The 288358-nt window shown below is 47.9% G+C and overlaps 1 protein-coding gene across 1 annotated transcript; it reads right to left on the reverse strand.

Moving 5' to 3' along the window:
• Positions 1 to 1428: 1428 nt before the first annotated feature.
• LOC146177743 (uncharacterized) lies at positions 1429 to 139283 on the reverse strand. Its single transcript, XM_084581628.1, has 5 exons — positions 139095 to 139283; positions 91471 to 91598; positions 89249 to 91183; positions 14497 to 14918; positions 1429 to 1509 (listed from the first exon to the last, which is right to left on the reverse strand). The coding sequence occupies exons 2-5, from the start codon at positions 91490 to 91492 to the stop codon at positions 1429 to 1431; spliced, it is 2460 nt and encodes an 819-aa protein (XP_084437754.1). The 5' UTR covers positions 91493 to 91598; positions 139095 to 139283.
• Positions 139284 to 288358: the final 149075 nt, after the last annotated feature.

A 288358-nucleotide genomic window follows, 5' to 3' on the forward strand; every position in this document is an offset into this window, starting at 1 on the left:
ATACTGGCGCTTCGTTTTTCCGGCTGCAAAGCGGCTAACTTCAAGCGTTGCCGGCTTCTGTAATGTTTACATATGATGGGCGTTGCTGGAGATATAATTACACACAGACGGTAGTAGCAAGGCTTCTACCACCTGGTACGTAAAGACAAAGCGACGTGGTAGATTAGGTGCCCAAGGAGCAACTTACCTGCGGTATCTCTAAGCTGCAGAGCTTATCGACCGCCAACGACTCACACGATAACGCCGGTTCTCTACTCCCCCAGCAACACAGCCAGGCGCATTGCTTCAGGCCAAAAGCAACTGGCTATCATTGCAAACGTCTGTTATCGAGACATCCTGTCCCTGATCGCGTAAGAGATTTTACAAGTGGCCGGTTACACAGTAGACTTGACAGGTTCTAAAAGCTGCAGAGAAACGGCAAAGAAATAACGTTGCACATTTGCCATTTCTTTTTCAGCAAAAAGGACCGCACACGACGGAGCAAAGGAGGAGAAAGTAGATAGTAAAAGGAACACGACAAAACTATTACCAAACTAAAACAACAATACTACCGCTGAATGTGATCATGTTTTCGGCAGAAAAAATTATGAATATTCATGCCTGTAACAAATCAGCAGAAACTCAGCTCTCGAGCTGTGGTTTGTTTTGTCATCGTTTATTGTAGTGTTTTTATTGTGACTTATAACAACCAAATCTCTCAGCTTTCTGCTCTCCTTGCCGGTATCAGAGTGCGTTTTAGAGCTCTTTGGCGCCCGTTACTGCGTTTCACGTCGTCGTTGCCGTCGGCGTTGTCTCTCGTAACCAGCTCCGCAGCCGGGCTAGCGCGCGCTCCTGCCACCACCATTCACCGCTGCGTGTATTACAACAGGACGTTAAGCCCGTTAACCACACCAACTGAGAATATATTTTGAATATTTGCAAGGACTAGTTTTATTAAGCTAAAAATGTGACAATATGATATCTAGTGTTAAGCATCCCGAAGCACTGGGGGAATTGCAGTGCGCCGTAGAGAAGGGCTTCTGAATTATCTAGTCTACCTAGGCTTCATTACCATGTGCTGAGATTCCAGAGAACGTTGCCAATCCTGCATTTCGGCTCCAACGAAACGCACCGATTGCGGATGGAATTCGACCCCGAAATCGTGGGCCAGGCGGGCGAACACCAAAATAATTACGGCAAGCAATAACTTAAGGGTTTGTGTTCAATGCGGAAGAGAACTTTACATGTCTACCCCGAGTTATTGTAAAAATGGAACTTACTGTGGAAGTATAACAGAGAGGTTGTCATATGTTGCAGCGTCAGGAATATCTTGACCATACAAGGGTAGTCCAAAAATGATGTCTCTGACCTTTTTCTCGCATAAGAAGGCATAAGGAAGAGGTAGGATCTTCTGAACCTGCACGGCACACGTTTCATCGCACAGATTCTTCACACGCTCGACTCTGGAAGACGCCTTCGGGCGGCCTCTATGAGCTCCTCCACAGTTGACGATGACGTCACTTTCACAAGCTGTTCGCGAAGAGACTCGAGTTTAAAAAACACGCGAAATGCTTCCTCGCATTGGCTATTCTCACCTTCTATCACAGTTCCCAGTACAAAGTCAACGGCCCTGTTCAGCCAGCGGCCATTGGCAGCTACGGCGCGTCCAATTCGAGACCAAGCAGGACACGGTGGCTTGCTAGCAAGTGTCAGGCCTAGAAGCGTGTAATTACTTTCCATGCCCTGTGCAATGGGCTTCAGCTCTTCGGAACACGCGTATCGCTCGTCTTGCAACACCCATTGTAGGGTGCAATTTTTAGCAAGCATTGCGCCAAAGTGTTCGCACGCCTCGCGGCCCATGTCGAAATGGCCGAATCCTACTCGGCACACGCTGGCATTCTCAGCGAGTGCGTCGATCAATGGTATGCCGAAGACCGGGATTTCGATCTCAAAGGTCATGCTGATCCACTTCAGGACTACGGTGCTTCGCAGGTAGTCGGCGAGAGCGGCAATTTCAGCTTCACCAAAACTACCAATGTCGTGTATATGCAAACGCGTGATGGTTCTGTTTGCAGAAAGTCCTCTAAGCACAGGCACAAGAGGAGCACTTTCGAACTCCAGATACCATGAGAAAGATAAACTTTCCACACAGCTTTGTGGAAGGGTGTCACAAGCTGCCTCACCTATTATACAGCGGAAGATGCGGGAGCTTATGGCTGGAATATAGAGCGAAATTCACGGGACTCCGTCGCTCCTCTGGACAAGATTCGACAAGCCGATGGGGCAGTGACCGCCTGTCCTTGACGCGGCTGCTGCGTAGTCGGCCGAGGGTATAAAATAACCGACAGCAGAACGCCCTCACCAGTGCGTTTGGGAAGATTCAAACTTCCGGCCACTCCGCGGTGCTCCGAAAGCGTATTGTGTTCTTCGGGCCCGCGATCGACGCATCGTCCTCTGCACCTGTACGGCCGCCGCTACCGAGCAACACAGCCTTCGACGCCTCAGCAAACAAGAAAGACGTGAGAATTTCGGACTGTTGTCCAATCGAACATTATTTTCGCTTTGTTAACTTTTGACCTGACTTAGTAGTATTTTACGCTGTGTTCTTATGTAACTTTTGCTCATACTTATAATATCTGAAATACCTGCTTTATTATCTTTATAGTCTTCATATTTTTATCACAGTGTTTTGTTCATTGTCGGGTTATTTTTTTTTTGTCTTATCATTTATTTCTTCGTCTTTATCAATATCTTGTCGTGGCGTTGTATTCTCTTTCATTGTACTCTATTATTATCAGTGTAATTTTGGTCTGCTATTTATAAACCTTCAATTGTTTGTAAAAGAAAGTGACCTATTTGTACTTATTCCTCAATCACACACCGACACACGTGCTTCACGGGTTGACCGGCCTAACTTTTAAATGTGTTCACAACCCTCATAGAGGAACGACGAGTAATCGTAAAGGGGATCCCGCACCTCTTGTGACCGTAAAGGCGGGGGTTTGTGACATAATTGGCGTCCGCGAACAGGACTGGTCAATCAAGTGTCGGTGAGGGAGAGAGGAGTAGGTGCAATTTTTTTAGTGTTGTATCCTAGCACTGCATAACGCTTTCCACCTAACATGGCTGATGCAGAGTTAGAACGGCTTGTTGAGTATGGCCGAACTTTTGGCTTTGAGGGTCAAGAGCTGCTCAAATGGGTAGATCAGGAGCGAGCTCGTCGCAGAGAAGAACGCAATGAGGAACGTACGCGGCGGAAAGAGGAGGCAGAACTAGAATCTAAACTCCGGATGGCGGAGATGGAGAAAGAAAAGGAGTTACGGATGGCGGAGATGGAAAAAGAAAAGGAGTTACTGATACTCCGACGAGACCTACCTAATAATCCGGCAACTGACGCTAACAGCACCGGAGAGACAAGGTCAGAAACGGGGGAGAGTCAAGCTGCTCGGCCCGAACGCATAAGCCCGCACAAGCTGATGCCGGTTTTTAATGAGGGCAGGGACGACCTTGACGCTTACCTCATGCGTTTCGAGCGCGTCGCTGAGAGTCAGAATTGGCCTCGCGACCAGTGGGCTACAGCCCTTAGTCTATGTTTAAGCGGCGAAGCGCTCAGCGTTTTTAGTCGCATGTCTGCGTCCGAGTGCTTGGACTACAACAAGCTCCGGCAGGCACTCATGATTCGCTTCCGTATGACAGAGGAAGGGTTCAGAGAAAAATTCAGATCTGCTAGTCCCCGGAACGAGGAAACGTGTTCACAGTTCGTGACGCGTCTTCAGAACTTCCTAGACAGATGGATAGAGCTGTCGGACACAAAGAAAGAGTACGCAGATCTCTTTGACCTGATTCTAAAGGAACAGTTCCTTTCTAACTGCGCCACTCCGCTACAAATGTTTTTGAAAGAAAAGAAGGACACATCCTTCTCTGAAACAGTAGCAAGGGCAGAAAAGTATGTGGAGGCTGTTACGACCATGCATCCGCATTTGCGCGCTCTATTGTTCGCCTGTGGGCACGGATAAGTGCTGTGGATATGTGGTGATGGTCCAATGGCTCTAAGTGAGCCTGTTTCCATAAATCCTTTTTGTAAGCCCGTTTTGCTTTGTGGACACCCTGCAAATGCCAAATTGACCCTGTCAAGAGAACGTCTGGAAAAACACAAAGAAACGTCCCCCTGCGGGAAATAGCAGGAAGTGATTTCTTTCTTTTGTTCACCCTTCCAGTCGAGAAGTGCTATCCTCCAGTGATGAATGCCTCCTATCCAAAGGAGACGACAGAGTGACATGTCCGCTGACGTGCAGGGCAAGAAAGGAGCATGACGCATACGGCCATTAAATGATTTCCCGGGAATGCAGGAAAGATTTGCAATTGTCGAAAACGGACAATGCTGGGAGCGTATGCGGCGCCCACGTGCACTTGGGTTTCTGAGAAGTAAATCCACTTGCCGGAACCAGCTGCCTATCGATTCTTGGCTGAAGAATAGAAATGTACCTCCTCCCCGTTCCCAAGCTTTTCCCGCCAACAAGTGACCAGGCTCAACGAAACAATGCCGGGCCAGTCAGTGCTTCAGACCATCAGTGCAGTGATGTGTTCGATTGGATGCCGATATCTGAGGGGCGTGCCCTGGATTTGGTTGGTCAGCATCTTCAGAGAGGGGCTGGACATAGGGGGTTTTAAGGACGCTGCAGAGCACGAAATGGCTCTGGGCCCTGGGTAAACGGCTCATCCAGTCGCTTCTCGCTATGAACTCTTAACGCTTGCCATATTGCTGATGTACCCTTCTTTTTCGTGTAAATAATCTTGTAAATAAGTTTTCTCAAAGTGCCATTAAACCTGCTTGTATATATTTTACCAACTTCGAAGATTCAGTCCTTCTTCAACCCCGAGTCTCTGCACGCTACCAAGTGAAGGCCGGGTCGACGTAGCCCCAGCGTCACAACTGGTGACCAGCGTTGGGATCTGGATCTACAAGCTACAACATCTGGTGATTCGAGGTGGATCAGAATCTACAAGCCACAACATCTGGTGATCGGAGGTGGCATCTCAAGCAACAAGCAGGAGCAACAATCGGCCAACAAGAGAGCAGCTCGGAACATCGATCGCATGTGTGGGTGAGTGCTTGGCTTTTCTTCTGATGTGGACCAGGTTCTAGAACAGGGTTAGATTTTAGAACTGGTAAAAAGTGTTGAAACGCCTTTAGGTTTGGTAGTTTGCACTGTTGTTTTGGAAGTAGCCGACACTCGGAGCGATCATGGACCTACAAAAGCTGCAGAAACCGGAACTGTTGCAATTGTGTGAGGAATTGGGAATTGATACAAGTGGTTTGGCACGAAAACCTTTGATTATAAAGGCAATCACAGATTTGGGAGCCGATGATGAGGAGCTCAGTGAAGCATGGAACCTCATCGCCCAAAAAAAGGAGGAGCAGCTCAGACAGCAGAAAGAGCGGGAAAAAGAGGAAAAGAGGCGTGAGCGTGAACTTGAGAGGGAAAAAGAGGAAAGGGTGCGCGAACGTCAGAGGGAAAAAGAGGAAAGGGAGCGTGAACTTGAGAGGGAAAAAGAGGAAAGGGAGCACGAACGTGAGAAGCTTGAAAGAGAAGCAAAAAAGCTGGACCAAGAAATTGAGCTCCGGAAATTAGAACTAGAGTTGAGCAAGAGGTCGGGCGATTGTCCCCAGCTAGCGGTACCTCGTCTCAACAAGGAGGCAGATTTCAAGATGTCAAAGTACATGCAGCCATATGTGATATCAGGGGATATCGGTCTGTATCTGGCTAACTTTGAGCGAACCTGCGAAAAACTGTCCTTCCAGCGAGACACTTGGTCTCAGAGATTATTGACGGTTCTGCCCAGCGAGGCAGCGGAGGTTGTCGCGCGGCTAAGCAAGGAGGACGCGGACAACTACGAGAAGGTCAAAGCTTGCCTTCTGAGAAAGTATAGGCTTAGCGCCGAGGCGTTCAGACAACGTTTTCGGAACGCTACTAAGTCCAGGGACGAGAGTTACCCTGAATTCCTGTACAATTTAAGAGTAAATTTGGGCGAGTGGCTAAAGAGCACAGATTCCTACAGTGATAGGGACGCTGTAGTCGAGCGAATTCTTTTGGAGCAGTTTTATAACTGCCTCCCAGAAAAAGAAAGAAATTGGTTACAGGACCGAGGCGAAATTAAGTCGGCAACTGAAGCTGCCGAACTTATTGAGGAGTATGCTTCGCGCCGACAATTCAGCAACCCAGCAGTGGATAGGCCCCGCAATCCCAAGTTCAGTGTGAATAACCGTCAGGAAAGGCACTTTGCTAGAGTTGGAAACGAAGAAATGAAGGTTTCTTCAGGCAAATTCCCTAGAAAGGACGGCAGTGAGAAAAGTGGGGAAGTGACCAACGTGCAGAACACAAAGAATAAGCTTGAGGCTAGGAAGCCGCTCACATGCTTTAGGTGTAATGAGCAGGGTCACATTGCCGTCAACTGCCGGAAAGAAAAGATTGCTTTCTCGTATGTCAGGGACTGCGATGAAAATATGCAGCTTTTAGAACCCTACCTGCATGACCTAGTAGTCAACGGGAAGCCTTGCAAGGTACTGCGCGATTCGGCCGCAACGATGGATGTTGTCCATCCGGCGTATGTGTCGCCTTCCGACTATACAGGACAGTGTGCATGGATCCGCCAGGTAGTGGAGGAACAGAGTGTGTGCTTGCCAATCGCGAACGTGGTCATCGAGGGCCCTTTCGGCAAGTTAACAACCGAGGCTGCCGTTTCAGGAAAGCTTCCTAAGTGCTATCCGTATTTGTTCTCTAACAAATCGGACATGCTACTGCGAAAGAGGGGCATCCTTTTCGGAGACAGAGTTGTGCAAGCCTTAACACGTTCAAAGGCGCGAGAACTAGCTACACTGCTCATTCCAGAAGAATCCACAGCGGAGGAAACGGCAGTTAAAACAGTGGTCGATGCGGAAGATAGCGGGTCAGAAAACTTTGAGAGCGAGGCATCTCAGATAAGTCAACTTGAAAGTGAGCTTGATAAGACACGGAATGAGGACGTTCTAGAGAGTAACCTCTTGCCGCCGGTGTCTAGTAATCTCACGAGACTTCTAAGTGGAACCCGAGAGGACTTAGCTATGGAGCAAGCCAATGATCCCAAGAATAAGCTCGAAGCACAGTGGGAAGGACCTGCTAAAGTCGTTGCAGAGCTTTCTGACACTAACTACGCAGTGAAAATCCCCGATAGGCGTAAAGCAGTGCGCATTTATCATTGCAATCTTATGAAGCCTTATGAGCAGAGGGAAACCATGGTAAATCTAACGTTAAACCTTCCTGAGGAGATTGGGGATAACTTGATTTGCCTCAGCGGAAAAGGAAGCAACGCTCAGGAGCTTCTCAGAAAGACGGAGCAGAGAGGAGAACTAAAGAAATCCCAGCTGTCCGATCTGGGCGAAATAATAACAGAGTTTGAGGCCTGCTTCGTGGACAGGCCAGGCAGAACTGATTTGACTGAGCACGATATTGAGCTGACTTCAGACGTGCCAGTGCGATCAAGGTGCTACCGATTTTCTCCAAGGCAAAGAGAAATTCTGGATAGGGAAGTAACTCGCATGCTGGAATTGGGAGTAATAAAACCCTCGGAAAGCGATTATGCTTCGCCTATGATCTTAGTAGAAGCTCCAGGTAAAGACCCTAGGCCTGTGGTAGACTACCGAAAGCTAAATTCTCTCACCAGGGATCAAGTGTATCCTATTCCGAATATTGAGGAGAGAGTAGAACAGGTCAGTAGAGCGGCATATGTGACTACGCTGGACCTTACTCGAGGATACTGGCAAGTACCGCTCACTGAACGCGCCAGCAGATACGCGGCTTTCGTCACTCCGACGGGCAGCTACCAGCCAACAATGATGAGTTTCGGGCTCAAAAATGCTCCATTTTATTTTTCCCGACTCATGGATAGGGTTTTAAAGGGGTGTGAAACATTCGCGGTGCCTTATTTGGACGACATTGCGGTTTTTTCCGACTCATGGGCGGACCATATGGTACATCTAAGAGCTGTACTGAGCCTTTTGCGTCAAGCGGGACTAACCGTAAAGGCCGAGAAATGTTGCCTGGCAAGGGCGACCGTGGACTACTTGGGTCACAATGTAGGTCAAGGTTTCAGGAAACCCAGCGAGATTAAGATTTCTGCGGTAGCAGACTACCCGCGGCCGAGCACGAAGACGGAAATTCGAGCATTCCTGGGTCTGACTGGGTACTACAATCACTACATCCCTAACTATTCAGCTTTGGCTAGCCCTCTGACCGACGCTCTCCGCAAGACAGAACCGACAAATGTAGTCTGGGACGAACAAAAGGAAGCCTCCTTCGTAAACCTGAAGGCTGTGCTGATTAGCCGTCCGGTATTGCGAGCTCCAGACTATGACCGAGAATTCACGGTCCAGTGTGATGCCAGTGATCGAGGGCTAGGTGCTGTTCTCTGCCAGAGAGATGACGACGGTAATGAGCACCCCGTGCTCTACTTGAGCAGAAAACTGAGTTCTAGAGAGAGGGCTTATTGCGCGTCAGAGAAAGAGTGCGCTTGCATTGTATGGGCCATTCAAAAATTGAAGTGCTATCTTGGAGGGGCCAAATTCACCGTAGAGACGGACCATTGTCCCCTGGCTTGGCTGCAAACTGCGACATCTAAGAACAGTCGCCTTCTTAGGTGGAGCTTGATTTTACAGCAGTACAATTTTGAAATAAGATACAAAAAGGGGAAGTTAAATGGGAATGCGGACGCGCTTAGCCGCTGTTTCTAAGCAGTCCGAGGTGTTCCTCACCACGTATCCAAATTGATAATCAGGTTTTTATTTTTTTTTCTCGTGCGCTTGTATATGTGTGACTATGTAAAGCAGCACGTTTGGTTTTCTAGGAATACGTGGGTCCTGAACGTCTTGAGAGTGGGCTTTTCTCGAACAACAATGGCAGTTTTCTTTTGACCTGGTCTCTTCAGACGGGAGCCGAGTGCTTGCTTCGACATGTGGTTGAGTTTCAGACAGCTCGAGCAATTTGGCCTACGACAATCAAGACAACGCGACAAGCAACAGCGAGCTTCAAGCGTTCATGTGCAGGCCATTAAGTCGTCTCTTCATGCAGCAGCTGCGACTGCTGCCCTCCGAGACTCTTCTGACGGGGGAGGAGGCTGTTACGACCATGCATCCGCATTTGCGCGCTCTATTGTTCGCCTGTGGGCATGGATAAGTGCTGTGGATATGTGGTGATGGTCCAATGGCTCTAAGTGAGCCTGTTTCCATAAATCCTTTTTGTAAGCCCGTTTTGCTTTGTGGACACCCTGCAAATGCCAAATTGACCCTGTCAAGAGAACGTCTGGAAAAACACAAAGAAACGTCCCCCTGCGGGAAATAGCAGGAAGTGATTTCTTTCTTTTGTTCACCCTTCCAGTCGAGAAGTGCTATCCTCCAGTGATGAATGCCTCCTATCCAAAGGAGACGACAGAGTGACATGTCCGCTGACGTGCAGGGCAAGAAAGGAGCATGACGCATACGGCCATTAAATGATTTCCCGGGAATGCAGGAAAGATTTGCAATTGTCGAAAACGGACAATGCTGGGAGCGTATGCGGCGCCCACGTGCACTTGGGTTTCTGAGAAGTAAATCCACTTGCCGGAACCAGCTGCCTATCGATTCTTGGCTGAGAAATGTACCTCCTCCCCGTTCCCAAGCTTTTCCCGCCAACAAGTGACCAGGCTCAACGAAACAATGCCGGGCCAGTCAGTGCTTCAGACCATCAGTGCAGTGATGTGTTCGATTGGATGCCGATATCTGAGGGGCGTGCCCTGGATTTGGTTGGTCAGCATCTTCAGAGAGGGGCTGGACATAGGGGGTTTTAAGGACGCTGCAGAGCACGAAATGGCTCTGGGCCCTGGGTAAACGGCTCATCCAGTCGCTTCTCGCTATGAACTCTTAACGCTTGCCATATTGCTGATGTACCCTTCTTTTTCGTGTAAATAATCTTGTAAATAAGTTTTCTCAAAGTGCCATTAAACCTGCTTGTATATATTTTACCAACTTCGAAGATTCAGTCCTTCTTCAACCCCGAGTCTCTGCACGCTACCAAGTGAAGGCCGGGTCGACGTAGCCCCAGCGTCACGACAAGGCCCATGGCTGGTCAAACTTCGGAAAGCGAAGCACCCCGAAGAATAAGGCAGAAAACGCCGTCTCCAAGACGACCGAGAGAAGGGAAAATTTGCTTCAATCATCGGATGCGAAGAGCAGCGATGAAAAGAAATGTTTTATTTGTTCACGCACGGGACACCGCCCCGAAAATTGCCGGGCCGCCCCATCCGACGGATCGGGACCGCCCAAGAAATGCCACAAATGCGGAAAACCAGGTCATCCAAGCTGGAGATGCTGGGCAAATGGGGCCCCGAAACAGAGAGAAGAAAATCGGGAGTCCGCTGCAGTATGTGTTGAGAACGGATACCTCGAACTTAAGGATGGAGGGAAGATCCCCGTCATCAACGCTGGGTTCACCAGTAAAGAATGCGCCGTCAAGGAATGCTTACCTGTCGTAGCCGGCATGATCGGAGGCCAGACAGTCCGAGTCCTGAGAGACACAGGCTGCAACACGGTGGTGGTAAGAAAGGACTTAGTACGGAAAGAAGATATCACCGATACGAAGTCTCCAGTTTACCTACTTGACCGCTCAGTCCTAATGCTCCCAGAAGCTTGGGTCGATGTCGACACCCCGTACTTTCAGGGACGACTTCTCGCTAAGTGTATGGAGAATCCCTTGTACGATTTGGTGCTGGGAAATGTGGAAGGTGCTAGGCCAGCAGACGACCCCGATCCGAACTGGCACAAGACAACAAAAAGCGAGACTACGAAGTCCACAGCAGTAAAAGTTGAAGAGCTAGCGCCTGACACCGAGAGCCCCGCACCCATTTCGGATGCCGTTGAAGCTTGTCCGGTAGTGACTAGAGCGCAGGCGTGCAGGGATAAAACGCTGAAAAAGCTTAAAGTCCTGCAAGGCCTCCCTAGTGTATGCCGCGAAGAGTTGGTTCAAGAGCAAGAGAATGACGCGACCCTACGCTCGTGTTTCGATCGCGTAGGCCCGCCGCAAGCGAAGAAAGGAAAGGGTAGCCACCAGTTTTTCATTGCTAACGGCGTCCTTCAAAGGAAATACGTCGCCGAGTCGGGCGGGGAGTACACTCAAGTTGTTGTGCCCCAAAAGTACAGATCAGCTATTCTCAAGCTGGCACATGATGGGTTGATGGGAGGCCACCAAGGCGCGAAGAAAACCCTACTGAAGCTTCAGACAGAATTCTTCTGGCCAGAAATGCAGGCTGACGCTAAGCGGTTCGTTGCCTCTTGCGATCTGTGCCAACGCACAACTCCGAAGGGTCACACCACACGAGCGCCTTTGGTTCGAGTGCCCGTCATTGAGACACCGTTTCAGAGGGTGGCGATCGACATCGTTGGTCCACTCAACCCGAAGCCCGCTCAAGGCAATCGGTACATCCTGACCATGGTGGACTATGCCACTCGGTACCCTGATGCAGTCGCACTTTCTAGCGTCGAGACCGAAAGGGTAGCCGAAGCACTTGTCGAAATGTTTTCCCGTGTAGGAGTGCCAGGGAGGTCCTCAGTGACAGGGGCACGAATTTTACGTCCGAAGTAATGAAGGAGGTTAGCCGCCTGTTGTCAGTAAAACAGCTGCATACCTCTCCCTACCACCCGATAGCGAACGGCCTAGTCGAACGGTTTAACGGCACGCTTAAACAAATGCTCAAGCGCATGTGTCAAGAGAGACCAACCGATTGGGATCGCTACCTGGCTCCACTTTTGTTTGCATACAGGGAAGTGCCCCAAGAAAGCCTCGGCTTTTCCCCATTCGAACTGTTATATGGGCGAAATGTGCGTGGACCCCTGGCTGTACTTGGAGAGCTTTGGACGAATGCAACCATCCCTAACGAGTTGCGAACGACGTACGAGTATGTGCTTGCTCTACGGGACAGACTGGAAAATACCTGTAAACTTGCCCACGAAGAGCTAGAGCGCGCAGGAGAGCGTTACAGCCGCTACTACAACATCAAGAGCCGCAAACGCTCACTCAAACCGGGAGAGAAGGTTCTTATTCTTCTTCCCACAGAGCACAATAAGCTGCTCATGCAATGGAAGGGTCCCTTTTCGGTCATCAGCCGCAGGGGCGATGTCGACTATGAAGTGGATTTGGGCCATGCCACAAAAATATTCCACATCAATATGCTGAAGAGATACCAGCAAAGGAAAGACGACACCATTGTTGCAGCTGTCGGTGCAGTAATATCGGCAGAAGAAGACACAGACGCTGGAGTATTAAGCTTCAGGAATACAACTTCCGTGTCGAGTATATTAAAGGCAGCGAGAACGTGGGAGCAGATTACATGAGCCGGCTGGAATAGTTGTTAAGCTTGCACTACTGCATAGCTGCATTGTGTTGATTGTGTAATGAAAATCGTACACGATGTGCCTGTATATATATGTGCACTTGATTGTTATCAGTGATCCGTGACTTGTGACATGTGTGCAAGACATGACTGAAGAACTACAGTGTTGTGGTGTGTGCGGGTTCAGATCAGTGCGTATATGGTGCGCGTCATGAACGGTAGTGAGTGACGAACGATCTTCAGTGCACTGAACGGACCCAATCTACTGCACCCCTCTATAGGGGCGTAATAACATCGTTCTCGGCGCTTGTGGAGTTCTAGAATATTCCGAGGCAATATTCTTCAGTGGGGGGCAGTGTCACAAGCTGCCTCACCTATTATACAGCGGAAGATGCGGGAGCTTATGGCTGGAATATAGAGCGAAATTCACGGGACTCCGTCGCTCCTCTGGACAAGATTCGACAAGCCGATGGGGCAGTGACCGCCTGTCCTTGACGCGGCTGCTGCGTAGTCGGCCGAGGGTATAAAATAACCGACAGCAGAACGCCCTCACCAGTGCGTTTGGGAAGATTCAAACTTCCGGCCACTCCGCGGTGCTCCGAAAGCGTATTGTGTTCTTCGGGCCCGCGATCGACGCATCGTCCTCTGCACCTGTACGGCCGCCGCTACCGAGCAACACAGCCTTCGACGCCTCAGCAAACAAGAAAGACGTGAGAATTTCGGACTGTTGTCCAATCGAACATTATTTTCGCTTTGTTAACTTTTGACCTGACTTAGTAGTATTTTACGCTGTGTTCTTATGTAACTTTTGCTCATACTTATAATATCTGAAATACCTGCTTTATTATCTTTATAGTCTTCATATTTTTATCACAGTGTTTTGTTCATTGTCGGGTTATTTTTTTTTGTCTTATCATTTATTTCTTCGTCTTTATCAATATCTTGTCGTGGCGTTGTATTCTCTTTCATTGTACTCTATTATTATCAGTGTAATTTTGGTCTGCTATTTATAAACCTTCAATTGTTTGTAAAAGAAAGTGACCTATTTGTACTTATTCCTCAATCACACACCGACACACGTGCTTCACGGGTTGACCGGCCTAACTTTTAAATGTGTTCACAACCCTCATAGAGGAACGACGAGTAATCGTAAAGGGGATCCCGCACCTCTTGTGACCGTAAAGGCGGGGGTTTGTGACAAAGGGCAAGCGCTAGCTCTTCCAAGCCAGCGCGGTTCCAACTTGTCTGGATTCTGTCACAGCTGGACCTGACAGCTTCACGGAAGCTGATGCTGTCCTCTTCGTCTTGTAAGTAGCATGTATCAATTCGGACAATCCTCAGAATAGGATTGGTCTCCAAGGCTTGCGCAAGCAGTTTCATAGTGTTGTTCTTCATTTTACACCACTGGATGTGCAAGCTCTCTAACGTTCTGTTCTTTCGAATAAGTGCCACTACGATTGACACAGATTCTGCTTCATCACGGGCATCTTTCATAAGATCGACAAGTTGTACTCCGAAGTGCTTCAACGTTCTGTTTTGTTTCAGCGCTGCGAAGACGCAAACGATGCTTTCCGATGACATCAGATACATATTATGCAGGTTGAGGGACTCCAGAGTTGTGTTATGCTTAAGTACATGCGCTACTTCTCCTTGGCTTTCTGCGTCTTCATGCTTAGCACAAAATTCCACCTTCTTTAAGCTGCGGTTACATTGAAGTGCGTGGAGGATCGATGTGAGCTCCCTCTGATCGCAGTTGTCTACCGACAAGGTTTGTAGACTTTTAGTTGTTATTATGAAGTCCTGGAAGAGCTTGAGTCCCTCGTCGTCGAATGGCACGCACCAGAGGTGCAGTGATGTCAGATTCAGGCATTGGCACACGCCAGCGACAATCTCCCTTCCTCTCTTTAGGTTGTTGGGACCTATTGCAAGCTCTTTCAATGAACTGGCGCTTGCAAGCAGCAGACGGCCAAGAGAAAGAGTAAGGGGAGTTTCATCAAGTGCAGACTCGAGCGCTTCCAATGAGGTCGCATCATGGAGAACGTTCTCGAGATCGACATCGGATAATCGGAACCTCTCAAATTTCAAGAGGCGCAGTGTCCCTGAACAAGAGGGAAGAGTTGCCTTGATCACAACGGAAAGCGGTTGCGTAACCGTTTCCATGGAGCCCAGCTCCAGTGAGTACACTCTGCCGGAGCTCAGCAGCCACGATGCGAGGAGCACGGCGTCCAGGCTCGCATCACTGTCTGGGCCCACCTGCATTTCATCAAAGGCGTTAAACTCTTGGTCCCTGTAAACGAGGCCATAGCGACGTGGCTCGAGTTCACGTAGTTCCAGGCCGACGGGGTCTAGGAAGACATTGCAAGCGTCGTCGATTTCGTCTTGCGATCGGGAGCCCCGTACCGCGTCGGCTGCAATGAGGCCTGCATTTTTGACGACTTCCAGGAGTCTGGATGAGAGCACCTCCAGCTTATCGGGCTCAAACACCCCACTGAGGTAACTAAGGTCGATAGTTGGTCGACTTTCAGATATATCCATGGAAGGTCCTGCAACAAAAAGAAGTGTATTGAAAAAAATGCTCAAGGTTTGAACTAAAATATACACATACGAAGCAAAGAACAGTATAAGCGCCCATGAAGGTTCTGCAGATGTACTAATGCAGTGAAAGATATTTTAAATCAAACAAACGATTTTATTAGCCAATTTACCCTCTTTAGTCGATCCATCCTGAAACAGCAGCGAGTTCCTCTGTTGTAAATTGTTTATCTTAGCAGCACAAAAGATAACAAGTAATAACTTTGTGGAGGCGTATGTGATTGGCGGAGGTGTACATGCAAGTAATTGTGGTGGATGTGTACATAAGTATGTTTTGACTAATCAATAAATTTCTATTGGAACTAGCACTTTAGCTCCTGTCAGTTGACTACTCACACAGGCAGGAAAAATAGCAGGTATGAGGTAAGAAGAGCACACCGCCACCTTGAAAAATGAACTGTGCGGGTTGTTTCTCGAAAAAACAAAAACGCCTCGTTCTTGAAACCCTCTGCACACCAAAACACACATCGCGTAGTACTAAAGTTTCTTACCAAATTATGTTAGTGGTGATCGCTGTGAGGAAAAAAATAAAACTCTTCAAGAAGCCCTCGAAAACGAAACCATTGCTCTATATCACTAGTTTAGAGGGTGCAATTTCTGCGGAACGTTATGAGCAATAGCGACGAGGACTGCCGATGGCTGCATTATACGCTGGGAATGCACGTACAAGATAAAAAGAAAAAGCTTTGGCTTCATCTCAGTTGAGAAGATGAAGCAAACTTCAATCTTCACACTATGAGGGATTTTCTTAGCGCCAGGAGGTGGAAGTTTGCGAACCGCGAGGTTTAGAGGGACGCAATCACTCCCCGGGATCGAAACCAGCCGGACGTGCTTGACGATGCATGAGCATAGACAAAGACAGTGGGCTTCAGTGTGCAACCACAGAGTCGTGAATCTTTACATCCTGACGTTGCAAACATGGCAGCTAGCGTGAACCGATGGACAGCAGACGTGATAACCTAAATGAGAACGCATGTTTTGAATGGGTACAAGAGTTAGAAGTGCGATGTTATCACAAGTAAAGATAGCAGCGCAGACTGCGTTCACTGCTGAAGGTTATAATTTATAAGGTTGAGCGCATCGCTGTGAGCCCACGGGCCTAATGATACCAAATATAATTTTACGAGGTCGAAGTATTACGTTGCACAAAATTCACGTTAAAAAGTAACAACGAAAAAACAGACAAACAAACCCATTTCTGTTCGGTATACATTTAACCCGATTACAATAATACATGAACAATTTCCCTTTTAAATAAACACGTGCCAATATTCCTGTTTTCCGCGAAGATTCTATTCATTTTCTCTTCCAATAAACATACTTTGATGTGCGAGAAGAGAAGAAACGGAGCGCTGGTCAAACCTGTTGAAGCCGGGTTTTAGCGTCCGCCTAATAAAATATTCTAGAATTCTGCTAGAGCCCTTTGGCTTTACCGCTTCCGAAATTCTCGATAAGTCGGTAAGATGTATAAAAGATGTACAAAAAGACGGCTCGACAAAAGTTCGGATATTTACGGCGGTAAGTAATATAAAAAAGTTGCACTTATTCAACACAAGCGCATGACAATAAACTAAATGAAATCGACACCAAGACAGTTTTATATCAACAACAGTTTGAGATACAACTTAAGAAATGAGGCGGCAAAAAAAGAAGAAAAAAGCCTTTTTAGAAAATAACGGCTGACACCTTTATTGGCCGCTTCCAGGTAGCGCGATCATCCTTAAGACCCCGAAAATAGCCTCTCAGTCTAGTCCGTGGTCTAGCCACATTCCAGTGCGGGCTCTCAAAGATGTTTCACAGCCAAGCAAGCAAATCGCCGCTGCGATCTGAACTGCTGACTCCCATGGTGCCATGGTTTGAGCCATGTTTAAACGGCCGTGTTTAGGCTGATCGCCGAAGATGCAACGGGGACACTAACCGGTTCGCAGGGCTGTGTGTGCTGCCGGCGAAGTCACGTTTGTCTGCTTGTTTTTTTTCTTCCGCAGTGGTGCCGTCGAGACCGCCACTTCTTCCCCGCCCGAAAGATTTCTGGCGAGAGCGACGATGCAGCGGCAACGGCGAGGAAACGCACCCAATCCCTTCCTCCCTCTCTCCGCCTCTCTCCCTCCTGTTCTCTACGAACGCGACAGCAACGCAACGCCGACGTTGAGCAACGCGGCCCACTGGAAGGCAGCCCGGAAACGACGTCTCGGCACTCGTGGTGAGTAACGTGAAGTCGCGCGATTTGAACCCTGCCTAAGATGAGCCCTCACTTGCAGACTTTAGGAAATGGTCGCGTGGTTCAAGCTCAACGTGCTATTTATAGCTTTATTTGGATCTTGATGAAGATTTATAGTATCCATCACCACCATAATCAGCGGGATTGCTTCCAATGAAAGACAACAGCCTCCCTTACTGATAATCAAATAGCCCGGCCCTGCACCGGTGACCTAGCTGTTTCCGCCAGTTTCTTGAACTAACCCTTTCAGGTCGCTATCTGTTGTCACCAGCCCTATTTTGATGGGCGTTAACCATCAGTTAACCAGTGCCATCATCGTTTTATATATCTCCTTTCGTACATATACCGCAAAAGTCCACTTCCTTCTCGTATATCAGTCGGAATGTCAGTAATTCGTTGTTACTGTCATGCTGGCTGTAACGTTAAACTCCGTTTTTTAGAACTTACTAATATCATTCACCCCTCATCTTAAGATGTTGCACTATTATTAATTTCTTTTCTTTTCCAGTTGGAGGGCTGCAGCTTCATAATGAGTATTTGCTTTTCATGAAAATTCTTAAGCCGCTGTTCATAACCTGGGGTCGACGACAGGTCATTGTGATTGGTATTATTATTATTATTATTATTATTATTATTATTATTATTATTATTATTATTATTATTATTATTATTATTATTATTACTCCTTCCGCAACGTCGGCATTTGGAGATTACTCAAGCTGGATAGACTTTTCTCTTGCTTCTGAATGGAAAATACATACAAGAATGTTGAAAGCAATCATTTAGTCTCTCCTTGGCTTGTAACGTGTTTCATCAAGAGGGTGTAGACAGCGCAAAAAAGAGACGGGGACGAAGGCGATACACAAACGAGCGCTGACTTTAACTGAAGATTATCGCTTGTCCCATATGTCCCCGTCTCTTTTTTGCGCTGTCACACTCACTGAATTACCATCTTGCACAAGCGTTTGTTTTGGCATGAATCACTTTTATTAATTTAGATTTTTGAGGATAATCATACTACATAGCGTGTCTAGGCTCTCAATCAGGGATATAGTGATCCTTTCCTGAATCGCACAGCAAAAAAGTGTTATAAGCATGTCGAAGATTGCTTAGGTAATGCGCAATATTCATTGTGACTAGCTGCTCCAAGCTCAGCGTGAGAATACGAGAACGGCAAAAATTTCTCTTCCTTCCTTAAAGCCTTCCTGATTAGCATTCTGTCAGTTGTGTGAACGACTGAGGCGGCGGTGCAATTTCTGCTGCCGTTTTCTCGCAGGCTGATTTCGATACGCTGAATTTTTTACTAATCGGAAGAGGCTGTTGTATAAAGATGAAAATCTTCGTTTGTTAATAAACAGTTGTCAGTTCGCGCTTCGTCTTGTCTTTGTCCAGTTTGTTCCGTTTTGTAAAGAATTCAGCGCGTCAAAAGCAGCATGTATGCACAACCAAGCCCAGTTCTGTCTCTCTCTTTAATGGCAGGTTTACGCACATTTTCTTTAGATCGTCTTTTTGCAGTGCCTTAGCACTTTCCAGCTAAATTAAAAGTTTTTTCACTGGTTAGTAACGAGCTTTATGAAAAAAGTGTATATACGTTTTATATTGGCATTCTTCGTTACCTATCTGACAGTGCAAATGACACCTAATGTCATCAGTTATTCCTTCCGAAGGCTATACTATTGCTTCAATTGATTGATGTACATCATTTATTCGACATGGTTAGCTGCCTGAGCAAACGATACGTATGAAAGGGATACTGACCAGATTGCTCCAGGTAATGTAATGTATTAACGTCACCTTTCTTACTGATTTACATTATTTTGGCACATTTGAAAATTCAGCTGGAAAAAGTTAAGACCCCATTTTTCAAAATACTTAAGCTCATTCTTTCTATTAAAAAACATTAAGTTCCTGCTTATCGTCTTACGAATTAAATTAAGCGTTTCGACCAAGGAAACTGAAATATGTAACAATGCCAAATGACTCAATAAATATTTTCTTATCATGCGTTAAAACCAAAATTCAAAATAAATACGAGTACACACATCTGTTCCTTAGTGGCGATATGGTCCCATAAAAGTCAACTTAATTCTTCTGAAGGTAGTTGAAGCTTGCCTGTTATTAAGCATGCTCATTGGCACGCATTCGAGATAGCATTAGCTTTCACTATATTAACCACTGAATGCTTTGCATTCATAGGGTACATTCAGAGAACTCTCCTATGCATGCACATAAAATTAAGGAGCACACGTAAGCTTCGTCTTTAATGGGACATTCTACTGCTGGAGGCGAATATGAAAATACTGGTATATTGATACGGAGAAAAGGAAGTGTTCAGGAAAAGGAAGAAGAGGAGTTCGTGGGGTGCGGGTTCCGTTGGACTTTGTCTGGTGGTGCCTGTGCGACTGTCCAGCTGGCTCTGTGAACCTGGCTTGCCAAGCCTGCTAGAAGGTCTTCTGTAGCAGCGTTGCTGAAACAGTGAATTCTAACACTAGCACAGCAATTAAAAAACCAAAATAGGAAGTACCACGCATAGTAATCTACAAATACAGGGGCAAATTTGTGTGCCAACCAATAGAAAGCGGGGAAAAATTACAGCATGAAGGAATTTGAATACGTACAAAAAAAGAGGCTTAGAAACACTGCTACATTTGTGATAGTTTGTGTGAGAAAAATGTTTCCAAGTCTTCTGCAATGTTCTGTGACGTTAATACGTACAGGGATGGAAATCCATTCGTTTATAGTACGCGGAGTAGTGGCATTATATAGACGTAATGCAGCCTACTTTTTTCTTTCAAGAAACTGGCTCTACTTTTATTCTTTAATCTTGCTTGATTCACTTCTAATATGCGTTAGAGTCAGAAAATCACGCAACCAAGTGACGCAACCGTATCTGTAGCGGCGTTGGCATCGGCAGTGTTGCTACAAGCAAAAACGGTTGTTTGTACCTGCGGTAGATGTCACCGGTTTATTTAGTTTATTTATTCATCTTAATCTATTGAAAGCTGTTATACTACACTAAATTGCATGCTTAGCAAAATTTCTGAATTTTTGCTAATGACGCATTCTGCACTCTACTTATGCTTTGCGGCAGTCGCGGTGTTCACAGAGCGGCGTAGAGTTTTTATGTTAACTTTATGCCATGTGCACATTGTAAATATTTGTAGACGCGGATACCACTCAGGAAAGGAGACTGCCATAAGAAAAAATTGAGTTTTAAATATGTTTGCCGGATTTTTAAGCTCCATAACAGGGTATTCGTTAATTTGGGGTGGAGCTTTCGGAAGAAGCAAGAAAAAATTGTTTAAAAAGTGAATAGACGGTCCGCTTAAGAGGACGGCGTGCTAGCGTAGGATACTAACCGTCATTTAAAGAGCCACTAAACCAAGCCCTATCAACGTCCCCGCGTATCCTGTGCAGCGCGGTTAACTGAGCATCTAAGAAGGTAATTGATTCTGATTCCATCTCCCTACCTGAAGCGATCAACCCGAGTTGGCAGCTCCTCCCAAATTGCTGATATCAAGTGGTGTCGTTAATTGGCACGAAGGATCGAAAAATTGGTGCCCGGCCGCGTATTTGGGTTTGCTCGGTACGGTGGCCCCGCAAGGGACAAAACGACAGAAGAGACGAAGAAAGCGGGCTGTTCCGACTAGCATCTACCGCCCCCAGGAGCCGAGCAGCCTAGCGATTAGCGGCGCATGCTTTTTCAATGGGCGTCATGTTAGACGCGGCACTAGCTTGAGAAAGCCTATACTATTACTACTACTACTACTACTACTACTACTACTACAATTACTACTACTACTATTATTATTATTATTATTATTATTATTATTATTATTATTATTATTATTATTGTTAATATTTTATTAGTAGTAGTAGTAGTAGTAGTAGTATAGAGGAAGACTTGTTTCACTAAGTTGGCACTGAATTGTGAGTAGGTAACGGCCAAAATAACTGGCTAAATATTATCTTCACAGTTTTAATAATCATAATAATATTAATTGGTTCACAGGAAGGGAAAGGCGCAGTATCTGTCACACTTGTGTCTGTGGACACCAAGGGATGAAGGTGTCCACAGACACAAGGGAGGAAGAGAGAAAGAGGAGGTGGTGGTGGTGGTGTCCACAGGTGTCCACAGACACAAGTGTGACAGATACTGCGCCTTTTCCTTCCTGTGAACCAATTATTATTATTATTATTATTATTATTATTATTATTATTATTATTAATTAAAACTGAAGATAATATTTAGCCAGTTAATTCGGCCGTTAACTAGACAATTCAGTGCCAACTTCGTGAAACGAGTCTTTCTCTGTACTACTACTACTACTAATGATAATAATAATAATATTAATAATAATAATAATTGGCAGAGAAATATTACTGTGTATTATTATTTTTTTATTTAGTAGTATTAGTAGTAGTAGTAGTAGTATTATAGGCTCTCTCAAGCTAGTGCCGCGTCCAACGTGACGCCCATTGAAAAAGCATGCGCCGCTAATCGCTAGGCTGCTCGGCTCCTGGGGGCGGTAGATGCTAGTCGGAACAGCCCGTTTTCTTCGTCTCTTCTGTTGCTTTGTCCCTTGCGGAGCCACCGTACCGAGCAAACCCAAATACGCTGCCCGGCCATGTCAGATGTCTGCTACCACATGTCAGCGTAATGGCCGTGACTTTTCGCTCATGACGCAGACGCTTTTGCGGCGCGCTCTTTCTCTCCCTCTTCTTTCCTTTCTTCTCTACTTTCTATTCTGTCCACGGACAGAAGAGAAAGTAGAGAGGAAAGGAAAGAAGAGGGAGAGAAAGAGCGCGCCGCAAAAGCCGCCGTGCACCACCTAAGCGGTGGCGGGTGTAATGACGGCCTACAACAGATAAAAATTTGGTGGATGGCTAGCCCCCTCCCCAAGCGGCGTTGACCTACTGTCCCAGCACCGTAGGGCCAGGAACAGCCACCCTTCATCACCTCCTCGCCTGCCCCCCGGCGGTATGCGGTACATCCCCGTCAGAGGCGGCAATGTCATTAAACCCCAGCGCCTGAGATTGGTGGCCTCTACCTCTAGTGGAATACAAGTGGCGCCATTTAGAAATATATTGTCCCGATCACATGGTGTTTATTCGCTATATCTGGTATACTCCTTCGTTCCATGAACGCTGCAAGCGAGACAGCGGAGGCTGCCCGACTACTGTGCCGGAGTACCCGGGTTCATACCCGACCTCGGCGGCAGCGTTTCGATGGAGGCGAAACGAAGAGGCGTCCGTGTGCTGTGCGATGTCAGCGCACGTTAAAGATCCCCAGGTGGTCGAAATTACTCCGCAGCCCTCCACTACGGCTCCTCTTTCTATCTTTCCACTTTCACTTCCATCTTCCTCCCATCCCTTACGGTGCGGTTATGATGTCCACAGAAAACAAGTGAGACAGTTACCGCGCCTTTCCCTTCCTATAAATAAATCAATAAATCACACAGCGGAGGTGCCATGTCAGCGCACGTTAAAGATCCCCAGGGGATCCCCAAGGGATCGACCCCGCCGGGGTGGTGCAGTGGTAAGACGCCCGACTACTGTGCCGGAGTACCCGGGTTCGAACCCGACCTCGGCGCCTGCGTTTCGATGGAGGCGAAATGAAGAGGCGCCCGTGTGCTGTGCGATGTCAGCGCACGTTAAAGATCCCCAGGTGGTCGAAATCGCTCCGTAGCCCTCCACTACGGCTCCTCCTTCTCTCTTTCAACTTTCACTCCCGCCTTCCTCCCTTCCCTCACGGCGCGGTTCGGGTGTCCAGAGAGCATGTGTGACAGATACTGCGCCTTTCCCTTCCTATGAACCAATTATCCCCAGGGGATCGAAATTACTCCGTAGCCCTCCTCTACGGCTCCTCTTTCTCTCTTTCCACTTTCACTCCCACCTTCCTGCCTTCCCTTACGGTGCGGTTTAGGTGTCCACAGAAAACAAGTGCGACAGTTACCGCGCCTTTTTACTTCCTATAAATCAATCAGGAAGCGGAGGCGGCTCAGCTACGGAGCCAGTAGCAGGCCCGTGTACTTTCTCTTCCTTCTTCCTACAGCCAAACAACAACTAAAGCCTGACTCCTCCAGCGGTGGTGATTGACTCGGCTATGTGGCTTGGCAAACATCAGGATAGACTGAGTTATGGGAACTGAAGGAGAGTTCAGTTTTTTTAGTCGATATTTATTGCCTCAGGGCATCAGTAGGATATGAAATGAAGGATGAATGAATAGTTAAATGAATGGAAAAAGGTTGCCTGATTTTATGAAGTCCAGAAGGGAGTGATGATAAGGTCCCTGCGTCCAAGTGACGTATGAGGCAGGATTGGTTGCTGAAAGGCCAGCTATGCTCAGGTGCCGAATCCGTGTTGGTTTGAGTGCTGGGCAGTCCCACAGCAAGTAGTGGATGTCGGCCTCGACATCTTCGTTTTTACAGATCGGGCATCCTGCGCGAGGATATAAGTGTTGGAAGTGTGACCACGTCCTAGTGACAGCTGGTGCCAGGGCAACACCGACCCGGATCCTCCTAAGCGCAACCTCCTCTGCACGGGTGAGACTGCGGGAAGGGGATATCGCACACGGAGGGATAAGTGCACGTGTGCGGCGCCGGAGGTGCTCCTTTCTTGACAAAAGGAGGGTAGCGTCGTCCATTTCGAGGAGCCGTGGGATTGATGCGTCCTGGTTCACGAGGCGGGTTCCTAAACCAGCTTGACTTTGGGAAGGCAGCAGATCCCGTGGGACCCACTTAATACGTATTGATTGTGGGATGCGCGCCGCAAGCTGGTGGATCACTTGGAAAATTTTAGGGCAGTGGCTGACACATCGGAGCAGACGTACTGCTTGAAGTGCGTCAGTGCGGATGACAACGTGTGCTGTAGGGAGCATGGTTATGGAAGCCACGGAGCAGAGTGCCTCCTGAACTGCCACGAGCTCAGCGCAGAAAGATGTAAGTGGTTCCGAAAGCTGAAACGTAGTTGTCTGATTCGGGCTAGGTCTCCGTGGACAGTAGATTGCCGTTTTGGCTTCACAGCCTTGAAGGCTTCTATCTACGTACACTACTATAGAACCTTGAGGCAGGTGATTATCTTGCTCTTCAAATGTCTGGCGAAGCAACGGTGCTGAGTTGGCAGACGTTGGTCTGTGGACGTCAGTTGGCTTGTTGTCTCCTAACTGTATAAATTTCCAGGGAGGGAGAACTGGCGCAGGTGGCTGAAGAATGTGTGCCATTGCATACGCCCTCAGTGCTTGCGTGGAATGTGACAAAGTGGCCTTGAGTCTGCGAGCATCACGGCGCTGCTGCACCAGTTCATCGATGGTGTTGAGCTGCGCATTCACCTGTAACGCTAAGACCGGTGAGAGTCGTGGAAGGCATGTTATGGTCCTCATAGCTTCTCGATTTACTGCTTCAAGGCGATCCCATTGTGCCCCTGTAAGATGCTGGAACTGGGCCTGATAAACAATACGTGGCTGCAGAACCGCCCTCACTAACTGACGTGCTACAGACGAGTCAGCGCCACCCGTTTTAGGTGCAATTCGTCTTATTAAACTCATAGTTTGAAATGCTTGCTTTTTTGCCTGAGAAAGCCAAGCAGTCGCTGATCCTGATTGGTGAATTGTTAAGCCCAGAATTTTCAGGCTCGAACTTTCTTGTATTGGGGTGCCTGAGAGAGAGAGACGGGTTGGATTTGAGGTAAGTTTACGGCGTCAGCAGCGGTTGGCGACTGACGTGTATGAAGTTTTACACACAGAAAGGTGAAGGCCAATGGAGGACGCGCAATCAGAGGTTACGCCTAATGCTGACTGAAGGGCGGCCTCTTGAGTGAGAAGATCATGGTGAGTGCTCCATACCGTGATATCATCTGCGTATTGCAAAAACTTGATTTCAGGGATATCATGTAAGCGCCAAGCCAATGGGATGAAAGTAATATTGAACAATGTCGGAGGCAATACTGATCCCTGGGGCACGCCACATAGTGAAACGAATTAACTGTGTCACCGCTGAGGCGTATTGCAAATTTTCTTCCGTCCAAAAGTTCAGTTCAGTCGTTCAGTCGTGTCCGACCCTTCGTGACCCTATGAACCATGTCACGCCACGCTTTCCGGTCTCTCACTATCTTCCTAACATCACATAACTTCATCTGCAGTGTCTCGAGGATGCCATCTAACCATCGCGTTCGCTGCCTACCCCTCATCCGGCGACCCTCAAGCTTTCCCAACATCAAATTTTTCTCCAGCGACTCCTCTCTTCTCATCAGATGACCAACGTAGCTGAGCTCTAACATTAGAATTTGACCCTCCAATGAGCAGTCAGGGTTTATGGTCGACAATATCGACTGATTTGATCTTCTGGCTGTCCAAGGAACTCTCAAGAGTCTTCGCCAGCACCACAATTCAAACGCGTCAATTCTTCGGCGGTCAGCCTTTTTCACTGTCCAACTCTCGCATCCATACATCACAACTGGAAAGACCATAGCACGAGTTATACGGATCTTGGTTGGCAGACTAATGTCTCTGCTCTTTACTAGGCGGTCAAGGCTAACCATTGCTCTCTTTCCCAGAAGCAGGCGTCTCCTAATATCATGCCTGCAGTCTCCTTCCGAGGTAATCTTGGAGCCCAAGAACAGAAAATCTGTCGCAGCTTCCACTTCTTGTCCATTGATGCTCCAAGACTTGATAGGGCAAGATGCCATGATCTTTGTCTTTTTAATTTTCAGTTTAAGCCCAAACTTCTCACTCTCTTCTTGTACGCGCATCACAAGTCTCTTGAGTTCCACTTCACTTTCTGCCATTAAAGTGGTATCATCCGCATATCTAAGGTTGTTGATACGTTTTCCGGCAATCTTCTCTCCAGCTGAAGAGTCGTCCAGTCCGGCCTTCCTCATGATGCACTCTGCATATAGGTTAAATAGGCAGGGCGACAGTATGCACCTTTGCCTCACTCCTTTCTCGATCGGAAACCAATCAGTAAGACCATGCCCAGTTCTGACTGTGGCCTCTTGCCCTTCATACAGGTTCCTGAGGCGACAGATGAGATGAATTGGAACTCCCATCTCTTGGAGAGCTTGCCACAATCTGCTGTGATCTACGCAGTCAAACGCTTTCGCATAATCAATAAAGCAAAGTAGATGGGTTTCTGGAACTCTCTTGCTTTTTCCATGATCCAGCGAAGGTTGACAATTTGGTATCTAGTTCCTCTGCCCTTGCGAAACCCAGCTTGCACGTTCGGAAGCTCTGCCCTTGCGAAACCCAGCTTGCACGTCCGGAAGCTCCCGATCCACATACTGCTGCAGCCTACGTTGGAGGATTTTCAACATCACCTTGCTAGCATGCGAAATAAGCGCGATCGTGCGGGAGTTGGAACAATCTTTGGCACTGCCTTTCTTTGGAATGGGGATGTAAACTGACCTCCTCCAATCCTGTGGTCACTGCTGGGTTGTCCAAGTCTTCTGACATAATGTATGCAGAATGTTAACAAGTGTCATGGTTGAGGTTTTGAAGCAACTCAGCTGGAATGCCATCAATTCCGCTAGCTTTGTTCTTAGCAAGACTGGCTAAGGCCCATTCAACTTCACTCTTCAGGATGCCCAGCTCGAGATCAGTAATGACATCCGACTTATGTTGGGTTTGCACATTCGATTCCTTCTTGTACAGTTCTCCTGTGTATTCCTGCCACCTCTTCTTTATCTCTGAGGCTTCAGTGAGGTCTTTGCCTCGTTTGTGCTTTATCACGCCCAGCTTAGCACAGAAGCTTCCTGTGATATCTTTGATTGTCTTATACAGAGCTCTTGTGTTCCTTAATTGGCTGTTGTGCTCAACTGCTTGACACTGTATGTTCAGGAAGGCATTCTTATCTCTCCTTGCTATTTTCTTAAAATCCGCATTGAGAACCTTGTATCTTTCTCTTTCCCCCATAACTTTTGCCATCCTCCTTTCCTCAACTATTTGCAAAGCCTCTTCAGATAACCAGTTTGCTTTCTTGCATTTCTTTTGCTTTGGAACTACCTTAGTAGCAACTTCTTGTATTATATCACGAACATCAGTCCACATCTCTTCGGGCTCTGTCTTCTAGATCTAATTCTTGAAATCGATTCCTCACTTCCACAGCATATTCTAACGAAATTTGATTCAGATCATACCTGAAAGGCCTTCTAGTTTTCCGCGTTTTCCTCAATCGAAGCCTAATTTTGGCAACAAGAAGCCGATGATCGGTGCCACACTCGGCCCCAGGGCTTGTTTTTACTGCTTGTATAGCGCTTCTCCATCTCTGCCGGCAAAGAATATAATCGATCTGATTCCTGTGCAGACCGTCCGGTGAAGTCCATGTGTACAGGCGCCTCTTGTGCTGCTGAAAATGAGTATTCGCTATGGTCAGGTTGTTTTCTTGACAAAACTCTACTAGCCTCTGCCCAGCTTCATTTGTCTCGCCAAGACCGAACTTGCCTATAATTCCGGATATTTCTTCACTCCCGACCTTAGCATTCGAGTCTCCTGAGAAAAACGACGTCTGATGATGGGGTGCGGTCTAAAAGGCATTGTAGGTCCGCATAAAATCTCTCAACGTCAGCTTCTTCAGCAGTAGTGATCAGTGCATAGATTTGGATAACTGTTATGTTGAAAGGGTGACCTTGGATCCGAAGTGAAATCATTCGGTCGTTTTTCGGGTTGTACCCTAGCACTGCTTTGCCCATTCGTCTGTTTCTATATGAGAGCGACCCCATTCCTTCTCTTGGATTCGTGCCCACAATAAAAGACATAATGGTCGCCGGAGTTAAATTCTCCCATTCCGGTCCACTTGAGCTCGCTGATACCCAAGATATCAATGTTCAATCTGGCCATTTCTCGCTTGACGACATCCAGTTTACCTTGCGTCATAGATCTTACATTCCATGTTGCTATGTAATATATCTCCTTGCAACATCGGACTTTCCGGTCGCTTCCCGACACATCCACAACTGAGCGTCCTTTTGGCTTTAGCCCAGCCGCTTCATTCGTCCTGGAGGTGCTAGGAATTGCCCTTTGTTCATCCCCAGTAACATGTGGGACGCCTTCCAACCTGGGGGGCTCATCTTCCGGCGCCATATCATAAATGGTATTGTGACGGGCCATAGGAATTTCTTGGCAGGAAATACTGGAGTGGGTTGCCATTACCTTCTCCAGTGAATCACATTTTGTCAGAACTCTCTGCCGTGACCTGTCTATCTTGGGTGGCCCTACACAGCAGAGCTCACGACTTCATCGAGTTTCGCAAGCCCCTCCGCCACGACAAGGCAGTCCAAAAATGATGCGACAAAAGTGCGTACTCTCGGAGGGAGATGAAGCATGTCAATGGCATTCAGGATTGCAGCATGACTAATGTTGTCATATGCCTTTTCAACGTCCATTGCTAATATGGTACGTACATTGCGGCTGCGGGTAGATGATAGAACTGCTGATGTCAAGACAGCCAACCCGTCCTCTGTACCTATGTATGGACGAAATCCAATTTGAGCAGGGTGATAAAAACCATGCTGTTCAAGCCACCAAGAAAGTCGTGTGGCTAGCATTTTCTCTGCGAGCTTGAAAGGCGTTGATGTTAAGGAGATTGGTCGTAAGTTGGCGAGGTCTGTTGGATGCTTCCCAGGTTTGGGAATAGGGATCACGACAGCGGTTTTTCAGCTCTCGGGTACGACACCATCAAGCCACACTTTGTTTATGGTGTCTAGTAGTTGAGGAAGTGCAGCAGTACTGAGGGTATTGTAAACCTCATACTGAATTTTGCCCAGGCTGGACACTGTTTTCCGTTTCGCATCGTCAATTGCAGCCGGCAGCTCACACATCGAAAAGGGGCTCGCAATTACATCTGTGTCGGCAGCAGATTGTAGTTTCCATACGTCTGCAGGGATACCTGCCAAATTAAGATTTCCAGCTGAAGGAGGCAGTCTATCGTATTTTGGGAAAAATTTTCGAGCAGCTTCTTTGGCAAAATCGCCCGGCGACAGATTAGCCGCAAGCATGCTGTTGCTGCTGAGTCAGTAGAAGGACGACCGTGTTCCATTGCACGAAACGTTCGCCAGAGTGAGGCATTCGATGATTTATCAGAAAATTGTTCACATCATGCATGCCACTGGCGTCGCGATAGATCACGTTCATATCTCCGAGCCTTTGCAGTAAGATAATTCAGTCGTGTACGTGCCTGCCCCGAAGTAGGATCTCGCGTAGCAGCCAGCTCAGCTTGACGGCGGGCTGCCCACAAGCAGGCCGAGATCTGGTGCCGGTCGACCTAGATCAATCCAGGTAGTAGTCGTAGCGCTGTTTAGTGCTCTCTGTATTCAGTCAACAAGGCGTGACGGCGAATCTGAAGACATACTGTCGAGACCTGAGCGAAAGGTGTCCCAGTTTATCACAGAACATTTGCGGCGTAAAGTCGGAGACGGCAGGGATGGAGACCGATGAGAATAGAGTGGTGATCACTTCCCCAGCAGTCTGGCTCCATGTGCCATGAGGGAGTTCCCGCGCCCAACCACCACGTCAAGTCTGGAGCATACGCAGCACTACGTATGTGACGCACAGGCCGTGTTGCTGTCCCAGGGTGATTAAGCAGAGCAAACAGGGCATCAGTGAAGGCGTCCTGCACACGCCTATCACAAGGGCTTGCAGTTGGATACCCCCAATCCGGGTGAGGGGCGTTAAAGTCGCCTCCGACTAAAATTGGACACCCGGTGTATTGCCGACGAACACTTAATAACCAGCCAAGATTGATACGGGAAGAGGCGCCTCCAGCTGGTCGAACGTAATATGAAACAAGAACAACAGTTCCTTTCAGAAATTTCGCAGCAACTGCTACTACCTCTTGGTATGATGTGCACCAGTTTTCGAGAGAAAGGCTCACATGAGGAATACGCGTTTTAACATATACCGCCGCCATTCCCGGGGGAGAAGCAGTCTGCACGCGACGGTCGGTCATTGAAGGAGACACGTAGCCGCTGAAGCCCGGAATTGATGGCAAGGCGTTCGTTTCCTGAAGTAACATAGCCCACACCCGAAGCTTGTTAAATCGCAGTCGGGTCTTGAGCTCGGCCACCTTCGTGGAAATGCCTCTAAAGTTCCACTGTAGTACACAAGGACGACCGGAATTCGCCATTTTCGGGTACTAGTCCAAGCGCTGCGCTGCGCCCCGCCGGGGTGGCGCAGTGGTTATGGCGCTGAAGTCCAAGCGCTGCAGTATCACAGATGTCAAGTTGGACAACTGGTTGATCATATAGCGGAGCAGCGATGTTGAAGAGTTATCATTGGGGTTGTGGTACGCCGGGAAGATGCAGCAAATGGCCCTGTTGCGCGGGATGAAGGCGGCGGTGTTGGGCAATTACTAGATTTGGCGGTTACTTCTGCAGCTCGCCGATGTCGAGCCAGCATTTCGCGGTGTTGTCGGAGCTTAGAGACCTCTGGTAAGAGACGATTGATTTGCTCATCCACTACAGCCATATCGTCGTCTAGTAGATCAGTACGCTGCTGTATTGGCTGTTGTCGACGGCGTTTATTGAGCACCGTATCGTTAGACTTTGTCTTAGCTGGAGGTGCATTCGAAGCGGGCTCAGGAAGCTCTGGCCACTCGTCATCATCCCACTGGAGAGCTGCAAAGTGATTGGATGTCAGTCATGTCTTCTATTGGCCAACGCTTAGCGTTCTGAAGACGAGTCTTCTGCGTTGCCTTTTGCTTTGCCGGACAACTTGGAGATATCTCGTGGTTGTTCGATTTGCAGAGACCGCATCGGTACGTAACTTTTCCTTCAGACGCACCTTCATCGGCAGTAGCAAAAGGGCAAGATTTGCGCATGCGCCCTGCCCGAAAACAGTTGTAACAGTGAACCGCACTCGGTTTATACGGCCGCGGCTTTAATATGCAGCCGTGGTAGTACAGACTGGCTGGGAGTGTCGGAGGGCTTTGCAAGGTGATCATGCAGGAACGCCCCTTTCCTATGTGTCGGGCCTGTATGACTCGGTGCGTTGGGCAGTACAGCTCATGTTGAAGGGTGGTTTGATCTTCGTTTATGTCGACGTTGTAAACGACGCAACGCTGCAAGTCGGAGCCTTCAACTAGATACACTTGCAGAGGCACTGAGATCCCACTTGTGACTGAAATATAACTAAGTGTTTGGACACGTTCCACCGAAGTAAGTGTCGGGAGCCACACAGCTATAGTGTTTGACTTCTTCCTTGCAGTGAGGCCCCGAAAACCTCTGGTTCCGAGACACGCGTCCAAATTGGCCTGGATGATCCTGTTTGGTATATCGGTGCGGCTTTTGTTGGCTAGAGATTTAATCGCCACTTTGTAAGATGACGATCTCGGTGTAGGTGCAACCTTGTTTTCGATAGTAGTTAAAACAGGAGTGCTTTCCTTGATAGCCACCACTTGCCGAGGACGAATTCGGTTATCTTCCGAAGGACGCTTGTGAGGGGCACGGGTGCTCGTTGACACGAATTTAGTTATTCACATGCACTTTCCAAACCTGTGATTTTATTCCGTTTAAAGTCAATGGCTAGGGCACACAGCACGCGCGTCCCCCCCCCCCTCCCCTTATGCAAAGCGGTAGCACCACTGTCATCATCATAATCAGACTGCTTTGCGGGTATATAACCGCACTCATCGGTGCATATAGACCCTATTCACTGTCAGGTTTAGCAGGCGGCAGTTGTGGGAACCCTGTATTTCGAGACTCCATAACGTTGGGCGGTTCGAAACTAAAAGCACACAAAAAATGTTTCCGATGCGTTTCGGCGCCGGTCTACCGGCGTCATTCCTCTGCGCGCCGCTCATTTGTCAGACACTTGAGATGCCGTTTGCAACGCCGTCCGACCAGAGCTCGGATTTCACGGACGCCGTGTCATAATTCGCCGTAGGCCTTCTCTTCTTGCGTCGCGCACGTATGCACGCGTGGCACCTCGGCTCCGTCAGTTTTTGACAAGAGCCACGGACCAATTCGTCAAACCCCGCAAATTTGGCATCCATCGGACGCAGCAAGTTACCCGGCATACAGGGACACCACTTCAATCCCGGTGGGCAAATTTTTCACCACTTTAGAGCGGACTTTCACTCGCGCTCGGTGGCGCCGCCGCTAAGCCTAACGGCTGCGCCGGCGTGCGGCGGCAAGGAAGTCACTCTCCGCATCAACATGGCGAACGCCCTGCCTCAACGCGGCTACGACCCGGACGCCATGACCTGGTCGACAGTTCCTCAAGCCGGGGAACCCAATTCGGCCCCATCGGACCAGCTCCGGGACTCAAATCTCCTCCGTCTCGTTGAGAGCCGCTCTCAGCGCCGCAAAACCAAAATGACGGCAGACGCCAGGCTGACATCCGGCAAGTCAACCCCACCTCAGCACGATCGCGTCTCGCACACGGCCAAGGATCGCCAACCCAAGTTATCGTGGAGGCCCAGACATCTCCACAAATTCCGCCCCGACGATTTCGTCGTGATCATCAAGCCCCGAACCGCTGTGGCCATCGGGACTGTCTTCCAATGTGGTGAGCTGGGCTTAGCCTTGCGTGCCTATCTCGGCGTGCAAATGGCGTCCGAACTCAGCTTCGTCGTTTCCCGCGAGCAAAATCTACTCATTGCGAGCACCAAAAACGAATACGTGGCGGACCGTCTGCTTGGTGATTTCGCGATCAAATCAGCTCAAGGAGATGTGCCACTGCGCGGCCATCTCAAGCAAAATGGCGAAGAAATTTGCTATGGCGTCATCACTGTGGCAAATCACGAAACAGCGGAAACCCTGAAAGATGGTGTCCAGTGGAGGCATGGCACTATCTTGGAAATTCGCAAATTTGGAACCTCCAATAAGGCTCGTCTTACTTTTGCCGGAGAAGTGAAGCCACGGACGGTGACCTACAACTCAGAAATTGTCCAAGTGCAGCCCTACCTGCGCACTATCCCAGCCTGCGGTGTGTTTGGCATCGTGGGCCACAGGGCAGACACATGCCCAAACCCATTTCAAGATAAGTGTGGCCTGTGTGGACTACAGGCTCCTTTCGTCGAGGGAGTGCGGGCCCCTCATGAGTGTAAGCTGAAATGTGCTGTTTGTGGTGGCGGCCATGCCACAAACTCCAGAGACTGTACCGCCAAGTACCGCCTCGACACCAATACGACTGCCCAAAAGGACGGCAAAACTGGCGCAATGGGCAAGAAGCCACGTCAACAGGATCACGTCACCGGCGGTGACGCCACCAATTCCAAGAAGCAAGCGCCTTTAAGCGGGCGTGACATCAAAGGCGACCAAGCGCCACCACCGCCCCCACACGGCGGATCGGGGAAGCAAGCCCACTCCCAACTCAAACAAGGCGAAAGCGGTGCCTGGGCAAATGCGGTCAAAAAAGGAAAACAGGTGAGCGGCTCGGGTAGGGTTGCCTCCTCCTCCCACCCCCTTCTCCTCACGCTCGCTCGGCGGCCGACGCCGAGCTTCATAACCTGGTAGCTTCTCTCCGGGTCCAAAACGAGATGCTACTTGCCAAAATTGAGGCCCTAGAAACTAAAACTGCTCCTCCCCCACAACCTGCCCCCCAAGCAGAAGCCATGGAGAGCGATGCGGCGGCACCGGTGACCTAGAACTCCTCCGTGGCCATTCTTGAGGCCCGCCTTAACGCCAAATTCGAAACCCTTATCGGGACGGCAATGGAGCGTATCATTGCCAAAGTCATGGAGGCCCTTCCTACCATGATCGCTCAACATGTCGCGAATCTCCCCCGCACGTCCCGCCGGGCCGCTCCTCTCAAAAACGTATCCAGCCGGCCCTCAAAATTTTCACGTCGAGAAATTGACATCGAAAATGAGGAAGATAGCTGCCCCCTCCCAGGAGCTGATATTCAGCCCCGGGTTGATGGCTCCGGGGCATCTACCTTCCCTCCTCTAACCCCAAAACCTGAACATGGCGGGACAACCTCGGTGTAAGCATTCCCCCTTATCTAAATTGGCCTCCCCCATCACTGTAACTCAATAGAATTGCCGAAAGCGCGCCGACCTTCGGCTTTTCCTCTCAACTTTCGAGCATATGCCCGCCGTGGTGGCCCTTCAGGAGCCAGGAAGAGGCGCCACCCTAACAAACTATACGACGTTTCAGCAGGACCCCTCGTCTTGTCTATGCGTTCATAAAAATTACACAGCAAATATGGTCGACTTGAACCTTCAACTTGGCTATTCCCATGAAACGGTGACTCTCCTCCCCCTCCGCAAGCAGGACCCACCACTGCACATTCTAAATGTCTACTGCCCACCTAAATTGCCGAATGTATCATTCTCGGACCTTTTCAGCCGTGCGCTGAAAGCTGCGGGTCGGGACCCCCTCTTGATTGTGGGCGATTTTAACGCCCCCAGTCGAGGCTGGGGGTACCGCCGTGAAGAGAAACGGGGACGCAAGTTGGCGGAGCTTGCGTCTACGTTGGGCCTCACTCTTCACACAGACCCCGTCCACCCAACACGTATAGGTAACTCCGTGATTCGGGATACGTGTCCGGATTTAACCTTTACCCGCAACATTCAGTATGCTGACTGGGTCAACACTGAGGAAACACTCGGTAGCGACCACTGTATACTAAACACTACAATTCGGACCAGACCATTAGCAAAACCCACAACACAGGCTCGACTCCCAGACTGGTCCAAATTTAGGAATAATTACAACACAGCTACATCTATACTCGAGCAAGGCTACCAGTCATGGTCCGAACAATTGGTTTCTAGCCTTCGCTCTACCGAAACTAAAATTCAGCTTTCCGAGGCGGTATCAGACGCGGATAACCACCTCCTCCACCTCTGGGAAGCGCGGCATTGCATTGTCCGCCGGTGGCGCCGACAAAAGCATAACCGTAAACTTAAGGCTCGAATTTCCGAGCTCACCCAGCAGGCGGCCGAGTATTCGGCCCAGCTCGCAGACGCCAACTGGGTGGATCGTTGCAACACGGCGGCGCGGGAGATGTCCAGCAGGAACACCTGGCGGCTCTTCCGCGCTCTTATCGACCCAACGCAGACACACACAGAAACTCAGAAACATTTACAACGTGCCATACACAGCTTTCAGGGCAACACAACTCAGCTAGCGCACAAGTTGCGGGACCAATACTTGTGCACTACCCAGGACCCCCGCGGACCGGCGCACTCTTATGCAGGTTCGGAGAACGCTTAGCTGGATCAGCCGTTCCAGCTCCACGATCTGCGGGCGGCCCTGGCGAAAATGAAACGGGGCACAGCCCGGGTCGGGACAAAATTACAGTCAAGTTACTAGCTAACTTACCCGACCCGGCCTACCAATCCTTATTGGATTACATCAATTCAATTTGGCTAGGGGCCGCGCCACTCCCCATCGATTGGAAGACTGCTCTGGTCACTTTCATTCCAAAAGCTGGCAAGGCTATCAACACGGACAACCTTCGACCCATCTCTCTAACCTCATGTGCGGGCAAACTAATGGAGACGATGGTGCGTGACAGGTTGTCCGAGTTCATGGAAAATCAACACATCTTCGCAGATTCCATGTTCGGACTTCGCCCGTACAGGTCCGCACAGGATGTTTTGCTACAACTTAATCGGGACGTTCTTGACCCGGTCGAATGCCCTCACAACGACAAGGTCATACTCGCCTTAGACTTGAAAGGAGCCTTCGACAATGTTACTCATGAGGTAATACTCACTCATCTTTCACAAACCGGTTCCGGACGCAACGCGTTCAGATACATTCGGCAATTTTTGACAGATCGCCAATCCTACATTAAAATCCAGGACACCGAACATGGCCCGTTCCAACTTGGAACAAGAGGAACACCACAGGGTGCAGTGCTGTCTCCTCTCTTATTCAATCTGGCTATGAGGCACCTGCCGGCCCAGTTGGGTGCAGTCTCTGGTGTGCAGCATGCGCTGTATGCTGATGACATCACCCTGTGGGCCACGCAATGTTCTCTTGGAGATATTGAGGCCAACCTGCAGCAAGCGGCAACCATAGTGGACCGTTATGCTCGCCGCTGCGGCCTTCAATGCTCCCCTCAAAAATCTGAATTTGTACACATGCGCCCCTCACCAAAGTGTACGGCCAAAATTGAGCTCTTTTTAGAGACGGGATCAATTCCTGAACGCACAGAAGTCCGGGTACTGGGGCTCTTTATTCATCAACATAGACGGTCGGACACTACCTTGGCGAAACTCCGTAAGGTGGGGGACCAGGTGGGCCGCATGGTCCGCCGGGTTTCTAACAAACGTGGGGGGTTGCGGTGCAAAGACGCCTTGCGGCTGGCGCATGCATTCGTGACCAGTCGAATCTTGTATTCGACTCCTTACCTCCACCTTCGGAAACAAGACGAGGATGCACTCGAAGTCGTCCTGCGCAAAATTTTTAAGAGAGCCCTCGATCTCCCCGTGAACACCTCCAACCAGCGTCTACTGGGCCTGGGCATGGTGAATACGTTTCGGGAAATCCGAGAGGCTCACTTAACCAACCAATACACACGTCTTTCTAAGACACTGTCGGGTCACCGCCTCCTTGCCCGGCTACACATCCAACATACCACCCTTATGGAAGATCGTGTACGCCTCCCTTTGTACGCCTCGAGTGGAGATGCGCCCTCCACGTACGCCCTCTTCCTAAAAACATGACACGTGAAGACCACAATGGCCGGCGCCTGGCGCGGGCGGAAGCCCTGGGCCGCCATTATGGGTCGAAACCCGGCATTTACTACGTGGACGCCTCCGGCCCCCACCATGGCGGATGGTACACGGCCGCAGTGGTCCACCAGTCTAAAACGGTTAACGGGCTTACATTTCGCGCCCGTGACATAACCCACGCGGAGGAGGCCGCCATTGCGCTGGCAGCTACCCACACAGATTCTAAAACAATTATCTCCGACTCGCGAGGGGCCTGTCGGAACGTCGAGCAAGGCTGGGCGCCATACCTAGTCTACCGACTACTTCAAAATTGCACCTACACCGGGGACCCCGCTTACCGGAAAATAGTATGGGCTCCTGCTCATATGGGTCTCGAGGGGAATGAGGCAGCCGACGCCGCCGCCCGCGCGCTCTCTTTTCGGGCTTCCCATCTCGACCCCCTAGATCAGGATCTTGAATTCGAACCCGCGTATTCTTTTAAAGACATTGTTCTTTATCATCAATCTTGTCATAGCCTTTACCCTCGCCCAAGTAAAGGTCTATCTAAGACGGAGGAGCGGCTTCTCTCCGTCTTTATACCAACACACTGCTCTGCCCGGCAGCACTAAAACATTTTAATCCCTCCTTCACGGGCAGTTGTCCGTGCGGAGAAGTCTTCGGACATCTACCACATGGTGTGGGTTTGCCCATCCAACCCAGCTAATCCTCCTCATCCCAACCCCACTCGGGAGGACTTGGAGGCGACCCTGCTCGGCTGCTATGACCTACAGGCCCAAAAGGCCTTGGTCGAGCGCGCCCGGGCAGCGGCCGGCGCCACTGGGGTCCCGTACTAGGGACCCCACCCAGTATCTGTAAGGGCTGGATGCTCATAGATCCGGCCGATGCATACATCTACCCCTTTTTGATTCAATAAACGTTTGTCACCACCACCACCAGGCCTTCTCATTCTCTCCCTCTTCCACCTCTCTGATGTTGCGTTGTGCGCTCTATAGCCCCGCCGGGGTGGTGCATTGGTAAGACGCCCGACTGCTGTGCCGGAGTACCCGGGTTCGAACCCGACCTCGGCGGCTGCGTTTCGATGGAGGCGAAACGAAGAGGCGTCCATGTGCTGTGCGATGTCAGCGCACGTTAAAGATCCCCAGGTGGTCGAAAATACTCCGTAGCCCTCTACTACGGCTTCTCTTTCCACTTTCACTCCCACCTTCCTCCCTTTCCTTACGGCGCGGTTGCGGTGTCCACAGAAAACAAGTGAGACAGTTACCGCGCCTTTCCCTTCCTATAAATAAATGAGTAAAATAAATGGGTGCGCCCTACAGTGCGATGTCAGCGCACGTTATAGATCCCGAGGTGGTCGAAATTACCCCGTAGCCCACCACTACGGCTGCTCTTTCTCCCTTTCCACTTTCACTCCTACCTTCCTCCCTTTCCTTACGGCGCGGTTGCGGTGTCCACAGAAAAACAAGTGAGACAGTTACCGCACCTTTCCCTTCCTAAATAAATAAAATATAAAGGAAATCATGTGCACTCTGTCGCCAGTAAAGCTGCAATGACGTCACTTGAATAAGCTCTATATGGGAACGTGTGTTCTCAATCCGAAGTATGCTATACACAACCCGTTCATCATTATCACCATCATCAGCCTTACTGTACCCACTACAGGGCGAAGGCCTGTCCCATATTTCTCCCATTAACCCGGTTCTGTGCTAGCTGGACCCACTTGACCTCTGCGAACGTCTTAACCTCATCCGTCCACCTAACTTTCTGCTGCCCCTTGCTACGCTTTCCTTCCCTTGGAATCCAGTTTGTTACCCTAAGCGACCATCGGTTATCCTCTATTCGCACTACATGTCCTGCCCATGTCCATTTCTTCTTCATTTCCACTAGAATGTCAGAAACTTGAGTTATTTCTGTGACCCACTCTGCACGCTTCTATCTCTTAATGTTACCCCTACCATTTTTCGTTCCAAAGCCCTCTGCGTTGTCCTCAACGTAAGTAACACAACCCGTTATAGACCGTTTTACCGAAAGCAAGCAGGAGAGGAGGAAAATACTCTATAACCAGATTAATTGCGCCGGCCCATTGTTGCCAGTACCCAGTGGGCTGTGCATTCGCACGCTTCGTGCATAGTAGAGCGGCCTTCCACTGAGGTATATTGTCCTTTGAGAGACTTAAACACTTTTGTTGGAGCCCCCTTTCAGTGGTAGTGTCATAGAGACAACAATGCGTGATCGTGGACTGCACAAGCGATCAAAGGAATCGCAAGATTGTTTGATTGATTGAAAAACTTTATTGAGTGCACGGGAATTCTCGGAGTTGTTGGTGGTCCGCCCATTCCGGCAGCCCAGTGGCCTACGCCGCAGCGTGGGTCCTGCGAACCAGTCCTCGTTGGTGATCGGGGTCCTCGCTGTGCAGAATGGCCTCCCACTGCTCCAAATTGGGATTAGGAAGTTTATCGATAAAGGGATCTAATTAGCATGCCCACACCATGTGAAAAGCCGTAGCTATTTCTCCACAGTGCGGCACTCTGGTGTGTAAAGTTAAAGTGAGGGGTACAATTGGTGGAATTTAAATGGTGTAATGAGAGTGTCTGTAGCCAGTGGAGGGTGTGCTTTTCTGCCTTGTCTAGAGTCTTGTGAGGTGTGGGGTATGTCTGCCTGGTGTGTCTGTAAGCCTGCAGGTGTTCAGCAAAGGGGATTGTGGGCTGTGTAATATGCTCTTTTTCCTCGTCAGCTAAGGGGGGATCCCGGTGTAAGAGAGATCGGGTGTGCCGGTGGGCGGCGTCATTCCCTCCCGTGTGTTCCGTGTGTCCCGGAAAGCATATGATTGAGGCCCTATTAAGAGGGTGTTCTGCTAATAGTGACAGACACCTTTTTCCCTTAACCACGGTTTAACAGGTAATGTACCACTGTGTAATAGGAAAAAAAAACAACCTTTTGTTGACGACTGTGCTGGCATCTTTTTAACTCTTTATAGGGCATCCTTACCTTCCCCTCCACAGTGTAATGATCGATACAATGGCACTGGCATCATTACATCAAGCAGATCCTTATACAGTTGCTTTTAGGTTACAGCGCTTAATTATTCCATTCAGAATCTCACTTTTAAAATGTTAAAGGAAGCCACAACCTCACGCAAAAAAAAATCACTCAGTCTTCTGTGTTTTAAGTTGCTAGATGACACCAAAAATTCGAGTAAGTTGTGGCTCAGTCTAACTTGAACAACCGTATCCAGGAAAGGGTCGGTTTGGCTCCGTAAGAGCATAAACCTGGCTACTATTTGTCGTAAAAATAAATGGGCCATACCAAGTCCTCCACTTTTTACCGAGCGAAATAAATTTGTTCGACTTGTTCTCTCCCAAACTGCACCCCAGACGAAAACCGCCAGCAATCGATGAAATTTCTGAACGCTAGCCCTAGACATAGACAATGCTTGCAACACATACCAGACTTTCGCAACAATGAAAAAATTGCATACAGTTGAACGCGCGAACATTATTAAATCAAGGCAACCCCACTTTGTTGTTTTTGACTGGACACGTTCACGTTCAGCATTCCAGTAATCATTCGTATCCTTGTAGTGTTCCAGGAGCACTCCAAGGTACCTAGCAGGTGTGACAGACCAAGAAACATTTTCGAAAAGGGAAGGTGCGTTGCACCAAACCTCATGCCACAGCTCCAAACATTTGCCCCACTTGATTTTGTTGGGCGTTTGCCTGCAAAATCGGCTAGCATCTTTGCTTCGAAACGCTATCTTGATCTTGACAGAAAACGGCGATGTCGTCAGCATATGCCAATATCTTTACTTCGCTTTCCATAAGTGTAAATCCTCGGACCCTTTGACTTTTAATCCCCTTTAAGCAAAACGGTTCTATATATTGCCGCGAAACCTTCAAAACTGTATTTTTTTAACAGCCGCCGGCATACGGCCTTATCACTCTGATTCTGGATCGCGTAGCAGTTCCATATTCTTTGTTTGTTAATGCTCGATGTCGCGAGTCACACCTTTATCAGGTTTTGTTGTAGCGCAAGATGCACCGAGATCTATCCCGAAGATTCCGGCCACTCGTGGGTCTTTCTACAATGTTCCAGCCTGTGCTGGTAGCTGTTTTCGACGTTATCTAGATTGTTCTGAGCAGCCTTTAAATTGAGCGTTGACGAGTGTGACGGGCATTCTTTGTTCGACGATCGACCAACACGCTTGTTGCTATCGCCACCTCCGAGTTGCTTAGTTCTTTTGCGGGCCTAAGTCAGCCCAATAAAGAGTTAATTTCAGCACCATCAAGCCTGTGTCTTCTTTTGGTGTCAACGGCCTTGTCACCACTACGTGACATCTGGTGGAGGTGCTGCCTGTGATCCTTCAAGCGAAGACCCCAGCCTTGTTCCTGTTACCCTGGAGGAACAGCCAGCAGGCCATCGAACCAGTCGCCGGCTTCAAGGGCTCCAACCTGAACACGGTCTGCTGCCGGACCCCATTCGATCTCGGAAGGCATCGACGCTGACAATAGCCCAGCCTACAGCACCGGTTGTTTTCGTCCAACCCCGTGAGCCCCCCTGCTTCCATGGACGACCGGATGAAGATGCGGGAGACTGGATGGACCTTTCGACCGTGTGGCAGAATTCAACGGCTGGAACGACGCTGCGAAACTCAGGCAGGTCTACTTTGTTCTTCAAGGACATGCCCGAGTTTGGTTTGAAAATCACGAGACTTCTTTCAAGGATTGGCAGATATTCAAAGCACAGTTCTTGATGGCCTTTACAAGTTCTGTCCAAAAAGAAAGAGCTCAAGCTCTCCTCCAGTCAAGAATTCAACTACCAAACGAGCCCGTCCTGGCCTACGTAGAGGAGATGAAACGCCTGTTTCGCCGCGCCGACCCTAACATGACCGAAGGTGAGATAGTTAAATTCCTAATGCGAGGCGTTAAAGCGTCGCTTTTTGCGGGGCTTGTCCGAAACCCGCCGAGAACTGTGGAAGAATTTGAAAGTGAAGCATCGAACATCGAGAAGACGTTGGACACCCGGATGCGCCACTACGAGCGACCACTTCAACCTGACTACTCATGCCACTACCTCAGTGCATCTGCAAGCTCAAAGAACCTTCGGGACCTCAACCGGAAGATCGTGCGAGAGGAGCTCCGCCGAATGCTGCCATCATCGCAACAACCCCAGGTGGCGACATTCGCGGACGTCGTCCGTGAAGAAGTTCAGCAGGCGCTGGGCGTTCCTAAGGCGACGACTCCGACGGCTCCAGAGCATGAATCAGCAGCGATGGACTATGCAGCTGCCTTATGTCGTCCTGCACCACAACGCGACCTCCGACGCCTTCGTCGCTACCATCCTGCTTCCGAAAGCCGCCCCTTGGCCCCCTCCCGCCAAGTCTACCAACGATCTCCAAGCCCAAGGAAATGCGACGCCTGGAGGACATCTAACAACCGACCGCTCTGTTTCCATTGTGGTGAGGAAGGACACATTCTCCATCACCGCCCGTACAGGCGGATCGGCCTCCGTGGTTTCGCTGTCGACGCTCCACGACCCAACCTGGCGAGCGACCTCAGGGAATTAATGACTTCCTGTGCAGCGAAGAGCACTCGTCGCCAAGGCGTCTGTCACGCTCCCCATCACCGTACAATGCGCGATTTGGGTCGCCGGGCCGCGGTTACGTGCAAGAACGGTCTCCTAGCCCCCGAAGGGGAAACTAAAGGCAGCAACCTTTGGAGGTGAGGTTGCTCAACGGCGAAAAGACGAAGATCCTCCGCCGCCGACGACCACTAACGACGACTCAACCATTTCATCGCCGCTCCACACGACGAAATCGACAACAACACGACCAGAGTACAAGCCGACACCGCCGCCCAGCGAAGTAACAACGGTATGTCCCGGCCATGACCTGAAGAAACGACGCAGCCGAGATCAGACACCAAGGCCCACGTGCAATCCGAGGACGCGAACAAGCGACCTTGACGTTGATGTCAACGGTCGTAGAGTCATTGCCCTAGTAGACACCGGAGCTGACTATTCAGTCATCAGTGGATCGTTAGCCTCCCAGCTCAGGAAAGTTACGACCGCTTGGGATGGCCCGCTAATTCGCACCGCAGGTGGCAACCTGATTACTCCATCTGGACGATTTCATCATCATCATCAGCCTGATTATACCCATTGCAGGGCGAAGGCCTCTCCCATATTTCTCCACTTAACCCGGTTCTGTGCTAGCTGCATCCACTTGACCCCTGCCAACTTCTTAATCTCATCCGCCCACCTAACTTTCTGCCGCCCCCTGCTACGGTTTCCTTCCCTTGGAATGCAGTTTGTTACCCTCAGCGACCATCGGTTATCCTCTCTTCGCACTACATGTCCTGCGCGTGTCCATTCTTTTTCTTAATTTCTACTAGAATGTCGGTAACTTCAGTTATTTCTCTGACCCACTCTGCACGCTTTCTATCTCTTAATGTTACCCCTACCATTTTTCGTGCCATAGCCCTTTGGGTTGTCCTCAACTTAAGTAGAACTCTCTTGGCTAGCCTCTTGGTTAGCTTATGTCGGCCACCTTGCGCTTATTGATTAGCTTTGATATCTCGGCCAATTCGATCTGCTCTGTTGGATTGGACGCTTTCATACTCTGGCGTTTCTTAATCAAATCTTTCGTCTCCTTAGACAGCTTACCGGTATCCTCTCTATCCTACCGCCTACTTCTACCACGCACTCAGTAATGATATCTCTGAATTTATTGTGCCTTGCCTCTAGGGTAATGTCGCCATCCTCAGTTAGAGCTGAATACCTATTCTGTAGCGAGATCCTGAACTCTTCTGCCCTCCCCATCACCGCTAATTCGTTGATGGGTTTCTTTCTTACTAATCTGTTGCGTTCCTTCTTCTGATTTAGGCTAATTCGGGACCTCACCATCCTGTGGTCACTGCATCGCACTTTCCCGATTACCTCTACATCTTGAATAATGGCGGGGGTTGAACACATTATGAAGTCGATTTCGTTTTTAGTCTCCCCGTTAGGACTTTTCCATGTCCATTTCCGGTTCTTCCGTTTGCTGAAGAAGGTATTCATGATTCGTAAGTTATTGCGCTCTGCAAACTCAACTAGTAACTCCCCTCTGCTATTCCTAGAACCAATGCCATAGTCACCTACTGCCTGGTCTCCTGCCGTTTTTTTTCCCTACCTTGGCACTGAAGTCGCCCATTAGTACAGTATACTGCGTCTTTACTTTTCGCATTGCCGGTTCTACATCTTCATAGAAGCTTTCAACTGCCTGGTCATCATAACTACATGTAGGTGCATAGGCTTGTATAACCGTCAGTTTATACCGCTTATTAAGCCTAATTACGATGCCTGCAACCCTCTCATTAATACTATAGAATCCATCTATATTACCAGCTATATATTTATTGACCAGGAAACCTACTCCTAGTTGTCGCCTCTCTGGTAAACCTCGGTAACACAGTACATTTCATTTCATTTCATTTTTATTTCCTTAAAGACCCCTTTTGAGGGGCATTACATAAGGGGTGGATACAAATTTTGGATGAAATGGTACAAAGTCATGTGCTATGATGATAAATAGCTGTAGGCTTTTTGTGCGAAGATTATTGGACAGGTTGTTGTTGCAATCTCTTCGGGAAGGCCATTCCAGTCCGCAGCAGCGCGTGAAAAATTGAGTTTGCGAAGGTGACGGTTCGTGCACGTGGACGGCTGATCTGGAGATGGTGGAGAGTGCGGTGAGATATGCGTGCTGGTGGGACCATATAGGGTGCAGTTTGTAGATGGCTGTAAAAAAACTTGTGAAACAGTGAAAGACTGGCTATGCGGCGGCGTATCTCGAGTGGCTGTAAACCTGAAAGGGATTTCAGATATGATACACTGGTGCTGTAATGGTATGACGAATGAAGAAATCTGGCGGCGCGATTCTGCAAAAGTTCTAGTGCATTGGTGAGGTAAGCTTGATGTGGGTGCCAAATCGGTGATGCATATTCTACTTTTGATTTCACAAGTGATTCGTAAGCTAGTAACTTGACGTGTACGGGAGCATCGCGAAGATGACGTCTTAGAAAACCAAGGGATTTGTTAGCTGAAGAAATGATGTTAGTTATATGTGTTTTCCAGGACAAATCAGCGCACAGAGTTACGCCTAAATATTTGTATGATAGCACTGGTAGCACGGGAACGGAGGCAATTTGGTAAAGTGATATGAGTGGGTTGCGGCGGCGATGAAAAGACAGTACACTGTATTTGTGAGGGTTAAGTTCCATTTGCCAAATTTCACACCACTCCTGAATCTTGTTAAGGTAGTTTTGGAGGTATAATTGATCAGAGGTGTTATTAACTGTTTGATAAAGAACACAATCATCAGCAAACATGCGGATTTTACAGGACACTTGAAAGGGTAAATCATTTATGTATATTAAAAACAGAAGGGGACCTAGTACGGAACCTTGAGGGACACCAGATGTTACAGGAAGGGAGCTGGAATTATATTCATTTACGAAGACGGATTGAGTGCGGTTAGTTAGAAATTCGGTAATCCATATAACCACATTTGGATCGAGGTTAATGTGAGATAACTTGTGTAACAGGCATTTGTGAGGAACTTTATCGAAAGCTTTTTTAAAATCAAGAAAGATAGCGTCAGTTTGTAGGTTAAGATCTAGGTTGGCATGCAGGTCATGTATAAAAAGCGCTAGTTGAGTGTCACAGAAAAGCCTTTCCTGAACCCGTGCTGCGCAGAATGAAAAAAATTGTTTGAATCCAGGAAGGCAATGATATGGGAGAATATGACGTGTTCCATGATCTTACAAGGCACACTTGTTAAAGAAATAGGCCGATAATTTAATGAAGAATTGGTGTTACTGGATTTGAAGACTGGAATGACCTTCCCAATTTTGACCTGCCTTTGACCTGCCTGAAGACTGGAATGACCTGCCCATCTTTCAGTATAGTATATGCCTCATTCGGCCTCCTAACCTCACTAAGCCCTATGACATCCCATTTCATGCCCTCTAGTTTCTCTAACAGTACTTCTAAACTAGCTTCACTAACTAGGGTTCTAGCTATAAACGTTGCCAGGGTCAGTTTCCAATGACGGCCTGTCCAGCGGAGCCAGGCTTTCTTAGCACCCCCTGCTGCGTCACAGGTCTGACCGCCGCCGTGGTCAGTTGTTCCGCAGCCGCTGGTGACTGAGGGCTGGGGTTTTATGGAGCTTATCATAGGAGGTTGCGGCCAATTACTGCACCACGGTGGCCAACTCCTGTACAGTGTACTGCAAGAAAAACCGTAAATGGGCGTACCTACCCCACTAGCTTTGTGGTCTTGCAGCAATGCTCCCGCGACGTGATTTTAGGCATGGACTTCCTAAATGAAAATAGGGCTATCATCGACCTCCGATCCAAGCTCATTAAGCTCTCTGTAGACAAAGCCATACCTGCTATGACGACTTCGACGCAACACGTCGCTCTAAACGTCCTCGACGGAGAATTGACCGTGTCGTCCCTATCAAGCGTCGCAGTCAGCGTAGGTAGCACAGACATCGAAACCGCTGAAGGCATCGTCGAAGGAAATATCCAATTGCTCTTGGAACAAGGTGTCGGCATCGCAAGAGGCATCACGAAATTCCGGAGAGGACAAGCTCAGGTACTGGTAACAAACTTCACTGAAGAATACCGGCATCTCAACAAGGGCACGACCATCGCTTTTCTCGACGAATTAGCGGACCTCAAAGACGTATTCGCTCTCCACGACCAACTACTGGAAGACGCACCGGACCAATTCCATCAGCCCACATTTGACATCAATCCAGCATGGACCCACAGCAGGAAGGAGCAGTTTCGCAGTCTTCTTCGAAGCTACAGGGAGTGCTTCTCGTCATCATCGAAGGTACGAAAAACACCACTGGTCAAGTACCGCATTATAATGGACGAACACGACTGACCTCTGCGCCAAAACCCTTATCGTGTATCGCCGCGAGAACGGCAGGCCATTCGCGATCAAGTTGAGGAAATGCTGCGTGATGACGTAATCCAGCCATCGAATAGCCCCTGGGCGGCACCAGTCGTTTTGGTGAGGAAGAAACAGCACACTTCGCTTCTGCGTTGATTACCGCCGCTTGAATAGCATAACGAAGAAGGATGTCTACCCGCTTCCCCGCATCGACGACACTCTCGACCGGCTTTGCAATGCAAAGTACTTCTCATCGATGGACCTGAAAAGCGGATATTGGCAAATTGAGGTCGACGAAAGAGATTGCGGGAAGACCGCATTCATTTATGGGTCCAAGGTGATGCCATTTGGCCTCTGCTCCGCACCAGCCACGTTCCAACGAGTAATGGACACAGTCCTGGCAGGCTTGAAGTGGCAAATTTGTTTGGTGTATTTGGACGACGTTGTTGTCTTCTCGTCAAACTTTGAAGACCACCTAAAACGACTAAAGACAGTGCTGGAAGCTATCAAGTCATCGGGACTAACGCTGAAAGCAGAGAAGTGTCACTTCGCCTACGAAGAACTCCGGTTCCTAGGTCACATCGTTAGCAAGGACGGTATTCGCCGAGACCCGGAGAAAACAGCTGCAATATCACAATTCCCACCGCTTGTCGACAAGAAACCTGTGCGCCGATTCCTTGGGTTATGCGCTTACTATCGACGATTTGTCAGAAACTTTTCGCGCATCGCCGAACCGTTGACGCAGCTTACAAAGGCTGACGTATGTAATGGGAAGCGCCGCAAGGAGAAGCCTTCGACGAATTTAAGCGCCGCCTGCAATGCCCTCCTGTACTTGGCCACTTTGATGAAAACGCCGAGATCGAAATTGACACCGACGCGATTAGTGTGGGCCTAGGAGCCGTTCTCGTCCAGAAGAGTGCCGGATAGGAGAAAGTGATCACCTACGCTAGCAGGTTCTTCACAAAAGCCGAAGTCAATTACTCGACGACCGAGAGGGAGTGCCTTGCGATCATCTGGGCCACTTCTAAGGTTCGCCCATACCTATACAGCCGACCATTCAAGGTGTTAAGCGACCATCACGCGCTCTGCTGGCTGGCTAATTTGAAAGATTCCTCCGGCCGCCTTGCCAGATGGAGCCTACGACTTCAAGAATTTGACATGACTGTAGTCTATAAGTCGGGCCGGAAGCATTCCGACGCAGACTGCTTATCCCGCGCTCCCGTCGACGCTCCCCCGAAGGACGATGACGAAGACGCCTTTTTGGGACCGGTAAGCGCCAGCAGTTTCGCAGAACAACAGCGATCAGACCCTGAGCTGAAAGCGCTGGCCGATTACTTGGAAGGAAAGACCGCTTCCCCTCCTAGTGTGTTCAGGCGACATTTATCATCGTTCGCGTTAAGCAATGGCCTCCTCGTGAAGAAGAACTTCGCACCCAAAAAGACCGCGCAGCTTCTCGTAGTGCCTAGAACTCTTCGGCAGGAAATTCTGCAGGCGTTGCACGATGAGCCAACAGCAGGCCACCTCGGATTTGCGCGCACGTTGCGTCGAATTCAGGAGAAGTACTACTGGCCGCGACTGCCTGCCGAAGTTGCCCACTACGTGAAGACGTGTCGTGAGTGCCAGCGACGCAAGACGCCGCCGATCAGACCAGCAGGACTACTAAACCAGATTCCGCGCCCAATCATGCCCTTTCAACAAATTGGGATGGATCTCTTTGGCCCCTTTCCACCTTCGTCTATAGGTAACAAGTGGATCATCGTGGCCACTGACTACCTTACCCGTTACGCCGAATCAAAAGCACTACCGAATGGTACCGCGGCAGAAGTCGCCAAATTTTTTGTCGAACAAATTCTCTTGCGACACGGCTCCCCAGAAGTGCTCATCACGGACAGGGGAACGGCGCTTACGGCAGAGTTGACGCAAGCCATCCTGGAATACAGTCACACAAGGCATCGACGAACAACTGCGTACCATCCCCAGACCAATGGTCTTACGGAGCGCCTGAACAAAACGATCGCGGACATGATCGCTATGTACGTCGACGCTGAACACAAGACCTGGGACGCCATCTTGCCGTACGTGATCTACGCGTATAACACGGCAGTCCAGGAGACGACCAGAGCGACCACGTTCAAGCTTGTGTACGGTAGGGAGCCTACGACGACGCTCAACACAATGCTACTGCACGTAACCAACGAGGACAACCTCGACGTCGCCGCCTACCTGCAGCGTGCAGAGGAAACCCGACGACTCGCACGGCTGCGTAATTAAGACCAACAGCGCACCGGCAGCCGACGATACAACTTACGACGGCGCCACGCAGAGTACAACCCAGGAAACCAAGTGTGGGTTTGGACACCAATTCGCCGTCGCGGACTTAGTGAAAAGTTGTTGCGTCGATGCTTTGGGCCGTACAAAATCATTCGCCGCGTCGGACCACTGGACTATGAAGTCATTCCCGGCGGAACGTCAGCATCACAACGGCGACGCGCACGCCCAGAAATTGTACATGTTGTACGACTGAAGCCATATTACGCGCGTTAAAGAATCTGTGCTGTTTAAACTTCGCGGCGTTTATGTTTAAGTTGCTTTGTTTTGGAACATCGAGGCGATGTTTTTTTCAAGGGGGGAGTAATGCCGCGAAACCTTCAAAACTGTATTTGTCTTTTTTTTTTAACAGTTGCCGGCATACGGCCTTATCACTCTGATTCTGGATCGCGTAGCAGTTCCGTATTCTTTGTTTGTTAATTCTCGATGATGCGAGTCACACCTTTATTAGCTTTCGTTGTAGCGCAAGATGCACCGAGATCTGTCCCGAAGATTCCGGCCACTCGTGTGTCTTTCTACAATGTTCCAGCCTTTGCTGGTAGCTGTTTGCGACGTTATCTAGATTGTTCTGAACACCCTTTAAATTGAGCGTTGACGAGTGTGACGGGCATTCTTTGTTCGACGGTCAACCAGCGCGCTTGTTGCTATCGCCACCTCCGAGTTGCTTAGTTCTTTTGCGAGCGCAAGTCAGCCCAAAAAAGAGTTAATTTCAGCACCATCAAGCCTGTGTCTTCGTTTGGTGTTAACGGCCTTGTCACCACTACGTGACAATATATGGCAAATAAGAGAGGAGAAAGTGGACATCCTTGTCTTACGGACGATCTTATTTGAAAGCTTTCTGTGATTTCCTTATTTACAATAACGCTAGTGAAAGAATTTGCGTATGCCATTTTAACTCCATCTAGTATGACTGAGCCTACATTTACATAATCCAGTATTGAAAATAAACTTTTGTGACTAACCAGGTCTAGTTGCAACATTGCAACATGATCTGCAAACACGTCGCAACGTTCTAAAATGCTTCTAGCTATGTGAATATTTGTATATATGCTTCTCCCTTGAATCCCACATGTTTGATGTGGCCCAACAATATCTATAATTATGTAATGCAACCGTTTCGCTAGGACCTTCATGAAGATTTTGTAATCCACATTGGCAAGTGGTATTGGCCGGTATGACTTCGCTGAGAGCAATTTGACGGGGTCATCGCTCTTTGGTATCAACACCACGTGCGTCTTTCTAAATGACGGTGGCGTTTCTTCTTTATCATATGCCTCGCTCAAAACTCGATGCAATGCCTGCGCTACTTCCCCCTTAAAAGCATTATAAAAACGCTGCGCCCAATCCATCATCAGCCACGCCGGGAACTGGGATGCTTTGAAATGTTTTTGCGTGTTTTGTCGTGATCGCGTTTATAAGGTTGGGACTTCATGTTTCGAAGTATACAGGCTCTAACAACTACAACTTCTTGGCCATTGGAGCTTGCTGCCTGCCCTCACGACTTGCAACTAATGTTCTGGATGCCTATGCGCACTATTTTGTGCACTGGAATCATTTTAACATGTGGAGTTTGGCTTCACTAGCAAATTTACCAGCGCTGGCTCTTAGGTGATGCTCTACTACCATGGGCGTAATGTTCGCTAACACGGAGCTGTAGCACAAACCTTCAAGGAAAAAAGTGCGACCAAGCTTCAATACCGGCAGGCGCAGCAGTGACGACACTATTTTGCTGGTAACTAAATCTTATTTGTATGTAAATATTTCGGGAAGTGTTGCGATGACCGAGGGTTCCGTGATTTATACGCAGAGCAAGAAGGAGCGCAAAAGCTTGGGAAACACGCACAATATTATGCATTACAAGCGCTGTATGTTTTTTTTTCTCTCATGGGAGAATGCTTCGGTAAAATACTCTCTTCCTCGTTTCATTTTTTTTCTTTCTGCTGTTTATACTGGGCCGCGGGGCAGGCTACGCTCGCTGATGTATAGGCCTGCGATTGCCTGAGATTGAGCCCGCATTGAACATTTTGGCAGTAATCATAGTGTTAGAGATAGAGGGAACGTATTGTCTTCCACACACATAGGTACATGTATACAGAGATGAGAAAATGCCCTCATTTCGGCCTTTCCTCCCTCGCCCTCATTTTCGAAACGGCGGTCCTCCCTCACCCTCAGCCTCACTTTAAAAATTTTTCTGGTTCTTCCTCGTCCTCACTCTCACCTAAAAATATTGCTGGTCCTCACTCATCCTCATCCTCATTTCGTTTGCCATTCCTCACCCTCAACCTCATGTTCAGCAGGTTTAATATTCAAGCTCTTTCATTATTTTCGATCTATGTCAACGTTATACAGAGTCGAAGTAGGTGCAAACTATTCTTCTCTGCGTCTGTTTTCGGCGGTGTCAAGCCGAGTTGATCATTTAGCAACCCGAATTTCTCGGAGCTAATAATGGAATTAAATAAATTGCATGGCTGCGTTCATCCTGTAGCGAATCACTGGCAAGAGCCATCTGGTACTTGTTCCGACAGCTGCTGAGAATGAAATATGCACTGCACGAGGAAGCCAGGAGCTGTGAAAAGTGCAAAGAACAATTCGGATAGTGCCCTCGCATGTTAATCAAAGGCGAAACTTCGAGGAGAAAGGGAAATAACAACTGACATAGTTTACCGGGCAAACCTGTCCACCAGTTCACACTCGATATTTGAAGGAGATAGATGAAATACTCTACACCGCATGAGGCAGGATGAGATAAGAACTTCTAGCCAGTCGCAGACGGAGAAAGCAAGAGGCATATACGGCATATTGGCAACAGAACAAGTAACAGGAAAACGCTATCACATTATAGCATAAATTTTGAGGGGGTCAGTGGGTCCTGACCCTTATTCGCTTCGCCGAGGTTGGTGGGATGCGGGGACATATACCATGCAAGTCTTGGGCCGTGCGCGACAGGTGTCATTTGGGAGACGTCGCGTAAAAATGCTGTTGTTTGGACACGGCGCCTCCGGTGCCACCGATGATATGCCCCGATCGCATCCCGACTTCTTCCAGGTACAAACAGAAAAAGCAAAGTGAAAGATGTAACTCTGTTGCGCTTCTGATTTTCGCGAACACCGCCTCAGTATATGTAGTGCCTAAACTTGTTCTTTTTTTTTAATTTATCCGAGAACAGAACGTGACAGCACCTAACTAGAGCAGTACGACGTGCAAAGTGAACAGGCCAGCATTTCGTGCATAAGGGTTGATTATGCTTGCTGGATTGTGTGCTTAACTCTAGATTTGCTTATGAAAAATAGCAGCACTTAGAATGGGGACACAAATGCAGCACATACGCGCCAACTTGCCGGAATCGATACTCTGCATCAGTCCGCCTAAGCCCACATCTCCTAGCTGATCTTCTTAATTCTGGACAATACGCACCTGCATATGCAAAAGCCGAGAACCGGATTGCCCACACTGAGAAGGCAAGAGCCGCAACAGAATGAAACTCAACTCGAACTTGCATGAACAAACTTTTCACTTGGAGTGCGCATTTGCCGAAAATATCCGAGGGCACTGCTGCAATGGAAACTTATTCGTGCACATTGTACACAGACGTCCTTGATCATATATAATTTGCTACAGCGCACCAAAGTGCTGTTTTTAACATAAGAGTGAACAATTTGAGTGGTCTGATCGAAAGCACACAGCGACACGAACTGAAGTGCTTCCCCAGTCGTTTCTGCCGTTCGCTGTCTTTGTTTTGGTGGGGGAGGGGGGGGAATTGAACTGAAGGAAGACCCTTTGAACCGAGAGAGCGGGAAAGGAACGAACGGTGGTGGACGCGTGTGTACCCTTCTGAGAGCACTGCTGTCACATGCACCCATGTCTCAACCCGCCGCCTCAGGGAGATCCAATAGACCAGCCACAGCCGCTGCTTGAGCCCAGCCGTGGACAGCGTGCATGGTCTGCCCGCCCCGCAGAAGAGGTTTTTTTTCATACAGCTTTCCTACTGACAGCTGCCCTCGCTGTGAAGGGAGTATAGTCTGTTGTCGGTGCGTTACCACAGGGGCAAAGCCCGACGCACACTTGCTTGCTTTGTGCTTTATGTCGCCTCCCAGCAGCGCCGAGTCAGTCTTCAAATGATGCGCCACCACGCAAAGCTCTCGTATGCGCAGGCGGAGGTGCGCTCCGGCTATCAAAGTTCCGGCTACAGCCTTCTAGAACACTGTAGCCCGCCGAATGGAACATCTTCCGGGCCTAGTACGAATTTCGTTGCTTTCGTTGCTTCGTTTTTAGTTTGTTTGTTTAGCAACACACATATGGTGTTTGCGTTTGTTTGGCACAAGGCAGAAAATGGACAGGACGCTATCTGAAAGCAAGCATCTTGCTCACACGAGGAGCGAACAATTTCTTGCACAACAACACAGACAATCCGCAGGAGAGAGGAGGACTCTTTCCCTCCACTGAAATGGCTAAGCAGAATCAGGCGTACAAAGAGCAGTGCTGTCATAATTTCAACCTACCAGCTTGAGAGCCAAGGACATACCATGACTACACGGAATTGGATTTCATTTAACCGCAGCTGTCTGCTTTATTGAATCAGTCAGAGTGAGTGCGAGGCGCGCAGAAGGGTAGCGTTCAAGAGCAGGTATCACGCAAACCCTCGAAGCTTTCTTCCCCGAAGTCCTTTTTTGTTCGGACCTGGCAGACGTTTTAACAGTATGCGAGACAGGTGCTCTCTGGTGCGACTCTAGCCTTGGCAGCATGCATACAGGTACTTCATCTCAGCTTGCCATCTTGTTGGAGCACTTATTAAAACGATGTCATAAAGTCGTGAGCTAAAATTACAGCCTGTATTCAAGATCCAAGTGTCTGGAGGGCTGGACTTCCACGTCATCCTCTCATCTCAATAGGTAAAAAACACTCCACGGCGGATCGGGCCCAGCCCGTGCGGATCTCTATCACCGAGTATGAAGAGACGCTTTGTAGCTTTCCTCGATATAAACCCCACTATGTGTCAGTTTTTGACCGCCTAGTAAAGAGCAGAGACATTACACGGCCAACCAAGATCCATATAACTCGTGCTATGGTCTTTCCAGTTGTGATGTATGGATGCGAGAGTTGGACTGTGAAGAAGGCTGACCGCCGAAGAATTGCGTTTGAATTGTGGTGCTGGCGGAGACTCTTGAGAGTTCCTTGGACGGCCAGAAGATCGAATCAGTCTATACTGTCGACCATAAACCCTGACTGCTCATTGGAGGGTCAAATTTGAAAGTTAAAGCTCAGCTACTTTGGTCATCTGATGAGAAGAGAGGAGTCGCTGGAGAAAGATTTGATGTTGGGAAAGGTTGAGGGTCGCCGGAGAAGGGGTAGGCAGCGAACGCGATGGTTAGGTGGCATCCCCGAGGCGCTGCAGATGAAGTTATGTGATGTTAGGAAGATAGTGAGAGACCGGAAAGCGTGGCGTGATATGGTGCATAGGATCACGAAGAGTTGTACATGACTGAACGACTGAACTGATCTGATGTGTCAGTTAAAAATTTCATTTCAGCGGTTACGTTATTCCTGCAGAATTGAACCAGCATCACTTTTTTGCTTTATATTGTGATGTACCAAGCACAGGAAACCATGCTTTGGATAAGAAGCCGTTGAAAGCCGACATAAACATGGTCCACCCCTACAATGAAGCTGATCTTGGCAAAGTAATTGCAAACTAAGAAGATTGGCACGCTGACGTGTGGGCTATTTAAACCCCTCAAGTTATCGGATAAGGCGACCAAGGCCTCGATTGCTACCATAAGTGGTGAATTCCATCTAAATGCAGTATGCTTCGCATACTTTTCTGCGGAGTTTAGACGCGAGCTTCTTCAAGATTGTCGTTTCACGGAATCGAGTCGCAGCCTCGGTTCTGATGCAGTGGCGTTCAGTGAGTTCAGGATGTTCTTCTGGACCGGTTGAATATTTCGGATGTGGCTATTGAGCGTATCCAAAGAATAGGGAAGCCAGCTGAGGACAAATGCAGACCAGTTATCTTTAAGCTAGTTGACGGGAGGGTCAAAGAGAGAATTCTCAAAAGCTGTAGAAATCTGAAAAACTCAGGCTATAGTATATCCGAGGACGTCTCCCCTCGCGTTTAGTCAATACGAAAGAAGCTTTGGGAAAGTGCGAAAGAGCAAAGGCTGAAAGAAGAGAAGGTCATGCTCAAGTTTGACAAAATTAAAATAAACGGCAAACTGTATCGATGGGACGACGCCCGCAATGAAAGAGTTCCCTGCGCTCCAAAGTGATGGTCTGTTTCCAAACTCGTGTCCGCACAAAGTAACACACAGAGCTCAGGAGCACTAAGAACAAAGCCATCCTTGAATTCCTTTTCCGTGCTTAATATTAATGCTAGAAGCATTAATATTAATCCGGCGTTCCACAAGGCACTGTACTTGGACCATTGCTCTTCATAATCTACATTAATGATCTGCCTAGTAACATTGTTTCTAACATCCGCCTATTTGCAGACGATTGCGTCCTCTACCGTCCCATCCATAACTGTTCCGATTCTCGCATTCTTCAAGATGACCTTAAACGCGTTGAAGCCTGGTGCGACAAATGGTTAATGTCTTTAAACACTAATAAAACGTCATTACTCTCTTTTCATCGACGACAGCACTATCAACTCTCCACGTATGTCATCTGTGGCTCCGAAATTTCATCTGTCCAATCATACAAATACCTTGGCATCACAATTTCTAACACACTTAATTGGTCTGCACATGTAACGAACATTGCTAACGAAGCCAATCACACTCTTGGTTACCTCCGTCGAAATTTGCGCCTCGCCCCTGCCTCGATTAAAGCACTAACTTACCTCACGTTCGTTCGATCTAAGCTAGAATATGCATGCTCAATCTGGGACCCTCATCAAGCTAACCTTTGTAACATCCTCGAATCAGTTCAAAATCGCGCAGCAAGATTTATCTTTTCAGATTATTCTTATCACTCCAGCGTAACTGCTCTTAAATCTAAGGCTCACCTTACTAATCTCAATTTGAGACGTTGCATCTTTAGGCTTTGCCTTTTTCATAAATTTTTTCACACACCACTTGATGTTTCAGTGATATTACCAGCTCATCGCTTCTCAAACCGCACCAGCCATCCCAAAGTTGTCTACCCTCCACCAGCGCAGACTACAGCTCATCTTCGCTCGTTCTTCGTAAAAACTGCTCGGGACTGGAACAATCTGCCAGTCGACTTCGTGCACCACTCCAATCCATCTCAATTCAAGGCAGCCATCGAATCTACTTTCATATGAAATAGCAGCCCATCCCTCATGTAATACCCCATTCCTAGGTAATTTGAGGTATTGATAATAAATAAATAAATAAATTCGACGAACTTGAAAGCCTCCTCTTCACACACGATCCTGACGCTGCTGTTCTGACAGAAACATGGCTTCATGATGCAATTCCGAATGATGCAGTTATCACATCCGATCAATACGGAATCGTTCGTCGCGACCGCACTTCAAGAGGGGGCGGTGTCGCCATTCTGATAAAGAAAGGCATTGACTATACGCTGATACCGCATCACACCAACACTGAAATGGTTTGGGTTGTTCTCCGTCTTCTTCAGCTTAGTCTTTTAATAGGTGTTATTTATCGACCACCGAATGCTGATACTTCTGTACTGGACAACTTGCACGACTTTTTAAATGAACATACAAAGCGCTATAGCCATGTTATCGTTTGCGGCGATTTTAACTTGCCAAACATCAACTGGGATTCTCTGTGCGATCAAAATTTGTGTGCTAACTCGGATGCTTTGCTCACCATTGCTTTCAACTATAACTTAAACCAGGTTGTTCAGAAACCTACGCGCATTACAGAAAATACCAGTTCTCTTCTTGACCTAGTATTTATATCGGACCCTGTTTGTCAATTGGGATTTTCGACAGATGTCTTTCCCGGAATATCAGACCATGAAGCGGTGCTCTTTAAAAGCGAATTGCTGCGACCAGTAATTGTTCATCAGGCAGGAAAAGTGTTTCGCGACTTTAACAATACTCAGGATGAAAGCGTTCTAGACCAGCTTGAACTTACGTATGAATCCTTTGCAAAAAAATACACTGATGGGCGTACAAGTGTGAACGACTTGTGGTTAGAATTCAAAAGTACGGTTCATCAATGTATCAACAAGTACGTGCCACTTAAACATAAGAAGCTGAAAATGGCATGTCCCTGGATAACACGCGAGATCATACAGTTAAAACGTCGCGTGAAGCGCTTATCAAGGTCAAGCAATAAAGTTGGAGGTGTTTTGCCGGCTCTTCGGGCTGAACTGCGTTCAAAAATAAAGTCTTCACGGTACCACTTTTTTAATGTCAAGATGCACAATTTCCTAAAAACTGACCCCCAAAAGTTCTGGAGGCATCTGTCACAGAAAAAAGACCCGGTTAACAAACTTCTCCTTAACAACACAGTTGTTACCGACTCCCTCTGCTTAGCGACTGCCTTCAATGAGCACTTTTCTTCTGTATTCCTGAGTAACAGCAACTCAGTCTCCGAATCTCGAACTAGCCATTTCAATCTGCCAGACCTAATTATTAACGAGGAGGGTATTGTTTCGGCTCTATTGGAGTTGAACACAAAAAAATCCTCTGGACAAGACGATATCCCTAACGCTTTTCTGTACAGATATGCTGAGTGGTGCGCTAAATACCTTTTCATTATTTTTACTGAAAGTCTCAGGACAGGAGAAATTCCAAACGATTGGAAAACAGTAAAGGTGATACCCATTCACAAATCAGGAGACAAGCTTTGCGTGAAGAATTACAGGCCAATTTCTTTGTTATGTACGTCCAGTAAGGTATTAGAACATTTTATTTTCAAGCACATAAGTTCATTCCTAGAGGGAAGCGGTTTTTTTACTGAAAGCCAGCACGGGTTTCGGCAAGGCTTGTCGACAGTGACGCAGCTTATTCATATTACAAATGAAATTATGATGTCACTAGACAATAATGGACAGGTAGATTTAATTTTCATTGACTTCGAAAAAGCGTTTGACCGGGTTTCGCATGGCAATCTTTTGTTAAAAATAAGGTGGTGGTTAAATAATCGGCAAGTAGTACAATGGTTAGATTCCTACCTTACACAGCGGCATCAGTTTGTTCAGATATCTGAATCTCATTCCACAAAAGCGCCAGTACTTTCAGGAGTTCCCCAGGGCTCAGTCCTTGGGCCGCTTCTCTTCCTTATTTATTTGAACGACCTGTCCTTCAACTCACGCATACGCTGTCGGTTCTTCGCTGACGACTGTGTTATATACCATAGTATCACATCAGTCGAAGACCAGGCACTCCTAGCCGACTACTTAACAGCAGTTTCTAGCTGGTGTTGTACTTGGCAAATGGGTATAAACAGTTCAAAATGCGGAAAAATGTCAGTAACACGAAAGAAACAACCGCTCCAATGCACATACAAAATCAATGGCCTTCCGATCAACTCAGTGACTCAGGTGAAATATCTTGGGGTAACCATGACATCTAACCTGAACTGGAGCGCACACATCCAGTCCATTGTCTCAGCAGCGTCCAAAAAACTTCGGTTTTTAAAGCACCGCCTAAAGCATTGCACGAGCAAAACTAAACTGACAGCATACACATCACTTGTGCGTCCAGTGCTCGAATACGCCGACGCTGTATGGCATCCGCACACAAAAACGGATATAAAAATTCTTGAAGGCGTCCAGAGGAAAGCACTCCGGTTTATTTACCACGCTTATAGTCGGCAGGTCTCGGTATCTGATTTTCTCAACAGATCTAGGCTTCCCACGCTTGAATCCCGTCGAAAGCAGCACCGACTAAAAATGTTGTTCAATATCATACATAATAAAACAAAACTGAATTTTCAGAGTTACATGCAATACAACACAACACGCCCCACCCGTAACAAACACGAACGGACTATCTTGATGCCACGATGCCGAACAAAAGCATATTCTTGTTCCTTCTTTCCACGCACCATTTCCGAATGGAACCGACTGCCAAGCGATATCACCAACCTGGTATCTTCAGAATCTTTCTTGTCTGCTGTTTCGGCTCATGTATCGCAGTAGCGCGTCTAGTACACAGTGTATTTAGATTTCCTTGTTTTTATTCTGTTCACTTAGTCTGTTTGACGTCGGATGATTTGCCTGTACTTTTTTGCTTCCCGTTGGTCTTATTGAATTTTGTTCTCGTACTGTAATCGCCCTGTGTTGCTGTTATTTGGTTGTTATTACTTTGTAATTTTTTTTTCTTTTTTTCTTTGTGCACTCCTGCCTTGACCGCCAAAGGGCAGTCGGCAGTATTTATGAAATAAATAAATAAATAAAAGCCACCCGCCGCCACTGAAGCAGATGCGGAGCGAACAGTGAGCAGGTCGCGCCCCTTGCGGCGGCGGAGAGCGTAACTCAAGGAGAAAAGCTCCCATTGTTCACACAGCGATTGAGAAGGCCGTAAGAAAGAGCGCGCGCTCTCTCCCTCGAGACCGGCCGTGGTTCTATGTAGCTTTTGGCATATGGCAGCCGTGTACGGTAAACGAACGCACTCTTCCTCGGGATGAACCTGCCTACGCGCTTTGGTGCATTGATGACTACAAGGACGTCACCTTTCTGAGCCACGTTTTTTAAGCGGTGGGAGATTTGATAGTAATATGGAATGGCAACGGGTCTTGTACTTTGCGCTTCTTCAGCTCAGCGGTGCTCCTCTACATCCCTAGCATCATTAGCAAGGCCCTTTAAAACAGGGTAACCACCTCACAGGGAAATTCTGCACTGATCAGTATTTGCAGCCAAACATCTATGCCAAGTGTCATTTCATGTAGGCACGGTTTCTCAAGAGCGGCATGCAGGTTAGTTCTTTAGCAATACCCTTGGAAACTTAAAATTAGCTACTGGTGGCTTAAAATACCTCCTTTTTATCGAGGCTCATAGCACCAGCACGCTTTGATTTTGCAAACAGCAACAAATGTATGCAAGGACTGCAAGAACCCTTGCGCTGGCACCTCATAGCTGAAGCCAACCTGAAAGCGCATTTGGCAAAGGTTCATAGAACCCGGTTCGGCATTGTCATACTCCTGTAATGCGTGAGTCTGTCATAACATAATGCCTTACGATCGTCGGGTATTTCGATGCATTAAACTTATTTTGACTACAACAAAATTAAATAAAGAGTAGGAGAACCTTACTCCTGTACAGGACTTCAACAGGTGAGCACAAAATGCAGACCCACTCTTTAGACACTGGAAATGAAAAAACTCTTTCGTGAAATTGTGCTCAATGTTCACAGGCTATTATTTCACTAACGATATTAAAACCCATCTGGAGAAAATTATCTCAAGAACATAGATAAACTAAAACTATAAATAAATAAATAAACTATATATAAATGTTATAGAAATTACCGAAAAAACAATGCATTGTAATTGCGTGCCGCGCATATTATTGCACGATATGATGATTTTGCTAATTCACAACAAAGCGAAAAATGGTTAAAGAAATAAGAAAATTCTGCTTGTTTCTGCAAAAACATGAGAAAGATTGCATCGGATATTGAACTGCGGTTTATTGTATTGGAGCTCTTATCAGCACAAGTTCACTGTTGTTTATTTTCCGTTGGTTGTGTTGCGAATTGTAATTTACACTTTTTATGAAAGTTTTATGTAAAATCTTGCTAACTAGATAGTCACGAAACATTGTCAAGAAACACTTCTCATACGTCGACTACTCATGCAAACCACACTGAAGGAGGGAAAAAAAACAACAAAAAACGCATGGCCAGGTCGCGGCAGATAAGATCACCCTAGCTCGGTCTTTTGTGTTCAACGATTCTAGTGCGTGCCCCAGCTCTTTTGGAAGCACTTTTTTTTTTCTCTGGACCTGCTTTTGCCTGAATGGCAAAGAAAAGTTAGCAGTTAGAAACGGCTGTCCTGTGTATTTCCCCGGTCCCGTCCTGTTCCGTGAGGCTGGAAACAGGGACATCGCTTTCGGTGACTCCCTGCAGCTCTCTAGTGTCGTTATTTTTTAGACTTTTCTTCACCACACGCACCGGGGCAACTTTGTGGCTTTCGTTCCTGCTTCTTTTTGCTGCAGCGCCTGTGCCCCGTTCCATCTGTTTTCTACACAACACAACCCTAGTGGAGGAGAAAGTGTGTGGTCACTCGTGCCTTTCGTGTTGCCGCGTACTTTTTCTTACTATACAGAAACTACGCCTTTCGTGGTAGGTTTGCCCTCTCCTCTCAAACTCTGTACCTTTCCCTCCCTCACCCGCACCTCACCGCCTCTGCCCTCCTTCACCCTCGTCCTCCCGAATTTTTCCGCGCCGATCCTCCCTCGCCCTCACCTCACTGAATCAAATCCTCACGAGGTGAGGTGAGGACGCCCTCATGAGGGTTCACCCTCGTGAGGATGCCCATGTCTGCTTGTATATACACACACACGCACTGTAGTAGATACATGGGAGGACAACGAAAGGTGCGATACTAACAACATCACAGAACACAAGCTCAAAAGAAATAACAATGAGAAACTTAATGACAGATGATTAAATCTTATATGGCAATACACTCCTCATGATTCGAGGTACGTAAAAAGGGGGGGGGGGCTTAGTATGGCAAAGCTGGCATAACAAGTCTGCCGTCCCGAACGACGAAGAAATGGGTGTGCCACTGCTGCAGAAACCGCGCCTCTCCATCTCTGTCAAGTTGATCAGCGAGATACTTCCACAATAGAAGACGCAGTCGCTGCAGCGCTGGGTACATGGCCATGACTGGTTGTCTACGGACTTCAGCAAGGAACACCTCTCCCACAGCACAAAATATACACAAGCGACTACTAACCGCGCAAAATATCCGCGTGGTGGCCGGGCGCCAGGACCACCGTACACAGAGAACATCGTTCTCACCAAGCGCCACATGACCAGCGCGACTGGGCATTCAAAGAACGCTTGCCTCATGGTTTCCGTGCGGCCGCAGTTTGGGCATTGGTCATTCGGCACGACTTGCCACATGGCGAGGCGTTCTCGCGTGGGTAACACGCCCCATCGCCGGCGCCACTCGAAATCGCGGACCTCGGGAGGCACACAGCTCACCGCCCACCGACGCCACCTGTTGACGGCTGTGCGGAGCTGATCGTCGCGATTTAGACTCGAGGCGGCAACCATCTCGCTGACTTGCATTGCGGGCACCTCAAAAATATTGATGTCAGGCAGGTCGCTGTCGACCGTTGTCTTAAAGCCTGCTACCGTTTGGTAGAACCTGTGAGGCCTTTCAGCCTGTGGGCCCAGGTGCCGATCTGCAGTAAAGGCCCGGCGAGCTGTGCTCAGCCAGTACTGTAACAGGGAGCGCCCCGGGTACAGCGGATCATTGAGCAGCGTGGCGTCCAGTTTCGACACGAGCACTCGGCCCACCGTGTTGACGCATGGCAGCCCGATGCCTCCCCTTTCTTGCGGTAGGTGAAGGAAACGGCGATCGACAAGAGCTGTCCCGCCGTTCCAGACAAACACCCCAGCCAGGGAGGCGAGGCGACCTGCCGTTCGACGCTGAATCACAGCAATGCGCGAAACGTAGAGCGCGTAGGCGTACGCCTTAGTTTTTACGACCCCGACTTTTGTCTGTACAGAAAATGCAAAGCGTGCCCTCAGAATCATCTGTGAAGTTTGTTATGCATGGTAGCCCCACATTATTCAATTCAAGCTTTAGTTCTCGATTAATCGTCAGTGTGTCATGAGATTCAGAGGCGCGGCGATCGTGATCTGTCTCGAAACGCTTGAAAAGACCTATCGAAACAGAAACTCTATGAAAAGATACTGCCTTTGTTTTTTAATGGTGCGCAGCGACGTCGCAGCAAAAAAGCGCTTATTTGAAGCATATTTTACATATGCGCATTATTTCTCGCCACCCAGTTTCCGGACTTTCGACTATTTTCAAAGCGATACTGGGACCAATGCGGCCCCATCGCACATACCATACTTCTCCCAGTGCATCGCAGATGCCAGCGACACATCCAGCGTCAAAAAGCTAATTCCAGCACGTAGTATGCAATTCCGGCAACATAGTATGCACGCTTTCTCCATATAGCCAGAAACATATTCTCTGCACCTGAAACGCGCGACGAGAGAGGTGGGAAATGAGCCCAGGGATCAAGTGAACAGTTCGTCTTCCCGTCCCTCCTTTTTTTAGTCTTTTTCGAGCCAGGACTAAACATTAGTCCTCCATATCTGCACACGGCACGCTTTTCGCCGCAGGTGCTCCTCTCGCAGAGTAACGGTCCGAGTTTAGGACCAAAGTGAACGTTACTTCAGCGGGTTTTTTTCTTAGAGTGTGGGGCTTGTTGCAAATTCGGCCGAGCATCCTGGTTATCTGGTGCGTTATTTTTGCAAGTTTTTTGACGGTCGTGGTGTTTTGGCGGCCTTGTGGTATGCACTGGAAAAGGATTTTAATTTCGGTTGCCTTGGGGTTTTGTGTCTATTGATGCTGATTGAGATGTTTTGGGCTATAGATTGTCTCGAGTTCCTGAGCATGAGCAGTTCTGACATTTCCGGGGCGCATTGTAGACCTAGAGTTTTTGCGCACTGGTGGAACATGCCGGCTGCAACCTCAAGACGTTGTTACACCTCTGCGTCGTTCCCAGTGCGGCACCAGATCGTAATGTCAAAATTCGGTGGCTGGCTAGCCCCGCCGCAAGCGGCGTTGACCTACCGTCCCAGCCCCGTAGGGCCAGGAATTGCCACCCTTCACCACCTTCTGCCTACAACAGATAGAAATTCGGTGGCAGACTAGCCCCCGTCACAAGCGGCGTTGACCTATCGTCCAAGCCCCGTAGGTTCAGGAACAGCTACCCTTCACCACCTCCCTCTGGTCTAGTGTTCCTGCCATCTGCAATGCCACCCTTGAACGCACGCCAAAGAACCCCACGCGACAGCCGCCGCAAAAGCGGGACAAACTTTGTCCACGACAGTAGGAGCAATTAAAAGCTTTCGCCTTAAACAAAAAGACGCCCTAAATAAGTTTGTACGGCAAGGGATTTCACGTACTGTTATTTTCGCATCTCCGCTCAGCAAGGCGTTCTTCTCTTTGTTGCGGGTGGCTCTGCTGCATTGGCATTGGAGTCGGCACACTGCTGTGATGGCAGCAAGCTTAAAGGATGGTCTGTACGTTCAGAGACATAGCGAAGGTGCTTAATATACTTATCTTGTTTCATATTAAGGCGAAAGCTTAATGGTTCATGCTGTCGTGGACAAAGTGTGTCCCGCTTTTGCGGCGTGCTGATTGGCCGAGGCGGGTGGTGGTGGTTAAAACATTTATAAATAACAATTAAATTGTTACAGAGGTGTTTGGTTTAGAGACGTATCGGTCTCCTCCCCTCACAATACTAGGTGGAGCCCCTATTCCAGGGCCCCATTGGCAAGCAACGCCGCCCGCGTCCATTGAACCAAGGCCTTTTGAGCCTTGAGGTCTTGACAGTTGAGCAGTGCCGCCTCCCAGTCTAGTTGGATTGGGGTTGGGGGGAATAGATGGGTTTGACTGGCACGCCCAGACCATGTGGAAGGTGTCAGCCACCTCCCCACAGTACTGGCACGCACCATCAAAGGACGGGTTGAAATGTTTAAGCACCGCCGGGCACAGTACTGTATTGGTAAAAATTTTGATGAGGAGGCGCTCGTCAGCGTGATCCAGTCCCTTACGAGGGGCTGGGTAGCGCCTGTGCTCCTCCTTGTAGTAATCGGTGATGTCTTTGAATGTAAGGGCCAGATTGTCTGATTGGGAGTAGGCTTCAAAGGACAGGGAGATAGCCCGGGGAGAGAGTGCGCGGGCGGCCTGATCGGCCTGTTCGTTTCCCCTGAGTCCCTGGTGACCGGGTGCCCGAATGAGATTATGCGGAGTTGGGTCTATGTATCGGCAGCTAGATTGCAGTATACGCCGGGCAAGCGGGGGAGTCCATCCCAGCCTATAATTCCGACAGGCCCCTCGGGAGTCTGTGATGATGTGTTTTGAATTGGAAATACTGAGAGCCAGAGCAATCTTCTCCGCGTGAGTTGTGCTGTAGGCTTTGAAAGTTAGCCCGTTAACCGTGTTTCTGTTGTGTACGACTGCAGCCGTATACCACCCCCCGTGGTAAGGGCCGGTAACATCCACATAATACACGTGTTGCTGGTGACCATAGTATCGCTCCAACACTTCCGCGCGCGCCTGGCGACGACCGTTATAGTCTTCTTTGGGCATGTTGCGGGGAAGGGGTCGGACCACTCGGAGGGCGCATCTCCAGAGTTCTGGCATTCTCACCCTTTCCTCAATGTGGTAATCGTGTTTGATGTGTAGCCGGTCCAAGAGGCGGCGACCGGACGTGGTCTGTGTAAGACGCGTGTATTGGTTTAGTAAGTGGGCTTCTCGTGGCTCTCGGAAGGTGTTACCACGTCCAGAGCCAGAATTCTGGTTGGACGTGCTGACCGGAAGGTCGAGAGCCCGCTTGATGACCTTCCGGTGGATGGCCTCCAATTGATCCTCATCGTGTTTCTGCAGGCACAAGTAGGGTGTCGAGTAGAGGATTCTGCTCGTTACAAAAGAATGGGCAAGCCGCAGTGCACCCTTGCTTCGTAATCCGGCCCGCTTGTTGGAGACCCGGTGGACCATACGGCCCACCTGGTCTCCCACCATGCGAAGTTTGGCCAGAGTGGTTGATGGTGTATGAAGAGGCCAAGGACGCGGATCTCTTTGGCCTCCCGGATCGGTCCCGAGGGGAGACTGATCTGAAGCTGAGTTGTGTCTCGAGGGGATGGACGTACGTGCACAAATTCAGATTTAGCTGGGGCGCACTGGAGTCCGCAGTAGGTCGCGTAGTCGTCGACTACGGTCGCTGCTGCCTGCAGACAGGACTTCATGTGGCCCAGGTTACCTTGCGTGGCCAAGATTGTGATATCATCCGCGTAAAGTGCGTGATGTATCCCGGGAAGAGAAGCCAATTTGGAGGGAAGATGAAGCATGGCTAAATTGAAGAGGAGGGGAGACATGGATGGATGGGAAAACATTTATTTCATCGGCTTTAAGAGGCTCACTTTGATTGCTGGCCGCGCCAGATGGCCGCCAGTTGCGTACTGTTGGCGATCTCTTCAGCCCACTCAGTGACCCGAGCCTGGATGGCCGGGTCCGAGCTGCGCAGCACGGCCTCCCACTCCTCCAGAGATGGAGCTGGCAGCAAATCGGCGGGTGGCGGATAGGCCGCGCACCCCCATGTAATGTGGTCTAAAGTAGCGTCGACGCCACACTCTTTGCATTCAGGGTCAACCTGCTCTTTGAATATATATGAATAAAGTTTGGGGCAGGGGAAGGAGCGGGTTTGTAGCTGGCGCCAGAGTATCTCCTGGGCCTTGCTTAATGAATTGTGTGGTGGAGGGAAGATGCGCCTTCCCAGGCTAAAATGGCGAGTTATATCATGGAACGAGAGCAAGCCCTCCCTCGCGCCCGCGGGGAACGAGGTGCTCACCGCCCGGCCGACGAAACCTCGGGCATATTCGTGAGCCTTCTCGTTCCCGGGATTGCCCGAGTGAGCCGGAACCCATACCAGTTCTATCGTCCTACCAGGGACTGGACGGTAGCTTTTATGGATATTCATGGCGGCAGCTGACAGACGGCCCCTCCCGAAATTCCGTACGGCTGTTTTGGAATCACTGACTATAACATCTGCTTCGGTAGAAGCGATAGCCAGCGCGATGACTGCTTCCTCTGCAGCCTCGGATGTTCTGGTGCGTACAGTAGCTGAAGCTAAGATTTTGGTAGGCGTGGACTCACGGGCCCCAGTCATCGCACAAATCGCGAAACCGTGGTCCGTCTCTTCATATTCGGCCGCATCTACGTAAGCAACCGAATGATTTCCTTTGTATTTGGTGTGTAGTGCACGTGCGCGTGCTAGTCGCCTGCCTTCGTGGTGAATGGGGTGCATATTCTTAGGGAGGGGCTTGATAACAAGCTCCTTCCTGATTGCCGTGGGTATTTGCCTGGGATCGTCCGCCATGGGTTCGGCATTGATGCCTAGCCTCAGCAAGACAAGCCTCCCGGCTTTGGTGCGCGCCAGTCTGGAGTACTGCGCTATTAAATGCGCTTCCTTGAGTTCATCAAGAGTGTTGTGCATTCCAAGAGCTAAGAGCCTATCGGTTGAGGTGTTTCTCGATAGTCCTAGTGCTGTCTTGTAAGCTTGCCGGATAAGACATTCAACCTTTTGCTCTTCGTCTTGGTAAAGGCGCAGATAGGGCAGGGTGTAGACTAGCCTGGTGATGACGAAAGCCTGAATGAGTCGACAGGTGTCGCGTTCTTTCATGCCCCTCCCCTTGTTGGCTATTCGCTTGATTAGTCTGGCTGTTTGGGTGACTGTTGTGGTCAGTTTATCTAATGTTCCTAAATTTCTGTGGTTACTCTGAATGAACATGCCTAGGATTCTGGTGGCGTCTACTTGTTTGATTGGCAGTCCTTTGAGCTCTACCCTGATTGCAGGAGGCGGAGGTCTGTTCTTTCGATTGGGGCCTTCTCGAACTACAAGGTGTTCGGACTTAGAGTGTGAACATTCAAGACCCGCCCTTAGAGCGTAAGTCTCAATGGTGTCGACTGCTTCCTGAAGCACACTTTCTATTTGGGCATGACTTCCCCTGTTCACCCACAGGGTAATGTCGTCCGCGTAAAATGTATGCTGTAGCCCCTCGATGGCGACGAGTCTGGGGGGCAGTGTTATCAGTGCAATGTTGAAGAGGAACGGCGACATCACAGAGCCTTGTGGTGTTCCCTTTCCGCCCAGAGCTATGGGGTCTGATTTGATCGCGCCGAGAGTGAGCTCGGCCGTCCTGTTCGTAAGGAAGGACCGGACGTACCCGAAGACTCTCTCTCCAGGATTCAAAAGCGAGAGGTTTTCTAATATCGCCTCGTGTGAGACGTTATCGAAGGCTTTACAGAGATCAAGCCTACGTATTGCCCTCGTTCCATGACAGTACCTGCGATCCATAACATCCCTCGACAGCTGGATCATGACATCCTGCGTGGAGAGGTTGGGTCTGAATCCTATCATGGTTGTGGGGATGAGGTCGTTGTCCTCTACATAACCTTGCAGCCTGTTGAGAATGATGTGTTCCATTAATTTGCCTAGGCACGACGCTAACGAAATGGGTCTTAGGTTTTCTATGTTAAGCTTCTTCCCTGGTTCCGGCATGAATGTCACTTTGGCATGTTTCCATTCTTGCGGTACCTCTCCTTTCCTCCAGTAGGTGTTCATGAGGTCAGTTAGGGCCGAAAGTGAGCCGATAGCTAGGTTCCTGAGGATTTTGTTTGAGACGCTGTCTGGTCCCGCCGCCGAGGCCGTCCTGAGTTGTCCTATCGCGTACATCTCCGCTTCCGTAAAGTCCTCGTCCAACTGTTCATTCGGGAGTCCTCCATACATAGGGAGTGGGCTAGTGCTAGGTGTCGTGTTCAGGTACATTTGACATAGTGCATTTAGTAGCTCCGCGTCCGTACCTTCATACTTTTGTATAATTTGTGCGAGGTGATCCCGCGCAGCAGATTTTGTTTGCGTTGGGTCGAGCAACTGTCGGAGGAAGAGCCAGGTTTTCTTACTGCCGAGGTGTCCGTTCATTCCATCGCAGATTTGCCCCCACTGTTGTTTCTCCAGGTCGCTGGCATGTGCCTCGATCTGCCTCTCTAGTTGTGCAATGCGCCGTCGCAGCGTTCTGTTGAAACGCTGCTTTTTCCAACGGCAAAGTAAACTAGCGTGAGCCTCCCACATGTGCAGTAGCCGCGCGTCCGTGGTTGTGTTGTCCTGACCTGCGGATTGTATTTTGGCTGTGGTGCTGTGAACGTCATTAATAAGTGCGCTGGTGCAGTCTTTAAAGTCGGTTATGTTGGAGGGGGCGGTTTGTTCCCTCAGTTTTCTAAATTTGTCCAAGTCCGTAATTGTGGCTTTTGCGGTTAGGCGTTTATGTGGCGTTGTGTTGAACTTGACGGAGATAATGTAGTGGTCACTGCCTAGCGAGTGTTGCCTGTTGTTCCAGCGAGCGTCCCAAATGTTTTTGCTTAGTGTTAGATCAGGAGAGGTGTCTGCACTTACGCTGGTGCCTATTCTAGTGACTTCCTGTGGATCGTTAAGAATGAAGAAACCAAAATCTTGGGCTTCTTCCCAGATTCTGATGCCTTTGGGCGTGGTTTTATTGTAACCCCATGCCGTGTGACGTGCGTTAAGATCGCCTACCACCAGTAACTGCGCCCTGGCTGCGAGCTTTAGTACCTTCTCTAGTAGACGCGGTATTCCTGAGCCTGCGTGTTTGGGTGAGCTATACAAGTTTAGGATGAAGAGCGTTGTATCTCCTTTTTTCCTAGGGACAATTTCTAGCAAAGTGTAATTGACGTCGGTGTCATGAATGTGTGCTGTATGACGGTGATGTTTCGCTGAATGAAAGTCGCGGTGAGCTGGTCCCGCTTGTTCGACACGCCTGTTTGTACAAAAGCTTTGTAGCCTGGTAAATTGATTGGTCCCCTATTTTCTTGGAGCGCTATTACATCTAGTATGCTAGCTGAGTTTTGAATGTGGAGCAGCAGGTTGCCCCGCTTGCCGCGGAACGTCCTGCAGTTCCACTGCCATACTTCAGTTTCTTGGCGAGGGGCCATCTTTGTGCTGAAGATTTGGCAAGGTTGTCGGAGTTGCCGACAACCTGTCGATAATTATATCTAGTCTGGCGGATTGACTGGCAATTGCTGTTTCTATGGCTGCTACTTTGGTTTCCATGGCTGCCACTCTAGTTTGTAGGTCGCCTAAAATTTTATCCTGTGTGTCCATACGGGCGTTGCTAATTGCATCCCTATCAGTGAGACATTTGTTTAAGGCATTGAGTCTGGCGTGATGGTCAGTTGTGTTGGCATTAATTTTGGCTTCGAGTTTCCTGATGTCCTCGTCCCTGGTTGGTTCTAGAGGGGTTCCCTCAGGGGAGCTTTCTAAATGTTTTTTGGCTTTGACGCCCTGCTCGTCCCTGGTTGGTTCCTGAGGGGTTCCCTGAGGGGAGATTTCCGCAGGTTTTTTAGGTATGACTTCCGGCTCACTGTCCGAGGGTGCCGGACGTTTTAAGCTATTGGATGATTCAACCTCCATATCTTGTGGCACAGTCGTGTTTACGACACACGTGTTAAGAACGCCAGTAGGTAGGGGAGGTTTAGGACTTGCCATTTGTTTTGATGTAGGAACTGACGCTCTCGTGATTCTTTCAAGGGTTTCTATTCTTTTCATCATGTAAGCCAACTGCTCTCTCAGAAGTTTGTTTTCTGCTGCCAGCTGCTTTTCTAGAGGAGTGGAAGGCGCCATAATGGCTGCACTGCTCACCTGTGCGTAGGTGCCTTGGCTTAAAAGCGGGGGGAATGCTTGGTCCATTCCTTCCTTTTTCCACGCTGCGGGCTTTAGGCTGGTCGGTCCGGCCGAGATCGTGGTGTCTGGTTTCCCGGCTCGGTGTCCAGGTTTCACAGTCATGCCACTGCTCGGCTTTTGCTCGAAGCGGAGTTCACACTTCCTAGAGCCCGTGAGGTGTTGGCCTCTGCATACGATGCACCTTGGCGTGCAGTCAGGTTGCTCTTTCGTTCGATGCTGCATTCCGCACCTCCTGCAGAGGCTTTTCCTCTCCTTTATGCAGACGTCTGCGCGGGGTCCAGGCTTCCAGCAATTGAAGCACGTTTCCACCTTGTTCCTAAAGGGTTCGCACCGGTAAAGTCCCGAAGCGAACCGCATTCCTGTGGGTACCTGCGTGATGCCGGTGAAGGTCACCACGACAGACCTTGACTTTCCTATACGTCTGGCGTCGGCGATCTCGTATTGGGGGTGCAATTTCTGGATGTCCTCAAGAATCTGCTGGTGCGTCTGTCCATCGAGCGCTCCACGTAGGACGCCTTTAATGGAGTTGTCTGGTGCCGCGATGTACGCATTAACGCGTAGCGTCTGGTCTTCGATTTGCACGTATTGCAGGGCTACGTACGCGTCGGTCCTTTTAGTGTAAGGCGAGCTTACGGTGAAGGAGTTATTGGTGGGATTGATCCTCACCTGATCGAGGTACTGGGCTTCCTCGAAGTTTCGCTCGGCTCCTTTACACACGGCGACGCAGGAGCGTCTCTGCAGTGGTTGCACGGAGGTTAAAACCACCTTGAGGCCTAAATGCCACTTTATAGTGTTCTATCGGTAGTCGAGGTAGCGGCTTCCTTCTCGGTAGCTGCCTCTTGGCCGGGGGCTTAGGAGCTGCGTTGGCGTCCGTGACCGGAGTCGGCGGTGTGTTGCCAGGCTTCGGATGGGCCCTGTCGTGAACTTTGATGGCCAATGTCCACAGTGCACGATTGTTATATTCCTCCTCGGTGATCTCGTCCCCCTCCACCGTGTACACCATGGTGTCGGATCGCGGTGGAACCTGATGTGGAACTCAGTCGGAACGCGGCGGCCTAGCTCGCCCGCGTAGCCGATGATCACAAAAATGCCCAAAAATGGGTCACAGGACGGTACTTGTCAAATGACAGTCACTCTACGTGGTCACCACCAGCGTTCTTGAGTCGTGTACAACCAAACTCGCGAACAGAAAAGTTCTCGTCGCAGGAGCCCATGTGAGGCACGTCCTCACCGCGCCGTAAGGGACGGGATCGGAGAGGAGACAAGACAGCACCTTGAGCTGTTCCCCTCGAGCCGATGGTATATGGCCCGTGTTCCGCATCTTGTTGCGTATGTAGGCTTGGCGGTCGGGACGCGTCCCTGCAATCTGCAATGCCACATTTGAACGCGCGCCAAGTAACGCCACGCAATAGGAGCGATGGTGTACCGTCCAAACTCGCACTTGCCAGAGAGAATGTGATAGATACTGCGCCTTTTCTTTCCTGTAACCCAGTTATAATTATATGTAGCACTGCAACGAATGTCGACAAGAGGCTAACGATGGGAGGCAAATTATAGGATAGGAAGGGTAGGCTGTCGCCATTCTCTTCTTAAGAGGCATCTAAGAGACACTCTAAATTTATTTACCGACGAATAGTATATACTATGAAATAATTCTAACCGTAATGTTCGCCGTTTAGCGTCCAGGAGCTCCCAATCTTATTCTTGCTTTGTTCTTGTAGCGTTGAATTGGCGTTCATATTTTCCAGTGACAAAGCGTGCAGCCATGTTCTGTAGCGCTCTAATTTTTGTTTATCTTGTAGAGTGTGTGGATCCCAAACAGTGCATGCATACTCTAGAATGGGTGTCACATTTGTCTAATAAAGCAAATCCTAGCAGGCTAATGTAAACTTTCGCACTTTGCGGTGAAGAAGGCCCAATGCACGATCCGCCTTGGCTACGGTATAGAGTCGACATGGCGATGCCAATTTAAATCCAGGGCATCTTCGGTTTCTACGTAATCGTAGAAGTCGAAGATACTGCGTGTGTATGCGTTTTGCGCTGTACTTTTTATGTCGTCGCTTTATATATATATATATATATATATATATATATATATATATATATATATATATATATATATATATATAACAAGATTACATCACTAATTTCTGTGATTATCCAAGTAAACATAAAAAAAAGACATAAAGTAACATCCCAACGCTTTCCGTGGCCTCGCCGACTGTTGGCTTTCTTTCCTTCATGTATTATAACGAGCACCCTCATTTTCCCTTAATTGATCTGCTGGTAGCTTACGGGGGTCTCGGTTCTGGCAGTCTTGAAGCCATAGGTAGCGTAAGTGGGTTCTAGCACAGCTTTCGCCCTCGCTCTTGATCCCGTTCTACGTGACGCTGGCGGTAACAAAGGACGTACTACGTCCGCCGCTATGGTTGAGGGTGGCGCTGCTGAACACTCTCAAGGTTCGTATACAGACAACATAAATACCCAAACAAGTAGCAGGGGGGACAGCGGCCGATGTAGCTCAGTTGGAAGAGGACCGGACGCGATATTCGGAGGTCGTGGGTTCGGTCCCCACCATCGGCGCGTTGTTTTTTCTTCTACTTTGTGTTTAATTATCTTTCCTCTAAACAAGATGACATCACTAATTTCTGTGATTATCCAAGTAAACATTAAAAAAAAGACATAAAGTAACATCCCAACGCTTTCCGTGGCCTCGCCGACTGTTGGCTTTCTTTCCTTCACATATATATATATATATATATATATATATAAAGCGACGACATAAAAAGTGTATATATATATATATATATATATATATATACAGCTCCATCCCGGCCGTTGGTGCGCTTGCATCGCTGCCCGACAGATGACGCACCATGCCAAAATAGCTTTTCGACTCTCTTCTGCGAAAATTGTGCACGCCACCGAGAGCAGATTTTTCTCGATTTCGGAAAATCTAGGCAAGTACGGATGTTGAATCACTTATCAGATAACGTAGACTATATTTTGCTACTTTGTGAACGTTATTTCAGCTCGAATGGGGTAGTAGATTTTGCATAGGAATGTTTTAAATCCCAGCCCCCAAATATTCAAGACCCTGTATGTGCGACGTTCATTGTGCGCGCATCGAAATCGATGAAAGTCAGTCTTTTTTTCTAGGCACATACTTTCCCTAGAGACATCAAGTCTAGACCAGGAATTGAAATCGAAGTGAAACCGACGTGCAATAGAGTAATCTGTTTTGCGATTGTCCTAACCTGGCTAACCTGGTTTTCGAGACCGTGCTGCACACGATGCAGTAATTCGTTCTTAGGCTAAGAATACACTCGTGGTCAAAGTCGCGGCCACTTTTAATGGTGGCGGAATTGACCGAGCCCTTGTTTTCATGTCATTTGCTCTTCCACCACTCGGCGAAATGCTAGCCTGAGGCGAACCGGTGATGGCTACACTTTACTTAACGACTACGCAGCTAACAACAAAACATATCTAAAATTCAAAGAAGCAAATGAATAAGATAAATGATAATAATAAGGACAATAGCACGAAGGGCTGAACTAAGGGTTTGGTGCTTCGTTTTTGTTGTGCGCTATTTCCTGCAAGCAAGACCAAGCAGGCACATGGGCGTGCAAGGCATATATGTAACGCGTGGCCCTTGTGAAACGTTTTTGGGGAACACCTCAAATAGAGTATCTTTGCAATAAAGAAGTAATTATTCATTATCATCCAATCGATAGCAGCCACACAGCTACAAGCAATACGCGTGACGATGAATTAGTACGATCGTCAGCAAAGGTTTCATTCTTTTACATAGGGCTAAATTACCATTTATTCCATGGTTGAAGGAAAAGTGGTTGTTCTTCCTATAGCCGGTGGACTGTTTAGTTTACTATAAAACGGAAATAGTATACCGCTTATCTGCGTTCACCGCTGGGAGAATGTATGTCTCTGGGATATCGAGCCGGGGCCTTTGCAAAAGGACCTGATAATTGCACCGCATGGTAGGTTTCTTGCGTATCCATATTCAATGGGGTGTGCCAGTTGTCTTACTCCTGTTGCTTTGCCTCCACAGTATATGAAAAATTAGAATCACTGTGAGACACTCTGGCTTGGATGCTCGCTCAACGAGGGAACGTTGCACTGGAAGTGTTTAACCTTAAAACAAGCTATACGACGAATAACGGGGGCAACCTGAACGGGATGCCAGTTTTGATGGTGATTGCTAACCTAAAATCTTTTTTAAGCACACTGCAGGCTTACTTTTGCGGGCGTTCTTAGTGAGGATGAAACAAAAAAGAAATTAAGATGGCTTAATTTCTTGATGGAGCATCCAGGGAAGCTACCCTGCGCGCTTCGTCATGGGTTCGAATTGCATTCTTGCTCTTATGTTTTTCTTTGTATTTCATTTATTATTCTCCCAACACATAGTGAGCGGCGTCAAACTTCGATAACGGCGTAAATAGAGCTCGGGACTTCAAAGTTCATATCAGGAATTCGTCTGTGCATGCATAAGGCCATTGCGCATGCGCAGACTACAATATCGTGTTTCAGGAAATGTCGCGTAGTCGCCAGCGCCTCACTTCACTTTGACTTTGAATTTCGAAGACTTACAAGTAAATTTAACTCTGTTGTGATTACTATTAAGGCTAGCGGCGAAAGAATTGTCATCCATTCGGCGCTATGATGATGTTCTCAAAACAGCACAGGTATACGAGGCCGGAGCGACAAGGCAATCAATGAACGTACGGTTAAATAGACATCGGGAAGGCAAAAATGCCCCGAAAACAGATTCCCACCATTTTAATGAGAATGGTCACACTTTTGATAAAATTTCAATTTTTATTCTCTTGTAACCTCTAAATCTTGAAGAGAAATAAAATATAGGAAGCATATTCTAATATATATATATATATATATATATATATATATATTGTTACGGGGATGTACTTAATGTGACGGCACTGCGATGGGCTGAACTCGACGCTAAGACTTCGGTAGCCGTGTAGAATCCACTCTCTCAGCGTCGTCCTCTTTCTCAACGCTTCGTCGTGCCCGCGTTCCTCGATCGTCGTCTTTGTCAGTGAGCACATCACTTTGGTACCGCGTTTTCCGGTAACACTACCCCCCTCGGCAAAAGGCAACGTCCCGGTGAGTATTAGGCGTGCGGTGTGGAGGGGGAGTAATATGGCTTGAGGCGGGCGACATGTACGATTTCGGAAGTGGGTGTAGCAGTCGGTGACTTTGGGTGGAGCGGTGCAATCTCATAGACGTCGGTCACTGGGCGTAGTACACGGTAAGGACCTGTGTAGTGGGGCAGAAGTTTTTGTCGCAACCCCACACGACGGCACGGAAGCCAGAGCAACACCAGAGGTCCGGGAGGATAGTGCACATCGCGATGGTGAGCGTCGTAGCGGCATTTTTGAGCTTCTTGAGACGGTGAGATTGTGACGAGCAATCTGGCGAGCAGCGTCGGCTCGGGCGATGGTATCACGGGTATAGGTTGTGACGGGGCCAGCGGCGGGAAGCAAAGTGTCGAAGGGCAGTAAGGGGTCTCTTCCAAAGAGAAGATAGAATGGAGAGTACCCAGCAGTGCCATGACGCGAAGAGTTATATGCAAAGGTGACAAATGGCAGACTGATATCCCAGTCGCAATGACTGTCGGATACGTACATTGCGAGCATGTCGGTGAGTGTGCGGTTAATACGCTCCGTAAGGCCATTCGTCTGAGAGTAGTACGCAGTGGTGAACTTGTGCCGAACGGAGCAAGAACGAAGTATTTCCTCAACAACTCGGGAAAGGAAATAGCGGCCACGGTCGGTAAGTAGTTGACGGGGAGCACCATGGTGAAGTATGACGTTGTACAAAAGGAAGTCAGCAACGTCTTTGACGCAGCTGGTTTGAATGGCGCGAGTGATCACGTACCGCGTGGCATAATCGGTGGCCACAGCGATCCATTTGTTTCTTGACAAGGACTCGGGGAAGGGCCATAGGAGGTCAAGGCCAACACGAGAAAATGGCTCAGTCGGGATAGCAATCGGCTGCAGGTGTCCAGGTGGTAGCACAGGGGGTTTCTTCCGGTGTTGACAGAGGTCGCAAGCGGCTACATAACGTTGGACAGAGCGGTAGAGTCCAGGCCAGAAGAAACGCCGGCGCACGCGGTCGTATGTGCGTGAGAGGCCAAGATGACCAGCTGTAGGGGCGTCGTGCATTTGTTCTAGAACGGCAGAGCTGAGGTGTTGGGGAACGACCAGCAAGTGCTCAGCGCCATCAGGTCGCATGTTGTGGCGGTATAGCGTATTCCCATGAAGGAAGAACAGGGCGAATGAAGAGTCATGGCTGTGTGTGCGGAGGCGGTCGATAAGAGAACTGAGGGTTGGGTCCAAGCGCTGTTCGTCGGCTATGTGGGAAAACTCCAATATAGAGAAGACACAGGGGTCCGACTCGTGGTCAGTAGAGGAAGGGGGATCGACGGGATAACGGGACAGACAGTCTGCATCCTGGTGGAGCCGACCTGATTTGTATACAACGGAAAAGGCATACTCCTGAAAGCGTAGTGCCCAGCGGCCGAGGCGGCCAGCAGGATGCTTGAGGGAAGAGAGTCAACGTAAGGCGTGGTGATCGGTAATTACAGTGAATGGTCGGCCAAACAATTAGGGTCTGAATTTTCCAACGGCCCAGATGAGAGCCAGTCGCTCCCGTTCCGTAATAGAATAGTTCTGTTCCGCTGATGACAGGAGACGACTGGCGTAGGCAATCACGCAGTGTTGACCGCGTTGTCGCTGTGCAAGAATGGCACCAATCCCGTAGCCACTGGCGTCGGTGCGAAGTTCCGTCGGGGCAGACGGGTTGAAATGGGCCAACACAGGAGGATTGGTGAGAACAGCGATGAGCGGGGAGAATGCGTTAGCCTGCTCTGGTCCCCATGAGAAAGGAGCGCCTTTCTTCAGAAGATTGATGAGAGGACGAGCAAGAGCGGCAAAGTTTGGGACGAACCGGCGAAAATAAGAGCACAGTCCTATAAAGCTGCGGACATCACGGGGTGAACGGGGAGATGGAAAAGCACTGACAGCGCGAACTTTGTCGGAATCGGGTTGCACGCCGTTGGCATTCACCAAATGGCCAAGCACTTTAAGTTTGCGGCGACCAAAACTGCACTTCTTTGAGTTCAGTTGAAGTCCGGCACGGCGGAAAAGTGCGAAGATGGAAGAAGGGCGACGAAGATGGCTTTCGAACGAGGGCGAGAAGACAATCACGTCATCCAAGTAACATAGACAAGTCGTCCATTTGAAGCCGCGGATTAAGGAGTCCATCATTCGTTCAAACGTAGCAGGGGCGTTGCAAAGTCCAAAAGGCTTAACCTTAAATTGGTAAAGACCATCGGGTGTGACAAAAGCTGTCTTCTCGCGGTCTTGTTCGTCAACAGAAATCTGCCAGTAGCCGCTACGAAGGTCGATAGAGGAAAAGTAGCGGGCTCCATGTAAACAGTCCAAGGCATCCTCTATTCGCTGCAGAGGGTAAACATCTTTCCTTGTAATCTTGTTAGATGTCGATAGTCAACGCAAAAGCGCCAACTGTTGTCTTTTTTTTTCTAACGAGCACGACAGAAGATGCCCAGGGGCTGTTCGAAAGTTCGATGATATCGTTGGCCAACATCTTGTTGACCTCCTGCTGGATGACTTGGCGCTCAGAAATGGACACATTATAAGGCCTCCGATGTACAGATTTTGCATCGTCGGTGTCAATGCGATGAGTCACAACTGATGTTTGGCCCAGAGAACCGGCAGCAAAGTCAAAAACGTCGGAGAAGGATAACAAAAGGTTGTGCAGGTCCTGAGCGTGTTCGGGGCTGAGGTCAGAGGCAATCATTGCGGAAATAGGGTCGGTAATTGTGGTGGGGAGTACGGGTGTTGGAAGAACACCCTGAATGTAGGCTAGGAGTGAGTGCACAAATGGTGCAGTCTGTGAGAGGGGAAAAGGTAGCAAGGGATATTCCTTCGGGGAGAACTTGGGGTGACAGACTGAAGTTCAGGATAGGAAGGTAGGTGCTGTTCTGTGTAACGCGTACGATGAGATAAGGAAGAACAACTTTGCGGTCAAGAAAGGCATCGGTGATAGGGCAAGCAACATAGTCACCGTCAGGCACAGGCGGGAAAGGTGACAGAGGTAGGTAAACAGCAGAGTCAGGGGGCAGGCGAGCGAACTCGGTGGAGCGAATGCGGGGTGTAGATGGAGGATGTTCTGAGCAGACAGGTAGGTCCAAACGAAGAAGGCCGCTGGAGCAGTCGAAGAGGGCAGAGTGGCCGTTAAAAAGTCAAGGCCGAGGATCACATTGTGAGGGCACTGGTTGAGGACGGTGAACAAAACAGGGATGTGATGATCGGCAAGGCTGACTCGGGCAGTGCACAGCCCAGTGACGGCAGCAGTACTGCCATCGGCAACACGAACGGTGGGCGAAGCGGCGGGGGTCTGTACCTTCTTGAGGCGGCGGCAAATCGATGAGCTCATGATCGAAACTTGGGCACCAGTGTTAATGAGGGCAGAGACGGGAACACCAACCACGAGCAGGGAGAGGAGGTTTCAGGGCGAAGAAATGGGCGGTAGAGGATTTCCAGGTCGGGGTACCGCGTGCCGCGCCAGTACGGTAGAAGATGACATTGGCCAGCATCAGCGTGGCGTCCCACCTGTTGTGCTGGCCAACACGCTCATAAAGCGAAAGCCAGTCCTCGGCGTCGACCTCATCTGTACCGCAGAATGGGATAGGGTCACGGGGGTGGGCTACGACGACAGTTGGAGTTGCGGAGGTTGATGGAGCTGCGTCGGTTGTCATAGTGACGGTTCTGAGGTGACGGCCACTGCGGAGATCCAGCGTCAGATTGTGTCGAACCCAGCACCTCCACCAAGATGTTACGGGGATGTACTTAATGTGACGGCACTGCGATGGGCTGAACTCGACGCTAAGACTTCGGTAGCCGTGCAGAATCCACTCTCTTAGCGTCGTCTTCTTTCTCAGCGCTTCGTCGTGCCCGCGCTCCTCGTTCGTCGTCTTTGTCAGTGAGCACATCACTTTGGTCCCGCGTTTCCCGGTAACACTATATATATTGTTGTGGGACGCTGTGCTCGCCTAGAAATAGACACAGAAGAACGGAGGACACCAGGCAAACACCGCTTGCCCCGGCGCTCTTCTTTTGTTCTGTAACCCTCGCGCTGGCGCCGCGCGCTCGTCTCGCGCTCGTCCCGCGCCTCTTCTTTATCTGGCGCAGGGCTCCTTGGCGCACGCCGTAACATCTTTCCACCGGGGGAGGGGGGGGGGGAGAAAGTGTCGGTGAGTTGCTGTGGGCGCTCCACTTATGGGGCGGCATTTCGTGGGGAACGCAATGAGGCAGCAGGCGACGACAGTAGTGGTGATGACCCGGTATCTAAGTCGGAGTCAATGCTGGCGCCATTGACATATTGCGTGATGTTCGACACATGCTCCGGGGAAATGTGGTGCACACCGCATGGTCGATGCTCGGGGAGGTTTTCGAGGCGGTATGTCACGGGGCCGAGCCGTTGAACGACACGGTAAGGGCCGCGGTATCGGGGCATGAGCTTCGGGGCACGGCCAGTAGTGCGGATGGTGAGGCGAACGAGGACCAAGTCACCCGACCGGAAGGAGGGAAGTGGTGGTGCTGCCGCATTGGCCACTTGCACACGCGCATGAGCCGTGAAAAGGTGCCGCCGAGCGTCGAGGCGGGCGTAACGAAGTCGTTGGGCGGAGTCAGTTGGTGACACAGACTGATGGGGAAGGCCCAACTGCGCATCGAGAGAGATGGAGGGTGCTCTGCCATAGACGACTGAGAACGGCGTGACATGCGTTGTTTCTTGCCTCGCAGTGTTGAGTGCAAAAGCTGCCGCAGAAACAAAACGATCCCAGTTTCTGTGGGAGGGAGCCACGTAGGCGGCGAGTATATCCGAGAGGGTGCGGTTAACAAGCTCCACGAGGCCATTGCACTGGGGATGATTGACGAATGTAGTGGAATGCGCAATGCCGAATGAACGGAGGGCTCGCTCAAATTCATGGGACATAAAGCAGCTCCCACGGTCCGTGATGAGGCGTCGGGGCACACCATGCCTAAGAACGAGATGCTGTTCCACAGAGAAAACGGCAAGAGCGGAAGAGGTGTCCGGAACGAGCAGTCGATCGCAACCAGATCATACCTGTTTCCGGCGGGCGTCTTGGGGAATGGGCCCAAATGGTCCAGTCCAACCAGCTCGAAAGGTGATCTCGGCGGCGAAAAACCCCGCGGGGGTGGCTTACTTATTCGTGTCAACGATTTCCGGTATTGGCACGCAACGTGTTCCTGGACGTCTTTGGCCATATTAGGCCACCAAAAGTGCTCTGACACTCATGCGTAGGTCTTGCCGCGACCAAGGTGACCAGCTGTGGGAGCGTCATGTAGGCCACGCAAGACTTGCGACCGCAGTGTGGCTGGCACCACTGGCGACCACACGGGTGGTCGACCACGGAGCCGCCTCACATGAAACAAGAAATTTTCTTTAATTCGATGAACCCGGCGCAGTTTACGGAAACCTGCGCCGGCGCCGGTGCCAAGGGATTGGGCTATGGCCACAATGTCAGGATCTTGCGTTTGTGCAGTCCAAAAATCCGTCAAAGCCATCACGGGACAAGGGTGGCGAGAAAAGAAATCGGCATCTTGATGGGCAGAACCGCGCCGATCCACTATGGTGAATTCGTACTCTTGAAGTGGCAGTGACCAGCGTGCAATCTTGGCATTTAGGTGTTTGGCAGACTGCAGCCAAGTCAGAGCGCTATTGTCCGTGACTATGGTATAATGACGGCCGTACAGGTAGGGACGGAACTTCTCGACGGCCCAGACAACGGCGAGGCACTCGAGTTCCGAATAGTGGCGGCGGCGCTCTACATCGGAAACCTGGTGGCTGCCATAAGCTAGAACTTTGTGGTCACCAGACTCGTCTTCCTGCAGAAGGTCAGCGCCGAGCCCATTTTAGCTGGCATCCGTGTGGAGGACGATGGGGGACGATTCGTCGTAGTGGGCCAAAGTGGGAGGCTTGAGGAGGGCGTGCTTGACGTCAAGGAACGCGAGCTGTTGGACCGGCGTCCAACTACACGCTGCATTCTTCTACAGCAGGGCGGCCAACGGAGCGCTTCCCTTGGCACAGTCCGGAATGAAACGACGGAAATACGAAGCAAATCCAAGGAAACTTTTGAGCTCCTTGGCGGTGGTGGGAGCTTTGTAAGCCGTGAGCGCTTTTCGTTTTTCATTATCGGGACGGATGCCATGCCGGCTCACAACGTGACCCAAGTACGTGACCTCTGCAAAACCGAAGAAACATTTCTTTGGTTGTAAGCGAAGCCCAGCAGAGGTAAGGGCTTCGAGGACGAGTTTGAGTCACGTTTGGTGTTCTTCAAACGTAGCCGCGTAGACAATTACGTCGTCCAGGTAGACCAACGCCATAGTCCACTTCATATTGCCTAAGACGCGGTCCATGAGGTGCTGAAAGGTAGCTGGAGCATTGGAGAGACCGAAGGGCATACGGTTGAACTGGTAAAGGCCGTCGGAAGTCACGAAAGCCGTCTTTTCTGCATCGTCGGGGTGAACAGACACCTGCGAGTAGCCCGAGAGCAGGTCTAGGGTGGAAAAATAACGGGCCCCCTTCAGGCGATCAAGTGCATCGTCGAGGCGGGGATGAGGGTACACGTCGAGGTGAGTAATAGTATTTACTTGCGATAATCAATGCAGAAGCGGAGTGTTCCATCCTTCTTGCGCACAAGGACTACAGGGAAGGACCAATGGCTACAAGACGGGGCAATGATTCCCTGGTCAAGCATGTCGCATACGTACTGCTGGATGACTCTCCGTTCGGCTTGTGCTACACGGCGAGGTTGGTGATGAATGGACCCGCGGTTTTTGGTGTTGATCCGGTGTTGGTCCCAGGAAGTGCACCCGAGTTCACCGGCGCTTAGAGCAAAGCAACAGCGATGTTCGAGCATCAAGGCCTTGAGAGAGACAAGCTCCGCGTCGGTGAGGGTGGGGCCAAAGTTTATTGTTTCGCATGGTAGGACCGCCGGCTCTGAAGGGTGCTGAGGCGGTGCTTCAGGTTGCAGAGACGCAACCGGTGACCCGGCGTTCAGGATTGAGGCTGTACCCAATGGAGTGCCAGGAGTCAGCACGAGAAGGGCGCGGCTGATGTTAAGCATAAATACGTGGGCCTCTCCTTTGAGCACAGGCAGAAGGCTTCGAGGGGAGGTCATCTCACGGGCTGGAGCTGAACACCGGATGGGTTCTAAAAGCACGTCCAGTGTGATCGGATTGTCAAGCTTGGCATACACCCATATTGCCGCACCCGGTGGCAGAGTCACAGCGGACGCTACAGTCACGGTAGTGACGTCGATCGGCTTGACTCGACGTGGCCACTTCGCTGCGAGGTAACGCACAGATTCTGAGGCACGCTTGGTCGCCGACACCAGAGACTGCCACAGGGCGGCACCGAGACTGGAAATCCGGCTAAGCCAACCCGGCCCACACAGAGTTCGGTTCACCCGTGGTTCTGTTGTGGTAAAATTAAGGCCGACTCCGGCTTGCTGGCACCACCCGCACCCGAGGACCACTGGCCAAATAGGGCTGTCTGCTACAACAAACTCGGTGGAGAGGGTCTTTCCGAGCGCTCTCAGATTGACGATGACACGTCCGACTTGCTTTACCGGGGCGCCGTTAAAAGCTAACAGCCGGGTTTTGGCTGCTGGAAGAAGCCGGTTGGGCTCATTAACAATAAACAATTTGTCCAGCACATTGACAGCCGCTCCGGTGTCGACCAAGGCCTCTACGTGCCGGTCAAGCAGAGCGACGTCGACGAGTACGTAGGGAGCTTCAGTTGTTATCGAGGCCGACGAAAGGAGGGGACAAGGAGAACGAAGGAGTGTGGGGACGGACTTTATTCAGCAGAACGGTTCCCCCTAAGTTCCGCCAAATCGTTTTCCGACGTCGGAAGGCTAGCACAGTCCTTGCGTAGTTCCCCCTCAGGCCGCAGCGGAAGCAGGTCGTGCGGGTGTCGTTACGCCCGCGTCGGTTAGAGATCACTTTAGGGACTGCCAATCGAGGAGTCTGCACCGAGACGGTGCGCGCGGCAGATGGTGGCAACCCCCGCGTGGCCAACAAAGTCAATTCCGCCTCGATGGCGAGCGCCATGGCGGCGCGGACGGACTCAGGACGCCCAAAACGGACCAAGCGCTGCACCTAAGGGAGTCGGATGGCGTCGACAAACGCCTCGGTGCCGACCAGGGCCACGAAGTTCTGAGGTGCCTCCGGCAGCGACTGCAGAACCAGGCGCTCAATGGCGGCGGTGAGGTCCTGGTATATCTCCCTGGGCTCTTGAAGGCGTGCTCACAGGCGGTGGTACTGCGCACGGGGTTGACCTGAAGCACTGTAGTGGTCGGACAGGAGGCCCATCAGGACTGTGTAAGAGCCCAGCTGGTCGGGCGGCACGTTCTGCAGCGGCTCAGTTGCGCGGCCTCTCAGTTTGGAGACGAGCATCCATGCCTTCAATTGCTCGTCCCAGCCTCTCGCTATCGCAGTACCTTCCAGTTGGATGCGGTAAGCATCCCACGAGATAATGCCGTCAAACTTGGGTAATTCCACTACGTCCAATGATGTACCCGCGCCGAGCACGTTATTGGCGGCTACGACAGCAGGCCCAGCGACGGCAGGGTTGGAGGCAGCGGTGGCGGTGACGCCTAAAGACTCATGACCTGTGTTCGGCTCGGCTGGCACAAGGCGGCGGAAGTCGCGCCGGAGAGCTTCCACCTCCACAGCCTGTGCAGTCAGACGGGCCTTCCATGGGTCTATCCGCTGAGTAACTATATCCAGGAGGCGCTCAATACCGCCATCCAGCTGCTGCGAAAGACTGAGCCCCTCCGAGCGTCTAGGTCTCGCTGCGCCAGCTGCTGCGTCGTCGGCGCCATCGCCTGGTAGCAGTGTCCTTTCGTCTGGCACGTCGGGTCCTTGACTTTGGAGCGGGTGAGCGGCATGATCCCACTTCTGACACCAAAGTGTTGTGGGACGCTGTGCCCACGTAGAGATAGACAAAGAAGAACGGAGGACACCAGGCAAACACTACTTGCTCCGGCGCTCTTCTTTTGTTCTCTAACCCTCGCGCTGGCGTCGCGCGCTCGTCCCGTATATATATATATATATATATATATATATATATATATATATATATATATATATATATATATATATATATATATATATATATATATATATATTGTGGAAGAACGCCAGGTCGAGACGGCAAGCACAAATCAGCGTGAATAACAGAAATTGCAGCCCCTGTATCAATCAAAGCTTCAACCGGTAAACCTTCAGCGATAACAGCAATCACGTTATACGGGCGATCAGGAGGACTTTTAGTAAGTTCGCAGAGTGCAGTTTGACCTCCAGAAACTGCAACACTTAGTTTTCCGGATGACGGACAGGGAGAACGGTTGCGGGGCGGAGAGGGGAAACTGAGCGGTGGTATGGGGATGTGGACCGGCGTCGGGATACATGGTTCCCACGAGGCTCAGAGGAAGATACTGGAGGTGGGGAGGATCGACGAGGTGGGCTGGGAATAGGCCGCTGCTGATAATATGAGGGTACGTCACTTTCGAAGGCGTCGTAACCACGCCGCTCGTTTTGAATGCGTCGACGACAGAAGCGGGATATATGCCCTCGGATTCCACAGTAGTAGCAAACTGGGCGAGAGGGGCGCCAAGGTGCGTAATAGGGTGGCGTAGGCTGAGCCGTCGTCACGGCGTTGATGTGGTTGTAGGGCGGTGCCAGTTGTGGCGGCGGAACAAAAGGAGGGGGTGATGCTGCGACGTTTGCGTAAGTCGATGCTGGGCGGGTTGCAGGAGGGTCGGACACCATAGGCCGAGTGATTGTTGCCAGCTCATCTTTAATGATGTTGCGGAGACCGGCGTCATTAGAAGGTACCGAAGAATGATCGCACCCGTGTTGACAGACAGGCTTGAGGGCTTGGAGCTCCTCCCGGATGATGGCTCGAATCAGTGCCCGCAGATCCATGTCAGCAGAGGTCGGGCCAGTAGCAATGCCGGGCTGCAATCGGGAGGACTGCAGCTGGTCGATACGTTGGCAGGTCGCAATAATGGCGTCAACGGTAGAAGGATTCTGGGCGATCAGGGTGTTATATGCCACTGAATTAATTCCTTTCAAGATATGGTGTACGCGTTCAGGTTCCGGCATGGTGGGACTAATACGCCGGCAAAGTGCAAGTATGGCCTCTATGTAAGACGCGTACGACTCATCGGGACCTTGGAGGCGAGAGGCGAGCTTATTCTTCGCGACCTCTGTCCGAACTGCTGGGTCCGCAAAATATTGGCGGAACTGCTGCTTGAACGTGTTCCAGTTAGTGGTGTGGGGTTCGCGGTTAATAAACCAGGTTCTGGCGACCTCAATGAGGTAAAAAGAAACATTCAGAAATTTTAGAGCATCGTCCCACCGGTTGTAGTTACTGCAGCGTTCATAGGTGTCCAGCCAGTCATCGACGTCTTCATCGCGACGACCAGCGAACAGCGGCGGGTCGCGTTGTCGTGTGGGCACAGTCGGAGGGGGTGGTGTAGCCGAGGTAGAGGGTGCTGCGGATTCGTGGGTACTTTCGGTGGTCATAACGATGGTGGCAGGCGGTAAACAGCGACCGGAACGTAGCTCCAGCGAGAGGCAGGGCACAAAACAGCAAGGGGATCAAGTCCTACCCAGCACCTCCACCACTTGTGGAAGAACGCCAGGTCGAGACGGCAAGGTCGAGACGGCAAAGCAAGGGATGCCGTGTCTGGCGTTTTACTCCGATGACAAAGCCCAGGCGCGCGCCTGAGCCGGCGCCGCGGGACGATGATGATGGTATGTACAAATGAAAGAGGAAGATCATGGAATGAATAAATTAAAGAACATCCACGGAAGGCTCACAATATATATATATATATATGGAAAGAAGCCAACAGTCGGCGAGGCCAAGGAAATGGTACTTTATGTATTGTTTTTTAATGTTTACTTGAATAATCACAGAAACTAGTAATGTAATATGTTTAGGGGAAAGATAATTAAACACAAAGTAGAAAAATAAACAACGTACCGATGGTGGGAACCGAACCCACGACCTCCGAATATCGCGTCCGGTGCTCTTCCAACTGATATACATCGGCCGCTGTCCCCCCTGCTACTTGCTAGGGTATTTATGTTGTCTGTATACGAACCTTGAGAGTGTTCACCAGCGCCACCCTCAACCATAGCGGCGGACGTGGAACGTCCTTTGTTACTGCCAGCGTCACGTAGAACGTGATCAAGAGCGAGGGCGAAAGCTGTGCTAGAACCCTCTTACGCTACCTATGGCTTCAAGATTGCCAGAACCGAGACCCCCGTAAGCTACAAGCAGATCAATTAAGGGGAAATGAGGGTGCTTGTTATAATACATGAAGGAAAGAAGCCAACAGTCGGCGAGGCCAAGGAAAGCGTTGGGGATGATACTTATCTATTTTTTTTAATGTTTACTTGGATAATCACAGAAATTAGTAATGTAATATGTTTAGGGGAACGATAATTAAACACAAAGTAGAAGAAAAAACAACGTGCCGATGGTGGGAACCGAACCCACGACCTCCGAATATCGCATTGGACGCGATATTGGGATTCGGATGGATTCTACCATTAAGCCACAAGTGTACCCCCCCCCCCCTCCGCAGCTAATAACATAAATATAAAGGTGTTTTTTCCAAACAGGTCTCCTTCATATGACTTCTTAGGTCCCCACCTTAATCACCCTTGTCCTGATAATGCCCCGCTTGGCAGGTGTCGTTTACTCTGACTAGTTGTGTTTTTTTCGATTGTTCTCCTCTTATTTTATTTGTTTTACCACTTACGTAAAAGCTCTTGAAAAATATTCCGCTGCAGCAGAATTGCTAACCTGGTCTTTTTGGAATGTCTGTCCCTTTCAGAAAACACCCGTCTGCATCGAATCTACTTTAGATTCTGACTTATCTACCTCACATTGTAATTTTCCCTGCTGTTGCGGCCTTTTTATTTTGTTTTGCACGTGACGGGGGCATTGATTTCATGTTCATAGAAATTGATACCCAAGGAAAATTACTTTAACTCCTTGCCCTGTTCCTCTTTACCCACTCCCCTTCCCACGCTTTCTTTCTCGAGAGGCAAAAGCGCATTTAAACCTTGCCTGTATTGATCGCGATGCCTAGACGAAGACAAGTCCCCTTGTCGAAACGTTGGCTCGGCTTGCGAACTGAGGCCTCCCTTCGACTCTTTTTCAGTTCCTTTTCATATTGTACATTCATCTTTTCCCACTTATTTTAGCCTTGCACTGAGACGGCACTCGACTAATTAACCCTGAGCGTTCATAGCTACGGCGGCTCTCATAGCCGATGCCACTTTGGGGTAGCAGTCTCATACACCATACTGTATCCCACTATACCCCAAACCCCGGACTAGCACTGCCCAATGGCTACGTTTTTTTTTCTACTTGAAACAGCCTGTTAATAAACACTGCCTACCGTTCACACTGCTTTCTGCGATGTGTTTTGAACCTTGCATAACACATGAACAAATAACTGTTTATGTACATCGTCGAATTATCGCGTTGAATATCAACGCTCTGGAGCAGTTTTTAGTTTTGCTGAGGGCATCAACTAACCTGCCAAAAAAATAGACTTTGCTTCTGAGAAAGTGACTGTCAACTTGTGTGACTTCTTTAATGACTGTGATTGATAAGTAATAAAATAATTGCGAACAAATCAAGAGGACAAGTAAAAAAGATTTCATAGCGGGCTGTAAAAATGTACTCAAAGGTTTCAAAATTAGAGAGGTTAATGGAAGCTACCGTCTCCGAAAAGTGTGTTTAATTTTGCTGTAGTCCATGGGTTACTGAAGATTCGACAGTTTTTTGGGTTTCCGACTTCTACGTCTCTTATGAAAGGGCAAAACAACTTTCAAGCTGCGCCGCATGTACTGCACGATACGTGAAGACGAGCGGAGGAGATTTTTCCAACAAATGGCAGTCTTGATATGTTTAATTTAGCAGAAATAAAAAAGCAAGGCTGCAAAATATTTCTTAGTTATATTATATCAGACTCTTTCATTGCAAATGCAAGGAAATCATTTTTACTTCGCAAAACAAACGCGACGTTTTTAAATGCCAAGGGGACTACGTTTGAAAACCGGTGTCTTATAACGATTCAGTACTGTGACAATATTTCCTCTTTCTTTTATTAGCTGAAGAAGGAAGCCAGGTTCCTACCCTCGGGGTACGTAGTGCACGAAAGGGCGAATAACTAAGGGGACACTAGAGCTTTTTAGGGGCTACTATTTACCACTGATAGAAATGCTGATTGTTCCGCCATACTTCATGAGCCTCACATCACGCTTACTGCCAGCGAGGAAGAGTTGTATAGAGAAATAAGTGAAGATGAATGAATTCCTGAATATTCCAAAATATATGGTTCAAAAGCGCGATTTCACATGATATGACATATTTCTACGCGAATAAGCGGAACCAGGCGGCAGAGGTTGAACTTTACAATGTTGCACGGCGCATTTTTTTGCCGTGCAAGTTCCTCACAGATTCGATTCCGGAAGACGCCTTCGAGCGGCTTCTATGAGCTCTTCCACCCGGGTTGCTGACGACGATGTTACTTCCGCAAGCTCTTCCCGAAGAGCCTCAAGTTGGAATAGCACACGAAATGCTTCCTCGCATTGGCTATTATCACCTTTCATCACAATCACCAGTACAAAGCTAACGGCCCTGTTCAGCTGGCGGCCATTGGCAGCTAGGGCGCGCCTAATCCTAGGCCAAGCAGGAGACGGCGGCTTCCTGCCAAGTGTCAGACCTAGGAGTGTGTAATTACATTCCAGCCCATTCGCAATGTGCTCCAGCTCTTCGGAACCGGCGCAGTGCTCGTCCTGCGACACCCATTGCAGAGTGCGGTTTCTCATAAGCATGATGGCGAAGTGCTGGCATGCCTCATTGTCCATGTCGAAATGGCCAAAGTCGACCCGACACAAACTGGCGTTCTCAGCAACTGCGTCTATCAGAGGTATGCCGAATACCGGATGTGTGAGCCCGTAGCCAATGCTAATAGACTTCAGTATTGCAGTGCTTCGCAGGTAATCGGCGAGAATGGCTATTTCAACAGCACTGAAACGGGCAATGCTATCTATACGTAAACGCGTGATGGTTCTGTTCGCACAAAGCCCTTTAAGCACTGGCACAATAGGAGGACTTTTCAGTTCATCCTGCCATGAGAGATACAATGTTTCCACGCTGCTTTGCGGAAGGACCGTAGCCAGCTCTTCCAAGCCCACGTGGTTCCAGCTGGTTTGGATTCTGTCACAGCTGGACCTCACGGCTTCGCGAAAGCTGCTGCTGTCATCTTCGTCTTGTATGTCGCACGTGCCTATTCTGAGGACCCTCATAGCAGGATTGGTAGCGAGGGCTTGCGCAAGCAGTTTCATTGTGTAGTTAGTCATGTTACGCCACTCGATGTGCAAGCTCTCTAACGTCTTGTTCTCCCGAATAACTGCAGCAACGTCTGACACAGATTCTGTCTCGTCAAGCCCACGTGTTAAAAGCTCGAGAAGTTGTATTCCAAAGTGCTTCAGCGTCTTGTTTTCTCTGAGCGCTGCAAATACGCAAGCGAAACTCTCCCGTGATGTCAGGGACAGATTATTTAGGCTCAGAGATTCTAGAGTTGTGTTATGTTTAACTACATTCGCCACTTGTTCGCCAAGACATTCTGCATCTTCATGCTCGAGGCAAAATTCAGCTTTTCGTAAGCTGCGATTACTGCGCAATGCGTGGAGCATCGACCTGCACTCCCTCTGATCGCAGTTGACTATCGACAAAAACTGTAGACTATGAGTAGTTTTTATGTAGTCGTGGAAGAGCTCGAGTTCCTCGCCGTCGAAAGGTATGTTCCCAAGGTCCAATGAAGTTAGATTCAAGCACTGGCAAATGCCTGCGACAATCTCTCTCCCTTCTACTATCATGTCAGTATGTATATTATGTATGGAAAGCACTTGCAAAGAGCTGGAACTAGCGAGCAGTAAACGCCCAAGAGGCAGAGTAGCACCTGGTGTGAGGGTTAGGTTCATTAAGTGCAGAGACTCGAGTGCTTCCAAAGATTCCGCACCATGCAGGACGTCTTCGAGAGCATCATGGAAGTGGTAGGAGCCCTCGAATTTCAGAAGTCGCAGTGTTCCTGAACAGAAGGGAAGAGTCGCCTTGATAACAGCGGAAAGCGGCTGCATAATCGTTGTCATGGAGGCCAAGTGAAGCGAGTGCACCCTGCCGGAGCGCAGCAGCCACGAGGCGAGGAGGGCGGCGTCCAGGATTGCGTCACTGTCTCGACTGAAGTGCACTTCTTCGAAGAAGCTAAACCCTTGCTCCCTGTAGACGAGGCCATAGCGATGCGGCTCGAGCTCGAGTAGTTCCAGGCCGATGGGGTCTAGCAAAACATTGCAAGCGTCGTTGATTTCATCTTGCGGACGGGAGCCCCCTATCTCATGGTCATTGTCGAGGCCTACATTTCTGATGACTTCCAGGAGTCTGGATGAGAGCACCTCCAGTTTATCGGGCTCAAACACCCCACCGAGGTAACTAAGGTCGATGGTTCGTCGACCTTCAGACATAGCCACAGAAGGTCCTGCAAGGCAACAAAATTGCATCAAAAATTACTCAGTTCTTTAGTGCAAAATTTAGCTTTACGAAACAAACAGTAGAAGCGCCCTCAATAAGGCAGGTCATGCAATAACGGCAATAGCATGGAGGCTAATTTAAAAACACGCAGCGACCGACAAAGCCGCTTAACGCTATTCAGTAAATATATCGACTGATAACTTCATAAAAATAACAACAAAATAAAAATAATAAGTATAAATAAATAAGTAATACATGAATAAGCTGGAATAAAACAACCTGAAAAATGAATACCTCTTGAGGATTGCTGGCCCATACCGAGTTGCTTGTATTAGCGATACCTGCGTTGCAAGCAAGCTTCTGCTGACAGCCGTATAGCAGCTTCTGGTGGTGCACCGCGGCTCACCCGGTAAGCTTGTACACTGCAAAAATATTCGTAAATACTGCGTATGAGCTCTCCATGTTAGGAAGAAAAAAAGCAACTGCTCCATTCTACCTAGTGCATACAGAGTGCCCGTTATGCATCCGGGAAAATGGTAACTGTGATGGCGGCGAAGTGCCAACCGAACGCGGGGCATAACTGCGCAGTTGTTTGCATCAACGAAATAATATACATCTGTTTTTAGTAGACCCTCTGAATTCGCTAATAAGATGCGTGCCGGTCATGGCGGCGTGGCCTGGCGTTCGTACACAGACGCCCTCATTCGGGCGTCTCTTTACAAGGTAACTAACTTTCCATTTTCGGGCGCTCTGAAAATTAGGGTTGTGCAAATGAGCTGCTGTCGTGTCTTAATCTGGGCGGCAAATCCCCTTGTCGAACGTTGGCTCGGCTTGCAAACTGTGCCCCTCCCCCTCTATTCTTGTTCAGTGCTCCTTGATACTGTGTAGGCATCTTCTTTCTCTCGTTCTACCTTGGATCCTAAACACATCGTAGGTAAACAACGGGTATATTAATATTAAGTGGCTTGGGCGAACCAAAATTTGCGGAAAACACATGGATCAATCGACTCTGTGTGGCCATCGGCTGATTTGTTGATGGCGAGACTGTTGGTATTATTGTTACTTGAAGTTCTCGGCGCGTCTGCTACTTGCATCATGCCTTTTGTTTCTGTAACCTCCCCCACTGGCTATATACAAAGTATGGCGGCGTAAGGCTAATCAATCAATCGATCAATCAATCAATCAACCAATTAATTAACCAATCAATTTTTATTTCAAACCCAACAAAACCAACAAAAAGAACATCGCAGCAAGCATCTGGATCCCTAACTCGCAGGCTGATTGGGATCCATGCACATAATGTTTCAAAAAAAGTTAATTAGCAGACAGCACAAACATTTGGCAAAATTTCAAAAGGAGCAAAAGAGTCACAACCTATTATAATAGTACGACTTCAGCCATCCAGAGAAGTTGGGATTTTGCTTTATTTCTATAGGGATTTCATTCCATATTCTAGTCCCCAGAGACAGAAGATTTCTTTTGCCATACACATTTTTGCTAATTTGGATGAGAAAATTGTTTTTCGCTACGCTTCGTGATCTGTATTGTCAGGAGACAAAGTGAGATGAGGGTAAATGATAGTTGCTGGTTATCGAACGGAGCACAATTGTCGCAGTTTTAGGCTGAATTATTAGGTGAGGAGGAAGTATCCTTAAATATTTGAAGAGAGGCGTCGTATGGGCACGGGAACTAGAAGATGATGTGAATCGAATTGCTCTTTTTTGAACTTTGAAAAGTGGTTCTAAATATGTCGGATAGGTATGGCCCCAATATTCAACACAGTATGACCGGTGACTGTGAAATAAAGAAAAGTATATTATTCTTAGAGTGACAGAATCGAAGTACGATTGACATTTTAATAGTGTGAAGCAGACACGGGATAACGTTTTGCAGAAAGATTTAATGTGAGGTTGCCAGTGTAATTGCTCATCAAGTATAATTCCTAAGTAAGTGATGTGATCAAGTTGTTTAATTACAGAGCCTTGAATGTTAATATGCAGGTTCTCAGTTGGTGACGGCTTGCGTGGGGACCTGAATAGAACGTACTTTGTTTTAGCAGAGTTAAGCGCCAAAATATTGCTAGCAAACCAATGCGAGATAGAGTTAAGTTCAAGATTTGCACTTTTGACCACATGCTCATATGATCCAGTAGCGCAAATTAAGGCAGTGTCGTCAGCATACATGAATGCTGTAAATTTAATATTTTGGGGAGGGCATTTATGTATATGGAAAATAGAATAGGCTCAAGGACTGACCCCTGCGGCACGCCGGCACCAACAACCTTGTACTCTGATTTTAGATGGAGCAATTCAACACACTGTTTTCTATTTCTTAAACAACTTCGAAAAAATTCGAGTGCTATGCCGCGAAAGCCACAGCACTCCAAATTGGTTGGTTGGTTGGTTCACAGGAAGGGAAAGGCGCAGTAACTGTCACACTTGCTCTGTGGACACCTGAACCGCGCCGTAAAGGAAGGGAGGAAGGTGGGAGTGAAAGTGAAAAGAGAGAAAGGGGAGCCGTAGTGGAGGACTACGGAGTCATTTCGACCACCTGGGGATCTTTAACGTGCGCTGACATCGCACAGCACACGGACGCCACTTCGTTTCGCCTCCATCGAAACGCAGCCGCCGAGGTCGGGTTCGAACCCGGGAACTCCGGCACAGTAGTCGGGCGTCTTACCACTGCGCCACCCCGGCGGGGCGCACTCCAATTTGCAAAGCAGGATGTCATGATCCACGGAATCAAAGGCATTTTTAATATCTAGGAACACGCCCAAGGCAAATTTCTTATCGTTTAATAGCTGATTAATGCATGAGATTCGAAATTAAGATGACCGCTGTGCCAGCTTATCAATTGCTCCTAAAGCAATGCTGACAGGTGGAGAGTATAGCTTCGCGTTCCACAAAAGCTGTTGCTCGCGTCGCTAAACGGTTTTCAAATAGAGTAATAATACTGCTGAGGATGGAAATGGGGCGATAATTTTTAAAAGCATTATGATCCTCACTTTTAAATATAAGAATACCTTTCGCTACTTTTAAAAAGTCTGGGAAAGTAGCTTCATAAAGGCGCGATTGAAGATTTTTTCTAGTGGAACGGCTAATATATTAATGCCTTCTTTTAGTAAAAAAACAGAGATGTCGTCTATTCCAGCAGAATGCTTCGCTGGCATAGTCTTAACAACTGCGAAGATTTCATCAGCGGTTATATCAATATATCCGAACGATGCCGAACTGTAAGAAACAGCAACAGGGCTCTCAACCAAAGGGCATGCGTCCGCAATCCGTGAGCCTATTTCACTGAAATAGGCATTAAATGAAGCAACCAATGAATTTAGCGTTATTCCCAAAACTACAGTCAGGCATTACAAAACCAACAGCTATTGGTTTAATAACCGAGTTAATGATTCGTCATGTTAGCTTTGAATCATTAGCACTTCTGGCTATTGATTGAGAGTAGTATTCTTTTTTACGCTTTCGTATGGCAGCAGTCACTTTATTTCGCGCAACGTTATATTTCATTGTTTAGTAATATTTGTTTTTCTTCTGTCTCAGCTTAGTATGCCAGAAATCGTTTTTTTTATATAAGTGATAGGATCGTTTTGGTCATCCACGGAGAGATGGGAGTGCTATAGTACTTCTTGGGATGTGTTTCTGTTGACTGAAAGATCGCATTTCTTATAGTCCTACTAAGCCCGTCATATTGAGCATTTGTGTCTTCTAGGTGTGATGGCTCTAAATTCGCCTCTTGTAGACGTTGCTTTAGAGTATTAAAGTTTACACGATTGTAAACACGTCCTGCAAGGTGGCCGATATAAGGAAGTATAACATGGAGAAAATTGAGCATGCTGTAAAGAACGGGGGAAGCCTTAAAGCGGTAAAGAAGAAATTGGGCATAGGCAAAAACCAGATGTATGCGATAAGGGATAAGGCGGGCAACGTCATCACTAATATGGAAAAGATAGTCAAAGTAGCCGAGGAGTTCTATACAGATCTCTACAGTAGCCAAAGTAGTCAGGACCGTAATGAGATTGGCGGTAGAGAAAAACAGTCAGAAGTTCCACCAGTGACGAAGGACGAGGTCAAGAAAGCACTAGCAACTATGAAAAGGGGGAAATCAGCTGGAGAAGATCAGATAACTACAGATTTGCTGAAGGACGGGGGGGATATCGTGTTAGAAAAACTGTCCACCCTGTATACGCAGTGCCTGGTGTCATCGACGGTACCGGAACCATGGAAGAATGCAAACATTATCCTGATTCACAAGAAAGGGGACTCTAAGGACCTTAAAAATTACAGACCAATCAGCTTACTGTCTGTTACGTATAAAGTATTTACTAAGGTAATCGCTAATAGAATCAGGACAACCTTAGACTGCAATCAAGCAAAGGATCAAGCAGGGTTTCGGAAACGGTACTCTACTATCGATCATATCCATACATCAATCAGGTGATAGAAAAATGCTCGGAATAGAACCAACCCTTATACATAGCATTCATTGATTACGAAAAAGAATTTGACTCAGTTGAAACCTCGGCGGTGATGCCGGCATTGCGAAATCAGGGGGTAGACGAGCCGTACGTGAAAGCGCTGAAAGATATATAGGGTGGCTGCACAGCAACCATAGTTCTGCATAAAGAAAGTAACAAAATCCCCATAAACAAAGGTGTTAGGCAAGGAGACACAATCTTTTCAGTACTATTCACAGCTTGTTTAGAGGAAGTATTCAGAGACTTGGAATGGGAGCAGTTAGGGATAAGGGTAGATGGAGAATACCTCAGTAATCTGCGATTTGCTGATGACATTGCCTTGCTGAGAAACTCGGGGGATGAACTGCAAATAATGATTGATGACCTAGACAGGAAAAGTAGAAAGGTAGGCTTGAAAATCAATATGCAGAAGACTAAGGTAATGTTCAACAGCCTCGGGAAAAAACAGCAGTTTTCATTAGGTAGCGAAATACTGGAAGTAGTAGGCGAGTATGTCTACTTAGGACAGGTAGTAACCGCAGATCCGGACCATGAAAAGGAAATAACAAGAAGAATAAGATTGGGATGGAGCGCATTTGGCAAGCACTCGCAGATTATGACTAGCAGATTACCGGTATCGCTCAAGAGAAAAGTATACAACAGTTGCATCTTGCCTGTACTCACCTATGGGGCTGAAACGTGGAAGCTAACCAAGAGAGTTCTGCTTAAGTTGAGGACACCCCAGAGGGCTATGGAACGAAAAATGGCATGGGTAACATTAGGAAATAGGAAGCGTGCAGAGTGGGTCAGAGAAATAACTCAAGTTGCCGTCATTCTAGTAGAAATTAAGAAGAAGAAATGGACATGGGCAGGACATGTAGTGCGAAGAGAGGATAACCGATGGTCGCTGAGGGTAACAAACTGGATCCCAAGGGAAGGAAAGCGTAGCAGGGGGCGGCAGAAAGTTAGGTGGGCGGATGAGATTAAGAAGTTCGCAGGGGTCAAGTGGATGCAGCTAGCACAGAACCGGGTTAGGTGGAGAAATATGGGAGAGGCCTTCACCCTGCAGTGGGTATAATCAGGCTGATGATGATGATGATGAAACACGTCCTGGGGTATTTGTAATGCTATCATTAGAGGGAAAAAGAAAGCCAATCGGAAAATGATCCGTTACGGGATAGTCATAAGTGCTGCTCGAATCCGGGCTGAAGTTACAAAGTATACGGTCAATTAACGATGACGAAGTAAGGGTTACTCTTGTCGGTAATTTTACAACATTATGGTACCCATAGGCTTCCAGTCAATTAAAGCATTCTGTCGTACTCTCTTTCATTGCGTCAATGTTGAAATCTCCTGCAATGACTGTTTTCATGCGAAAGCAAGATAGGGACATAAGCAAGCGCTCAAAATGTGAGAGGAATATGTGCATGTTCCTGTGGTGGCGCGGTATATTACCGCTAAGAGCATATCTGAAAGATTTATAAAGAGTTTATCAAATTCATTATTAAAGGTGTAAGAAAGTTCGGGTACTACGAGACAATGTAAAGATGTCTTGACAAATGAAGCAACACCGCCAGCGTTTGTATTACCTGCCCTCAATACACGAAAAAAAGAGTGTCCTGGAATGTTGTGAAATTCCCCTGGGTACAGCCATGTCAGTCAGAGTGATGAAATTAAACATGAACGATTGTTGCGCCACCAAGGAACAAACGCAGTCAATAGTTTTGGGAATACTGCGGATATTGCTATACATACGGGAGCAGGTTGGGTTGCGCACGGCAAAATCACAACCAAAGTTGACAGTATTAGACCACATCTTAGAGATAAGAAAGACTTCGCAGATCAAAGCGAGATCGCTTTCCTTAAAAATTTGAATGACAGTCGAGTTTTCTGCTTTCCACGCAAGAATTCGACCGTTCACAACACATAGGAACTTCCATCTGTATTCCTTTTTCTTTGTATTTTCTTTCCCAAACGGAATCTTGTTTTCCGGGCACATGTATTCATAAATGTACACCCTGTCCTCCTCTTCGTATCCAAAATCTTCTGGAAACAGGCTATTCTTTTTTGGCAGCGTTGCGCAGCAAGTTACGCGCCCTACGTGATGTAAAGTTTACAACGACGTTACGCCTTTCTTTGTCTCTGCAGGGAACTCGATCAATGTCCGTGGGACACACTAAAGCATTTAGCTTTTCAGATATTTCCATTACAGTCTCGACATGATTTTCATCTGGTCGAGGAAAGTCCTTTAATCTCCAGGTTCTGTGAACGGGAATACTGTTTTAGCTGAATGATTTCATTTTGAGCTGACTGTAAGCCAGTTCGTTGTTCATTGTTTTCTTTTTCAGTGTTTTGTGCTCCAGCTGCATGCTATCTATTATCTGCTAGAAGTCGTCAAAGTGAGAGTTCATGAACTTAACAGAGTCGCTAATTTCACGCATCTCATTCCTGAGCTCTGTATGGAAGGAATCAAATTTGTTCCCTAGCTCCTGTAATATCTTAGCTACTTCTTTTACCGTTGTAGGTGACTTCTCATTCATGGCGGCAACACAAAACACCTGTCGGGCAGCCCAGGCAGACTATGCGATCACAAAACAAGTGCACGTACCTGTACAGAAGAAAGTCGATTCAGTGAGCGCACAGCTAGTACCTGCGCATGCCAGGGCTGCCCACAGAGTGCTCATATAAAAGCTATAAAAATGTACCGGCTCATGTAAAAGCGGTTTACAGTGATTCAGTAAAACAAATAAATAAAGCTTAGACTTTTCGGAAACTTTATATTTGGCTAGTTTCAGGCCAATTGGTTCTTTTGTATTGACTGATGCAATCTCCCAATGATTTTTCGGTCCGGATTTCCTCTACATTTTTTTTTTTTCTGTGGGCCCAAACAAGGGAGACTGTGGCACAGGTTGCGGATGCTGGCATAGACCGTCGGGTTTGCGCTGTGCGAAAGGCACGTTAGGCGGAGATGTGGTACACTTTTCCTCCCGATACGTGAAACTGATTCCAGTAGTTTTGCTAAATATAACGAATCTCATTCATTTTTTTTTAATGCGTGGGTACGCCAAACAAGCACAAAACGGCCTGTAATCATGCGAACGAGCACCACAGCATTGAGATGACGCAATCAGAGTCAGTGTAATTTTCATGGAATATACCGTTAACCTGAGTTGAGGACGAGGGACAACTGATGGTTTGGTTTGTGGCGTTTAATATCCCTAAGTCACACAGGCTATGAGAGATGCTGTAGATGGCTCCGAAAATTTCGGCTACCTGGAATCTCTAACGGGCGCTGACATCGCACTACGCACGGGCGCGTTGCTTTTCGTCTCCATCAAAAAACGACCGCCGAAACCATCCCGCATCCTTGCGTGCACAGAAGTCAAGCGCCAGAAGTCAAGACCGCGCCGGGGAGGGAATCATTGGCTTTTATGCGTATCGATGCGGCCGAACACTGAAGTGTAAAAGGAAAGGTAGAAAAAAAGTGTTTGAATACATTTTCTCACAGCGAAATGAAAACCAAACTAAATATTACCTCCAGGCTCCCTAATCAATTCGTGGTTTGTTGCGCAATACTGAGCAAGGTTTCAATCCGTCGCGTGGTTCCGGCGAAGGCCACGCTTGACCTTAACAGCCGAGGAGAAGGAGCAGAAGAAGAAGAAGGCTGGTAGCTTACGCTCTCGCATCATATTCTTACAGGATAAGCTTAAATGTCCCCAATAATGTAGCACCTTACAGTAACAGGGCGTGATAAGGGAATAATGTACAGCAGGCAAAAGAAGCGTCTGGCGTTGCTATCGCAATTCAACTAGGGTTAACCAGGGTTAAACAACTAATGTTTTTCTTTGACACCGTTTTTTATGACCCTATTTGCTCGCTACTTCGGTCGCAGTCGAACTTAGACGTTTGTTTGAAATGCTTCTTGAAGTGCGCTGTGTTTAGTGTGCGATTCTAATTGCAAACGTGTTCACGCTTCAGTGCTGTCGACATGTGGCATTCGACACAAGGGGTCGCTTTGAGTCTTGGTGACCTCCTATTGTGTACGATTCATGGTGCTGTGCTCTCGCTGGAGAACAGATGCGAGTTCCTGGCCCTACGGGGCTGGGATGGTAGGTCAACGCCGCTTGCGGCGGGGGCTAGCCAGCCACCGAATTTTATCTGTTGCAGGCCGTCATTGCACCCGCCACTGCTTCGGTGGTGGACGACTGCTGTTGTTGCGGCGCGCGTCTTTCTCTCCCTCTTCTTTTTCCTTTCTTCTCTATATTCTCTTCTATCTGCACGAGGCAGCGGAGGTGGCTCAGCTACAGAGCCAGTAGCAGGCCCGTGCATTTTCTTTTCCTTCTTCCTACAGCCACAACAACAAAAAGAATGGATGCCTTGTGCTTCGTTTGAAAGTTTCGGGATAACAATGCTTGGACAGTTTTACTCCGCGACTATAATAATAATAATAACAATAATAATAATAATAATAATAATAATAATAATAATAATAATAATAATAATAATAATAATAATAATAATAATAATAATAATAATAATAATAATAATAATAACAATAATAACAATAATAACAATAACAATAATAATAATAATAATAATAATAATAATAATAATAATAATAATAATAATAATAATAATAATAATAATAATAATAATAATAATAATAATAACAATAATAATAATAACAACAATAATAATAACAACAATAATAATAACAACAACAACAACAATAATAATAACAACAATAATAATAACAACAATAATAATAACAACAATAATAACAACAACAACAACAACAACAACAACAACAACAACAACAACAACAATAATAATAATAATAATAATAATAATAATAATAATAATAATAATAATAATAATAATAATAATAATAATAACAATAATAATAATAATAATAATAATAATAATAATAATAATAATAATAATAACAATTTATTGCCACAAAATCGGCGGCGTAAAGTAAAGGCAATAAAAAATCAGGGTAAGTACACACACACACACACTGAAATACAAATACTAAGGAAGATACATTGTATAAAAGAGAAGAAAAAAATAAAAATGAAAAATTGAAACTTCCTAGTTTCCTGCGTCATATAGAATTAAAACTTCAGAGATTGGAGCATTTTTTTTACGGTGGCTTTAGAAGTAGCGGACAACACCTGATCAGGAAGCATATTGAATATTGTAGGGACATATACACATCGTCTTGCTTTGCCGTATCTGGTCGCGTATCTGGCGACCGTGTAGCGTTGACAATTACGCAGTGTTCTGGCAGAAACTGCTCTCATCTTGAAAGCAGGATTCCAAAAGTGCCGAAGAATGACAGTTTGCGTACATAAACTTTCAAAGGACGGAAGACCAAGAAAATTAGACAAGTTTACTTGAGAGGGAAAGGAATGTTCACAGGCGGTACTTTTAAACATATATTTTAGAAGAGCGTCTTCCCGATCATGCCACCTTTGCGAAGAGTGCGCAAAGACTGTGATGCCATATCTTATAACACAGTATGCAAGTGCATGCATGATTGTCTTTTTCTACCGATAAAAGAAGGAAAGATTTAACTGTAAACAGTAACCACGCCGTTCTACGTAATCTGCCACAAACGTAAGCCATGTGGCTATGCCATGAGAGATCGCGATCAAAGTAAATCCCTAGATATTTTTTACAATCGACATTTTCGACTTGAGTACAATGGCAGTCTATATCATTGTGCGAGTGCAAAAAAACCAATTCACTCAGTACAGTTGTCTTCAATGAGTTTCTAAAACAGACCAATTTTGCTTTTTGTTGGTTTACCAAAAGACCATTCATGGAAAACAAGTTCATGGCGATACAGATATTTTCTTGTAGTAAAGCAACAGCAATTTTGTTGGAAATATGCTTCGTAAGTAAAACCGTATCGTCGGCGTACTGAAAGACCAAGGCATTTATTACTGCTGACGCGAAGTCATTGATAAATAAATTGAAAAGCAATGGTGATAGGATAGACCCTTGAGGAACCCTAGCCCCCAACATCTGACGGCTGCTAACGGCTGTGGTAATCAAAGGCTACGACTTGTGAGCGCTCTCCTAAATAACTTCTCAATAGGTTATGAAATGGTCCCCTAAATCCAAGCAGGTATAATGTTTGCAACAAGATTTTATGATTTACTGTGTCAAATGCCTCAGAAATATCTAGAAACAAGCCACATGCACATAGATTGTGATCAAAAGTTGTATAAAGTTCATCTGCAAATTCTTCGAGAAGTGAAAGCGTTCCACGACCTTCGATGAAACCGAACTGTCGGTCAGATAGAATAGAAAATTTTTTCACAAATGATGTCTTGCACTGTAGAATACATTTTTCTAAAATTTGGGACAGTACAGGCAAAACGGATGTTAGTCTACAATTCTCAAGGTTCTCTCTCTTGCCACCTTTGTGTATTGGTCTCACAGTCGCTGCTTTTAACATGTTGGGTATTGTGGCAGTTTCTAAGAATCCGTTAAGGATAAAAAGAAGGATATTCTCAAGATTTACATAATTTCTCTGAAGTAGAGACGCTGCAATGCCAAGACTATGTGGTTTTTTACGTTTGAAGCTAAAGATTATGCGCGCCAGGTCCACTGCCGACAGTTTCGGTAGAAAGGCCGACGCAGATATGGAACGTGTCAACGAACACCTATCTTGTGGCAAGGATGAATTGGGCTGAAACACACACGCGAAGTGCTTGATGAACAATTCAGCTGTTTCTTGGGGACTACCTGAAAAAATTTCCCTAACTGATGACTGCTTTCTGTTAACGCCCCTTAAATTGTTAATCAGTAATCAGATTTTGCCGGGGTTTTTGGCGGCTAAATTTCTCACGGTAATACTGCCGTTTAGCGGAACGAATAAGCGCAACAGCTCTATTGTAAGCGCATTCACATTCAGCAACTTCAGGGCACGAATGCACGCCGCTACAACCTCCGTCATCGACACGTCGCATACCATCCTGGAGAGAAAGTTTGGGTGTGGACTCCGGTGCGTCGGCCCGGCTTGGGTTGGTTGGTTGGTTCACAGGAAGGGAAAGGCGCAGTATCTGTCACACTTGCTCTGTGGACACCTGAACCGCGCCGTAAAGGAAGGGAGGAAGATGGGAGTGAAAGTGGAAAGAGAGAAAGGGGAGCCGTAGTGGAGGGCTACGGAGTAATTTCGACCACCTGGGGATCTTTAACGTACGCTGACATCGCACAGCACAAGGATGCCACTTCGTTTCGCCTCCATCGAAACGCAGCCGCCGAGGTCGGGTTCGAACCCGGGAACTCCGGCACAGTAGTCGGGCGTCTTACCACTGCATCACCCCGGCGGGTGACAAACTGATTTCCCGTTACTTCGGATCTTACGAAGTTCTGCGACGTGTCACGGACGTGACAAACGAAGTTGTTCCAGCGGGTACTGTGCAGCCCTCGCGTCGGCAACCACGCTCCGAGGTCGTGCACGTTGTCCGCATGAAGCCCTATTTCACGCGGTAGTGCGCTATGCGCTTGTTTCGTTATCGTGTAGGACACCTTACTGCGCCTTCGTTATCTATTCTGTCCATGTGCTGATCTTTGTTTGTGCTTACATTACCCATCGCTCGCGCTCCGTCTCTGAATTCTTTTTTTAAGAGGAGGAGTAATGCCACCTGGTGTCTCTATGTTCTTGCTGCGCCTGGAAGAGGACACTGAAGTCTGCTCACGCGCTGTGTTCGGAACGCTGGCTGCTCCTACAGCTTAGCCTTGCCGTTCACGTCTTGCTCTGCTGTCCGCGACAATATTGTTTGGTGATGTTGAGTCATTTGGTCTTTTCGTTTTATTTGGCGCTATTCTTGAGGCTGATTCTACTTTGATAGATGTTTCATGGTTTGGTTTCATGTATGGGGTATAACATCGCAAAGCTATGAGACACGCCGTGGTGGAGGGCTCCAAAATATAGACAACCTGAGGTTCTTAATTGTGCACAGACATCGCACAGCACACGGGCGCCTTGCTTTTCGCCTCAGTCGAAAAAAGGCCTCCGGAGATAGATGGGTGTTTCATGCTTCACTGTCTCCTACTCTGTAGCCTATGAATATTTAAACGATAATGTTGTATTTGCTTCGGGGATCTGATTTTTGACATGATAATAGGTTATTAATTTAATAATTTGATTTTTATTTTCAGTTATTTGGTCTTTTCATTTGACTTGTTCCAATTCTTGAGGCTAATTTTACTTTGATGGGTGTTTCATGTTTCAATGTCTCCCACATTTTTTGCTAGTCTACAAATTTTTAAACGATATTGTTGTGGTGTGCTTTGGGGGATCTGATTTTTAATATTTCAAGGGGGCGCTCCGACAGAGAAAGAAGTTTTCTTTTTTTTTTTTTGACAGTTGACAGCCGTGTGGTGCGGACGCGTGTTCCATCGCTCCTCCGATTGCACGTGGCTACAGGAAACAGATGGACTGGCGACAGCGGGAGCTTCCGAAGCGTCAAATAGATAAATTCTTTCTTTTATTAACTTTATTTCGTTTTCAGCTAGTTAGGTTAGGTGCTCTTGGCCCTAGCGGCTTGGTTTTTTCGTGCCGGCAGCTAGGTTTTCTTGGCGTTCATTATTTAGCTATCTTGTTTAGATAAATATTTTTTTTTTCTAGGCTATTGGCATTCGCAGAATTGGCTTTTAACGCGTGTTTGCTTGTCGTTTCTTGTGTCTTCTTTTGGCAATTTGTATATTCTGAGAATTCGTAATAGATATAGTTCAGTCGATGAGCGCTTAAGATGTGCAATCAAAAGAAGGTAGAGTGTACTAAGTGTGAGGCGCAGGTTAATCTCAAGGAAACGCGTTTTGACTCTGTAGGTGAAGCGGAAGGCAGCGACTTTTTGTGTCGGTGTTGCGTACTGAGTGCGCGTCTAGATAGATTTGATCAAGAAAGGGGCAGTTTAGTATATCGTGTGGATGATTTAGAAAATGAAGTACGTTTGTTAAGAGCGGAAAATCAGAAACTGCTTGGACAGCTTACTCAAACTGAAAAAAAAAGGGGCCGACTTTATCCTTGGAACCAACGAGGACGAACATTCCAATGCGGGCCACGTGGCTGGGGCCAGCACTGGCATGGAAGGCATAAGCAAAGTAGGTCAGGCGGATCCGAACCGTCAGAGTAATTAAGAAGCAGCTAAGACGCCGGAAAAAAAGGGAGAAGTAAGGAAGAATGAAAATCCCAGAGATAAGGACACAGATAACCGAAAGCAGGAGCCAACAGTTGGGAGAGGGAGAGAGAAGGCCCAGGTGCTTATCGCCGGAGATTCTAACCTGAACAGGTGCAAGCGAGATATCTTGGAATGTGTAAGGGGTGATAAGAGAGTGTTGGTTGGAGCCTTCCCAGGGAGAACAATGAGGGTAGTGCTAAAACAGAGTAAAAATAGGCTGTTAAAGAATTCCGCAGAGCGCAGTATGGTAATAGTAGCCGCGGGGCTAAACGATGTCCTAAATGGTGACGCTGCAGGAGTGGTGGAAAGTTGACGAGTGAAAGGGAGTTGACGAGATCAGCGAGATAGCACAGCAGACGCAGATAGTTGTATGCAGAGTACCAGATGTGCTAGGATTGAACGGAAAGATGGAAAAGGACGTGGTGACAGTTAATCAGGACATAAGAAAGTTAAGCCTGGAGAAGCGTTTCGAAGTGGTTGAGGCAAACAGGGAGGTACATAAAGCAGGTTTTGGTAGGGCTTTTCAGCGAGATGGCATTCATTTTAACAGAAGGGTGGGAGCAGAGATCGGCTGGCGCCTGGCAGGCAGGGCTGTAGCTTTTTTAGGGGGTCCGCGAGGACTCCGTGCACAGAAGTAGTTAGAAGTGAAGCAGAAGAAAGTGTAATAATGGAGGCTGAGTTCCCCAAAATCGCAAAGAGTAGGTCGAGAAAGAAAAGGACAAAAAAGAAATTTAACACTAGGATCAGCTACATAAACATGCAAGGAGGTAGAAAAAGAGCGAAATGGCTAGAGATAGAACAGCAGTTGAAGGATGACAAAATAGGTGTGTACGCTCTTTGCGAGACTCATCTCAGGGATCTAGAAGATCCGCCGTTTATAGAAGGCTACGCCTGGGAAGGGTGCAACAGAAAGAGAACGGAAAAAAAAGGGTGGAGGGGTAGGTATGTTGATACACCAGGGAACAAATTGGCAAAGAATTAAATCATCTTGTAAAGAACATATCTGGGTTTCAGGAACAATTGCCGGCATAAAGACATCGCTAGGGGTAGTTTATTTAGGAACAGGACATCAATGCAGGCAAGAAAATAGGGATCTTGTTGAATGTCTCAGTGACGATATAAGCCAGTTTGGAAACGGGGCCAATATAATTCTACTGGGGGATATGAACGGCCACATCAACGATCTGGATGGATACACGGATTGTAACGGCAAGCTAATGCTAGATTTCTGTGAGCGACACGATCTAGTTATAGCAAATAGAGAAACAAAATGTGAAGGCCAAATCACGTGGGAATTCCGCAACAGGCAGACGACCATTGACTATTGTCTAATGTCGCAGGAAATTTATAGCAATGTCACAAAAATGGAAATAGACGAAGAAGGGGAGTGTAGTCTGGGAAGTGAGCATAAATGTATTAGTCTGCAGATGGGGCCCTTGATGAAAAGAGAAATGGAACTTAGACAAAACGTAAAAGCAAAATTAAACGACGATCAAATAGCGCAGATAGCAGCAGACATAGAGGAAGCAATAAAGAAAAGCCCCATGGAAGACTGGGATTATGAACAGGTAGAACTACTCATAAGGAGGAAAATTCAGGAGGTTAAAGTAGCAAACCGCTGGAATGGAAAGAGGAAGCCACGGAGCTGGTGGAATAAGGAAATCAGGGAAGGTATTGAACAACAACGGGCTGCTTCAAGGTAACACCGAATGGCAAAGAAAGCACAGGTATCTCAGGAGGAAATGGACCACAAATGGGAATCATATCGACAAAAGAAACTTCAGGTGCAGGCCCTCGTCCAAAGTAAAATAAGGCAGTCCACCGATCGCTGGATGGCTGATATACACGATGCCTCTAGAGGCGGAGCAAGAAAATTCTGGAAGCATATAAGCTGGCTAGGGAAGAAGAATAAAGAAAGCAGGATCGGATTCAAGATAACGAGGGAAATTGTTTAAAGGGAGATAACGCAGTGAACTACATTACATCAGTTATAGCCGAGTCATTTAAGAGCGACGATAGGGTAATCACCGCAAATCAGGAAGCAACACAAGGTAACAGAATACAAAGCAGCTTAGAACTGACCAATCTAAACCGGAAAAAGGCAGAAAAGAATATTTTTAAAAACACATCGACAGGAATAGATGGAATTCCGATCAAGCTGATTAATGAACTCGGTCCAGAAAGTAAGGAAACGTTGTTAAAATCTCTGGAAACAGTCATAACGAATAAGCGAATTCCGGACGGCTGCCGGCAGAGTAGAATGAATTTGATTTATAAAGGGAAAGGAGACAGGATGCACATAAAATCCTACACGCCGATTACCATAAGATCTGTTATGTACAGGTTAGCCATGCAGGCGGTGAAATTAAAGGTGCAAGCATGGGCTGAAAGTAACAAGATACTCGGGGAACTTCAGAACGGCTTTAGAAATGGTAGGCGTTTAGATGATAGCCTGTTCGTGCTTACCCAATGCATCGAAATATCTAGAGTGGAAAATAGACCTTTGTATTTGGCCTTCCTGGACATAAACGGGGCGTACGACAACGTAAGCAGGGAACTCCTGTGGAACATATTAAAAGAAGAAGATATCGGTTATGAGATAATAGAGTTCCTACAGGAAATATACCGGGATAACAAAGTAGAAATTACGTGGGAAAGTATAAGAAGTACGGAGGATGTCAAAGTATGCAAAGGATTAAGACAAGGCTGTCCTCTATCACCGGTGCTGTTCATGCTTTATATGATAAACCTGGAACGGAGGATACAAGAGAGGAACCTAGGTTTTAACCTGTCATATAGATTAGGTGGAAAGGCGGTAGAGCAGCGCCTCGCCGGTTTGATGTATGCAGACGATATTGTGCTGCTAGCTGAGAGTCTGGAAGAATTGAAAACTCTAGTTAAGTATTACGGAGACGAAGGGGACGCTCTAGGCTTCAGTTTCAGCGCAGTTAAGTCGGGTCTGATGATCTTCAACGGCTCAACTAATCAGGGTCTTAAAATACAAGGCCTTGAAATACCTAGAGTAGCAGAATATAAATACCTGGGGGTATGGGTAAACGAAGGATTGGCATACATTGGAAAGCATGAGCAATCACTTAAGGCCAAAGGGCGAAGGAATGCCGGGATAATGAAGCATAAGGGATTGTGGGGATACAATATGTATTAGGTTTTGAGGGGCATTTGGAAAGGAATTATGATGCCCGGACTTACTTTCGGAAATGCGGTTTTGTGCCTAAACTCAGAGGTACAGTCGACATTAGAAACAAATCAGAGATCCGTAGGACGATTAGCACTTGGTGTGACTAGCATAGTAAGTATGCTAGTCACAAGGAGAAGAAATAAAGAGCATTAACCAACAGGTGAAAAACACATAAGGTAAAAATTGAATAAATTCGATGGAAAAGAAACAGAGTGTGGAATTACACCGAAAGTGGAAAATGCAGATCAGGAAAAAAGATTTCTTTGATAACTCAAGAGTCTGTGCCCTACTTTTTGAAGCTAGATCAGGGTGCCTTAGAACACGCAGCTACAAAAAGAAATTTAACAATGAAGATGACGCGTGTGCTGTATGTGGAAACTCCAGTGAAAGAATTGACCATATTATACTCGAATGCAATGGTATCCATCCGGAAGTTGATGCAGGCGCAATTACTGTTCCTGAAGCTCTGGGGTTTTGAGATTACAGTAGCCGGGTGAATAAACCGGCAGTGGAAACTAGCAAAAAACGACAGGAATATTGGTGGCTTAAAAGCAGAGAAGTGACATATAACGGTAGTGTAGGAATGTAGTGTAGTAATGTAGTGTAGTGTAGTGTAGTGTAGGTAGTGTAGTAATGTAGGAACAAAATTTAATAAATAGAAAGATGGTTTAGTTAACCATTCTAAATCAATAACTAAGGAATAGGGAGAAAAATGAGCATGATAGCTACTGCTACCACCCCGTTTCAAAGGGGACGCTCCTATATTCCATCCATCCATCCACCCACGTTGAAGTGAGTCAGCGGCTCCGCTAGGTCTGCGAAATTGTCAATATAACGCCGATAGTAGCTACACAAGCCGAGAAAGCGGCGTACAGCTTTCTTGTAACGTGGAGTTGGAAATGGCCCGACAGGTTCAAGCTTATTAGGGTAGGAATTCAGGCCAGCGCCACTGACGACATGGCCAAGAAATTTGGGCTCTCTGTAGCCAAAGTGAGAAAGGAGTGAGGCAAGGCTGCATACTGTCGCCCTGCCTATTTAACCTATATGCAGAGTGCATCATGAGGAAGGCCGGTCTGGACGAGTCTTCAGCTGGAGTGAAGATTGCTGGAAAACGTATCAACAACCTTAGATATGCGGATGATACCACTTTAATGGCAGAAAGTGAAGTGGAACTCAAGAGATTTCTGATCCGCGTACAAGAAGAGAGGGAGAAGTTTGGGCTTAAACTGAACATTAAAAAGACAAAGATGATGGCGTCTTGCCCTATCAAGTCCTGGAGCATCAATGGACAAGAAGTGGAAGCTGTGACAGATTTTCTGTTCTTGGGCTCCAAGATTACCTTGGAAGAAGACTGCAGCCATGAAATTAGGAGACGCCTGCTTCTGGGAAAGAGAGCAATGGTTAGCCTTGACTGCCTAGTAAAGAGCAGAGACATTAGTCTGCCAACCAAGATCCGTATAACTCGTGCTATGGTCTTTCCAGTTGTGATGTATGGATGCGAGAGTTGGACTGTGAAAAAGGCTGACCGCCGAAGAATTGACGCGTTTGAATTGCGGTGCTGGCGAAGACTCTTGAGAGTTCCTTGGACTGCCAGAAGATCAAATCAGTCGATATTGTCGACCATAAACCCTGACTGCTCATTGGAGGGTCGAATTTTAAAGTGAAAGCTCAGCTACTTTGGTCATCTGATGAGAAGAGAGGAGTCGCTGGAGAAAGATTTGATGTTGGGAAAGGTTGAGGGTCGCTGGAGAAGGGGTAGGCAGCGAACGCGTTGGTTAGATGGCATCCTCGAGGCACTGCAGATGAAGTTATGTGATGTTAGGAAGATAGTGAGAGACCGGAAAGCGTGGCGTGACATGGTCCATAGGGTCACGAAGAGTCGGACACGACTGAACGACTAAACTGAACTGTAGCCAAAGTGGCATTTCGTGGCTTCAGGGTCAAATTAGCTGAATGAAGGGCTTACAGTACAGACCTTAGGCGCTCCAGATATCGAGGAAACGATTATGCGAAAACCACCACGTGGTCTAGGTAGACTAAGCAACACTGCCACTTAAACCCGGTAAGTACAATGTCCATCATCCGCTCGAAAGTTGCCGACGCAGAATAAATTGCAAAAGGCAGAACTTCAGAATTCGTCAAGGCTGCCGGGAATGACAAAGGTTGTTTTCCCGCGGTCTCTTTCATCCACCTCAATATGCCTGCAGCCACGTTTTAGGTCGATGGAGGAAAATACTTAGCACGTCGAAGCCGGCCGAGAGAGTCGTCAATTCGCGGCAATAGGTAAACGTCATTCTTGGTTACTCCGTTTAGCTTGCGATTATCGACTCAAAAACGTAACGTACCGTCTTTATTTTTAACGAAGACAACCGGGAATGACCACGGGCTGTTTGAAGCGTCAATAACGCCATCGTCGAGCATCTCCTTAACTTGCGACTTAATTACTTCGCGCTCGGTCGGAGATACACGGTAGGGGTACTGGCGGATTGGGTGCACCTCATCGAACGTCACGATCTTGTGATTACCGATGGTAGTTTGACGCACTTTTGACGAAGAAGCAAATCACTCTTTGAATTCGCGTAACGAAGAATACAGCTGGTCACGCTGGCTGATAGCTCGGAGCTGACGTCGATAAGTTTGACGGACGTGGGTGGCGGTACGGTTTCTGAGGAGAAGCACTCGAAGACGTAACAATATCACAGATTTTCTCGGCGAAAGCTACGAAAGCCCCTCGGAAAATATGTCCATGCTCGTGCGTGAAATTTGTAAGAAGCACGTGTGACCATCCGTAGTGAAAGTGGATCAGGCTGCGGGCTACACACACTCCTTGTGTCAGTATACCAATGAATGGCTAGCTTCCGCAACTGCATCACCATCTTAAATTGCATCACAATAGGCATTAACGAAGACACTGGTTTGAGGTGGCAGCGTGACATTCTGCGCGGAAACTTGAGGCATCGGGCGTGGTCACTTCGTGCTTTTGAAAACTGTTGCTTTCTCAGTGGAGAAGGAAACCTTGCCATGTTGACAGTCAATAATTGCTCCATACTCACGGAGGAAATTCACGCCCAGGATGAGGTCACGCGAGCAGTTTTCCAAAACAAGGCAGCTGACCGCGAACATCGGATCCTGATTTTATTTCTGGCCGTGCACATACCCAGAGGAGTAATTAGATGTCCACCCGCAGTGCGAACGTGTGCGCCAGACCATGGAGTAAGAACCTTTCGAAGATCTGCGACGAACGTGCTGCTCAAAATAGAATAATCCGCCCCAGTATCTAATAAAGCACGAACGTGGTGACCATCAAGTATCACGGTATATCTAAAGATAGGCGTTCGCTCATGTCATGCTCTTGACTCATCAAGTAATCTGCGCCATCTTCCTTCTCCTGCACCGTGTCTATCAGGCTGTTCCAGCGGTAGTGTGTCGTCTTTTCGGATGCTTGTGGTGACGCCCGTTCCATCGGCAATTCGTCGTTGGGCGTGCGTTGCCTCGTCATTCTTTTCGCTGGCAATTCGTCGTCGTTGCTGGCGCGTTGTTGGGGTGTCGACATGGCGTGATGATTGTGGACCGCAGACGTTGTCACCATCGATGCGTATTCACCCCTTTTTCATGGGGCTGGGGGTTCCCTCCCATCGATGTCCAGCGAGCCCTACCCCGACGGTCCCTGTTTTCAGTGTTCCCGGCGGGGGCTGAGCGATCGGCCTGCGCTGCCCGTGAATAACGGGTGATAGATGGTGACGGATGACCCGTGGGTGACGGTGACTGAGATGGCGAAGGTCGAGACGGTAGCCGCTGCTGTTCACTAAGGAAATCTTCGACGACTCGAGGTTCCTCACCGTAGCGAGGGCGCGGAGATTTGGCGGAAAAACCTTCGAATCCCTGGCGACAATAAAGACACCGTCGATAGAGGTGACTCGATTCGCCGTAATGAAAGCATAACGCATTTACTTTTCAAATGATGGCCAAATATTTCAGCTCAGTGGTGCGACTCATCGCAAAGCTACTGCTTACCATCCATAGACAAACGGGCTGACAGAGAAGCCTATTAAGACCATGGCGGATATGCTGGCGATATATGTATGTGCCCAGCACAAGGCTTGAGATGTTATCATACCACACGTAACATTCCCGTATATAATTGTCAGTTCAAGAAACCACCTGTTTTACGCCGTTTCGCCTTTTCTATGGAAGGGAAGTTCAGACAAAGCTTGACGCAATGCTCTCTTGTGAACCGGATAGGCAGCGTTCATTTGACGCCAAACAGTTTGGCCAAGACGCCGAGCAAGCACATCAGCTAGCACGCTTCCCCACCACCCAGCAACAAGACAAAGATTTACGGCGGCACAACCTACGCCACAGAAGCGGCTACAGTTGAATCCCGATATAACGAAATTCACGGTGCACGAAAAAAAATTCGTTCTCGCGGAACTTCGTTATCGCAAAAATTTGACGTGAAACGCAGAAAGAATTGCCCAAGCAGCAGCAAAGGCGTTTAATGCCAAAAATCTGTAAGCTTGGTTTGCTTACGCTTCACGGCGAGCAACGCCGTCACGCGATTTTCGCACTCGGTCAGCAAACCCATTGCAACATTGTCGTCTCGGACAGCAACGAAATTCCTGATGACATCAAAAGCGTCCATCACCTGTACGGCGGTTGCCGCAGCCGGCGCTTCCTGTACGTCGTCGTCTTCTTCATCGGAAGAGTCCTTATCATTCCGGGCAGCTTTTATGATCTGCTCATCACTCACATCTTTGTGAACAACAACACAAGCGTCAGCGCCGATGTATTCGTCGAGCTCGAGATTAGGCGGCACGGTTCCTATTTCTCCCAGCGTTTTCCAGGCGGCCGCGATCCCCGGAGCCGGTGACGCCTCTTCGTCGTCGTCTGTAACGCCTGGTGTTAGGCCAGCAGAGTGTACGGGTCGACCTTCGGCAAATCCGGCGTGCCTGAAACAGTTCACAATTACTGAGCGCCCCAGTGTGCTCCAGGCAGCAGACATAATCTGCAGTGCCACGTACAAGTCCACCTTCGTGTCTCGGCCGGTTTCAGTGTTAAAAAGCAGCCGCTGAATTAACCTCCCGCGGTAAGCGCGCTTCAGGCTAAGAATCACGCCCTGATCGAGAGGCTGTAAGACAGACGTGCAATTGGGAGGGAAAAACCTCAGCTCCGTGTTATAGTGAGCTTGACTTCGTCGGAGTGATGCGCTGAACAATTGTCCAAAAGCAAGCAAACTTTACGGCCCTGCCGCTTCCCAGGCAGCACATTTCATCGGCCCAATAATGGGGATTGATTGGGGATTACTGGCCCAAAAGTGGCCCAATGGTGCCATTGAGCTACCAATAATGTGCAGCCACGCTATACCATAATCATTATTGGCCCAGTGAACTTCACCCATATCCGTTATTGGCATTCAACCGGCTAAGAGCGGTCAATAATGCCCATTCATATTGAACAGTTTGCCATTCTTGTATACACAATGAGGCAGCCTGGTCATTATTGGCCAACCAGCTGCAATTGTTTGCCAATATCTTCCACACCATGGTATAACCTGGTAAATATTGTCCGGTCAATAACAACGGCTTCTCAATATTGAATATATCTAGGCATACAGTGGTAAATAATGTCCAACCAACTTTGGCGGCTTCCTAACATTGTAATATCTTGGTTTCTAGTGGTCGATATTGTCTAATGAGCCTTGATGGCTGACCAGCATTGCACATATCATGGCATAGCTTGGCTAATATTGTCCGGCCGTTATGGTTGCCTCGTCAACATTGAATATATCTTGGCATACATTGGTCATAATTGCCCCACCAGCTTTGGTGGCATCCTAACATTGTATATATCTTGTATTATAGCGGTCAATATTGCCTAATGAGGTCTGATGGCTGGCCAGCATTGCACATATAATGGCATAAATAGGTTAATATTGTCCGGCTATTGTGGTTGTCTTGTCAGCAATAAATAAATCATGGCATATATTGGTCAATAGTGATCCGCCTGTCATGGCGGCCTGCCAACAATGTATACATATGCATATATTGTTCAATATTGTTCGATGGACTGTGATGGCTAGCCAGCATTGCACCCTAATGGCATAGGTTGGGCAATAATGTTCTGCCAATATGGATGGCTTGTCAACATTGCATATATCTTGACATAGATTGGTCAATATTGTCCCATCAGCTTTGATGGCATCCCAACATTGTATATATCATGGTTTCTAGTGGTCGATATTGTCTAACGAGCTTTGATGGCTGGCCACCTTTGCACATTTCAGGCTGCGGCGGCGCTAAAAAAACAGTAGAAGCAGCTCTGACCGACAGAGACATTTCTAATACTTGCATCTCAATATGACAGTGTGTTGGGGCTAATTTCGTCGCAACTAAATTTTTCGCTGTCCCGGACGTCAGTTTACGTTCAACTGTAGAAGATATTCATATGCCATACGTAATTTGGGCCACCATATATATAATGTTTATTGGGATTAATGTATAGGTTGTCCTAAAATTGTTTGACTGAGTTGACCAGACAAAATGAACAGAAGTGCCCATCACGGAAAATGTAAAATATATTTTTCTGAGCACATTTTTCGTGATTCGCTAATTGTTGTGGATGATCTGCGATTATACTTGACAATTTTGGTAGAGAACTCTTTTATTTACGACTTTAGGCACGATTAATTGTTATGTAAAATTCTGCATATAATATCTTCGAGACAATTCCTGCAGACTAGAGGCCCGGATGTCGATCACGCGTGGACGTAGCTAACACAGATAGCGTTCCAAACTTCAGCCAAGTGTTGAAAAAATTCTGACAGCACGTGGAATCTACACTGCAGAAATTAGCGAAGGCGAGAATAATGCTACTGCATACGGTGCATTACGTATCATTATCGTTATCAACTAAACGCAGCGTCATTACCATTGATTCTGTCATCATTGTCATTTTCACTAATTGCAGCGTCATTCTCGTCGCTATCCTCACGGTAGACAATGAGAATTACGTATGGTGCTAGTTTCGCGATCCAGGGTTTAGCGCAGTTGGTTAAAGCGTTAACTAGGCTAGGAATTCGATTCCCGGTGGAGACGATTTGTTTTTCTGATCTCGTCAAATCAGGATGATTGAAAGTGATTGACACATCAATGCACAGATCCGATGCACAGATATATCCATGCACAGATCTCGAACACATCTCGCGCACAACTCTCGCGCACGGGATTTCGTTCCATGGGCCTATTTATACGCATACGAGTACAAGCATATGCGCGCGCTCGAGCACACATCTGATCTGACAAGCAAATGTTTAATAGATGCGTGTCCGCGAAAAAAATCCTGCGCAGTCAAGGAACGCAAGGTACTCAAATGCAAAGAACGCAACAGAACGTGTGTGTCGCTTGAACAAACACCAGGGGTTACGTTTGGATAGTAAACGCAGAAACGATCGAATATATCCGGTGAATCCAGATCCTATAAACGTTTGTCCATGATTGGAAACACGCACGCGTAGCATCATTATTTCCGCCTTTTTTTTACGTGATGGAAAGAAACCCAACATGTTCAAGCTAAGCAGAGGTGGGAGAGATCGATCGCGCTAGCCAGTCAAACACGCACTGCATGATTCGCCATTACCCTAGCTGTTTCCGGCATTCAGCATAAGCACCGACTATACCACGCCTCAGTACTAGCTGTTCTTATAGACAGATATGTTGGGCTGCTTTCAGGGCCTTCGAGTTCTAATATCTACTAAACACAAATTTGTACTTTACTCTTTTGCGCTCTGCTGCGGGCTTCAGCAACAAAGACTGAACGACTTTGGCCATCGGTGCAGCAGCGCATAAAATATTTCAGCTCATAGAAAAAATACAAGCAACATATATTCTACGTTATGTCTAGCTAATTCACTTGACAAGAAAACAAATCTGAACTGTCCTGGAATGGTTCGTATTCTAATGCGACGTAAATCGCACACTGCCAAAAAGTAGTGTACATGTAAAAGATAATAGAAAAAATCTTCAGCACTGCATGGGGCAAGGCAAAGGAAAAAAAATAAAAATTTAAAACAATTACCTACAGTGTAATGAATGCGCGCACATGTGTCGCCAGCATATATGGTAACAAAATTGAAATTGCATAATAACGATGTTCTTTACGGAAGTTATTTTTGTTCGAAAGCTGTAATATATGGCTCATAATGATGCATTTGACCACAGCGTTTGACAGCGCTCTCCTCAGCATTGTTCAGAAACTATTCTTCAAACATTCATTGCCTTATTATCCAACAATGTAATCACCGCACCGAAGGCGTTTCCTTTCAGAGAACTAAATAATTCTATCCCATCGTGTCAACCAGGCAGCTAATAGCAATTCATATATATTGAAAGTAATGCGAGTGCGTTACTTTACAGTTTTGGGGCATTTTTAGAGAACACCACTCTCGAAGAATTTAACACATGATTGAGAATTAGGGTTCCTTTGTGAAATATTCTGCCGCTTTCACAAGTGCTGCTTCCGCGGGCTGAAAGATGATTATACCGCGCTTCTTTCTGAGGACAACCTTGTCCCAAGTTAGTAGATATAGTTTCAATGTTGACCCTTGCTTTCTTTCTATTTTTTCTTTACTGCAAATTTAGTTCTTCAGATCTTAGCTCGTCGAGTATTTTGTATTTCTTGATATGCCCACGCTTAGTTCTACGCGGATTTTTTCTTGCTCTAAATGTCCACCTGATTTGAAAAAAAAAAAAAAAGAATAACATGGGAATTTTTAACCTTGAAGTGCTCGTAGTTATGGTCATTTTCGCTTTTCTTTTCCTTAATAGGAATACAGCAAGTATACGGGCTGTTGAATCGCTCAGTTGCGCGTGATGACGTTTCAAGAGCACTCCGTCATGAACAGCGACCTGTGTGCCATCTTTAATAAACAAAGATATGTCCATTTGTTCAAACCGAGGACGATTCCGTGAAAACTGAAGATTGTTTTACGTATGTGATTATTATTTGAATCTATGAGGTAAAACGTATTTTGCATTAACAAAAAAAAATATAGCGAAATTATCATTCCACTGAAAATGTTACCGAGCCAACAGTCGAGGCGACCAAAGAGTTCCGAGCGCACTCCTCGTTGTTTTAGCGAAGCCAAGGGTAAAACTGCGCATTCCTCCTCACACGCTTGGCGCAAAGAACATATGGTTTTCATTCTCTCGTCCTTTTGTCGCCTCTTCGCCCGAGGGCCTTGACTAAAGCAATTCTCAAACCGTTTTCAACTTCCCGTCTTGTAGCCTTTTCTCCCCGTAAAGCAGTCATCGCGGAGGGGCAGCGACCTTCACTACCCTCTCTTTCCTCCCGGCTAGGCAGGCGTTGCTCACAATGCCCCCCACTCTACTCCTCCTCACTCTTCCCTTCCTTCCCGCCAACTTTCCTGGCCGGCAGCCTTCTGGGCTCACGTGGTCCTGCGGGACCTGTTTCATTTCTCTCACCCCCTTTCGAGCTTTATGCCTACTCTTTCGACAGATCTCAAGCAAAAAAAAAAAAAAAAAGAGGGAGAGAAAACACAACCATCTTCTGCCCTCTTCCAACCGTGCCTCAAAACTCGACACAAGCCGCTGATTCAGAGGCGTCTGGTCGGCCACACAATCCCCACCCGCTCGAGCCGCTCGAGCTCCCGCAGCTTTGGACAGCAGAACCGAAAAACCAAGCCTTGTGAAAGTTCCGATTCGTCTTAATGGCCATGCCTGAAAGAGGATATTTCGATTCGTCTTAATGGCCATGCCTGAAAGAGGATATTTGTGAGTACCACCAGCATTTTAAGTTGTTTGTTGACAACTCAGCTCTCTGAGATTATTTCTTGCTTTGTCTCCTTGTAAGATCGCTACTTTTTCTTACCAGGTGTATAAAGCATCAGATCCCTGGGATGTACTTTGCGTGGCAGCATTCATTTTGGATTGTTGCAACTGAGGTCTGCAAATCTGCGCTAGCCGTATGGTAAGATACTTTTTTTTTGCATTATTTGGTGCAGTATGTTGTCAGCCTTGATCATCATGTCAATAAACGATATGCTTGCGAGAACGGAAAGTCATTTATTTCGACCGCACCACGCCAGTCAGTTCTGAACTGTATTTTCAGCGCACTATTTTGTATGCATAAACTCTGGTCATAATGACAAAATTTACGGCGCAGAAATGGCCAATTTGTATTGCAAAAGAAAAACGTGGTCCTGTAAAACATGATGCGTGTTTTGTGTGATTTTCAGGTTACAACTTCATCGCTCGTGTGTTGTGTGTCTGAAGTGGTCAGTTTCTTTTACAAACTGTATACAAAACTCAGAGTTAAGTCTAGCTTTCTGGGACATGATTTTTAGTTGCGAGCGAATATTTAATATTGTAGTTTGCCGTTATGAATGCGCTATTGGAATGGTCTAAACGACGCATAGCTTATTCACATGTTTGATCTTTCTCTTGCGCTAATTCCGAGTAGTAGAAGTGTCATAAAATAGCCGCTTAAAATAGGTTATTTACAGTTGCTACCATAGTTCTTATACTTTACCACACGTACAAACTTGTTCCCACAACAAACGTGATGCTAAGCTACGGATTTCATTATTTTTTTCAATTTGAGTATATCGTACAAACCCCAAAGCAGCTGTGTCGTACGTTGTTTTGGCTGCAGCTTTGACAACTTTTAAAACGATCTGTTTGCAGTAATGATGCGGTGCACACTAAATTTAGCAGCCGCGGTCGGAGTGCGACTGCCATTTTTTGTGTCTGTTTTTTCCTTTGTAGTTTCTTTTTAGTTCTTGCGGCAATCTATTCAAAGGAAAGCTATTGATTTGAAGCTTCCAGTTATGACGACGTCTTTCTTCTACAGGTGTTCGATCACAAAGGCACTACAAGTATAAGGGGGCAAGCACTGACTACCGTTTAACGAATAGATAACGGCAAATGTCATTTTGTTTTATGTTTCCAGCGTCAACAACACATCCACGTGGGAAGCCGTGCACTGCCAGATGTCGCAACCAATGTAACCAAGTTAATATGGCCGGCCTCACTGAGCATGCCGCTTATTTCAACCTGAGTAAATCAGACAAGAAAGTTGCCTGAGGGCCAACAGGTAGTGCTTTATTTTGCATTTTTACTCCACGGTCTAGCTGCACTTCCACTTTCCAAAAGTTTTCTGTCTTAAAGGGATTTATGAATGTTGCTTTGATTTCCAGGTGCCATCTGCGAAAGGAAATACATTGTTATGCACGCTGCTCAAGTCCATATCTTTCAAGGCTGCATGGAGCTGCTGCCCCTACAACCGACCACAAAGGAAGCTGCGATGAACGCAGCGCCTTCCTCCAACCTGGGACCTGAGAACACCTTGCCAAGGGACGCAAAGACAGGAGGAGCACTGAAGTCTAAGAGTTCTGCCTAAATGTTTCCATGCCCTGTAACACGTGCACACCTAATAAATCACCATGCAGTGAACCTTTCAGCTGTATTATTTTCTGTGCATGGATATTCTCCGCATGCTTTATTTAAATGAAAAGCTGCATGAAAAATATCTTCACTGCATAAGTAGGGGATGGCTTTGCAGGTGCCTATTAGTCATAGCACGAAAAAGCAACTAGCCGGATTGCCAATTGCTCTGGCTGGATGCCAATAATGCAAAACCACTGGGCAAGATTGGATTGGAAATATTGGGTAGCCGATAAATCTGGCTGGATGCCAGTTGTGAATATCCAGTGAATAAGCATGAATACAAGATATTGGATGGCCAGTGAGCTTGGCGGGATGGCCGTGATATAACAACCAGTGAGTGAGCTTGGGTGGAAGGTATTGAGTAGCCATTGAGTGCCGTTGAATGCCAGTAAACAAGGTAGTATGCCAATACTGGTTTTGATAGGAGAGCCGATCAGATTGGTTGGCATATATCTTGGCTCTTTGTGCGCCCCAATCAGACGCCAATATTGACCAATATTGGGACCAATATATCCCAATATTGGACCATTGGCGGTCCATTGACGGCGTGCTGCTTGGGTTCATGTCGCGGTCGAATGCCATCATCCACTCGGTGAAAATAGCGCGGGTCATCCATGACTTGTTGTTCGCCTTGTACTGCACAGGTAGGCTACGAGTTCCCTTAAAACAGCGCGGCTTGGCACTTTTGCCTATGACTAACGGCGGACGCTTGTCCGAGCCATCCATGTTTGTGCAAAGCAGCACTGTGATGCGTTTTTTGCTGTGTTTGCCGCCGTGACAGCGCTGCCCCTTGAAGTCGAGCGTCCTAGCCGGCAACATCTCGTAGAATAGCCCGGTCTCGTCGGCGTTGTAAATGTCTGCAGGCGCGAAGTTGCTTAAAATTCCGGCCATGTTACTCGCCTTCCAAGCAGCTGCTCCGTCCACGTCTGCTGACATTGACTCGCCGCACAACACTTTTCCAACGATGTTATGGCGGGCCTTGAAACGGTTTAGCCAGCCAATGCTGGCTTTAAAATCATCAATGCCAAGTAGGCATGCATAGTTCAAGGCTTTCTGCTGGACGATGCTTCCGGACAGGGGGACGTAGCTGGCTCGTGCTTCCACAAACCACGCATGCACTGCTTTGTCCAACTCTTCATGGAGGGGCCGCGTCACCTTTTTGTGCTTCGAGGATGTGCCTGAAGCAAGTGCCATTCTCACGCTGTCCTTATTGCCTAGAATCGTTGACAGCGAACTTGCAGGAATTCCGAAGTCTTCAGCAATTGCCGCTTTCTTCCTTCCGCTTTCTGCTTGGGCGATTATTTGAGCTTTTTGCTCAAAGGAAAGAGTTTTGCGTTTTTTCACTTGCGTTGCCATCGTGTCCTGCGGATGAAAACTCGTCGTTGTCGAAGAGAAAGGCAGCGAGTGAACAACGCGACCACGACACAAAGCCAAAATGGCGGAACTGCAATCACGTGATTTCATGCTTAATGTGGCTTTGGATTTGACTTGGACTTCTCGCCAATAAAACTAGTTTCGGTTTCGATTTTGAACGCGAAAATTTCGTTGAAGCGAAAACGCTCTGCAAAAATGGTTCGTTGTGCAGAGAAATTTAGGCCATTAATTCTTATAGGATACTCGCGGGGAATAAAAAATTATTCGTTGTCGCGGAAATTTCGTTGTGGCGGTATTCGTTGTGGCGGGATTCAACTGCACTACCATTCCGGCGATCAGGTTTGGATGTGGTCTTGTGTTCAACGTCGAGAGGATTGTCCAAAAAGCTTGTTTGCCGCTAATTCAGCCCGTATAAAATACTTGTGCGCCTTAACGACTTCACCTACGAGGTGCTCCCAGATGGCCCCGAGGAGAGACGCCGTCGACTATCCCGTCCAGAGACCATCCACGTGCTACGCATGAAGCTGTTTTTTCCGCAGTAACTCATGTGATACTCATGACTTCTTTTTCCCCCGCGGTAACCGAACACCACGTTCTGAAATTTACTTTCTGTTTGTTTGTGAGCGCTCATATGCACGTGTTCCTGTGCGCATTCCTCTAAAAAAAGGGGAATGCCAAGGGGCGCTCGAACAAAGAAAGAAGGCGTTGAAGTGAGTTAGCTCTGCTCCCGGCAGGACGTGCTGCCAACTGGAACTGTCGCTGACTGGTTGCTGTGCCCTCGTCTCATCTGATATTTGTCATCAACGCAGGGTCTTGCAGGGAACGATGCAGCTGACGCAGCTGCCCGCGCGCTTTCTCTCCGAGCAGTTTCCTCGGGACTCGAATCGGCTGAGGACATCGATTCCAATCCGGCCTACACATTCAGAGATATTGTAATTTTTTATCAAAATGCGCATCGCAAATACCCTACCCCCTGCAAGGGTTAGGAAAAGCGAACGAGAGGCTGCTCCAGCGCCTCTTCACTAACACGATGTGCCCGGCAGTACTTAAACATTTTGACTCCCAATTCACTGGCCAGTGCCAGTACTGTGGGGAGGTGGCTGACACCTACCACATGGTATGGGCCTGCCAACAAAACCCATTCCTTCCCCCCATCCCTATCCCTTCCCGGGAGGACTGAGAGGCGACCCTGATCGGCTGCTGCGACCTACAGGCCCAAAGGGCCTTAACGCGGCGTGCGCGGGCGGCGGCAACCGCCAATGGAGTGCCTGACTAGGGACTCCACCCAGTATTGTAAGGCCGAGGTCTTTAAGGCTCCGCGCCAAAGAAACCTCCAAAATGTACAATAAATGTTTTCACCACCACCATCACCCATACCGGCTTGCCAGATTTGGCGGCAAGGATGCTGATATGGAAAACGCACAAATTTGTCTTCTCTTCCGTTGTCACGCACTTGCTGGTATATATGCAAATGACTTCTAAGAAATAGAACAGGTAGAGGGTGCGCTATCTAGATGTTGTACGGGCTGCATTGCTGGTCCTTCTTTCTTTCTGCAAGCATCTCCCATTCAAACAAATGAGCCAATGAAAGTCTATTTGAACTTTCCATTAATCATGTTCCAGAAAAAGGGAGCTGGACCAGGAAAGTAACGAGCTCAGTTTCTTGCAATCTAAAAAACAAAGAAATATTAAACAAAGGCTTCTTAAGGCTGGAGGCTCTCGCTGATTAAAAAAAAAAAACATTGTGTGGTACTTTGGACCACTAAAGTGCGATAAGGCGAGAGCCTGTGTTTGAAAGTGCGCCGATTCCGGCTTTTACTGTATCTGCTTCTGTACGCTCTGTGGTGCGGCTTTCAAGGAAGCACCAAATGAAAGGCTCCGCGCGGACATCTGGATCGGTATGACGCCATAGCGTAAGCTACCAGCCAACATATTAAGCCCCGCTTTAACCGAGTCGTATGAACGTGCCTGCGTGACTAGGAATAATAACGCGTATTCAAGGGTCTTGGCAGGCTTATTCTGATATCACCCTCCCGAGCCCCGAGTTAGCAGCGCCTGCCTAACATAATGTCAGGAAGTCCTACGTCCAGTTAGTGCTCGGCCATGTCAGCTGCCAGCTACCACCTCCCACGTAACAAAAGCGTATTCAGGCTTAGCTTAGCCGTCCTGGTGGCCACCAACTTGGTTGGCCGTCATACTAGATGGCATCACGTGACCTTGGGTGCCGCAAAGGGTGAAACCTTCTGCGATCGACAGTATGAGCGAATAAATGCTTTGCCTTAATACGAAATTGCAGAGTCACCTTCGCTGATAGAACTTGATTAGAGATTGTTGGTTTATATTTTTAAAAAGTTTAACTTTGCGAATAGATTCTGGCAATAGGATGCTGTGGTTGAGGGCTTCAGATAATTTTGGTCTCTTTAGGGCTGCTTAATACAAACAGACATTTTACAGTGCAAGAGTCCCTTCTGTTTGGCCCTATCACAAGGCGATCTCAACAACTGAAGTCGAACTTGCCAGCTCAGAAGTTTAGTACCGTATCCACTGAGCCACACCTATTAGATGTTAGCAGTTACAATTAGAACTTTTTAACTATTAGATGTAATAGTCATGAATATAAATGAATTATGTTGTAATACGAGACTGCTGTTTTGATTTAGCTGCTTGTCCTTTTTGCCAGTTTTGGGATACTGGCTTCTGGCTAAATCTTTGTTTTCAGCATGGCAAAATACATTCGAAATAGCAAAGGTTGCATATCTTAGGGGGAATTATGAAAGAAATAATCTTTGTGGCCCTTAAGGTTAAGGAAATATTATTGCACTTCGCGTTTATTAAACGTCTGTTTGATTATCCAAGAAATTCACTCTAAAATGATAATAGTGCCACTTTTATTCAGATTCTCAGTTGGAAAGATACTAAACAAGCAATGTACATATTGTTACGGCGCTCGCCGAAGGGCGCTGCGCCAGAAAAAGAAGAGGCGTGGGACAAGCGCGAGACGAGCGCGCGGCGCCAGCGCGAGGGTTAGAGAACAAAAGAAGCGCGCCGGGGCAAGTGGTGTTTGCCTGGTGTCCTCCGTTCTTCTGTGTCTATCTCTAGGCGGCCCAGCGTCCCACAACATTTTGGTGTCAGAAGTGGGATCATGCCGCTCACCCGCTCCCAAAGTCAAGGACTCGACGTGCCAGACGACAGGACTCTGCCACCAGGCGATGGCGCCGACGACGCAGCGGCTGGCGCAGCTAGACCTAGAAGCTCGGAGGGGCTCGGTCCTTCGCAGCAGCTGAATGGCGGTATTGAGCGCCTCCTGGATATAGTTACTCAGCGGATGGACGCATGGGAGGCCCGTCTGACTGCCCAGGCTGTGGAGATGGAAGCTCTCCGGCGCGACTTCCGTCGCCTTGTGCCAGCCGAGCCGAACACATGTCATGAGTCTTTAGGCGTACCCGCCACTGCTGCCTCCAGCCCTGCCGTCGCTGGGCCTGCTGTCGTAGCCGCCAATAACGTGCTCGGCGCGGGTACATCATTGGACGTAGTGGAATTACCCACGTTTGACGGCACTATCTCGTGGGATGCTTACCGCATCCAACTGGAAGGTATTGCGACGGCGAGAGGCTGGGAAGAGCAAATGAAGGCATGGATGCTCCTCTCCAAACTGAGAGGCCGCGCAACTGAGCTGCTGCAGAACGTGCCGCCCGACCAGCTGGGCTCTTACACCGTCCTGGTGGGCCTCCTGTCCGACCACTACAGTCATCACCATCATCATCAGCCTGACTATACCCACTGCAGGGCGAAGGCATCTCCCATATTTCTCCACTCAACCCGGTTCTGTGCTAGCTGCATCCACTTGACCTCTGCGAACTTCTTAATCTCATCCGCCCACCTAACTTTCTGCCGCCCCCTGCTACGCTTTCCTTCCCTTGGGATCCAGTTTCTTACCCTAAGCGACCATCGGTTATCCTCTCTCCGCACTACATGTCCTGCCCATGTCCATTTCTTCTTCTTAATGTCCACTAGAATGTTCGTAACTTGAGTTATTTCTCTGACCCACTCTGCACGCTTCCTATCTCTTAATGTTACCCCTACCATTTTTCGTTCCATAGCCCTCTGGGTTGTCCTCAACATAAGTAGAACTCTCTTGGTTAGCCTCCACGTTTCAGCGCCATAGGTGAGTACAGGTAAGATGCAATTGTTATATACTTTCCTCTTTAGCGATACCGGTAAGCTGCTAGACATAATCTGCGAGTGCTTGCCAAATGCGCTCCATTCCAATCTTATTCTTCTTGTTATTTCCTTTTCATGGTCCGGATCTGCGGTTACTACCTGTCCTAAGTAGACATATTCGCCTACTACTTCCAATACTTCGCTACCTAATGTAAACTGCAGTGCTTCCCCTACGCTACAGTGCTTCACTACAGTGCTTCAGGTCAACCCCGTGCGCAGTACCACCGCCTGCGAGCCCGCCGTCAAGCACCCGTGGAGACATACCAGGACCTCGCCGTCGCCATTAAGCACCTGGTTCTGCAGTCGCTGCCGGGGCCACCTCAGAACGTCGTGGCCCTGGTCGGCACCGCGGCGTTTGTCGACGCCATCCGACTCCCTGAGGTGCAGCGCTTGGTCTGTTTTGGGCGTCCCGAGTCCGTCCGCGCTGCCATGGCACTCGCCATTACGGCGGAATTGACTTTGTTGGCCACGCGGGGGTCGCCGCCGTCTTCCGCGCGCACCGTCTCGGTGCTGACTCCTCGATTGGCAGTCCCTACAGTGACCTATAACCGACGCGGGCGTAACGACACCCGCACGACCTGCTTCCACTGCAGCCTGAGGGGGCACTACGCGAGGGACTGTGCTAGCCTTACGACGTCGGAAAACGATTTGGCGGAACTTAGGGGGAACCGTTCCGCTGAATAAAGTCCGCCCCCACCCTCCTTCGTTCTCCTTGTCCCCTCCTTTCGTCGGCCTCGATAACAACTGAAGCTCCCTACGTACTCGTCCACGTCGCTCTGCTTGACCGGCACGTAGAGGCCTTGGTCGACACCGGAGCGGCTGTAAATGTGCAGGACAAATCGTTTATTGTTAGCGAGCCCCACCGGCTTCTTCCAGCCGCCAAAACCCGGCTGTTAGCTTTAAACGGCGCCCCGGTAAAGCAAGTCGGACGTGTCATCGTCAATCTGACAGCGCTCGGAAAGACCCTCTCCACCGAGTTTGTTGTAGCAGACAGCCCTATTTCGCCAGTGGTCCTCGGGTGCGGGTGGTGCTAACAAGCCGGAGTCGTCCTTAATTTTACCACAACCGAACCACGGGCGAGCCGAACTCTGCGTGGGCCGGGTTGGCTTAGCCGGATTTCCAGTCTCGGTGTCGCCCTGTGGCAGTCCCTGGTGTCGGCGACCAAGCGTGTCTCAGAATCTGTGCGTTACCTCGCAACGAAGTGGCCACGTCAAGTCAAGCCGATCGACGTCACTACCGTGACTGTAGCGTCCGCCGTGACTCTGCCACTTGGTGCGGTAATGTGGGTGTATGCCAAGCTTGACAGTCCGATCACAGCGGACGTGCTTTTCGAACCCATCCGGTGTTCAGCTCCAGCCGTGAGATGACCTCCCCTCGAAGCCTTCTGCCTGTGCTCAAAGGAGAGGCCCACGTATTTATGCTTAACATCAGCCACGCACTTCTCGTGCTGACTCCTGGCACTCAATTGGGTACAGCCTCAATCCTGAACTCCGGATCACCGGTTGCGTCTCTGCAACCTGAAGCACCGCCTCAGCACCCTCCAGCGCCGGCGATTATACCATGGGAAACATTTAACTTTGGCCCACCCTCTCAGACGCGGAGCTTGCCTCTCTCAAGGCCTTGCTGCTCCAACATCGCAGTTGCTTTGCTCTAAGCGCCGATGAACTCGGTTGCACTTCCTGGGCCCAACACCGGATCAACACCGAAAACCGCGGGCCCATTCATCATCAACCTCGCCGTGTAGCGCCAGCCGAACGGAGAGTCATCCAGCAGCACGTATGCGACATGCTTGACCAGGGAATTATTGCCCCGTCTTGAAGCCCTTGGTCCTCCCCTGTAGTCCTTGTGCGCAAGAAGGATGGAACACTCCGCTTCTGCGTTGATTATCGCAAGTTAAATGCTATTACTCACCTCGACGTGTACCCTTCTCCCCGCCTCGACGATGCACTTGATCGCCTGAAGGGGGCCCGTTATTTTTCCATCCTAGATCTGCTCTCGGGCTACTGGCAGGTGCCTGTTCACCCCGATGATGCGGAAACGACGGCTTTCGTGACGCCCGACGGCCTTTACCAGTTCAACTGTATGCCCTTCGGTCTCTGGAATGCTCCAGCTACCTTTCAGCGCCTCATGGACCGCGTCTTAGGCAATATGAAGTGGACTATGGCGTTGGTCTACCTGGACGACGTAACTGTCTACGCGGCTACGTTTAAAGAACACCAAACGCGATTCAAACTCGTCATCGAAGCCCTTACCTCTGCTGGGCTTCGCTTAAAACGAAAGAAATGTTTCTTCGGTTTTGCACTTGGGTCACGTTGTGAGCCGGCATGGCATCCGTCCGGACCCTGAAAAACGAAAAGCGTCTACGGCTTACGAAGCTCCCACCACCGCCAAGGAGCTCAAAAGTTTTCTTGGATTTGCTTCGTATTTCCGTCGTTTCATTCCGGACTTTGCCAAGCGAAGCGCTCCGTTGACCGCCATGCTGAAGAAGAATGCAGCGTGGAGTTGGACACCGGTCCAACAGCTCGCGTTCCTTGACGTCAAGCACGCCCCCCTCAAGCCTCCCACATTGGCCCACTACGACGAATCGGCCCCCATCGTCCTCCACACGGATGCCAGCCAAGATGGGCTCGGCGCTGTCCTTCTGCAGGAAGACGAGTCTGGTGACCACAAAGTTCTAGCTTATGCCAGCCGCCAGCTTTCCGACGTAGAGCGCCACCGCCACACTTCTGAACTAGAGTGCCTCGCCGTTGTCTGGGCCGTCGATAAGTTCCGTTCCTACCTGTACGGCCGTCATTTTACCATAGTCACGGACAATAGCGCTCTCACTTGGCTGCAGTCTGCCAACACTTAAATGACAAGGTTGCATGCTGGTCAGTGCAACTTCAAGAGTACGATTTCACCAAAGTGCATCAGCGCGGTTCTGCCCATCAAGATGCGATTTCCTTTCTCGCCACCCTTGTCCCTTGACGGCTTTGACGGATTTCAGGACTGCACAAACGCAAGATCCTGACATTGTGACCATAGCCCAATCCCTTGGCACCGCCGCCGGCGCAGGTCTCCGTAAACTGCGCCGGGTCTATCGAATTAAAGATAATCTCGTGTCATGGGAGGCAGCTCCGTGGTCGACCACCCGTGTGGTTGCCAGTGGTGCCAGCAACACTGCGGTCGCAAGTCTTCGCGGCATACACGACGCTCCCACAGCTGGTCATCTTGGTCGCGGCAAGACCTACGTACGAGTGTCGGAGCGCGTTTGGTGGCCTAATATGTCCGGAGACGTCAAGGAACACGTTGCGTCCTGCCAGACGTGCCAAACCGGAAATCGGCCACAAGAATAACCAAGCCACCCCCGCAGGCTTTTTCGCCGCCGAGTGAACCTTTCGAACTGTTTGTACTGGACCATTGGGGCCCATTCCCGATGACGCCCGCCGGAAACAGGTATATTCTGGTTGCGATCGACTGCTTTTTCAAGTGGGTCGAAGCACTGCCCGTTCCAGACACCTCTTCCGCTCATGCCGTTTTGTTCGCGGAAAAGCATCTCGTTCTTCGGCATGGTGTGCCCCGACGCCTCATCACGGACCGCAGGAGCTGCTTTATGTCCCATGAATTTGAGCGAGCCCTCCGCTCCTTCGGCATTGCGCATTCCACTACATCCGTCAATCATCCCCAGTGCAATGGCCTCGTGGAACGTGTTAACCGCACCCTCACGGATATACTCGCCTCCTACGTGGCTCCGTCCCACAGAAACTGGGATCGTTTTGTTTCTGCGGCAGTTTTTGCACTCAACACTGCGAGGCAAGAAACAACGCATGTCACGCCGTTCTCAGTCGTCTATGGCAGGACACCCTTCATCCCTCTCGACGCGCAGTTGGGCCTTCCCCATCAGACTGCGTCACCAACTGACTCCGCCCAACGACTTCGTTACGCCCGCCTCAACGCTCAGCGCAACCTTCTCACGGCTCATGCGCGTGTGCAAGTGGCCAATGCAGTAGCACCACCACTTCCCTCATTCCGGTTCGGTGACTTGGTCCTCGTTCGCCGCACCATCCGCGCGACTGGCTGTGCCACGAAGCTCATGCCCCGATACCGCGGCCCTTACCGTGTCGTTGAACGGCTCGGCCCCGTGACATACCGCCTCGAAGACCTCCCCGAGCATCGACCATGCGGTGTGCACCACATTTTCCCGGAGCATGTGTCAAACATGATGCGATAAGTCAATGGCGCCAGCATTGACTCCGATTTAGATACCGGGTTATCACCACTACTGTCGTCGCTTGCTGCCTCATTGCCTTCCCAACGAAATACCGCCCCGTAAGTGGAGTGCCTGCAGCAGCTCACCGACACTTTCTTTCCCTCTCTCCCCCCCCCCCCCCCCCGGTGGAAAGATTTTACGGCGCGCGCCGAGGAGCGCTGCGCCAGAAAAAGAGGCCGCGAGACGAGCGCGCGGCGCCAGCGCTAGGGTTAGAGAACAAAAGCAGAGCGCCGGGGCAAGTGGTGTTTGCCTGGTGTCCTCCGTTCTCCTGTGTCTATTTCTAGGCGGGCACAGCGTCCCACAACAATATAATGTGCATAGAGCCGCATTTTAGGACTGAAGCCACGGCTTTGCTGAACTGTCATAAGTATCCCCCATGCGATGGCTTTACGAACTGATTGGTATTTCACAGCTGTTATGAATACCAAATTTCGCATATGGATAGCAAAGAAAAAAGAAATTGAACCTCTCTTCTATAGCTAAAGCAATCTGCTCATTTTCGCTGTGTCATGGTTGTATTATATTATAACGGTTTACAAGCATATGCAGGAGGCATGTTTGTTATCAGGGTAATGATATCCTAGAATGGGATGAACAATGGTGGCAGCCTTGTTCCTATAATATTTCGAACCACTTTAACCGCTTGATATTATCAAAGCGTTGTCATTGGGCTATTTCTTGTTTCTCTTCAGTCACACTAATTGCAAGATAGCATGCCCTTCAGAGCAACCTCTCTATAACGAACAACTCATTATTAGGGGATTAGTCCATTCTAGAAAACTTTTCTATTTAGTCTTCCATCTGAATACTGCCAAAAAATTGGCAGTAGCTTAACTCAGCTGAGCCAGGATAAAAAAAGGAAAAGCAGTAGTATCCGTGGATGACACCGAACCGTTTCTTTGTTGTTCTTGTCGCACCTTCTTCTTCACCGCCTTGCGTCGTCGCTTATCAAGTCGCGCTCTTCGGGAGTTTACGTCGTTCTTTCAGCTTTCTCAGCTTCATTATGCCGCTCCTTCGCGAAGAGCCATGTTGAAAGGATGAGTAAATTCTGCTTGTAGGCGAGCGTAGCGAGCGCTCGCACTAAGCGCTGTTACCTTTCCATAGCATAACACTACAGACTCGCCGCAATATTTTTATATACCTATATATGAAGGAAAGACGTCAACAGTCGGCGAGGCCAAGGAAAGCATTGGGGATTTTACTTTGTCTTTTTTTTCTTTAATAATCACATAAATTAGTAATGTAATCTCTTTAGAGGAAAGATAATTAAACATAAAGTAGAAGGAAAAACAACGTGCCGATGGTGGGAACCAAACCCACGACCTCCGAATATCGCGTCCGGTGCTCTTCCAACTGAGATACGTCGGCCGCTGTCCCACCTGCTACTTTCTTGGGTGTTAATGTTGCCTGTATACGAACCTTGAGAGTGTTCAACAGCGCCAGCCTCAACCATAGCGGAGGACGTGGAACGTCCTTTGTTACCGCAAGCGTTACCGCCAGCGTTGTTACCGCCACGACCTCCGAATATCGCGTCCGGTGCTCGTTATTCGGAGGTCGTGGGTTCGTTTCCCACCATCGGCACGTTGTTTTTTCTTCGACTTTGTGTTTAACTATCTTTCCCCTAAACAGATTACATTACTAATTTCTGTGGTTATCCAAGCAATATATATATATATATATATATATATATATATATATATATATATATATATATATATATATATATATATATATATATATATATATGCCTACGCCGTCGCAAGCCAGCAAGCGAGCGGCTGCTCCACGGCTTATACACCTTTTCAAAATTGACCAAAGAGCTCTGCCATGTTGCAGACTGGGCTGTGCTCATAGCACAGGAAAAAGCAGCGGATTCTCCTCCCACGCACGCTTCACAGCCCAGTCAGACCAGTTTCCCCCAGGGTCGTGAAAAGGTCTATATCCCCACTGCGGCGCAGCAGCTGAAGAGAACCGCCCATGAGCAGTGAGGCGCATAGCTAAGTGATGACGTCACGCGCGACGCTCAGCGAAGACCGGCGATATATACCTTTACGAATGAAGTTTGGAAAGTGTGTGAAGAAGAAGCGAAGCAGCAGCAGGGATATGGAGTGCTGCCTGCTTCATGCTTCACACGCGCGAGGAAGAGGAAACGAGTGACAAGCAGGCAGCGCGCCGCAAGGCACTCTGCTCGAGATCGGCTAAAGGTCAAACTTCCTGAGCAATATTAACAGGCCTGTTCTTCAACAAATAACACTTTGATCAGCTGGTTTTTCAAAACGCAATTTCTGTTAGCCCCAGTCATATAGGTTCTGTATTTCTCATGTTTCTTTCAAGTCCATATTACGTAAGGTTCAGTACAAACAAAAAAAAAAAAACTAAAAGCGCCATTCATTGCAATGACAAATTCCTTTCTGTGAATATTATAAGACACGCGTCTTTAATCGCTTGCAGCGGTGGCGTAGCGGTAGAACATCCGCCTCGCATGCAAGAGCACCGGGGTTCACATCCCGGTGCCGCGCCATTCTCCACCGGATAAAAAAAACAAAAAAACTCCGCGTGTCGATGGAATTGCATAAACAGGTTTGGGGTGCGACCTGATGCCGGTGACCACCTCCGGCAACGCACTCCCTCACCAGAACAGGAGTTGGCCACCCTGGGGCAGTAATTGGCCGCAACCTCCTATGATAAGCTCCATAAAACCCCGGCCCTCAGTCACCAGCGGCTGCGGAACAACGGACCGCGGCGGCGGTCAGATCTGCGACGAAGCAGGGGGTGCTAAGAAAGCCTGGCTCCGCTGGACAGGCCGCCATTGGAAACTGATCCTGGCAACGTTTAATGCTAGAACCCTAGCTAGTAAAGATAGTTTAGCAGTGATGTTAGAGGAACTAGAGGGTATGAAATGGGATGTCATATGGCTTAGTGAGGTTAGGAGGCCGAATGAGGCTTATACTGTACTGAAGGATGGGCATGTACTGTGTTATCGAGGTTTACCAGAGAGGCGACAATTAGGAGTAGGTTTCCTTGTCAATAAGTATATAGCGGGCAATATAAATGAATTCTATAGTATTAATGAGAGGGTGGCAGGCATCCTAATTAGAAGTACTTTGCTTTGGGCTAGTTGGTTCATGGTTGAAGTGGATTATGAAGACGGCGCGAAAGGGACGAGGACAAGGAAGGAACACCAAAATAACAGGACAGGCGCCAACTTTCAACTGATGTTTATTCGCGCAAACCCTTTCATCTTATGAAGCACCCAAACCGTATCACAAAGGCCTATCACATAGTTATTCACGTGGAGTACTCAGATGACTGGCGGTATTGGTCACAGACAAGATAACACCTCACAGTATAATAAGCCAGTAAACAAAAAAATAAATAGCAATTCTTCACAGTAAAGCACGCCATCCAAAAATATATAAAAGCAACCTGTTCGAAAGAGTCCTAAGATTATCGGAGTGCCAAAACACACAAAATAAACGTATCAACCACAAATTGAAATCAACCACACAAAGCAGATACGCTCGTGCCCAAGACAAACACGGCACGTGTTTGTAATTTTCCCTTCGACCGCAATAACGAAAACAGGTGACAATGATTACCAGGAAGACCAACAGAAACGCCAAAAAAAAATATGCACATGAAGGCTTGAACAGGTGACAAAGGAAACAAAAAAGACCAACAAAAACTCGGAAAGAACGTGCAAAAGAAGTTTAAAAGCTGAGGAAATCAACTCATCGTCAACGTAAAACGAAAACAACCGAAAACACCTATCAAGAATAAATAAAACCCAAGTATAAAATCTACAGCAATCCTTCAAGAAAAGCTACCTCAGAGTCGCTGATTGATATGGACGGCTTGCTAACGCACAAACTTCCTGCATTCTTGATGAAATAAGCCTCTACTACTTCTCGCTCTACTTTATCTCGACCAGATTTTTAAAAAATCGTCTTTTTTAGTTCCGGGCGACACCCTTGGCAGGCTTTGCAGTGGTCTGCTAGGAAGCTTCCATGCTGATTGCGAACATTCCGCATATGTTCACTGGCACGCTCATTGAAACAACGACTGGTTTGCCCTATGTAGACCAAACCACAGCTCAAAGGAATCTGATACACAACTCTTGACTTACATTTGGTGAACTTATTTTGATGTTTAATAGCGCAAACCTCACAGGCTTATTCATTGAGCAAAGCTTAGAAAGTTTTGAAGGCGCAGAAAACACAACTTGAACATGAAATTTACTTGCAACTTTTTTGATGCCATGGGATACTTTATGGATGTAAGGAATAACTGGCATAGGCTTCCTTCGTACTTCCGGGTTTCTTTCAACATTTTGTCTCTTCACTTTCTGAAGCAACATTTCAGAAACAGCCAATATTAATGGGGGCGGGTAGCCTGCTTCTTCCAGCCTTTTTACTTGGGCGCCAAAGCAAACCGACATCATGTGATGGCATGATTTTCCTAAAGCGCTCTGAAGGGAATTCGTAATTATAGCTCTTTTGACGAGCTTCGAGTGGGCACTGTCAAAAGGTAGCAATCCTTTCTCTGCTCTGGGATTGTACGTCCAGCAAATATGATCGTTCTTGAACACAAGCCTAAGAACAGCAGTTCGTATTTAACTGGTTCCTCCCATGTAAATCTGAGGCCTTGCTGTGATTGCGGAAAACAGACAACGTCCTAGTCCCTCTCTCAGCTAAATCAAACTCAGGTGCCCCCTTCAGAATAATCAAAAAATCATCGACATATCTGAAAACGGAAACAATATTCGGGTCATGGAGTTGACTTTTGATTTCATTTCCAACAGCTGACAAGAAAATGTCACAAAGAACAGGTGCCACAGAAGAGCCAATACAGACACCTCTTTTTTGAACAAAGAAATCACCTTCAAACGAAATGGCGGTTGAGTTCAAGTAGAGTTCTAGCAAAGCTACAAAGCTCTTGCTGCTAATCCCAGCGGAATTTTGAAACTGAACACCTGTGTCCATGATCTTTTCTCTGACCGCACTTAGGAGTCCTTGATGAGGAGCGGAATAATACAATTCTTCAATGTCGATAGAGAACCCATTGTATTCTAGGGGAGGCAAAGACTCTAGTTGCTGTACGACGTTTGAAGAACTGCGCACAAGGAAGGGATCATCGCTCACCAGTGTGCAAAGGTTCTTCTGCAGGTAGCAACTGACGACCCGTTGCCACGTTCCTCTTTGGCGTGCTTTACTGTGATGAATTGCTATTTATTTTTTGTTTACTGGCTTATTATACTGTGAGGTTTTATCTTGTCTGTGACCAATACCGCCGGTGATCTGAGTACTCCACGTGAATAACTATGTGATAGGCCTTTGTGATACGGTTTGGGTGCTTCATAAGATGAAAGGGTTTGCGCGAATAAACATCAGTTGAAAGTTGGCGCCTGTCCTGTTATTTTGGTGTTCCTTTCTTGTCCTCGTCCCTTTCGCGCCGTCTTCATAATCCACTTCAATCCTAATTAGGCTTAATAAGCGGTATAAAGTGAAGGTTGTACAGGCCTATGCATCTACATGTAGTTATGATGATCAGGCAGTTGAAAGCTTCTACGAAGATGTAGAATCGGCAATACGAAAAGTAAGGACGCAGTATACTGTACTAATGGGCGACTTCAGTGCCAAGGTAGGGAAAAAGGAGGCAGGAGACCAGGCAGTAGGTGACTATGGCATTGGTTCTAGGAATAGCAGGGGGGCGTTACTAGTTGAGTTTGCAGAGCGCAATAACTTAAGAATCATGAATACCTTCTTCAGCAAACGGAAGAACCGGAAATTGACATGAAAAAGTCCTAACGGGGAGAATAAAAATGAAATTGACTTCATAATGTGTTCAACCCCCGCCATTATGCAAGATGTAGAGGTAATCGGGAAAGTGCGATGCAGTGACCACAGGATGGTGAGGTCCCGAATTAGCCTAAATCTGAAGAAGGAACGCAACAGATTAGTAAGAAAGAAACCCATCAACGAATTAGCGGTGAGGGGGAGGGCCGAAGAGTTCAGGATCACACTACAGAATAGATATTCAGCTCTAACCGAGAATGGCGACATTACCCCAGAAGCAATGAACAATAATTTCAGAGATATATAGTTACTGAGTGCGCGGTAGAAGTAGGTGGTAGGATAGTTAGAGAAGATACCGGTAAGCTGTCTAAGGAGACGAAAGATTTGGTTAAGAAACGCCACAGTATGAAAGCTTCCAATCCAACAGACCAGATCGAATTGGCCGAGATATCAAAGCTAATCAATAAGCGCAAGGTGGCCGATATAAGGAAGTATAACATCGAGAAAATTGAGCATGCTATAAAGAACGAGGGAAACCTTAAAGCGGTAAAGAAGAAATTGGGCATAGGCAAAAAAAAAAAGAAAAAACAGATGTATGCGATAAGGGACAAGGCGGGCGACGTCATCACGAATATGGACAAGATAGTCAAAGTAGCCGAGCAGTTTTATACAGATCTCTACAGTAGCCAAGGCAGTCAGGACCGTAATGAGATTGGCGGTAAGGAAAAACAGTCAGACGTTCCACTAGTGACGAAGGACGAGGTGAAAGAGCATTAGAAACTATGAAAAGGGGAAAATCAGCTGGAGGGGATCAGATAACTACAGATTTGCTGAAGGACGGGGGGGGGGGGGGGATATCGTGCTAGAAAAACTGGCCACCCAGTATACGCAGTGCCTGGTGTCATCGACGGCATCGGAACCATGGAAGAATGCAAACATTATTCTCATTCATAAGAAAAGCGACTCTAAGGACCTTAAAAGTTACACTCCAATCAGCTTACTGTCTGTTACCTATAAGGTATTTACTAAGGTTAACGCTAATAGAATCAGGACAATCTTAGACTGCAATCAAGCAAAGGATCAAGCAGGTTTTCGGAAACGATACTTTACTATAGATCATATCCATACCATCAATCAGGTGATAGAAAAATGCTCGGAATATAACAAGCCCTTATACATAGCATTCATTGATTACTAAAAAGCATTTAACGCATTTGAAACCTCGGCGGTGATGCCGGCATTGCGAAATCAGGGGGTAGACGAGCCGTACGTGAAAGTGCTGGAAGATATATATAGTGGCTGCACAGCAACCGTAGTTCTGCATAAAGAAAGTAACAAAATTCCCATAAAGCAAGGCGTTAGGCAAAGAGACACGATCTCCCCAGTACTTTTCACACCTTGCTTTGAGGTAGTATTCAGAGACTCGGAATGGGAGCAGTTAGGCATAAGGGTAGATGGAGAATACCTCAGTAATGGGCGATTTCCTGATGACATTGCCTTGCTAAGCAACTCTGGGGATGAACTGCAAATAATGATTGATGACCTAGGCAGGAAAAGTAGAAAGGTAGGTTTGAAAATCAATATGCAGAATACCAAGGTAATGTTCAACAGCCTCGGAAAGGAACAGCAGTTTACGTTAGGTAGCGAATTACTGGAAGTAGTAGGCGAATATGTCTACTTAGGACAGGTGGTAACCGCAGATCCGATCCATGACAAGGAAATAACAAGATTAATAAGATTGGGATGGAGCGCATTTGGCAAGCACTCGCAGATTATGACTAGCAGCTTACCGGTATCGCTCAGGAGGAAAGTATCCAACAGTTGCATCTTACCTGTACTCACCTATGGGGCTGAAACGTGGAGGCTAACCAAAAAAGTTCTACTTAAGTTGAGGACAACTCAGAGGGCTAAGGAACGAAAAATAGTAGGGGTAACATTAAGAGATAGGAAGAGTGCAGAGTGGGTCAGAGAAATAGCTCAGGTTACCGACATTCTAGCGGAAATTAAGAAGAAGAAATGGACATGGGCAGGACATGTAGTGCGAAGAGAGGATAACCGACGGTCGCTTAGGGTAACAAACTGGATTCCAAGGGAAGGAAGGCGTAGCAAGGGGCGGCAGAAAGTTAGTTGGGCGGATGAGGTTAAGAAGTTCGCAGGTGTCAAGTGGATGCAGCTAGCACAGAACCGGGCTAAGTGGAGAAATATAGGAGAGGCCTTCGCCCTGCAGTGGGTATAGTCAGGCTGACGATGATGATGTCTTTACCAAGTACATAGTAATCGTCACGCGGGTTCAACGTTTCTAAGATTTAGTTCGCATTTATGCGCGAAAAGGAAAGTGAAGCATTTTTTTACTGTGCACATCAGCTCTGCTGCTGGGGCGTCGCTGAACGTATATCTCTAGTATATTTTAAGTCAGTAGGGTTGAGAGTAAGGCAGTACTGTGCGAGTGGACTGTCTGCTATTGCACTGGCAAATTACAATGTACGCCCACTCTGAACTCGGTGTGAATCGAAGTACCGTAACATTCAGAGCAATTGGCAAACCCACCGCGACCTCAAATTCACATAAATAGTGGAGTGGGCCATGTCTCGGTGACAAATGCTTTAAAAAAAGCTTTTGTCACTGTCTTCAAAAGAGATACATATAACACAATGACTGGATGTTATCGGGCTCGCAAGACTTACAACACAATGTTTTATGAGTCAAAGTCCACTGCTTGCTTCGCGCGGTGTTAGGAAATGTATCAGTATCGTAGACATTTTCGTTGAAAACTGCAAGGCAGCTGTGAGTGGCAAGTCTATATATCCTACTTCCGTGGCACTCTAGTCACATCAGCGGTTTGGACACTCCCACGCAAGATTGCTGTCCACATTGTCATGACGTGCGGTTGCGTTCACGTTCGTTTCGTGGTTCCGGTGTCATCATTGACCTCCGTGTATTGAGTGTGCAGCTCTTCATCATTTGCAACTAGTTCTGGCGCAACTATGGAGGGGTTGTCCGGCAATGGAATGCAAGTGCGACAGCGTCGGTATCAGCGCTGCTTATCACGGCACAAAGAGATAGCAACCTCTTGTTCCGTATCGGGCGCGGACTTCCTTGCACTTGCGAACAAAAAGCGCTTAACTTCGTTTTCTCGATCTTTTTTTGCGTGAACAAAAAGTTTATATCTCTATACTTTCTTTCTAGGTCTCTTTCGTTTCGCCGTCGCGACGTTCGAGAGGCGATTTTCCCCAAATTGGGAGGCCTACCGTTTACGTTTTCTTGCTGGTGTGTGATGACTCACTGGTTTAGTAATAATCGAGACTTCGCTTAATAGGAGGGGGTGGACAAGGACTCGGAGATAGGCAATGACTCAATGAGATATTATGGTCGGCCTACAGACGACCAGGCAGTAGGCAGGGGTTCAGCGCGGTCGCCCGCGGCGCTCGCTTGGTACCGCGGTTGCAGCCTTGTCCGATTTTTTTTGATGCGGCTGAGGCCAGACCTTTTTCGACGTTGGTGCATTCTGTGTATTTAATAACAGAGCACGCAAAAGATTCTGCGAAGATTGACGGGACTAGAATTATATTACTGCGCTGTCGGTCGGAACTCGAATATTGTATAAAAAACGGCGTCGGGCGGCACACCGCCTTTATATGTGTTGATCTCGACCCGAAGTGGAAGTGCACGCCATTGAAGGGGGCTAGCTCGAGCGCTTTTCCGCATTCGGGCGCAGGAGCACGCTTTCCGAGCACAGAGGCCGCCATTTTCTCGACTAACGACGCAAACCAAGGTACCGAGACTTAGTGAGCGCGGTTACCGTAACCGCTGCTTATAGTGACTGGCATCACTGTAGTCATTCTTAACAGCAGACGTTTTAGCGCTGCAGAGCCGAGCGGTTTAAGACCATACCTAGAGCCGTGTTTAGAATCAGACAAGGTAAATTAGTTCTATTAATGCTCGAGGTGACTCACCGGTTGGCAGGACTGGTGCGTGCTTCCGGAGCTGGCGATGGTTGGTAGCTTGTGTTTGCGCAGTCGAGACGGTGATAGGACCGGTCGCTATCCTTCCACGAGCAGCGGATGCTGGTGACAGCGATACACCGGCAGCGGCGTGTCGCTCGAGCACAGTTCGAGGAAACGGCCCTTATGCCATCTGTTGCCTTTCTATCTTTATCATTCAGTCTCTACGCGCTCGACAGGAAAACGGTATTGAAAGCAGCTGGTTTAAGTAACGTTGCTATGCAGTGCAACGTTACCAGACCTGTTCGCGCTTGAAGGACGCATGCGAATGTCGCAACGCGGAAGGTGCTTGGTTTGAACGGGGCGTGGGATGAGTCCTCAGTGTAAGACTTTACCATTGGTTGCATGATTCCAACTCAACACGTTCTCTACGTGTTTGTGTGGCCTTGTGATCCTCGCTGAAGTTTTATGATATCATTCCCCAGCGTCGGAGCCGGATAACCAACGAAACTTGAATTTCACTCGAATAAACCCTTTATCAGGCTGACTTTTGCCTGCAAAAGAGCTAAGCAATCCGACGTCGACGATAACTACGAATGCCCGTCGCATTCGGTATTGCTAAATTTAAAAACGTCACAGAAACATCCAGATAAACCAGCCAAGGGATATGGAAAAGTCCGGATAATAGCAGAAATAGTTATGCTTACCCGCAATCATTCCAGGCTAATCTCTGTGCATCTTGCGCTGCAAAAAAAAAAGCGATAAAGGGGGGTTGCTAGATATCGAGAATGAACAAACTAACAACAGAAAAACTTTTGTGCCGCAATCACAGTGATAAGGCCGCATGCCGGTGGTTGTTAGAAAACAAAAACAAGGATTTGAATCATTCGCTGCGATATTATTCAAACCAAAATCACATAACCAGAAAAATTAGTAGACATTTTAGGAGCATTATAAGTATTTGGTGAACAGTAACGGAGCATTGCTCAGTGCGAACAGCGTAGAATACAAAAAAAAAAAGAAAACATCAGAGAACATTACGCAGCAAACTAGATAGCATATGCTGTAGACAAAAAAAAGTTAGGTACGTTCATTTGAGTTTACGTGGAATATCTGTTCAGTTTACAATACTTTAATGTTTATTTATTTATTTCAGTTACCCTCTTGGCCCGGTGGGCATTATAAAGGGGAGTGGGACGTGGCAAAAAAAAAAAAAGGAGGGGAGGAAAGTACATGCGTACATGGCATTGTAGGTTATGAAGGCAAATGATGTTTACAATGCATAATTCACACAATAAAATAATAACAGCAAACAAAACAAGCCCCGCCGGGGTGGTGCAGTGGTAAGACGCCCGACTACTGTGCCGGAGTTCCCGGGTTCGAACCCGACCGCGGCGGCTGCGTTTCGATGGAGGCGAAACGAAGTGGCGTCCGTGCGCTGTGCGATGTCAGCGCACGTTAAAGATCCCCAGGTGGTCGAAATTACTCCGTAGCCCTCCACTACGGCTCCTCTTTCTCTCTTTCCACTTTCACTCCCACCTTCCTCCCTTCCCTTACGGTGCGGTTCGGGTGTCCACAGAGCAAGTGTGACAGTTACTGCGCCCTTCCCTTCCTGTGAACCAAATAATAATTAATAAAACAAAACAAATTATACAGGTTGCAAATTACTGAATGCATAAATACAGGATAGGGTGGAAAAAAAACAATGACGAACACGATATCGCATACAAACAGCAACACTCGATAAAAAAAAGGGAAGCAGAAAAGAAGTCGCGTACAACGCGCAACATGATTGCTGGAAGGCCGTGCTCGTGTGCGAGACAACTACGGCCGAAAAAGAAAGGGCGAAAATATACGTTTAAAACCACTGGGTGTAAAACAACTTTAACAGCATTTATTTCAAATGGGTGAGCATTACACAACCTGATTTGATACTCTATTGATTGCGTTCCGCAGTTAGCAAAATGCCTATTTACCGCAACTGACTTTTACCGCACACTATAGGCAGTAGATCTGTTAAGGTACATGTTAAAAAGTCAATTTATTTTGCTTTTATTTCCGTAAAAAGAAACATACATAGTTGGAGTTCATAGATGATATTGACGGGGATCATATATGTGTCTGTTTACTTGCCAAACAACGTTTTGTGTCGGTTTAATTTGGTAAAAGTAACCGAGTACCGAGTGACTGCAGGGCTGATACCTTTTCCATGCCAGTGTTATTACAAGTGCCCTGGACAACAACTGATACGAGAATGAATGAGACAGGAGTACAGCTGCCTTTTCATGGAGAAAAAATTAAAGGTGTCGAAGCTGATACAGCATATTGTTAGCTGTTGCTACCTTGACACGAGTGTTATCTATGTGGCCATTTCAGTGGTGGCATTTAACTCCCAGAAAGGAATGAGAGCTGACACGTTTAAGACAGCTAGAGCCGCAGCGAAAGTGAAAATCATGGTCAATTGGCTTGTTACTCTTAATCTATTGCCGGCTCGGCGGAAGAGATCGTGTCACCAACCGAAAAATTTTTGCTTTCTATCCAGGTTGGCGGTTCTTAGTCGTGCCGAAATGATGAGCGGTGTCTTGTCATGGTGACCCAACATTTGCTGTTGACCATCGTTACTGGCTGGTTCTATGCATTGAAAATATTGCTGTGCGGTGATGTTGAACAAAACCCTGGTTCTGATCTTTTCGACACTGAAAGGCTTAAAGAACCTGTTGAAGGCCAGTGGGCTAATAGAAATGACTTAGCGAATGTAATCAGTAGAATTGAACAGACAGAAATCCCTCTTCGCAAATTTGGCGGGCGCTTGAATGAAATAAAAAACAACAACAAAGAGATCTCAGAAAAGACGCAGGAAATCGACCAGCTTAACGTAGTGTTGCAGAAGTGCAGAAAACCTTGAGGTCACAGTAATCAAAGGTTAGTCAGATGGAAGAAAAAGCTCGCACAAGCAATTTAAATATGTTCGGTATCAGAAGGGAAGATGACGAAACTGAAGAATTATTGGCCTGAAGGTAATTGAAGAAGGTTCAAAAGATAAACTGAAAGTTAGCTTTTCATCTGTGGCTCATATTCACAGAATTAATCGTTCGACAAAATCTCTAGTTATCCACTACTTTCAGGTTTACTTAAAAAAAACAAGACGTTAGGCTTAATTCTAAGAAGTTGAAGGAAAGCCACATCTCAGGGGATAACGACTATCGTGCTGAAGCTGTAAAAAGGCGTAAGCTGCTTTGGCAAAGAGGAAAAGACGACAAAGGTAGTGCTAAGGAAGACTCTCACGCATAAAAATCTTCGAATTGATGATAACGTTTATGTGTGGGATGATAATTAAATGCACCTGTGTCAGCTCCTGTCAGACGCAGCTCAAATTCTGAAAGATTAGGGTTGCCTACGCGCACCCAGAAATTACGACTCTTGTCTTTGAACGCCAGAAGTATAGTCAATAAAATTTATAGCCTGGAAACGCAGTTTTTTCTTACCATTTACACATTCAGGTTCTTTAAGAAACTTGGCTGCACGAAAAAATAAATAAGGATTAATCGTTCCCCCGTGCTCTCAGGTATTGGGAAGGGATAGGGTTTCAAGGGTTGGAGGTGTAGCACTTAATACCAAGTCATCTTTTCAGATTACAGCTCTCGACCAAATTCTTGGCAATGAAAGCCTCTTTTGAATAGTATCGCATCTTCTTGCTGTGTGCTGGTTGTCGTGCTCCCGATTCTGGCGCCCCATTTCTTGAGTGCATATATGACTACTTGATCCCTAGGCGGGAGTACAGTGTGATTATGACAGGTGGTATCGTCTTACCTGTCATTAACTAGAACAGTTTATTGTACGGTGTCATCCGTTCATAACTATAATGTTATTAACAATGCACCACAAATAGTGCGCACACTCCCAGACACCCTTAGAGTGAATGGGCGTAGCTGTCTCGGTCTCAAAGGAGATGCCCTCGACTTGCGTGGCAAGCTCAGCCGGAAGGCAACTACCTGCAGAGAGAGAAGGAGGTGGTCGTTTGGCTCCCAGCTTTCGCTGGTTCACGCCAGAGTAATGGTCGGAGTCATAAGTAACAAAAACAAGCTTTATACACAGCAGGAGACGATACAGAGGAAAACACACTAACACTGAAAATACAGACACGAGGTTCACAGAAAGGCAATGCAAAGCATGCAACTAAAGAAGCTTCTATAAGAACAGAGGCTTTACAACACTGAACAATGCACGATAGAATCAAACAAAAAACAAACAAACACCAAATTGTTCACCGGGCACTGTCACATACCGACGTCTGGAGAGGCACGATGTGGCCGTCATGAAGACGAGCGCCGCTACCTCGCGGATCAGTGGGCTTGCCGAGCAGCGGTTTGACCCCGGGAGTGTGCAGTAGCACTTGCTACCATTGTCAGATGAGAAGGGGGACTTGACAACCGGAGTGCCGTGCCCCAGAGCCTCACATAACTGACGAATCCGTCATCATCTGTTCATCACCTCCCCCCCCCCCCTTCCTGATTAATGTGAAAACCAAGGAGATGAACTTCAGCCTTAACGGGAAGACTACGTGGAGGCTGAGGACCCGTACTTGCCTTTGTCATAATAGAGCATGGCACTCTTCGACCTATTGACTTTAGCTCCACTCGCCTTACAGCACGTCTCCATGACATCCAGAACAGAGGAGACAGAAGCCTCATCTGGGACAACAATGGTAAGGTCATCTGTGTAGGCAAAGATGGGAGCTGGCGGAGAACATGGTGATAAAGGAAAACGAGCTACCCTACTTCCCGTGAGACCCTTTGTAGAAGAGGTTCTAACGAAAGCACGCAGAGAGCAGGTGATAGGGGACATCCCTGTCGAATTCCATGGCCCACAACGGAAGCCTCTGAGGTAAGACCTAACACAGTGAGGGCTGAAACGGAACTAGAATGTAGAACTATGACCATGACCTGGAAATCAAAACCTATACAAGATGCTTCCATGACTTGAAATAAGTATGGGTGGCTGACCACATCGAATGCCTTTTCTTGATCAAAGGTATAGCGAATACCCGGTAGAGTTCTTTGTTGCGTCCAAGGATGTCCCTGAGGTCGAAGCCATGGTGTTGGATGGAGTGACCCGTAACACAACAAGCCCGATAATGACCTATAATATCTGGTAGGAACAAAGTTAGCCTAGATGGCAGGTACTTGCCTTTGTCAAACGTTTAGAGTGTAGGGCGTCTACTTCTGAGCCATACTATGTAGCTCGTAACGCATTCCCACATTTCCAAAAATGCTGAAGGCAAGAAAATGTTTCTTCCTGCACTCTCCAATGGTTATAACTTCCACGATTGTTAAAGGATTCATAATATGTAACACCCCTTCCTGGGGCCTTTAAGGAAATAAAATGAAATGAAATGAAAGGCAACCCCGCTGGGCTCTACACCTTTGACAAAGGCTGTACGTCTCTTACAAAACGAAAATATCTGTTTTTAGAACGAGCAAGCTGAGGGATCTCAACTTGTTTGGGGCGACGGGACATGTCACGACAGATAAAAGTAGCTATCGTAAGAGATGAAATTATAGATGGAAATAAACTGTATCAAAGCACAAATAATCGAGAAGGCTCCGCGCAAGGAGAAATTATCGGAGCAAGACCTGAAAAACGAAAGCCTACTGAAGACCTGAAGCTGCCTCCACCTCGCGGTCTGGGTACCCTTCTTTAGTAGAGAAGGCAGAAGTTGAAAAGGAAGCCGACCAGGACGAGGAGGAGTCATAACTAGAAAGCTGAGAGCATTCGCGGTCAACCCTATCACGATACTTACAAGCTGATCATGGGGACGAAGATGGTGGTGAGCAGAGGGGAGCTCTGCCCCACCGGGCCTCAGCAAAACAGTCACAATTAACCCTGACCCTCGCACAACTAGCAGGGAGCTAGCTTGATAGGAGAGGGACGCTGGGGCTCACTAATGTTCGTCTTCGGTTCCACGTCGAACTGTCCCTATGGGTGGAGGAAGCCGCGCCAGGTTCCTCGTCCTCGCTGGAGGGCACTGCCCTACCTCCAAGATGAAACAATTGAACATTTTATACTTGAATCCTTCTTCAGATTTAGGCTAATTCGGGACCTCACCATCCTGTGGTCACTGCATCGCACTTTCCCGATTACCTCTACGTCCTGCACAATGGCGGGGGTTGAACACATTATGAAGTCAATTTCATTTTTAGTCTCTCCGTTAGGACTTTTCCATGTCCATTTCCGGTTCTTCCGTTTGCTGAAGAAGGTATTCATGATTCGTAAGTTACTGCGCTCTGCAAACTCAACTAGTAACTCCCCCCTGCTATTCCTAGAACCAACGCCATAGTCACCTGCTGCCTTGTCTCCTGCCTGTATTTTCCCTACCTTGGCATTGAAGTCGCCCATTAGTACAGTATACTGCGTCTTTACTTTTCGCATTGCCGATTCTACATCTTCATAGAAGCTTTCAACTGCCTGGTCATCATAACTACTTGTAGGTGCATAGGCCTCTACGACCTTCAGTTTATACCGCTTATTAAGCCTAACTACGATGCCTGCAACCCTCTCATTAATACTATAGAATTCATCTATATTACCCGCTATAAACTTATTGACAAGGAAACCTACTCCTAGTTGTCGCCTCTCTGGTAAACCTCGATAACACAGTACATGCCCATCCTTCAGTACAGTATATGCCTCAATCGGCCTCCTAACCTCCCTAAGCCCTATGACATCCCATTTCATGCCCTCTAGTTCCTCTAACAGCGCTGCTAAACTAGCTTCACTAGCTAGGGTTCTAGCATTAAACGTTGCCAGGGTCAGTTTCCAATGGCGGCCTGTCCAGCGGAGCCAGGCTTTCTTAGCACCCCCTGCTGCGTCACAGGTCTGACCGCCGCCGTGGTCAGTTGTTCCGCAGCCGCTGGTGACTGAGGGCCGGGGTTTTATGGAGCTTATCATAGGAGGTTGTGGCCAATTACTGCACCAGGGTGGCCAACTCCTGTTCTGGTGAGGGAGTGCGTTGCCGGAGGTGTTCACCGGCATCAGGTCGCACTTCAAACCTGTTTATGCAATTCCATCGACACTCGGATTTTTTTTTTATTCATCCGGTGGAGAATTGCGCGGCACCGGGATTTGAACCCCGGTCCTCTCAGATTAGTAAGAAAGAAACCCATCAACGAATTAGCGGTGAGGGGGAGGGCAGAAGAGTTCAGGATCTCGCTACAGAATAGGTATTCAGCTCTAACTGAGGATGGCGACATTACCCTGGAGGCAAGGAACAATAATTTCAGAGATATCATTACTGAGTGCGCGGTAGAAGTAGGCGGTAGGATAGTTAGAGAGGATACCGGTAAGCTGTCTAAGGAGACGAAAGATTTGATTAAGAAACGCCAGAGTATGAAAGCTTCCAATCCAACAGACCAGATCGAATTGGCCGAGATATCAAAGCTAATCAATAAGCGCAAGGTGGCCGATATAAGGAAGTATAACATGGAGAAAATTGAGCATGCTGTAAAGAACGGGGGAAGCCTTAAAGCGGTAAAGAAGAAATTGGGCATAGGCAAAAACCAGATGTATGCGATAAGGGACAAGGCGGGCAACGTCATCACTAATATGGACAAGATAGTCAAAGTAGCCGAGGAGTTCTATACAGATCTCTACAGCAGCCAAAGTAGTCAGGACCGTAATGAGATGGGCGGTAGGGAAAAACAGTCAGACGTTCCACCAGTGACGAAAGACGAGGTGAAGAAAGCATTAGAAACTATGAAAAGGGGGAAATCAGCTGGAGAGGATCAGATAACTACAGATTTGCTGAAGGATGGGGGGGATATCGTGCTAGAAAAACTGGCCACCCTGTATACGCAGTGCCTGGTGTCATCGACGGTACCGGAACCATGGAAGAATGCAAACATTATCCTCATTCACAAGAAAGGGGACTCTAAGGACCTTAAAAATTACAGACCAATCAGCTTACTGTCTGTTACGTATAAGGTATTTACTAAGGTAATCGCTAATAGAATCAGGACAACCTTAGACTGCAATCAATCAAAGGATCAAGCAGGGTTTCGGAAACGGTACTCTACTATCGATCATATCCATACCATCAACCAGGTGATAGAAAAATGCTCGGAATATAACCAGCCCTTATACATAGCATTCATTGATTACGAAAAAGCATTTGACTCAGCTGAAACCTCGGCGGTGATGCAGGCATTGCGAAATCAGGGGGTAGACGAGCCGTACGTGAAAGTGCTGGAAGATATATATAGTGGCTGCACAGCAACCATAGTTCTGCATAAAGAAAGTAACAAAATTCCCATAAAGAAAGGTGTTAGGCAAGGAGACACAATCTCCCCAGTACTATTCACAGCTTGTTTAGAGGAAGTATTCAGAGACTTGGAATGGGAGCAGTTAGGGATAAAGGTAGATGGAGAATACCTCAGTAATCTGCGATTTGCTGATGACATTGCCTTGCTAAGCAACTCGGGGGATGAACTGCAAATAATGATTGATGACAAGACAGAAAAAGTAGAAAGGTAGGCTTGAAAATCAATATGCAGAAGACTAAGGTAATGTTCAACAGCCTCGGCAAGGAACAGCAGTTTACATTAGGTAGCGAAATACTGGAAGTAGTAGGCGAATATGTCTACTTAGGACAGGTAGTAACCGCAGATCCGGACCATGAAAAGGAAATAACAAGAAGAATAAGATTGGGATGGTGCGCATTTGGCAAGCACTCGCAGATTATGACTAGCAGCTTACCGGTATCGCTCAAGAGGAAAGTATACAACAGTTGCATCTTGCCTGTACTCACCTATGGGGCTGAAACGTGGAGGCTAGCCAAGAGAGTTCTACTTAAGTTGAGGACAACCCAGAGGGCTATGGAACGAAAAATGGTAGGGGTAACATTAAGAGATAGAAAGCGTGCAGAGTGGGTCAGAGAAATAACTCAAGTTACCGACATTCTAGTGGAAATTAAGAAGAAGAAATGGACATGGGCAGGACATATAGGGCGAAGAGAGGATAACCGATGGTCCCTGAGGGTAACAAACTGGATTCCAAGGGAAGGAAAGCGTAGCAGGGGGCGGCAGAAAGTTAGGTGGGCGGATGAGATTAAGAAGTTCGCAGGGGTCAAGTGGATGCAGCTAGCACAGAACCGGGTTAAGTGGAGAAATATGGGAGAGGCCTTCGCCCTGCAGTGGGTATAATCAGGCTGATGATGATGATGATGATGATACCTGAATCTAATAGCATCCATCCATTCATCCATCCGTCCGTCCGTCCGTCCGTCCGTCCGTCCGTCCGTCCGTCCGTCCGTCCGTCCGTCCATCCATCCATCCATCCATCCATCCATCCATCCATCCATCCATCCATCCATCCATCCATCCATCCATCCATCCATCCATCCATCCATCCATCCATCCATCCACTACCACCTACCCTGAAGTAAAAAAAGAAAGCTATTTTTTATAACGAAGCAGGCAGAGTACTAACACAATTTGCCCTCCCCTCTTTTCCTATTGCAGTGGATTCAAAGATCTCGTTCTGTTTTTGATCGCCATACTTGCCTATCAGCGAACGTTCATCAAGTTTGGGCGCGCAGTTGTTGTAGCGGCAGTAACGAGCCAAATTATCCGAATGCTTATCTCTAACATTTCTGTGTATGTTCACTAAGCCGCTTATGGAGGCAGCGGCCTTTTGGGCCTATATACAAATTGCCACAAAAAGAGGTATCTTGTAAAACATAGTGTCAGCAAATGCCAGGAGCGGCTCTTAAGCCGTATAGAGCAGCAATTCTGCAGCAGAAGTGTTTCTCAAAATTGAGGCACACAAGCCCGAGGCACCTTTCCGAATCATAATTTCGGATCGTGACTCGTGACAGAAGGAAGCAGACCTATCTTTGCAAAGTAAACGGAATCGTATGAGAGCCACACGATGGTCGGAAATTTTGATCAGACGGTCGGAACAAGTTGTGGACTTTCTGATAGGTAGCAAGGTTGAAAGTTGGCCGAGTTGAATCTTGTTCATTTTGAAGGTAGCGCAAAAAACGAGGACCAAGGAGTAGGACACAGCATGAGCGCTCGTGCTGTGTCCTACTCCTTGGTCCTCATTTTTTGCACTACCTTCAAAATGAACAAATTCCTGAGAGATATTCATGGTACAGGTGTTCAATTTATGTCCATAGGTATAAAGAATCTGTTTTGATTGCCAGATGAGCAGCTTTTAAAATGTATTGAAAATAGCCCTCTTTCATTTGATGCCGAGTCGTTTCTAAGCGAATGTGGTGTGTCAATTGATGGCTTCTTGAATTTAGAGTCCTTGTACCTTGCGTCAACGTTCGTGAAGTGGAATGAGGAATTCTACCTGCAAAAAAGGGAGTATGCATATTGGGTCTTGCATAGCGCCCGCCCTCAGTGACTTGGTTCTTTGAGTATCGAAATGAGGCTCCACAGTAACCTTGACAGTTAATTGGTCATCAACATGTTCCGGTTTGTAGAGGATCACTTGGTTGGCCTTAGGAAGAGCACGCAAGCCGTGAATACCGCGAAGGCGATTCGTCGCCGAAGGGACTACCTGTCGCGCTCCATGCTGTTACGTTTCGCTTCCAAATCTATCCTACTGCAGGAAACTTGTTACAACAGGTGCTTTTTCTGTCTTAGACCTCGTGGCACAACCAACCGTACCAGAACTTGTCGCAATATTAGGAATTATGCTAAATGCACAGAAAGCATTGCACATCCAGTGGATGCAGCCCGGGTATTTGCCTAAACCACAAAAGTCACTGCGGTCTCCAGCGCCGCCGCATCTCCCCTGACGTCACGGTATAACGCTTGTCTATAATCGATGTCGTACTTTTTCAAGCTAGATCTGGGTGCCGTAGAACACGCAGCTATAAAAAAAAATTCATCCAAGAAGTGAACAATGTACATTGTGTGGTAAATCCGTAGACGCAATTACCTGAACAACCTTGTACTCGAACGTGATGGTATCAATCTGGATGTCGATTAGGAGCGGTCACTCCCCTATAAGCCTTAGAGTTTAGAGGCACCAATGGTCGGGTGGATGAATATGCGATGGAATCTAGTAAAAAGTGATTGGATTGCACGATTGGTGACTGAAAGGTGGAGAGAATACATCAGCTAGAAAGGTAGGAATAAAATTTTGTACCTGAAAGGACGGAAGGGCTGTAGGATTTGTAACGACATTAAAGATATTGTATGATGGGGGTTTATTGAGAAGATCAGCAGGACTCGATCAGCAGGACTGGGCAGATCAGCGGCGAACACAGCGACAGCCAACACAGTCAGGTTCACGATGCCACTGACTGGAATGTTCCTCGGGCACTTCTTCGTCTTCACAATTACCCGCGGGAGGAAGAGGAGACATCCTGTCGACTTACGGCGTGAGCAAGACGGCAGGGTCGTAATAGGGTTTGAGGCGCTGGACGTGGACAATCTCGCGTCCATGCCGGCGTAGTTCATGAGACGGCGTAAGAGGTTTCACCACATAATTAACCGAGGAAGTGCGTTACAGAACTCGGTATGGGCCATGGTGTTACCAAGAAATTTTGAACACAGTCCAGGAGCATTGGAAGGTATCCACAGCCACACAAGAGCGCCAGACGAGAAGTCCGGTGTACAGTGTTGCTTGTCATGGTTGGATTTAGGGCGGTACTGTGCGTTAGCCGTGAATGCGCGGGCAATTTGTCGGCAGTCTTTCGCATGCTGGGCTGCTTGAGACGAAGGAGTATACTCTGATATGTCTGGCTGATACGTGAGTATGGTGTCGATTGTAGCAGAGGGGTGACGGCCGTAGAGGAGAAAAAAAGGAGAGAAGCCAGTAGGAGACTGCGTTGCGGTATTTATTTTATTTATTTTTTTATTTATTTACTCTCAATGCCAAGGCATTACAGAGAGGAGTGGGTTAATAAACACAATTTGAACAAAAACAAGAACAGGGAACTGAATACATTATACAATATAAACAATGGTACATTAAATGGTATTAGAAATGGTTGTTTTGAAGAGACTGGTGTCAATAATGGCAGCGAGGGAGGCGGGAAGGTGGTTCCAGTCAGAACAAGTCTTTGGTATGAAAGAATTAAAATGTAGATTCGTCCGGCAGTTGGGTATGGCAACCTTGAACTTGTGGTCGGTGCGGGATGAAATATATGATGGTGGCTGAAACAGAGAGGATCTAAGAGTGGAATTGAAATGAAAAATCTTATGAAATAAGCAGAGGCGTGATATTTTTCGGCGAAGAGACAGATCAGGTAGATTAAGGTTTGACTTCATTATGGAGACACTGGCAGTACGCTGATAGTTTGATAGTATGAAACGTGCAGAACGATTTTGGATGGCTTCAACATTGTTAATGAGTGTATTGATATGCGGATCCCAGATTGATGACGCATACTCGAGTTTCGGTCGGACCAGGGTTTTATAAAGCATCAACTTTATATTAGTAGGAGCAAGAGAAAAATTCCGGCGTAAGTAACCTAGTGTGCGACTGGCATTTTTTGTTACGTAGTCGATGTGAGTTTTCCATGAAAGGTCATCAGTAATGTGCACGCCGAGATATTTATAAGATGCAACTTTGGTTAGATGGGCACCATTAAGCTTGTAATCGCAGGGAAAGTAGTTAGTAAGATTACGTGAAACTCGCATTGTCTTGCATTTAGTATGGTTTAGTTTCATTAACCAAGTGTCGCACCAAGAAGAAATAGTATCTAGATCAGATTGAAGGTCAAGATGATCGGCAGGGTTAAGGATTTCGCGATAAATAACACAATCGTCAGCAAACAGTCTTATTGAAGAAGATATGTTGTCAGGTAAGTCATTAATGTATATTAAAAACATTAGAGGTCCTAAGACAGATCCTTGTGGTACGCCAGAAGTTACAGGGCATGCGGGTGAATTGCAATCATTAGCTGTTACGAACTGCGTGCGGTTAGAAAGAAAGCATTCTATCCACTTAAGAACGTTAGGATCGAAGTTCAGTGCACTTAGCTTGAGCATTAGTAATCTGTGGCATACGGTGTGGAAAGCTTTAGCGAAGTCGATGAATATGCAGTCTATAGTGGATGAACGATCAATAGCAGAAAATAAGTCATTAGTAAAGCAGAGCAGTTGTGTTTCACATGAATAGTTTTTTCTGAAGCCATGCTGATAGTTACTGAAAAATGAATTGGACTCGAGGAAGGTTACAATGTGACAATAAATGATGTGCTCAAAAATTTTGCATGGTACACTAGTTAATGATATGGGCCTGTAATTTTGTGGATAATGAGAGTCACCTGATTTGTGCAAAGGAACCACCTTCCCCACCTTCCAGTCATCAGGGAGAACACATGATTCCAAAGACTGTGAAAAAATACTTGTTAGTATCACTGAAGAGTATACGGAAGTATTTCTTAAAAATTTCGGGTTTATTCCATCTTCACCGGGAGAAGAAAACTTTATATTCTCGAGTAATTTGCTAATGCCAACCCAGTCAACTACAATCGGGTCCATCACTGAAAAACTGCAAGCAGGTAAAGTAGGAAATGAACATGGCACAATGGTACAAAATGACAACGAAAAAATGGAGTTTAAGACAGTACAACAATGACTTCTTGGAATAGGTAGATCATCATCAGATGTAAGGTCTATGGGTTTTTTTTCGTTCCCATTAATAATGTTCCAAAACCTGCGGGGGCTGTTGTTTAACAAGGATGGAAGTGTTTTATTGAAGAAAGCGTGTTTGGCGACAGATAATGCATTTGTGTATTCATCAGCCACACGGTGATAAGCGGCCCATCTTTCCTGACTCATTGTAAGCCTTGCACGCCTAAAAATGCGCTTCTTTTTGTTCAACAGCCGTTTCAGCGTCGGCGTAAACCAAGGCGAGCTTTCGTATCCTACGCAGGGGCACATATTTGTTAGTCAGTTCAGCAATTTTGGTTTTAAAAATGAGCCAGTTGTCATCAACCGATCGCTTGGAGAACATCTCAAGGAATTCATTTACGAAAACTTGAAGTTCGATATTAATTGATGAGTAGTCTGCTCTTGCGTAATCCCTAATTAGTTTCAACCTGCTTTGCTTACGAGGTGAGGTGGTAGACACATTAAAAACAACGACTGAGTGATCACTCAAACCTGGTAAAACGGAAAGGGAATGAACAAAGTCTGAGTGTGTGCTTAGCACTAGATCCAAAATAGTTGCACTAGACTGAGTAACGCGAGTTGGACTTTTAACAAGCTGAGTTAGATTAAAGTCAGAACATGCGTTAATGAAAGAATTACACTCTGAAGAATTAACGGTAGGTTCAGGATAGGATAGGGGCCAGTTGATGTTTGGAAAATTGAAGTCACCTAGGACAAAAATAGGGGACCGAGGAAACTTCTGATGCAAGGTATTCAAAGCATCATGAAAGTCGATAGAGAAGCCGATGGGCGAACTGGGTGAACGATAGCAGGCACATAAAAGGAAATCCATGTGATTGAAACGTATACTGACGCAAACAATTTCAAGTTTGTAAGCGTACGTGACATGCGGAAAGATGAGGTCCCAGTTTGAGTGGTTGGAGGAGACGTACATAGAGAGCATGTCGCCAAGGGTACGATTGAAACGCTCAGTGAGGCCATTAGTTTGGGGATGATAGGCGGAGGTGGTTCTATGAATAATGTTGCACTTGGTGATCAAGGCTTTCACAACGTCACTCAAGAAAACGCGTCCTCTGTCGCTGAGCAGCTCTCGAGGTGCGCCATAGCGAAGAACAAATCGCTGCAAAATGAAGGAAGCTACTTCTGACGCTGTGGCAGATGGAAGTGCGGCGGTTTCTGCATACCTCGTCAGATGATCAACGGGTACGATAGCCCAGTGGTTGCCGGCCGCAGTCTAGGGAAGCGGCCCGTACGCGGTCGAAAGGGCGTGGTGGGCTGGGTAATGGCAGCAACTCTCCATTAGAACGTTGAGCTGTCTTGCGACGTTGACAGGTGAGGCATGAGCGAATGTACTTGAGTACGATGGTGTACTACATGCCCCGCCAGTAGTAACACAGTTGGAGACGAGTGTATGTATTGAAGACGCCCGCGTGACCGGATTGTGGGTCAGCGTGGAAATAGTCACATATTTGCGAACGTAGCTGCCGGGGAATAAATAGCAACCAATTGCGGCCATGTGTGAGGTAGTTGCGGCATAGGAGGTTATCCTGGCGAAATGGGAAGCATGGCGGATGAGAGCACGCGATGGAGATGCAGCTCTAGGATTGGAGACAAAATCAAGGCTAGAATTTATCCAAGGATCTTGCCGCTGCGCTGACGGCATGTTATTGATGTGAAGCGATAGCGGGGAATCATCGGAAGAGGAAAGGCTCGCGATCTCAGCGGTAAGGGGGCAGCGCGAAAGTGCATCGGCGTCGTGATGCTTGTGGCCGGAACGGTAAACAACGCGGACATCATATTCCTGAAGGCGAAGAGCCCATCTTGCCAGTCTGCTGGACGGGTCTTTCAGTGAGGAAAGCCAGCAAATCGCATGGTGGTCCGTCACTACGTCAAAAGGGTGGCCATAGAGGTAAGGGCGGAATTTAGTAAGAGCCCAAATAATCGCTAAGAACTCTTTTTCAGTGACAGAGTAATTGAATTCAGCCTTCGTGAGTGTACGGCTAGCATAGGCGACCACGTATTCAGTATAACCTGCTTTGCGCTGAGCGAGCACAGCGCCGAGACCAATACCACTGGCGTCCGTGCGGACCTCCGTAGACGCTGTGGGGTCGAAGTGACGTAGAACAGGCGATGCCGTGAGGATGTGGCGTAAAGCATTGAAGGTATCGTCGCATGCTGGCGATCACGACGAAAGGTCGGAACTGCCGGACCGAAGTTCTGTCAAGGGAGCAGCAGTAGAAGCAAAATTTCTAACAAAGCGGCGAAAGTAAGAGCACAGCCCGAGGAAGCTACGTAGGTCTTTGATGGAAGTCGGTTTGGGAAAGGCTGCTACGGCACGAAGTTTAGCAGGGTCTGGTGATGCACCTTCTTTGGAAACAACGTGGCCGAGAATGGTGAGCTGGCGGGCGGCAAAACGACATTTTTTCAATTTCAGCTGCAGTCCGGCATCAGATAGGCAGGGCAAATCGTGCTTCGGACGATAGAGGTGTGTGTCAAAATCAGGAGAAAAGACGACAATGTCGTCGAGGTAGCAGAGGCACGTCTTCCACTTTAGGCCACGCAAAATGGTGTCCATCATCCGCTCAAATATTGCCGGAGCATTACAAAGGCCAAACGGCATAACTGTAAATTCCTACAGGCCGTCGGGAGTTACAAAGGCAGTTTTGGGGCGATCAGCCGCTTCTAAGGGAACTTGCCAGTACCCGGAAAGTAAATCTAGGGAAGAGCTCGGCGCCTTCCAAACAACCGAGAGCGTCGTCAATGCGTGGGAGAGGGTAGACGTTTCTTCGCGTAATGTTATTAAGGCGGTGATAATCGACACAGAAGCGAATAGAACCATCTTTCTTTTTTACGAGGACAACAGGTGACGCCCAAGGGCTGCTTGAGGGTTGAATCACGCCATTCTGAATCATTAGGTCGACTTGCTCTTCAATAGCCTAGCGTTCGGTTGCAGAAACACGATAGGGGCGCTGTCGCAGTGCTGCTTGGGTGCCGGTGTCGATGCGATGAGTGACTGTAGAAGTTTGACCCAAATAACTTTGATGAGAGTCGAAGGAGGAGCTAAAGTGATGTAGCAGGTTCCAAAGCTGAGTGCGCTGCTCTGGAGGAAGATCGGCGTCGATGGAACAGAGGAACAAATCTGTAGAGGGGGGAGCGGGCGCAGGTGAAGGGGGATCTGAGCGCAGTCACGGCAGGCTGCGGCGCGTCGTCAGGTTTCTCAGAGATCAGAAGAGATGCGATTGGCTGGACATTTCCGATGCATTCACCATGGCGCAATGAAGTAGGAGAGTTAAATGGTATAGAGACCCACAGCATGGAAAGGCCAGCGGAAATAGCGAGCACTGCGTAGGGCAATGGAAGGCACTTGCGGCGCAGGAAAGTATGGGCTGGTGAGAAGAGAACGGTGTCATTGCTAACAGAGGTACAAGCGGCACGAACAAGCACAGAAGAGAAGGGCGGAAGGTCGATATCTTCAGCGACGAGAGCCTTAGCACAAGAATTTGATGGATCAGCGTCTGGTAAGGCATCAGGCAAAGCTGAGAACCCCACCTTAGCTCGAGCACAATCGATAACAGCAGCGTGACGCGACAGGAAATCCCAACCTAATTTACAGCATGTGAGCAACTTGGCAGCACGACGAACTCAATCGTATAAAGACAATTCTGGATAACGACTCGAGCGGTGCACGTTGCTAAAAGCTTAATATGCTGAGCCCTCGCAACGAAAGTCCCGCAATTGCCGTCTTCACTTTTTTTAAAGAGTTAAATAGTTTTGCGTCCATAACCGAAATCGCAGCAGTTAGAGCCATGACAGCAACACCCTCGAAGAAAATTTCAATTAGGTTTGCCGGCGACAGATGAGGACTTGGAAAGTTCGACGGGGTCGCAGTTCTCGCCTCAGGAACAGCGGCCTCTAGTTTTCCTCACGTGAAGCGTTATGTCGACGTCACATCGGAGAGATAGAGCGGCGTCGCGTCGACCGTGAACGGCGGTCATACATGGCGGACTGGTCTGGGTAGAAATGATGGCTGACTGGAGGCTCAGTAGGCGTGGAATACTGAGGCTACGAAGACCAGTGCCCAGAAGCATGAGTAGGTGGTGCCGACACTGGGAGACGGTCGCGGCATTAACGAGAAATATGTCCAGCAAGCCCGCCAGTGTAACGAATTGGCCGGTTATCTGTTGTGCGCCAGGGATGGCGTGGTCTTGGAGCCGGTCGAATAAACTGCGCAGGTTCTCCAGCAGGATTAGGAGGCGGCTGAACGTAGGCAGGTGGTAGCGGAGCATATGTAGGTGGTGGTCGGGTAGCAACAGCCACATATGTCAACGGTGCTGCGACAGGCATGGATTGAGGGGCTGGAGCAAAAGAGTCAGCTACCTGTTCTTGAATAATCTGGCGCAAACTGGGAGCTAGGTTTGAGGAAGGCTCTTGATGTCAGGACATAAGGGAGAGCTGTCGAGCAACTTCTTCCCGAATGAAGCTCTCGATTTGTGTCAGGAGCGCAGAATGTTCGCCTGCATCTGTCAGGCCAGCAAGCTACTCAGAGTGCATGGTGTTCGCGCGAGTTATGACCCTTTGCACAGTTCATCATAACTCTTACACAGTGTGACCACTTCCGCGACGGCGCGGATTTCTCGAGCCGTCAGCATCTGAAAGGCGTCGTCATCGATGCCTTGCAGAATGTGCTTAATCTTGCCGGCCTCTGACATCTGTGCGCTCACGCGTTCGCACAAGTCGATGACGTCCTCGATATAACTCGTGAAATTCTCGCCAACCTGCTGAGACCGTGCACGCAAGGGCTGTTCAGCGCGGAGTTTCCTCACAGCCGGACGGCCGAAAACTTCAGAGATGCTGGCTTTAACACGGACCATGATGGAATGTCCGCTTCATGGTTCCGAAACCATAGATAGGCTATGCCGGTGAGATAAAAAATCACGTTGCTTAACTTCGTTTCCGCGTCCCATTTTTTGTAAGCGCTCACTCGCTCATAGGATGTGAGCCTGTCCTCGACGTCATGGTCGTAAGTGCCGCTGAAGATGGCGGGGTCTCGCTGGCGGAGGGAGCCGGGACAGATGATGGCCGAGCCAACTTGTACGGCTTGGTGGTTAACGTCCTCAGGCATCGCAGGAGGTGGTAATGTGTTGCTGCAGAGTTCCAGGGCGAGAGGATAGATCTTACCCCGCACCTCCACCAAATGTAGGATGGGGGTTTATTGAGATCAGCAGGACTCGATCAGCAGGACTGGGCAGATCAGCAGCGAACGCGAACACAGCCAGGTCCAACACGCGCAGCGATCACGATGCCACTGACTGGAACGTTCCTCGTGCACTTCTTCCTCTTCACAATATATATAAAAAAAGTGAACATGGTGGATACTATCATCACCTCGTTTCAAATGGGAAGCTTCTATGTAGCGGTGGCGTAGTGGTAGAACATCCGCCTCGTATGCAAGAGGACCGGGTTTGCATAAACAGGTTTGGGATGCGACCTGATGCCGGTGAACACGTCCGGCAACGCACTCCCTCACCAGAACAGGAGTTGGCCACCCTGGCCCTCAGTCACCAGTGGCTGCGAAAACTAACCATGGCGGCGGTCAGACCTGTGACACTGCAGCGGATGCTAAGAATTCCTGGCTCCGCTGGACAGGCCGCCATTGGAAACTGACCCTGACAACTTTTAACGCAAGAACTCTAGCTAGTGAAGCTAGTTTAGTAGTGCTGTTAGAGGAACTAGAGGGTATGAAATGGGATGTCATAGTGCTTAGTGAGGTTAGGAGGCCTCTCTGAAGGATGGGTATGTATTGTGCTATCGAGGTTTACCGGAGAGGCGAGAACTAGGAGTAGGTTTACTTGTCAACAAGTGTATAGCGGATAATATAGATCAATTCGATAGTATTAATGATAGGGTGGCAGGCATCGTAATTAAGCCTAACAAGCGGTATAAACCGAAGGTTGTGCAGGCCTATGCAACTATATGTAGTTATGATGACCAGGCAGTTCAAAACTTCTACGAAGATGTAGACTCGGCAATGCGAAAAGTAAGGACGCAGTATACTGTACTAATGGGCGACTTCAATGCCAAGGTAGGGAAAAAGCAGGCAGGAGACCAGGCAGTAAGTGACTATGGCATTGGCTCTAGGAATAGCAGGGGGTAGTTACTAGTTGAGTGTGCAGAGCGTAATAAGTTAACAATCATGAATACTTTCTTCAGTAAAAGGAAGAACGGGAAATGGACATGGAAATGTCTTAACGGGGAGACTAAAAACGAAATTGACTTCATACTGTGTTCAACCCCCGCCATTATGCAAAATGTAGAGGTAAGTAGAGGTAATCGGGAAAGTGCGATGCAGTGACGACAGGATGGTGAGGTCCCGAATTGGCCTAAATCTGAAGAAGGAACGCAACAGATTAGTAAGAAAGAAACCCATCAACGAATTAGCGGTGAGGGGGAGGGCAGAAGAGTTCAGGATCTCACTACAGAATAGATATTCAGCTCTAACCGAGGATGGCGACATTACCCTAGAAGCAATGAACAATAATTTCAGAGATATATAGTTACTGAGTGCGCGGTAGAAGTAGGTGGTAGGATAGTTAGAAAAGATACCGGTAAGCTGTCTAAGGAGACGAACGATTTGGTTAAGAAACGCCACAGTATAAAAGCTTCCAATCCAACAGACCAGATCGAATTGGCCAAGATATCAAAGATAATCAATAAGCGCAAGGTGGCCGATATAAGGAAGTATAACATGGAGAAAATTGAGCATGCTATAAAGAACGAGGGAAAACTTAAAGCGGTAAAGAAGAAATTCGGCATAGGCAAAAAAAGAAAAGAAAAAACAGATGCATGCGATAAGGGACAAGACGGGCAACGTCATTACGAATATGGACAAGATAGTCAAAGTAGCTGAGGAGTTTTATACAGATCTCTACAGTATACCAAAGTAGTCAGGACCGTAATGAGATTGGCGGTAAGGAAAAACAGTCAGACGTTCCACTAGTGACAAAGGACGAGGTGAAAAAGCATTAGAAACTATAAAAAGGGGGAAATCAGCTGGAGAGGATCAGATAACTACAGATTTGGTGAAGGACGGGGGGGGGGGGGGATATAGTGCTAGAAAAACTGGCCACCCTGTATACGCAGGGCCTGGTGTAATCGACGGCACCGGAACCATGGAAGAATGCAAACATTATCCTTATTCATAAGAAAAGCGACTCTAAGGACCCTAAAAGTTACAGACCAATCAGCTTACTGTCTGTTAGCTATAAGGTATTTACTAAGGTAAACGCTAATAGAATCAGGACAATCTTAGACTGCAATCAAGCAAAGGATAAAGCAGGTTTTCGGAAGCGATACTCTACTATCGATCATATCCATACCATCAATCAGGTGATAGAAAAATGCTCGGAATATAACAAGCCCTTATACATAGCATTCATTGATTACGAAAAAGCATTTGACTCAGTTGAAACATCGGCGGTGATGCAGGCATTGCGAAATCACGGGGTAGAGGAGCCATACGTGAAAGTGCTGGAGGATATATATAGTGGCTGCACAGCAACCGTAGTTCTGCATAAAGAAAGTAACAAAATTCCCATAAAGCAAGGTGTTAGGCAAAGACACACGATCTCCCCAGTACTATTTACAGCTTGCTAAGAGGTAGTATTCAGAGACTTGGAATGGGAGCAGTTAGGGATAAGGGTAGATGGAGAATACCTCAGTAATCGGCGATTTGCTGATGGCATTGCCTTGCTAAGCAACTCTGGGGATGAACTGCAAATAATGATTGATGACCTAGACAGGAAAAGTAGAAAGGTAGGCTTGAAAATCAATATGCAGAAGACCAAGGTAATGTTCAACAGCCTCGAAAAGGAACAGCAGTTTACGTTAGGGAGCGAAGTACTGGAAGTAGTAGGCGAATATGTCTACTTAGGACAGGTGGTAACCGCAGATCAGGACCATGAAAAGGAAATAACAAGAATAATAAGATTGGGATGGAGCGCATTTGGCAAGCACTCGCAGATTATGACTAGCAGCTTACCGGTATCGCTCAAGAGGAAAGTATCCAACAGTTGCGTCTTACCTGTACTCACATATGGGGCTGAAACGTGGAGGCTAACCAAAAGAGTTCTACTTAAGTTGAGGACAACTCAGAGGGGTAAGGAATGAAAAATGGTAGGGGTAACATTAAGAGATAGGAAGCGTGCAGAGTGGGTCAGAGAAGTAGCTCAGGTTACCGACATTCTAGCGGAAATTAAGAAGAAATGGACATGGGCTTTAAGGCTTCCCCCGTTCTTTACAGCATGCTCAATTTTCTCCATGTTATACTTCCTTATATCGGCCACCTCCACCTATTGATTAGCTTTGATATCTTTGCCAATTCGATATGGTCTGTTGGATTGGAAGCTTTCATACTCTGGCGTTTCTTAATCAAATCTTTCGTCTCCTTAGACAGCTTACCGGTATCATCTCTAACTGTCCTACCGCCTACTTCTACCGCGCACTCAGTAATGATATCTCTGAAATTATTGTTCCTTTCCTCTAGGGTAATGTCGCCATCCTCAGTTAGAGCTGAAAACCTATTCTGTAGCGAGATCCTGAACTCTTCTTCCCTCCCCCTCACCGCTAATTCGTTGATGGGTTTCTTTCTTACTAATCTGTTGCGTTCCTTCTTCAGATTTAGGCTAATTCGGGACCTCACCATCCTGTGGTCACTGCATCGCACTTTCCCGATTACCTCAACATCTTGCATAATGGCGGGGGTTGAACACATTATGAAGTCGATTTCATTTTTAGTCTCTCCGTTAGGACTTTTCCATGTCCATTTCCGGTTCTTCCGTTTGCTGAAGAAGGTATTCATGATTCGTAAGTTATTGCGCTCTGCAAACTCAACTAGTAGCTCCCCCCTGCTATTCCTAGAACCAATGCCATAGTTACCTACTGCCTTGTCTCCTGCCTGTTTTTTCCCTACCTTGGCATTGAAATCGCCCATTAGTACAGTATACTGCGTCTTTACTTTTCGCATTGCCGATTCTACATCTTCATAGAAGCTTTCAACTGCCTGGTCATCATAACTACATGTAGGTGCATAGGCCTGTACAACCTTCAGTTTATACCGCTTATTAAGCCTAATTACGATGCCTGCAACCCTCTCATTAATACTAGAGAATTCATCAATACTACCCGCTATATACTTATTGACAAGGAAACCTACTCCTACTTGTCGCCTCTCCGGTAAGCCTCGATAACACAGTACATGCCCATCCTTCAGTACAGTATATGCCTCATTCGGCCTCCTAGCCTCACTAAGCCCTATGATATCCCATTTCATGCCTGTGATGTTATATATGGGCCCAGGTCCGTTCAGGAGCTCTGGGCAGGTAGCAGAGCAGGTTCACAGACACACGGACGCTTTTCTTTTCTTGACCAATTAACGTAACTGGCAACAGACATGCATACAGCCTAGCTTATCCTAATAGGATATGTCCCAACACAAAACCGTCCTACTTCTGGTTTTCCGCTCGTGGACTAGATGCCGGTGCAGGCGAGTCCGCCGGTGCTCTGTTCACGCCAGTCGCCCGAGGACTCGGTAGCGCGGCAGGCCACGCTCCGGCGTCTGTGTCCGGCGTCTGCTTCACAGTCCGGGGTACTGCGGTGTACCGCGGGGTACCGCGTCACGCCCGGGTACTGCAAAGTGCGGCACCAGTGCGGCAGCACAAGTGTGGCGGCCAGGCACGATGGAGCTGGGCAGTACCAGACCCCGGACCAGGTGCCCGGCAGGTGCTGGCGAGCCGGCCTTGTACGCCAGGCCCAGGACGATGAACTCCGCCGCCAGCGACGCCCAGGAACGTCCGACCCGTTCGCTTGTCGGAACAAACTCACGCGCACTGGCACGCCCCGCACGCGGCCACACTTCACTTCCTTTCCAGCCGCCCGCACACTCGCCACAATCACCATCATCACAACCTCCCCCCGTTCCAAGACAGTTTCTTGCAACTGTTCTGGCGCCGGGAGGGGGGAGACGTGGCGGGAAATAAATGCACAAACTACACAAATAACCACAAAGCAGAAACACACAAAAATTCGTCACAATCCACACACCATTCACAATCCACAATGCAACACACGAGTTCGTTTTTTTTTTCTAAATCCCGTTCCAGTCAGCAAAACACACTACTACACCTTTCACACACGGCTCATGTAATCGGCACCAACGTTATCGCTCCCTTTTATGTAGTCTATGCTGAAGTTGTATTCCTGGAGGAATAAACTCCACCGCAACACTCGATTGTTCATATGCTTCGCGGATTGCAGGTACTGGAGCCGCTGGTGATCAGATTGGATGGTGAAATGTTTGCCATACACATAAATATGAAACTTCTGCACTGCCCAGACAAGAGCTAGACATTCTCGCTCAATCGTTGAATAGCGTGTTTCTCGGGGCAGCAGATTGCGACTAGCGTATGCAACTGGATGTAAAATACTATTGTTGCCCGTTTGCAAGAGTACTGCTCCGAGACTTATGGTGGATGCGTCTGTACGAAGCACGAAGGTTTTCGAGAGATCAGGAGCCTGTAAAATAGGAGTCTCACTGAGTTTTGCTTTCAGGACTGTGAACGCATGTTCATGCACTGGTTGCCAAGAAATGGCATTAGGCTGTTTTTTCCTGATGAGATCTGTCAAGGGCTTGGTGATTTCGGCATAATGGGGAATAAACTTCCGGTAATAACCAGTCAATCCAAGAAACGACTGCATAACTTTCTTTGTTGTCGGCCGTTTCGCCCCTAATATCTTGTCTAAGGTCTTTAGGAGGGGTTCTACCCTGCCGTTTCCAATACGGTGACCTAAGAAACAGATAGACGGCTCTCCTATTTCACACTTGCTCGGTTTTATGGTCAAGTGTGCCCGCTTGATCCTCGCGAATACTGTTTTCAGCGTTTCCATATGTTTCTGCCATGTGTCAGTGGCGATGACAACATCATCGAAGTAGTGGTAAACGTTCTTCACATCGCCCAGCACAGTCCTCATGAGTCGCGCGAACACAGCAGGGGCAGTTTTGATTCCAAACGGCATGTATAGAAAATGGTACAGTCCTGACATGCTAGAAAACGCTGTTTTCTCACGACTGTTGTAGGCCATTGGCACTTGCCAGTACCCTTTTGTGAAGTCAAACTTGGAAAAGCAAGTCTTCGTGCCGACAAGAGTAAGAACTTCCTCAATGCGTGGTATTGGCTCGCTGTCCGAAATTAATACTTTGTTCAGCTTCCGAAAATCGATGCAGAGTCTAAGTGTCTGGTCAGGTTTCTTTACGACTACTATTGGAGCATGATAGGGGGATTTCGATTTCTCAATGATCCCCATCCTCAACATTTCCTGCACCTCTTTCTCTACACTTTCACGTAGAGAAAATGGAATAGGGTACTGCGGAATATGTATGGGTTCATTAGATGTCAGTCTGAGAGCGCACTCTGTGAATGTGGTCTTTCCCGGCAAGTCTGAGAAAATCCCCTCGAATTCTTGGAGCAAGCCACGCACTTCTTCAGCTTGCACTTCCGAGAGACTTGACGCCAACTTGACGTCCGTTGCGCACTGCGTTCGATGCAAGCTCACAGAAGGTAGTTCTACTGAGTCCTCTTCAGGTGTCTCTATGTCCAGTGAGGTGGAGTCGAGTTCAGCAGCTGCTGAGACTGGATGAATAGTCGGAGGGTTTCGTTCTTCGTACTTCTTCAACATGTTAATGTGAAAAATTTTCCTTTTATGTCCTAGGTCCACGATGTAGTCCACATTGTTTCTACGGTCTATCACATCGTATGGACCTTTCCACTGCATGAGCAGCTTATTGGATTCAGTCGGTAACAAAATCAGAACCTTGTCACCTGGTAACAGTTTTCTGGGCCGACTTTTCCGGTTATAATACAGTTTCTGTTTCTGACGTGCTCGTGCTAGTTGTTCGTGAGCAATCTTGCACGTATCCTCCAAACGGTTTCTGAGCTCGACGAGGTAGGTGTACGTTGACCGAGTATCTCCATCGATATGCTGATTGGTCCAGAGCTCCTTCAGTACTGTTAGTGGTCCTCGCACATGACGGCCGTAAATCAACTCAAAAGGAGAAAACCCAAGGCTTGCTTGTGGAACTTCTCGGTATGCAAACAGTAACGGTGCCAGATACCGATCCCAAGACCTAGGTTTTTCTTGGCACATCCTCTTCAGCATAGTTTTCATTTTTCCATTGAACTTCTCCACAAGACCATTTGCCATGGCATGGTAAGGTGATGTCTTCAGAAGCTTGATGGAAAGAAGACGACAAACTTCACTCATGAGCTCTGAGGTGAACGTGGCTCCTTGATCGGTGACCATTTCTTTCGGTATGCCAATGCGGGAAAACATCTCAACGAGCGCTTCAGCAACATGCACAGCATCAATAGCTGGAAGGGCGACGGCGTCTGGGTACCGTGTTGCAAAGTCAATCAAGGTGAGCACATATCGGTTTCCTTTATCAGACGTAGGTGAGAAAGGTCCTATGAGATCGACGGCCACTCGTTCGAAAGGAGTGGTAATCAGTGGCATGTTGCCTAAAGGGGCAATGCCAACTTTGCCTTTCGGTGTTGTTCTCTGACACTTATCACATGACTTAACGAATCGTTTAACATCTCCATGTATGTCAGGCCAATAAAAGTCCTGAAGTATACGATCAGTAGTACGTCTGATCCCTTGATGTCCGGCCATAATACTTTCATGTGCTATTTGTAAGACTGATTGCCGGAGTTTTTGTGGAACAACAACCTGCTTGAAGATCCTTCCCGATGTCATACAGTAATATCGATAAAGAATATCCTCTTCTTCACAAAAATGGTACGAATTACCTTTACCTGATCGGAATTCCTTATCTACCTTAAGGAAGAGCCGTTTTAAGGATACATCTTTCTGCTGCTCTTCTGCTAACTGGTCCTTTGTCATGTCACACAGAAGAATGGATGGCACGCACAGCGGTGTTTTCTTTTCTGTTGGCTTGGCCAAGGCTGCAACACATCGTCTAAAATTCACAGGTCGCTCCTGTTCTCGGGAATCTTGCGAGGTATGAAGCTCTAGGCTTCTTGAGGTCATCCAGTCGTGATTGGGATCATCTGGGGCCCTGACACCTGGTATATTCCCAAGCACGAGATCATACAAGGGCCGCTTCATACAAAGCGCGGTCACCTCGCCTTTGAAATATGGCGTGTCCACTGGTACTCTTGCCACCGGTAACTGGGTTACCGTACCATTGACAAGTACTATCCTCTCGGTCTGCCCTGTGAAGCAGTTCTTTGGGACCAAACCCCGGCGGACAATAACGACATTACTACCAGTGTCTCGAAGCACGCACACTTGTTTCCCCATCACAAACCCTTCTACAATGGGCATTCTTCCTGTTGAATTCTGAGGTGCGTCTTATACTGACCTGCGCCCAACTGCCCAAGTGCTACCAGACCTCAGCGAGTTGCTACAGTCGCGCTCCTCGACACGAAACGGGAGAGCAGGTCTCCTGGTTGCGTATTGAGAAACCATATCCCGTAGGAGCACTCGAGCAGACGCTCTGACGCGCTAGCAGGCGCTAGCACGTGACACAATGTCACTTCCGCGAGTAGCAGCGACGCTGTTTCTCCCTAGCGCCTTGTGACGAGACTACTCATGGTTTCAGTTTCGTTTCACGCAGGGCTCGCATTTACGTTTTTTTCCCGCTGGTGTTTGTCAAAGGTACTCATGTTTCGGTGTCGTTTTCGCGCAGCGCCCGTATTTTCGCACGGATGTCGGCTGAAGTTCACGTTAAAATAACGCGAATTGCCATCGGCTAAAAGTTTGGGCGCGCCTTATGACGAGATTCCTCATGCTTTCAGTTTCGAGTTTCTGTTTCGTTTCTCGCATAGCTCGCATTTACGTTTTTTCCCCACTGGTGTTTGTCAAAGGTACGACGTTTCGGTGTCGTTTTCGCGCAGGGGTCGTATTTCCGCATGGCTGTCAGCTGAAGTTCACCTAAAAGTCACGCAAATTGCCGTCGGCTAAACGTTCGGTCACGCGATCACGTTAATTTCGGTCCATTGACCACTGCGCGGGCTTTTTGCTCTGGTGTTCTGTAAACGTCGGTCGGTCACCGGTCACGTGCCACGTAAATTTCAGTCCAGTGGTCATTTGCGCGGCTGTTCTTGTTCTGGTATGTTCTTGAATCGTCGCTCGGCTCGGCTACACCCCGAAGTTTGCACTTCTCCCCATCCGCATAGCTCCGCGCACTTCGTCCGGTGCGTCTGGGTTGTACGCACGTGAACTTGGCTCATCCGTTGCGCGCTGCGCTAACCAGGGTGATTTAGTGCTTGGCGAACTTGTGCGTCAATTGCGGGTAACTAGAGATGATGGACGAGCTCCAAGAGCCGCTCGAGCTCGTAAAAGATGAGCTCGCGTCAAAAGGGCACGGATAAGTGTATCGGGCGAACCTGGTAAACGAGGCAGCCGTCAACGAATGGCTGGAAGCCTACAGCGTCGAAACCAACACGTCTTGGATCGTGCAAAAGGTTAAAATGGATGGAAAAAGGTACGTACATTGCCGATCAGCCCGTATTACTCTTAGCAATATATTTCATTCATTGTCAAATAATTTATACTCGGCTAGTGCTATATGTGGGTTGAATTTTAGACAATTTAATAAAAAGCGGAGCTACATTTCTGGAGCTCCGCTGGAGACGAAAGTACACGAGCGCAATATATTAGGCGATAGTTTCCATGCAGACCTATCCAGTTAGCTGGCAAGCGCGAGAGAAGAGACTTTTGAAGGAAGTCATCACCTCGAAGCTAAATGACTAATTGTAGAAATCATTACACAAAGTGCTAGTCACATGCCGTCAATCTGATAACTTTCCCGTGTACACGTTCGTAAAATCAGTTTACAAAAAAAAAAAAAGAAAAATCTTAGCCAAAGAACTTATACTCAGTGAACATCTAGTGAATATGTGCCGCAAATATTAATAATATATCATTATAGTATACATTGTAATGTCCACGTTGAAGAGAGTAGAAAGTGGACATGTACCAAATACCCACATATGCCCACACATCTCTTGATGAGATATTAACTGATATTCTGTAGATATGTAGCCAACATCTTATTAGGGGTTGTGATCTGTGTAGTAAGGGTACAGCACTTTATAATAAGAGCAATCAGAGCAATTGCTGAAAAATGCCAAAGATGATAATTGTTTATCCAAGGTAAAAATTTCCTACTTGTTTCTTGTTGGGATTCTACTAGTTCCAGTAGTACTGGTATATTGACACATTCCCCATAGCCACTGGAATCGGTAGCGGCTGGGTCTCCCTGCAGAAGGTCGGTTGGGTGCATTGGTTCTGGTGGGCCTGTTGACCTATGAAAATCTTGGTGCTGCAGCTGCCTAGGGCCGCACTATCAAAACGAAGACAAGGGCAAAGGTTTCATAAGTATGAATCATACTTTATTATTTTCCATGTCTACAAAAGTTCTGCAATCTGCATGGACCCTTTTGTCTTGTTATCTGGTACTGCTGCAGGTGTTCCAGCTTCAATCAGATGTTGCAATGATGTTAGCTGCGCAGAAAGTTTTTTTCAGAAAAACATGCTAGCAACACCACACTACTTTAATTTAATTATCAACAATTTGCAAAGCAGCCATTCAAGAACAATGCAATTGGATTACGTTTGTGTATTTGCATCGCCAAGGGCTTAGATTACTTCCAACCAAAGCCATCATCTCAGCTTTTAGACATTAGTTGATGGCATGGTACCTGTAAATTTAACAGTGAAACCATTCCATATAAGACACACCACAAATTGTTAGTGCTGTGCTTCGCATGCCTATGCAGCTGTTTACAGTGCGATTAATCATGTTTCTGTCTAGTTTGAGCTTATTCAGAATCAGTGCGTGGCGAGCCTGTGTATGCATTTGGACCAGAATATGAGAGTGAAAGTGTGTGCAATGACAACTGGTGCATGTGGAGAACATGCATTTCATGTGTTATACGTCGACTATGCGAGACGAGTGCAATCCACTGTGTGCGTGGTCTTCTCTATAACTCGAACCAATTCACTGCACCACAACATTGTCATCAACCATTTGTATCCTCATTCTCCTTTTATTTCCATTTTCTCCCTATTGCTGCTGGCCGAACTCTCCACCTTTCTTTTCATTCAATTATTTTCATCGTTATCTTGCTTATTCACTGTGCTTTGGGCCTCCTTGCAAACACAAATGTTGCTATTTGCAATTCAAAGTAGGTTCTTTGATGGCTGCATGGCTGCCCAGTGTCATTTGTAAAACTGCAGTCACATCTGCCACTTTTTCCTGCCAAAACGTTGAAGGAATTTGCCAGTAAAACAAACTGCTTCTGCATAAATGGTTTACAATGTATTGCTTGCCGTGCATTTACTAAACAGTAAAGGCATTGTTTCACCTAAATTTAAAAGCAGTGCATTTCAGTTTTGTTTAGTATAGTGTCCCAAATTGACTTAGGCTCTGCAGGATTCTGTAATGTAGGTCTCCGGCTCATTTTTGACCAATGATGTTTTTTTTTAACATGCACTGACATCACACAGTAAATTGGTGCCTTACATTTTTCTCTATCAAAACATGGTCGCTATGGCTGGAATCGAACTCAGGTTCCTCAAATTTAAATGCCTAAACTGGTTGTTTCATACTATTTCCTAGACGACTTTCATCGGGGTAGCCTTGTAGTACCTAATTTACTATAGCCACAAGTCCTTGTAGTACATAATTTACTATAAACACACTTCTGGCACATGATGATGGCATTACAAGCGTTTCTTCTTGATTTCCTCTACCTTTTCCTCACTATCCCTTTATTTCCACCGCCTAAGTTCAGGTGCTTCAGATATCAGATAGCAGATACCAGGGCTGGCAAACATCTTTTCTTTCCTTTTGTATATACAATAAATAACCACTACCACCACCACCACCACAAGCGTTTCTTGAAATGTTGGATTGCTAGCTGACCAGTGTGCAAACCATAAGGGAGTGATGTCAAAATACTCTGGTTCTCCCCTCTTCAAGTGTTACTATAATTTGTAAGCTTAATCCTTTAATTTTGTAGTAATGCTTCCTTCTTCAAACATATTGATAAGCATAATGGTGCAAGTACATGTCACCTAATTCAAAAGCTTTTGAAGTGGCTGTAAGATAGTTTGGAATTCAAGTTAGCCAAGGTCACTTTGAGATGTATACAAGAAATAAACAGTTGTTGTGAAAGCCAGCACTTATTTATTTGACTCAATATTGAACTGCACCATTCTGCGTAAGCATGTTATGAGGTGCCCACGACTTCAAAAATAAACACTCTTGTTTCTTCTTGCCATGACACTTGAGAAGAATACCAATCGCATACATAAAGAGTTACAAAAAACAAATTACACAGCATGCTATGCCACTGCCTCAGCTTAACAGGTGCAGTAAAGTTAGCTACTGCGCTCAACAAATGCCTATTCAACGCAGTGCTCTCAAACAAGCGTGAGTACTTTAAGAGGGTGGAAATTCTGGCTGGTTGGTGCATGATCTGTGGCTAAAAACAGCGCTAACACGAGACGAAGCAGAAGAAACAGCGTCGTGTCCCCTCTGCTACGTATCGTGTCAGCGTTGTTTTTAGCCATAGAAGCGTGATTACTTGGTTATCGAGTTCACCTAATATCCCACTACTTTCAGAATCAATAGTTTGACGTCGCCAGATTATGGGCTTCAGAAAAGGGCGGTTGCCGCTATGACCAGGGCGCCGTAATCATGCGTGCGTTCACAAAACGAGAGCATGTTTTCATTTCAAGGATTATTACCGCTAATTTCAGAAAACTGGTTTCGCTGTCCCAGCAGGTTGACATATAGAAACATTTCCGTATTTAAACGCCGGAAAGCACACCCTGCAGGCCCAGCTGCATGCCCCTCATATAATAGCACTCCAAGAAACATACACAGACACTAAACTTGTCAGTTACGCTCATACAACAAGCAAAAAACCCAAAGCCCAACGTCGCCATACTGGTCCATCAAAATCTCACCGCTAATCAACTGGATTTGGACTACGCTGAGGTCCCGTGCACCTTGATACAGGCCCTTCCGAATACCCTATCGCACGTCCCTATTCATATCCTAAATGTCTATAGCTACCCCCCCCCCCCCCCCCCCCCCCCGACAAGACCCCACGAGTAGCCACCCTTGTCCGCAAGGCCTGCATGGTCGCAAGCACAGAAGAGCTCCTCATACTTGGTGACTTTAACGCGCTGCTCTAGGAGTGGGGCTATCCCACAAAACATGCGGCCGTAAGGGAGCTATAGTGTGGGAGACCGCCCAGACACTTGGACTTCTCACCGACCCCTACAGACCCACCCGCATCGGTAGCAGCATCACACGGGACAGCTGTCCTGACTTCACTTTTGCTCGAAACATCACAGATGCGCGATGGGAAAATCTTGGCATGAACATAGGCTCAGCACGTTCTCAGCACGACATTCACAGCCAGACACAGCAAAGCCCCTCGCCGTACACTCGAGCATACAAACTGTGACGCGTTCAGATACCTACTAAACGTGCACCCATCCCCATTCAGGACCTGGATGTCTGGACAGCTTCACTACTCCAGGATGTCGAAAATGCCTCCTCCACAGCCACACCGAAGGAGGATGGCCCCGACCCTGATTCCAAACTCATATCCACATGTGGGAAGCACAGCGTAGCCTTCACGCTCGCTGGCTCCGACGCAAACATAACCGTCCTCTCAAACTTCGCTTCGCACGCCTTGGGCGAGAAATCGAAGCTTATGCCACGAAGCTTAACCGAGAACAATTGCATCAGATATGCGAGCGCCTAAACGGACAGCTAGGCTGTCAAAACTCATGGTATCTACCTAAACATCTCCTTGATCCGACACACACAAAGGCCATATCCCACAAGAACCTCACCCGAGTAATACACGCTTTTCAGGGCACAAACTAGGAACTGCTCGACACTCTGACAGACAAATACATTAACACCTCGGCCGAAATCCCTATCCCTGCGGCATACGCGGGACTTCCAAACACCGACATGGATAGGGACATCACCACAGTTGAAGTTCATGCAGCCCTCAATCGCATCAAGACCACTGCCGCCGCAGGTAACAATCATATAACTAACAAAATGCTCCGTGACCTCGATGACCAGTCCACCGAAGCACTCACGGACCTTTTCAACACCCACTGGCATATGTCGCCTTCCGGACACCTGGAAGCATTCCAATGTGATCTTTATGCCTAAACCGGGCAAAAAACTTGAGCTGGGCAATCTCCGACCTATTTCCTTTGCATCTTGTCTCGGCTAAAACCCCTTGATACTTTGAAAGTTACGCCAACGATTGAACTTTGACGCCGCCGCGCTACCTCCTCGCCCCTTGCGCGCCCCTTCGCTGAAGGCCGGCTCTCCGCCCGATTTCCTGAGCGACCATTGGTCTCCCTGCCGTTGCCCTTGGAAACCGACGCGCGTCCGGCGTTTTCCTTGTGTTTTCTTTTCCCTTCGCGCCGTTTTTCTCATAGGCTCGGAGAGCGAATATTGCGCGCTGTGTTTTTATTGCAGCGTGCAAGCTCTATGCCGTGCTGTTGCGCGTACAACTGCAGCAAGCGGCCTGAAGATGGTTATGCGGTATTCATGATACCTCAAGGCAAGCTTGACGGCTTGCGCAAGAGTCAATGGATTCACAAGATTAGTCAAAAGGAGTTTATTCCTAGAAAGAACAGAGTTGTCTGCGACGTCAGGTGCCTTTCTCACTCCCCGTAATAACGCGTCACCTGACGCTGCGTTTTCTATTCCTGCTTGCTCCTCAATATTTTTGCGGCGGCAACATGTTCATTGTATAAAAATAAGGTTGTCATCTGCAGCATGCTGAATATTCTGCGAGGCTCCAAGGCTCCATCATTTAACACGCTGTCGACTTCTGTACAGTCAGAAATAGGGCACTATAATCTGCTTTTTGCTGTCAGAGATAACTGGAAAATTACAATCTCTCGATTGCATTTGTCGCGATTATGCTAGGATCCCTGGCCTCCTTCACTAAAATCAAAATTCGGGCTTATAGAGAAGCTAGTCTTTCCAGTTAGTACTTGTAGTGTGCGTCGGTTACTCGGGAGCAATGAATGCTGGCCCTGAAAAATTCTTTGGCAAGTAAACCCGAGTTATTGCGGGTAATCTGCACTAGTTAGGTCGCACGGAATTTTTTTTTTCGATTCTTGAATGTGTCTTGCCATGCTTCGACGCACGGGTGGGTTAAAAAGTATGCGGTCGTTATATCAGATATACAGCCAATGTGCAGGGGGTGTTCACATGATCACACACGCTTCACTGTGAACATGACTGCTAGGCGTTGGCAGGTTACCTTCGCTTTGAAAGCTGGAGTTCTAAAACAGCGATTCCGCGTATTCATTTACTGCGAGAAAAGTTTTCCCATCGATATCAAATCAGCCGGAATCATTGAATCAATTTTCTGTATTTACGAAACTTAAAAAATTGATAATGATTATAGTTATGTAAAAAAAGGGGAACATTTTACGAGAAACAATTCTTAGCACTGTAACATATTACTCACTTCAATTGTACGCAAGAATATTTTTTTTTTCACCTAGCCTGAGTTATTAACTCATCGCTCTATGTTCTAGCTACATTTCACTGAAGACCAGTTTGAGCCGCCAATATTACACGAAGTCGAAAAAAAAAAAAACTGAGGCCCAACGCAGTTCCATCAATTTTCTCTCACCGACCTGTCCAACCAAAGGAAGCCTCCTCAACAGAGACATAAACCTCGCGCTGATAGTAGTCAGTGTTTTCTGTGGCTTGCTCTTTTCCCGCCTCCATTTATGAGAAATCAAGAAAGTATAAGAATTAGAAGTCAATGTATGGTTGTCTCGTCAGATATTATTAGATAATAGAGATATGAATGACAACGTAAGTCAATGAAAATTGAAGTATATCAATGGGTCATGGGACGGCATCAGATTAAATAGTGATGGTTATGAACAGTGATAGGTAATGAGGGTGACTGTTACGGATATTAATAGTAAATGATAGTAATAGGCCCGGATAGTGAGGTGATAGTGTTCGTTGCGGATAGTGACAGTTACGATAGGTCACTTGACGGCATTAGTATATATAGTGATAGATAGGATAGCGATAGTTAATGAATTGGCAGTTATATGCTTTCTCCTTTCCGCACGTTGAAGACCTATGTGCACCCTGTAGTTTTTTATTTGATTGTTGCGTTCAATGAAATCACGTTCTTTTACATAGCGCATGAGGCTACAGCATGCTTGCCCCAGAACTTGAGTGTGTCTGCAATAGGGCCCACCACTTCTCCCAGAATATCCTTCTGTCTTTAAACCACACGCGAAGTCAGTGAATGGCCGCGTACTCATAAAATTATTTAATTCTTCCATCAGCATCATATCAAGACTGTCGTGGCAAACCTGTTCCTTGCCTCGATGCGGCAAGGAACAGCTCAAAGTTTTGTTTTATACAAAATTAGCTAATTAACGCAGATTATCGCGGATCGCTAACTAGCACAGCTCCATTACACTTGGCCTAAGCTTTCCAACGGTATACGGTTCGATGTTGCAACTAAAATGTAATTTTAATTGCAATTTACTAAATATCAATTAATTTGGCCCAGTAATTGATCAAAATACGTGTACAATTAACCGATAATCCAATCTCATGGTTGATCACGTGACATATACTATGCTTAGAGAGATAGCTTGACAGTAACGAAATAGATTAAGTCCTGCTTTGACCTTCTCTGATCTTGAAGTTCAAAGCACCAGCCTGGATCATTTTCCGAAGTTTTACCGCGGTGAAAGATTTCCCGCTCGAAAAAACCAAACACAAAATCAGAGGCAGTACTAGATTAGGTGCACAAAGTAAAACACCTTATCATGTGACTTAAAAAGTGTCTGCAGCACGGAACTCGCCTGAAAGCTTTGTTTATCAGTATTCCCCATTAAAATAGTTCGAAGAAGAAACCAATCAATTCATAAAGTTTATTTTCAGCATTCTCAATACTTTTCTCGGAATTTTTCAAAAATTTGTGCACTCCTGGAGCGCATACCTGGCCCAAAAGCTCGCGCTTCACTTACTGCTGCGGCCGGCCGGCGGGCGCCAAGGAGAAAAAGCGTGTCGTGCGCAACGCTCGCCGCCGCCGCGCGAGGAGAATCGAGGAGGAAAGCGCGGCGCGGAGGAGAGTATCGCTTTCAAATTATCAAGGGACTTTAGTCTCGGCAAGGTCATCGAACACGTCATCCTTTACAGACCTAAAAACCACACGGACAATGAAGATCTTCTTTCGCCCACTATGATCGGGTTCAGAGCTGGACTCTCCACAGAAGACATCATGTGGCAAATACACATGACAAACTCGATCCAGGTCCCATCCGGGGCACACGGACGATTCTCGGCCTCGATATTAGCAAGGCATTTCACAACATATCACACGCCTCCATTCTGACAAATCTCGCTCAGGTGGATGTAGGCACCGTTCCTAACACTACATCGCAAACTTTCTACACAACGGCACTGCAGAATTCCACATTGGTGAACTCATCAGTGACAAGATTACCCTGGGCACCAGAGGAACCCAAAAAGGTGCAGTTCTCTCTCCTTTCCTCTTTAATGTCACCATGTAAGGCTTTCCCTCAATTTTAAACACTATACATCTCGTAAAACACTCCCTATAAACCGACGATATCACCCTCTGGACCAACTCTGGTTCAGACGGGGACATCCAGAGCTCCCGCCAGACAGCCATTGACACCGTCCACACCTACGTACAGGCGAACGGCCTCACATGCTCCCCAACAAAATCGGAGCTGCTTCTCATCCGCGAGAGGAGAGTGCACCGATCTGCTCCCGCAACGTGTGATCTCATCACGCTCCAAATCTACACACACTATATACCTTCCGTCCAGACCATTCGTGTCCTGGGCATGCTAGTACAGAACAATACACAGAACACGGAAGCAATACAAAGCTTCCGCACCACAGCTCACCAAATAGTCGGCATTATCCGCATCTCCACACATCGTAGAGGCATGGTGGAGGGTGACCTCTGCTGGCTAACACAGTCATTCCTCGTGCTATCACCTTAGCCGAAAAGATGACGAGGCAGTTAACAGAATCATCCTGCGGTGTACAAGGCTACCCTAAGATTGCCACAATATGCTAGCACACACCTCTAACTGGGAACTCGCAACACTTTCAGAACTTATAGAGGCACACAAGACCGCCCAAATTCATCGCCTCTCCAGGACAAATCTCCGCCATCTCATCCTTGACCGGTTAAACGTCAATCCAATAAGCGATTCTCATCACACAGCCCCCCTCCCGACATGTGTACACAGCCGCCTCGTTGTCAAACCGCTGCCAAAAAACATGCTTCCTGGCCGGCACAACGCGCGCTGTCAGCACAAAGCCCGAGGACGCTCCTATATTCCATCCATCCATCCATCCATCCATCCATCCATCCATCCATCCATCCATCCATCCATCCATCCATCCATCCATCCATCCATCCATCCATCCATCCATCCATCCATCCATCCATCCATCCATCCATCCATCCATCCATCCATCCATCCATCCATCCATCCATCCATCCATCCATCCATCCATCCATCCATCCATCCATCCATCCATCCATCCATCCATCCATCCATCCATCCATCCATCCATCCATCCATCCATCCATCCATCCAAGCACTCGATAACATCTACCTCACCGACGAACACGCTACATAAGATGCAACAACCTATGTGGCCTGTGCTACCACGCCGCAATCTGCCCTTATCTCCGCCGCCACGGTGCGCGCCTCATCCCCCACCACCGCGAAAGAAACAGCGATAGCGCTGGCTGTCACTGACCCGCGTACGCGTACAGTTCTCAGTGACTCAAAAAGAGTTCTAAATTTCTCGGCAGGCTACATCTGCCTTCCTGCCGGACGCATCCTGCGCGGCTGCACTCCCGACCACAAAATTAACCTAATCTGGGTACCCGTCCACGCGGGAAACTCTGGAAACGATGGGGCCGACCAACTTGCCCGAGGATCAACAATCCGGGCGGTCAGTCTCACGCGTCCAGACGATCCAGACGCACTCGCTGAAGCCCCCCAGACTTTCGCCGAAATTACCAATTTTCACAAAGAGACGCGACGCCTTTTCCCATCTCCCCACATCGACCTCGACCGAGCGCATGCAACCCTGCTCCGCAGATTACCGACACACTAAATTCTTAGTCACTGCTGGCTATCACTAATTACTAACTGGGAATACGACCATGCATGTCCCAATTGCAACAACAACGAACCCGCCATTTAGGCGCACATCCTCTGGGGATGCGAAATAACCCATCCCCTAGGGCCCTCCTGCCAGCTCCCTTTGCGGAAAGCTGGGACTAACTCCTCACCAAGGCAGACAAGAACACACAACTTGCACGCATTTCGTGGGCCCAGGATGTCGCCCCATCTGGGACCAGACAGGAGCCACTTGCCATAATTCACGACATCTGGGGCAAATAAAGTTGTTTTTCTCTCTCTCGCCTGAGAAACGGCGAAGTGTGTTCTTTATCGCTACCGCCATCTATCGCATACGCCTGTCACCGATATTAACTGCACATGGGCTGAGACCAGCTTCGGCTGCGCCGATCGCGGAGGCAAAGAACTGCGAATGCCCAGCTGCGGATGGTGATTTGGGACTTCACGTTCGTTGTCAGCTGTCTGGTTCTTCGTGACTGTTCGCGTGACTTGATTCTCGGCGTTGACTTTCTTCATGAGAACGGAGCCATCTTCAGCCTGAGGCAGCGAACAATGACATTTTCTACAGACAATGCAGATAACTACGCTGATGTTCGCAACGCAGGTCCTCCCTTCGAATTTCTGCAGACAGTGTTTTGGTCCCGCCGCGTGCTAGTGTTTTTGTCAGTGCCGAATGCGACGGGTTACGTGACCGAGAGTAATCCATCCCTTCTGTTGAAGCACGGCGTATGTTCCACCCGTAGCCTCATTAGTATCGCTAATGGTCAGTCGAAAATCCTGGAAACAAATTTTGCCACTGAGCCTCGAAACTTTATCCGCGCTACTGCCATCGAGTTAGCTGAACACTTCGCCGATGTTTCTGAATGTTCCGCGTCTTCAGCTGTGCTATGTCCGGACGCATCCCTAGATCGGATTGATATTGGTACTGTTGTGGGCGCTACTGACGACAGTGCCCCAAGCGGCAAGCTAACCAGGCGGACCGCCGGGAGACCCCGGCATGGGCGACCGCGCCAAGGAGAGCGAAAACGGGCGCCATTACCTGATGTATAAATAAACAGTTTTGCTTGTTATACGCGATGCGCAAAACGCCGACAACGCTGTCTGTCGCCAAAGCCGCAAAGCGTAGGCGGGCTCGGTCGGGCGCTGTTCATATCAGCGTCTATGCGCGCGCGTCGTGGTTTCGTCTTTGGTCGCAGTTTAACAGATATAACGCCGTTGTCAACATTTAGCAATGTCCGGGAAGAATTGCTGCGTAGTTAGTTTTTCGAACTCGCATAAAACCTTGCCAGGAACACGTTTGTATAAGTTTCCAGCGATGCTTCACGAGAACGACGGCGGCCGTGAATCGCGGCTGTTGGACGCAGAAAGCAAGCAATTTCACCAAATGATATTTGTTCAGGCTAATGTCCTTTTTTCGACGCGCTGCTACACGACCAAAGTTAATGCCATTTCCAAATTATGGTAACTGCGATTGAAATGCAAATGTTGGTGCGCCTTCAATATGTTGCGAAGATGGCCGCGCTGTAAACGAAGGCAGCCTTTAAATTGACATTCATGTCTTGCATCCCTTGTAAACAACCTGTTGATTAGGACGATCAGTTACGAAGTTAGCGGCAGTGTCGGCGGCGTTTGTTTAGTAAAGGACACGAAAGGTGCGTACGTCTGCGCTCGACTGCGAAGAGCGTATGAGTTTCAACAACATAAACTTTGCGCACTAGAGTAAGTTTCAAGAGCAACACATAAAAGAGGCAGTATCTAGTGTACTGTCCGACGGTGCTTTTATAGAAACTTCGAGCATCCCCCTACGGCGCAGCATACTACAGCCCCGTTGACTCCCGTACGTTTTCGCCTGATCGTTCGCTCGGCGTATTAAGACCCGTCGAAAAATGCCCGAGCTTAGCCTCATCAAGAGAGCATACGGCAAATTTGTAACACTTGCCACATCGGATACCGCGAGCTTACCGTAACGACGCTACCCGCCAAAGCGGCCGACGACGGCGCTCTGGCCGTGTGCTAAGCCCTAGTCGTCGCTATGCCTAAACGTCTAAACGGTTTCGCATCAAAGCCGTAGCTGGAAGCGCTTTGGAAATAGTAAATTTCATATTCATAAAACTGCCTTATAGTATCAGTTCAATTGTCTCACAAATTGTCTTACAGTAAAAGGAAGGCGCAACTTCGGCGACGCCTTAGCAGCGGAACTAGAGAACAAAATCGGATGAGCTGCGTCACACCGGCGGCAACTGCTAATGTGAGCAGAAATTTGCATTGCGTTTATCGCTTCTTCCAAAATCTCGTTACATAACAGCGATCCTCAGTAAAGAAACTTTTTTTTTTAGATTCCTTCGTCAAACTAAGCGCGTATTATTTAAGATCAACAGACATGCTTTTTTTTGAAGGTGGCGAAAGAAATCCGCCGTGCCGGCGGCTCGGCGCCGACGGACCGCGGCAGACGAAGCGACCTGTTCCACCCGCGCTGATTGCGTTGGCTACGGTTGGCTGGCAGCGATGGGTGCCAGTTTTTTTTTTTTTTTTTTTTACTATGCTCTTTGGCATTTTTTACATAGATAACTGGGTGCAAAATTATAGGAGCACAGTATAGTATTTAATGCAGATGGCACTTTTTTAGTTTATTTTGGGTGTATCTTCTCACCAATTCTCTGCTGTCGAGATAACACATTTCCTCGTTGATCGCATTTGGTAGAGTACCTCAAACTCATTCGATACCTGATTTCGTTTTCATCGAATGTCATATTTTCTCGTGTAGCAGCAAACAAATATCGTTTTGAACGAATGTCATTCGATGGAATTGGCATTAAATTTGCCGTATGGCGGGGCTGAGTGATAACTATGCTTTCAGTGTTTTCCGCTTGTCATAGCACCTTCGGTGAACACTTTTTGTTTAAACTTGGTCGCCTCCACTATCTGGGAAGAAACAATGTGCATTAGATTTGTGAAACGCTTAGCCAGACGATATTAAGCGTGCATTGGCATCGCAGAGCACACGGTGGCATTTAGCGTTTCGCCTCCACCTAAACGCGGGGGGTGCGGTCGACTTCAGTCCCGATAACTCGATCCTCCTCAGTAGCCTGAGCCACTGCGGCGGGTTATTGAGCAGACATTTGCCAATATGCGTTTTGAAATTTGCCATGCAATTACTTTGAACATCAGAGCCAGTGCTTCTGTTCTCTGGCAAGATTACGAAGACATAATATGTCGCTGCACTTGCTGTTCAGACTAGGGCTCTAGAGCTGATTAAAAGCCCGCTGTGGTTCTGCAGTTTGGCGCGATGGTGATACAAATGAAATGAAGATGATACTACAATAATAACATAGGATATAAAATTTAAATCTAATATTATCTTGGCTAACCCATGATGCAGCTTTTCAGATATCGCCTGTGCTGATATCTTACTCTTCCATGAAATTATCTACCCGCTCTGCCTTTTTGACGGCGGAATACGTGAAATTCATGCTGTACAGTCAGTGGTAAAGCGCAAGCATGAAAAATCTGAACTCGTGCTACAGTAGCCAAATATGCGCTATTTCCTGATGCTCAAAATGCTGGTTTACAAGCTGGCTGGATTTTCCTGCGGTCGCACCAGTACGAAACCGCTCGCAGTTGCGACAACACTGCCTAGTTTACTGTAGCAATATATTGCATGTAAACGAAGCAAGCGTGTACCATTAAGCAAAGAAAGAACATTGGTTCATAGGTCAAGGAATGAAATAATTAGCATCGCGTTGTAATGATAGCGGGGCACTCAAAATGAACTCCACTTCGTACGCAACCTTGTCGACGCACGTCTACAGCGAACACTTGATGCATTTTGAGGCGATGTAGTCCCAGACGGCCGTGATAACCAACACATGTCCACTATTATACAGTACGATACCCTTGCGCACACTGTCAACGCGGAAATGCCCGCGAGACGCGCAGAAACGGCAGATCGCACGCGCGCACCGCGGCCGCGCTTGCCGCATGAGGCCCGCCTCGGGTTCCGACGGCCGCCGCTACGCGGCTTTCAGTGGCGCCCCTATAGGCGCTGCGCATGGCGTATACCGGCTACGTCCACCACATGTTGGCAGTGGCGGGATAATCAACGCTGCGTGACACCCAGAAGGACAGCGAGCCCAACGTAAGCGGCCGCAGCGTCAAGCGCGCGAGCGGTACTCCGAGAATGACGTTCAACCTGATCGCCGTGGAACTGCCGAAAAAGGTCGATCTCCGCAAGCCCGAAGATTGGACACGATGCACCGTAGGTGGGAACGCTACCGACTCTATCTCCGGTCTGACAGGACAGGACGAGCCAACGCAAATCAACACATTACTCTACGCCATGGGCGCAGAAGCGGAGGGCGTGCTCGCTGCTTTGAAACTGGCAGACGAACAGATGGCATCATACTCCGCCATGGTGAGTGCTTTTGAAAAGCATTTCCTACCTCGAAAAAATGTCATCTATGAGAGAGCGCGATTTCACTCTCGGAAACAAGAGCAGCATGAAAACGTCGACGCATTTGCGACTGAACTTTTCAAGATGGCCGAAAGATGCGATTACGGAACTCTCAAAGACGAACTGATTGGGGACAGGCTCGTGGCCGGCTTGCGAAACGTAAAACTCAGCGAGAGCCTGCAGCTTGACGCAGAACTCACTCTCGAAAAAGCAATCACAGCTACCCGCAATTCAGAGAGCGTGAAACTTCAACACAAGGAAATTCGCTAATCGAACAGCCAGCTCTCGACATGGGAGAAGTTCGCGGCCAGACAAACGTCAAAACTCGCCGGAACGAAGCGATGCCTTTCAAGTCGCGCCCTCAACATACACACAAGACGGGAGACGAACGCTGCAAGTGGTGTAGTGGTATGCGTGACCACACGAAGACACAGTGTCCCGCGATAGACAAGACATGCAACCAGTGTGGGGAAAAAGGCCAATACGCCTGCGTCTGCATGTCTAAGCCGAAGGACGAGACCTCGTGTATCCGACAACGACCAAAAGATATCGGAGAGCTATATCTAGGCGAAATCAAAGTGGGAGTGAACACGCCGTGGAGGATTACTGCTACCGTAAACAACTTGCCTTTTACCTTCAAGGTCTACACCGGCGTGGATGTGACTGCAATCGCACACGACCAGTACGACAGAACCGTCATGGGACCCATCAAGTCAACGCAACAGCTGTTGATAGGCCCAGGCCAGACAGCGATAGCCACTGTTGGCTACATCGATGCAACAGCCACCTGGCGCAACACTGAAGTCCAAGGAGCAGTCTTCCTCAACAAAGGATTAAAAGAACCGCTGCTCAGTCGACCAGCTAAAGAATCACTTGGGATTCTACAGCGCCTTCTTGAGCTAGATGAAACCCTCGCACAGTCAACTGATGTCCCCAACTTCTTGGCGTCATACCCAAAGCTAACGTCTGGGCTTGGAGTCATGAAGACTGAGTACCGCATCAAAGTCAAAAAGGATGCTGAGCCATACGCAGTCAGTTATCCTATGCGCGTGCCTCTTCCACTGCTTCCACTTGTGAAGAAAGAACTAGAAAGGATGGAAGACTTGGGAGTCATCCAGAAGATCGAGCAAGCAACCGAGTGGTGTTTTCCAATGGTTGTTTCACGAAAAAAGGACAATGAGCTGCGCATCTGCGTGGACTATGCTCAACTCAACCAACAAATAATACGCGAACGTGTGCTCATGCCTACGGTGGACAAGTGTCTTGAAAAATTAGTAGGTGCAACAGTTTTCAGCCGCCTAGATGCACGAGAAGGGCAGGTGCCACTGTCCAAGGACTCTCGCGAATACACAACCTTCATCACACCAGTTGGCAGGTTCCAGTTCCTGAGACTTCCCTTCGGAATCTCCACAGCGCCAGAGTTCTACCAACGAGAAATGCTCCGTGTGCTCGAAGGACTAGATGGTGTGAGTTGTCTACAAGATGACATCATTATCTCAGGGAAGACAACTGAGGAACACGACACCAACCTACTGCTGGTGCTGAGGAAGCTGGAGGATGCAGGTGTTACCCTCAACATCGACAAGTGCTCCTTTCTACAAACAGAAGTAACATTCTTAGGACAGATCGTAAACTCAACAGGAGACAGCGCCGATCCGGAAAAGGTCAGGGCCATAGTCCAGGTCGATTCACCATGTGATGTGTCAGAAGTCAGGTCTTTGTTGGGCTCTGCAAACCACCTAGCGAAATTTCTTCCAGAGCTAGCAGACTTTACGAAGCCTCTCAGACACTTGCTCCACCAAGGCGCCGACTGGCACTGGGGCCCAGATTCAGCAGCAGAGTTTTGACAAACTCAAGCAAGCTTTAAGCAGGACGCCGATTCTTACTCACTACGATGCTCAGTCGCTTCACACAGTGTCTGTGGATGCTTCCTCATACGGTCTTGGGGCTGTACTTCTACAGCAGTCGCACGAAAAGCTCCTACCTGTGGCATATGCATCACACTCCCTTAAGGATACAGAGCAAAGATATGCCTAAATCGAAAAGGAGGCACTGGCAATCACATGGGCTTGCGAACATTTCCGCAAACACCTGCTGGGATAATTCCTTTCACGTGGAAACGGACCACAAGCCGTTAATACCGCGGCTGACGACTAAACGACTTGACGAGCTGAGTCCTCGCCTTCAACGTTTCAGGATGCGCCTTTCGGAGTACGACTACACCATGTCCCACACTCCCGGCAAAAAGCTGTACACAGGTGACCTTCTGTCCCGGAAGCCATCTGGGAAACCAGCTGACAAAGAAAGAACTCTCGAGAGTGCAGTGCGCGAGTTTGAAGAATAACACTTGAACAGCTCCCTGCTTCAAACCAAATGCTGGACAGAATCAGGGCAAGCATCCAGTCAGACGAAACACTTTCCAGGGTGGCTACCTTCTACACTATATCATGGTCAAATGTGCATGGGCTGTCACCTGACCTGAAAAGGTACGTCGTGGTGGCTAGTGAGATTTCGCTCTTTGATGGTCTGCTATTCAAAGGGGACAGAATCATCATCCCGCCGGACGTCAGAGTAGAGGTTCTGGAAAAACTCTATGCAGGCCACTTGGGCACGACGAGGTGCCGAGCGAGGGCAAGAGAATGCATATGGTAGCCAGGCATGGCAAGCACATTGAAGACTACGTGGAAAATGTCCAACTTGCAGGACACGAGCACCACAAGAAGTGGACGTGTTTGTAAGCGACCAGAACGCCTGGACCTGTTAGATCAAGCCTTTCAAGAAAGGGGGGTGTTGTGGGATGTATGTATGGATGGAATATAGGAGCGTCCCCTTTGAAACGGGGTGGTAGCAGTAGCTATCATGCTCATTTTTCTCCCTATTCCTTAACTTTGATTTAGATTGGTTAACTAAACCATCATTCTTTTATTATATTTTTGTTTCTACATTACTAACATTATATCACTTCTCTGCTTTTAAGCCACCAATCTTCCAGTCGTTTTTTGCTAGTTTCCACCGCCGGTTTATTCACCCGGCCACTGGTATCTCTAAACCCCAGAGCTTCAGGAACAGTGATTGCGCCTGCATCAACTTCCGGATGGATACCATTACATTCGAGTATAATATGGTCAATTGTTTCACTGGAGTTACCACATACAGCACATGCGTCATCTCCATTGTTAAATTTCTTTTTGTAGCTGCGTGTTCTAAGGCACCCTGATGTAGCTTCAAAAAGTAGGGCACTGCCTCTTGAGTTATCAAACAAATCTTCCTTCCTGATCTGCATTTTCCAGTTTCAGTATAATTCCACACTCTGTTTCTTTTCCATCGAATTTATCCAATTTTTACCTTCTGTGATTTTCACCTGCTGCTTAATGCTCTTTATTTCTCCGTCCTTGTGACTAGCATACTTACTAGTTGGTTTCCTAGTTCTTTTCCTCCATTGTGAGTCAACGCTTTTTAAGTACAGGTATTTAAATACTTTAGCTGCCCATCTGTTACTGTCCAATTTCCTCAGGCGTTCCTCATATATTTTACTCTGAGCTTCCCGTACTTCGAAAGAAGCCCAGCCCATATCTCCCTGTACCGCCTCATTTGTAGTTTTGCCGTGGGTACCTAGTGCTAATCGTCCAACGGATCTTTGATTTATTTCTAATGTCGACTGTACCTCTGATTTAGGCACAAAACCGCATTACCGAAAGTAAGTCCGGGCACCATAATTCCTTTCCAAATACCCCTAAAAACCTCATACCTATTGTATCCCCACAATGCCGTATGCTTCATTATCCCGGCATTCCTTCGCCCTTTGGCCTTAAGTGATTGCTCATGCTTTCCAATCTTTGGCAATCCTTCGTTTACCCATACCCCCAGATATTTATATTCTGCTACTCTAGGTATTTCATGGCCTTGTATTTTAAGACCCTGATCAGTTGAGCCGTTGAAAATCATCAGACCCGAGTTAACTGCGCTGAAACTGAAGCCTAGAGCGTCCTCTTCGTTTCCGCAATACTTAACTAGAGTTTGCAATTCTTCCAGACTCTCAGCTAGTAGCACAATATCGTCTGCATACATCAAACCGGGGAGGCGCTGCTCTGCCGCCTTTCCACCTAATCTATATGACAGGTTAAAACCTGTATTACTGTCTTGTATTCTCCGTTCCAGGTTTATCATATAAAGCATGAACAGCAGCGGTGATAGAGGACAGCCTTGTCTTAATCCTTTGCATACTTTGACATCTTCCGTACTTCTTATCTCTTCCCACGTAATTTCTACTTTGGTATCCCGGTATATTTCCTGTAGAAACTCTGTTATCTCATGACCGATATCTTCGTTTTTTAATATGTTCCGCAGGATTTCCCTATTTGCGTTGTCGTACGCCCCATTTATGTCCAGGAAGGCCAAATACAAAGGTCTATTTTCCACTCTAGATATTTCGATGCATTGGGTAAGCACGAACAGGCTATCATCTAAGCGCCTACCATTTTTAAAACCGTTCTGAAGTTCTCCGAGTATCTTGTTACTTTCTACCCATGCTTGCACCTTTAATTTCACCGCCTGCACGGCTAACCTGTACATAACAGATGTTATGGTAATCGGCCTGTAGGATTTTATGTGCATCCTGTCTCCTTTCCCTTTAAAAATCAAATTCATTTTACTCTGCCGCCAGTTGTCCGGAATTTGCTTATTCGTTATGACTGTTTCCAGAGCTTTTAACAACGTTTCCTTACTTTTTGGACCGAGTTCATTAATCAGCTTGATCGGAATTACATCTATTCCTGTAGATGTGTTTTTAGGAATATTTTTTTCTGCCTTTTTCCAGTTTAGGTTGGTCAGTTCTAAGCTGCTTTGTATTCCGCTACCTTGTGTTGCTGCCTGATTTGCGGAGATTACCCTATCGTCGCTCTTAAATGACTCGGCTATAACTGATGTAAGGTAGTTCACTGCGTTGTCTCCCTTTAAACAATTTCTCTCGTTATCTTGAATCCGATCCTGCTTTCTTTGATTCTTCTTCCCTAGCCAGCTTATATGGTTCCAGAATTTTCTTGCTCCGCCTCTAGAGGCATCGTGTATGTCAGCCATCCAGCGATCGGTGGACTGCCTTATTTTACTTTGGACAAGGGCCTGCAGTTCCAGTTGCAGTTCATGTTTCTTTTGTCGATATGATTCCCATTTTTGGTCGATTTCCTCCTGAGATACCTGTGCTTTCTTTGCCACTCGGCGTTCCCTTGAAGCACCCCGTCGTTGTTCAATAGCTTCTCTGATTTCCTTATTCCATCAGCTCCGTGGCTTCCTCTTTCCATTCCAGCGGTTTGCTACTTTAACCTCCTTAATTTTCCTCCTTATGAGTAGTTCTACCTGTTCATAATCCCAGTCTTCCATGGGGCTTTTCTCTATTGCTTCCTCTATGTCTGCTGCTATCTGCACTATTTGATCGTCGTTTAATTTTGCGTTTACGTTTTGTCTAAGTTCCATTTCTCTTTTCATCAAGGGCCCCATCTGCAGACTAATACGTTTATGATCACTTCCCAGACTACACTCGCCTTCTTCGTCTATTTCCATTTTTGTGACCTTGCTATAAATTCCGTGCGACATTAGACAGTAGTCAATGGTCGTCTGCCTGTTGCGGAATTCCCACGTGATTTGGCCTTCACCATTTTGTTTCTCTATTTACTATAACTAGATCGTGTTGCTCACAAAAATCTAGCATTAGCTTCCACTACTGACGACACTGACGACTGCGCCCCAAGCGGCAAGCTAACCAGGCGGACCGCCGGGAGACCCCGGCATGGGCGACCGCGCCAAGGAGAGCGAAAACGGGCGCAATTACCTGATGTATAAATAAACAGTTTTGCTTGTTATACCGGCTACGTCTACCACAGGTACGGATTTTGACTCCGCATACAAAAGAGTCGAGTAGATCCCATGCACAGATCCGACGCACACAACTGCCGCTCACGGGATTTCATTCCATGAGCCTAGAAAGGGCTTTTGCCTTGAAACCAAGGAAGAGAAAGAGGTGCGCCGCGACAGCTATCGCCCTGAACGGCGACGACCTGTAAGTACACAGTATTGTCGACTACTCAGCACCTAAATCGAAAGAGAGACCTAGTGGGCTGGGAATCTATATATATGTTCACTAGGTCTCTTTTCATTTACGTCTTGAGTAGTCGACAATACTGTGTGTGTACCTACGGATTTCAGCTCCACACACAATAGAGTCGAGATTCCCAGCCCCAGTGAGCCGGAACATGCTCACTAGGTCTCTTTTTTTATTTAGGTCCTGAGTAGTCGACAATCTCGTATACGGACTTTAAGTCCGTATGCGAGAGAGTCGACTACTGGGTTAAACTTCCATAAACTGACCTGAATGATATGGTAAAAAACGCGCATACAATAGCAAGACAGGCTTGAGATTACTATCGACAAAAAAGGAGCCTATTGCTCTAGAAAGCTAAATAGTTGTGAAAAGCGCTGTATTAGATGCACTGCCTATGGCTGCTTTTTGAAAAATTAGTTTTAAAAACGCAAGCTGAAAACCAGGGAAAAGCGATTTGCGAAATAATTAGAGAGCAACAGAGTAGAGCACAATTCGCGATTCCAGCGCTCCATGCGTCACCTGGCGGCAAAACAATGCAAACGCCCCAAAGAAGTCCAGTAGCAGACGCCCCTTGCTCGCGCTATGTAAACCCGCTAGCAAAGCGCTCGTAGCACCGCGAAAAAGGACGAAACCAGCGGCAAACCGATTCAGCAGCCGTTCCGCAGCACAGTGGCACATTGTTTCATGTATTTACTTCGGGATCCAGCGATCGGCGCCAGAGAATCGATGCATTTTCAATCTCCGCGGAACGCATTGAAAGTGCCGTCTACATATAGTCTCGTCAGTTTTTGTCGTACGATTGCTTTCCTGATCAACTGCCTTCTACTAACCTTCTCAAGGGACGGAATCCCTACGGATAAGTACGAGTGAACAATAATACGTGCTACGCAGCTCGACTTGTCGCGTCACGTACAAAATTCGATCGGCGCACGTATAAACAACTCCTAGTTTGTGACAGCTTGATCATAGCGCTTTTTAAGCTAGTTCTGCTAAGAACGCCATCATCAAATGCTCGCAAGGGAGCACTCTACGACGATCGGCTTAATTCTTCGTCGGCGTCTCAAGATCTGCAGGCCACGCAGCCGCGATCTTGTACCGCACGAGTTACGGAAATTGGGTCCGTTGTGTGATCGCGGCCGCTCACTTTTAGCGTTGCAGCTTGTCACCCTTGAATATCATCACACAATCGGTATAGGTTTGTCGGCGACAGGTCTCTGACAACTGCGCGGTGAACTGCTCAAGCCGGCACCTTTCTTTGATGTATTCTCAAATAAAGCTGTAATTCCCTGGCGACAAGGCTCACTTGCAGGTCGCTCATTTGGTGAAGGGCTTGAATGCGTATCACACCTTGCCAATTATCAGAGCAGCATGCAGTGATCAAAAGTCCTGAAGCCTCAGGACTATAGTACCAGCCGCAGAATGAACCCGTCACGCCATCAAGGCCTAAGGGCATTTAAAATGCCTCGAAATGATTTATTACCACAGCCAGAAACGCTCTGATAGCATTTCATGGCAATTCATTCTTTAATGACACCGTATGGCTTCATTTTGCGGCTGAGACAAAAATTATTTGGCTTCAGGGCTTCTGACCATGACTGTACATACCACGTCAAATCCAATATTAGCATAATTACTAATATATTAATCAAATCTTTAGGGGTCATTTATTAACTCAAGAATATCTGAAATCAAACCTTATCTATGCCAGTGCTGAAAATGAAACTTAGATAAGCTCGTACGGTCTTTCGAACTCAAGTTCTTGATGGCCCTACGTATACACACACGTGCCTTTCATCCATCCTGTCCCAGTCAAGTTTAGTTCTAGAATATTTCAAGCATGTGATATATGCTGAAGTAAAAGTGGAGTAAACATTTCACAGTAAGAAAAGGATGTCAGTAAAACGAATGAATGATTTTGCAGATATATCCAAACATCACCTTGTCAGTGCAGTTCAGTTCAGTCGTTCAGTCGTGTCTGACTCTTCGTGACCCTATGAACCACATCACGCCACGCTTTCCGGTCTGTCACTATCTTCCTAACATCACATAACTTCATCTGCAGCGCCTCGAGGATGCCATCTAACCATCGCGTTCGCGGCCTACCCCTTCTCCGGTAACCCTCAACCTTTCCTAACATCAAAGCTTTCTCCAGCGACTCCTTTCTTCACATCAGATGACCAAAATAGCTAAGCTTTAACTTCAGAATTTGACCCTCCAATGAGCAGTCAGGGTTTATGGTCGACAATATCGACTGATTGGATCGTCTGGCAGTCCAAGGAACTCTCAAGAGTCTCCGCCAGCAGCACAATTCAAACGCGTCAATTCTTCGGTCAGCCTTCTTCACAGCCCAACTCTCGCATTCATACATTGTGACTGGCCATAGGGTTTTCTTGGCAGGAAATACTGGAGTGGGTCAACTTGTCAACAACAGCATAAATGACCCCCGTGAATAAGTGAGTGAATGCAGATTGGCCGTACAGAACTGATGCCCACAACCTTCCTTGCACATAAGTAAAGTGTGCTTTATTGGACACCGGGCAATTACTTGCAAGAAATGATTTGCGGCTGCTCTAAAGGCGGAGACTCATAAGACAGCTGTCAAGTGGAGCTTGATAGGATGAGGCCCATTAGCTGTACGAGAAAGCCAACATAATAATCAGTTTTTCGTGTTTGATGACACAATATTAAAGGTAATGGCTTTCTGCATAGAAGCTAATATTTATTTAATTTCACAGCTTCTTGAGAATACTTTTCTAACATATGCAGTGCACGAGAGTATTGTAAATGTGCATAAGCACTCACTACATAACCGGGGTAGAATAAGGGGAACATGTACACACAGAATCAAAGAAAACCAGGTAAGGGTTGCAATGAGCATTCAATTCATTCTTTATTCAGCATTTGTACAGAAAAATGCAGGGAGCGGGAGGAAAATGATGCTCTGCGGCAAGCTTGATTCAGTTTGCAGTTGACTCGGCGTCAGTTCGCAAGCAAACATTTAAACAAGAAGATATGTCTTCACCTGGGCTGAACAGAAGTCTTGTTGAAATGTTTGCTTCCGAACTAGGCTGCCCTTCAACCCTTGTTTGTTTTTCTTTGATACTCCAATGCCCTATTTTCACACTGCTGCATACAAGGTTAAACCCACACCATCTGGCACAAGCACTAATTTCCATTTGCCTTCTGCACTTGATATCAGATTTCTCGTTCTCTTTGCAGCAGAGCATTTTTAACGTTTACACCCAGCCGCACATGCTCTTGCATCCTCCTAAACGTTAAATAGGCCACTCAGTCTATAGGCAACAAGTTAACTCAGGAAGGTGTCACAAACTTTTTTCAGTAAACTGCATGCGTGTGTTAACAAAGCACTAATGCATCAATGTCATAATAGTAGCGACATACTGTACCTGAATACGTGCTTGCGCTCGACAGATAGAGTTCTCTCGAAAAGTATTGCTTTCTGCACCTTTCTCACTTTTCCAGTTTACACTTTCTGAAGCCAAGTAGGCAACAGCAACAAGTGTGGCATTGTTCAAGTTAAGTGGAACTATATATGGGTGCCAGGTAAAGAAAGAACATAAGATATGGCAGCCATGTAACATAAAGCACAAGTACGCATTATTAGCTGCTCTGCAGTGCAGCTTATATGAAAGGCAAAACTACTTACCACATACAGACAAGGTAATCAGCGCAGCCTTTGCCTGGAACGTAGTGTTTCCGCAGTCACGGAGGCCACACTTTATGCTTTCACTTGGGGTTAACACATGAGTATCACCTATCAATGTTTAATTTTTAGAGCAGTGTTTTCCTGCTACAACTTCAGCATTGCTGGGATCAGCTTGCCGTGAGCAGGAACTGTGTTGTTTTCTCATGAGAACGCACAGTCCGGCATTATACATGAATTTTTTTTTTACAAAGCAGTGAATGATACACTAGTTTTCTCCCTAACAGCTTTGCACTCTACTTTTGTGTCCTAATTTTTTAGCAGCTATAACAAACACATAAAGTGGCCATGTCCTCATTTATAGAATAATACAGGAAGAGGAAGGAATGGAAGGAATAGAAGAAGTTGCTTAGGCAGGTGCTGGAGGCATGCATCTGTTTGTGAGTGGCAGACCTGCAGAATCCCTACTGCACAACAATAACATACATATTAACTGACAAAATATTACTGCACTTACCGAAGTATTGTTGTAGAAATGAACACCAATCACCATCAACAGTATCCATGCAACACTCGTGAAAATCCAAGCCCAAAGAAACCTCAAGAGAATGAAATACAGTGTAAGAATTTCGATCAAGCGAACCTTCGCTGGGCTTAACAAAATCAACAGCAAAAAGATTGACGGAATTGAGCTAATTATCTGAACGATATTTGAAATGTGGAAGAGGTTGGCAATAAACTGATGGGCTTGTATAAAGATGCATGAAGCTTGCTCATCACCATAAATTTTGTAAGTTACGATGCAAAGCTTAAGAGCATCAGATAAAATGTGTGGGTTACGTGTGTTACTACAAAATGTTTAACTGAAAAAATGCCACTGTATGTCCTACAAATTTAAACCTTATGTGGAGTGGGGCTTTAATGTACAAAATTATGAAGTACTTACAATCACAGATAAGCACAATACTGAGCTTTAGAGAGGCTAGTTTGGCAGTCTAACAGTTAGTGAAATACTTTACTGAAGATCCGACGCCCGAATAAATATTTTTACCTCCACCCAGGTCTCCCATCAAAAGAGAGACCTAGTGAGCATATAGATTCCCAGCCCACTAGGTCTTTCTTTTGATTTAGGTCCTGAGTAGTCGACAATACAGTGTGCTGATTTCAACTCCGTACAAAATACAGTCGAGATTCCCAGCTCCGGTAGGCCAGGACATGCTCACTAGGTCTCTCTTTTGATTTAGATACTGAGTAGTCGACAATCTTGTGTACGGAATTGAACTCCGCACACAAGAAAGTCGACTACTTGGCTTAAACTTCTCTAAACTTATCTGAATGATATGTTAAAAAAAGCGCATATAAAACAAGTTTGGGATTGCTATCGACAAAAAAAGCTTTTGTTTCAAAAAATTGAGTAGTTGTGAACAGCACTGCAATAGGTGCACTGCCTATGGCTGCTATTTGACAAAATTAGTTTTAAGAACGTAAACTGAAAACCAGGGAAAAGCGATTTGCGGAATAACTAGAGAGCAACAGAGTAGAGCACAATTCGCGATTCCAGCATTCCATGTGGCACCTGGCTGCAAAACCATGCAAACGTTCTTTCCAAAGTTCTTTCCTTCCTCCATGATCACGTGAGAAGCGCGACGTAGATCCTACGTCACGGCTACGTATTGCCATCCTGGTCCTCGTTGCCCTCTCAGCAGGCTTAATTTTTTCCCCGCCTTTCGGACCTCCGGGTGCTTCAAATGGGGCAGCCGGCGCCGGTGTACAGGACGAAGCGTACGCGACGGCTGCGCATTCATTGCTCAAATGTATTTTCTGCCTATTTTTTTTTTGTGTGCGAGGTTATCGAGGAAGATACTTCGGAGGGGCTTTGTGCGGGCTGAAATGCTCACTCCTCGATATTGTTGTTATGAAATCCTTATTTCACTAATTTGTGTGCGTAGAATAAGCGAGTCCAGCTCATCTTTTCGCCTGCGGCTCAGCACGCACACGTTCAACAGCTCAAACTGGTTCATACTACGTAAGGCAAAACATCGCAAAGATGGAGACGAGGTTTCGACTCCTCGATATGGGAAAAGGAACAGGATGAAACTCAGAAACACACAGACAAGGGGCTACTTCACCTGAAATTTATTGCGCAAGCTCGCTTTTATATAGCAAGGTTGGAGCTGAAAGGAGCGCAAAAAAAAATCAGAAAAAAAAAACCATGTCAACAAGCTTTTGACGTATGTATGCTCGGTTAAGAACAGCAGTTATTTTTCTGTCAGCGGAACGGAAGGTGTGCTGACAGAATCTTCACCGGTTTTTTCAATTAGACATGCTTCAATGATCTCTCTTGTCTCTTTATTCTTGTGCGTACTGATGACGCATGCGTCAGAAAACATGGGAGTACAATCTCTGCACCTTCTGCAATGCGCAGCAAGGTGTCCTTTTATGGCAACCTTCCCTACACCGTTATGATGTTCAAACGGTTCTTCCCGTTTGTCCGATATATTTCTTGCCTCAAGACAGCGGAATGCTGTAAACCACTTCCACCTCACACGGTACAAAATGGTCACGGTGTTTTATGCAGCAACCCTTCGGTGCCACATTTCCGGAATTTACCTTAGCGCACATTCTACCAAGCTTTATAGGTGCTGAGAACACAACTTTGACGCCAATCCTAGTTGCAATCTTTTTCAAGCTATTTATTTATTTATTCATACACACTGGAGCGCATATGTGCACTACGGCAGGAGTGGGCTACAAACGCATAAGTATATACATCGAGTATCATATAACACGTAATCAAAGTACAATACAATATGCAGAGAAAAAAAAAATATACAAGAACGTTCACAAGTACGCGCCGGGCATAAATGACCACGGTTACGTATTCTGGATGGAAAAGCTGTGGGGAGAATATATGAGCGAATAGACCCAGGTAATGAATTCTAGTGTTCAATAGAGCGAGGAGAGAAACTGAATTAGAATATGTTAGTACGTGCGTGGTAGGGTACTAAATTGAGGTCCTGATGACGATCCTTGTAGATGATGTTAGCGCGAAGCTAATGTAATTATCATGAGAAATCCTAACTGAAAGCTGACTATGGAATGCAGGAATTTTAAGGATTTGACACGGCGACGTGCGGAGAGCGCGGTTAGGTTGAAGGAAGAGAGCATAGAAGAGGGAGAAAAGTCGCGATCTTGACGATGACATATAAGTCACATAGCTGTTTTTTTGATTGTTTCAAGCTTACTAATTTCCAAATGTTTATATGGGTTCCAGAAAACAGACGCATACTCGATAACTGGACGGATTAAGGATTTGTACATTAGTAATTTTGTGTCTTTTTGGGAGAATGTGTTAGCGTTCGCCTAGTTAACCTAACTTATAGTGCTTTACTACATATGCAATCGATGTGGTTAGACCATGGCATGTTATGTGTAAAAATAACACCAATATACTTATACACGGGAACTTTATCTATATGGTATGGCCATTGGAAGAGTAACTGAAAAAGGAGGGGGAAGACTTATTACAGAAAGACAAGTTTTCGTAAAGATAATTATCATTCGCCATGTTCTGCACCAGTTGCTATAACCATTAAAAGACTCTTGGAGACGATAATGATCATTAGGGCCGTTATTCACTTCATATAATTCACATAAAGACGAATATTAAAAGAAATATTTAATAGGAGATCATTAATGTATATTAAAAAAAAGTAGTGGCCCAAGGACGGAATCTTGGGGCCCACCCGATATCACATCAGTGGAGTTAGTTTTGCTGTAAGATGCGTACTGTGAGCGAAAGGACAGAAAGCCTAAAATCCATTTAATTGAATGAAGATTACTTAGTACGGCATTAAGTTTAGCTATATGCTCAGAGTGTCCCCACAACGTCATACTCCCCCCTACCGTCGTGACTGTCACTGCTAACCGCACCTATCTTCCCGTACTTAACTTCAGCCGTTCGACTCAAGTTTTACCCCATGGTATCGCACTCGCTGATCTGTTTCCTTTGGCGGACTGCGAAGTTGCGGCTCTAACCCCTCAGTATCTGTCGGAGCAGCATATATGGGCTTCTTCTCATTCGAACCTCTTTTCAGGCATGATAGCCGCGGATCTGCCAGATGACCAAACCAAAGCTCTCTCCGACCTTTTGCTGTCGTACAGCGATATATTTGATTTCGGTGACCGACCATTGGGCCAAACATCCGCTGTGACCCATCGAATCAATACGGGTGACGCCAACCCCATCCACAGACGGCCTTATCGTGTTTCCCTTACTGAGCGGCATGTTATACAGAAAGAAGTGGACAAGATGCTGGCGCAAAATATTATTGAGCCTTCCTGCAGTCCCTGGGCGTCTCCTGTCGTATTAGTCAAAAAGAAAGACCAAAGTTGGAGATTTTGTGTCGACTATCGCCACCTTAATCAAGTAACAAAGAAGGATGTTTACCCTCTTCCGCGAATTGATGACGCGCTTGACTGCTTGCATGGTGCCAGCTATTTTTCTTCTATCGACATGCGTTCAGGCTACTGGCAAATTGCTGTCGACGAACGGGATCGCGAGAAAACCGGAGTGACGGAGAACAACATCGGTAATTGGGCAAGTGACGTATGTGCCGTCTGGAACTGCGGGGATCGGGGCCAGCGGGACATAAATAGCAGCTTCGGGTGGTAGGCAAACAAATTCGGCTGATCGGAGGCGGGGCTTGACATCGGTGTTTTCGGAGCAGTAGGGCAGGTCTAAGCGAAGAAGACCAGTTGAACAATCGATCAGGGCAGAATGGGCCGTTAAAAAGTCGATGCCGAGGATCACTTCGTGAGGGCAGCGGTCGATAACAGTGAAGAGGACAGGGGTAGTGCCACCGGAAATACTCACGCGCGCAGTGCACAGTCCCACGACGGCAGCGACGCTTCCATCGGCAACACGAACGGCGGATGAAGCGGCGGGTGTGACAACCTTTTTGAGACGGCGGCGAAAGGATGAGCTGGGGACTGAAAATTGGGCACCAGTGTCAATGAGGGCAGTAACAGGGGCACCATCCACATAGATGTCTAGAAGGTTGCGGCGATGAGCGAGGCTCAGCAGAGGATTTTCGGGCCGGGTCGTCAATGCGGCGTCACCTCCGGGAGCTGCATTGGTTAGTTTTCCGGATGAGAGCCGGAGAAGTGGGGAGATGTTGAACGACGAGATTGGGGCGAGCGGGACCTCCGGGTCTGAGGAGACGGCGAGCGGCTGGGCATGCGCGGGGCTGGCGAGTTAAAGTCACGAGTGCGCGTATCATGGACATAGGTTGGGTGTGGAACATATTCGGCGCTGCGATCAGAATAGTAGCGAGGTCGAGGTGGCGGAACCCAACGGCTGCGGCAATGGCGGGAAATGTGGCCGACACGTGAGCAGTTGAAGCAGATTGGTCGGTCATCCGAGGTTCGCCATTCGTCCGGGTTGCGGTAGCGGTAGCGATACCGCGTCTGAAAGGGCGGGGTAGGAGCCGCAGCAGCTACGACAGGAACATTAGGTTGGAACGAGGGCTGTGCGGAAGGTTGGCTGGAGTTGAAGCCCACGTTCGCGTTGAGGCCCACATTTGCGAACTCCTGGCGAACGACAGATTGGATTAAGGCTATAGTAGCATCCGCTGGTTGAGGAGCGAACGCAACGGGTGTCATAGCCTCTATCTCTCGACGAACAATCCTGGTCAAGTTGGAGGGATGAGATGGCTGCTGTAAGGTTGGACTATCTTCGCACGAGGACGTAGCAGCTGTGTTTGGCAAGCGTTCGAAGCGGTGAGTAATACGGCGGTGTTTTGCTTGTTCAAACTGGCGGCAAACTTGGATAACTGAGTCGACCGTTGGACAATTTTTGCAAAGCAGCAGATTATAAACATCGTCTGCAATTCCCTTTAATATGTGGCCCACCTCGTCTATTTCGGACATGGCGCTGTCCACCTTTCGGCATAGTGCTAGAATGTCTTGGATATAAGACAAGTACGATTCCGTTGAAGACTGGGCACGGGATGCGAGGTCGTTTTGTGCGCCAAGCTTGCGTCCGATTGGCTTGCCAAATAAGTCTCGAAGCTTCTCCTTGCACATCCTCCACGATGTGATGTCGTCTTCATGCGTCTCGAACCAGAAGCGCGCCGTACCTGCCAGATAGAAGATTACGTTGGCGAGCATGAGGGTCGCGTCCCAACGGTTGTGCTTGCTGACCCGCTCGTACATGGCGAGCCAGTCTTCTACGTCGATGTGGTCGGTGCCGCAAAAGGTGCCTGGATCGCGAGGCTGCGTCATGGCGACGGTGGGAGCTGATGGTGCCGCTGAAGAAGGTGTCGCGTCGGATTGCATAGTGATTGTAGCAATCTGGCGGCCACTACGGAGATCCAGGTTTGGCGACTTACGTACTTCCAGCAATCCTCCACCAAATGTTAAGGAAAGAACACAGTGGTAAACGCTAGTTCACTCTTAGACGCACACCACACACCGCACACCACAGAACGAAGTTAGCTAGGCTTGAGCGTCGTCTTCTTCACTACTTCACATCAGCACGTCTTCGTCGTCTCGATATACTGTGCTCCGTAACAATATTAACGCAAAGGATGAGTAAAAGCAAACCATGGTTTACTCGGGAGCTACGCAGTCTTACGCGCAAAAGGCAATGTGTTTACGTTAAATTTAAAGGAAATCCGACGCGTGAGAATTGGTTCAAGCTGCAGGAAATCGCCGGAAGAACGAAAGTTGCTGTGGCAGCTGCAAAGAATTCATTTGGCATTTCAATGGAGTTGAAATTAAAAGAAAATCCAAAGGAATATTGGAAGCATGTAAAGAGAAGCGGAAAAGACTCAGTAACTACACCGCCTCTTGTGTCTGATAACACCTTTGTTGACGAGGATGCAGAAAAAGCTGAGTTATTTAATCAGTATTTCAGGTCTATTTTCAGCTCTGAAATTGAACATACTGATATGAATACCCTGGATTTCCAGCCAGTGGTGAGTGTTATGGATGATGTGATTAGCATCAACGGTATACAGTCTCTGTTGCAGAATCTGAAGATTGCTAAGGCTGGTTGTCCTGATGACTTGCCAAACAAAATCTACAAACTGTGTGCGGAGTCGGTCGTACCCTACTTAAATATCATTTTTGAAAAATCGCTTGAAGAATGCTGTCTTCCAGATGACTGGAAAATTGCAAGCATTGTGCCAATGTACAAATCTGGCCCTCGCAACACTGTGTCAAATTATAGACCAGTATTACTGACTTCAGTTGCGTGCAAGGCACTCGAACGTATTTTGTACACCAGTATAGCAGCACATATGGACACACATTCATTGTTTAATCCTCGTCAGCATGGTTTTCGAAGGGGCCTATCGTGTACCACGCAGCTGACTGAATTTGTGCACCATCTGGCAGGGGCACTGGACAGGCTACTTAGCGTGGACAGCGTGTTTTCGGACTTTAAAAAGGCCTTTGATACCGTGACGCATTCTTTACTAATTCAAAAAATGTCATGTTACTATATTAGCCCTAAAGTGATATCATGGGTAAAAGATTGCCTATGTTTACGGCAGCACAAAATAACGGCTTGAGGGGCGCGTGTGTAGTGTATCTTCTCCTGTGTTTGTGTTTGTTTGCGCCACATATCTGTTTACGGCAGCAGTTTGTGGTTGTGAATTGCGCCGAGTCTCAAAGAGTACAGGTTGTGTCTAGTGTTCCCCAGGGCTCTGTGTTGGGGCCACTATTGTTCTTGCTGTACGTGAATGACATTAGGGACCGAATAGTATCTCAAATGTGGTTATTTGCGGATGACTGCGTTCTTTATAGTGTTGTCACTAGTGATCGAGATGTTGAAGTGTTTCAGGAAGACTTGGACATCTTGGAAAGCTTGAACATAATTTCAGAGTGGTGCGTTAAATGGAATATGAATTTCAATTTGTCCAGAACTGTCCATATGAAGTTTACAAGAAGAAAAAACCCTGGTGTGCATTCATATGTTATTAGGAACACAATGTTAGAACGAGTATTCGAATTTAAATATCTAGGCGTTAATTTTACTCCTGAATTGAGCTGGCGCCGTCGCGTCGATTATGTCTCTGCTAAAGCATGCAGAAACTTGAGATTTCTTCGCCGAAATGCAAACACTTTTCCGGTGTCATGTCGGGACATTTTATTCAAGACTTACGTCAGGTCGATTCTGGACTACGCGTGCACTGTCTGGGACCCGCCTACTTCTAGAGATAAAGATAAGTTGGAGAGGGTGCAGAACATTTCCTCTCGTTTCGTGTCTGGCACACGCGGGGCTCGTTACAGTGCATTGCGTACGAAGGATGTACTGAACGGGGAATTGCTTGACACGCGCTAGAAGAAGTTACGTCTGAAGCTATTTCATGCTGTTTATTATTCAACTGTTCCGGTGGAACGTGAAAAGTATGTGCAGGAGCCTTTTTAAAGATCTAACCGCGTTGACCATGTTTTTAAAGTCCGTGAATTCGCGGAAAAAAACTGAATTGTTCAAAATGTCTTTTTTTCCCCCAAAACCATTAGGGTATGGAACAGACTGCCGAGCGATGTTGTGAGTGTGACATCAAATGATGCGTTCTTTTTGAAGTTGTAGATGTACATGGCGAACGGCCCAGCCTTTTTTTCCTCTTTCTTGGTCTTTATGCTTGTAACTCTGACTGCGAGCAGAGGTGTCATGTGTGCTTCTTTTTGTACATTCCCTACCCCCCCTCACACACACACACACACACACACACACACACACACACACACACACACACACACACACACACACACACACACACACACACACGCACACGCACACGCACACGCACACGCACACGCACGCACGCACACACACACACACACACACACACACACACACACACGCACACGCACACGCACACGCACACGCACACGCACACGCACACGCACACGCACGCACGCACGCACGCACACACACACACACACACACACACACACACACACACACACACACACACACACACACACACACACACACACACACACACACACACACACACACACACACACACACACACACACACACACACACACACACACACACTATAATGCCTTGGCGCTGTAGGTTCTTTAATAAATAAATTAGGATTGCAGTAGCGGTATCGAGGCATAAAGCTGGGGTTTGAGGCAGCAGCAATCACAGGAGGGGCTGAGTTGGAGTCGATGGTGTCCGGGACGTGGCCAGTAGAGATACCCATGTTAGCAACTTCTCGGCGAACAATAACCTGGATGAAGGATACCGTATGTTGTCCGTCAGCTGCTATGAGGAAACAGAAGGAGCCATGGTCTCCAGTTCGCGGCGGACGATACGTGTCAAGTTAGTCTGGTTGAAGGGCTGACGGAGAGTAGGCAGATGAGTACAGGACGAGCCAGCAGCTGTTTTCGGCAGGCGGTCAAAACGGTGACATATGCATTTTTGTTTGTCCTGCTCGAAGCGCTGGCACACCTGAAGAGCAGAGTCCACAGTAGAAAAGTCCTTGCACAAGAGGAGGTAGAAAGCGTCGTCGGCTATACCCTTCAGTATGTGGCCGACTTTATCTTCCTCACTCATGGCCGAGTCGACTTTTCGGCACAGGGATAGGACGCCTTGTATGTAGGAAATATAAGATTCGGACGAAGTTTGGGCGCGAGTTGCCAGGTCTTTCTTTGAAGCAAGGTGGCGTGCAACGGGATTGCCGAAGAGGTTGTGAAGCTTCTGTTTGCATATGCCCCAAGATGTCGGCTCGTCTTAGTGCGTTTCAAACCAGACGCGCGCGGTTGCGGTCAAATAAACTGACATTCGCCAGCACAAGCGTTGCATCCCAGCGGTTGTGTTTGCTTACTCGCTCGTAGAGGGCCAACCAGTCGGCCACATCAGGTGTAGTAGCTCTGAGCTGCTCTTGAACATGGCGTTTAGTTTTTCATTATCTCAACTTGTCACAGATCCCATGGGTGTTAAAGGACAGGCACATTCAATATTGGACCTTGCTTTTATTTCCAGCAACTTAACAGCCGATGTCAAGCTAGAAGAAGGCATATCGGACCATAAGCTGCCGCTAATAATAGTTTCTAGCGCGAATATTGATTTCAGAGGCGCAGCTTCCGAATCGCGTCTAGCAGTTAAAGATTATAATAAAGCTGATGATGTTAGCATTATTGATTACCTTGAAAACTGTTTAGAAAATTTTTCTATTGAAACGCACGGCACAGTAAATGATCCATGGCTGAAACTAAAAGACATAATAGCTCACTGTGAAAGTTCATTCCTACCAGATTAAAATGTACAAAACGTACAATCCCATGGGTCACACGTAGCGTGATTCACCTAAAAAGAAAGTTACAAAGGATGCGAAAAAAAAACGCAATCTTGAAAATATCGTCAGGTTTCTGAGAAGCTGAGAGCTGCTATCCGACAGGCAAGAAACGTTTTCTTTTCAACGACACTTGTAACTTTTATGTCGCAGGCCCCACAAAAATTTTGGCTGTACCTATCTAGGACTGAAAACAAAGTGACACAGATTGAGGTTAACGGAGCTGTTATCGACGAGGCACGTACGGTCGCCAACACATTTAACAGATACTTTCAGTCCGTTTTTACGCGCACTCCAGCAATTGCAGGACGTGAACCTGTCAGAGATCCTGCACTATCGATGCCTCCAGTAGAAACAACTCTGCAAGGAATATTTAACTTGCTGCTAAAACTCGGCATTAAAAAATCGCCAGGTCCTGACGATATTTCATATGCTTTCCTCCGTTGTTACGCCGAGCAGTTAAGCCCGTTTCTTCATACAATTTTCACAGCGTCACTCCAAACAGCCACGCTCCCAACAGACTGGCTCCGGGCGAAAGGTCTTCCGATCCACAAACGAGGCAACAAACTACATGTTAACAATTACAGGCTGATTTCACTTACTAGTTGCATCAGTAAAATGATGGAGAATATAATATGCAAGGCAGTTACCACCTACTTAAAGGACAACAATCTACTTTACACCAAACAGCATGGTTTTCGCAAAGGTCTTTCTACGGTAACCCAACTTCTAGAAATAACGCACGACTTTGCTACAGTAATTAACTCCAGACTTCAAGCTGACGCAATATTCACAGACTTCTTCAAGGCCTTTGACAGGGTGCCCCATTCTAAACTAATTAACAGGCTAAAGGCTACAGGTATCGACACTTACGTAATAGACTGAATAGCTGCGTATCTTTCAAACTGCACGCAGTATGTTAAAATAGGTGAATGTGAATCTGAAGAATTAGATGTCTACTCCGGGGTTCCACAGGGGTCAGTACTGAGTCCCATTCTCTTCTTAGTATTTGTTAACGAAATTCATTCTCATGTCAAACCTAATATAATGGTAAGGATGTTTGCAGATGACTGCGTCATCTACAGTACAGTGCGCACTATTAACGACCAGATACGCCTCAATTCTTTCTTAACTAACATGTCCAGGTGGTGCCAAGAATGGGGAATGGAAATAAACATGAAAAAAAAACCGCTTTCATGTGTATAACTCGAAAACGGGTGCCCTTAAAGTTTACTTATGATCTAATAGGAGTACAAGTAGCAGAAGTCGACACAGTTAAATATTCAGGGATTACAATCACAAACCCAATGAAATGGGATGCACACATCAACGAAACGTGCATTATGGTGTATAAACAGCTTGCATTCCTTCGGAGGAAACTTGCACGAGCGCCAGCTAAAGTAAAGCTAGCAAGTTATAAGTCCCTCATACGACGAATCCTTGAGTACGGCAGCATAATTTGGAATCCGCATCAAGTATACCTTGACAATCAGTTAGAAGCAATGCAAAACAGAGCCCTTCGGTTTATTTTTTCGCAGTACTCGCGGCATGTCTCGGCAACCGCGCTGCGCAACAGAGCAGACGTCCAAACTTTGAACAGCCGGCGAGGCATTGCTTGTTTAAAATTTTTTTACCTTCTCTATCATGACTGTATTAATAACAACAAAGAAGAATACTTAAAACCACCATACAAACATTCAGCCAGAACAAACCATGACAGGACGATCAGGCCATTTATCACCCGCTGTAACACGTTTAAACATTCCTTCTTTCCGTCCATCATAGAAGCCTGGAATAATCTGCCACTCAACATTGTCTCTTCCACATCTGCAGATGAATTCAACACCAAGGTGCAAATATTTTTTTGCTCAGCAAACTGCAACAATGTGAGCAGAGGCATTTATGTGGATGGCCCTAGCAAATCATGGAGTGCTTTGAGTGTGTTTCATGCGCATCCTTTGTCGGTATTAAGCGAAATACTTAGTGTTCCTTGTTGTTCAATGTTCCCTGTTATTCATTGTTTTTTTTTTTTTGTCTTCTAGGATTAATTGTAAACTGTCTGTAAAACTGGGACTTTTTAACCCACTCCTGTATGAGCCTGTCAAAAGGCTTACAGTATAAATAAATAATAATAATAGCACCGGCGGAAGCGGCACCATTTGCCTGCTCCCTTGAACGTAGTAGAGCAGACAAATTTGACAGTCGGGATGACACGGATTAAATTTGTAGCAATTGTGAAGACGTTCATTCCACGTAGCGAACTCTTGCGTATATCGTCATTAGCATTCTTGGTTAGAGCGGATATTTGTTTTCCCCACGCGCAGTAGTTTTTTTTATGTATACCTCGATAAGCCATCACAACATGCATGCAATGCTCTATCTTTAGTTTGTTCACAGACTCTGTCATCTGAAACTACTACAGTACTGGAGACACTGCCTGAGACAGCTCACCATTCATACCGCTGCCCGAGGCGGCGGAATCTTCTAGTTCACTTCAGTTAAACTTCCGTGTCAACGCGTTCATTCGGCATTATTTGAGACTTTCTGGCTTTCGCACGATCCTTCCTTTCTTTGGGAGCGTACTGCTTCATGGAGAAGCCAACATCTTTCCCATGCTTCCAGCAATAGTATCGTTAGCTTCAATTGTGACAAGCGCAAATTAAAACGCGTGCGCGGTTTCTTGTCCTGCTCACAGAACTGTTTAGCGCCAACTTCATGGACGAAATCTTGCTCACTTAAGTGTCCGCTGTGCACATCATGAGAATGATGACTCGTTTCTTTGCCCATTCAAACCTTGATTAAGGAAGGAGCTTGTTTCGGGGAGCAATGGGAGCTTGCGCCGGGTTTCCTCGCTTACCTCCAGGTACAGAGCACTAACGAACCGTAGCAACAGCTTAAATAAACTTCAGCAGCCTCATTACCGATGCAAGATCAAGACGTGCAAGGCTGGCACACTTTATCAACCAAAACTACATAAATAAACACGACTATTAGCTTTTAAAACGCACAAATTCAATCGAGTTTCTGTTTCAGCAGCAGCAAGAGGAGTCACGTGATCCCACGTACTCCCCTAGGTCGACAATAGCGCCGTTCGCTCCAGTGGTGGCGCGCGCAGCGTGGAACCCGAAGTTCAGGGCAGAATTTACCATGGTTAGCGTAACTGCGCTTACGCGAAACCGTGGTTAGCCCATTTACTCAGCAGACCAAACCACAGTTACACCCCTAACCGTGGTTATCGCAAACCGAGTTTGGCGACTTCGGTTTGCGTCGTTAACCGAGGTTATTGCTGCGTCGGTTGACGGAGGCTGCTCGGTGGCACCAGAGTGCGCGAAGAGTACCAGCGTGTCTGCTTCAGCAGTGTACTCGTTTGCCCGTATTGAATAGCCGGTGTCTACTGGGCCGCCCGGCGTCTTCAGTTACGGCCTACAGCCAAGCGTCTGCGTACTGAAGCCCCGTCCTGTGTCAGCAGTATTGTTTGTGCGGCTTGGTGCCGAGCGCGGAACGTCAAAAATGCGCGGTCTTAGCTTTATAATCAAAGTGCACAAATTCGCAATGCTTGCAGTGCGGAATGCTGCGAGCAGGCTGAGGTACGTTATACTTACCGCGCAGGTGAAGCGAGCGAGCGCGGCGAACTACGGCGGGTTGCGTAACCCCCTAGTCATTGATAGGCCTAAATTATTTTTCTTCGAAGCCGCGGCGATCGGCGCTTTGGAACTGATCAACGCTGTCGAAATGGTGTACTCATGAAACTTCCTTATTGTGAATCCTATTCTGCCGCTGTAAAAAAACAATATGACAAACTTTGGCGATGCATTAATCGCAGAGCTATTATAAGCAGAACGGTGAACCGCAATGCACCGGCGGCAGCTGTTTTGAGCAGAAACTTGATAGTATCGCGGTTATCGGTCTTGCTAGCAATTTGGCAATCCTGATATTCGGCTCAGTATTCCAGATGCCAATAAATTTAGTATGCTTTGTTTCTGACGTCGGCGCTAGCGAGCCGCCCTGTCGTTCGCTCAGGGTCTGTGGGAGGAGGGGCCGACGCGGCGGTGTTTACGGTGGTGGATGAGGTGCTGCCATCGTGCGGGGCTTCACGGCGTTGTTGACGCCTTGTCGGACGGCACTCCGAAAACTACATTAAAAATAAGATATTTGTAAATGCTGCTTCGTTCTGCAGATCATCGCGCCGCTTCGGTTGTACTTTATGGGCAATGGCGGCCGTTACCGAGAACGGCGGCGAGCTGTGTAAGCACCGCTAACCGCGAATGGCGGTTAACCATGGTTAAATTCAGTAACCTCGGTTAAGCGTAACCGTGGTTAAGCTGGCCGTGAAAAGAGGGTATTAGAAAGTGTACTCAAAGCAGTGTTGAGCATTGCCACCGCATGGCTTGTGACATTAGGAAGCTAGGCGACCTGAATGGAAATCAGGGTAATGTGCAAACGGCCCAGAACCTGTGGGGATACGTATATCTCACTGTCCTACCTAACCAGCGACGAGCGCTGCCGAGTCACGAGACGACGCACGCTAGCCAGGAGAGGGCGGGGGAAAAGGCACTAAGCGTTTCCCTCGCTCTCCATACAATGCTTCGACACTACAGAATCGCGCTGGTAACCTAGGGAAGGGTAACATTCAAAACGCGAGAGGAACGAATTGATTCTCGTCGTGTGGTCCCGAGAAGGAACTGATTACTTCTCGGTATACCGAGAGGGATAAAACTGCGGACTTATGACCCTGACCTTCCTGCCGGCCGACGACTATAACAACCCGGTGAGCCATCCGAACCCTTATGTTATAGAATAGAACATTCTTCCGCAGTGTGTTGTTGCCTTGCAGCCTTACGTTAGGGTTAATAAATTGTTACCTAGCGTGCACAGTCGTGGCCTATTTCGTCCGGACCTGCCGTGGCTGCGACTTTGCGCCATGGGGTGGGGACACTTGTCGCGTACGAGTAACGCCTGCATGCAGTTGGTACGGGAGCTCGTCTACCCTGCCGGCTGTGCGTAGTTGTGACCCCATCAGTTCAGTTCAGTCGTTCAGTCGTGTCCGACTCTTCGTGACTCTATGGACCATGTCACGCCACGCTTTCCGGTCTCTCACCATCCTCCTAACATCACATAACTTCATCTGCAGTGCCTCGAGGATGCCATCTAACCATCGCGTTCGCTGCCTACCCCTTTTCCGGCGACCCTCAACCTTTCCCAACATCAAATCTTTCTCCAGCGACTCCTCTCTTCTCACCAGATGACGAAAATAGCTGAGCTTTAACTTTAGAATTTGACCCTCCAATGAGCAGTCAGGGTTTATGGTCGACAATATCGACTGATTTGACCTTCTGGCAGTCCAAGGAACTCTCAAGAGTCTTCGCCAGCACCACAATTCAAACGCGTCAATTCTTCGGCGGTCCACCTTTTTCACAGTCCAACTCTCGCATCCATACATCACAACTGGAAAGACCATAGCACGAGTTATACGAATCTTGGTTGGCAGACTAATGTCTCTGCTCTTTACTAAGGCGGTCAAGATTAACCATTGCTCTCTTTCCCAGAATCAGGCGTCTCCTAATTTCATGGCTGAAGTCTCCTTCCGAGGTAATCTTGGAGCCCAAGAAGAGAAAATCTGTCATAGCTTCCACTTCTTGTCCATTGGTGCTCCAGGACTTGATAGGGCAAGACGCCATGATCTTTGTCTTTTTAATGTTCAGTTTAAGCCCAAACTTCTCACTCTCTTCTTGTACGCGCATCAGAAGTCTCTTGAGTTCCACTTCACTTTCTGCCATTAAAGTGGTATCATCCGTATATCTAAGGTTGTTGATACGTTTTCCAGCAATCTTCACTCCAGCTGAAGACTCGTCCACACCGGCCTTCCTCATGATGCACTCTGCATATAGGTTAAATAGGCAGGGCGACAGTATGCAGCCTTGCCTCACTCCATTCTCAATCGGAAACCAATCAGTAAGACCATGCCCAGTTCTGACTGTGGCCTCTTGTCCTTCATATAGGTTCCTGAGGAGACAGATGAGGTGAATTGGAACTCCCATCTCTTGGAGAGCTTGCCACAATCCGCTGTGATCTACGCAGTCAAACGCTTTCGCATAATCAATGAAGCAGAAGTAGATGGGTTTCTGGAACTCTCTTGCTTTTTCCATGATCCAGCGAAGGTTGGCAATTTGGTCTCTAGTTCCTCTGCCCTTGCGAAACCCAGCTTGCACGTCCGGAAGCTCCCGATCCACATACTGCTGCAGCCTTCCTTGGAGGATTTTCAACATCACCTTGCTAGCATGCGAAATAAGCGCGATCGTGCGGTAGTTGGAACAATCTTTGACACTGCCTTTCTTTGGAATGGGGATGTAAACTGACCTCCTCCAATCCTGTGGCCACTGCAGGGTTGTCCAAATCTTCTGACATAATGTATGCAGAATGTTAACAACGTCATGGTTGAGGTTTTGAAGCAACTCAGCTGGAATGCCATCAATTCCGCTAGCTTTGTTCTTAGCAAGGATGGCTATTCAACTTCACTCTTCAGGATGCCCGGCTCAAGATCAGTAATCACAACCGTCTTATGCTGGGTTTGCACATTCGGATCCTTCTTGTACAGTTCTTCTGTGTATTCCTGCCACCTCTTCTTTATCTCTGAGGGTTCAGTGAGGTCCTTGCCTCGTTTGTCCTTTATCACGCCCAGCTTAGCACAGAAGCTTTCTTTGATATCTTTGATTGTCTTATACAGAGCTCTTGTGTTCCTTAATTGGCTGTTGTCCTCCACTGCTTGGCACTGTATGTTCAGGAAGGCATTCTTATCTCTCCTTGCTATTTTCTGAAAATTCGCATTGAGAACCTTGTATCTTTCTCTTTCCCCCATAACTTTTGCCATCCTCCTTTCCTCAGCTATTTGCAAAGCCTTTTCAGATAACCAAAATATAGTCTAAAAGCACTTGCTGTTGGGCTAGTTGGTTTTGGTTCATATTTAAAATAGTTTAAGGCGCAACAGAGAAACGCAAAGGTAAGTGACAGTCCTGTCACTTACCTTTGTGTTTGTCTGTTTTTTGCGCCTTAAACTATTTTAGATATGATTCAGATAACCAGTTTGCTTTCTTGCATTTCTTTTGCTTTGGAACCCCATATCTGGCGCCCTAACGTGGGGAGAAGTAGGCAGTTGAGCAGGTAACTTAGTTGGAACGGACGGGTATCGACGCTCCAACAAAGCATGGAATCGAGTAGGCCTGACCTGCAGGCTTTGTTCATGCCATCACAGCTAGTGGCAGATGGTCAGAGCTCTTTTCATGACACGCCTTTGCAGCCTTTATTCGGATTTGTGTATGTAGAGCGAGAGCGTTCCACGCGGAATAGCCGAGTGATATTTCCTGACGCGTTGAGAGAAGATAGGACTGGCACGGGGGTTCCACATCGGGCACCTCGCCACGTCGCGGCCTGGACAATCCTAATTGTTCGATGCCGGCAGCGACTGCGTCCAATTCCGCGGGCGTTAGTCTATCCCGAACTGAGGTGCTCTTGTAAAACGCGATGCAAGTAGTGTAGAGCTTAGCGGGTGCCTTGCAGAACAATTCGCAAGCGCCAGCGCAGATACCACGTCTTAATGTAGACATGCCTACTTATACGGGGTACCATGACAGAATAGGAGCGAATGAGTACCTCGACCGTCTGCTGCATTATCAGCAAGTAACAGGAATGGCAGACGCCGAAATGCTCGCACGTGTGGTGCCTGTTTCCTTGACTGAGCAAACGGCTCGCTGGTCCCGACTTGCCGGAAACCAAGCGAGTACAATGGAGGAGTTCGGCGCGAACTTCCGCGACGAATTCCTTCCCGCGAACTATGAGTGGCGTTTGAGGAGGGAGCTGGAGCTCCGCACCCAGCATCCAGACGAGTCTCTTTTAGAGGCCGTCCGAGCGATGGATGAACTTCATCGCCTCGCTGACCCTCGCGCCACAAACACGGAGAAAGTTGAGCATGTCACACGACAAGAGCCCCCGACTTTAGCGGCCTACCTGAGAGGAGGGAGGTTTAGAGATTTGGATAAAGTCGCGGCGGAGGAGAAGCGCATTCAGGGAGACATTATCGCTGCACGAGCGTATCGGCCGCCACCACCCGCATCGATGTGACTTAAGCCGCGCTGCGCGTGGAATGGCAGCTCAGCGCATAATTCATCCAGGGCTGAAGCGTCAGCACACTTTGTGGATGAGATCATTCCAAGGGGTTGGGAGTTGTCTGACCGCACCTTGGATCCATTCGGCTACGCGCAACGGACAGCACACGCTGTCGCAGAACAGAACTCACCACGGCGAGAACGCGAGGCTGACGCACAGCCTCACGAGCGAACCACGTAGCGAGTTCGAGACGCCAGTGGCTACCAACGCTTTGTCTGTCGGGGCTCGGACAACTGTTGCTATCGGTATGGCCTAGGGATGGGTCGCTCCGGAGCGAGCCGGATCTTCGGAGCCGCTCCTTTCAAAGAGCGGGTGAGCCATTTGGCTCCGCAAAGTTGGAGCTGGATCCGCCGGAGCTGTCGGATCCGGAGCGGTCGGAGCGGCAGGAGCCGTCTGATCATTCGGAGCACTGTTGCTGGTTCTCTCGTTCAGTCATGGCCGGTCTCGAGGGACAGCCCGCTCTCCCTAGTCACCGGCCATGGTTCAGTGAACCTTTCCGTCACAGGCGGGTGCGACTTCCGCGCCATCTATAAGCGATGCGAGAAAGCAACCTCCTGCCCTTTCTCACAAGATTCACAATAATGTCCTCGCCCTCGGCTGTCTTTTGAGTGGAGTGCGCTATTCTTTTATGAGAGCGAGTGAGGTGGTTCTTTTGCATTTGTTCTATGGATGGAGATCTGCTAGATGGCTGGAACGGCGCTTCTTTTGAAAAGCCGGTTCTCTCTCGTTCAGTGAGCATTGTCTGTCGGAGCCGGGGGAGATTTTTGAAAACGCAAGCCGAAAAAGCAACAATACCGCCCTTCCCGGTCAGTGTCACAACCAACCCACTGCCTTCGAGATTTTCCCGCGGGTACCGCGGGCGCACTGTTGCTGGTGCCCGCACTTTTTTGTTTTGCAGTTTTGTGGTTTCATTCCATGCCGACGAGTGGGTACCGATACTCGTACTCATCCGCTGTGTAATGTGGTGCGCGGCAATACCTTTGGCTCTATATGCGTAATATAGTGTGACACCCAATGCCCCTGAAGGCAGAGTAAAGAAGCTTTAATTGGCAACGAATGGCGCCGTTCATTGCCATGCTACTGTTCGACGGATGTCTCACGGAACTCATTGGTCGTGCATTGTTCGCTGGTGAAACAACACAATTTGAAGACGAAGTCTTTCGCGTCTCAAAAGACAATCGAACGTGCAGTTTACTCTTCTGATGAAATAGCGCATAGGACGAGAAAGATAGAAGGGGACACAGAGCACTGACCACAACTATTATACATTTGATCGGAAGAGAAGTGAAAGAAGTCAGTGGGAGGTAACAAGAGGGGAATAATGACCATATGCCCTTCGCGCTCGTCGTATAACTGCCGTTCAAGCCAAACACAGAGAGGGTATTGGACACCAGGTTACCATCATGAGCAGCAGATGACCCGGCGACCTGGATTCGACGGGACGGTTCGGGGCCATCCTCCCCTGAAGCCCTTGAGGCCTGGCGTCACAGGATCGAGGCTAATTTTGTCGTACTCCAAGCGTGCATGGTACGCGGTGTTTTTTAGTGTGCGGAGCGGAGCCATGCTCCGAAGAGGAGAAAAGCAGAGCGAAGTGGTCCAATGTTCCGCATTCTTTCCTAGCACTTTTCTCAGCCGTCTCAACAGGCAGAAACCGCAACTGCAATCCCAACCACAGGCAGAAACTGATGCTAAGTGCCACCGCTCACTGTGTCACAGGAGGGCCAAAATTGATTTTACTTTTATTACTATATTTTGGTACAAGCTATAGTCTACGACGAAGGGAGACAATCAGTGGCTAGTTGGCGTAGACGATGAGGTGGTGGCTGGTTGGCGTAGAGGACGAAGCTGGTTGCCTGGAACCGCGTTCCGACCGCTACTCGGACCACTCTCGGACTTCGGCTATCTTATAGGCTCAGGGCGTTGCTTAAACGTTTGGCGCAATACTCGTTTAGTCTGGTGGATTTGCGGGGTAGGCTTTCCCACGTTTACACGCTTCACGACGGATCCGACTCCGGTCCAACAGCGACTCAGTCACCGCCTCCGCGGACAGTCGTCTGAGGTTGGACCCCTTTCCACCCCTACGAGGATCACGCAGCCGCAACTCTCGAGCCACCTCGACATGACCACTGATCCCAGGCTCTCAGATCCGATCCTTTGCCACCCGCCGCGAACACCACCATCTTTTCACGGCGACGTCTTCGAAGACGCTGAGGATTGGCTGGCGACCTTCGAGCGAGTGGCTCGGTACAACAGCTGGAGTGACGAGCGAAAGCTCAATAATGTTTACTTCGCCCTAGAAGAGTCTGCGCGTACGTGGTTCGAAAACCACGAGGGCGCCCTTACCACCTGGCAAGCATATTGCCGTGAACTTCTGACCACGTTCCCCAACGCCGACCGCCGCGAGAAATCTGAAGCTGCACTTCAATCCAGAAACCAGCGGCCAAATGAAAGTGTGCGCATGTTCTGTGAAGACATGACCCGTCTTTTCCAGCGCGCAGACCCCAATATGAAAGAGGAGAAGAAGCTTCGCCACCTCATGCATGGAGTTAAGCAGGAGCTGTTTGCGGGCCTCGTTCGCAGTCCACCGCGTACCGTTGCTGAATTCCTCGCGGAGGCAACGACCATGGAAACGACGCTCCAACAACGGGCCCGGCAGTACAATCGAGATGTCAGCAGCCTGGCCCCAGATGTTTTTTCGTCGTGCCATGGAGGCGGTGCGGACGCCTTACGTGACCGCATTCGGTCGGTTGTTCGAGAGGGACTCCAACGTTTCCGTCTGCCTCAGAGTGCGCCAGTGACATCACTGACCGAAGTTGTCAGATATGAAGTACGCCAGGCTGATCGTGAATTCCTGGTCATCAATGTACTGCAGCGTGTCGATGAAATGCCCACACACACATCCGTTGTTCGTCATGCAGCTGCCTACGATCCTGTCGCTACCATGCCTCCACGGGTCGACGACAAACGAACGTACGCGTTCGTTGCACGTGAAGCAGCTGCCTGTGGTCCTATTGACCCGACACCGGTGGTTAGCCACATCAGTCCGTATGACGCATCGGCTCAAGCTGTGGTGTCGGTTCCACGCCCTCGCAAGTCGGGCGTGTGGCGTACGTGGGACTGCAGGCCAATCTGCTACCACTGCGGGGAGGCCGGTCACCTTTACCGTGCATGCCCGTATCGCCGAGTGGGACTTCGCGGCTTCGGACCCGATGCGCCCTGTCCACGGGATGGTGAACGGCCGCTCGAAATTGAAGGTCATCTGTCGGCCCGTCAGAGGCCTGGGAGATACAGGGGCTATGACTCAGGATCGTCATCTCCGCTGCGGTACCGTTCACCAAGCCCTCGCAGAGACGCCAGCAATACTGAGCGGCGTTCTCCCAGCCCACACCGGGAAAACGAATTCCAGCGGCGGTCTCCGGAGGCAGGGCCGCTGCTGTCGGAAAAATTGAAGATCCTCTGCCGCCGATACACCGATACGCTGATTTCTCACAGGGGCAGGGTAGCGACAGCATCCGACGCGCTACTTCTGATTTGTGCGTGACACTTGACGGAACTGACACGATCGCTTTACTTGACACCAGTGCAGACTATTCAGTGATGAGCCACACCCTCGCCCAGGAATTGAGCAAAGTTGTGACGCCATGGTTAGGCCCTAGCATTCGCACGGCTGGAGGTCACCTCCTTAGCCCGGCCGGAAGGTGCACAGCCCGAATTGGCATCCGCGGTTTCGTCTACGTCGGGGAATTCGTTGTCTTGCGCGAATGTTCGAGAGATTTGATTCTGGGGCTCGACTTTCTGCAGGCAAACGGTGCTGTGATCAACCTACACGAGGCACGAGTCACATTCTCGACTAAACGGGCAGTGGCACACTTCGACACCCGCGATCCCTGTAGCCATGCTCTGCGTATTGTGGAGGATGATGTCACGGTGGCACCACGGTGCAGTGTCGTAATGCGCGTGCAGAAGACCTATTTCATGACTTTGAGGGCATAGTGGAGGGTCATATCCCGCTGCTGCTTGAGAGGGGTCTCATTGTTGCCCGAGGTCTCGTCCACCTACGGGATGGCTGCACTACCGTTCTGCTCACCAACTTTTCGAACTAATTTCAGCACCTCGTCAAAGGCACGGGGATCTCCTTCCTCCAAGACGTCGCGGAGTGTCCACATTTGTGCATCGTGGAAGAAGCCCTTCAAGACGACACTGGACCTCGTCACGTTCTGCCACCTGTCGAAATAAACACCGAGTTATTGCCGGCTCAGAAGGATCTGCTTTCGGCTGTCTTGGCAGATTTTGCAGACTCCTTCGCAACATCTTCCAAAGTGGGCCGAACTCCGGTCGCCAAGCACCGTATAATAACAGACGAGACCACGCGCCCCGTATACCAACGCCCATACCGCGTTTCTCCAACGGAACGAGCAGCGATTCAGAAACAGGTCACCGAAATGCTTTCCGACGATGTCATTCAGCCGTCTACAAGCCCGTGGGCTTCGTCGGTTGTTCTCGTCAGAAAGAAGGACAACACTCTGCGTTTCTGTGTCAATTACAGAAAACCTAATCTCGTCACTAAAAAGGACGTTTACCCACTTCCCCGCATAGACGACGCGCTCGATCAACTGCGAGATGCCCGATACTTCTCGTCGCTAGACCTAAAAAGTGGGTACTGGCAAATAGAAGTCGATGAGAGAGACCGGGAGAAGACGGCTTTCGTGACACCCGATGGCTTGCATGAGTTTAAGGTGCTACCGTTCGGCCTAAGTTCGGCACCGGCCACGTTCCAACGCCTGATGGACACCGTTCTGTCCGGTTTGAAGTGGCAGTCGTGTTTGGTTTACCTGGACGATGTCGTCATATTTTCGACCACTTTCGACCAACACCTAGAAAGGTTATGCCTTGTGTTAAAAGCTCTCCGAGACGCCAACCTGACAATCAAACCGGAGAAATGTCACTTCGGCTTTGAGAAACTTCGCTTCATTGGTCACGTGGTCAGCGCAAAAGGCGTCCGCCAGGACCCTGAAAAGACTGCTGCCGTTTCTGGTTTTCCGCCCCCTACTGACAGGAAAGCTGTTCGACGGTTCTTAGGTTTGTGCTCCTATTACAGACGCTTTGTACGAGATTTTTCGCACATCGCGGAACCGCTAACCACACTGACTCGAGATGACACGCCGTTCCTGTGGGGAAGTGAACAAGAGGCCGCTTTCCTTGAGCTTCGCAGCCGCCTACAGAATCCCCCGATACTAGGCCATTTTGACGAAAACGCCGCAACTGACGTTCACACTGATGCCAGCAACGTTGGGGTTAGTGCAGTACTAATTCAGTGGCAAGACGGTGCAGAACGGGTCATCGCTTACGCGAGCCGAACACTTACCCGCTCCGAAACCAACTATTCAACAGCTGAGAAAGAATGTCTGGCGGTAATATGGGCCCTCACCCAGTTCCGACCATACCTCTACTGCCGACCTTCCGCATTATAAGCGATCACCATTCATTATGCTGGCTCGCGAGCCTCAGAGACCCCTCAGGACGATTGGCTAGATGGAGCCTTAGATTACAAGAGTATGACGTAACAGTCGTATAATGCGTACATAGCGCAAAAATACTTAGTTCATTGAATTTGCATGTTGTGGCACTGGGCGTTCTTCCGGTTTCATGAAATCATCTGGCTCTCCTGCCAACATTACACTGAAATAAAAAAAGGACTGTGCACGTAAAGCTTTTCTGACATCCCCCGTACCACCTCTATTCCTCGTTATGTAAAGACAGTGTCTGTTCCTGTTCTGTCTCTCTTCCATTTCTTCATAAGTATACAGCATACAGAACACGAGAAAGTTCCTTTGCTTATTGGTGAGCAGTCTTCTATTTGAGCCCTGTTTCAGAAAACTGCAATGGCCAGTAGAGGCAACACGCACTGGAAGCACGTTCAGCAAAACATGCACAAAATAAATTACATGTCGGTGGTCATAACCAACACCTTCTCGACTTTTACGGGGCCTGCTCACATCCTCCTCTCCCCAGCGTCTACGTCACGTTAGTTGTCCTTTTCTGCCAACACCTTTGGCGTTTAGACGGTACACCATCGCTCCTGTCGCGTGACGTTCTTTGCCGCGCGTTCGTGTGGGATAGATGGCAGGAACGCTAGAGAATATGAGACTTCTGGTTGGTCGCTTCGATTTTGGTGGCTGGTGATGTCACCTCTCTCGACCAACCAGGTGCGCCGCTCGCCCGGATAGCTTTGTTCGACGACAGTATGAGCCAATAAAGGCTTTCTCCGAACGTTCCCGGAAACAGGTTCGAGAGAAAATGTTTGAGCAACTGAATATCAGCTTTTTAGTCGTCGCTGCCCACGCTCTTGATTAGGTTTGGTGCTGCACAGCTCCGCGTTGACGTTATTTTTGGGTTGCTTTCCCGCCCTCAAGTGTGCTTTCAATCGTGCATACATTTTTGCATGTATCAGTACGTGCAAAATATTGAAGTGTGACCAGCGTCACCGGTGCTTGAAACGAGGATATGGCGTTTCGCAGAAGACTACACTTGACGTGGCGTAACATGGGGTGGTGTTGTGTTCCTGTGTGTCGCGGGAACTATGACACTGGTCCCAAGGTGCGTGTTCTCGCGTTTCCAAAGGATGCCAGCAGGAATGAAGCGTTGTCCTCGTGTTTGTGTGTGCTTCTTATGTTGTGTGTTGTTACCTGCTCCGCTGGCTTCTTCCAAGAAATGAATCGTGGATTAGAGTCATCCCGCGTAAGTATTTCACACCCAGCGTGCATTCAATGGTGAGAAACTAAGTTTATGCCGTACTCCCCATGTCCCACGTGTTCGACCAGAAGGTCATGTAGTGCTTAAATAATGTTTGACGTGAAAAGACTGGCAGTCTTAGTGAATTTGACCAGGCCAGGGATAATGAACAGAAGTATGCAGTACTGTGCTGTACTTCTTAATAACACGCAAATTATGTAATAGTGTGTCCATATACCGGCAGTAAGTGACTACATATTTTTCATACATTGCGCAAGTTAGTGAACTTCACTTCGGAGACTTTAATCTGCCAAATATTGATTGGGACCACCTTAATGCTGGGAATGTGTAGAACAAAAACATCAATCTTACCTTCAACATTATACTGCGTTATAAAGTAGCGCAGGTGGTACATGAACCAACTCGTGTGCAGGCAACATGCAGTTCAAATCTTGATTTAGTTTTTCTTAGTAGGGATTTCTCGGAATATTTTGTTTGTGTAGAAGGACTGTCATGGTGAGCATCACCCTTCCATTTGTGCAAATCACGCAAAATAATTCTTCAGTGTTTTACTACAAATATTATTTTGATGCTGATAACATTTATATTGTCAAGGACAACAGGGTGTTACGTTTCTCCACCGAGAAGTGGGACAGCTGACGCGGCCACCGCATAGCAACAGGCAGAACCGCGAGCGGATCGGCCATTTCGGCGCCGTTCATCGGCCGCGCAACGCTTTCTCCCGCCGACAAGTCTCAACGTGATCCTGCCACGCGCCAAATGTGTGTGCGTGCGTGTGTGTGTGTGCAAACGCCGGCCAAGCCTGGAGCTCGAGGGAGAGTGCGTCGCCCTCTCCTGTCTGCAGGAGGTGGAGGAGATGCGTTCGGACCACTTGCGATTGAGTCATCCCATCTTGCCCAGACACGTTGGGCGCTCCATTTCCTGTGAGGGTTTACCCTTTCCCTGTGAACGGGAAAACCTATAAAGAGCAGCGGCCGACTCCGCTGAGACAGAGACTACTTTGACGCGCCGTTGAGACGACGCTAGACACCAGCTGTGTGAACGTGTCTGTATTCTCTCCGGGTCAGCTTCTCTGCCCGTTCTTTCACGATGTTTTAGTAAAGGTTGTTTCGTTAGAAGACGTCTCGTCTTTGCTGGGACCGTTGATGCCGTCCTCCGTCCACGGAGCCACCAGGCCAACGCTACCGAGGGGCCGCGCGCCGCACGTAATAACTGGTGGCAGCGGTACGCTACTCAGGCACTCGCGACCCAAACCCAACAATTGGTGGCAGCGGTGGGATGACGACGACCAAGCCGTAACCGTGGTTGGAGGGACGAGCCAGGCGATACCGTCGTCCAACAACTGGTTAACAGCGGAGAGACGAGGACGACCAAGCAATGACCGTGGTCGATGAAACGAGCCAGGCCTGACCGAGGTGCAACATCTGGTGGGAAGAGCGGAGATGTCACCAGGCATGACCCGTGAAACAAGCAGAGCTCAGCGGAAAGTCGGGAGGAGTGCAACGAGCCCTGTGTGATGACTGGTTGCCTGCAGCGGAACGACTGCGTTGGATTCTTGGCTGCGAGGTTTGGTGAGTGCGGGACTTTCTTCTACTGAGCTTTGCCAGGCTTTTGTTAAGTAGAGAACAGAGCTGGTAATTGTGTTGTCGTTGTTGCTGGGTTAATTGCAGCAAGGCAATAGTGGGCCGTAGAGAAGGCAGCACTCGGAACAGCCATGAATTTGGATTTGAAGTCGTTGCGCAAACCGAAATTGCTGGAGCTTGCGGAGGAGTTGGGTCTGAATTTGTCAGACAAACTCAGAAAACCAGATGTGTTAAAGGCTATTCTTGCGTTGGAAGCTGAAGGTGACGAGCTTTTGGAATGCCTTGAGATCATTGACGAATGTCAAGAGGAACGTGAACGTAGAGAACGTCACGAGAAAGAGGACGCCCGCGTAAGGAAACTGATACAGCTGGAGATTTCAGCACATGGAATGAGCGTGGAAAAGATTAAAGCTTTTAATGCCAATCATTGTAACGATTCAACACCGCGAGACGGTCCACCACCGTTCCTCATCGCCGAGCATATGGCAGAGTATTTGGCAGACTTTGAGAATGTCTGCAGGAGTAAACGTTTCGAGCGAGATAGTTGGGCGCAGATGTTGGTAGCTCTTCTCTCCGCTGAAGCGTCGGAAGAAATGAAGCGATTGGTTAGCAACCGCTTGAAAAATTGTGATGAACTAAAAGAGTCATTGCTGATACGATATCAGATAACGCCTCATGATCTTCGGAAAAGATATGAGAGCGAGAAAAAGTGCTACAAGTCGTACTTTGATTTGGCGTATCAGTTGAAAGTCGCTGTAAGCGAATGGCTAGACAGTGCGGAAGTTCCGGAGCCAATAGAACTTGCACCGGAGTGTGAGAAACAGCTTGGGGAAGCGGCCGAGCAACGTGACCGCAGTAGCGAGCCGGCCGAGCCTCTAACAGAAGAGCATCGTGTTACCTTGGTCGAGCCGCCAGCTGAGACGGTTAGCACAGGCTTAATCGGCGAGAAGTCCGAAGTGACACCGTTAAGCGAGGTGAACTGCATGCCGACGCAAGTAGCTGTAGGAGATACAGTTCCATCAAATGAGTGTGGGGAACTGGTAGTAACTGAACCGCCTCTCGAGTCAGACGCAGAAGCTTGTGTAGAGCGCGACGGAGATGGAAACGAGCTAGGAGTGGAGAAAATTTCGGTTTCCGAAATCAGCTGTGTCGTAGAGCAGGGCACGCAGAAAAACGAAGTGCCGATCAGGGAAACTGCGCAGCCCGCGATTTGTGATCAGCTAGGGCAGACCGACGAGGAGTGCGCGTACGCTGTAGAGAGCGAGACTTGCGAAGGTGACAGCGAGCGACCAGAGCAGAGTCAGAATCGTTCGAGCCCCGATACCACTCTAGGCTGTATTCGCGAAAGCAACCCCAGTGCGAACGCGGATGTAGCACCTATGGCCCTCACGCAATCCGAAGCGCCCCAGCTGTCGAAGGGGCTTGATCGTGCGCCGGTTAGCTCTGAGCGAGGCGACGCACTGAGTGGCGAGCCGCCAGAGCAAATGCCTAGAAGCGAGACTGATGCGACTGACGTCAGCCGTTGCTGTTCGGACTTGACTGAAAGTGAGTCATGCGCTGCTGGCCACGATGCAAACGCGGCGCCGCACTTTGACCACTTCGACGACAACCGTGTCCTACTAGCTCCGGTTACCGCTAGAACATTGACCGCTAGCTTCCCGGAGCTCGCGCCGAAAGAAAGTGGGACTAGAGTATTCAAGTCCTGCCACCGAAAAACGCGGAAAGGCAGGCGCGAGAAAGAATGCTGCCATCGTAAGAAGAGCAAACTCAGACGATTGCAGAAAGAAAGTAGAAGGCTAGTATTCCAGTGCTGCCGGCGAAAAACGCGGAAGGGCAGGCGCGAGAAACAATGCTACCATCGTAAGGAGAGCGAACTCATACGGTTGCGAAAAGAAAGCAGAAAGCATGTGTTCCAGTGTTGCCGCTGAAAAACGCGGAAAGGCAGGCGCGAGAAAGATTGCTGCCATCGTAAGGAGAGCAAACGCAAACGATTGCAAAAAGAAAGCAGAAAGCCTCTGTTCCAGTGCTGCCGTAGAAAAAAACGGGAAGGCAGGCGCGAGAAAGAAGCGAGGAAGTTGAATCTATCGCGAAAGAGAAAGCGACTATCCCAAAGGCACAAATCCGCCCGTGCAAAGAAAATGCATGATTGGTGCGCCACACGTAAGGAGAGGGATAGGTTTAAAAAAAATGAGTGATTCATGCTCATGTGTTTCTTTGCATAGAAACAAGAAGGTACGGTTGTTCCGTGAAACGGACAGCCGAAGCCTTAGTGAAAAGGGTGATCTCAACGGTAACGCCGATGGCTTAAGTCGGAGCCCATAACGTGAGAAGAAGCCTATATTCACTTGTTGGTGTTTTTCTTCCTGACATAGGATTTTGAACAGATTGCATTGTATTATTTTTGTTTGAGAATGGTGTTTTTGAAAGCACGATTTTCAAATTTGTGGACGCGTTCTAAGTGCTGCTAAGCTGCCCTTTAATGTAGATGGGGGCATAAGAGGGAAATAGTCTGGCATAACTTAGTGAAGATTGGGCCGTGCTTGCTGGCTGAACGGTTGAGTCTTTAGCGTGGCTGTGACGTTGTGGGTTGTCAGAAATCTCCCCTGAAGACAAGTTGCAGAGTGCCTTGGAAACTGGACTTGCCAAGGACTTCTTCAGGCTGACTGGCTCAAAAGAAGCAGAGTCGGACGACCCCGGCTAGCAGCAACATCCCGTTCCCTCCGGACAGCGGATGCAGTCCCCTGCCCTTCGGGATCTCCCTCCCCAGGCGGGACAGTCTGTTACGTTTCTCCACCGAGAAGTGGGATAGCTGACGCGGCCACCGCATAGCAACAGGCAGAACCGCGAGCGGATCGGCCATTTCGGCGCCGTTCATCGGCCGCGCAACGCTTCCTCCCGCCGACAAGTCTCACGTGATCCTGCCACGCGCCAAATGTGTGTGCGTGCGTGTGTGTGCAAACGCCGCCCAAGCCTGGAGCTCGAGGGAGGGTGCGTCGCCCTCTCCTGTCTGCAGGAGGTGGAGGAGATGCGTTCGGACCACTTGCGATTGAGTCATCCCATCGTGCCCAGACACGTTGGGCGCTCCATTTCCTGTGAGGGTTTACCCTTTCCCTGTGAACGGGAAAACCTATAAAGAGCAGCGGCCGACTCCGCTGAGACAGAGACTACTTTGACGCGCCGTTGAGACGACGCTAGACAGACACCAGCTGTGTGAACGTGTCTGTATTCTCTCCGGGTCAGCTTCTCTGCCCGTTCTTTCACGATGTTTTAGTAAAGGTTGTTTTGTTAGAAGACGCCTCGTCTTTGCTGGGACCGTTGATGCCGTCCGCCGTCCACGGAGCCATCAGGCCAACGCTACCGAGGGGCCGCGCGCCGCACGTAATAACTGGTGGCAGCGGTACGCTACTCAGGCACTCGCGACCCAAACCTAACAAGGGCTAGACGTGACTAAAACGACGGGACGAAGCTGAGCCAGCAGGCAAAGTTCCGAGCGCAGCACGCGAGCCAACTTCGGCGTCCTTTTCTTCCAGGTGCCACCTAAGAAGACTAGGGACACCAGGTGGCATTTACCCCCTCCTAAAAAAAAGAAACGAAAGCACAGACTGGGTGCGAGCGATGGGCAATGCAAGTCAGCACAAAAACCGAATATAAAACAAACGGAGGCGGTGCCCTACACAACTAAACGAGTGAATAATACACTGCACATTACCGCGTGAAATACGGTTTCATGCGTACAACGTGCACCACCTCGAAGCGTGGTTGCCGGCGCGAGGTCTGCACAGTACCCGCTGGAAGGACTTCGTATGTCACTTCTGTGACACGGCGCAGAACCTTGTAAGGTCCAAAGTAACGCGACATCAGTTTTTCAGACAAGCCGGGCCGGCGCACCGGTGTCCACACCCAAACGTGCTCTCCTGGTTGGTATGTGACGTGTCAATGACGGAGATTGTAGCGACGCGTATCCTTTTCCTGCTGTTGCTGAATGTGGATGCGGGCAAGTTGACGTGCTTCCTCGGCGCGCTGAGCAAACTGTTCAGGGTCTGGGATGAGAGGATTATCCGTGCAGCACGGAAGTATGGCATCTAACATCGTCTGAACGTCGCGTCCATAGAGCAGGCGAAATGGCGTAAAACGCGTCGTCTCTTGGATGGCAGTGTTGTAGGCATATGTGACGTACGGGAGAATCTCGTCGCAGGTCTTGTGTTGGGAGTCTATGTACATTGCAATCATGTCGGCGATCGCTTTATTGAGTCTCTCCGTGAGGCCATTCGTCTGTGGGTGATAGGCAGTGGTTTTGCGATGGCTCGTGTGACTCAGCTCAAATACGTCGTGCATAAGTTGTGCCGTAAACGCCGTGCCTCGATCAGTGATTACTTGGGACGGCGCGCCATGGCGCAACACGATTTGCTGCATAAAAAACTGGGCGATCTCAGATGACGTGCCACGCTTCACCGCCTTGGTTTCAGCATACCGTGTGAGATAGTCGGTTGCGACTATAATCCATTTGTTACCGACCGATGTCAGCGGAAATGGGCCCAGAAGGTCGATGCCGATTTGGTCAAACGGTGTCCGGGGAGGCGCAATAGGGTGGAGCAAACCCGCTGGCTTCAGAGGCGGCGCCTTTCGACGTTGGCACTCACGACAGCCTCTGACGTAGCGATGAGCGCGACCCTGCAGGTGGTCAATGACAGGTCGAAGGTCCGGGTCAGCTCGCTATCGGGCCATTATGTCTGAAGCACTCACCAGTCCAAGAAAACCGCTCTCGTCGTCCGTGCTCTCATCGACTAAACTGACGGATGCGCGCGACAGGGCATCAGCATCTTTTGCTTCTGGCCAGATTTATACACAATGGTGTACTCAAATTCTTGGAGGCGAAGACTCCAGTGTGCTAGGCGCCCCGATGGGTCGCGGAGGTTAGCCGGCCAGCACAAGGAATGATGATCGGTGACCACTTTAAACTGGCGGCCATAGAGGTAAGGCCTAAATTTCATGGTTGCCCACACAACCGCAAGGCATTCCTTTTCCGTAGTGGACTAGTTTGTCTCGGCGCGGGAGAGTGTGCGGCTGGCATACGCTATCACCCTTTCGACGCCAGCTTGGTGTTGAACGAGTACAGCGCCAAGGCCGATATTGCTGGCGTCGGTTTGGACTTCGGTGTCAGCGTCTTCATGAAAGTGCGCAAGAACACGGCTTGTTTGCAGTCGGCTGCGCAGCTCCGCAAAAGCCTCTTGTTGCTCGGCGCCCCGCATGAACTGCGTATCATCGTGCGTGAGACGAGTCATGGGGGCGGCAACTTTGGAAAAATCGGCGATGAAGCGGCGGTAGTACGTGCAGAGACCCAGGAAGCGTTTCAAACTTCTCTTGTTTGCAGGAACGGGAAATTTGGCGACAGCAGAAGTCTTGTCGGGGTCTGGCCTAACGCCTGCGGCACTCGCAAGGTGACCAAGAAACTTCAACTCTTTGTAGCCAAAGTGGCACTTCTCGGGCTTGAGCGTCAAGTCAACTGACCGGAGGGCATCTAATACTGCGCGCAGGCGTTCGACGTGTTCTTCAAAGGTTTCAGAGAATACGACAACGTCGTCGAGATAGACTAAGCAGATTTGCCATTTGAGGCTGGCGAGAACGGTGTCCATCATGCGCTGAAAAGTAGCCGGCGCTGAACATAGGCCAAAAGGCAGCACTTTGAACTCGTACAGTCCATCTGGGGTTACAAAAGCTGTTTTTTCGCGGTCCCGCTAATCGACCTCAATCTGCCAGTACCCGCTCTTCAAGTCAATGGAGGAGAAGTACTGGGCGCGACGAAGCTTGTCGAGCGAATCGTCGATACGGGGCAGCGGGCAGACGTCTTTTTTAGTGATGGCATTCAGCTTTCGATAATCGACACAGAAGCGAAGGGTCCCATCTTTTTTCTTTACCAGCACGACAGGGGATGACTACGGGCTGTTGGATGGTTGTATGCTCCTGAACTTGTGTCTGAATCGCTTCACGTTCCGTCGTTGAGATACGGTACGGCTGCTGGCGGATAGGGCGGGCGTCGTCAGGAGTAATGATGCGGTGCTTCACGAGAGGCGTTTGCCGTACTTTCGATGAGGACGCAAAACAAGGGCTGTACTCTAGTAGGAGGGCACGTAGCTCACGATTCTGTCTGTCCGAGAGATCCGGACTAATATCAAGACGGTCAAGTGGGGGCTGCACAGTGCTAACAGCTCCAAACGTAAAACATTCTGAAACATCCGGTAAAAAGTCAGCAAACTTGATGGCAGTAGCACGAAAGATTCCGGGGTTCGTTGGTGAAGTTAGTCACCTGGAGCTCAGACCGGCCGTCGCGGAGGTGGATGAGGCTGCGCGCTGCACAGATGCCGTGGGTGAGCAAAGGTGACTATTTGCCTTCCGCGACCGCATGTCCGTCACGCAGTTCGTCGCAAGTAACAGTCACAAAAACACTGGCGCGTGGCGGAATCGAAACGCTCTCGGTGGAAATTTGAAGGGCGGCGCGGCGTTGGCGATTCTTGGTGTCAGTATCAGCAGCTTTCTCAGCTGAAAATGTCACTGTGAGCTTCCGGAGATCGATAATAGCTCCATTATCCCGGAGAAAATCAACCCCAAGAATAAAGTCACGGGAGCAGTCAGGTATAACGAGGCAGCTTACAATAAACGTGGAGCTGTGAATTTGAACTCGTGCCGTGCACAGGCCTTTAGGAGTTACGACATGTCCGCCAGCGGTGAGAATTTGCGTGCCCGACCATGGGGTCATTAATGTTTTAAGAAGCGCTTCTAGCTTCCCGCTTATAATCGAAAAATCCTCGCCAGTGTCCGCCGATGCTCTAACCTTATGGCCGTCGAGAACCACGGGCATGTACAGCGAGAGTCGATGTTCATGCGTAGGAACTGTCGTCGGTGCCGTAAAATCCAGATCGCTCACAGGTCTCGTTGTCAGGGGGTCTTCGCCACGTCGATTGCAAGCGGCCTCGCCCCCGGAGGTCGCTGTCTTTAGTTTTCCCGGTGGGGACTTGGCGACCGTCGGCGTGGGGACGTGGATCGTGACTGCCGCTGAGAAGTTGGCGCAATGCGCTGAAGCGCTAAGTAGTCTTCAATCTCTCGGGGTCTTTGGCCTATTGGAGGGCGACGCATATCTATGGGAAATCCGTGAAGTCCAAGGTGTCGATAGGGGCACTGGCGATAGAGATTTCCTGGTTCCCCGCAATGGAAGTATAGGCGCTGGCGATTTGGGGCGCGCCACAGGTCCGCCTTCCGCTGGGGTGGTCGTCGGTTGTAGACGAACGGCTCTGTGTGTGCGGAATACAGTGAGCTTTGATCGGGTGGCGGTAATGGCGCCGAAGCAGGGGCAGGGGGTCGCACCATATCTGCATAAGTTGGACGCAGGTACTCCGCGGGGAAAGGTTGTCGATCAGCGGACGCTACTGAAGGCTTCAACGCTTGAAGCTCTTCGCGGACAATGCTAGCTAGAGAGCCGACCATAGTCTGTGGAGCACCGAAAAGCGTCTGGAGCTCTTCGCGTACCACTGAGCGGATGATGTCAAGTTGGTTCGAGGTAGCTCCGAAGGCCGAAAACGGCTCCACAACCGAAGCGGCGACCACCGGCCTGTCGTAAGTGGTAGACCGCTGCTGGAGCATCCTCTATTGTGACAGCTTCCGAAAGAAACTCGGCAACTGTCCTCGGTGGATTACGCATGAGGCCAGCGAACAGTTGCTCTTTAATACCGTGCATAAGGTGGCGCACCTTTTTGTGTTCGGTCATGGCCGGGTAAGAGCGTCGGAAGAGCCGGGTCATGTCCTCCACATACATGGTCAGTCTCATTTGGCATCTGTATACGAGACTGTAGAGCCCTTTCTGCGCGTTCTCGCCGATGCGCGCTGGTATAGGTCTCACGAATGCGTAGGTAGAACTCACGCCATGATGTTAGGGCGTCTTCTCGGTTCTCGTACCAAGTACGAGCGCCGTCTTCCAGGCTGAAGAAGACGTTTTGAAGCTTGGCGGCGTCGTCCCACTGATCAAACGAGGCGACCCGTTCAAATTGGATAAGCCAGTCTTCGACGTCTTCGCTCTGACTTCCGTGGAAGGGCTGAGGCAGTCGTGGGTGTAGTAAGTTGAAGCTTGCATAGCCGGTCGAGGGGCGGCTGCGGTGTTGAATTCCAACGGCCCGTGCTCAGGGGGCAGGCCCTGATTCCTTAGGCTAGTACTGTGCACAGGGGTGTCGACTCGCACAGGAGTTGAGTCCTGGGCATGCGGTGGTGTACGGGACCTGTACTGAGATCTAAACCAAGCGCCGACACCAAAATATCTCACGGACAACAGGGCTAGACGTGACTAAAACGACGGGACGAAGCTGAACCAGCAGGCAAAGTTCCGAGCGCAGCACGCGAGCCAACTTCGGCGTCCTTTTCTTCCAGGCGCCACCTAAGAAGATTAGGGACACCAGGTGGCAATATTATAGATTATATGAAAAATTGTCTTGTTGATTTTAACAACGCTGGAATACTTTCAGAACTATGTGTTGGCACAGCGTAGAAACATTCATACCTATTAAAAGAAAAAAGTTCACAATCGTACACCCTGGATGACACGCGACGTGATTCATGCTAAACGAAAGGTAAAAAGGAAAAAGAAAAAGCATATCAATTCGAATAAAATACAAGAAGCCCAGGGTGTGCTTGAACAGAAGGTAAACGCAGCCAAACATTATTACTATTATAATACTTCACTGCCTAACTTCATTAAAAATGATCCTGATAAATTCTGGAAACACATGAAGGAGAAAAAGAAACCAATTTCGCAAATAACAGTGCATGGCACGCCAGTAACGGATGACAGAGCCATAGCGCAGCTTGTTACTGAATATTTCCAAAGTGTCTTTTCAGTATGAAATGTTATTAGTACGTTTTCCGATAAACGTGTATTTGATGCCAGTTTTGTTTCTTGTGCTGGTATTGTAAATATGCTGGTAAACCTCAAAACCAAAGCTTTATGTGGCCCTGACGAAATACCAAACATCTTTCTAAATCGGTATCCTGAACATGTTTCGAAATTTCTTGTCAATTTTGTTTCTGTTTCGTTTTTATCGGGAGAACTACCGGATGACTGGAAGGTGGCCCGAGTTGTTCCGGTATTCAAAAGGAAAGATCGAAAATTACTGCGAAATTATCACCCCATTTCTTTAACATCGCAATGCTGTAAGCTTTTGGAACATGTTGTGGCAAACTGCATCAATGAATTCTTGGCTGAAAACAATGTACTTATAGAGTTTCAGCGTGGCTTCAAGAAGGGGTATTCCACTGTACCACAACAAATATTTCATAATTTTGCGTTATCCCTGGACAGTAACGGACCTATAGATGTATTATTTTTAGATTTAACCAAAGCGTTTGATAAGGTTCTGCACGGCAAATTAATATTCAAACTAAGAACGATTGGCATACCTGACATTTTTGTGAACTGGATTGTGTCTTACCTTACTAAATGAACCCAGTACGTTAAAATTGGCGACAGCAGCTAGGTCATTCTTCCAGTCACGTCAGAGGTGCCCCAAGGTAGTGTTATGGGTCCCCTACTAATCCTCATATATATCATACTTCGTGAATGTTGTGAGCCCAGGTGTGCAAATAAGACTGTTTGCTGATGATTGTATTTTGTACAGAGATGTGACGACTCCACGTGATCATATTGTCCTTCCAAACAGATTTAAACAAAATATTTTGAATTGGTGCAGTAAATGGGTCATGTCAATAAACGCTGACAAATAAGTATTCCTCCGTATTACTCGTGAAAAAGCCCCACTTATTTTTTCTTACTCCCTAGGAACTTCACCACTGCGCGGTACTAACAGCTACAAATACTTGGGTGTTACCTTAACTTCTACTCTGTCCTGGAACATGCATATTAATACAGTATGCTCCTCTGCCTTCCGCAAACTCGGTCACCTGAGACGCAAACTTAAAAACGCCCCTTCTGTAAAATTGCTCTCTTACTTCTTATTTATAAGGCATAAACTAGACTATGCATCTATGCCCCCCTGCTTGGACTCAACGGTCTGCAGTATGTATTAAATAAATAAATAAATAGGTAAATAAAACAAATCAGAACAATTTTATTATGCGAAATATATGGACCTTCAATGAACAAAGATGATTTTTTTGACTGGCGTGGACAATTGTGAGATGGTTAACAGCCCGTGATAGACCAGCTGTGTTAAGTCGATCGTAGGACTTTCCTTGAACATAAGTATTCTAAATATCGGTGTACGATCCTTGTAAGTCAGGAGACTCCGCTGATGTCAATACTAAATACTGCCATGTGCCTTCGATAACGCAGTCCAGCACCGGCACGCCTCTCGAGCCAACAACCGCTTCGCCGTCGTCGTCCCCAAGGGCGGCGGCCGCGCGGGCCAAGGCACATTACAATATAATCATAATTAAAACAATAAGTTATGATAAAATAGTTATTATTGATAAATATAAATAAGAAAGAGAAGTTTAAAAATTATAAAAATAAATTATAAAGACTAATTATAATGAGAAATTTCAGCACAGTTCCACATGTACCTTAATCTTGCAATATGCTGAGGCAAACATAGTCTCACATGCTTCTTTATCTGCGGAGTTCCAGCCTAGATATAGCACTCAATTCTTTCCCAACATTTTACTGTTATAAAGGAAGCACTTTCATTTATCTCCCAGCGCTGCCGCCGCGTTCCCGTGCGCATTCCTTATGCTCCATTTTTAAGAGCAGGAGGAGAGTGCGTTAATGGATCCCATCTGCAGTGCCTCTTTCCGATTTAAACTTTCATTCATGGACATTTCTAGTCACATATACTCTGCTAATATGTGTCCCTTTTACGCCACACATAGTCTGAAACGTACATATACAGTAAGCTGCCACACAGTGTGTAGAATACCACCGGACACAGTTATAAAGCCCCATTTGAAACAAGTTGTCCGAATGTTACTGCGTGGCATAGAAGTTGCATGTCGTGCTCGGCATCCAAGGGCACATGGTCGGATGTCAACGTCACCTTCTCATATGACAGCCGTCGAGATGGCAGTTGAATGTCACTCGTATATAGGTCTATACCACCTCCATGCCTGCAATCTACGTACCCGGCCAGTACACACACACCTGAGGCACGCTCGTGCACTTTTTTCTCGCAACGCCCATTGCGTCACTAGCCTCCTGCTCTTTCCACTTTACATATACAGCTTCCCTCACACCACGCACTTCGCTGTCCAGGTGCCACAGTCTTCCCGTTCCCAATGCTTGCAGTAGGTTGGACACCGGGGTATCGGGAACATTTAAGCTTCGTTTTTAAGTGTAAGGCGTAGTAGTGTTAAGCCTCCCTCATGAGCCCTAGAGTTGCATTCGCCACGATGTCTAACACGTCCATATTCCGGACGACCATGGTAGGTCGCGGCAGGCCGAGCAGAATCATGTGCCGCTGGTTTGTCAGTACAAAATGTGGTAGGATAGTCCCGTGGGCCACCCTGTAGCTGCCCACCACTTACGACGACGGCGGAACGGCCAAGCCAGGGACGAACGCTAGGAAGTGCCAGTAAAGTTTTTGGTTCGGTTGTTGATGGGTGACTGGATGGTGGAGCAAGCCAGTAAGCTGGTGGAGCAACTTGGTAAACAACCGGAGAACTTTATACAAAAGAACAAGAGGTGGTAAAAGAGTTATATTAACAAAGGAAAACTAGCCGCGGTCGGCCGCGCCGACCGCTTAACAGAGCGACAAGGGACTCCGCGTCCCCGCAGTCGAGCTGGCACCTCTTGCCCCAGCTCCAAAGCAACCACTACTCCCAGCGCTCGCCAGCGCGAGAGTCCTATCCTAAGGAGTAGCTCCAGCAAAATACCACCCGAGAGCCGTCCCACGCTCCAGAGATGAGCCGAGAGCGCGCTCCCTTTCCACACGTAAAAACATAAAGATACAGTAACTGTAGCATCTCTTTCCCGCGTATGTATGCCACTCGTCGCAGCCTTTCCGATCGCTTCGCCTACACACGTTGGTGTACTAGCAAGCTACACGTTATGCAGCGGGACTAAAGCCAGACCCTTCTTGCGGGATTTATGGCCTCCGACAGTTCTCACCCGCGCGACGGGACAGCGGTGGGGGGGGGGGGGGGGGGGGCGTTAATGAGGTCCTGCTCGAGGGAAGCGAAGGGTTTCTCCAGTCTCCTATAGCCAAGGGAAGCGCGTGACGGGGGTCCGAAGAGCCTGCGCTCTAGAACTAATGGTATCCTTCAAGGAACCACGTGTTTGAAAACAGACCAGACGCGCCGTTCGCGCCAGGACACTCCGCCGAGACATTCCTTCCCAGCCAAGTATGCTAAAAATACAAACGGCAACGCGCCGGACCTTACAGTGCCTTTTGAGCAAGCTAGAAAACGCTTTTGTGAGAAGACACAACGCAGACTAGATTTTAACTTTTTGTGCTCTGCCACTAAAACATCAGTCTCAGATTTTGACAATATTTCCCTGTCATAATCGTCTTCATAATCCTCTTCATAATCTCGAAGGATTCCAAAGCCGCAAACGGGTTGCTATACCACGGCGGAGCGAACGTATCGTCTTCGCTTGCCTCTACGTTAGCTCTACTAGTTACGTTCTTCAAGCTCATGTTTCCTGCAGTCCGAAACACATAGCCATGGCATATCTGCAAGCTGTATTTTTCCAAGCGATCAAGATGGTACAATACCACGTGACCAAAATTGAATCATACCACGTGGCTGCAGGACAGTTGTATGCCAGCCAGAAAACATTTCAGACTGCAGATCATGTATCGCATTTATTTTGGAAAGTTCAGCATTGACAAAGACCGGTACCTGCTTCAACCTCACCTTTTGTCTAGACGACTTGATCATCAGTGGAAGATCCGCGAAATAAAATGCCGGACAATGTGTATAAAACCTCGTTCTTTCCACTGACGATCAATGAGTGGAACCGGCTGCCAGCTGGCATCACTGAGTGTTGCACTGAAAATTTATTTCGGGCTTTTTTATCGGATGTGTGACGTGGCGCCCAGTTCTCTTGCGTGTGTTTCCTTCATTACTTTGTTTTTGAGTGTTTTCATCACTTCGTTCGTCGCGCAGTTGCCCCCTTTAGATGCATGTTTTTCATTCTGCATTATCACTTGTGTCGTGTTATTTTCTTCATTTTTATGTACTTTATCACTGGCGTTCCCAGAAAGATTACTTGTCATCTCCCCCCTGCAATAATGCCTTCGGGCGCTGCAGGAACGTGTAATAAATAAATAAATAAATAAATGAATAAATAAACAAATAAATAAATAAATAAATAAATAAATAAATAAATAAATAAATAAATAAATAAATAAATAAATAAATAAATAAATAAATAAATAAATAAAAAAATAAATAAATAAATAAATAAATGCTTACATGCGGTGCATATGAGCGCCGCAATTTAAACCTGCTTTTCCTTTCTGTTTATATGGCCCACTCTGGAGGACATGGAGGTTTTAACCACTTGGCATAAAATTTCTCCCCCCCCCCCCCTCCCGCCCTCTCTCGTTTGGCGTAGAAGGTTCGGGGTGGCTTCAGACGATTCGGCGTTCGGCGGGTCACGAAGCATAAAACTGGTTGTTGAGTCGAAATGTAGTCCGAGCGGAGCATTCGCACCGGCGGTCTTTGCTCTCCCAACCGATGCCCCTAGGGGACCTCGAAATACCGAACCGTTTGTCGCAGGACGTTCGAATGGTGTCGAACGATTCGTCGCTTTGCCTGTCGAGAATGACACCCGAAATTTGCTTGCAGCGTTCATGTAACGAACGCTAATATGGCGAATAAACACCGTGTGATCGGAAGAATATATTTCTAGATGGCGCCACTTGTATTCCAATAGAGGTAGAGGCCACCACTCTCAGGCGCTAGGGTTCAATGACATTGCCGCCTCTGACGGGGATCCCTAGTGAAAAAAACAACAACATATGAGTCACAATAACCTCATACAGATTTCTCATACTAAACTCATACAAATGTCATTATTTCTCATATATTTCTCATATCATGAATGAGTTTAGAATGAGATTATATGAGCTTTGTATGAGTTTAGTACGAGTTTAGTATGAGGACTTTTATGAGGTTATTGCGACTCATAGGGTTTTTTCAATAGGAATGTACAGCATACCGCCATGGGGCAGGCGAGGAAGTGGTGAAGGGTGGCTGTTCCTGGCCCTACGGGGCTGGGAGGGTAGGTCAACGCCGCTTGCGGCGGGGGCTAGCCATCCACCGAAGTTTTATCTGTTGTAGGCCGTCATTACACCTGCCATCGCGTAGGTGGTGAAAGGCGCGCTCTTTCTCTGCCTTTTCTTTTATTTCTTCTCTACTTTCTCTTCTGAAAAATCGTAGCTTATAGTGTTTCATAAAAGCAAATTAAATGCGCCCTTGACGACAGTCATTGTGCAGGGTGTGGAAGTAACAGAGGTTCAAGAGATCAAGATCCTGGGGCTCAGGCTACAAAGAAACTCTGGAAACGCGCCAGCAATCAACAAACTGATATGGGCGGTTCACCAAACAGCCAGACTAATACAAACAATCACTAATAGAAAACGGGGCATGAAAGAACACGACCTCTTCAAACTCATAGACGCCTTCATCATAAGCAGGATTACATACTCCCTCCCGTACTTAAAACTCCAAAGAAACGAAGTTGAGAGAATCGGCGCCATCATTAAAATGGCTTACAAAACAGCAATAGGCCTGGTTCTCTCGACTCCCAACGAAGAGCTTCTCAAGCTCGGGGTCCAAAATACCTACGAGGAACTCAAAGAAGCACCATAAACTGCCCAAATAAGGCGCTTATCCAGCACGGCCGCCGGTAGGACAATACTTGAAAGATTAGGTATTGAGGGCGAACCCCTACAAGACCTCCCTCATACTATTCCACGCGATATCCGAAAGAGGATCACCATCAAACCTCTTCCTCGGAACATGAACCTCCACGCCCATCAAGGCCGAAGAAAAGCATGAGCTAAGAGCCTGCACAAAACCCTGAGCCGGCTACAGGATGTCATCTACGTCGACGCCGCAGAAGACGCGGAAGGCCCTAACAAATATTCGATATGTGGAGTCACACAGCCCAACACTAATCCAGCGAGACTCGTTATGGCGGAGCCTGTTTCCACATCCAGACCCCTAGTGGCGGAGTAGGCCGCCATCGCCGCTGCCATCGCTTTTACTAATGCAACAACCATAGCAAGCTCCAAACTGGCAATCAGTAACTTTGCAGAGGTGGAGTCTCCGAACCCGCCTCAGAAATACTCAGTGAAATGAGAGAATCTCCTCTCTCGAGTGATATCGAATTAATATGGACCCCATTTCATGCGGGGAATCCGGAAAATGAGGCTGCCCACCAATACGCTCGAGAATTAGCCGGCCGAGCGGTGGCTCAAAACCAGGAACCGGAACCCTTCGGTGAGCCAGCCGTATCATACCACGAACTCACTGCACATTACAAAGCAATGAGAAGAACACTCCCACCACCCAATAAAACACTGACCTGACAACAACAAGTAATATGGAGACAGCTACAGACGGGGACCCTCCCCAATCCAAACTACACATCGAAATTCATAAATAAGGATATGAATCCCTTCTGCCGGTTATGCGGGGAGAAAGACAACTTCGAGCACATGATCTGGGCGTGCAAAGCCCATAAGCCTCCCTCAGAACTCTTGCCTGATTCCTCTAAAGAAGCTTGGGACAAGCTAAGGTCCAGCGATGACCCTGGCATTCAGTTCAAGACCGTCGAATGGGCAGGCGTTGCCAAAAGTCTCAACGGCCTGCGGAACGCTAGCTGACTGCCCCTATTCCTCCCACTTATTGTGAATACAGTTTTATCAGCCTCAGCCTCTTCTCTCCGCACGAGACAGTGGAGGGGCTCAGCTACAGAGCCAGTAGCAGGCCCGTGAATTTTCTTTTCCTTCTTCCTACAGCCCCAACAACAATAGCAACTAAAACCTGACTCCTCCAGCGGTGGTGACTCACTCGGCAATGTGGCTTGGGAAACACCAGGATAGACTGAGTGATGCGAACTGAAGGAGAGTTCAGTTATTCATATGCACTTTCCATGCCTGCGATTTTATTTGATTTAAAGTAAATGGCTAGGGCACACAGCGCGCGCGTGCCCCCCCCCCTCCTTCCCCCTTGCAAAGCGGTAGCACCACTGTCATCATCATAATCACACCGCTTTGCGGGTATATAACCGCACTCATCGGTGCATATAGACCCTATTCACTATCAGGTTTAGCAGGCGGCACTTGTGGCAACCCTGCATTGCAGAGACGCCAGAATGTTGGGCGGTTCGAAACTGAAAGCACGCAAAAAATGTTTCCGATGCGTTTCGGTGCCGGTCTACCGGCGTCCTGCCTGCTGCGCGCCGCAAATTTGTCGGACACTTGAGACGCCGTTTGCAACGCCGTCCAACCAGAGCTCAGATTTCACCGACATCGTGTCGTAATTCGCCTAGGCCATCTATTTTTCTCCCTCTTTCTTCCCCCCTCTCCGATGTTGCGTTGTGCGCTCTATGGTCGCCAGTAAAGCTGCAATGACGTCACGTGAATAAGCTCTATATGGGAATGTGTCGTGTTATCAATCCGAAGTATGCTATACACAACCCGTTAATCATCATCATCCCCATCATCAGCCTGACTATACCCACTGCAGGGCGAAGGCCTCTCCCATATGTCTCCAAATAACCCGGTTCTGTGCTAGCTGCATCCACTTGACCCCTGCGAACTTCTTAACCTCATCCCCCCCCCTAAATTTCTGCCGCCCCCTGCTACGCTTTCCTTCCCTTGGAATCCAGTTTGTTACCCTAAGCGACCACGTTTATCCTCTCTTCCCACTACATGTCCTGGCCATGCCCATTTCTTCTTCTTCATTTCCACTAGAATGTCAGTAACTTGAATAATTTCTCTGACCTACTCTGCACACTTCTATCTCTTAATGTTACCCCGCTAGGCCTACTGCGCCGCGCCGAAGAATACGGAGCTCTGCGTCGCAGTGGCGTTCGCCACCTGCGTCGCAGCAGCGTTCGCCAGCTGGGCTGCGCCGTCGACCGTGCACGCGCGCTGTAGTTCGCCATGAGGGTCACCGTAGAAGACATCCCAATTTCTCGAAAAGAATTAGCAGCCAGTGATTGGTTGACTAAAGTAAACAAGCTCCGGGAAGCGCGAGCAACATCAGGGCCTGCCGTGCCAGATTTCCCTGGAGACAAAGCGGGACCGAACCAAGCGTCCCAAATCGACAATGGGCTACGTGCGAAGACGGAAGCTGAACTCATGCCTCGGCAGCGAGGACGCTTACTAGCCAAAAAATCTGTAGCATCAAACCAGCCTCGCTTACCCAGCAACGCTCTCAAGCTAATTGTGCGCCCACGGGGCGGACTGCTACTCTCCAAGATTACAACCTACCAACTACTGGAAGCGATTTGCACTGCTGCTCACTTCACCAGGGACGCTGTTCGCCACGAAAACCTAATACAAGCTAACCTGATCCGGAATACTTTCGCGTACTGCACCCCAGTCGTTGAACGAGCTGAACGGGTGATGCAACTCAATGAGATCGCCATTGACCACAAGGCGTATGAGATATCCGTCTACTGCGCTCCAGATGATAGTTCGAGCCGTGGTGTGATTCGCGGCGTCGACCTCTGACTGGATCGAAATACAATCCAAGCAGAGTTACAAGACAACCGTAACCCACCCATTGTGGACTTTCGGCGGCTCGGGAACACCACCGCAGTACTCATCACATTAGCTCAGCGCCAAGTGCCTACCTGGGTCTACTTTTGCAATAGTTGCCACAGATGCAACTTATTCAAGAGGTACGAGGTGTGCTATCGCTGTGACGAGCTCGGTCATCGAGCCGATGTTTGTGCAAGCACAACTACCAACTGCAGAGGTTGCGGACTATCCAATCCTACCAACGACCACACGTGCAAACCAATCTGCCGCCTGTGCGGCAAAGAACATCTCATGGGCGATAGTCGCTGCAGGGAAATCTTCAGGATTCCTTACGAAGTCAAGCGCAGGAAGTGGGAAAAAATTCGAAATGCTGAGGAAGAGAAACTCAAGACCCAAGAGACCGCCAAGCGGATCACACTCCAGCGCACCAGCCGATGGGACCGGCAACGCTCCGATAGCCAGCAGCGGCAGCTCCGAGACCGCTCGAGCTCTTTTCCACCGCTCAAGTCTCCCGCTCCACGGATGGGTTCTCAGGGGACCTCCTGGACCAATCCCGGGCCACCTGCAGTCGTCCAGCAGACAGGGGACTCTCCTCATCTTTTGCAGCAGCCATCTGGGCTACCACCATCTCTACCAGATCTACGAGAACGTCAAGAACCGGTGAGTACGCAGGAAGGGACTCCCACTACTCTAGACACACGCAAAGCGATTATGGAACTGACAGCAGTCATCCAACAACTTATACTCAGAGTAGAGGCTCTCGAAAAGCCGACGGCCACACTCACTCCGTCTCCCCCGCATCCGCAGGGATCATATGATTCAGTACCGGAATCCTTCCTTGGTTTCCATATTCCCACAATTTCTTCCTAATGTTTCGAACACGCGGTGAAAAGTCCTCGCTAATGGTGTAGGCACTATCTTTGAGTTTGCGACAGTTGTGCAAAATTTTAGTTTTCTCTCGGAAGTCTAACAATTTAAAGATTACTGGCCTAGTTTTGTTTGCCATTGGTTTTCCTAGCCTATGTATACGTTCAATAGCCACTTCCTCTAGTTGCAAGGTATGCTTAATGACATTTTCATTTATCGTATTCAGATATGTGGCGCAAATAAACACAAACACAGGAGAAGATACACAGCACACGCGCACATTTTCATTTACTGCGCGTTCCAGTGATTCGTAATTTTCTTCCCCGTCTTCCGGTATACCGTACACAATAAGGTTCGATCTTCTAGACCGATTCTCTAGATCGTCTAATCTTAGCTCTAAGGAAGTTAGTTTTTTGCAAGCTAGCGACTTGTTCAGTGCAGGCTGAAACGTTCTTTTCAAGGCATGCTAAGCGTTCTAGTTTATTATCGATAGATGTCAGTCGTTCTTCTTTTATTGTCTTTATGTCTGCGGCGATTTGAGTAAGTTGTTCGGCAAGATCTGACAAGTCGGGCCCGGGATTGGTCTCTACATCACCGGAAAGCAATAGTAAATTTGCAAGATACACTATGTCACTGAGAGAACCGAGAAGTACCTTAGGGCACGGCAGCACGACGAGACAACGCTCACTGGAGCGAAAACATTTTCCATAGCGCCTTCTTACCTGCGTAAAGAAGACGAACGGATGAGCCATCTGCGTACAAGCCCTGCTGCCGTGCCCTTTGGTAACTGGTAGCTCGCTGTCGGCTTTTATGTCCCGAGAACTGTGAAGCGCCACGGTGGATGGCTTGAAGAGTGTCCTGTCGCTGGAAGTAGACGATGTTGGGTTCCCATCCGCGGGATGCAAGATAGGAGACGTCAAAAAGCTGCTGTTCTGTAGCACATGCGCGTGGTAGATCACGAAAGGCCGATATACTTCTTGATGTCCCGCTGGTATCAGCAGCAGGCTGGCGATGATCTGCGGAAAGAAGACGAACGGATGAGCCATCTGCGTACAAGCCCTGCTGCCGTGCCCTTTGGTAATTGGTAGCTCGCTGTCGGCTTTTATGTCCCGAGAAGTGTGAAGCGCCACGGTCGATGGCTTGAAGAGTGTCCTGTCGCTGGAAGTAGACGATGTTGGGTTCCCATCCGCGGGATGCAAGATAGGAGACATCAAAAAGCTGCTGTTCTGTAGCACATGCGCGTTGTAGATCACGAAAGGCTGATATACTTCTTGATGTCCCGCTGGTATCAGCAGCAGGCTGGCGATGATCTGCGGAAAGAAGACGAACGGATGAGCCATCTGCGTACAAGCCCTGCTGCCGTGCCCTTTTACCGTTGTTCTTACTGTTTTACCGTAATCTTGTTCAGATGTCGATAGTCGACGCAAAAGCGCCAACTTTTGTCTTTTTTTCTAACGAGCACGACAGAAGATGCCCAGGGGCTTTTCGAAAGTTCGGTGATATCGTTGGCCAACATCTTGTCGACCTCCTGCTGGATGACTCGGCGCTCAGAAATGGACACACGATAAGGCCTTCGATGTACAGGTTTTGCATCGTCGGTGTCAATGCGATGAGTCACAACTGATGTTTGGCCCAAAGAACCGGCAGCAAAGTCAAAAATGTCGGAGAAGGATAACAAAAGGTTGTGCAGGTCCTGAGCCTGTTCGGGGCTGAGGTCAGAGGCAATCATTGCGGAAATAGGGTCGGTAATTGTGGTGGGGAGTACGGGTGTTGGAAGGACGCCTGAATGTGGGCCAGGAGTGAGTGCACAAATGGTGCAGTCTGTGAGAGGGGACAAGGTAGCAAGGAATATTCCTTCGGGGAGAGCTTGGAGTGACAGACTGAAGTTCAGGATAGGAAGGTAGGTGCTGTTCTGTGTAACGCGTAAGATGAGATGAGGAAGAACGACGTTACGGTCAAGAAAGACATCGGTGATAGGGCAAGCAACATAGTCACCGTCAGGCACAAGCGGGAAAGGTGACAGAGGTAGGTAAACAGCAGAGTCAGGGGGCAGGCGAGCGAACTCGGTGGAGCGAAGGCGGGGTGTAGATGGAGGATGTTCTGAGCAGACAGGTAGGTCCAAACGAAGAAGGCCGCTGGAGCAGTCGATAAGGGAAGATTGGGCCGCTAAAAAGTCAAGGCCGAGGATCACATTGCGAGCGCACTGGTTGAGGACGGTGAACAAAACAGGGATGTGATGAACGGCAAGGGTGACTCGGGCAGTGCACAGCCCAGTGACGGCAGCAGTACTGCCATCGGCAACACGAATGGTGGGCGAAGCGGCGGGGGTCTGTACTTTCTTGAGGCGGCGGCAAAACGATGAGCTCATGATCGAGACTTGGGCACGAGTGTCAATGAGGGCAGAGACGGGAACACCATCCACGAGCAGGGAGAGGAGGTTAAGGGCGAAGAAATGGGCAGTAGAGGATTTCCAGGTCGGGGTACCGCGTGCTGCGCCAGTAAGGTAGAAGATGACATTGGCCAGCATCAGCGTGGCCTCCCACCTGTTGTTCTGGCTAACACGCTCATAAAGCGAAAGCCAGTCCTCGACGTCGACCTCATCTGTACCGCAGAATGGGCCAGGGTCACGGGGTGGGCTACGATGACAGTTGGAGTTGCGGAGGTTGATGGAGCCGCGTCGGTTGTCATCGTGACGGTTCTGAGGTGACGGCCACTGCGGAGATCCAGCGTCAGATTGTGTCGAACCCAGCACCTCCACCAAGATGTTACGGGGATGTACTTAATGTGACGGCACTGCGATGGGCTGAACTCGACGCTAAGACTTCGGTAGCAGTGCAGAATCCACTATCTCAGCGTCGTCATCTTTCTCAACGCTTCGTCGTGCCCGTGTTCCTCGATCGTCGTCTTTGTCAGTGAGCACACCACTTTGGTCCCGCGTTTCCCGGTAACACTATATGTATTGTTGTGGGACGCTGTGCCCACCTAGAGAGACACAGAAGAACGGAGGACACCAGGAAAACACCACTAGCCCCGGCGCTCTTCTTTTGTTCTGTAACCATCGCGCTGGCGCCGCGCTCTCGTCTCGCGCTCGTCCCGCGGCGCCGTAACATCTTTCCACCGGGGGAGGGGGGGGGGAGAAAGTGTCGGTGAGTTGCTGCGGGCGCTCCACTTATGGGGCGGCATTTCGTAGGGGACGCAATGAGGCAGCAGGCGAAGACAGTATTGGTGATGATCTAAGTCGGAGTCAATGCTGGCGCCGTTGACATATCGCTTCATGTTCGACACATGCTCCGGGAAAATCTGGTGCACACCGCATGGTCGATGCTCGGGGAGGTTTTCGAGGCGGTATGTCATGGGGCCGAGCCGTTCAACGACACGGTAAGGGCCGCGGTATCGGGGCATGAGCTTCGTGGCACGGCCAGTCGCGCGGATGATGCGGCGAACGAGGACCAAGTCACCGGACTGGAAGGAGGGAAGTGGTGGTGCTGCCACATTGGCCACTTGCACACGCGCATGAGCCGTGAGAAGGTTGCGCTGAGCGTCGAGGCGGGCGTAACGAAGTCGTTGGGCGGAGTCAGTTGGTGACGCAGACTGATGGGGAAGGCCCAACTGCGCGTCGAGAGGGATGAAGGGTGCTCTGCCATAGACGAGTGAGAACGGCGTGACATGCGTTGTTTCTTGCCTCGCAGTGTTGAGTGCAAAAGCTGCCACAGAAACAAAACGATCCCAGTTTCTGTGGGACGGAGCCACGTAGGAGGCGAGTATATCCGTGAGGGTGCGGTTAACAAGCTCCACGAGGCCATTGCACTGGGAATGATTGACAGATGTAGCGGAACGCGCGATGCCGAATGAACGGAGGGCTCGCTCAAATTCATGGGACATAAAGCAGCTCCCACGGTCCGGGATGAGGCGTCGGGGCACACCATGCCTAAGAACGAGATGCTTTTCCACAAACAAAACGGCAAGAGCGGAAGAGGTGTCCGGAACGAGCAGTCGATCGCAACCAGAATATACCTGTTTCCGGCGGGCGTCTTCGGGAATGGGCCCGAATGGACCAGTCCAACCAGTTCAAAAGGTGATCTCGGCGGCGAAAAAGCCTGCGGGGGCGGCTTGGTTATTCGTGTCAACGATTTCCGGTATTGACACGTCTGGCAGGACAAAACGTGTTCCTGGATGTCTTTGGACATATAGGCCACCTAAAGCGCTCCGACACTCGTGCGTAGGTCTTGCCGCGACCAAGGTGACCAGCTGTGGGAGCGTCATGTAGGCCGCGCAAGACTTGCGACCGCAGTGTTGCTGGCACCACTGGCAACCACACGGGTGGTCGACCACGGAGCCGCCTCACATGACACAAGAGATTATGTTTAATTCGATAGACGCGGCGCAGTTTACGGAAACCTGCGCCGGCGGCGGTGCCAAGGGATTGAGCTATGGCCACAATGTCGGGATGTTACGTTTGTGCACTCCTGAAATCCGTCAAAGCCGTCACGGGACAAGGGGGGCGAGAAAGGAAATCGGCATCTTGATGGGCAGAACCGCGCCGATGCACTATGGTGAATTCGTACTCTTGAAGTTGCAGTGACCAGCGTGCAATCTTGGCATTTAAGTGTTTGGCAGAGTGCAGCCAAGTGAGAGCGCTATTGTCGGTGACTATGGTATAATGACGGCCGTACAGGTAGGGACGGAACTTCTCGACGGCCCAGACAACGGCGAGGCACTCAAGTTCCGAAGAGTGACGGCGGCGCTCTACATCGGAAAGCTGGCGGCTGCCATAAGCTAGAACTTTGTGGTCACCAGACTCGTCTTCCTGCAGAAGGTCAGCGCCGAGCCCACCTTGGCTGGCATCCGTGTGGAGGACGATGGGGGACGATTCGTCGTAGTGGGCCAAAGTGGGAGGCTTGAGGAGGGCGTGCTTGACGTCAAGGAACGCGAGCTGTTGGACCAGCGTCCAACTACACGCTGCATTCTTCTTCAGCAGGGCGGTCAACAGAGCGCTTCGCTTGGCAAAGTCCGGAATAAAACGACGGAAATACGAAGCAAATCCAAGGAAACTTTTGAGCTCCTTGGCGGTGGTGGGAGCTTTGTAAGCCGTGAGCGCTTTTAGTTTTTTATTGTCGGGACGGATGCCATGCCGGCTCACAACGTGACCCAAGTATGTGACCTCTGCAAAACCGAAGAAACATTTCTTTGGTTTTAAGCGAAGCCCAATTGAGGTAAGGGCTTCGAGGACGAGTTTGAGTCACGTTTGGTGTTCTTCAAACGTAGCCGCGTAGACTATTACGTCGTCCAGGTAGACCAACGCATAGTCCACTTATATTGCCTAAGACGCGGTCCAAGAGGCGCTGAAAGGTAGCTGGAGCATTCGAGAGACCAAAGGGCATACGGTTGAACTGGTAAAGGACGTCGGAAGTCACGAAAGCCGTCTTTTCTGCATCGTCGGGGTGAACAGGCACCTGCCAGTAGCCCGAGAGCAGATCTAGGGTGGAAAAATAACAGGCCCCCTTCAGGCAATCAAGTGCATCGTCGAGGCGGGGAAGAGGGTACACGTCGAGGTGAGTAATAGCATTTAACTTGCGATAATCAATGCAGAAGCGGAGTGTTCCATCCTTCTTGCGCACAAGGACTACAGGGGAGGACCAAGGGCTACAAGACGGGACAATGATTCCCTGGTCAAGCATGTCGCATACGTGCTGTTGGATGACTCTCCGTTCGGCTGGTGCTACACGGCGAGGTTGGTGATGAATGGGCTCGCGGTTTTCGATGTTGATCCGGTGTTGGGCCCAGGAAGTGCCCCCGAGTTCACCGGCGCTTAGAGCAAAGCAACTGCGATGTTGGAGCAACAAGGCCTTGAGAGAGACAAGCTCCGTGTCGGTGAGGGTGGGGCCAAAGTTTAGTGTTTCCCATGGTAGGACCGCCGGCGATGGAGGGTGCTGAGGCGGTGCTTCAGGTTGCAGAGATGCAACCGGTGATCCGGAGTTCAGGATTGAGGCTGTACCCAATTGAGTGCCAGGAGTCAGCACGAGAGATGCGCGGCTGATGTTAAGCATAAATACGTGGGCCTCTCCTTTGAGCACAGGCAGAAGGCTTCGAGGGGAGGCCATCTCAAGGGCTGGAGCTGAACACCGGATGGGTTCTAAAAGCACGTCCACTGTGATCGGACCGTCAAGCTTGGCATACACCCACATTGCCGCACCCGGTGGCAGAGTCACAGCGGACGCTACAGTCACGGTAGTGACGTCGATCGGACTCGACGTGGCCACATCGTTGCGATATAACGCACAGATTCTGAGGCACGCTTGGTCGCCGACACCAGGGACTGCCACAGGGCGGCACCGAGACTGGAAATCCGGCTAAGCCAACCCGGCCCACGCAGAGTTCGGCTCGCCCGTGGTTCTGTCGTGGTAAAATTAAGGACGACTCCGGCTTGCTGGCACCACCCGCACCCGAGGACCACTGGCCAAATAGGGCTGTCTGCTACAACAAACTCGGGGGAGAGGGTCTTTCCGAGCGCTGTCAGATTGACGATGACACGTCCGACTTGCTTTACCGGAGCGCCGTTAAAAGCTAACAGCCGAGTTTTGGCGGCTGGAAGAAGCCGGTGGGGCTCGTTAACAATAAACAATTTGTCCAGCACATTGACAGCCGCTCCGGTGTCGACCAAAGCCTCTACGTGCCGGTCAAGCAGAGCGACGTGGACGAGTACGTAGGGAGCTTCAGTTGTTATCGAGGCCGACGAAAGGAGGGGACAAGGAGAACGAAGGAGTGTGGGGACGGACTTTATTCAGCAGTACGGTTCCCCCTACGTTCCGCCAAATCGTTTTCCGACGTCGGAAGGCTAGCACAGTCCCTCGCGTAGTGCCCCCTCAGGCGGCAGCGGAAGGAGGTCGTGCGGGTGTCGTTACGCCCGCGTCGGTTAGAGGTCACTTTAGGGACTGCCAATGGAGGAGCCTGCACCGAGACGGTGCGCGCGGCAGACGGTGGCGATCCCCGCGTGGCCAACAAAGTCAATTCCGCCGCAATGGCGAGTGCCATGGCAGCGCGGACGGACTCGGGACGCCCAAAACGGACCAAGCGCTGCACCCCAGGGAGTCGGATGGCGTCGAAAACGCCGCGGTGCCGACCAGGGCCACGACGTTCTGAGGTGCCCCCGGCAGCGAATGCAGAACCAGGCGCTCAATGGCGGCGGTGAGGTCCTGGTATGTCCCCCCGACTCTTGGAGGCGGGCTCGCAGGCGGTGGTACTGCGCACGGGGTTGACCTGAAGCACTGTAGTGGTCGGACAGGAGGCCCACCAGGACGGTGTAAGAGCCCAGCTGGTCGGGCGGCACGTTCTGCACCAGCTCAGTTGCGCGGCCTCTCAGTTTGGAGACGAGCATCCATGCCTTCAATTGCTCGTCCCAGCCTTTCGCCATCGGAATACCTTCCAGTTAGATGCGGTAAGCATCCCACGAGATAGTGCCGTCAAACGTGGGTAATTCCACTACGTCCAATGATGTAGCCGCGCCGAGCACGTTATTGGCGGCTACGACAGCAGGCCCAGCGACGGAAAGATTGGAGGCAGCGGTGGCGGTGACGCCTAAAGACTCATGACCTGTGTTCGGCTCGGCTGGCACAAGGCGACGGAAGTCGCGCCGGAGAGCTTCCATCTCCACTGCCTGTGCAGTCAGACGGGCCTTCCATGCGTCCATCCGCTGAGTAATTATATCCAGGAGGTGCTCAATACCGCCATCCAGCTGCTGCGAAGGACTGAACCCCTCCGAGCGTCTAGGTCTCGCTGCGCCAGCTGCTTTGCTCGTCGGCGCCATCGCCTGGTAGCAGTGTCCTTTCGTCTGGCACGTCGGGTCCTTGACTTTGGAGCGGGTGAGCGGCATGATCCCACTTCTGACACCAAAGTGTTGTGGGACGCTGTGCCCGCGTAGAGATAGACACAGAAGAACGGAGGACACCAGGCAAACACCACTTGCTCCGGCGCTCTTCTTTTGTTCTCTAACCCTCGCGCTGGCGCCGCGCGCTCGTCTCGTATATATATATATATATATATATATATATATATATATATATATATATATATATATATATATATATATATATATATATATATATATACCGTAACAATATATATATATGAAGGAAAGAAGCCAACAGTCGGCGAGGCCAAGTAAAGCGTTGGGGATGGTACTTTATGTATTGCTTTTAATGTTTACTTGGATATTCACAGAATATGTTTAGTGGAAAGATAAATCAACACAAAGTAGAAGAAAAAACAACGTGCCGATGGTGGGAACCGAACCCACGACCTCCGAATATCGCGTCCGGTGCTCTTCCAACTGAGCTACATCGGCCGCTGTCCCCCCTGCTACTTGCTAGGGTATTTATGTTGTCTGTATACGAACCTCGAGAGTGTTCACCAGCGCCACCCTCAACCTTAGCGGAGGACGTGGAACGTCCTTTGTTACCGCCAGCGTCACGTAGAACGTGATCAAGAGCGAGGGCGAAAGCTGTGCTAGAACCCTCTTACGCTACCTATGGCTTCAAGATTGCCAGAACCGAGACCCCCGCAAGCTACAAGCAGATCAATTAAGGGGAAATGAGGGTGCGCGTTATAATACATGAAGGAAAGAAGCCAACAGTCGGCGAGGCCAAGGAAAGCGTTGGGGATGGTACTTATGTATTTTTTTAATGTTTACTTGGATAATCACAGAAATTAGTAATGTAATTTGTTTAGGGGAAAGATAATTAAACACAAAGTAGAAGAAAAAACAACGTGCCGATGGTGGGAACCGAACCCACAACCTCCGAATATCGCGTCCGGTGCGATATTCGGATTCGGATGGATTCTACAATTAAGCCACAAGTGTACCCCCCCCCCCTCCACAGCTAATAACATAAATTAAAGGCGTTTTTTCCAAACACGTCTCCTTCTTATGACTTCTTAGGTCCCCACCTTAATCACCCTTGTCCTGATAATGCCCCGCTTGGCAGGTGTCGTTTACTCTGACTAGTTGTTTGTGTTTTTTTTCGATTGTTCTCCTCTTATTTTATTTGTTTTACCACTTACGTAAAAGCTCTTGAAAAATATTCCGCTGCAGCAGAATTGCTAACCTGGTCTTTTTGGAATGTCTGTCCTTTTACAGGAAACACCCGTCTGCATCGAATCTGCTTTAGATTCTGACTTATCTACCTCACATTGTAATTTTCCCTGCTGTTGCGGCCTTTTTATTTTGGTTTGCACGTGACGGGGGCATCGGTTTCATGTTCATGGAAATTGATGCCCAAGGAAAATTTCTTTAACTCCTTGCCCTGTTCCTCTTTACCCACTCCCCTTCCCACGCTTTCTTTCTCCAGAGGCAAAAGCGCATTTAAACCTTGCCTGTAATGATCGCGATGCCTAGACGAAGACAAGTCCCCTTGTCGAAACGTTGGCTCGGCTTGCGAACTGAGGCTTCCCCTCGACTCTTGTTCAGTTCCTTTTCATATTGTACAGTCATCTTTTCCCACTTGTTCTAGCCTTGGACTGAGACGGCACTCGACTAATTAACCCTGAGCGTTCATAGCTACGGCGGCTCTCATAGCCGATGCCACTTTGGGATAGCAGTCTCATACACCATACAGTATCCCACTTTACCCCAAACCCCGGACTAGCACTGCCCAATGGCTACGTTTTTTTTCTACTTGAAACAGCCTGTTAATAAAGACTGCCTACCGTTCACACTGCTTTCTGCGATGTGTTTTGAACCTTGCATAACACATGAACAAATAACTGTTTATGTACATCGTCGAATTATCGCGTTGAATATCAACGCTCTGGAGCAGTTTTTGGTTTTGCTGAGGGCATCAACTAACCTGCCAAAAAAATAGACTTTGCTTCTGAGAAAGTGACTGTCAACTTGTGTGACTTCTTTAATGACTGTGATTGATAAGTAATAAAATAATTGCGAACAAATCAAGAAGACAAGTAAAAAAGATTTCATAGCGGGCTGTAAAAATGTACTCAAAGGTTTCAAAATTAGAGAGGTTCATGGAAGCTACCGTCTCCGAAAAGTGTGTTTAATTTTACTGTAGTCCATGGGTTACTGAAGATTCGGCAGTTTTTTGGGTTTCCGACTTCTACGTCTCTTATGAAAGTGCAAAACAACTTTCAAGCTGCGCCGCATGTACTGCACGATACGTGAAGACGAGCGGAGGAGATTTTTCTAACAAATGGCAGTCTTGATATGCTTATTTAGCAGAAATAAAAAAGCAAGGCTGCAAAATATTCCTTAGTTATATTATATCAGACTCTTTCATTGCAAATGTAAGGAAATCACTTTTAATTCGCAAAACAACCGCGACGTTTATAAATGCCAAGGGGAGTACGTTTGAAAACGGGTGTCTTATAACGACTCAGTACTGTGACAATATTTCCTCTTTCTTTTATTAACTGAAGAAGGAAGCCAGGTTCCTACCCTCGGGGTACGTAGTGCACGAAAGGGCGAATAACTAAGGGGACACTAGAGCATTTTAGGGGCTACTATTTACCACTGATAGAAATGCTGATTGTTCCGCCATACTTCATGAGCCTCACATCACGCTTACTGCCAGCAAGGAAGAGTTGTATAGAGAAATAAGTGAAGATGAATGAATTCCTGAATATTCCAGAATATATGGTTCAAAGTAGCGCGATTTCAAATGATATGACATATTTCTACGCGAATAAGCGGAACCAGGCGGCAGAGGTTGAACTTTACAATGTTGCACGGCGCATTTTTTTTTTTTTTGTCGTGCAAGTTCCTCACAGATTCGATTCCGGAAGACGCCTTCGAGCGGCTTCTATGAGCTCTTCTACCCGGGTTGCTGACGACGATGTTACTTCCGCAAGCTCTTCCCGAAGAGACTCAAGTTGGAATAGCACACGAAATGCTTCCTCGCATTGGCTATTCTCACCTTTCATCACAATTCCCAGTACAAAGCTAACGGCCCTGTTCAGCCGGCGGCCATTGGCAGCTAGGGCGCGCCTAATCCTAGACCAAGCAGGAGACGGCGGCTTCCTGCCAAGTGTCAGACCTAGGAGTGTGTAATTACATTCCAGCCCTTTCGCAATCTGCTCCAGCTCTTCGGAACCGGCGCAGTGCTCGTCCTGCGACACCCATTGCAGAGTGCGGTTTCTCATAAGCATGATGGCGAAGTGCTGGCATGCCTCATTGCCCATGTCGAAATGGCCAAAGTCGACCCTACACAAACTGGCGTTCTCAGCAACTGCGTCTATCAGAGGTATGCCGAATACCGGATGTGTGAGCCCGTAGCCAATGCTAATACACTTCAGAATTGCGGTGCTTCGCAGGTAATCGGCGAGAGTGGCTATTTCAACAGCACTGAAATGGGCAATGCTATCTATACGTAAACGCGTGATGGTTCTGTTCGCACAAAGCCCTTTAAGCACTGGCACAATAGGAGGACTTTTCAGTTCATCCTGCCATGAGAGATACAATGTTTCCACGCTGCTTTGCGGAAGGACCGTAGCCAGCTCTTCCAAGCCCACGTGGTTCCAGCTGGTTTGGATTCTGTCACAGCTGGACCTCACGGCTTCGCGAAAGCTGCTGCTGTCATCTTCGTCTTGTATGTCGCACGTGCCTATTCTGAGGACCCTCATAGCAGAATTGGTAGCGAGGGCTTGCGCAAGCAGTTTCATTGTGTAGTTAGTCATGTTACGCCACTCGATGTGCAAGCTCTCTAACGTCCTGTTCTCCCTAATAACTGCAGCAACGTCTGACACAGATTCTGTCTCGTCAAGCCCACTTGTGAAAAGCTCGAGAAGTTGTATTCCAAAGTGCTTCAGCGTCTTGTTTTCTCTGAGCGCTGCAAATACGCAAGCGAAACTCTCCCGTGATGTCAGGGACAGATTATTTAGGCTCAGAGATTCTAGAGTTGTGTTATGTTTAACTACATTCGCCACTTGTTCGCCAAGACATTCTGCGTCTTCATGCTCGAGGCAAAATTCAGCTTTTCGTAAGCTGCGATTACTGCGCAATGCGAGGAGCATCGACCTGCACTCCCTCTGATCGCAGTTGACTATCGACAAAAACTGTAGACTATGGGTAGTTTTTATGTAGTCGTGGAAGAGCTCCAGTTCCTCGCCGTCGAAAGGTATGCACTGAAGGTCCAATGAAGTTAGATTCAAGCACTGGCAAATGCCTGCGACAATCTCTCTCCCTTCTACTACCATGTCATTATCTATGGAAAGCACTTGCAAAGAGCTGGAACTAGCGAGCAGTAAAGGCCCAAGAGGCAGAGTAGCACCTGGTGTCAGGGTTAGGTTCATTAAGTGCAGAGACTCAAGAGCTTCCAAAGATTCCGTACCATGCAGGACGTCTTCGAGAGCATCATGGTAGTAGTGGAAGCCCTCTAATTTCAGAAGTCGCAGTGTTCCTGAACAGAAGGGAAGAGTCGCCTTGATAACAGCGGAAAGCGGCTGCATAATCGTTGTCATGGGGGCCAAGTGAAGCGAGTGTACCCTGCCGGAACGCAGCAGCCACGAGGCGAGGAGGGCGGCGTCCAGGATTGCGTCACTGTCTCGACTGAAGTGCACTTCTTCGAAGAAGCTAAACCCTTGCTCCCTGTAGACGAGGCCATAGCGATGTGGCTCGAGCTCGAGTAGTTCCAGGCCGATGGGGTCTAGCAAAACGTTGCAAGCGTCGTCGATGTCAGCTTGCGGACGGGAGCCCGCTATCCCATGGTCATTGACGAGGCCTACATTTCTGACGACTTAAAGGAGTCTGGATGAGAGCACCTCCAGTTTATCGGGCTCAAACACCCCACCGAGGTAACTAAGGTCGATGGTTCGTCGACCTTCAGACATAGCCACAGAAGGTCCTGCAAGGCAACAAAATTGCATCAAAAATTACTCAGTTCTTTAGTGCAAAATTTAGCTTTACGAAACAAACAACAGTAGAAGCGCCCTCAATAAGGCAGGTAATGCAATAACGGCAATAGCATGGAGGCTAATTTAAAAACACGCAGCGACCGACAAAGCCGCTTAACGCTATTCAGTAAATATATCGACTGATAACTTCATAAAAATAACAACAAAATAAAAATAATAAGTATAAATAAATAAGTAATACATGAATAAGCTGGAATAAAACAACTTGAAAAATGAATACCTCTTGAGGATTGCTGGCCCATACCGAGTTGCTTGTATTAGCGATACCTGCGTTGCAAGCAAGCTTCTGCTGACAGCCGTATAGCAGCTTCTAGTGGTGCACCGCGGCTCACCCGGTAAGCTTGCACACTGCAAAAATATTCGTAAATACTGCGTACGAGCTCTCCATGTTAGGAAAAAAAAAGCAACTGCTCCGTTCCACCTAGTGCATACAGAGTGCCCGTTTTGCATCCGGGAAAATGGTGACTGTGATGGCGGCGAAGTTCACTCTGCGACAGAGTCGCTGCCAACCGAACGCGGGGCATAACTGCGCAGTTGTTTGCATCAACGAAGTAATATGCATCTGTTTTTAGTAGACCCTCTGAATTCGCTAATAAGATGCGTGCCGGTCATGGCGGCGTGGCCTGGCGTTCGTACACAGACGGCCTCATTCGGGCGTCTCTTTACAAGGTAACTAACTTTCCATTTTCGGGCGCTCTGAAAATTAGGGTTGTGCAAATGAGCTGCTGTCGTGTCTTAATCTGGGCGGCAAATCCCCTTGTCGAACGTTGGCTCGGCTTGCAAACTGTGCCCCTCCCCCTCTATTCTTGTTCAGTGCTCCTTGATACTGTGTAGGCATCTTCTTTCTCTCGTTCTACCTTGGATCCTAAACACATCGTAGGTAAACAACGGGTATATTAATATTAAGTGGCTTGGGCGAACCAAAATTTGCGGAAAACACATGGATCAATCGACTCTGTGTGGCCATCGGCTGATTTGTTGATGGCGAGACTGTTGGTATTATTGTTACTTGAAGTTCTCGGCGCGTCTGCTACTTGCATCATGCCTTTTGTTTCTGTAACCTCCCCCACTGGCTATATACAAAGTATGGCGGCGTAAGGCTAATCAATCAATCGATCAATCAATCAATCAACCAATTAATTAACCAATCAATTTTTACTTCAAACCCAACAAAACCAACAAAAAGAACATCGCAGCAAGCATCTGGATCCCTAACTCGCAGGCTGATTGGGATCCATGCACATAATGTTTCAAAAAAAGTTAATTAGCAGACAGCACAAACATTTGGCAAAATTTCAAAAGGAGCAAAAGAGTCACAACCTATTATAATAGTACGACTTCAGCCGTCCAGAGAAGTTGGGATTTTGCTTTATTTCTATAGGGATTTCATTCCATATTCTAGTCCCCAGAGACAGAAGATTTCTTTTGCCATACACATTTTTGCTAATTTGGATGAGAAAATTGTTTTTCGCTACGCTTCGTGATCTGTATTGTCAGGAGACAAAGTGAGATGAGGGTAAATGATAGTTGCTGGTTATCGAACGGAGCACAATTATCGCAGTTTTAGGCTGAATTATTAGGTGAGGAGGAAGTATCTTTAAATATTTGAAGAGAGGCGTCGTATGGGCACGGGAACTAGAAGATGATGTGAATCGAATTGCTCTTTTTTGAACTTTGAAAAGTGGTTCTAAATATGTCGGATAGGTATGGCCCCAATATTCAACACAGTATGACCGGTGACTGTGAAATAAAGAAAAGTATATTATTCTTAGAGTGACAGAATCGAAGTACGATTGACATTTTAATAGTGTGAAGCAGACACGGGATAACGTTTTGCAGAAAGATTTAATGTGAGGTTGCCAGTGTAATTGCTCATCAAGTATAATTCCTAAGTAAGTGATGTGATCAAGTTGTTTAATTACAGAGCCTTGAATGTTAATATGCAGGTTCTCAGTTGGTGACGGCTTGCGTGGGGACCTGAAGAGAACGTACTTTGTTTTAGCAGAGTTAAGCGCCAAAATATTGCTAGCAAACCAATGCGAGATAGAGTTAAGTTAAAGATTTGCACTTTTGATCACATGCTCATATGATCCAGTAGCGCAAATTAAGGCAGTGTCGTCAGCATACATGAATGCTGTAAATTTAATATTTTGGGGAGGGCATTTATGTATATGGAAAATAGAATAGGCTCAAGGACTGACCCCTGCGGCACGCCGGCACCAACAACCTTGTACTCTGATTTTAGATGGAGCAATTCAACACACTGTTTTCTATTTCTTAAACAACTTCGAAAAAATTCGAGTGCTATGCCGCGAAAGCCACAGCACTCCAAATTGGTTGGTTGGTTGGTTCACAGGAAGGGAAAGGCGCAGTAACTGTCACACTTGCTCTGTGGACACCTGAACCGCGCCGTAAAGGAAGGGAGGAAGGTGGGAGTGAAAGTGAAAAGAGAGAAAGGGGAGCCGTAGTGGAGGACTACGGAGTAATTTCGACCACCTGGGGATCTTTAACGTGCGCTGACATCGCACAGCACACGGACGCCACTTCGTTTCGCCTCCATCGAAACGCAGCCGCCGAGGTCGGGTTCGAACCCGGGAACTCCGGCACAGTAGTCGGGCGTCTTACCACTGCGCCACCCCGGCGGGGCGCACTCCAATTTGCAAAGCAGGATGTCATGATCCACGGAATCAAAGGCATTTTTAATATCTAGGAACACGCCCAAGGCAAATTTCTTATCGTTTAATAGCTGATTAATGCATGAGATTCGAAATTAAGATGACCGCTGTGCCAGCTTATCAATTGCTCCTAAAGCAATGCTGACAGGTGGAGAGTATAGCTTCGCGTTCCACAAAAGCTGTTGCTCGCGTCGCTAAACGGTTTTCAAATAGAGTAATAATACTGCTGAGGATGGAAATGGGGCGATAATTTTTAAAAGCATTATGATCCTCACTTTTAAATATAAGAATACCTTTCGCTACTTTTAAAAAGTCTGGGAAAGTAGCTTCATAAAGGCGCGATTGAAGATTTTTTCTAGTGGAACGGCTAATATATTAATGCCTTCTTTTAGTAAAAAAACAGAGATGTCGTCTATTCCAGCAGAATGCTTCGCTGGCATAGTCTTAACAACTGCGAAGATTTCATCAGCGGTTATATCAATATATCCGAACGATGCCGAACTGTAAGAAACAGCAACAGGGCTCTCAACCAAAGGGCATGCGTCCGCAATCCGTGAGCCTATTTCACTGAAATAGGCATTAAATGAAGCAACCAATGAATTTAGCGTTATTCCCAAAACTTCAGTCAGGCATTACAAAACCAACAGCTATTGGTTTAATAACCGAGTTAATGATTCGTCATGTTAGCTTTGAATCATTAGCACTTCTGGCTATTGATTGAGAGTAGTATTCTTTTTTACGCTTTCGTATGGCAGCAGTCACTTTATTTCGCGCAACGTTATATTTCATTGTTTAGTAATATTTGTTTTTCTTCTGTCTCAGCTTAGTATGCCAGAAATCGTTTTTTTTTATATAAGTGATAGGATCGTTTTGGTCATCCTCGGAGAGATGGGAGTGCTATAGTACTTCTTGGGATGTGTTTCTGTTGACTGAAAGATCGCATTTCTTATAGTCCTACTATGCCCGTCATATTGAGCATTTGTGTCTTCTAGGTGTGATGGCTCTAAATTCGCCTCTTGTAGACGTTGCTTTAGAGTATTAAAGTTTACACGATTGTAAACACGTCCTGCAAGGTGGCCGATATAAGGAAGTATAACATGGAGAAAATTGAGCATGCTGTAAAGAACGGGGGAAGCCTTAAAGCGGTAAAGAAAAAATTGGGCATAGGCAAAAACCAGATGTATGCGATAAGGGATAAGGCGGGCAACGTCATCACTAATATGGAAAAGATAGTCAAAGTAGCCGAGGAGTTCTATACAGATCTCTACAGTAGCCAAAGTAGTCAGGACCGTAATGAGATTGGCGGTAGAGAAAAACAGTCAGAAGTTCCACCAGTGACGAAGGACGAGGTCAAGAAAGCACTAGCAACTATGAAAAGGGGGAAATCAGCTGGAGAAGATCAGATAACTACAGATTTGCTGAAGGACGGGGGGGATATCGTGTTAGAAAAACTGTCCACCCTGTATACGCAGTGCCTGGTGTCATCGACGGTACCGGAACCATGGAAGAATGCAAACATTATCCTCATTCACAAGAAAGGGGACTCTAAGGACCTTAAAAATTACAGACCAATCAGCTTACTGTCTGTTACGTATAAAGTATTTACTAAGGTAATCGCTAATAGAATCAGGACAACCTTAGACTGCAATCAAGCAAAGGATCAAGCAGGGTTTCGGAAACGGTACTCTACTATCGATCATATCCATACATCAATCAGGTGATAGAAAAATGCTCGGAATATAACCAACCCTTATACATAGCATTCATTGATTACGAAAAAGAATTTGACTCAGTTGAAACCTCGGCGGTGATGCCGGCATTGCGAAATCAGGGGGTAGACGAGCCGTACGTGAAAGCGCTGAAAGATATATATAGTGGCTGCACAGCAACCATAGTTCTGCATAAAGAAAGTAACAAAATCCCCATAAACAAAGGTGTTAGGCAAGGAGACACAATCTTTTCAGTACTATTCACAGCTTGTTTAGAGGAAGTATTCAGAGACTTGGAATGGGAGCAGTTAGGGATAAGGGTAGATGGAGAATACCTCAGTAATCTGCGATTTGCTGATGACATTGCCTTGCTGAGAAACTCGGGGGATGAACTGCAAATAATGATTGATGACCTAGACAGGAAAAGTAGAAAGGTAGGCTTGAAAATCAATATGCAGAAGACTAAGGTAATGTTCAACAGCCTCGGGAAAAAACAGCAGTTTACATTAGGTAGCGAAATACTGGAAGTAGTAGGCGAGTATGTCTACTTAGGACAGGTAGTAACCGCAGATCCGGACCATGAAAAGGAAATAACAAGAAGAATAAGATTGGGATGGAGCGCATTTGGCAAGCACTCGCAGATTATGACTAGCAGCTTACCGGTATCGCTCAAGAGAAAAGTATACAACAGTTGCATCTTGCCTGTACTCACCTATGGGGCTGAAACGTGGAGGCTAACCAAGAGAGTTCTGCTTAAGTTGAGGACACCCCAGAGGGCTATGGAACGAAAAATGGCATGGGTAACATTAGGAAATAGGAAGCGTGCAGAGTGGGTCAGAGAAATAACTCAAGTTGCCGTCATTCTAGTAGAAATTAAGAAGAAGAAATGGACATGGGCAGGACATGTAGTGCGAAGAGAGGATAACCGATGGTCGCTGAGGGTAACAAACTGGATCCCAAGGGAAGGAAAGCGTAGCAGGGGGCGGCAGAAAGTTAGGTGGGCGGATGAGATTAAGAAGTTCGCAGGGGTCAAGTGGATGCAGCTAGCACAGAACCGGGTTAGGTGGAGAAATAGGGGAGAGGCCTTCACCCTGCAGTGGGTATAATCAGGCTGATGATGATGATGATGATGAAAGACGTCCTGGGGTATTTGTAATGCTATCATTAGAGGGAAAAAGAAAGCCAATCGGAAAATGATCCGTTACGGGATAGTCATAAGTGCTGCTCGAATCCGGGCTGAAGTTACAAAGTATACGGTCAATTAACGATGACGAAGTAAGGGTTACTCTTGTCGGTAATTTTACAACATTATGGTACCCATAGGCTTCCAGTCAATTAAAGCATTCTGTCGTACTCTCTTTCATTGCGTCAATGTTGAAATCTCCTGCAATGACTGTTTTCATGCGAAAGCAAGATAGGGACATAAGCAAGCGCTCAAAATGTGAGAGGAATATGTGCATGTTCCTGTGGTGGCGCGGTATATTACCGCTAAGAGCATATCTGAAAGGTTTATAAAGAGTTTATCAAATTCATTATTAAAGGTGTAAGAAAGTTCGGGTACTACGAGACAATGTAAAGATGTCTTGACAAATAAAGCAACACCGCCAGCGTTTGTATTACCTGCCCTCAATACACGAAAAAAAGAGTGTCCTGGAATGTTGTGAAATTCCCCTGGGTACAGCCATGTCAGTCAGAGTGATGAAATTAAACATGAACGATTGTTGCGCCACCAAGGAACAAACGCAGTCAATAGTTTTGGGAATACTGCGTATATTGCTATACATACGGGAGCAGGTTGGGCTGCGCACGGCAAAATCACAACCCAAGTTGACAGTATTAGACCACATCTTAGAGATAAGAAAGACTTCGCAGATCAAAGCGAGATCGCTTTCCTTAAAAATGTGAATGACAGTCGAGTTTTCTGCTTTCCACGCAAGAATTCGACCGTTCACAACACATAGGAACTTCCATCTGTATTCCTTTTTCTTTGTATTTTCTTTCCCAAACGGAATCTTGTTTTCCGGGCACATGTATTCATAAATGTACACCCTGTCCTCCTCTTCGTATCCAAAATCTTCTGGAAACAGGCTATTCTTTTTTGGCAGCGTTGCGCAGCAAGTTACGCGCCCTACGTGATGTAAAGTTTACAACGACGTTACGCCTTTCTTTGTCTCTGCAGGGAACTCGATCAATGTCCGTGGGACACACTAAAGCATTTAGCTTTTCAGATATTTCCATTACAGTCTCGACATGATTTTCATCTGGTCGAGGAAAGTCCTTTAATCTCCAGGTTCTGTGAACGGGAATACTGTTTTAGCTGAATGATTTCATTTTGAGCTGACTGTAAGCCAGTTCGTTGTTCATTGTTTTCTTTTTCAGTGTTTTGTACTCCAGCTGCATGCTATCTATTATCTGCTAGAAGTCGTCAAAGTGAGAGTTCATGAACTTAACAGAGTCGCTAATTTCACGCATCTCATTCCTGAGCTCTGTATGGAAGGAATCAAATTTGTTCCCTAGCTCCTGTAATATCTTAGCTACTTCTTTTACCGTTGTAGGTGACTTCTCATTCATGGCGGCAACACAAAACACCTGTCGGGCAGCCCAGGCAGACTATGCGATCACAAAACAAGTGCACGTACCTGTACAGAAGAAAGTCGATTCAGTGACCGCACAGCTAGTACCTGCGCATGCCAGGGCTGCCCACAGAGTGCTCATATAAAAGCTATAAAAAAGTACCGGCTCATGTAAAAGCGGTTTACAGTGATTCAGTAAAACAAATAAATAAAGCTTAGACTTTTCGGAAACTTTATATTTGGCTAGTTTCAGGCCAATTGGTTCTTTTGTATTGACTGATGCAATCTCCCAATGATTTTTCGGTCCGGATTTCCTCTACATTTTTTTTTTTCTGTGGGCCCAAACAAGGGAGACTGTGGCACAGGTTGCGGATGCTGGCATAGACCGTCGGGTTTGCGCTGTGCGAAAGGCACGTTAGGCGGAGGTGTGGTACACTTTTCCTCCCGATACGTGAAACTGATTCCAGTAGTTTTGCTAAATATAACGAATCTCATTCATTTTTTTTAATGCGTGGGTACGCCAAACAAGCACAAAACGGCCTGTAATCATGCGAACGAGCACCACAGCATTGAGATGACGCAATCAGAGTCAGTGTAATTTTCAAGCAATATACCGTTAACCTGAGTTGAGGACGAGGGACAACTGATGGTTTGGTTTGTGGCGTTTAATATCCCTAAGTCACACAGGCTATGAGAGATGCTGTAGATGGCTCCGAAAATTTCGGCTACCTGGAATCTCTAACGGGCGCTGACATCGCACTACGCACGGGCGCGTTGCTTTTCGTCTCCATCAAAAAACGACCGCCGAAACCATCCCGCATCCTTGCGTGCACAGAAGTCAAGCGCCAGAAGTCAAGACCGCGCCGGGGAGGGAATCATTTGCTTTTATGCGTATCGATGCGGCCGAACACTGAAGTGTAAAAGGAAAGGTAGAAAAAAAGTGTTTGAATACATTTTCTCACAGCGAAATGAAAACCAAACTAAATATTACCTCCAGGCTCCCTAATCAATTCGTGGTTTGTTGCGCAATACTGAGCAAGGTTTCAATCCGTCGCGTGGTTCCGGCGAAGGCCACGCTTGACCTTAACAGCCGAGGAGGAGGAGCAGAAGAAGAAGAAGGCTGGTAGCTTACGCTCTCGCATCATATTCTTACAAGATAAGCTTAAATGTCCCCAATAATGTAGCACCTTACAGTAACAGGGCGTGATAAGGGAATAATGTACAGCAGGCAAAAGAAGCGTCTGGCGTTGCTATCGCAATTCAACTAGGGTTAACCAGGGTTAAACAACTAATGTTTTTCTTTGACACCGTTTTTTATGACCCTATTTGCTCGCTACTTCGGTCGCAGTCGAACTTAGACGTTTGTTTGAAATGCTTCTTGAAGTGCGCTGTGTTTAGTGTGCGATTCTAATTGCAAACGTGTTCACGCTTCAGTGCTGTCGACATGTGGCATTCGACACAAGGGGTCGCTTTGAGTCTTGGTGACCTCCTATTGTGTACGATTCATGGTGCTGTGCTCTCGCTGGAGAACAGATGCGAGTTCCTGGCCCTACGGGGCTGGGATGGTAGGTCAACGCCGCTTGCGGCGGGGGCTAGCCAGCCACCGAATTTTATCTGTTGCAGGCCGTCATTGCATCCGCCACTGCTTCGGTGGTGGACGACTGCTGTTGTTGCGGCGCGCGTCTTTCTCTCCCTCTTCTTTTTCCTTTCTTCTCTATATTCTCTTCTATCTGCACGAGGCAGCGGAGGTGGCTCAGCTACAGAGCCAGTAGCAGGCCCGTGCATTTTCTTTTCCTTCTTCCTACAGCCAGAACAACAAAAAGAGTGGATGCCTTGTGCTTCGTTTGAAAGTTTCGGGATAACAATGCTTGGACAGTTTTACTCCGCGACTATAATAATAATAATAATAATAATAATAATAATAATAATAATAATAATAATAATAATAATAATAATAATAATAATAATAATAATAATAATAATAATAATAATAATAATATTAATAATAATAATAATAATAATAATAATATTAATAATAATAATAATAATAATAATAATAATAATAATAATAATAATAATAATAATAATAATAATAACAATTTATTGCCACAAAATCGGCGGCGTAAAGTAAAGGCAATAAAAAATCAGGGTAAGTACACACACACACACACTGAAATACAAATACTAAGGAAGATACATTGTATAAAAGAGAAGAAAAAAATAAAAATGAAAAATTGAAACTTCCTAGTTTCCTGCGTCATATAGAATTAAAACTTCAGAGATTGGAGCATTTTTTTTTACGGTGGCTTTAGAAGTAGCGGACAACACCTGATCAGGAACCATATTGAATATTGTAGGGACATATACACATCGTCTTGCTTTGCCGTATCTGGTCGCGTATCTGGCGACCGTGTAGCGTTGACAATTACGCAGTGTTCTGGCAGAAACTGCTCTCGTCTTGAAAGCAGGATTCCAAAAGTGTCGAAGAGGTATAAACTTTCAAAGGACGGAAGACCAAGAAAATTAGACAAGTTTACTTGAGAGGGAAAGGAATGTTCACAGGCGGTACTTTTCAACCTATATTTTAGAAGAGCGTCTTCCCGATCATGCCACCTTTGCGAAGAGTGCGCAAAGACTGTGATGCCATATCTTATAACACAGTATGCAAGTGCATGCATGATTGTCTTTTTCTACCGATAAAAGAAGGAAAGATTTAACTGTAAACAGTAACCACGCCGTTCTACGTAATCTGCCACAAACGTAAGCCATGTGGCTATGCCATGAGAGATCGCGATCAAAGTAAATCCCTAGATATTTTTTACAATCGACATTTTCGACTTGAGTACAATGGCAGTCTATATCATTGTGCGAGTGCAAAAAAACCAATTCACTCAGTACAGTTGTCTTCAATGAGTTTCTAAAACAGACCAATTTTGCTTTTTGTTGGTTTACCAAAAGACCATTCATGGAAAACAAGTTCATGGCGATACAGATATTTTCTTGTAGTAAAGCAACAGCAATTTTGTTGGAAATATGCTTCGTAAGTAAAACCGTATCGTCGGCGTACTGAAAGACCAAGGCATTTATTACTGCTGACGCGAAGTCATTGATAAATAAATTGAAAAGCAATGGTGATAGGATAGACCCTTGAGGAACCCTAGCCCCCAACATCTGACGGCTGCTAACGGCTGTGGTAATCAAAGGCTACGACTTGTGAGCGCTCTCCTAAATAACTTCTCAATAGGTTATGAAATGGTCCCCTAAATCCAAGCAGGTATAATGTTTGCAACAAGATTTTATGATTTACTGTGTCAAATGCCTCAGAAATATCTAGAAACAAGCCACGTGCACATAGATTGTGATCAAAAGTTGTATAAAGTTCATCTGCAAATTCTTCGAGAAGTGAAAGCGTTCCACGACCTTCGATGAAACCGAACTGTCGGTCAGATAGAATAGAAAATTTTTTCACAAATGATGTCTTGCACTGTAGAATACATTTTTCTAAAATTTGGGACAGTACAGGCAAAACGGATGTTAGTCTACAATTCTCAAGGTTCTCTCTCTTGCCACCTTTGTGTATTGGTCTCACAGTCGCTGTTTTTAACATGTTGGGTATTGTGGCAGTTTCTAAGAATCCGTTAAGGATAAAAAGAAGGATATTCTCAAGATTTACATAATTTCTCTGAAGTAGAGACGCTGCAATGCCAAGACTAGGTGGTTTTTTACGTTTGAAGCTAAGGATTATGCGCGCCAGGTCCACTGCCGACAGTTTCGGTAGAAAGGCCGACGCAGATATGGAACGTGTCAACGAACACCTATCTTGTGGCAAGGATGAATTGGGCTGAAACACACACGCGAAGTGCTTGATGAACAATTCAGCTGTTTCTTGGGGACTACCTGAAAAAATTTCCCTAACTGATGACTGCTTTCTGTTAACGCCCCTTAAATTGTTAATCAGTAATCAGATTTTGCCGGGGTTTTTGGCGGCTAAATTTCTCACGGTAATACTGCCGTTTAGCGGAACGAATAAGCGCAGCAGCTCTATTGTAAGCGCATTCACATTCAGCAACTTCAGGGCACGAATGCACGCCGCTACAACCTCCGTCATCGACACGTCGCATACCATCCTGGAGAGAAAGTTTGGGTGTGGACTCCGGTGCGTCGGCCCGGCTTGGGTTGGTTGGTTGGTTCACAGGAAGGGAAAGGCGCAGTATCTGTCACACTTGCTCTGTGGACACCTGAACCGCGCCGTAAAGGAAGGGAGGAAGGTGGGAGTGAAAGTGGAAAGAGAGAAAGGGGAGCCGTAGTGGAGGGCTACGGAGTAATTTCGACCACCTGGGGATCTTTAACGTACGCTGACATCGCACAGCACACGGATGCCACTTCGTTTCGCCTCCATCGAAACGCAGCCGCCGAGGTCGGGTTCGAACCCGGGAACTCCGGCACAGTAGTCGGGCGTCTTACCACTGCACCACCCCGGCGGGTGACAAACTGATTTCCCGTTACTTCGGATCTTACGAAGTTCTGCGACGTGTCACGGACGTGACAAACGAAGTTGTTCCAGCGGGTACTGTGCAGCCCTCGCGTCGGCAACCACGCTCCGAGGTCGTGCACGTTGTCCGCATGAAGCCCTATTTCACGCGGTAGTGCGCTATGCGCTTGTTTCGTTATCGTGTAGGACACCTTACTGCGCCTTCGTTATCTATTCTGTCCATGTGCTGATCTTTGTTTGTGCTTACGTTACCCATCGCTCGCGCTCCGTCTCTGAATTCTTTTTTTAAGAGGAGGAGTAATGCCACCTGGTGTCTCTATGTTCTTGCTGCGCCTGGAAGAGGACACTGAAGTCTGCTCACGCGCTGTGTTCGGAACGCTGGCTGCTCCTACAGCTTAGCCTTGCCGTTCACGTCTTGCTCTGCTGTCCGCGACAATATTGTTTGGTGATGTTGAGTCATTTGGTCTTTTCGTTTTATTTGGCGCTATTCTTGAGGCTGATTCTACTTTGATAGATGTTTCATGGTTTGGTTTCATGTATGGGGTATAACATCGCAAAGCTATGAGACACGCCGTGGTGGAGGGCTCCAAAATATAGACAACCTGAGGTTCTTAATTGTGCACAGACATCGCACAGCACACGGGCGCCTTGCTTTTCGCCTCAGTCGAAAAAAGGCCTCCGGAGATAGATGGGTGTTTCATGCTTCACTGTCTCCTACTCTGTAGCCTATGAATATTTAAACGATAATGTTGTATTTGCTTCGGGGATCTGATTTTTGACATGATAATAGGTTATTAATTTAATAATTTGATTTTTATTTTCAGTTATTTGGTCTTTTCATTTCACTTGTTCCAATTCTTGAGGCTAATTTTACTTTGATGGGTGTTTCATGTTTCAATGTCTCCCACATTTTTTGCTAGTCTACAAATTTTTAAACGATATTGTTGTGGTGTGCTTTGGGGGATCTGATTTTTAATATTTCAAGGGGGCGCTCCGACAGAGAAAGAAGTTTTCTTTTTTTTTTTTGACAGTTGACAGCCGTGTGGTGCGGACGCGTGTTCCATCGCTCCTCCGATTGCACGTGGCTACAGGAAACAGATGGACTGGCGACAGCGGGAGCTTCCGAAGCGTCAAATAGATAAATTCTTTCTTTTATTAACTTTATTTCGTTTTCAGCTAGTTAGGTTAGGTGCTCTTGGCCCTAGCGGCTTGGTTTTTTCGTGCCGGCAGCTAGGTTTTCTTGGCGTTCATTATTTAGCTATCTTGTTTAGATAAATATTTTTTTTTTTCTAGGCTATTGGCATTCGCAGAATTGGCTTTTAACGCGTGTTTGCTTGTCGTTTCTTGTGTCTTCTTTTGGCAATTTGTATATTCTGAGAATTCGTAATAGATATAGTTCAGTCGATGAGCGCTTAAGATGTGCAATCAAAAGAAGGTAGAGTGTACTAAGTGTGAGGCGCAGGTTAATCTCAAGGAAACGCGTTTTGACTCTGTAGGTGAAGCGGAAGGCAGCGACTTTTTGTGTCGGTGTTGCGTACTGAGTGCGCGTCTAGATAGATTTGATCAAGAAAGGGGCAGTTTAGTATATCGTGTGGATGATTTAGAAAATGAAGTACGTTTGTTAAGAGCGGAAAATCAGAAACTGCTTGGACAGCTTACTCAAACTGAAAAAAAAAGGGGCCGACTTTATCCTTGGAACCAACGAGGACGAACATTCCAATGCGGGCCACGTGGCAAGGGCCAGCACTGGCATGGAAGGCATAAGCAAAGTAGGTCAGGCGGATCCGAACCGTCAGAGTAATTAAGAAGCAGCTAAGACGCCGGAAAAAAAGGGAGAAGTAAGGAAGAATGAAAATCCCAGAGATAAGGACACAGATAACCGAAAGCAGGAGCCAACAGTTGGGAGAGGGAGAGAGAAGGCCCAGGTGCTTATCGCCGGAGATTCTAACCTGAACAGGTGCAAGCGAGATATCTTGGAATGTGTAAGGGGTGATAAGAGAGTGTTGGTTGGAGCCTTCCCAGGGAGAACAATGAGGGTAGTGCTAAAACAGAGTAAAAATAGGCTGTTGAAGAATTCCGCAGAGCGCAGTATGGTAATAGTAGCCGCGGGGCTAAACGATGTCCTAAATGGTGACGCTGCAGGAGTGGTGGAAAGTTGACGAGTGAAAGGGAGTTGACGAGATCAGCGAGATAGCACAGCAGACGCAGATAGTTGTATGCAGAGTACCAGATGTGCTAGGATTGAACGGAAAGATGGAAAAGGACGTGGTGACAGTTAATCAGGACATAAGAAAGTTAAGCCTGGAGAAGCGTTTCGAAGTGGTTGAGGCAAACAGGGAGGTACATAAAGCAGGTTTTGGTAGGGCTTTTCAGCGAGATGGCATTCATTTTAACAGAAGGGTGGAAGCAGAGATCGGCTGGCGCCTGGCAGGCAGGGCTGTAGCTTTTTTAGGGGGTCCGCGAGGACTCCGTGCACAGAGGTAGTTAGAAGTGAAGCAGAAGAAAGTGTAATAATGGAGGCTGAGCCCCCCAAAATAGCAAAGAGTAGGTCGAGAAAGAAAAGGACAAAAAAGAAATTTAACACTAGGATCAGCTACATAAACATGCAAGGAGGTAGAAAAAGAGCGAAATGGCTAGAGATAGAACAGCAGTTGAAGGATGACAAAATAGGTGTGTACGCTCTTTGCGGGACTCATCTCAGGGATCTAGAAGATCCGCCGTTTATAGAAGGCTACGCCTGGGAAGGGTGCAACAGAAAGAGAACGGAAAAAAAGGGTGGAGGGGTAGGTATGTTGATACACCAGGGAACAAATTGGCAAAGAATTAAATCATCTTGTAAAGAACATATCTGGGTTTCAGGAACAATTGCCGGCATAAAGACATCGCTAGGGGTAGTTTATTTAGGAACAGGACATCAATGCAGGCAAGAAAATAGGGATCTTGTTGAATGTCTCAGTGACGATATAAGCCTGTTTGGAAACGGGGCCAATATAATTCTACTGGGGGATATGAACGGTCACATCGACGATCTGGATGGATACACGGATTGTAACGGCAAGCTAATGCTAGATTTCTGTGAGCGACACGATCTAGTTATAGCAAATAGAGAAACAAAATGTGAAGGCCAAATCACGTGGGAATTCCGCAACAGGCAGACGACCATTGACTATTGTCTAATGTCGCAGGAAATTTATAGCAATGTCACAAAAATGGAAATAGACGAAGAAGGGGAGTGTAGTCTGGGAAGTGAGCATAAATGTATTAGTCTGCAGATGGGGCCCTTGATGAAAAGAGAAATGGAACTTAGACAAAACGTAAAAGCAAAATTAAACGACGATCAAATAGCGCAGATAGCAGCAGACATAGAGGAAGCAATAAAGAAAAGCCCCATGGAAGACTGGGATTATGAACAGGTAGAACTACTCATAAGGAGGAAAATTCAGGAGGTTAAAGTAGCAAACCGCTGGAATGGAAAGAGGAAGCCACGGAGCTGGTGGAATAAGGAAATCAGGGAAGGTATTGAACAACAACGGGCTGCTTCAAGGTAACACCGAATGGCAAAGAAAGCACAGGTATCTCAGGAGGAAATGGACCAAAAATGGGAATCATATCGACAAAAGAAACTTCAGGTGCAGGCCCTCGTCCAAAGTAAAATAAGGCAGTCCACCGATCGCTGGATGGCTGATATACACGATGCCTCTAGAGGCGGAGCAAGAAAATTCTGGAAGCATATAAGCTGGCTAGGGAAGAAGAATAAAGAAAGCAGGATCGGATTCAAGATAACGAGGGAAATTGTTTAAAGGGAGATAACGCAGTGAACTACATTACATCAGTTATAGCCGAGTCATTTAAGAGCGACGATAGGGTAATCACCGCAAATCAGGAAGCAACACAAGGTAACAGAATACAAAGCAGCTTAAAACTGACCAATCTAAACCGGAAAAAGGCAGAAAAGAATATTTTTAAAAACACATCGACAGGAATAGATGGAATTCCGATCAAGCTGATTAATGAACTCGGTCCAGAAAGTAAGGAAATGTTGTTAAAATCTCTGGAAACAGTCATAACGAATAAGCGAATTCCGGACGGCTGCCGGCAGAGTACAATGAATTTGATTTATAAAGGGAAAGGAGACAGGATGCACATAAAATCCTACACGCCGATTACCATAAGATCTGTTATGTACAGGTTAGCCATGCAGGCGGTGAAATTAAAGGTGCAAGCATGGGCTGAAAGTAACAAGATACTCGGGGAACTTCAGAACGGCTTTAGAAATGGTAGGCGTTTAGATGATAGCCTGTTCGTGCTTACCCAATGCATCGAAATATCTAGAGTGGAAAATAGACCTTTGTATTTGGCCTTCCTGGACATAAACGGGGCGTACGACAACGTAAGCAGGGAACTCCTGTGGAACATATTAAAAGAAGAAGATATCGGTTATGAGATAATAGAGTTCCTACAGGAAATATACCGGGATAACAAAGTAGAAATTACGTGGGAAACTATAAGAAGTACGGAGGATGTCAAAGTATGCAAAGGATTAAGACAAGGCTGTCCTCTATCACCGGTGCTGTTCATGCTTTATATGATAAACCTGGAACGGAGGATACAAGAGAGGAACCTAGGTTTTAACCTGTCATATAGATTAGGTGGAAAGGCGGTAGAGCAGCGCCTCGCCGGTTTGATGTATGCAGACGATATTGTGCTGCTAGCTGAGAGTCTGGAAGAATTGCAAACTCTAGTTAAGTATTACGGAGACGAAGGGGACGCTCTAGGCTTCAGTTTCAGCGCAGTTAAGTCGGGTCTGATGATCTTCAACGGCTCAACTAATCAGGGTCTTAAAATACAAGGCCTTGAAATACCTAGAGTAGCAGAATATAAATACCTGGGGGTATGGGTAAACGAAGGATTGGCATACATTGGAAAGCATGAGCAATCACTTAAGGCCAAAGGGCGAAGGAATGCCGGGATAATGAAGCATAAGGCATTGTGGGGATACAATATGTATTAGGTTTTGAGGGGCATTTGGAAAGGAATTATGATGCCCGGACTTACTTTCGGAAATGCGGTTTTGTGCCTAAACTCAGAGGTACAGTCGACATTAGAAACAAATCAGAGATCCGTAGGACGATTAGCACTAGGTGTGACTAGCATAGTAAGTATGCTAGTCACAAGGAGAAGAAATAAAGAGCATTAACCAACAGGTGAAAAACACATAAGGTAAAAATTGAATAAATTCGATGGAAAAGAAACAGAGTGTGGAATTATACCGAAAGTGGAAAATGCAGATCAGGAAAAAAGATTTCTTTGATAACTCAAGAGTCTGTGCCCTACTTTTTGAAGCTAGATCAGGGTGCCTTAGAACACGCAGCTACAAAAAGAAATTTAACAATGAAGATGACGCGTGTGCTGTATGTGGAAACTCCAGTGAAAGAATTGACCATATTATACTCGAATGCAATGGTATCCATCCGGAAGTTGATGCAGGCGCAATTACTGTTCCTGAAGCTCTGGGGTTTTGAGATTACAGTGGCCGGGTGAATAAACCGGCAGTGGAAACTAGCAAAAAACGACAGGAATATTGGTGGCTTAAAAGCAGAGAAGTGACATATAACGGTAGTGTAGGAATGTAGTGTAGTAATGTAGTGTAGTGTAGTGTAGTGTAGGTAGTGTAGTAATGTAGGAACAAAATTTAATAAATAGAAAGATGGTTTAGTTAACCATTCTAAATCAATAACTAAGGAATAGGGAGAAAAATGAGCATGATAGCTACTGCTACCACCCCGTTTCAAAGGGGACGCTCCTATATTCCATCCATCCATCCACCCACGTTGAAGTGAGTCAGCGGCTCCGCTAGGTCTGCGAAATTGTCAATATAACGCCGATAGTAGCTACACAAGCCGAGAAAGCGGCGTACAGCTTTCTTGTAACGTGGAGTTGGAAATGGCCCGACAGGTTCAAGCTTATTAGGGTAGGAATTCAGGCCAGCGCCACTGACGACATGGCCAAGAAATTTGGGCTCTGTGTAGCCAAAGTGAGAAAGGAGTGAGGCAAGGCTGCATACTGTCGCCCTGCCTATTTAACCTATATGCAGAGTGCATCATGAGGAAGGCCGGTCTGGACGAGTCTTCAGCTGGAGTGAAGATTGCTGGAAAACGTATCAACAACCTTAGATATGCGGATGATACCACTTTAATGGCAGAAAGTGAAGTGGAACTCAAGAGATTTCTGATCCGCGTACAAGAAGAGAGGGAGAAGTTTGGGCTTAAACTGAACATTAAAAAGACAAAGATGATGGCGTCTTGCCCTATCAAGTCTTGGAGCATCAATGGACAAGAAGTGGAAGCTGTGACAGATTTTCTGTTCTTGGGCTCCAAGATTACCTTGGAAGGAGACTGCAGCCATGAAATTAGGAGACGCCTGCTTCTGGGAAAGAGAGCAATGGTTAGCCTTGACTGCCTAGTAAAGAGCAGAGACATTAGTCTGCCAACCAAGATCCGTATAACTCGTGCTATGGTCTTTCCAGTTGTGATGTATGGATGCGAGAGTTGGACTGTGAAAAAGGCTGACCGCCGAAGAATTGACGCGTTTGAATTGCGGTGCTGGCGAAGACTCTTGAGAGTTCCTTGGACTGCCAGAAGATCAAATCAGTCGATATTGTCGACCATAAACCCTGACTGCTCATTGGAGGGTCGAATTTTAAAGTTAAAGCTCAGCTACTTTGGTCATCTGATGAGAAGAGAGGAGTCGCTGGAGAAAGATTTGATGTTGGGAAAGGTTGAGGGTCGCTGGAGAAGGGGTAGGCAGCGAACGCGTTGGTTAGATGGCATCCTCGAGGCACTGCAGATGAAGTTATGTGATGTTAGGAAGATAGTGAGAGACCGGAAAGCGTGGCGTGACATGGTCCATAGGGTCACGAAGAGTCGGACACGACTGAACGACTAAACTGAACTGTAGCCAAGGTGGCATTTCGTGGCTTCAGGGTCAAATTAGCTGAATGAAGGGCTTACAGTACAGACCTTAGGCGCTCCAGATATCGAGGAAACGATTATGCGAAAACCACCACGTGGTCTAGGTAGACTAAGCAACACTGCCACTTAAACCCGGTAAGTACAATGTCCATCATCCGCTCGAAAGTTGCCGACGCAGAATAAATTGCAAAAGGCAGAACTTCAGAATTCGTCAAGGCTGCCGGGAATGACAAAGGTTGTTTTCCCGCGGTCTCTTTCATCCACCTCAATATGCCTGTAGCCACGTTTTAGGTCGATGGAGGAAAATACTTAGCACGTCGAAGCCGGCCGAGAGAGCCGTCAATTCGCGGCAATAGGTAAACGTCATTCTTGGTTACTCCGTTTAGCTTGCGATTATCGACTCAAAAACGTAACGTACCGTCTTTATTTTTAACGAAGACAACCGGGAATGACCACGGGCTGTTTGAAGCGTCAATAACGCCATCGTCGAGCATCTCCGTAACTTGCGACTTAATTACTTCGCGCTCGGTCGGAGATACACGGTAGGGGTACTGGCGGATTGGGTGCACCTCATCGAACGTCACGATCTTGTGATTACCGATGGTAGTTTGACGCACTTTTGACGAAGAAGCAAATCACTCTTTGAATTCGCGTAACGAAGAATACAGCTGGTCACGCTGGCTGATAGCTCGGAGCTGACGTCGATAAGCTTGACGGACGTGGGTGGCGGTACGGTTTCTGAGGAGAAGCACTCGAAGACGTAACAATATCACAGATTTTCTCGGCGAAAGCTACGAAAGCCCCTCGGGAAATATGTCCATGCTCGTGCGTGAAATTTGTAAGAAGCACGTGTGACCATCCGTAGTGAAAGTGGATCAGGCTGCGGGCTACACACACTCCTTGTGTCAGTATACCAATGAATGGCTAGCTTCCGCAACTGCATCACCATCTTAAATTGCATCACAATAGGCATTAACGAAGACACTGGTTTGAGGTGGCAGCGTGACATTCTGCGCGGAAACTTGAGGCATCGGGCGTGGTCACTTCGTGCTTTTGAAAACTGTTGCTTTCTCAGTGGAGAAGGAAACCTTGCCATGTTGACAGTCAATAATTGCTCCATACTCACGGAGGAAATTCACGCCCAGGATGAGGTCACGCGAGCAGTTTTCCAAAACAAGGCAGCTGACCGCGAACATCGGATCCTGATTTTATTTCTGGCCGTGCACATACCCAGAGGAGTAATTAGATGTCCACCCGCAGTGCGAACGTGTGCGCCAGACCATGGAGTAAGAACCTTTCGAAGATCTGCGACGAACGTGCTGCTCAAAATAGAATAATCCGCCCCAGTATCTAATAAAGCACGAACGTGGTGACCATCAAGTATCACGGTATATCTAAAGATAGGCGTTCGCTCATGTCATGCTCTTGACTCATCAAGTAATCTGCGCCATCTTCCTTCTCCTGCACCGTGTCTATCAGGCTGTTCCAGCGGTAGTGTGTCGTCTTTTCGGATGCTTGTGGTGACGCCCGTTCCATCGGCAATTCGTCGTTGGGCGTGCGTTGCCTCGTCATTCTTTTCGCTGGCAATTCGTTGTCGTTGCTGGCGCGTTGTTGGGGTGTCGACATGGCGTGATGATTGTGGACCGCAGACGTTGTCACCATCGATGCGTATTCACCTCTTTTTCATGGGGCTGGGGGTTCCCTCCCATCGATGTCCAGCGAGCCCTACCCCGACGGTCACTGTTTTCAGTGTTCCCGGCGGGGGCTGAGCGATCGGCCTGCGCTGCCCGTGAATAACGGGTGATAGATGGTGACGGATGACCCGTGGGTGACGGTGACTGAGATGGCGAAGGTCGAGACGGTAGCCGCTGCTGTTCACTAAGGAAATCTTCGACGACTCGAGGTTCCTCACCGTAGCGAGGGCGCGGAGATTTGGCGGAAAAACCTTCGAATCCCTGGCGACAATAAAGACACCGTCGATAGAGGTGACTCGATTCGCCGTAATGAAAGCATAACGCATTTACTTTTCAAATGATGGCCAAATATTTCAGCTCAGTGGTGCGACTCATTGCAAAGCTACTGCTTACCATCCATAGACAAACGGGCTGACAGAGAAGCCTATTAAGACCATGGCGGATATGCTGGCGATATATGTATGTGCCCAGCACAAGGCTTGAGATGTTATCATACCACACGTAACATTCCCGTATATAATTGTCAGTTCAAGAAACCACCTGTTTTACGCCGTTTCGCCTTTTCTATGGAAGGGAAGTTCAGACAAAGCTTGACGCAATGCTCTCTTGTGAACCGGATAGGCAGCGTTCATTTGACGCCAAACAGTTTGGCCAAGACGCCGAGCAAGCTCATCAGCTAGCACGCTTCCCCACCACCCAGCAACAAGACAAAGATTTACGGCGGCACAACCTACGCCACAGAAGCGGCTACTACCATTCCGGCGATCAGGTTTGGATGTGGTCTTGTGTTCAACGTCGAGAGGATTGTCCAAAAAGCTTGTTTGCCGCTAATTCAGCCCGTATAAAATACTTGTGCGCCTTAACGACTTCACCTACGAGGTGCTCCCAGATGGCCCCGAGGAGAGACGCCGTCGACTATCCCGTCCAGAGACCATCCACGTGCTACGCATGAAGCTGTTTTTTCCCCAGTAACTCATGTGATACTCATGACTTCTTTTTCCCCCGCGGTAACCGAACACCACGTTCTGAAATTTACTTTCTGTTTGTTTGTGAGCGCTCATATGCACGTGTTCCTGTGCGCATTTCTCTAAAAAAAGGGGAATGCCAAGGGGCGCTCGAACAAAGAAAGAAGGCGTTGAAGTGAGTTAGCTCTGCTCCCGGCAGGACGTGCTGTCAACTGGAACTGTCGCTGACTGGTTGCTGTGCCCTCGTCTCATCTGATATTTGTCATCAACGCAGGGTCTTGCAGGGAACGATGCAGCTGACGCAGCTGCCCGCGCGCTTTCTCTCCGAGCAGTTTCCTCGGGACTCGAATGGGCTGAGGACATCGATTCCAATCCGGCCTACACATTCAGAGATATTGTAATTTTTTATCAAAATGCGCATCGCAAATACCCTACCCCCTGCAAGGGTTAGGAAAAGCGAACGAGAGGCTGCTCCAGCGCCTCTTCACTAACACGATGCTGTGCCCGGCAGTACTTAAACATTTTGACTCCCAATTCACTGGCCAGTGCCAGTACTGTGGGGAGGTGGCTGACACCTACCACATGGTATGGGCCTGCCAACAAAACCCATTCCTTCCCCCCATCCCTATCTCTTCCCGGGAGGACTGGGAGGCGACCCTGATCGGCTGCTGCGACCTACAGGCCCAAAGGGCCTTAACGCGGCGTGCGCGGGCGGCGGCAACCGCCAATGGAGTGCCTGACTAGGGACTCCACCCAGTATTGTAAGGCCGAGGTCTTTAAGGCTCCGCGCCAAAGAAACCTCCAAAATGTACAATAAATGTTTTCACCACCACCATCACCCATACCGGCTTGCCAGATTTGGCAGCAAGGATGCTGATATGGAAAACGCACAAATTTGTCTTCTCTTCCGTTGTCACGCACTTGCTGGTATATATGCAAATGACTTCTAAGAAATAGAACAGGTAGAGGGTGCGCTATCTAGATGTTGTACGGGCTGCATTGCTGGTCCTTCTTTCTTTCTGCAAGCATCTCCCATTCAAACAAATGAGCCAATGAAAGTCTATTTGAACTTTCCATTAATCATGTTCCAGAAAAAGGGAGCTGGACCAGGAAAGTAACGAGCTCAGTTTCTTGCAATCTAAAAAACAAAGAAATATTAAACAAAGGCTTCTTAAGGCTGGAGGCTCTCGCTGATTAAAAAAAAAACATTGTGTGGTACTTTGGACCACTAAAGTGCGATAAGGCGAGAGCCTGTGTTTGAAAGTGCGCCGATTCCGGCTTTTACTGTATCTGCTTCTGTACGCTCTGTGGTGCGGCTTTCAAGGAAGCACCAAATGAAAGGCTCCGCGCGGACATTTGGATCGGTATGACGCCATAGCGTAAGCTACCAGCCAACATATTAAGCCCCGCTTTAACCGAGTCGTATGAACGTGCCTGCGTGACTAGGAATAATAACGCGTATTCAAGGGTCTTGGCAGGCTTATTCTGATATCACCCTCCCGAGCCCCGAGTTAGCAGCGCCTGCCTAACATAATGTCAGGAAGTCCTACGTCCAGTTAGTGCTCGGCCATGTCAGCTGCCAGCTACCACCTCCCACGTAACAAAAGCGTATTCAGGCTTAGCTTAGCCGTCCTGGTGGCCACCAACTTGGTTGGCCGTCATACTAGATGGCATCACGTGACCTAGGGTGCCGCAAAGGGTGAAACCTTCTGCGATCGACAGTATGAGCGAATAAATGCTTTGCCTTAATACGAAATTGCAGAGTCACCTTCGCTGATAGAACTTGATTAGAGATTGTTGGTTTATATTTTTAAAAAGTTTAACTTTGCGAATAGATTCTGGCAATAGGATGCTGTGGTTGAGGGCTTCAGATAATTTTGGTCTCTTTAGGGCTGCTTAATACAAACAGACATTTTACAGTGCAAGAGTCCCTTCTGTTTGGCCCTATCACAAGGCGATCTCAACAACTGAAGTCGAACTTGCCAGCTCAGAAGTTTAGTACCGTATCCACTGAGCCACACCTATTAGATGTTAGCAGTTACAATTAGAACTTTTTAACTATTAGATGTAATAGTCATGAACATAAATGAATTATGTTGTAATACGAGACTGCTGTTTTGATTTAGCTGCTTGTCCTTTTTGCCAGTTTTGGGATACTGGCTTCTGGCTAAATCTTTGTTTTCAGCATGGCAAAATACATTCGAAATAGCAAAGGTTGCATATCTTAGGGGAATTATGAAAGAAATAATCTTTGTGGCCCTTAAGGTTAAGGAAATATTATTGCACTTCGTGTTTATTAAACGTCTGTTTGATTATCCAAGAAATTCACTCTAAAATGATAATAGTGCCACTTTTATTCAGATTCTCAGTTGGAAAGATACTAAACAAGCAATGTACATATTGTTACGGCGCTCGCCGAAGGGCGCTGCGCCAGAAAAAGAAGAGGCGTGGGACAAGCGCGAGACGAGCGCGCGGCGCCAGCGCGAGGGTTAGAGAACAAAAGAAGCGCGCCGGGGCAAGTGGTGTTTGCCTGGTGTCCTCCGTTCTTCTGTGTCTATCTCTAGGCGGCCCAGCGTCCCACAACATTTTGGTGTCAGAAGTGGGATCATGCCGCTCACCCGCTCCCAAAGTCAAGGACTCGACGTGCCAGACGAAAGGACACTGCCACCAGGCGATGGCGCCGACGACGCAGCGGCTGGCGCAGCTAGACCTAGAAGCTCGGAGGGGCTCGGTCCTTCGCAGCAGCTGAATGGCGGTATTGAGCGCTTCCTGGATATAGTTACTCAGCGGATGGACGCATGGGAGGCCCGTCTGACTGCCCAGGCTGTGGAGATGGAAGCTCTCCGGCGCGACTTCCGTCGCCTTGTGCCAGCCGAGCCGAACACATGTCATGAGTCTTTAGGCGTACCCGCCACTGCTGCCTCCAGCCCTGCCGTCGCTGGGCCTGCTGTCGTAGCCGCCAATAACGTGCTCGGCGCGGGTACATCATTGGACGTAGTGGAATTACCCACGTTTGACGGCACTATCTCGTGGGATGCTTACCGCATCCAACTGGAAGGTATTGCGACGGCGAGAGGCTGGGAAGAGCAAATGAAGGCATGGATGCTCCTCTCCAAACAGAGAGGCCGCGCAACTGAGCTGCTGCAGAACGTGCCGCCCGACCAGCTGGGCTCTTACACCGTCCTGGTGGGCCTCCTGTCCGACCACTACAGTCATCACCATCATCATCAGCCTGACTATACCCACTGCAGGGCGAAGGCCTCTCCCATATTTCTCCACTCAACCCGGTTCTGTGCTAGCTGCATCCACTTGACCTCTGCGAACTTCTTAATCTCATCCGCCCACCTAACTTTCTGCCGCCCCCGGCTACGCTTTCCTTCCCTTGGGATCCAGTTTCTTACCCTAAGCGACCATCGGTTATCCTCTCTCCGCACTACATGTCCTGCCCATGTCCATTTCTTCTTCTTAATGTCCACTAGAATGTTCGTAACTTGAGTTATTTCTCTGACCCACTCTGCACGCTTCCTATCTCTTAATGTTACCCCTACCATTTTTCGTTCCATAGCCCTCTGGGTTGTCCTCAACATAAGTAGAACTCTCTTGGTTAGCCTCCACGTTTCAGCGCCATAGGTGAGTACAGGTAAGATGCAATTGTTATATACTTTCCTCTTTAGCGATACCGGTAAGCTGCTAGACATAATCTGCGAGTGCTTGCCAAATGCGCTCCATTCCAATCTTATTCTTCTTGTTATTTCCTTTTCATGGTCCGGATCTGCGGTTACTACCTGTCCTAAGTAGACATATTCGCCTACTACTTCCAATACTTCGCTACCTAATGTAAACTGCAGTGCTTCCCCTACGCTACAGTGCTTCACTACAGTGCTTCAGGTCAACCCCGTGCGCAGTACCACCGCCTGCGAGCCCGCCGTCAAGCACCCGTGGAGACATACCAGGACCTCGCCGTCGCCATTAAGCACCTGGTTCTGCAGTCGCTGCCGGGGCCACCTCAGAACGTCGTGGCCCTGGTCGGCACCGCGGCGTTTGTCGACGCCATCCGACTCCCTGAGGTGCAGCGCTTGGTCTGTTTTGGGCGTCCCGAGTCCGTCCGCGCTGCCATGGCACTCGCCATTACGGCGGAATTGACTTTGTTGGCCACGCGGGGGTCGCCGCCGTCTTCCGCGCGCACCGTCTCGGCGCTGACTCCTCGATTGGCAGTCCCTACAGTGACCTATAACCGACGCGGGCGTAACGACACCCGCACGACCTGCTTCCGCTGCAGCCTGAGGGGGCACTACGCGAGGGACTGTGCTAGCCTTACGACGTCGGAAAACGATTTGGCGGAACTTAGGGGGAACCGTTCCGCTGAATAAAGTCCGCCCCCACACTCCTTCGTTCTCCTTGTCCCCTCCTTTCGTCGGCCTCGATAACAACTGAAGCTCCCTACGTACTCGTCCACGTCGCTCTGCTTGACCGGCACGTAGAGGCCTTGGTCGACACCGGAGCGGCTGTAAATGTGCAGGACAAATCGTTTATTGTTAGCGAGCCCCACCGGCTTCTTCCAGCCGCCAAAACCCGGCTGTTAGCTTTAAACGGCGCCCCGGTAAAGCAAGTCGGACGTGTCATCGTCAATCTGAGAGCGCTCGGAAAGACCCTCTCCACCGAGTTTGTTGTAGCAGACAGCCCTATTTCGCCAGTGGTCCTCGGGTGCGGGTGGTGCTAACAAGCCCGAGTCGTCCTTAAATTTACCACAACCGAACCACGGGCGAGCCGAACTCTGCGTGGGCCGGGTTGGCTTAGCCGGATTTCCAGTCTCGGTGTCGCCCTGTGGCAGTCCCTGGTGTCGGCGACCAAGCGTGTCTCAGAATCTGTGCGTTACCTCGCAACGAAGTGGCCACGTCAAGTCAACCCGATCGACGTCACTACCGTGACTGTAGCGTCCGCCGTGACTCTGCCACCGGGTGCGGTAATGTGGGTGTATGCCAAGCTTGACAGTCCGATCACAGCGGACGTGCTTTTCGAACCCATCCGGTGTTCAGCTCCAGCCGTGAGATGACCTCCCCTCGAAGCCTTCTGCCTGTGCTCAAAGGAGAGGCCCACGTATTTATGCTTAACATCAGCCACGCACTTCTCGTGCTGACTCCTGGCACTCAATTGGGTACAGCCTCAATCCTGAACTCCGGATCACCGGTTGCGTCTCTGCAACCTGAAGCATCGCCTCAGCACCCTCCAGCGCCGGCGATTATACCATGGGAAACATTTAACTTTGGCCCACCCTCTCAGACGCGGAGCTTGCCTCTCTCAAGGCCTTGCTGCTCCAACATCGCAGTTGCTTTGCTCTAAGCGCCGATGATCTCGGTTGCACTTCCTGGGCCCAACACCGGATCAACACCGAAAACCGCGGGCCCATTCATCATCAACCTCGCCGTGTAGCGCCAGCCGAACGGAGAGTCATCCAGCAGCACGTATGCGACATGCTTGACCAGGGAATTATTGCCCCGTCTTGAAGCCCTTGGTCCTCCCCTGTAGTCCTTGTGCGCAAGAAGGATGGAACACTCCGCTTCTGCGTTGATTATCGCAAGTTAAATGCCATTACTCACCTCGACGTGTACCCTTCTCCCCGCCTCGACGATGCACTTGATCGCCTGAAGGGGGCCCGTTATTTTTCCACCCTAGATCTGCTCTCGGGCTACTGGCAGGTGCCTGTTCACCCCGATGATGCGGAAACGACGGCTTTCGTGACGCCCGACGGCCTTTACCAGTTCAACTGTATGCCCTTCGGTCTCTGGAATGCTCCAGCTACCTTTCAGCGCCTCATGGACCGCGTCTTAGGCAATATGAAGTGGACTATGGCGTTGGTCTACCTGGACGACGTAACTGTCTACGCGGCTACGTTTAAAGAACACCAAACGCGATTCAAACTCGTCATCGAAGCCCTTACCTCTGCTGGGCTTCGCTTAAAACGAAAGAAATGTTTCTTCGGTTTTGCACTTGGGTCACGTTGTGAGCCGGCATGGCATCCGTCCGGACCCTGAAAAACGAAAAGCGTGTACGGCTTACGAAGCTCCCACCACCGCCAAGGAGCTCAAAAGTTTTCTTGGATTTGCTTCGTATTTCCGTCGTTTCATTCCGGACTTTGCCAAGCGAAGCGCTCCGTTGACCGCCATGCTGAAGAAGAATGCAGCGTGGAGTTGGACACCGGTCCAACAGCTCGCGTTCCTTGACGTCAAGCACGCCCCCCTCAAGCCTCCCACATTGGCCCACTACGACGAATCGGCCCCCATCGTCCTCCACACGGATGCCAGCCAAGATGGGCTCGGCGCTGTCCTTCTGCAGGAAGACGAGTCTGGTGACCACAAAGTTCTAGCTTATGCCAGCCGCCAGCTTTCCGACGTAGAGCGCCACCGCCACACTTCGGAACTAGAGTGCCTCGCCGTTGTCTGGGCCGTCGATAAGTTCCGTCCCTACCTGTACGGCCGTCATTTTACCATAGTCACGGACAATAGCGCTCTCACTTGGTTGCAGTCTGCCAACACTTAAATGACAAGGTTGCATGCTGGTCAGTGCAACTTCAAGAGTACGATTTCACCAAAGTGCATCAGCGCGGTTCTGCCCATCAAGATGCGATTTCCTTTCTCGCCACCCTTGTCCCGTGACGGCTTTGACGGATTTCAGGACTGCACAAACGCAAGATCCTGACATTGTGACCATAGCCCAATCCCTTGGCACCGCCGCCGGCGCAGGTCTCCGTAAACTGCGCCGGGTCTATCGAATTAAAGATAATCTCGTGTCATGGGAGGCAGCTCCGTGGTCGACCACCCGTGTGGTTGCCAGTGGTGCCAGCAACACTGCGGTCGCAAGTCTTCGCGGCCTACACGACGCTCCCACAGCTGGTCATCTTGGTCGCGGCAAGACCTACGTACGAGTGTCGGAGCGCGTTTGGTGGCCTAATATGTCCGGAGACGTCAAGGAACACGTTGCGTCCTGCCAGACGTGCCAAACCGGAAATCGGCCACAAGAATAACCAAGCCACCCCCGCAGGCTTTTTCGCCGCCGAGTGAACCTTTCGAACTGTTTGTACTGGACCATTGGGGCCCATTCCCGATGACGCCCGCCGGAAACAGGTATATTCTGGTTGCGATCGACTGCTTTTTCAAGTGGGTCGAAGCACTGCCCGTTCCAGACACCTCTTCCGCTCATGCCGTTTTGTTCGCGGAAAAGCATCTCGTTCTTCGGCATGGTGTGCCCCGACGCCTCATCACGGACCGCAGGAGCTGCTTTATGTACCATGAATTTGAGCGAGCCCTCCGCTCCTTCGGCATTGCGCATTCCACTACATCCGTCAATCATCCCCAGTGCAATGGCCTCGTGGAACGTGTTAACCGCACCCTCACGGATATACTCGCCTCCTACGTGGCTCCGTCCCACAGAAACTGGGATCGTTTTGTTTCTGCGGCAGTTTTTGCACTCAACACTGCGAGGCAAGAAACAACGCATGTCACGCCGTTCTCAGTCGTCTATGGCAGGACACCCTTCATCCCTCTCGACGCGCAGTTGGGCCTTCCCCATCAGACTGCGTCACCAACTGACTCCGCCCAACGACTTCGTTACGCCCGCCTCAACGCTCAGCGCAACCTTCTCACGGCTCATGCGCGTGTGCAAGTGGCCAATGCAGCAGCACCACCACTTCCCTCATTCCGGTTCGGTGACTTGGTCCTCGTTCGCCGCACCATCCGCGCGACTGGCTGTGCCACGAAGCTCATGCCCCGATACCGCGGCCCTTACCGTGTCGTTGAACGGCTCGGCCCCGTGACATACCGCCTCGAAGACCTCCCCGAGCATCGACCATGCGGTGTGCACCACATTTTCCCGGAGCATGTGTCAAACATGATGCGATAAGTCAATGGCGCCAGCATTGACTCCGATTTAGATACCGGGTTATCACCACTACTGTCGTCGCTTGCTGCCTCATTGCCTTCCCAACGAAATACCGCCCCGTAAGTGGAGTGCCTGCAGCAGCTCACCGACACTTTCTTCCCCTCTCCCCCCCCCCCCCCCCCCCCGGTGGAAAGATTTTACGGCGCGCGCCGAGGAGCGCTGCGCCAGAAAAAGAGGCCGCGAGACGAGCGCGCGGCGCCAGCGCTAGGGTTAGAGAACAAAAGCAGAGCGCCGGGGCAAGTGGTGTTTGCCTGGTGTCCTCCGTTCTCCTGTGTCTATTTCTAGGCGGGCACAGCGTCCCACAACAATATAATGTGCATAGAACCGCATTTTAGGACTGAAGCCACGGCTTTGCTGAACTGTCATAAGTATCCCCCATGCGATGGCTTTACGAACTGATTGGTATTTCACAGCTGTTATGAATACCAAATTTCGCATATGGATAGCAAAGAAAAAAGAAATTGAACCTCTCTTCTATAGCTAAAGCAATCTGCTCATTTTCGCTGTGTCATGGTTGTATTATATTATAACGGTTTACAAGCATATGCAGGAGGCATGTTTGTTATCAGGGTAATGATATCCTAGAATGGGATGAACAATGGTGGCAGCCTTGTTCCTATAATATTTCGAACCACTTTAACCGCTTGATATTATCAAAGCGTTGTCATTGGGCTATTTCTTGTTTCTCTTCAGTCACACTAATTGCAAGATAGCATGCCCTTCAGAGCAACCTTTCTATAACGAACAACTCATTATTAGGGGATTAGTTCATTCTAGAAAACTTTTCTATTTAGTCTTCCATCTGAATACTGCCAAAAAATTGGCAGTAGCTTAACTCAGCTGAGCCAGGATAAAAAAAGGAAAAGCAGTAGTATCCGTGGATGACACCGAACCGTTTCTTTGTTGTTCTTGTCGCACCTTCTTCTTCACCGCCTTGCGTCGTCGCTTATCAAGTCGCGCTCTTCGGGAGTTTACGTCGTTCTTTCAGCTTTCTCAGCTTCATTATGCCGCTTCTTCGCGAAGAGCCATGTTGAAAGGATGAGTAAATTCTGCTTGTAGGCGACGAGCGTAGCGAGCGCTCGCACTAAGCGCTGTTACCTTTCCATAGCATAACACTACAGACTCGCCGCAATATTTTTATATACCTATATATGAAGGAAAGACGCCAACAGTCGGCGAGGCCAAGGAAAGCATTGGGGATTTTACTTTGTCTTTTTTTTCTTTAATAATCACATAAATTAGTAATGTAATCTCTTTAGAGGAAAGATAATTAAACATAAAGTAGAAGGAAAAACAACGTGCCGATGGTGGGAACCAAACCCACGACCTCCGAATATCGCGTCCGGTGCTCTTCCAACTGAGATACATCGGCCGCTGTCCCACCTGCTACTTTCTTGGGTGTTAATGTTGCCTGTATACGAACCTTGAGAGTGTTCAACAGCGCCAGCCTCAACCATAGCGGAGGACGTGGAACGTCCTTTGTTACCGCAAGCGTTACCGCCAGCGTTGTTACCGCCACGACCTCCGAATATCGCGTCCGGTGCTCGTTATTCGGAGGTCGTGGGTTCGTTTCCCACCATCGGCACGTTGTTTTTTCTTCGACTTTGTGTTTAACTATCTTTCCCCTAAACAGATTACATTACTAATTTCTGTGGTTATCCAAGCAATATATATATATATATATATATATATATATATATATATATATATATATATATATATATATATATATTATATATATATATATATATATATATATATATATATATGCCTACGCCGTCGCAAGCCAGCAAGCGAGCGGCTGCTCCACGGCTTATACACCTTTTCAAAATTGACCAAAGAGCTCTACCATGTTGCAGACTGGGCTGTGCTCATAGCACAGGAAAAAGCAGCGGATTCTCCTCCCACGCACGCTTCACAGCCCAGTCACACCAGTTTCCCCCAGGGTCGTGAAAAGGTCTATATCCCCACTGCGGCGCAGCAGCTGAAGAGAACCGCCCATGAGCAGTGAGGCGCATAGCTAAGTGATGACGTCACGCGCGACGCTCAGCGAAGACCGGCGATATATACCTTTACGAATGAAGTTTGGAAAGTGTGTGAAGAAGAAGCGAAGCAGCAGCAGGGATATGGAGTGCTGCCTGCTTCATGCTTCACACGCGCGAGGAAGAGGAAACGAGTGACAAGCAGGCAGCGCGCCGCAAGGCACTCTGCTCGAGATCGGCTAAAGGTCAAACTTCCTGAGCAATATTAACAGGCCTGTTCTTCAACAAATAACACTTTGATCAGCTGGTTTTTCAAAACGCAATTTCTGTTAGCCCCAGTCATATAGGTTCTGTATTTCTCATGTTTCTTTCAAGTCCATATTACGTAAGGTTCAGTACAAACAAAAAAAAAAAAAAACTAAAAGCGCCATTCATTGCAATGACAAATTCCTTTCTGTGAATATTATAAGACACGCGTCTTTAATCGCTTGCAGCGGTGGCGTAGCGGTAGAACATCCGCCTCGCATGCAAGAGCACCGGGGTTCACATCCCGGTGCCGCGCCATTCTCCACCGGATAAAAAAAACAAAAAACTCCGCGTGTCGATGGAATGGCATAAACAGGTTTGGGGTGCGACCTGATGCCGGTGACCACCTCTGGCAACGCACTCCCTCACCAGAACAGGAGTTGGCCACCCTGGGGCAGTAATTGGCCGCAACCTCCTATGATAAGCTCCATAAAACCCCGGCCCTCAGTCACCAGCGGCTGCGGAACAATGGACCGCGGCGGCGGTCAGATCTGCGACGAAGCAGGGGGTGCTAAGAAAGCCTGGCTCCGCTGGACAGGCCGCCATTGGAAACTGATCCTGGCAACGTTTAATGCTAGAACCCTAGCTAGTAAAGCTAGTTTAGCAGTGATGTTAGAGGAACTAGAGGGTATGAAATGAGATGTCATAGGGCTTAGTGAGGTTAGGAGGCCGAATGAGGCTTATACTGTACTGAAGGATGGGCATGTACTGTGTTATCGAGGTTTACCAGAGAGGCGACAATTAGGAGTAGGTTTCCTTGTCAATAAGTATATAGCGGGCAATATAAATGAATTCTATAGTATTAATGAGAGGGTGGCAGGCATCCTAATTAGAAGTACTTTGCTTTGGGCTAGTTGGTTCATGGTTGAAGTGGATTATGAAGACGGCGCGAAAGGGACGAGGACAAGGAAGGAACACCAAAATAACAGGACAGGCGCCAACTTTCAACTGATGTTTACTCGCGCAAACCCTTTCATCTTATGAAGCACCCAAACCGTATCACAAAGGCCTATCACATAGTTATTCACGTGGAATACTCAGATCACTGGCGGTATTGGTCACAGACAAGATAACACCTCACAGTATAATAAGCCAGTAAACAAAAAAATAAATAGCAATTCTTCACAGTAAAGCACGCCATCCAAAAATATATAAAAGCAACCTGTTCGAAAGAGTCCTAAGATTATCGGAGTGCCAAAACACACAAAATAAACGTATCAACCACAAATTGAAATCAACCACACAAAGCAGATACGCTCGTGCCCAAGACAAACACGGCACGTGTTTGTAATTTTCCTTTCGACCGCAATAACGAAAACAGGTGACAATGATTACCAGGAAGACCAACAGAAACGCCAAAAAAAAAAATATGCACATGAAGGCTTGAACAGGTGACAAAGGAAACAAAAAAGACCAACAAAAACTCGGAAAGAACGTGCAAAAGAAGTTTAAAAGCTAAGGGAATGAACTCATCGTCAACGTAAAACGAAAACAACCGAAAACACCTATCAAGAATAAATAAAACCCAAGTATAAAATCTACAGCAATCCTTCAAGAAAAGCCACCTCAGAGTCGCTGATTGATATGGACGGCTTGCTAACGCACAAACTTCCTACATTCTTGATGAAATAAGCCTCTACTACTTCTCGCTCTACTTTATCTCGACCAGATTTTTAAAAAATCGTCTTTTTTAGTTCCGGGCGACACCCTTGGCAGGCTTTGCAGTGGTCTGCTAGGAAGCTTCCATGCTGATTGCGAACATTCCGCATATGTTCACTGGCACGCTCATTGAAACAACGACTGGTTTGCCTTATGTAGACCAAACCACAGCTCAAAGGAATCTGATACACAACTCTTGACTTACATTTGGTGAACTTATTTTGATGTTTAATAGCGCAAACCTCACAGGCTTATTCATTGAGCAAAGCTTAGAAAGTTTTGAAGGCGCAGAAAACACAACTTGAACATGAAATTTACTTGCAACTTTTTTGATGCCATGGGATACTTTATGGATGTAAGGAATAACTGGCATAGGCTTCCTTCGTACTTCCGGGTTTCTTTCAACATTTTGTCTCTTCACTTTCTGAAGCAACATTTCAGAAACAGCCAATATTAATGGGGGCGGGTAGCCTGCTTCTTCCAGCCTTTTTACTTGGGCGCCAAAGCAAACCGACATCATGTGATGGCATGATTTTCCTCAAGCGCTCTGAAGGGAATTCGTAATTATAGCTCTTTTGACGAGCTTCGAGTGGGCACTGTCAAAAGGTAGCAATCCTTTCTCTAATCTGGGATTGTACGTCCAGCAAATATGATCGTTCTTGAACACAAGCCTAAGAACAGCAGTTCGTTGTTAACTGGTTCCTCCCATGTAAATCTGAGGCCTTGGCTGTGATTGCGGAAAACGGACAACGTCCTAGTCACTCTCTCAGCTAAATCAAACTCAGGTGCCCCCTTCAGAATAATCAAAAAATCATCGACATATCTGAAAACGGAAACAATATTCGGGTCATGGAGTTGACTTTTCATTTCATTTCCAACAGCTGACAAGAAAATGTCACAAAGAACAGGTGCCACAGAAGAGCCAATACAGACACCTCTTTTTTGAACAAAGAAATCACCTTCAAACGAAATGGCGATTGAGTTCAAGTAGAGTTCTAGCAAAGCTACAAAGCTCTTGCTGCTAATCCCAGCGGAATTTTGAAACTGAACAACACCTGTGTTCATGATCTTTTCTCTGACCGCACTTAGGAGTCCTTGATGAGGAGCGGAATAATACAATTCTTCAATGTCGATAGAGAACCCATTGTATTCTAGGGGAGGCAAAGACTCTAGTTGCTGTACGACGTTTGAAGAACTGCGCACAAGGAAGGGATCATCGCTCACCAGTGTGCAAAGGTTCTTCTGCAGGTAGCAACTGACGACCCGTTGCCACGTTCCTCTTTGGCGTGCTTTACTGTGATGAATTGCTATTTATTTTTTGTTTACTGGCTTATTATACTGTGAGGTTTTATCTTGTTTGTGACCAATACCGCCGGTGATCTGAGTGCTCCACGTGGATGACTATGTGATAGGCCTTTGTGATACGGTTTGGGTGCTTCATAAGATGAAAGGGTTTGCGCGAATAAACATCAGTTGAAAGTTGGCGCCTGTCCTGTTATTTTGGTGTTCCTTTCTTGTCCTCGTCCCTTTCGCGCCGTCTTCATAATCCACTTCAATCGTAATTAGGCTTAATAAGCGGTATAAAGTGAAGGTTGTACAGGCCTATGCATCTACATGTAGTTATGATGATCAGGCAGTTGAAAGCTTCTACGAAGATGTAGAATCGGCAATACGAAAAGTAAGGACGCAGTATACTGTACTAATGGGCGACTTCAGTGCCAAGGTAGGGAAAAAGGAGGCAGGAGACCAGGCAGTAGGTGACTATGGCATTGGGTCTAGGAATAGCAGGGGGGCGTTACTAGTTGAATTTGCAGAGCGCAATAACTTACGAATCATGAATACCTTCTTCAGCAAACGGAAGAACCGGAAATTGACATGAAAAAGTCCTAACGGGGAGAATAAAAATGAAATTGACTTCATAATGTGTTCAACCCCCGCCATTATGCAAGATGTAGAGGTAATCGGGAAAGTGCGATGCAGTGACCACAGGATGGTGAGGTCCCGAATTAGCCTAAATCTGAAGAAGGAACGCAACAGATTAGTAAGAAAGAAGACCATCAACGAATTAGCAGTGAGGGGGAGGGCAGAAGAGTTTAGGGTCTCGCTACAGAATAGGTATTCAGCTCTAACCGAGAATGGCGACATTACCCCAGAAGCAATGAACAATAATTTCAGAGATATATAGTTACTGAGTGCGCGGTAGAAGTAGGTGGTAGGATAGTTAGAGAAGATACCGGTAAGCTGTCTAAGGAGACGAAAGATTTGGTTAAGAAACGCCACAGTATGAAAGCTTCCAATCCAACAGACCAGATCGAATTGGCCGAGATATCAAACCTAATCAATAAGCGCAAGGTGGCCGATATAAGGAAGTATAACATCGAGAAAATTGAGCATGCTATAAAGAACGAGGGAAACCTTAAAGCGGTAAAGAAGAAATTGGGCATAGGCAAAAAAAAAAAAGAAAAAACAGATGTATGCGATAAGGGACAAGGCGGGCAACGTCATCACGAATATGGACAAGATAGTCAAAGTAGCCGAGCAGTTTTATACAGATCTCTACAGTAGCCAAGGCAGTCAGGACCGTAATGAGATTGGCGGTAAGGAAAAACAGTCAGACGTTCCACTAGTGACGAAGGACGAGGTGAAAGAGCATTAGAAACTATGAAAAGGGGAAAATCAGCTGGAGAGGATCAGATAACTACAGATTTGCTGAAGGACGGGGGGGGGGGGGGGGGGATATCGTGCTAGAAAAACTGGCCACCCAGTATACGCAGTGCCTGGTGTCATCGACGGCATCGGAACCATGGAAGAATGCAAACATTATTCTCATTCATAAGAAAAGCGACTCTAAGGACCTTAAAAGTTACACTCCAATCAGCTTACTGTCTGTTACCTATAAGGTATTTACTAAGGTTAACGCTAATAGAATCAGGACAATCTTAGACTGCAATCAAGCAAAGGATCAAGCAGGTTTTCGGAAACGATACTTTACTATAGATCATATCCATACCATCAATCAGGTGATAGAAAAATGCTCGGAATATAACAAGCCCTTATACATAGCATTCATTGATTACTAAAAAGCATTTAACGCATTTGAAACCTCGGCGGTGATGCCGGCATTGCGAAATCAGGGGGTAGACGAGCCGTACGTGAAAGTGCTGGAAGATATATATAGTGGCTGCACAGCAACCGTAGTTCTGCATAAAGAAAGTAACAAAATTCCCATAAAGCAAGGCGTTAGGCAAAGAGACATGATCTCCCCAGTACTTTTCACACCTTGCTTTGAGGTAGTATTCAGAGACTTGGAATGGGAGCAGTTAGGCATAAGGGTAGATGGAGAATACCTCAGTAATGGGCGATTTCCTGATGACATTGCCTTGCTAAGCAACTCTGGGGATGAACTGCAAATAATGATTGATGACCTAGACAGGAAAAGTAGAAAGGTAGGTTTGAAAATCAATATGCAGAATACCAAGGTAATGTTCAACAGCCTCGGAAAGGAACAGCAGTTTACGTTAGGTAGCGAATTACTGGAAGTAGTAGGCGAATATGTCTACTTAGGACAGGTGGTAACCGCAGATCCGCACCATGAAAAGGAAATAACAAGATTAATATGATTGGGATGGAGCGCATTTGGCAAGCACTCGCAGATTATGACTAGCAGCTTACCGGTATCGCTCAGGAGGAAAGTATCCAACAGTTGCATCTTACCTGTACTCACCTATGGGGCTGAAACGTGGAGGCTAACCAAAAGAGTTCTACTTAAGTTGAGGACAACTCAGAGGGCTAAGGAACGAAAAATAGTAGGGGTAACATTAAGAGATAGGAAGCGTGCAGAGTGGGTCAGAGAAATAGCTCAGGTTACCGACATTCTAGCGGAAATTAAGAAGAAGAAATGGACATGGGCAGGACATGTAGTGCGAAGAGAGGATAACCGACGGTCCCTTAGGGTAACAAACTGGATTCCAAGGGAAGGAAGGCGTAGCAAGGGGCGGCAGAAAGTTAGTTGGGCGGATGAGGTTAAGAAGTTCGCAAGTGTCAAGTGGATGCAGCTAGCACAGAACCGGGCTAAGTGGAGAAATATAGGAGAGGCCTTCGGCCTGCAGTGGGTATAGTCAGGCTGACGATGATGTTGATGTCTTTACCAAGCACATAGTAATCGTCACGCGGGTTCAACGTTTCTAAGATTTAGTTCGCATTTATGCACGAAAAGGAAAGTGAAGCATTTTTTTACTGTGCACATCAGCTCTGCTGCTGGGGCGTATATCTCTAGTATATTTTAAGTCAGTAGGGTTGAGAGTAAGGCAGTACTAAATAAAAATAAATAAATACTGTGCGAGTGGACTGTCTGCTATTGCACTGGCAAATTACAATGTACGCCCACTCTGAACTCGGTGTGAATCGAAGTACCGTAACATTCAGAGCAGTTGGCAAACCCGCCGCGACCTGAAATTCACATAAATAGTGGAGTGGGCCATGTCTCGGTGACAAATGCTTTAAAAAAGCTTTTGTCAGTGTCTTCAAAAGAGATACATATAACACAATGACAGGATGTTATCGGGCTCGCAAGACTTACAACACAATGTTTTATGAATCAAAATCCACTGCTTGCTTCGCGCGGTGTTAGGAAATGTATCAGTATCGTAGACGTTTTCGTTGAAAACTGCAAGGCAGCTGTGAGTCGCAAGTCTATTATCCTACTTCCGTGGCACTCTAGTCACATCAGCGGTTTGGACACTCCCACGCAAGATTGCTGTCCACATTGTCATGACGTGCGGTTGCGTTCACGTTCGTTTCGTGGTTCCGGTGTCCTCATTGACCTCCTTGTATTGAGTGTGCAGCTCTTCCTCATGTGCAACTAGGTCCGGCGCAACTATGGAGGGGTTGTCCGGCAATGGAAGTGCGACAGCGTCGGTATCAGCGCTGCTTATCACGGCACAAAGAGATAGCGACCTCTTGTTCCGTATCGGGCGCGGACTTCCTTGCACTTGCGAACAAAAAGCGCTTAACTTCGTTTTCTCGATCTTTTTTGCGTGAACAAAAAGTTTACATCTCTATACTTTCTCTCTTGGTCTCTTTCGTTTCGCCGTCGCGACGTTCGAGAGGCGATTTTCCCCAAATTGGGAGGCCTACCGTTTACGTTTTCTTGCTGGTGTGTGATGACTCACTGGTTTAGTAATAATCGAGACTTCGCTTAATAGGAGGAGGTGGACAAGGACTCGGAGATAGGCAAGGACTCAATGAGATATTATGGTCGGCCTACAGACGACCAGGCAGTAGGCAGGGGTTCAGCGCGGTCGCCCGCGGCGCTCGCTTGGTACCGCGGTTGCAGCCTTGTCCAATTTTTTTGATGCGGCTGAGGCCAGACCTTTTTCGACGTTGGTGCATTCTGTGTATTTAATAACAGAGCACGCAAAAGATTCTGCGAAGATTGACGGGACTAGAATTATATTACTGCGCTGTCGGTCGGAACTCGAATATTGTATAAAAAACGGCGTCGGGCGGCACACCGCCTTTATATGTGTTGATCTCGACCCGAAGTGGAAGTGCACGCCATTGAAGGGGGCTAGCTCGAGCGCTTTTCCGCATTCGGGCGCAGGAGCACGCTTTCCGAGCACAGAGGCCGCCATTTTCTCGACTAACGACGCAAACCAAGGTACCGAGACTTAGTGAGCATGGTTACAGTAACCGCTGCTTATAGTGACTGGCATCACTGTAGTCATTCTTAACAGCAGACGTTTTAGCGCTGCAGAGCCGAGCGGTTTAAGACCATACCTAGAGCCGTGTTTAGAATCAGACAAGGTAAATTAGTTCTATTAATGCTCGAGGTGA

This window comes from Amblyomma maculatum, chromosome 10 (assembly GCF_055883805.1).
Source record: "Amblyomma maculatum isolate TAMU_Amacu chromosome 10, ASM5588380v1, whole genome shotgun sequence".
NCBI lineage: Eukaryota > Metazoa > Arthropoda > Arachnida > Ixodida > Ixodidae > Amblyomma > Amblyomma maculatum.

What these genes read in the sequence shown, in the direction of transcription:
- LOC146177743 (XM_084581628.1), bottom strand. Translation starts at nt 91,492, where the DNA reads ATGGGCCAGCAATCCTCAAGAG. An exon ending in GGGCCAGCAATCCTCAAGAG is followed by an intron (nt 91,184 to 91,470) that starts GTATTCATTTTT and finishes GTTGCCTTGCAG; the next exon opens with GACCTTCTGTGGCTATGTCT. An exon ending in CGCTTTCCGTTGTGATCAAG is followed by an intron (nt 1,510 to 14,496) that starts GCAACTCTTCCC and finishes CTTCGCGAACAG; the next exon opens with CTTGTGAAAGTGACGTCATC.